This window comes from Haliotis cracherodii, unplaced genomic scaffold, assembly GCF_022045235.1.
Source record: "Haliotis cracherodii isolate W230 unplaced genomic scaffold, xgHalCrac1.p SCAF_8, whole genome shotgun sequence".
Lineage (NCBI taxonomy): Eukaryota > Metazoa > Mollusca > Gastropoda > Lepetellida > Haliotidae > Haliotis > Haliotis cracherodii.
Genome location: NW_027266341.1, coordinates 5,546,956 through 5,835,313, shown reverse-complemented (window position 1 = coordinate 5,835,313; position 288,358 = coordinate 5,546,956). Strand labels below are relative to the sequence as shown.

At 40.2% G+C, this 288,358-nt stretch overlaps 7 protein-coding genes and 1 pseudogene across 12 annotated transcripts; 6 read left to right on the top strand and 2 right to left on the bottom strand.

Moving 5' to 3' along the window:
• Positions 1 to 133,497: 133,497 nt before the first annotated feature.
• On the top strand, positions 133,498 to 135,526 carry LOC139450324 (keratin-associated protein 5-8-like). Its single transcript, XM_071232004.1, has 2 exons — positions 133,498 to 133,504; positions 134,853 to 135,526. Exons 1-2 carry the CDS (start codon positions 133,498 to 133,500, stop codon positions 135,524 to 135,526), a joined length of 681 nt encoding a protein of 226 aa, XP_071088105.1.
• A 9,452-nt stretch (positions 135,527 to 144,978) lies between these two features.
• LOC139449643 (mannan endo-1,4-beta-mannosidase-like) lies at positions 144,979 to 159,004 on the top strand. Its single transcript, XM_071231121.1, has 8 exons — positions 144,979 to 145,064; positions 145,514 to 145,571; positions 146,241 to 146,432; positions 149,136 to 149,395; positions 152,015 to 152,181; positions 156,244 to 156,397; positions 156,796 to 156,867; positions 158,685 to 159,004. The coding sequence occupies exons 2-8, from the start codon at positions 145,526 to 145,528 to the stop codon at positions 158,925 to 158,927; spliced, it is 1,134 nt and encodes a 377-aa protein (XP_071087222.1). The 5' UTR covers positions 144,979 to 145,064; positions 145,514 to 145,525; the 3' UTR covers positions 158,928 to 159,004.
• A 9,412-nt stretch (positions 159,005 to 168,416) lies between these two features.
• Positions 168,417 to 171,688, top strand: LOC139450052 (uncharacterized). Its single transcript, XM_071231685.1, has 4 exons — positions 168,417 to 168,626; positions 169,505 to 169,665; positions 170,287 to 170,507; positions 170,750 to 171,688. The coding sequence occupies exons 1-4, from the start codon at positions 168,533 to 168,535 to the stop codon at positions 170,895 to 170,897; spliced, it is 624 nt and encodes a 207-aa protein (XP_071087786.1). The 5' UTR covers positions 168,417 to 168,532; the 3' UTR covers positions 170,898 to 171,688.
• Positions 171,689 to 174,028: 2,340 nt separating this feature from the next.
• On the bottom strand, positions 174,029 to 199,262 carry LOC139449882 (GDP-Man:Man(3)GlcNAc(2)-PP-Dol alpha-1,2-mannosyltransferase-like). 3 transcript variants are annotated; one of them, XM_071231457.1, is made up of 5 exons: positions 199,090 to 199,262; positions 179,006 to 179,120; positions 178,123 to 178,365; positions 175,173 to 176,101; positions 174,029 to 174,386 (listed from the first exon to the last, which is right to left on the bottom strand). In XM_071231457.1, exons 2-5 carry the CDS (start codon positions 179,035 to 179,037, stop codon positions 174,091 to 174,093), a joined length of 1,500 nt encoding a protein of 499 aa, XP_071087558.1. In that variant the 5' UTR covers positions 179,038 to 179,120; positions 199,090 to 199,262; the 3' UTR covers positions 174,029 to 174,090. The 3 variants fall into 3 exon arrangements, with proteins under 3 accessions (XP_071087558.1, XP_071087559.1, XP_071087557.1); XM_071231458.1 differs by lacking the exon at positions 199,090 to 199,262 and adding an exon at positions 179,256 to 179,272; XM_071231456.1 differs by lacking the exon at positions 199,090 to 199,262 and having other exon boundaries at positions 179,006 to 179,248.
• On the top strand, positions 180,809 to 235,560 carry LOC139449881 (copper-transporting ATPase 1-like). Of its 4 annotated transcripts, XM_071231451.1 has the most exons (23): positions 180,809 to 180,910; positions 181,499 to 181,518; positions 192,004 to 192,126; positions 206,244 to 207,324; positions 207,727 to 207,915; positions 209,151 to 209,314; positions 210,085 to 210,246; positions 211,075 to 211,154; positions 211,970 to 212,201; positions 212,581 to 212,814; positions 213,845 to 213,985; positions 214,821 to 214,929; positions 218,162 to 218,286; positions 220,832 to 220,966; positions 221,274 to 221,465; positions 221,879 to 222,061; positions 222,394 to 222,604; positions 223,319 to 223,480; positions 226,249 to 226,391; positions 227,321 to 227,524; positions 228,796 to 228,913; positions 229,897 to 229,999; positions 230,383 to 235,560. In XM_071231451.1, exons 2-23 carry the CDS (start codon positions 181,507 to 181,509, stop codon positions 230,633 to 230,635), a joined length of 4,356 nt encoding a protein of 1,451 aa, XP_071087552.1. In that variant the 5' UTR covers positions 180,809 to 180,910; positions 181,499 to 181,506; the 3' UTR covers positions 230,636 to 235,560. The 4 variants fall into 4 exon arrangements, with proteins under 4 accessions (XP_071087552.1, XP_071087553.1, XP_071087554.1 ...); XM_071231452.1 differs by lacking the exon at positions 181,499 to 181,518; XM_071231453.1 differs by lacking the exons at positions 180,809 to 180,910; positions 181,499 to 181,518 and adding an exon at positions 190,747 to 190,818.
• Positions 218,556 to 220,571, bottom strand: LOC139450177 (trichohyalin-like; annotated as a pseudogene).
• A 21,663-nt stretch (positions 235,561 to 257,223) lies between the features above and the next one.
• On the top strand, positions 257,224 to 257,850 carry LOC139450779 (uncharacterized). Its single transcript, XM_071232611.1, has one exon. The coding sequence runs from the start codon at positions 257,224 to 257,226 to the stop codon at positions 257,848 to 257,850; it is 627 nt and encodes a 208-aa protein (XP_071088712.1).
• A 9,102-nt stretch (positions 257,851 to 266,952) lies between these two features.
• On the top strand, positions 266,953 to 287,777 carry LOC139449564 (von Willebrand factor A domain-containing protein 5A-like). Its single transcript, XM_071231015.1, is given in 17 exon segments — positions 266,953 to 267,169; positions 272,476 to 272,644; positions 272,646 to 272,670; positions 272,794 to 273,022; positions 273,841 to 274,004; positions 274,272 to 274,374; positions 274,934 to 275,050; positions 276,351 to 276,477; positions 277,129 to 277,273; positions 277,837 to 277,916; positions 279,842 to 279,956; positions 283,184 to 283,345; positions 283,735 to 283,909; positions 284,512 to 284,668; positions 285,459 to 285,841; positions 286,320 to 286,438; positions 286,669 to 287,777. Coding segments are annotated over 17 exon segments (2,520 nt in total). The 5' UTR covers positions 266,953 to 267,123; the 3' UTR covers positions 286,873 to 287,777.
• The last annotated feature ends 581 nt before the right edge of the window (positions 287,778 to 288,358 follow it).

The following is a 288,358-nucleotide window of genomic DNA, read 5'->3' as shown; positions in this document are numbered from 1 at the left end:
ATGGAAGAATGCTTCACTGTCAAATCAAGTCCAACCAATCCAACAAGGCTACCACAATATCGGCGACAAACAAGTATTGTGACATTGAAAATAGATCATGTCGAGTGAGTTTTGAACACGCCGCTTTAAACTCGTTCAACAGTATATCAATTATATCACGGTGTGTCAGCTTACTGTGGGAGGAAAGCAAGAAGTGATCACGATTTTGGGATGAGTCCCACCTTAGTGAGATCAACGAGAACGGGTATGGTGCTGACAAACTTGGAAACATAATCAAATTGAATCAGGATTCGGACCAACAGTTACAGGTTTGTGACACGACTGAGTTACGCACAAAAAAATGCAGCGCCTTGGGCGACAGTTCCACCTGTGAATTCTTTAATGTGTTCTTAACTATTTGATAAGAATACGTAAAGTTCAAATTATACTGTTATTGGACTGCAAGTGAAAGATCTTCAAAGTCTGTTTTATAGATGCAAACACATCCGCTCAATATATATCATTTAATGTATCTAAACACGTCCTAAAACAGCCATACGCACACTCCCGTCACTTTGGCGCACAAAACTGGTCAAAATACTTATAGGTTCGTATATTCTTATACAATATTGCATAATAAGTTAAACGTCGCAAGAAATAATATCTGACAGAGTGTTGCCGACATCCATACAAAAAATGAATTGACCATTTCTGAATTGATTGGGATTGATATGTGTGAAGAGAGTGAGGTACTGCAGAAATGTGGTGAAAAGATGGAAAAATCGCAAAAACAAAATCACGTCACAGCCTAGCGCCGAAACACCAACAGGACATGCATGTGCAACATCACTTGCTCGGCTGTAAAAATGTTGGGTTTCGATTTGTATGCCATCACAATCTGACAGCAAGTGACCAGCGAAAACATTCCACGACTGACGGAAACCCAACGCAGCAACGCCATCGTCCGACTGCAAACAGGAGAATCATCTTCAGCTGTAGCCATGTTTTTCCACGTAGCACCAAGCACCATTACAAGAAGGTGGAACCGTCATCAAACACACGGGACATTCCCAAGTCCGGGTGACCACGTATCACTACCAGAGCATGGAGCTGATTCATACGGCTTACGTCATTTACGTAAAAGAACCACCACAGAAACCTATACAACTACGGCAATACCAAGATTGTCAGCCCAGACGGTGAGGAACCATGCACGCGCTGGAGGTGTTTGCGCTAGACGACCAGTTAGAGGTGTCCTTTTGAAGGAGTATGGCCACAACTGGAGACAAGTTTAGTTTAGTGACGAGTCACATTTCATGCTTCGCCGACTGTAGCTGTTCATAAATACTTGGCAAGGGCGGATCCAGCATTTTTAAATGGGGTCCAAAATATCAAAATCCTCTCTCCTGCCTACAACTACATACTACATTTAGATTTCAAAAGGTGTGAGTTTGTGGTGGGGTGTGGGTGGGGGGTTCGGGCCCCCTGGAGAACAGATTGAAATAAAAGAAATATATATAATTTGGTGTTGAAATTGTGGGCAGTCAAATCGAACACAATTCATGGCGAGCAGTGTCGTCATGAGACTTGCGCCTATTGAAAAAGAATTCGCACGTTCAGCACAAAGTTTCGTGTTACGCTTTCCAGCTTTCGTGCACTAACAAGTCAATGTGTATTTTTGTCAAATGATTTAGATGCGACTGGGTTTAGGTCGTAACGCGGTTAGCTTATAAATGTGTGTGACAAGGATAACACAGAAATGTTTGAATGAGTGTTGAAGCATGACTTGAAGCATAATTGAAGTTTGTAGAGAGTACCGAAGAGTCAAACACGTGTGCGCAACGCTAATGATGGCGGGGTCCACTGAAGAAGTTTTGGGGGTGGTTGGAATACGCACGCAGATGGCCATGTCATCCCGGTTCGCCTCGATTATGTTTTTAGGGTTGAACAATACCCGCTCGTGGGTTTCACGAAACTGGTAAACGTCTAAGACCTGCAACGCTGGGGTCTTTCCTCCCACTTTAAGCTGACACACCGTGATATGCCTGGAATACTGTTCAGAGGGGCGTTAAACCCAACTCACTCACTCTCTCACTCTTAAACGATTACCCCCACATTGATTCGGTTCACCAAAATCCATTCGTAAAGCCACCTAATAGCCTAAGATGTGCACATAAGCTCATTTAATCACTTTAATGTTGGTTGCTGTGATACAAGACCTCGGCTGGTCACCTAACGTGCAACTAATGTGCCATTTAACTGTGCCGCTCAGTCATAGTAATCAGGGTCAGTCGTCAGAGCGAGATATTCATGCCAGTATGTACCAAAAGTTGGGAGTCCCAAATGTCATTAAATGCCGTCTTCTTATTGAGTGAGTGAGTGTGAGTGAGTTGGGTTTAACGCCGCTTTAAACAATATTCCAGTTATATCACGGCGTGTCAGCTTAATGTGGGAGTAAAGCTAGAAGTGATGTAGGTCTCAGACGTTTACAACTTCGGTGAAACCCACGAGCACGGGTATGGTGCTGACAAACCTAGAAACATGATTGGGCGAACCGGGTTTCGATCCCACAATCATAGGTTTCTGGCGTGCCCAAGGGACACAACTCTACACAGCGAATCGCTGCGCCTTTGACGACTGGGTTACCCGTGTCCCCTTTTACTGAGATATACATATATACATATATACTGTCACTACCCCCCAACCACCACCACCTTCACCCCCCCCCCTCACCACCACACCACCCCCCACCCCCTCACCCCCACCCCCCACCCCACCACACCCCACACACACCCCACACACCCCCTCCCCACCCCCCACCCCCCCCCCACACACACGGATGTTGTTCTGGTGTTGATTTAAGCGAGAACCGACTGGTGATGAGAAGGTGTTTATAGGTGGAGCCCCCTGTCTGTCACGGCATGGATCGTTCTGCCTGGACCGGATGATGGAGCATTGTTGACTCTGTCGTAAAACAACCTTCACTCACACACCAACTCAATCAATATAACCAATTTCAGACGTGGTACATGGTCAACAACAATTACGTGCAACTGAACAGTATCTGTATGTGGGCCCTACAATTCAATATTCCGAGGATACCTGGGACGTTTGTTACAGGCAATAGTAACTGCTCAAGAGACACTTCCTTCTATGAAGGGAGGGGACGAACACTTCTGTATTACTTTTCACAACATTATTCTTCAGGACATCCACAATGTACAAGGAATAATTATCGATATATAAACGTGTTGCCTAAATTATTTTTCCGCATTTTGTGGAACAAGCTCATTATTCAGTACCCGCTCCAATCCAACCTCCCACCCCAAGTCCCCAGCATTTAATGATTCATATGAGCACAACACTACTACACAGTGCCGATATCTCACCTTAGCCGACTCAGCCAACTCACATGCTCACAAGAAGGGAATATTCATGGAGCTATGTAAGAGTAGAATTACCTCTTTTATTTTGTTAAGTAGGTATGCGAGAATACTAATAGGGTGTATGTCTTCACCACTGCGTCTGTGTTTGAACCAACATTCGTTATCTCTCTGATGTGGCTAGAGGTTGAATTATCGGGATTATAAAGGGGGGTTGTTTGGGGTATATATTTCTGGTCAAAGTACATCAAACCCAACAGGACATTTAGAGGTATTCTGTTGTGTTGGCAGAATGTAGGATAAACTCCTGGAAATTGAATTTCATTATATACAAATCTAAGCATATTATAGTGCCAAGCTAATCTGGAACAGATAATGTTTGTCCGTATTTTAAATTGTAAAAATTGGGAAATATATTTCTCGCAACATTCTCTTTCTCTGTATGATCAGATAGTTTCCGTCACTCTAGAATACTATGTGACCATGTCCGCCACAATAGATGTCTGTCCTTTGCATCAATATTCAGCAAAAACGTTTTAATGTCCTGAAATGAGTAATATTGAGCATACAAGGAATACAGTATCATTTCCATCTTCCCATGTTAAATGCCACGTTGTTCAAATCTGAGAGTGAGTCGTATTAATTCTTTTTAAAAGCAGTAAAAATCTAGATATGTCTGGGTTTCGACTATCATTTAAAGTTACGTCTGAGCCAGGCTCGTTTATTTACCTGCCGACGTGATTTATTGTCTAATGAGTGGATATCTCGGCATGATAGGGACAACCAATAACGTCGATATCCGTTGGGAACATAAATATTCAAATATGAAACCTCAAGTAGTTTACGTTTACCAACAAGCATGGCGTCGCCCTTGTCCATCGGCTATCGAGTCAGAATTGATACGTCATACCACGTGTTTGTTATCATCATCTAAAGAATAGTTTGGACTTGAAAACAAGTTCGTTTTGTATCTATTACCTGATCAATCACTGACCTTGCTACGTAATATATTAATGCTCACATTCCAGGAATATCTTGACAGGGTCACTATATAAGTAATATGAAAGAGGGGTCCTTAACTTCTTTTGAGTAGTATATGAATAAACAGTACAAGTATGTATGTCGCTTACCATGGCTCACTGTGTGTATTCTAAATACATGTACATTCCAAATCGCAAGAGGCGACTTACGGGATTGGGTGGTCGGACTCGATGACTTGGTTGATGATGCGTGTCATCGTATCCCAATTGCGTGGATCGATGCTCATGATGTTAATCCCAGGATTGTCCGGTCACTCGATTACTTACAGACCGACGTCATATAGCTGGAATATCGTTGTGTGCAGCGTTAAACAACAAACAAACAAAACATCCCCAAACACCCTCGCGGTATAACAACTCTACAACTTTTCAAGTGACTTCTGTGGCATTATACAACATAACATACCAGTCCTATGTTTACGCCCTCGTTATATTGTCGCACGTATCAGATACAATGGACAAATAGGCGTATGTCTCAGTAGTTTTACATAATAAAGATTCATAGCGATATTTACCACAAGAACAATATATGATGTTGACGAATAATGTTTACCGTGGCAATCTCAGCCATTTGATCTTTCCAGCACATTATACTCAATCATTCCCCATTTACTGCAGATCCTTTGAACTGTGAGGGAGTAGCTTTTTACTACCGTGTTCAAACCAAATTCCCAGAGTGCAGTAAGCACAGTGAGACACGAGCCCCACACTGACTGTAATATCAGACCTGTGACGCAGAAACAAGTGCATCCTAATCAATAACACCTACGAGGTCACAAAACCCCCATCCATGTGTCCATAAACGGCCTGCTTTTTTCACAGGGAAATTGAAACCTCTCGACTTCATCCATGTGATCGATCTCAGGACTTTACGAGATACTAAGACCACTAGAGCGAAAACAGGGCGCGTAATTCTGCCCTTTAGTGCTTTTATTACTGGCAACCGGCTAATATGTCACATTGGAAGCTAGTCCGAAGCATTCGGGTTGCGAACCTGCGGTCTTGTGAGGTCTAAGATCTACACGGTTTAGACGTGCAGTCCTGGTCACGTACTTCTGTACAGCTGAAAGCACTTAGCTATATGGCTAATGTGGAAGTCGTTACAGCACCCTGCAAATCCTCTGCTGCTAGACGTTATCTAGTCAATTGGATTAAATCGGCGTTGAATCCGAATGCCAATTTTCGTGAGTTGATGGGGCTAATCTTTCCTTAATTTCATTGCTTGTCGCGTCTCAGCGTTACTTGATTTTACATATGATTGTTACAATAGTTAGTTTGAATGATTCAAAGTGTGTAATTAAAGTTAGCTATTCAGCTTAGTGCAACTCACAAAATAATAATATTATTTCACTTGAGATAGTTACCTTCGATAGATTATTAATGAAGGGTTAGAATCAACCCATGCTTGTCCTGTGTACGAGTCGACTTAATCTCCGGACAGAAAAACACATATTTTGTGTCTGTGTGCGTGCGTGCGTGCGTGCGCGTGTGCATGTGTGGGTGGAGGGGTGGTGGGACGGGGGTGTGGTGGGGTCGCGTGTGTTTGTTAAGTAAAAGTACCGGGACAGTGAATTCGGTGGATACGTACCGTGACCTCAATCTGCATCAAAACAATTTGAGGTCACACACGTTACCAAAGCGTGTAAGGCACTTATGGAGATAAAATCTACCGAAAGTATTACACTTGAAAGATTTAAGACATACAATACCGGCTAGTCAGAGCTAATTTCCTATGAGCTTACTGGCGTTGCAAATGTGTTTCCTGATAAGGTGCTTAAAACTGAAGTTCTGTTTACGACTAAAGCGTTTTATACATCAAAACTACCGAAAGCGTTCATGTACTGAATTGTAATAACATCTTTATGTTACTGAGTAACTTTGGTTAAAATTGAATATTGTATAAGAAACACCATGCTGCAAGCAAAATCGAGATCGAGAGAGAGAGAGAGAGAGAGAGAGAGAGAGAGAGAGAGAGTAAAGGAATTTGTGAAGACGCCCTTCAGACACCACCCCAAGGTAAACGCTGTGACCACCTGACCGCCGACCGCCTCTGACTCCGAACTTGGTTTTAATATGTAACTAATTTTTATCTGCTTTGTTTTATACCTAATCTGTGATATTTGCTTTACTGTTTTACTGTCCTTTGTCGACAGGTATTTCATTACCAACATGTTCTCATCGCGATATGGCTGCAATATTGCCGATGCGATGAAAACTGTTACCTCACTCACAGGAGTAACATCAGAGGCAATAAAAAAAAGGTCATTAGAAAAAAAGCAATGCACAGGAACATGTGCATAATACAGGAATACCCACATTTTGGTATGATTGGAATGAAAACTAAAAAAACCAAAGCTTCGATTCCTGCCTATCTCATCACCCGTCCCCTACGTATTTACACGCAGTGTGTGAGTTGGGCTTAACGTCGCTTTTAACAGTATTCCAGCCATATCGCGTGTCAGCTTAATGTGTGAGGAAAGCCCGAAGTGATGCAGGTCTCAGACGTTTACCACTTCGGTGAAACCCCGAGCACGGGTATGGTGCTGACAAACCTAGAAACATGATTGGGCGAACCGGGATTCGAACCCACAATCATAGGTTTCTGGCGTGCCCAAGGGACGCAACTCTGCACAGCGAATCGCTGCGCCTTAGACGACTGGGCCACCCGTGCCCCTTATTTACACGCAGATAAATTGGGAAGCAACCGTTAGCATCGCTCGTTGTGAAGCACAGTAGGTTGAATGGCTTAAATTCGCCAGAATATATGTTGGGCTACTGACGAAACACTCACCATCTCGAGTCATACGATCGTTTAAACAACATTTACCGTGTCATTCCCCCCTTACACAAACAGACAGGCCACCATGTCCGAACAATCTGGTCCTTCGGTCCCATAAATCACCACCTGGCCATCCGTATCGATTTGCCATTTGACCAATGAGAATCCATATCAATGCGAAGAAGATCCCCAAAATTCAAAAATATGTTTAACATTCCGAAGAGGTGATTAATTTCAATGATAATTGTCTCCAAACAAGAATATTGCCCAGTGCTGAACGAGAAGTATCTTAATCACATACATTAAGACATTAACAGAAGTTCATGAAACTTACTGCTGTTGGGATTTAACATTTGTCGTTCTAGTTCTGTAGGATCCAGACAGTTTTGTCATCATTTCAGACGAATATTATTAAAAGCTGTATTCACGTCCGTATATCATCACATGGTTTTGAGATTGATCAGCGTGACCATTCGCATCTTAACCTAATCAACACAAGATGTAGTCCAGTCAATATATACACCGTCACGTCATTAAGACGTCAAAGGCACATCGGCCACGTGTCTGTGTGTAGCAGAGCATCCACGCGGTCGCAGCGATGCCATGCAGTGACGTGTAAGTAGCATACGACCAGCATTGTTTACGTCAGCAAGAACTATTTGCAAGCCTGCCACACACTGGATGCGTCCACATTGTATTTGTACGCGTCTCTTCCTTACGTTGAATTGATGAATAACGAATGCATCACGGCCAAGACGCACAACAAAGAACACTCTGGTCTTCAAAAGGGACAGGGACAACAACTGTGCGGAAAAAACACCTGGTAACGACACAAAATGGAAATGAAATATTCATAGAAATCTCAAATTAGTATTCTCTGAAAACTCACAAGGAGTAAATTTATCCTGCCAAATTGGTAGCCGTCGTAGGAAGCAAGTACATACAAATGACACTTGCGAAAAACAGGTTGATAGCAACCTTCACTCACGAAATGTTGTAAATTTGCAATAATGACACAATGTGTTCAAAAGCACTCAATAGTTAATGTCTACATGTTAGCACAATGAAAGCGAATTACAAATAACATGTATTTAAATTATGCAAAAACGTGAACCATGTTGTACCTCATCAAAAGCAGGGACACGTGTGCACAAATTGCTTAAAAATATGCGAACAAACTACTTTACACGCAGAGGGCCTTAGTTCGAATTCCATAATGCATGATGCGCAGAAACCAAATAAAGCCCCTCCAAATCTTCCTCTCGCCCAACAACGCTAATGGTGGAGTTTCGCAATTATTATTTTTTCGTCTGTGTTAATTTTTAGACCTGAATGAACGAACTACATTGACCCGCGCTTCAAGAAAGAAACGATAGCTGTCGGATGTCATTGATCACGGCAAATGTTTCAGCAGGAAATTAAAAGATTAGGAGATTGGGGTTTATTATTTTAGTTACGAAACTTGACACTTCATAACACAGTGTACAGACTTTGGTCTGCCACTCTGTCCTGTGGGGAACCATCTCATTTAATCAGCTTTTATGTTTTCTGGAAAATGCGAAACTGGAAGAAGCGAGTAATCAGTATCATATCTCATCAACTTGTGTCTTATTATTTCCAGTGATTACCTAATTATATCATATGCATGTTTTCTATTTTACCTTTTTGAAGTGTCCCTAACGTCATTTGACGTGAGTGTTATATCTTTTCAGGATCTTCTCCGGAAAAGATGATTGCGAAGTGGTTGCATTATATAGTCTAGAATGTTTAAAGGTCCATTGAGTTGAGCGATTAATCAGTGTCATATCTAATCAACTTGTGTCTCACTATTTCCAGTGATGACCTAATTATATCATATGCATGTTTTCTATTTTACCTTTTTAAAGTGTCCCTAACGCCATTGACGTGAGTGTTATATCTTTTCAGGATCTTCTCCGGGAAAGATGATTGCGAAGTGGTTGCATTATATAGTCTAGAATGTTTAAAGGTCCATTGAGTTGAGCGATTAATCAGTATCATATCTAATCAACTTGTGATGAGGTGAGTGATTAGAATATATATTTTAGGGTTATTGTATATGCCTAAGGATGTAAACATATTGATGTGATATGTTACACTGTAATCATTTTATATATATATTTATGTTCAGGTGTGTCCCGGTAAAGCAAATGTCTGATGTTGTGACATCATAGGGCACAGTGCCATACACCTGGTGAGGACATTTATATTTTGTATGTATTTATAGTGATATGTACTGAAATTGTGTGTTATGTATTAATGCATTTATCATTATTCTCCAATTATTGATAAACTATGTTTGTCAATTTATTATATGATAAATCTCCTGTAATATTTAGAGTACAGTAAGATAAAACTAATCATGCTAATTACGATGGATCATAACAGTGTATATGATCATATATAAGATTCTAATATTTGTTAATAAGTTATAATGAAATGATTTATTTGTATGTGTAGGTTTTGAGCATATTTTAACTCTGTGTATTTATTTTCACAGGGCCTCTGTTTATTTATGTATTAAACAACTGGCATCCACAAATCAACCTGCGTTTAGTGATTCATTAACTGAGTTGAACTGAACTGCTTCTCTACTGAAACGAGTTACTTCCATGAAACTGTGATCCTGGTACTGTAACTTTGGTGTACATACAAGGGTTCTTCGCACTTAGATGGGATTCGTTTTAAAAAGTTCAGTGTATCTCATGGATCAATTTACCCGGTAAGCGGAGATCAGATTTAACTTTATGAACCTTCATAGAGTGAGGAACAAACTGTTTTAACGTCGGAGCTTGTGACAACGTGAAAGTCAAATTTATATTTTTGTATATCACAATTTATACGTCGAGGGATGTATTACACAGCTTCATTGGTACGTGTGACTTCGTGTTGACACCGACAGCCATATAACAACCAACTGTGACACATCATCAAAAAGAGAGGTGACATGAGCGTGTGTACGCTCACCTTCCTCTCCAGGAACGTCCCTTGTTACTTGGTTACAACAAATAGATTCAAATAATACCACCATTAGATGACGAAGGGGGCTTACCAACAACCTCAGTTAGTCAGTCACATTGACCGCGCGTCGTGATACATTTACATCAAATTCTGGACGTTAAAATGGCCGACACGATAAACGAGACAAGAGAGATTTCCGAAGTTGTTTATGAACCTGTGGCGATTACAAGTGTTAGCCATCAGTGATCAATTGGCCGATCACTGAAAGGTGATTGTGAAGATGTGTCAGATAGATACTGAGGTAAATTCATAGATGGCTGTAGACTGTCGCTGTAGTCTAGACGCGCATCGAGTCGATGCTACGATAGTTTGAGTGTGCATTTCTTCGTTTTGTTCACAAGGATGGTCGTCGCAGGGATATTCGTGAACGATCATTTAGTAACTCTCTGATTTTTCTCAATGTATGCTAAAATGGTTTTGAAAGGTCTAAATGATCAGAAACAAGACTTTGGTATGTATTCGTGCTTGGGAATTCCCAGGGGGTTCCCAAGTAACGTGGAAGTAGTCCGTCACTGGCTCCATCAAGAATACCAACTCGTGACAAATGTGTGAACGTCAAATTGTGTCGTTCCTAAACTTATGAACTCTCTGTCGGCCCCTCGTCCAATGGAAAATTCGTGTGTCGTGTAAACTTCACATTAAAGAAATATATGAAACTGAATTAATGAACGTGTTGTAACGTAAAATGATTCCACCACCACCCACGACCACACCGCCACACCACCACCATCACCACCACCTCCACCACCAGCCACCACCAAAACCACCCATCACCACCCCCACCAAAACCACCCCCACCAGCCACCACCACACCATCACCACACCATGACCACCAACAACACCACCACCCACCACCACTACCCCCACAACACCACCCCCACAACACCACCCCCAACATCACCCCCAACCACCACCCCCAACACCACCACTACCCACCTCCACCAACACCATTAACACCACCACCACCTCAATCCACCCAGATAATGTCAAAATTCAAAGTAAGTCTAAGCAACCACGAATTTATTGTTTTCAGTTATCTTGAGTATGTTTTTACTTGTGGTTAGCATTGCCTACAACCGCCAGCAGCTAGGGTGTGGATGTAACCCCATGGTCCCTTTTAAGGTGGTCTATATGGTTTCTGGTGGTGTATAGTCCGTATATAAATAGTATGCATGAAAAACACCTTGTGTCATCACTAATTTGTAGTGATTCCGTAACACATGATTATGACTTAGTCGGAATCGTACAACGGATACAACTTTTAAAAATTATTTGTTTGTGTGGCAGTATGTAAGGTAAGTGTATTTCTGATTATTATTTTGGCAGTAGAATGAGGCGTTCGTAAAATATTCGGCTTGTTATTTTGGCCAGGTGTTTTTCATTTTAGCGGTCCACGGCAGCTCGTGTAAGAGAGTGATCTCCCTTGGTGTTGACAGTCCAAGCATCGTCACAACGTTTGACACCTCCGTTACCCTGCTGGTATAGAGAGCTCCGCTGTGAGGAGCTGGATTGTTTACAGTTATTAGCTTCCGGACAACTACGTTGTTCGAGGTGCTTCGTCATTTTCTAGAATTGAGTGAGTGAGTATTGTTTTACGCCGCTTTTAGCAACATTCCAGGATTATTACGGCGGGGACACCGGAAATTTGGCTTCACACATTGTACCCATGTGGGGAAACGAACCCGGGCCTCCGGCGTGACGAGCGAACGCTTTAACCACTAGACTACCCCACCGCCTCCATTTCCTAGAAGGCTGGTTGTCCCAATATGAGTGCAAGACAAAGGCATTCCCTCTACGACCTGACTTGAACTTATCTGATTGGCGAATTACCTATCGGACGACACTGACTTTTCTTCCAGTTTCTGTGACTGATTTCTAGATTCATGAATGGAGCGCGTTCATTTCACGCTCACGGTCTCATTTCAGCCTACGACAAATACAGGACATTCGTGAGTGCACCAACTTTTGAATTAAGCCCGAATATTTATTGCTGTTCCCACATATTTTGACCCATTTATGCTTGTAATCCTGTGTTTTTTCAGTATAATTTGTTGATTGTTCTTTGAACTACTGATTTCACATTTTAGAAATATATATAATTATATGCTTTGAATAGAATATCATGGCGTGTCGGCTTAATGAAGGCGAACATGAATGAAGGGACGGTTATCCGAAAAGAGGAGTGTGGTTCATGGAAACCAGGGGTAAAATGAACGTGGGATCCGACCCGACCCGACTACTATGGACGACACCTCACCACCGTGAATCCGACCTGATTGCATGGATCCGACCTGACCACCGTGGATGAGACCTCACCACCGTGAATCCCACCTGGTCGCATGGAACTGATCTGACCGCCGTTGATCCGACCTGATCACCACGGATGAAACCTAACCACACCGTCAATGTGACTTCAGGTGTGTTGAGCCATAAATGAAGGTCGATTGTCAGCTAGCCTGTACAAACTTCAAACTTGACTGATACATGACACAACGTGTGAAAATAGCACAATGCAACAACGGACTGAATCTGTATGAAGTAATTAGTACACATGGCACTGACGAGCTCAATGGATTTACAGGAAATGCTGTGAACAATACTTCTCACGTATCCTCTCAATTTACACTACGAAATCATTAGTCCACTGTACGACTCCCAGGATAATTTATCAAAACATATGTTTATTATTTACTATCAGATAGTGATGAGTTCCAGAGTTCGCGAAACATCGTATGTGTAAAATGTGTCAAATGAGAATTAAAAATGAAGTTTAGGATATTTATGAGTGCGTATTTGTGAAATTTCTTCGCTACATTAAAATGATTTGAATGCCTTGAAAGACGGTAAGATGGACTGGTTTGCACTCGTAGCTTTCTCGCACTCCCCATCCCTCGTGCATTTGCCTCTATCAGACAAAATATCCACTTTGTACAAAATTACAGTCTAATGACTCTAAGGGCCCTTAGGACATTTGATACCATTGTTATGTTGGTACTTCGGTGCGTAGTGTTTTTCGAGCGGCTGATAACAAGCCTTTATTAGTCAATGTCCCACGACACAAAATGTAATAAACCAGTGTTTTTTAGCTGAAACAAATGACTCAGTGCACGTCAAACTCGGTTTTACATGAATTCTTGGTGGCCTAGTAAATCTTCATTGGATTACTTGGGATGCATATTGTAACCTTGTTTGCAACGTTTAACACATTGAATTGTGAGCAGAACATGATTCCTGTTGGAATCCGTGGGGGCAATTCAAATGTACATAGTGCCCAAAGCATACTGGGACCACATGAAAGGAACGCTGCTACTGACGGACGCGGATAAGTACTAAATTGAGCGAGAACGTCCTTCATCAATGCCAAGATAAAGCTAATAATCCTTGGCTATGCCATTTTGAGGATAGATATATATAAGTTGAGTTATGGCACAACAATGACTTGATTAGGAGACAATAGATCAAACACAGCTGTAAACATTCTGACAGAATGGGATAGAAAGATTCGGTCTGAGTGATAACCTAATATATAGGTCGAGTTGACTTCGATAATAATTACATAACAGTCGGGCAATCGAACAACCACCATTGCTGTGAAAATATACAGAACTACATCGGGTGTCCGTGCTGATCATGAGGAATCCTGCCTGGAAAGGGAGGATGGACACTCCGAAGTTGAATAGCATAGTTATATATATAATTAAGGACTTGGCCAGAACAAGAAGTGACCATCTTCCGATCTTCAATCGATAACTCTATTTCTGAAAATGCTCTGTACTTGTACACACACATGTGTTATACTTTGTTTGTTGTTTAACGCTACACTCAGCAATGTTCGAGGTATTTGAAGGCGGTCTGTAAATAATCGAGTCCCGACCAAACAATCCAGTAATTGACATCATGAGCATCGATATACGCAATTGGGATACGATGACGTGCAACATCAACCAACTCAGCGAGCCTGACAATCCGACAAGCCTCTTACGACAAGCATGGGTTGCTGAAGACCTATTCTACCCCGGGTCTTCACGGCTGTAACATACACATGTAAATGACACAGCATATAAATCATTTTGAAAACACACATAAATTAAAGGGATTTAGTTTAATATATAAAACACAAACGACAAACAGACGATTAATTGTGTTTCAACGAGGACTATCACATAATATTGGCCTAAACTAAGGAGAGAAATTCCCCCATAATGTAGAAAATGTATGTTTAATTGAGGAAAAAGGAAACTCTCGAGTCTTGCTGTGACAAGTTAACAGAAGCAGAATCTATATCAGAAGTATGTCTTGAATGATGAGTCAACGAATCTTACTTCACTGATGGCTATATCGAAAGAAAACCCCAATCAGTCCTTGTCTCGTGTCATCAGACACGATGACAGCAAGCTTGTCGTATCGGGACTCTCAATACATGGTACATAGTCCAAACCTGTGGTATTACGGCTCTCCATGATTTACGACATATTCTCAAACAAGGCGCGTTGTCACGGAGGGAATTGATGTAGGGGAAGTTAATAGTGCTTTATGAAGAATGAGACACCATTTTGAATCTTGTACGAAGGATTGGGAGCGAATCCTCATCATGTCGATTACTCCTTTGTGAACTGCTGGTCATGCCATGGACATTTACAAGGTCATACATACTATTACTTACTGACATTAAGACATGAAGACAATCCCCAGTTACTGACATGTAACCCATTTATTATTTACCCATGAAGATATCATCCGTTTAATAGCAATACACCTTTACTACAAATTGTTTGATGACCTGACGTGTCTACGGGACTGCTTTTGGCATCAGTGGCAATTCGAATCGGGACGTCGTTAGCACTGTGCAGGTGTACTCTGCAACGTTTATTGTACCTTACGATAGACACTGCTGGTTTTGTCACTACGCGTGTATCCCAAAACTGTTTCCTTGACATAAATTACTGGAATCAAGAGTTTTAGCAGTTGCGTGTGATCTCTAGCGCTGAACTCGTGTACAAATACATTTACGTTTGAAATAGAGTATACGGGCTCTCATTTTGTATTATAGTGCAAACATCACTAAAGTTCAGAGAATCCCTAATGGGCAAAATAGTATGTCGAAAGCATTCATCGCCGCTTCTACTTGAACGTGAACTTCGTGTTGTAAATGAGAGTAGCGCCCCTTGGACCAAGTTGACGTCATTAGAAATGACTTCCTTATGTCAACAGATCTAATCTTGTGTCGTGAACCTTTCGTATTGCTCATCGGTAATTACATCAATTTCATGATATATTAGTCATCTCTCGACTCAAGGCATCCACTCACCTACACTAAACCGAGTTTGAAGAAAGCTTTTTCCTTGCATACAACTATTTCTAACTTTGTGATGTTTGTGGATGTTAATCCGATCATATATATGATTTTAGAGCCAACATCATATCGTTTCTTATGATCATCGCGAAGTGCGTTGGGCTCTCTTTTTGCCAGGTTGCACCTTGAGAGAACAGTCCATGGTCGATTCACCAGCTGCGAATGTTGTATTCATGTGTCACCCTTGTCCCACCAACGTTTTTATTAAAGCGCTAAGCTTAAGTGAGAAATGAATACATGACTACACTCGTCGCCGTTAGAGGATATCCAACGGGGACTCGTTTAGTTACCTATATTTACCAAACTCGTGCTATATTCAATTGCTCGGGGAATACAACAATTATTACACACGTTTCGTTAATCCAGTATGACGCACATGTTCGTGTAATCATCAATGTTCATCGTAAGAGTCCATTAGCAAACGGACAGGGTGGTCAGGCTCTGTGACATGAAAATGTGTTGCATCATATCCTGCTGTTGTGGATGGCGTCTTGTGCTTTCACTCACTGGTTTGCCATGTGTAGGCTCGATTATTTACAGGACGCCATTATATAGCTGGAACATTGCCGACTGTGGCTTAAAGAAGTCACTCACTCAATGACTACCGCTGCTTCTTAATAACAGTTGGTTGGTCAAGGATATGCGGTCTCACTGCACAAATGAACTTGGTTTTATGTACAAAATACGTGTGAGGGTAACGAATCAATTTGTGAAAGACCTTTGAGATTCAAAGGAACAAGTAATACTGCCCCGGTGATCCTTGTAGTATTTTGTTTCGGAGGTAACAATTTTGTAAATTTTGTATAACAATCTTAAATAAATTTACTTCATTGCAAATCACCGTACGACCAACAATCGCAAACAGTGGGCTACGTTAAACATATTATGGTTGATCGATTAATGTTATTAACCCAGAAATCTGTACGTAAAAGGACTTGGTGTGAGATCAACAAACAACGAACAAAAGGTATAAAATTAACATTCAACAAATCAAATGTATGACAAAATTAAGTAGGTCTACAAATCAATACAAATGTCTGCACAGCAATTTCAATGGCAGTAAACAATAGAGTGGTAGTACAATATTCAATGCCAATATATAATTTGATGGCAATAGTCAGTCTCAAATACACAAATACAGTTGTGACAGGAAAAGGCACTGATAATAATATATATATATATATATATATATATATATATATATATATATATATATATATATAATAATATATATATTTGGGCGAGGCAAATCAAGGATGATGAGCGATCCTCACCTGAGAGCTGGTTCCGAAGCTGTGAAATGCGTGAGAGAAAGTTCCACACAGTGCTCTCACCAGTCCATCGGGACTAGAACATTAAAGAAGTTCCATAACATACTATCATCGCCCGCGGTATACCGAACCGGAAGTTTACACACCACACTAGCATCTAAATATAGTTACTTCCTGACGAATGATAACTGTCCAAACACAATGCAATAAGCGTCTCGACAGAAACAACGGAACACAGCCACAATCTTAGCCAAACAATAAAATACACTGTCATGTAACAATCTCATAAGTAGTTTTACAGTTGTGTTTTCTTTGTGACTTATTCAAAGCACATTTCCACGAAAAAAACTAAAGCTAAATGGTTAAATTCGACAAGAACATAGAAAAATGCCTTATTTCAAAAATATCCTTTTCAGATATGCTAGCAGTTGTGTCACATGCGACCCTGTGTAACACCACATAAGAGAAACGCTTTGGTGGTAACTGAAGCCTTGTAATCACATTTGAAATACTAGTCGGCCAGCTATTACTTTCTATTCATGAGCTTCCTGAACTGCTGTGGTTTAATCTGCATTCTCACCTTATGCAATCCCGTTAAAACATGCTCGTTGTTCACAGCCTAAGGGATGTTTAGTTTGTCAATATTATTCATCACCAGAATGTACAACCCTTCACTCGTGAACATACAAACATATCAATGCATTTTCACTAATAACTTTCAAATTGTATTTCACACATGATAAACGATTTCTACTGGAATAGATGATTTCTGAGAATTGATGATGCGCATATCAGGGCGTTTTCGCCTTTGGGGAGGGAACATTCACAGCAGGGAGAAACATCAAACAGTTAATTCCACTGGCAGATATGAATTATGACTTGTTCTCATTAAGAGCACTATCCAACTCTTATCATTCAAATCTTCTGTCTCTCATACTTGGTGTGTATGATAAATCCTCTGTTTATCTTTAACTTTTATTACAAACAGCGCAGTGTGAATTATTACCAACCCCGTTATCCATATATTTACCATGTATTTGGTATATTTACCCTACAATAACAGCATCAAAGGTTAGAATGATACGATCGCCTGCAGCTATGAGTTTTGTCGATTAGAACAATAGATTTCTCTTGGAGTTAAACTGTTTGAAGTGGTTATTGACGCGTAGCAGCTCCCAGCAGGCTTGTGTTTTACCCTTCCAGTGATCACTGAAGTGATGTTTATCGACCAATAGTTCCTTTAACGATTTAGTTTCAAGGACATATCAATCGTGTCCTTTTGCAAAGTTATCAAGATGCAGTTGCAGGCTTGACAATGCCATTTTGGCGTTAGTATTCGATGAACTTTAAGTCAAGGGGAGCGTTGCCGAGCGGACAGTGTTAGAATAATATTCCGAATTAATCAATTCCATTTAGGCAGAAAATTAGCAATTGAATGACATGAAAATATTTCTTTCCTTTATTAATCTGAAAAGTATCCTCAAACGAATACTGTTATTCACGTATAGGTTTAGTTTACTTAGAGTCGATGTTAAGGTCGACATTTCACTGAGCGGATTATATTACCCCGTTAGATCTAGTTAGATCTAGTTAGATCTAATAGTAGACCTGGTTCAGTTTATACATTTAAACACAACGTACTTGAAATCAGAAGATCGATTAATCTAATCTATTATTGGTTGGATTTAATTTACTGTTTTCGAATATAGTTAATTCATCTTTTATTGAGAGGAAAAAATATATAAAATACTTCAGTTCTAATTCCTATTCTCAGTTTCATGCAGTGAAACAATATAGTATGGAACGTGGATACAAACCAAAGTGAGTGAGTAGGTTGTGTTTAACGCCGCGTTTAACAGTATTCCAGTTATATCAAGGCATGTCAGCTTATTGTTGGAGAAAAGCCCGAAGTGATGCAAGTCTTAGACGTTTACCACTTCGGTGAAACCCACGAGCACGGGTATAGTGCTGACAAACCCAGAAACATAACCGGGGCGAACCGGGATTCGAACCCACAATCATAGGTTTCTGGCATGCCAAGGAACGCAACTCTGCACAGCTAATTAGACGACTGGGCCACCCGTGCCCCCACATATCAAAGACATTACAGCCATGGGATTTTTATCACCACTCTACTGTCTCTTATTCCCTAAGGAATTTGTTTCGGCAGATAACCCTGAGTGATTATTCACTGGCCGTTGACGGATTAAATATCTAATGGCAAAAGGACCAATGTGTTGAAATACTTTACAGTCTCTTTTTTCATCTAAACTGGAATACATTTGATGAAGATGAAGGTCCAATGAGTTGCAGCAACTCTTGTATTTGTAAAAAAAAAATCTATTTAACGGCAAAAAAAACCAAAAGAAAACCTTTTGCATTTAACATTCCCATATAGCTTGTCCTATATAACTTGGAATTACACTTCAGACATGCAAACAAACCTTGACGCATATGCCGCAAAAAATAGATTCAACAATGGAAATCTTTCACACCTGCTAATTAACATTATTAGTTAACACGAATGATGGTCACACCTGCTAATTAACATTATTATTCAACACGAATGATGGTCACACCTCCTAATTAACATTATTATTCAACACGTATGATGGAACAACATCAACACTAGGGAGCATCATGAGTGACGGCGAGTGACAAGTACCGTCACACTTCATCGCCAATCTCCACCATCACAAAACATGATGTGGACCCAGCTCGCTGGAATCAAAGAGTGAAACGAAACGTGGGATTCTCAAAGAAGGGAACCTGTACTGTAGCCGGAAGTCTGACTCATTGACTTTTGACTCTTTGTTGTTTTTCGTGTCTGGAATACGCAATTATTGATTTTTTTTATCAGTTGGATTATTGCTAATGGAATATCAACCATGGTATTTCCTTTCATCTCCATTTCGGCTGTTGTAGTTCTCACATATGTTAGTTACCTCTTTAGTCGACACGATTTTGCAGTTTAAATTCATTGTGTTCGGTAACACCAGCAGTCAGAAGGGTAATGCCATATCGAGATATTAAGGTATACTGAGAATATTTATCTAATTTCACTGGACCGTATTAATTTTTATACGTGTTTGAGTCAGCAGGTTGAGATTGCTGAGTTTACTTTACTGCTTGTATTGATCTGTGGAGGGAGAGACCAGGGATACATCAGGGACGTCAATGATAAATATAATGCTGCTGAAATCTTGCACAACATTTATGTAACAATATTTATTAAGTAGCATGTGGTAGTTTACATTACTGTTGTTATGACACACATGAGTGAATGGGAACGTGTGCTGGATTTTACGCTGATTTGAACAAATATATTTCAGTAATACCATGGCTGAAAGTGGGCGACTTGGCCAAGATATGGTGGTAAAAGGCACGTGTCGCGTAGGTGAAGCCAACAAGCTCGGAAAGGGTGATATCTATCGATCAGCAGGTCAGTGCGTCATAAATAGGGTTTGATGCTGAAAGCACAATGATGAATCTCAGACCAAACAACCTACGGAAGCTGGTGTATAATTTATTGTACTGGACCCCCACTGCACCCACTTACATCATCTACTTACATTGATTGTGTATCATATACTGAACCGCAAAAGAAACATCACCCAGTATAACATTGCAGGAAAAGTTGTCATTTAAACATCTGGGTAATTTTTGTCAAAGTTTCTAAAATTTAACATTACCTTGTCCGGAAAAATGAAATCTGATGATAAAAAGACAAAGCAGATGACAATAAAACCGATCGCCCTAACGCATCACGGCACCGGCCGTGGTAACCCGATGCCCGTTAGTTCTGTGCAAATTGAAATGCACATGCGTTCCCCTATTTCTTGCCCTGTAAAAATCCACCCAGATCAGATAACATTCATTCGTTATTGAATTGCTACCACATGATTGACAATAAAAACAACAAGCCCTTGGACGGTTGCAAGCTGGACAAACCGCCCGCCGGAGCCTAAGTATGCATTTCAAGTCCAAATAAGGACCATATACAGGCTCCAGCAACGGTACCAGACCACCAACACCACAGATGACCGACCTCGTAGTGGAAGACCAAGGGTCACCACCCGACGTCAGGATCGTCAGATTGTACGACAGCATCTTCAAGATGGCTTTGTTACTGCTGCGGAAACTGCTCGACAGACCATGGGGACACACCAGCCACACATTAGTACGGACACCGTGTGTCGACGATTGCCGAGCAGACACCTCCACTGTCACAGGCCACACCGAGGACCCATTCTGACACCACGTCATTGCCAGGACCGTCTTCAGTGGGCAACACAGCATCAGCATTGGCGCCACCAGCAGTGGAGAAGAATCCTCTTCTCTGTCGAGAGTCGTTACTGTATCTCAACAGCAGATGGCAGCTCGGTACATTGATCAAGTCTTGACACGACACGGCATACCTCATTTGGCACGTCGCAGCAACCACGAGTTTCAGCATGATAACGCCCGTACCAAAACTGCGAGAGCAACAAGAGACTTCATCCAGCAGAATGGCATCAGAACCATGCAGTGACCTGCCCTCAGTCCCGATTTAAATCCCACTGAGCATCTGTGGGGTGAAATTCAAAGACGGCTGTATGACGTCCGACCAAGGCCACCACGTCAGGCGTTCCTCAGATTGTGGGCTCAAGTGCCTATGGCCTTCATCAACCGCCTCATCCATTCAGTTGTATCGACGTTGCACGGCAGTCATCAATGCACATGGCGGACACACGGGATACTGACTTGTGTTGCCATTTTCGCAGAGACTGGTGTTGTGTTTAAGAACATTTGACACTTAAATTTCAACCTTGATGATCAGTTTTGCCAAGTTTCATCTTTTAATATGTCTCAAGGCATGTTTACAGTGTTTGGACAAATAAGGTTTCCCATTTTTCTATCCATGGTGACGTTTCTTTTGCGGTTTAGTATATGTTCAAATACATCTGAAGTGTATATGTCGCAACCGTAAATCCCATGGTGATTGTTTGCTCGTGTAATGCGTCAGTTGGATATTATATGCCAGATTTGGTGAGAAATCAGAGATTATGAGATTTTATGGTTCAGTATGATGTACAATAAACAATAAATAACTTGAAAGAAGACCTATTTGCATAAGCAGACTTGACAATTAGGATGTTTATAAGTCATGCCTCTTGACATTTGCAGATTATAAAAGTCAGTAAATCAAATGTTCTCCTGACTCTTCGTTTGAAATCTGATTGAGATTTTGCAAATTTTTTTAACCGTCCCACATTAAGGAACAATTTTTGCGCCCCACCATCTACCTGACTGTTTCATACAACAACAATCATCAACTCGCAAAGCTGGCTTTGATCCGAAAATCTTCCTTATGATATCCAATCCGAAAGGGTCAATAATAATAATGATGATAATACGTACTTAGGGATGCAAGTTAGAGACAAACTCCAGAACGCCCATATCAAAGACAAACTTCGTGCAGAATACAAATGTAGACTTACGAAATTTATCCTTTTTCAGATAAATCCAATGAAATCATATGCATATTTGGATTCTCTGTCCCTTTTGACACAGGATTTAGGAAAAACATGGCAAATATGCGGACCTCGATTACGAAATGTTACGCTTGCATCCCAAGTACCAAGTTGTCCGACTCCCCATTGTTCTCAGTGCCTCAGGTTTAGCACCTCCCAGTCTATTGACTGACATTGGGAGAGTACCCGGGTTTGCTTCCAGGCATAAAACTCTTCTGCCAATCTGGATAATGCAGAAGGCTGCAGCGTTGGTGAGCCTTCACATTCTCCGAAAAGTTCTCGGGGGTTCGACTGGGAGAAGTCCAATTCGCTGTCTGGGCTGCGAGTAGAGGGGTCAAAGGCCCTGAGCTGATGATGAGCCTAACCATCCTGACTGTGCCAGGATCACCCAAACCCTCTTTGCAGCATTTATGTATTTTAATCTGTCACTAACAATACTAATGATTTATTTACCGAGTTGCAGCTGGGCTGATCATAGACGCTTCACTCACAAGAAAAGCATTTATAGAAACGTAAATTGTGGTACTGACGATTCCAGTGTTACCCAGATAGAGAATAAAAAACTCATTCTCGTTAGATATCATTTTTACTCGGGAAGTTTCGTTGGTATCTGACCTCGTTTCGTTCGGTCAGATACCATCGTAAGTTCACGATCGCGAGTTTCCATAAAAATGGTATCTAACGAGAATGAGTACATGTATATTTTTATTTATTACCCATGTTACATATGTATTTAAATATAAACAAAGGAACTTTCGTTCGTGAACAGACCAAACTAAAACAGGTTGCAAATCTGGTTGCGCATGAATATTGATATATGTCCAAATATATAGGTGCTGTTGGCATTTGTATTCGTATGCATTCACAAAATGTTCCTGCTGTTCTGTGTGCAAACATGACAGCTGCAAGACTAAAGATCTTAATTTAAGAATTTCTTCAACTTATGTCATTGTTGTTAGTACGCCAGGCACCTGTAAGAAATCTTGAAAAGTCAAACAGCGCCGCGCTTTGATTTTCGGGCCAACAGTCGGTAACTAACACCACCGGGACCTCGGTTGTGCAATCAAAATGGTTCAGTTTCCTTAATCTTTCAGGTGAATTTAAATCATGTCTGTATCATTTTGGAAGAGTGCTCGCCAAAGGCGTTCAAGTTAACCATACGACCCTACATTTATACTGAAGAAGTGCAAAATCAACTCGAGTCTGCTGGCTTGTCAGTGACAATTTCAAAGGGCACGGTCACCATCAGGACAAGAAAAGACAACCGTGATTTACTCACAGCGTTTGACGCTAGTGATCAATAGAGATCAATTGTCTTGGGCCACAAAATCAGAAGTCAGACACACTTCCACTGCGTATGCGAATGACTTGAGTCGGAACTGTTCACTGAGTGATCTGATCGTGAAATCGTGTACGTTCATTCGTAAACAAACACCTTTGTAAACAGTGCCACAAAATTCGCTTCGAAGGGGACACTGGTGGCACAAACGGAGCATCCAACGTCAGTCTATATATGATCTGTCAAGAAAGCCTACACTGACTCCATTTCGCCACGCGGAACTGTTTACATTAAAGAAAGTCGCGAAAGTGGTCGGGTGCACCCGATCTATCTGTAGTCGTATATACATGGCAAATGGATACAGCACTGTCGTGTAATGTTTGTAGTAGATCTATTCATAACTAATGTAGAATACAAAGCTAATTTGATGTTTGTTTGGTTTAGTAAAGTGTTTGTAAATGTCTCACGTTTAATGACATACCTTTTGTTCTGTCTCGGAGTAGTACAAGGTTTTGTAAAATCGAATGTCGATTTTTTATGAATGAAAAAAGTAGTTCCAATGTGACAGAGGTCACTGTTATCCAATCAAAACAAATAATACGAGCTCAATCTTGAATGTCACACGTGTGACGTACGGATTTAGTATCTCACCACCTTCTCCACGTGGGTAATATAACACTATCTCCACCCATCTGCATTATGCAATGTCCACATATTCTTTTTATTGTCTATTCACATGGTGCTGGGAGATGGGGAGTTTGTTCAGTGTGCAGGTGCTGCACATTGAAAGGCGCGATTGTCAAGTTATGTCCTTAAATTTGAAGTTAACCAGTAGTTCACTGCATGGTGATCCTAGAGATCGTGGTGGGACATGGCAGTCGAGGAGCGTCGAGGTATGTCATGGTGCGGAATCAGTGTTTAGGCACTTGTAGGTGAGCAGTTGCAAAGCTATTTGGTTTGCAACAGGAAGCCAGACTGAGTGCATCTCTCTGAGGACTGGTGCGATGTGGTGTCGTTTTAGATATCGAGTAAAGATTCTGCCTGTTGCATTATGATCGATCTAGAGGCGGTGTAGATGCCACACAACAGGGAATTGGCATAATCCAGACGGCATATCCCGAGGGGTGTACAGGTATTCTTTACGTCTCAGATGTTCGGTAAGGTTTGCCGATTTTTATAGCCTAAGGATACTAGTTCTAACTTCACATACAGTATATACGTAATTACAAGCGACAAAGCCCTTTACATAGCCACAAGAAATCACTGATAAACAGAACCAATTTTACGATTCCGACTGTATCATGAGCATCAATTGTCTTTGACAAATATGTCAACATTTAAAAGCCCCGAGGCTTGTCAAGTGTTGACATGTTTCATATCAAAAGACACGCGACTGACATTCCATGTGTCATCCAAAATAATTCTTCCAAATATTTTAGTCTGTAAACAGTAATAACCAATGTCTCCAGTTTACTAGGTACAGCTAACCAGCTTCAGTTGCAAAGTGATATCATTTGATAAAAACGCATAGAACCCGATGATATCAAAATAGTCTGCAAAGCATTCTGATGCAATTTAATTGCAGCCATACCTCCTAGTAGAGTCCCATACTCATGTATTCTGCTGATACCAATGTCAGCTAATCAAGTCTCTCCTTTTCCACATAAACCTAGATTTATATATCATGATCTCTGTTGACATGGGCGACCCACAATTGAATATCATGCACACCATGCGAAGTTCCGAGCAGAACTGTGACATGATCACAGTGAATACATGAAGAGATCTCATTTTCATTGGGTATGTATTTTATGTGACGTTAATGGTTTTAAGTATAGGTAGATTTGATATGCCTGATGAATACAAGAAAGATGCATTGTCTATATTCAGAGGTTCAAGACAACTTGTAAAAAATGAAAGCAAATGCCATCTGAAGTTACTGAGAAAGAAATATGTGAAATGCTGGAGTTCCTCATTGATAACATCTACGTAAAATTGGGGAATAAGACATTTATGCATGTAGGCATCAATCGTGCACCCCTTCTTGCGGATCTGTTCCTTTATGCATACGAATCGGAATGTCTGCTCGGAAATCGCAAAGTCAAAACAAGGTGATCTGGCCAAGCAGTTTAACTTAAACTTCAGATATATCGATGATCTGATATCGTCCAATATCAATCGAATAGCCAATTCCCTGATTTTCCAACCTAAACTGGAAGTAAAGGAGACCAGTGAGAACGCCTCATCTGTTTCATATTTAGATGCATAAAGATTCAGAGTGGCAAAACTCTCTCCACAAGACTGTGACAAGAGGGTTGACTTCATCTTTCCAATAGTCAATTTTCCCTTCATGTCGAGCAATAAATATTCCGGCAGCTCCAACCTTTGCGATACAATCGAGCATGCTCTTTCTACTAAGATTTCAAAGGGCAGTCATTCGACTCTTGCTCGGAAGTTGTTTGATCATGGCCAACATTCAAGACCTCAGTAAAGCTTTCAAAACGTTTTATAGTAGACCTTGAGGAGGACATTTCCACATTTGATGCATCCGTGACAAATATGATGTGCGATGTAACTCCCTTGTTTGACCTTTTACAGGTGAATAATTGACTTGCCTTTGCATGTGTTTATGACGGGTGCCACCGGTTGGAAAGGATACGCTCATCCATTCGCGAACACCTGGTATCATCACTACTTGATAGTGATCCATAAACACATGCTCATTATATAGTCCGAATCGTACAATCGACTCTGCTTTGTGGGGAGATTTCTACTGGAAAAACCTGGGTTTTTTTCGCTTTATATACTCTATGTCTGGTTGAAAAAACAGTGCCATCGCACTTTATACTTTATAAGCATCGATCTTTCCAGGTACAGAAAATACTTACAAATCTATATTTACAGATGGCTCCAGGGAAGGTGATACACTTGCCAGCGCCACTGTCAATGAATCCACCATTATATCATCAATATCACTATATCAACAGCTCTAAAATATATACGTACTCAGTCTGAACACAAACAGTTTCTAATATTCACCGATTCCCTTTCGTGTCTTCAGGGAATAAACAATATGTCGTGGCACCATCCACTTGTAATTGAAATTAGAATTCAAAATGTTCATTGAATAATGACCAGTCTACTGGCCAATACGCTATCGTCTTTTGTTGCTTACCAAGCCATGTTGGAATCAACACAGAAGCTGTAGCTGCTGCTAAAGCAGCACTCAACAGATCTGTGACAACACCTCTTATTCCATACTGTGATAATAAACCTGTAACAAGATCGGTAATCTGTGTACTGTTTTCCTCGAATATAACGGTAAGTGTTTGATAATAATGTGGTTTTTAATGTTTAACTTTATTTCCAAAAGAGAAAAAAGAGAATGAACCATTGTTTATTCAGATATACCAACAAGAGTAATAATTTTTAGAAGTTTGTGTTAGTCACACTGATATCTTGCATTCTAATATCCAAAGAAGTTCGAGTTTGCCAGTACTTGCAGTGTTGATTAAAGTTCGAACAGTGGGAGATCACCGGACAGCGAGTTACCAGGTAACTAACAAATGCTGACTGTCGTATTTTTAAATGAACATAGGTTGTTTCTTAAATGATAAACAACCTCAATTGAAAAGGTCAACTTCGCTTTTGCTTGTGACATAAATTACTACAATTTTAATTATTCCGTGTCCTTGATATGATAATAGCATACAGACTCCCATTGATCAATGTACCGGGCTTCACTGCTGTCAGCAACATTGCTAGTTCAGTTTCCCATTGAACAGCGGACGTTGGATTGTTTATGGTGTTATTTGATAGGGATTGACGACGTTGTCGCTAGTAGTTATTTTCTACATTTAGCAATAAGTAACTACAACTCTAAAGTTTGGGTTAATACTAAGGATACTTATTGGGGTAATTAAACCAGGTCGTGAATAAATATTTAAAGAGCTGGTAGGTTAATTCATAACTCATATTCAACATTCATCTTTCAACATAGGAATGCTGAACTCCTATTTCGTTTGGTAATATCTATATTTACCTATAACTATAGCTTTGTTCACATCAGGTTTGGGAAATAATATTTGCATTAATATAATTCTTGAATCACCAGTTTCTTGGTAACAGAGGAAAGGTAAACGTATTGCTTCAGAATAATTACAGTTGATTGCAATTGCCTGCCAGTGATAAAACTATTTGGCAATACTGACGCCAGTCACACCACACTGTTAGTAAATGGCATTTATCTAGTATATTGGTTTATTTGAGAATGCGATGATTTGTGTTTCGGGTTGTTGTTTTTTTGCTGTAGCTATGGCTGTAGCTATGGAGGTAGCTATATATAACAACCCCTTTTTGTCTATATTAAACAGATATCACTGGTCATGCCATTATATAAAATTATATCTGTTTGTTGTATTCAGTGGCCAAGGCACAAGGAGAGAATATATATACAGTTGAAGATCATCCCGTGATTAGCTCGTCTGACTTTTCCCCAGTTCCGACGTACCGTTTAGGAAATAGGTAAAGATCACCTCAACCAAATTTTAACATTGTCATTAATTGGTTGCTGTTGTATTCATATTCTTAAATGGGCCATGGGGCATCTAATGCATGGATTTTGCTCGTCTCAATCATGCCCTCAATTCTGAATGTATTGCGTAAGGCCACAAAGAAATCAAATGTTTCACGTTAGTATGTAGGGCTTTGTACATGCCCTACAGTCAGATAGTCTTTAATTTGCAAATTCTTCGGGAAATCAAATATGTTTTAATTGTATTGAAACAGTTGTTTACATTTTGCACAATGTCTTGAAAACTGTTTTGAAAAATATATATATTATATAACCTAACTGTAATTATCAACGTTTTGATTTTTCTTGACCCAACATCAAACTATCCACAGGTGCCTTGCATTATATTGACCTCTTGTTTTATGGATATAGTTCAAATAGGAATTCATCTTGCAGCCTGTAATGCTTGCTTTGTGATATCTTAATTTAATACGTTATGTGCATACATTTAAGGCTGTCAGGGGGTATTGGGGATTGACCTCGTTGTTAACAAACGTTAATCCAACGTAGGCCCAACCTAAGTGATGTGGTTTGCCCAACGTCTTACTGCCAGTTGGAACCGCTCACCTTTGGATACAATGGCATGCATTCAGCTGTGTCACATTCAGTGAAAACAACAGTAATAATTAGTATTACTACCTGTTCTGGCATTTTATACCACAACAAATGTACTACGACTGATCCTCATCATTGAAAACAAGCTTTGTGCAGTTGGGTATGTATGTATGTTTAGATATTGATTTTAAGAGAATGGCTTCTACAACATGGTGTCATTTCCTCTGCTGCCGCTCTATAACTAATCTTTTGTTTGCAAATCTGCAAGCGAATGGACATTTATTGATTGATTGAACTTCATTTTCTTCTTTGATGGGGTTCGGTGATGTATAAACCTCCTAAAGTGACTTGTTTTGTCTGAGAGATATTGATTTGAATTAATGTATTTCCAATTGACTTTATTACGTTGTGCTTTCATATAAACATCATACAGGAACATATAGTTTTATGTTGTTTCAATGTTTAGCTTGTGAAGCGGTAAAATAGATTGGTTCTGTATCCCGAAATATTGCCTGTAAAATAGTTACATTGTATTGTGACGAAAACATACGGAGATATCAGAGTTGACATGAAAACAGTATAACACCATTTTGGACATAGACCGTAAGCGCATACCATGTTGTTGGTGTAATACACAGTCACTGTATGGCGCTGACAAACCGAGGATTTTTCAATGTCCAGTCATGGATTCAATTTGCTGTTGGTGGGCCCTACCACAAATACGGGACGCAAATCTGCAGATCCAATTGCAGTTCCGCATAAGACTGGACAACAGATATTGTATATGAATTCTCTCCGTTCCCTGGTTAATTCCATAAATACAACAGTTTGTCTTTCATTCATGACGCGGCCGCCTCCGTGGTATCGTGGTAGGGTGTCCACCCGGAGAGCGGAAGGTCCGAGGTTCGATCCCCGGGCGCGTTATACCAAAAGACTTTAAAAGATGGGACTTGTTGTTACCCTGTCTAGAGCTCGGCATTAAGGGGCTAAAAGAAGGACTGGTCGGCTCGTAGTCAGTATACTGTGACTGAGTGAGGTATTCATGTTAAACTGCGGCATGGTATCTCAGTGAGCTAGCACTATAAATCGGCATCAGTCCGGACTAGAACAAGCAGCCACACGCACACACACACACGTACATGCACATCGCTATGTAAGTGCAATAATCTTGGACGCGACGTTTAACCAAATTTCACCTCACCTCACCTCATTCATTGCGCAGTTTCGACGATGGCGCAAACTGTTAAAGAAACATGCAAGCATATCCTATGCTGTCGGTATCATTTATCCTGCTTGAAGGGAATGTCACCATGCAGTTGTGTAGAACTCAAAACCGTCCGTACCTGATCACTGAGTTTATGTTTATCAATGCAATGAAGGAGGACCATCAACCTAAGAATTCATTCTTTTTTCAGATGAACAATTGTCTTGGTTCTGCTTGTGTTTGTAACGGGTGCCACAGGTGATGCAGGATATGCGCATGTACACATGCTTATAACGTGGTCGGAATTGTACAACAGAGTCTAATTTTAGCAGAGATTACTCATGACTATGGTTTGGGTTTGTCTGTTCTGTGTTCGTGTGCGTGTAATGCAGTGGCACTGCCACCCTGATCTCTACGTCTGTTGTGCGGAGTCAACATGAAACGTACGATGATAGCTCGATGTCACAATGTCCTTGTAGTTCAAGTTATTTGTCTAAACGACAAATCTGCTCATCGCAGTTACGGAATATGCATCAGTAATGTTACCTAACCACATACGCTGTAACCACAGCAAATACTAGTTCTCAAAGGATCCACCCTCAACGGGGCGGTCGGGTAGCCAAGTGATTAAAGCGTTCGCTCGTCACGCCGAAGACGCGGGTTCGATTTCCGACATGGGTACGATGTGTGAAGCCCATTTTCTGGTGTCCCCCGCCGTGATATTTCTGGAATATTTCAAAAAGCGGCGTCAAACCATACTCACTCGCTCCACCCTCAACAATTCCTTAAACTGTCACAGTGCTCTAATCTTGTATCTTTTGGTCGGAGTAGATCATGGATTTTAGTATCACCTAAAAGTATTTAAAACGCAGAAATGAGACATGTTACATATTTTCCACACTTTTGGTCTCGTGCTACCAAAGGTGTCTTCTTTATTGAAAACTATGTTCACAAGCTAACATTACGTCAAGAATTCTATGTACAGAGGATATCCCATGTGTCTCGTGAAATACCATGTTTCACCCATCTCGTGACGAGGAAAGGGACATAATTTTACGAATGGCTACGCCACAAGGAATATCCTAATTATTGTATACTGTTTGTGCAGTTGTCCGGAAAATTAAATTATTTCATTACAATTGTAAAACCTTGAAGTGGTGAGGTGCAATGGGGTTTAACGTCGCGTTGGAGCTTATTGCACTTATATATGCACATTGTGTTTCAACTTAGTGACTAAGCCACTCCTGAAAGGTTAGGATGGCATATGTCATTTTGTGTTGGTCAGTTCAGGTGTATGTCTATATCAGCCTGTATTACTTGCATAGGGTTTCAGTTTATGACCACAAGGGGTGATTAATGGTGTTTCAACGAGGACCACCACATTATGTTGGTCTAGACGAAGGCAAGCAATTCCCCTGCTAGGTATAAATTGTGTATGTAATTGAGAAGATCAGCAACTCCCTTGCCTCGGCCCCGCTCTAGTAATATGTCGCCGGCTGATTTGCCTATGTTAACAATACGTCTTGGAAGATGTCTCGACCTACAGATAGAACTTATTTGAGGCGATATCAGAAGATAATCCCAACTTGCCCTTATGCCAACGTATCATCGAAATTACATCTCATGCATCAAAACTGTGGCCGTGCAACATGTCCTGGAACAAGGCGAGTTGTCATACAGGGAGTTAACTCTGCTGAAAGAAGAATGATACACCATTTTGAATCTTGTATGAAGGCTTGTGAGATCGAATCATCATAATGACCCATCATGCCTAAATGCCAATATTCCCTTTCCGATTCCGCGGCATTAAGTTCCAGTGAAATATGCTGTTGTCAACTTAACTTGATGCACCTGGTGGTCATCCTGTTGTGCTTTGTGGTTTCCTAATGACTTGGATCGTTGCTACTGATTTCAATCACTGGATTTTCTCATCCGGATCGATTTATGACAGTTCTATATGATACAACTGGGACGTTGCTGACTGCGGCGTTAAACAAATCACTCACTCACTCAACCACTGCTTCTAAATTATATAGCTTTGCCGTTTCGCTCTGACTATCTCTCTAACCCAACTTGATTTTATGTTTAAATTACGCACCTAACGAATCCATTATTTTAATTGCCTTATAAGAATATAGCAATTTACACCGTAATTAAAGGAACGAGCAATCTTATAGCGCCATGTCGGTAATTGCTATATGTTGTTACCCAATTATAAAAATTTACTTTTCTGTATTCGTGAAAGAACGTAACTGACATCACTGTAAGGGCAACAGTGATTCATGTTGAATAACAAGCCCACTATCATGTTTGATATGTAAATGTTAAAGATGATAGAACATTCAGAGTTTCCTAGTGGCATTCCAAAAACATCAATTTACCAAAGGATTTTGTTAAATGGTGAAAAAAAACTTTACTGAGGAAATCGCCTAACTTCAAAACACCATTCATTTTACATCAGACGGTATCAGTTGAGTTATACGGGACCCATTGTGTAACGACGTGGGATAAAGGCTTTGTTGATGTAAAGCTTTGCAATCGCGTTTGATATATTAAGCCAGATACCTTTTATTTTTCTATTCACGTACTTTCTAAATTGCTGTGGTTTAATCCCCCTCCTTACCTTTTCCCATACCATTAAGACATGCTCGTTGTCCTCAGCTTGAAATATGCTTAATATGTCAATGTACAATCCTTCACCAGTGAACAGACAAACATACAAATGCATTTGCATTAATAATTACTTTCAAATTGTACTTCACACATGATAAACGCCATCTACTGGAATAGAGGATTTTTGTGAATCGGTAAAGCACAAATTGATGGAATCTTTCACAGCAGCGAGAAACATCAAACAGTTTATTTCATTGGCATTGTTCGTTCTCATTAGCAATATCCAAATCTAAACATGCGCATCTAATTCTTGATATTGCTTAAAAATCCGTTGTTTATTTTTTACTTGTAATACAGACATTATGTTATGATTTACTGACAATGCCGTAATCTATATATTTGACCAGCAATCGAATGTTAAATCAATGAGTGAGTGAGTGAGAGTATGGTTTTACGCCTCTTTTAGCTATATTCCAGCAATATCACGGCGGGGCTTCACACATGTACCCATGTCGGGAATCGAACCCGGGTATTCGACGTGACGAGCGAACGCTTTAACCACTAGGCTACTCGACCGCCCCGTTAAAACAATGAGATCACCTGAAGCTATGACACTGTCGATAAGAACAATATATTTCTGTTGGAATCAAAGTGGCTCTCAGAAGGCTTTCGCCTTTTCCACCCGGTGATGCCAAACTGATGTTTATCGACCAGTAGATTCTTTATACCATTGTTTGAAGGACATTTGAATATCATCCTTTTCAAAGTTAACACGATACATTTGACGCCTTGGCTATTGCTGTTTGTATTTATTATATGTAGTACTCGATAAACTTAAAGTAAGGGGGATATTATCAAGCGGATGGATTAAAATTGCATCCCGAATGTTTTAACTCAATTTAGACAGAAACATCGGACAATATAATAACATTATATGAGCTGATATTACTTGCTCCTTAATTGATCCGAAACATGCATCTATTCTGAAGCTTATAATGTTATTTACCTCTTGCTTTAACACGCTTACAGACAATAGTGAGGCTGATTGTTCAGTGTGTGTATTGTATTGCGCCGGTGGATATGTGTGGTGTTAAAACAGACGCGGCTCGGTTTACACATGCTACTTGAACATTTAAAGGCCATTTATTTGCACTATTGTGTATTCTATATAGATCTAGACAAGTCAGTAAATAACCTTTATTTGGACTTTTCAAAGGACAATAAATAAAGCAACAAAACCCTTTCCATATTCAATGGAAAATATCTGTTAAAAGCGGTGTCGATTGTACCATTCCGACGATATCTTGAGCATGTGTTTATGAATCACTATCAAATAGCGATGATACTAGGTGTTCGCGAAAAGGTGGGCGTATCCTCACCCACCGGTGGCACGCGCCACAAACACATGCAAAGGCATGTCAATTGTTCGCCTGAAACAAACACAGGAACACGAGGTAAAAGTCAAAATAGGGAATGGCATCGGACATCATTTTTGTCACCGATGCATCAAATTTGGAAATGTTCTCCATATGTCTCCCATAAAACTTTTTGAAAGCCTTGCTGAGGCCTTGAATGTTGTAACCTTGATCAAATATCTTCTGAGCAGGAGTCGTTTGACGCTCTTAGAAAAACATAAAATGTACTTATTTTGTCATTATACCTGTTTCTGTTTTGTGCAGTAAATGCGTTAAATAATTTACATGTGGAGTTTGGAAAGGTACCAACAGAACATTAATTAATATGGTTGGAGCACAGTGAATAAGTGTTACACTGATCAGTCGAATCGCATCAGTTCAATGTCAACATGTGCTTATTGTCACATAGCAATAACCCATTGTTGTCAAACAGCTGTTTCCGACTTTCATAGTGAAGTGTACCCATTGTCGTCACACAGATATATTTTATCTATTATGGTTGATATACAGTGACTACCCATTGGCGTCATTGATTGTTTACCCAATATTGCTATGCAGTGTATATCATCTCCCAATTGTCATCTTACATCCTCCGATGGTTTCGAATTGGTCTTCAGCAACACATGGCAGTCGTAAGAGGTATCTTACCGGGATCGGTTGGTCAGGCTTGCTGACTTGGTTGATGCTTGTCATCGTATCCCAGTTGCGTAGGTCGATGCTCATGATGTCAGTCACTGGATTGTCTTGTCCAGACTCGATATTTTACAGACCGCCGACTTATAGCGGGAATATTGCTGAGTGCGGCGATAAACAACAAACAAACTATAAAACATGTGTATGTACATAAGCCCATAACGTTGCTGAATAATTGACTGTGCCTTTTCAAAAAATCAGATGGTCACTTCTTGTTCTGGCTGAACAAAGAAACATCAGGAGTGACTGAGTATGGAAGCGAAACGCCGATTTGAACAGTATTCCAGTGTCATCTTCCAGCTGTATGACGGCAGTCTGTAAATAATTCAGTCAGACCAATCCTTATGCCTCAACTTTGTAACTGACTCACTAACAGAATTATGTTGTTTATGTCATATTGGCTTCTTTAGATACCATCGTCAAGGACGACACATGTAATAATTATTTATACTGATCAGTACAGTGTCAGGAAAACGGGTTTTTCATTTAGTTCTGTTATCTGTTATCATCACTATTTGATAGAGATTCATAAACACGTACTTATGATAATGTCGGAATTGTTCAATCTTGTGATCATCGAAAGCGTTGTGTTGTTTTTGTTTGGATAGTTTCGTAAGCCGCTTGTTGCATTTTTGTAAAGTGGATTTGAAATAAGCTTATGACAACCGAATGTTCCGATCCGTTTCTCGCATTAGGGCCGACATATTATATCCAAATATATATCATAATTCTCCTTTGTTCTTCTACCCGGGATACCAATTATGCACACAGAGGACAATGGTCATGATCATGAGCAGTACTTTTATTGCATTAACTCACAATTTGCCTCTTGAGTTGGACTGTCGTGTTTTGTAAACAAGAGGTATCTTAGATGTACAATTCGGACGTGCAAACAAACTTTAAAGCATCTTCTGAAAACAAAACATTCAACAACAGAAAAATGATCACACCTGCAAATGAACATTCTAATCCAATAATGATAACGGTACAACAATAAAATCAGAGAGCATTATTTGAAATTGTCGGTGGGACATACTGCCATATTTCATCGCCAATCTTCACCATGATGTGCACGATGCGAGGTGGAATAATATTTTTGCACATGAGATGAGGTGAATGGAGTTTAAGGTCGCGTCCAAGATTATTGCACTTATATGTGGCTGCTTGAACTAGTCCGGACTGATGCCGATTTATAGTGCTGGCCCACTGATAAACAATGCCGCAGTTTAACACGAATAACCCACTCAGACACAGTATACTGACTCCGAGCCGACCAGTCCTAGTTTTAGCCCCTTAATGCCGAGCGCCAGACAGGGTAGGAACAGGTACCATATTTTGGTTTGACGCGCCCGGGGATCGAACCCCGGACCTTCCGCTCTTCGGGCGGACGCTCTATCACTAGACCTCCGAGGCGGTGCAATATGGAGAAAGAAGAGTATAGTATCTCATTTCACTTTAAATGTAACTATTGCAAGGCGCATTACTCCGGGTTTACTTTACTGAAAATATTACATCACGGCTTGTTACAACCTCTGAAGGACATGACCAGACATGTGTAATATGAAAGCCTGTGAGAAACAGTATGATATCAACAACCGTCACGACATTTACATATAAAGTAGGTTGTGCCCGTTCAGAGTAAGCATTTGATGAAATGTAAGTGTTCAAGTAAGTTGTGTTTTACGCTGGACATGGCTCAGTCATGTGATAAACCAAGGAGACACCAAGGATCGTAATCAGCGCAAATCCATAACTCGATATCTACGTTCTGTGGATCCGGATGCTCTGTCCACTACACCTCGGACGCGGTCGATATATTGCCCTACAATGAGTTGTGTATTCGAATACATCAGTAGTGTTTTTGCATCAACGTACTTTGGTTCGATGGTGATGGTTTATATCTTTATAGCCAAAAGGAACATATTTAGAACACTAACACATCCTTCCAAACAGAAACATACTCGTTGTATTAGAGACTACGTGTGAACCTGGCTTTAAGGTACTCATACAGGTCTCTTCATCAAGATTACTGATCAGTTGTGACAGAAGAGATACATGCAAAGCCATGAACCATGTGTTTTGTAAGTGTTGATAACTCAATCTATGGAAGTGTACCCAGCAGCTATATTATTGGACCTTATTTTGACGTCCTGCTATTGCAGGAATATTGCTAAAAGCGGCGTAAAACCCAACTCACTCACTATTATGACGTAACACCTCTGCCATAAAGTTACACATTAATCATTTCTCAAACAATGCCAATAATGTTGAAACAAAGAGGAATGCAAATTCCGTTTTAGATTGGCGTATAAATATAAAATAAAATATAACAACTCACTATGTCTCCGAACTGTTTTATCTATACCAGCCGCTATCTTACTTTCGTTGTACAGTTAAAGTTTTTAAAAGCTTTCTATTTAGGTTTTATATTGACAATATGTTTATGAATAGAAAGACACTACTGCCATTTTATCTTCATTTCCAGACAATGCTTCTTCACAGAGAGTAATTTTGAGATAATGTATTTTCTTCGTGATCCTTTATATTCAAATAATAACCTACCAGGAAGGAGACAACGGTTTATTGATGAAGTTATTATGATGAAGACGTTAGAAACATGATATGATAATTGGATATTCTACATTTGATGTCAGTTATTATTCGAGAAGATTTGTGAGGAGGATAATAAAGACTTAAAAAGGGTAAGGGAGATCTATTTGTAGATTTGACCATAAAGACAGTTTTCTTTGCATGCCTCTTGACATTAATAGCTTATTTGCAGAATATTGATTATTCCTCTATAAACCTGACTCTTCGTTTGAAATCCGAGTAAATGATTAAGATTTTGCAGATCATATTGAACCACGGGACAGCGTGGAACACAGTTTATTTCCTTTATACAAGTTAGCATGAAAGAGCATTAGCGGGAGTTCACGTCAGGATCCCGACAGTGGCACCATCTTCTGATATCCAACAATTCATATAAGGATTACGGGTCAGAATATATTCCCAGTACCGCATGAGCTGAAGAGACTCGGGGTTTATGGTGTGGCTGTTTGTCACTGTATCCCAACGTCGGTTTTACTAGTTACTTTGCAACTTATTGATTATATATTCAAGATGCACTAAAAAAAATATGTGATACTACTGATCCCTCAAAACATTATATTTTCAAAATCACAAAATATGTAATACTTCTGATCCCTCAAAAGAAACATTGAGGAACGACGTCACTTATCCCCCTTTTCATATCTACCAGTAGTCTTGTCTGGGCATTTACATTGAACACTGCTGATAACATATCACTGCAGCATGCCCTCTCTCTCTCTCTCTCTCTCTCTCTCTCTCTCTCTCTCTCTCTCTCTCTCTCTCTCTCTCTCTCTATTTTTACTATAATTAAAACAGAATCATGTTATGCTACAAGCCTTATCAAGCTTGATTTGTAACGTGTAACGTCATTTGTGTTGGAAGGGGTTTAACGAAATGACCTTACCAATCATGAATGCAGTATATGCCCCCTGCTGGCTTTCACATGGCAACGACGTTACATATATTGATGGACGGGAATCAGGGAACAGGTAAAAAGGGTATAGCGTGCATGTTTTGTATGTTTAAGTGGATGGGGAATGTTGCATGACGCAGCATTCAGCAGCCGCCTGTAAACAGATGAGCAACAACCGTTACCATTGGGGACACGAAGCCTGACCATCCGATCTAAAGATGTATTCGCCAAACTATTGAACACATCTAACATTACAGCCATTACATCATTGTGTTGATTGTTAGCATTTCAATGAATACAACAGCATAGTCTCCAGTATTACTGCGTTATTTGTTACTGTCAGCATGTATTCTTTGACTAATCCTCATTATTGTAAACTAGCTTTCCGCAGCCATGCCGTGCTTGTTCAGATTGTTTAATGGAATGGCTTCTAATGCTGTCATTTCCTGTGTCACCGCTATGAAACTAATCTATCGTTTTCAAATCTGAAATCGGATGCTCATTTATTGATTGGAAATTCATTTCCTTTCTTGGCCTGGTTGCGTGATATACCAACTGAAGAGGTATTGATTGAAATTATTATATACCAATTGACGTGATTACTTTGTGCTTTTATATAAGCATCACAGATAATTAATTATGCTATGGACATGTTTTCTTTTTTAAGAAGTAATATACTTATTGAATATGGATCCACATTCGTGGCATTCCGCGTGAAATAGTTACTTCGTACATTGACGAACATGTACGGAGCTCACGGGGTTGTATTAGAATAAGTGGCAATATAAGGCTGTATTTCAGTGATATCTCCTTGTGTCAGGCTAAAGTGGAAGGAAATCCTAATGATATAGGGACATATTCCACAAAGCGATCTTTGTGCTGAGAGGATCGTAACTCCCATATTTTAACTCAGGCTTACAACAATCAGCGGCGCTTGTTGGACAGGGCCCAGATCGCAAAACCCATGAACACTTATAAGGTGCTGATTGGCATGCCTAATCTGGTATTTAATTACGAATACTTCTGTCCGTGGATCCTGGTAGAAGTAAGGTACGCAACCCAAATCATTACAGTGCCTTAGACCACTGGGCCAACGATGTCCTTTGAGGTATAGTATAGGATTCCCAGTGAATATAAAACGCCATAAAACTACCGTGGATCCTGGTAGAAGTAAGGTACGCAACCCAAATAATTACAGTGCCTTAGACCACTGGGCCAACGATGTCCCAAAATAATACTTTGAGGTATAGTATAGGATTCCCAGTGAATATAAAACGCCTTCGTTAAGGGAAATAAACAGTTTCGTTTATCTGCCGACACAGATTCCATTGGGCGCAAATTCCAAAATAATGGTGAACACTGAATCACTGAAAAGGCGATGAAACCAGGTGTTTGCGATAAGGGTAAATATGTCCTGCTCCACTGAGGAAATGATCAGTGACTCTTGTTCCCTTGTTAGTTTGGAATAGTATGTAAGTTTACATCCATTCTTGGCTTTCTTTCGTGCGTCTTGGATGAAACTGTTGACAGTGTGAACATACCCTACCCAATCTCTGCCATAAGTATCCATCGTGCTTGAGTGAGTGAGTTAGTGGGTGAGCGAGTGAGTGAATGAGTATGGTTTTCGCCGCTTTTAGCAATATTCCAGCAATATCACGGCGGGGGACACCAGACACGGGCTTCACACATTGTACCCATATCGGTCTTCGGCGTGACGAGCAAACGCTTTAACCACTAGGCTACCTCCCCTCATCGTGCCCGAGGGTAAATGTCACATGTAGTTGTATTGTGTCCATTCCCTCCAGGAACAAATCAGCGATATGAAGTCACTGTCGATAAATTGTCTATCCTGCTTGAGTGAATATTGTCCGTAGATTGGCGTGAACTAGACAGTTAATGCATAGTGAGAATTGCTGATTATATTTGCGGGTAATACATACCACTGAAAACTGAAAGTGCGAATTGACAAAACATCCCTGTTTAATCATAACATGCATGTATGTATCGGTAATGATACTTCCTTCTTTTTTTATTTAGTTGATGAATGTATTACATTTTAGTGGTGGACCAAAGTGACAAATAGCTGAGTGAGGGAGGGGGGGGGGGGGGGGGGGGGGGGGGGGTGAGAACCAGCGGAGGTGGGACTCAATTGTTTTCTAGAATAGGGTAATCTGACATTGTTTTTTACATGAGCGTCCACTGTCTGGTAGTGCTCTGGCGTAGAAAATAAAAACTAAAAACGACAAGCATATTTCTATAATCATCAGAAGTCTCCACTAAAAGCAAAGGTTACTGTAACATCCGGTTTATATCAGAAGCATGTGTTTATGAATCGTGTTTCTAAATAGTGGTGTTAGTGGAAAGGTGAACGTATCTTGACCCACCGGTAAGCATCTCTTCAATAATTTACGTTGCTAATTTATTGTTACATTGTGGTTAATGCTGTCATATTTTATGTACTTTCCTTGTGCTTCTCAAAGAACGATTCGACGATGTAGCGGCCTTTAATGCACTTGTATCAAATGATCGGCTGAACCTCCATCGACCAAGATGTATTAATTTTGACAGAGGGCTGAAAGCTATTTACCAGCATTGATTCTTAAAATGCTTATAATGGTTTTGCTATGTCAAGCCTATATAATACAACATCAGATTTCACGACCACTCATCGTGTAAGTCACTCAATTATGTTATAAACTTAACCCTGTACACATGTTATGGTAAGACTCAAAACCTCTAAGCCTCAGACAGTCATGACGAAGCGATCATTGTGATAATGTTAGCTATCCTCGCTTGCAGATCTTCTTTCAAAAAGACATCCAGCGATTGATCCAAAAACGCATCCTTGTTTTCCCTGGGACCCGATTGTGTTTTTGTTATTCATCAGTTCCATTGAGTGCGGTGGTATTACAGAACAATAAGCAAACTGAAGCGCAAGATGACATAGGTTTTATTCTAAGGGAGAATCCATTTAACGAGGGATCAGGGTTTGATTTGTGATCCGTTATCGGTGTTTTAAGATGCCGACAAAGGCTTTCGCTTCGCTACTTGTGTGTAACTAGGCTTTTATATGTCTGTGATAAACAACGATGTTTTTTAAACATGTCACCAGACCCATTAATTAATCTGGTACTGCTATGGTAGTGAGTGCAATTGAGACATTGTTTCTCAATCAACATCCTATTTCAAAGAAGTTTGCAACATGTACAATAAGAATTAGCCCTTGAAAGAACTGACTTCAAACTATCAGGCTGATTAAAGTGATACCGGGAAGTGCACCTTATGTTCATGAAGCGACAAATACGGGCATCGTTTTTCAGGATTAGTAGCGAACAATCCAAACAGAGTAAACAATGACATGATTCAAGCCATGAATGAATACATGAAACTCAAATACCAAACTTTGTATTTTGGAACAATTCCGAAGTATTTCTTTCTCTTTGTGTTTAGACACATTAACAAATACTTAATACAAATTGATATGGGGACATCGATCTTTCTTATCTTGTGTTGTCAGTATGTGTTTGATAAACATAACGCAAATAGTATTCTTCATGTAGCAGTCTGCTATCTGCACCTTCAGACGTACAGGGGGCACTGGTGACCCAGTCGTCTAAGGCGCCGCAATTCGCTGTGCAGAGTTGCGTCCCTTGGGCACGCCAGAAACCTATGATTGTGGGTTCGAATCCCGGTTCGCCCCGATTATGTTTCTAGGTTTGTCAGCACCATACCCGTGCTCGTGGATTTCACCGGAATGGTAAACGTCTGAAACCTGCATCACTTCGGGCTTTCCTCCCACATTAAGCTGACAGACCGTGATATAACTGGAATACTGTTTAAAGCCGCGTTAAACCCAACTCACTCAGACGTAAAAATACACGTTAAGGAGTTCGACTGAGAATAATGAAATAAACAAGCCTTCATTTCACAAACAACTGAAATAGAATTTATTTTGAAGCTACTGTATTTTGTGATAATATAAATTGTACAGGAAGCACCAATATTCGTTCACAAATACATTCACAACTTTCGTATGCCGAACTTACGAATAGTAATTATACGTAATGCTTCATTTCCTCGAAATATGACCAAACTATGGAATACTGTAAGGGAGATTCTCACGATTTCGCATTCTAGAGATCTCGACCTTTGGAAACGAGGTAAATATGCCCAAAACACGAGAATGCGAGAACGTGAGATTTGGCCAAAATCTCGCGTTCTTGCGATCTGGCATTCTTATGTTTTGGGCATATTGTCCTCGTTTCCAAAGGTCGCGAGAATGTCCCTTACAGTATTCCATACCAAACACTAAACTTCGTTTATCTCTTGCTTTCACACTTGCCTGTATGTGATAGTAAGAGTCGGCTTTGGGTAACGTGAATAGTTCGATGTCTCCATGTCTATGACACAATATGAACACCTGGCGTATAATGCGCCTTAGAAGTTCGCACGGAAATACCAAAAACCATAATTGGCTCGCAAATTATTATGTGTTGACATTCATGCAAGGTAAAAAACACATCACTTCTCTCTACTGGACCACAGTGACCCCACATAAAGTCGAGTTTGACGTGCAGTTAGTCATTTATTTTAACTAAAAATACCACGTCGTTACCTTATGTGTCGTGGGACACTGTCCAATATAGGTTTGTTGCCAGTTCGTTGAAAAACACTAAACGCTGTGGTACCGGCATAGCGAGACTCAATATCCTGAAGCCTCGTAATCGTTAGATGCATTTTTCTACTTGCTGGAAACAAAGCGGGGGTGTGTGGGGTGGGGGGTGGGGGGGGGGGGGGAACAAGACTCTGAGGGTGATATATAGAGGTTATCACGCGAGTGTGTTTTGGGATGGTAAATATCCTGCATTAGGAATAAACATTGTATTTAGCGAGCCTTGGCGAGATTTATATCTCCAAAGTTGCCCAAACTTGTAAAAATGCCTTAGATGCGTCACAGTTAGACACAGATTTTCAGTATATTAGACTGTTCTTTTGATAATGATAGCAATTATCCCTGTAGTTTATCCAGATTCACGATGGTTAATTCTGACTCGATCGCCGAATGACGAGTGCGACGCCATGTTTGTTTATAAACAGTGAAAGTAGTCCCTACTTGACCTGTGATATTTGCATCTCTATCCGCATATGACCCCAACGGATATCGTTTTTATCCGTTGGCTTTATCCTGCCGAGAAACCTACCCATTCATTATATGATAAAGAACATTATTATGTATTCTAAGTCATTTTCAATAGCGGATGTACTGGCTGATAAAGACATTCAAATCGCCAATATCATACCCACGGTTTGTGATTCCTTATTAACACATGATACATATGCAGGCTTCTGATATGAGAGGTAATAAACTTTACCGTGCCATGAAATAAAAACAACATTGTGATAAAAACACGTGATTGCTTTTATTAGTCATATGGTTCGATATTGATGAGTTAATAGACTATACGGGTAAACGGGTAATCCAGTCGTCTAATGCACTGAGTTACTTACCTTGGCTAAGCCAGGAATCTATGATTATTGGTTTCACACCTAGTTCGCCCCGATTATGTTTCTAGGCTTGTCAGCACTCTATCCGTGCTCGTGGATTTCACGCAAGTGGTAAACGCCTGAGACATGTTTTTTTCTCACACATTAAGCTGACACATCGTGATATAACTGCAATACTGTTCAAAGCGGTCATAAACCCATCTCACTCACTCACTCAGTAATCAATCATACCGATAACTCGTGAAATGAGTTCTGTTGTATATAGAATTAGTGACGCGGTCATTGAGAGTGGGCGTTCAGGTATCGGTTGAAATTAAAATAATTGTGATTGATATCATTACTGACCCATATATAATTACTAATCAGAGCAGTTTTGACCACTTCCACGTATTCCACGTCATTCCATGTTAAGAGTGGATTTACTGCCTGACACATTTAACAAGAAATAGGAGGCAGAATTCATTCACTGACAGACATTCATAAAAATTATTTGTATAGCATCACATATTGCAAATATGCAAAGTTCCAACAGCATGAGCTAAAATACGAAACTACACTGTGACATGAAAGACAATTGGCGTGCTTATAATCCATTCAAGATTAAAGGGTATCCTTGACTTTATGTCATACTGACTTCTTGCCATCTATAGATCTGTTGAAAGGATATGGGACCTGAAGAAAGACAAATACGATTGATGCAGTCAAGGTTTATAATTGTATGTCTAATATGTCAACACATCTATCACAGTAATACTTCGCAAACTCGCAGACAGTGTACGTATTATATATATCTATGGTCCCGTGATAATAGACACAATGGTTTGTTGCAATAGCGACACTCGGCTTGTCTTGAGCTTCGCATAATTGAACACGGTAATCCCCTGGCATTTGCATTAACAAGACATCGTTTTAGAACAGCAAATCATAGATTACCCATTGAAACAGGAAGATGGTATAATATTGTGAGAGAGGAAAGAAAATGTACATTGTGTAAAAAGTTGATATGTGATGAAATGCACTTTTTATTAGAATGTCCAAAACTCTCAGAAATTAGAAACAAGTTTTTGCCTCAATACTACTGTATGTATCCTTCTGCCGTAAAAGTCTCTCATTTGATGTCCATTACTTATAAGCCAATTCTATTAAAACTGGCGAGTTGTAAAAGATCATGTATGGAAATGTTCCACTGACATGTTTTCTCCTATTGTATCTAGTTCCTGTATCCAATTACATCTCTGTATCACTGCCGTGATTTACGAAAATAAACATCATTCATTCGATTGGCGGGTGCTACCAACACAGCAGGACATGCTTACCCTTTTCGCGAACACCTTGTGTCATCACCGATTGTCAGCGATCCATTCATGTAACCTTCAACACTACTTTGCCTTCCATGCCCTATTGGAATCTGTTTCGGCGGATAATCGGGACAGGTTATTATCTGGCCTTGACGTTTATATTTCATGAAATATGATCAATTTGAGGATCTGTAAGGTTAACTTTAGAGTGTGCTGATGTAGTCACTGTTACAATATTGATTAGAGAGAGACATGTGGGGAAATGCCACTCAAACACAGCTTCCCAGACTAGCAGGGAAGGATGCCTATTAGCAGTGGTCTGTGCATATGTCAGACTATTTCGAAATGGACACAAATGCTGACATATGTTCCTGAACCGAAAATCGATGAATGTGTATTACATTTACTGCCCAAAATTGTTATTATGCACACTTATCGTGGATGTAAACCAGCAAATCAAATGCTCGTCAATACAATGGATTAATTATTTTTCTCTTACTTTCGCAATTGGCTTCTCGGTCACGTCAGTCAATTTCAACGTCTCTGTGGGTTTAATTAAAAAATATTTATTAATAAAACGCGCCTGACGTCATGCTACACAGGAATACTGAAACATGCATTATTGATTGTGAAAGCATCAAAGTAATCGTAATAGTATGACGTGTTCTGTTTTCAAAATATTTATATGTTCAATAATTAATGATTGACGTCTTTCATCTTTAACCCAGACTGCATTTGGTTGCCCAAGTTGACTCAATGAGAACTGACTATTCATTAAACATGTATGATGCCTGGTCACGTTTACTGTCGGACAATACTAGAATGAACGTAGGATTAGTTTTGCGGTGTTTTTTCTTTTTAAGGATTGACAGTGTGTTCGCACTTCCCATGTTTGTACATGTAGATCCCGTGTGGCTTTTGACACCCCCTCTCAGGTGGTAGGTAGTGATATTACTGTTGTAGGTCTGATGATAATGATTACAGCAACGAAGACGATAATGACAATATAAGTTATCAGTTAGTACATTGTGAAGACGAACACAGGATACAAATGACATATGCTCTGGCCCTTGGGGAACATTCAGAGGGAATTCCTTGTTGAGAGGCTGAAAGGTGAGCTGTATTTGTCCATTTACCAAAGCGTGTGGTCTTCCCCCCTCTAACTGAGGACCGCTTTTGTGGTGTCGGCGTTGGTTCGATCTCCGGCCAGGTCATGCCACAAGAAGTTAAATGACGCTGGGTAGTATGAGGGTGAACCAAGGACTGGTCGGCTCGATGTCAGTATGCTGTGTCTGAGTGGGGAATAAATGATAAAGTGCGGCATGATGATATCTCATTGTATAACCGGTATTGGTCCACACACACACACACACACACACACACACACACACACACTGAAAACACCTTCAATATCCCATTGTAAAACTAAAATCTATTAAGCTCATTTTAGGTTTTACCCGCCCCCGACATATAGATGGGATATATCACATTCCCTCATCATCCCTCTATGACGTAGATCGTTGGTCACAATATTAATCACTGGATTGTCTTGCTGCCCGTCATTAGCTGTAATATTTCTTCTGAGTTATTGTATATAATGTAACAGGACACAATAGTCTCAGTTTTTTTTGTTGGAAACGTCCATTAAGTGGAACGTCTTGAATAACATTTGCAACCAGACCAAATTAACAGGGAATATTAACAAGGAAGTGAAACTGAATATGAATTGAAGTTTTTAACAACTGAAAATAAGCAGGACAAGTACAAAGTTAATTAAACATATCATTAGAAAAAGAGGGACATGAACCTAAATAATCAGTAATATGAGATTATTTACGTGCTTCTCTCATTCTCCCTATTTCTAGAGATGATAAATAGTGATTAAAATAAGAATGCTTTCCCTCGAGACAGTGTGCCAGAACAAAGTCTATACCTTCTGTTATGAAGTGTCAGATTTCGTAACTAAAATGATAAACCCCAACCTCGCAATCCTTTAATTTCCTGTGGAAACGAATTCCTGCGATCAATGGCATCTGACAGATATCGTTTCGCTCTTGAGGCACGGTCCAATATAGTCTGTTCATTCAAGCCAAGGAAAGCACACAGATGAAGAACAAAATTACTAATTAAAGTTTGGTTAGCAGGTATGTAGGAGATGCTGTTGTTGGTTGCTGTTCATCTTCTGCGTGGAACCAAAACTTTTTGACAAATGCGTTCGGCATTAAGGGGAAAAAACAACGCCCGGTCCGGACTAATACCGATTTCATAATGCTAGCACACGGAGATATCATGCCGTGGTTTTTCATGCATACCACTCTCAGAAACAGTACCACACTCGACTCCGAGCCGACAAATCCTTGTTTTACCCCTTAGTGCCGAGCACCAGGCCTAATAACAACAAGTACCATTTTTTAGCGTATTTTGGTATGACAACCGGGGATTAAAACCCCTACCTTCCGCTCTGTGGGCGGATAATCTACAAGACCAGGGAGACGGTCAAAAGATGAAGGTGACAAATGATGATAAACTGAACCAAACTGGACATGCGTAAAGGTCACTAGCTAGATTGATCAAGTTAGTTGGACATAGACACATTGTATTTTATATCTGATTTAACTTGACGCTAAACATGCTTGAGAAACAATCAACTATACATTTAGATTTAACACTGTGAAATCACATTTTTTACAATGAATCTGCAAGCGATGATGTTATACGCTGTCCAAATGAAGTGAGTCGTGAAACGCTTTCACTGTTTTGATGGCTGGAAGTAGTCAAACCTAGTTTAATCCAAAGTCACAAATCCTTGCAGAACTATTTCTGGATCAGCTTCACATACAGCTGGATTATGAAGAGAAACACGTATGTTGTCTCAGGTGCGGTTTTGATCGAATGTCAGAAGCTTTGGAGTCTAACGAGTGGATATTTTCTCATTGCCAGAGATTGTGGGAGATGGAATGTTTTCCCTATTGGGAACTACCCACTGAACTAGCAATATGACACTCAGTCATTCGTCGGTCGGTCATCACCATATCGTTGCTTCTCTGATAAACCATTTCTGATGTTGCTGACGTCACATCTAAAACGTAAAATTGAACAATCAGTAAAACTTTATTCTGGTGTTTATGACACTCCATTCTCATCAACAATGGCGAATCGGTTTGGTCACAACCTCTTTAGGGTGTTTATACGCCTAAATGTCTCATAAACATATTCATTCCAGTTTCACATGAAATTAAATACCTCCACATTGAAAGCAATACATTAATAGGCGTTTTCAGTCATGATTCGTCCAGTGATGACACCGGGAAATAGATGGTAACATCCCGCCACGTATGAACACACTTGGCCCTACACAAATGTCTACCCGTCCTCAATTGTCTAGAAAACAAAACTCACGAAGAAATTTAAACTTTAAAAAATTAAGTTATATGCCTGCACTATACATAAAGTAAACGTTCAGGTAAATAAATGGAAACTTAACATCAGAGAATGTCAGCAGATATTTCTGGACCAATCTAAACTCGATGATAAATGATGAAGCATAGACCCAAATTAAGTCCCTCCCAACTTCCATCTCACCAAACAGCGGTCATGGTGGAGACTAGATATTACGTTCTTTGCTTGTCTGCTCACCAGGCATGAGTGAACGAACACTACTGAACCCTTCTTCACGAGCGAACAGATATCTGTCAGACGTCAGTGATAGCAGGAATTCGTTTCAACAGGAAATTAAAGGATTACGAGGTTGTGGTTTATCATTTTAGTTACGATACATGATACTTCATGGCAGAAGGTATAGACTTTGTTCTGAAACGCATCTTGCAGGGAATCATTTTCATGTATTTAGCTTTAATTATCTCTGGCAACACGAGAGAAGCACGTAATTAACACTCTTCTTTGCTTCGCACTAGTTATGAAATTTTATGGGGGTTTTTAGCGATGGTTTAAGTTTATAAACAGTTATCATTTTCCCACTTCGATTCAAATTCAATGTCACAATATGCAATTATTTGTTCCCCTGTTAATGAGGTGTGTTATTCATGTTTGTTTCTTTTCGTAAAGTTCCATGATGATTAACTTTCTTGCGAGGGCATAGTGTACATTACATTTATATGTTTGTATTTTACCATCACTTGGAGACACCTAGATCAGGCTTACTCGTTTCGCTAACATTGGTGCCATCACTGATGTTTAGTGATTCATTCATATAATGTTCGCTGTTTTGCTTTTTGCGATAAACGGAGTCAGCGAAGTCGATGTTTGTTTTCTGTGGCGTTGACGTTTTGCATGTACATAGTGCCCCCCTATGAAACATGAACGCAGGTTTTTGTCGCGACTAGGCAATGCCCTAAAGACATTTAGTACGAACTAGGATTCGCACCCATTATCATATGTTCCTTGAGTGCCCAAGGTATGAAACTCTGCACTGCGACCTGTGATCATGGGTTCGAATCCTGGTACGCCCTACATCAGTGCTGTCCAGATGAAACTTGGATTCATCTGCGAACAGTATGCTGTCCCAGTCCTGTCTTCTGAACCTCATTTGCGTTGGATGATTGGGAATGGATTATCATGCCGCTTCTTTGTGTTCCTGTCAAGAACGGCCAATGATTCTGATTCAGTGACACAAGAATGTCGTGAACGACTTGGAAAAACTATAATGCCTTATGAAAACAAATACGGTTAAACATACTAACAAAAAATGACGTTTCTATAATCATAAGAAATCTACTAAACTTGACTTTTTGTACTTTTCCGACTATAACACCATCTTGTGTTAATGAATCACTCTCAAATAGTGATGTGTCCAGCCACTGGGCTGATAGTCAAAACATGAGGCAGTTCTTGGATGATGATGATATTTATTCCTTTGTAGTAGATGGTGGGAGGGAAGCTGTAAAGAAGAGTCCTCCCTCCATAAAGAGTTCATGCAGAATTGTTATAATTTAATTTAAGCCAAAAAGGAAACAGGTTAATTTATAAGGATACATTGGGTAGCACATGATTGAAGCACATGGTTGAAGACCATGTGCTCAATTAATGTAACACAAAATGTGTGAGCTGGCAAATATTTAGATAAAACAAATTAAATAATAATGCAATTAAATATATTTTACTTGAATGAAAAGCTGTGATACCCTTTCTATGAATATATTTGTTTCCAAAGCAGGATGGAAAGAGATAAGAATATTGAAATGTTTCTCACCTGTAAAGAAGAGTCCTCCCTCCATAAAGAGTTCATGCAGAATGCATGAGGAGGGCAGGTGAGAAAGGAAGTTTAAAGAAGTGGGCCAATCAGAAGAAAGGTAGCATCTGACAGGTATTAAAGGAAGTCAAGATACTTCAGTCACATGAAGTGGTGGACATATCTAAAAATAGATAGGGGGAAGTCCAGGTGAAGCTGGAGAAATTACAGAGGCTGCAAAAGGGTATCAGGGTTGATGTTAGTTGGCTGACATTCAACTGCAGACAAGGACAACATATAATGAACACAGAATGAAGTGATGGTGATAATAGATGAACATGTATATATGTATATATGTATATATGTATAGAATGGGGGGTTATAAGTGGGTGGTACTTATGTAGCTACAACTCATTCAGAGTTAGCACCACCATCACAAGCATTCAGAGATAAGGTGTGCGTATCGTTAATGGTTATTCTTGTGTTCAGAAGGATGTACACTAATGGAACCGACATGGAATACATCAAAGTGTCTCTTTGGCCGTCGTATGTTTGTCACATGCCAATCCATCGAGCATTCTGCCTATCTAACAAAATATTTACTCAGTAGAAATCTAATAAATAAATGATAAAATGCACGTCAAAGTCGACTTTAAAGCTCCCGGTGGCCTGTAGAGCTGCACTAGGTTGTTGGTGTTGCACGCTGTAACTGAGTTTAAATCACTTAAAATGTTGAATTGTGAGAAGGAATTGATTCTTGATACCTTGTGTGTGGGCACCCTAGTCACCTACACTACATCGCAAAAGTATGTTACTTTATTTCGCAAATATTCTGCGGGGACGACGCAAGGGTTTAGCGTCGTTTCCAAGATCATTGTACTTATATAGCAACGTGCATGCACGTGTGTGCTAGTGTGTTAGTACACAGTATATTGACTCACAGCCGACCATTCTTTGTTTTAGCCCCTTAATGCCTAGCACCAGAAAGGGTAACAAGTACCATATTTTAACGTTCTTTGGTATGACGCGGCCGGGGATCGAACACCGGACCGTCCGCTCTCCGGGCAGACGCTCTACCTGGAAGGGGTCACTACTTGTTATGAATATTTATAAAATAATGCATACCCAAGAACCAGATAAATAGACACACACATAAAACCAAGATAAATAAACAAATATATAACATATATAGACAGGGTGAATCACCCTATTAAATATCATATGTATTTCCACACAGCTGATGACTGCTGCAGCAATAATGACCGATAGTGATTTAATATATATACGTTTATTTATTTATTTTGCAGATAAGTGATTTCCCACTACGGCAATAATGACCCTCATTTATTTCAAAATTATGGCAGACAACCGATGCTCAACTGCAGCATTTAATAACACGATATAGTTTCACATTATTTCAGACAGCTGATGCCCAAATGCGACAGCAGTATATTTTCCCTGAAGATTAGGATTTATATTTTTCCATGACCACTTCAGACCACGTCCCTGTAAGATAACAGATATATAATGTAATGTGTAAATAAATAAGGCCCAGTGAGCTGACACTTGCAGAATGATGGAGAGTTAACATCTTGTTTGTCGCTCTGAGTTTGCTTTTATGGAAGCTTACTTTCAAATAACCACTTGATTTGAGTGAGTGAGTATGGTTTTACGCCGCTTTTAGCAATATTCCAGCAATATCACGGCGGGGGACACCAGAAATGGGCTCCACACATTGTACCCATATCGGGAATCGAACCCGGGTCTTTGTCTGTGGCCAGTGCATATTTTCACAAACTGGTCCGTTAGCTAACATTAGGAATGTAACATCCAGTTGATCTTCCTAGTCTCTTACTTACTCTTATTCAAATAAGAGCACTGTATACGACATTCGTCAGTCTCGTCACGAAGTTTTTACAATTAATATTTTGAAAAAGACAGTTAAACGACATTTGTGCCTGGGAGGATTGTAATTGGTAGCTGTAGCAGACAGATTGACATCCATTGTCGACGAGAGTTACGTGCATCACTAAGTTATTTGAACGGCAGGGGCCTTGGACAATGATACTTTACTTTGCGGATTTCGGTGGCCAGTGACGGGCGTAATTCAAATTCCTTCCACATTGACACCGTATCAAAGTTGTTTGTGTGCCGATTACTGACAGGGTAGGGAAGTGGGGTGGTAGTTCACGTGAAACGGATGACACTGTCTAGATCTGCTTGGCGCCGCCTTTGACCTCCAAACATACATGTTACAGAATGAACTATTAAACGATTAAACACATTCAGGAGAAAAAGCAAGATTCGTTCTTGTTGTATATCAAGGCAAAACATTTCATGATACAGGTAGCTAAGTCATCAGTTATAACAAACATTGCTTGTTGGCACTCGTGAACAAACATACATTGAAAAGGGTATGTCAATGTTTATGTCATCTTCGATGTACTGATTACCCATTAATTACAAACTAATACAAGATAATTAGCTGTCTTACTGATCGTCTGTTTGATTGTAATAACCTGTACAGTACGTGATGTACAAGATCTACTGTTGTGTCACAATGGCAATTATCACTTACACACAAAAAGATCCATAGTTAATAGTTGGTTTTAATTTAAGTATATGATAATTTAAGCATATGTGTCTAATGCAATTGCGTATATAACAATCAGTTTTGTAGGAGTATATGCAATGTACTTCATATTGTTATCAACGTTAATTGTGTGACCACACTAATCAGGACGTCCCTCCATACATGTACATTGTAGAAGTTTTTTAACCAAGTAAATGTTCATGTACACACATCAGCTGGAATAAAACCAGTGTCAACGTGGTATTATTCAAACCACTACATTAGTATATGTCAGTACCTACATGTAGTCATGTAGATTAGTGAAAGACAAGAGACACAATGGAAGTTGATCATAAATCAATTATTCATGTCAAAAAGAATATTTAATGACAACATTATTATAGCAGGAATATTTTACGAACTGGTGTCTACATTTTTTTTATCAAATGAACCTGCAATCCAATCACAGCGCATCATCATATTATACATTGCCATGGCCCGCCACACATAGATGGCGTGATATTCCCGTGATATTCCCATCCTAAAACTCCTAATTAGTGCCATAAAACAATAAAATAGTTTCGCTGAAATCCGCAAACTATTCACAAATTATTCGCGAATTATTTGCAACTTATCCGCAGATTATTCACAATTGTACTTGCAGAACACGATAACAAACTTTTTCGTTTTAGCGCAGATGTACACATGACGCCCATATAGCCTACAGACGTACATACCAACCAATACGTTCCTATACCTCTCAGATACAAGATTAATTAAGCATATTTGGATATATCTCGAGGAAATGTAAATAAGCATGTTTATGCAAGGGTAATTTAGTTCACGTTATCATTTTCAAGAGTAAAAAGTTCTCAGAAACAAATATGTCAAAAGTTTTGAGTTACGTGTTTCCAAACAATCACAACGTAATAAATGCAAACACGACAACGGATACATGTATATTTGAAGTTACGTTTTTCATCCGTTCGCCTGTGATAAAACGTTTATAGGTCATATGGTTCCATTTTGTCCTATTCCTGGAATCCCTGGAAAGTCTTCTCACGGCAATTGGTCACTTGACCCTGTCAATCTGATGTCACTGTTAAACTGTAACTGTAGACATCAAGTAAAGGTAGTATTTATAAATGTTTACAAAAAAAAGTGGCAACTTTTCTTTTATTAGGAGGAGAGTATTTGTCAAACATGTAAAGAACTGACCTATAACTATCTGTTCATCTATCGATCAAAACGTCACAGACATTAATGCTTCGAGCCAGTAATTGGGGTGATGATTTAGCACTTCAGTCGGTAATAGGATTGTTGTTCATTAAAGTAGAACCAATAGGGTTCAATGGGGAACGTATTCAAACTACTGATACGTGAACAATCACACGCACGCACGCACTCTCGTGAACACACGCAAATATAATCATGTATGCGCAGATTACAGTGGCTCCACACATATGACCATTTACATATAGATAACTGCCGCCATCACTCACATCAAAACCTGATCAACACAGAAGGTTTATTGGGAGCTACTTGTACTATAGAAACCGACACAACAAGCCAATTGTACAACATCAGCATTTGAATAAAAGTTCCAGGAGGCCATTTCTATTTCTTTATACCGAGCCATGTATTGAGGAGGCCCCCGTGTTTTATCTGTAAACGTTGTATTGGTTCATCATGTCCATTACAGACAGCAACAGTTACCCAAATGAACGAACGAACGAACGAACAAACGATGAATGGATGAATGAATGAATGAATGAATGAATGAATGAATGAATGAATGAATGAATGAATGAATGAATGAAGTTGTTCTTCAGTCTGAATTTGAAACTCTTGATCATCGTACCTCTTGATTAATTATCAGCAACTTTTTTGATGGCATGTATCGCACGTGTGTATTGGGATTTGCTTAAGAAACTGTAAAGCGCCAGCTTTCACGAAACAATACCTCAGGGTGTAAGTATCAATCATTAAACAGTGCAACGTGGTTCACAAACTTTATCACAAACTGAATCTGTTTCATTTCACCATGTTGGCTTGTGTTATACAGTTATGAAGGGCTTATCTTTATACTCAAGATCAGCGCCATCTAACAGTCAGTCATATTACATTGGTAACACATGTAAACATTGAACTTCTTCCGTTCGAAAGAGAACAATGACAAGTCATATACAATTCATTTGTGAGCAGACAAAGTTAAAATGTTAGTCTTAAATAAAACCACACATTGTCAAAAAGGAATGAATAATCTTAACAGTGTAGGTTATAACCATTCCGGTTCTTTCACGTCATTCGACCATTCATATACTACGATAATAATAATAATAATAATAATAATAATAATAATAATAATTACGACGACGACGACGATGATGATGATGATGATAATAATAATAATAGCGAAGTGCCATATCAATTCGGCCTAGACTCAAGGAGAGGGCTTCACTTGGATGAAGTCGTCTGGCCTGAAAAGTGAAACAGAACACTGCCAAGGCTTTCTCTTTGCTGCTCAGGACCAGTCAATTCCAACTCGAAACCGTCAATGTGCGATTTTACAACAAAATGTGAATATGAAATGTAGATTATGTAATGAATTTAATGAGACTGTCCAACACATTGTGAGTGGATCCCCAGCATTGTCACAGATACAGTATCTTAAGCGACATGATGGGGTGACTCGATCATTTTATTACCGTCTGCGTCTCCGTCTGTGTCATGGAAAATGGTAAATACAAAATCCTTTGGAATTGGCCCGTATACAGCCTCAGACATATCCAGGCCAACAAACCTGATCTTGTCCTTTTTGATAAACCCAATGAAATCATTTATATCATTGAATTTTCTGTCCCTTTTGTGACTGACAAGATTGAGGAAAACCATGGCAAATATGCAGACCTCGCTTTCGAAATGTCACGCTTGAAATCCCAAGAACCAAGTTGTCCGACTACCCATTGTTCTCGGTGTCTCAGGTTTGGTACTTCCAAATCTGTTGACTGACAACGGGAGAGTACCCGGGTTTGCTACCAGGAATACAGCCCTTTTGATAATCTGGGTCATGCTGCAGTGTTGGGGAGTTTTCACTTCTGCGAACAGTTCTGAGTTGGTTTGACTAGGCAGCGCTTCCTGGGAGAAAACCCATTCGCTGTCTGGGCTGCGTGTAGAGGGGGCAAGGACCCTGAGCTGATGATGAGCCTAACCAGCCTAAATGTGCCAGGATCACCCACACCCTCTTTGCTGCATTTTTGTTGTTTACTCTGTAGATAATAATAATAAGAAGAAGAAGAAGAAGAAGAAGAAGAAGATGAAGGAAAAGAAGAACAACAACAACACCACCACCAACAACAACAACTAATGAATTCGTACTCCAATGAACTCACACAAAACAGAAGTAAATTCTTATAATTTTATATATCACTATTTTTTTACCTTCAAGGATGTAGGTATTGATATATGCATGATATTTAGTATATAGATAGATGACATTAGCATCTGCTGTAGTGTGTTTACAACAAATGTACTTGAATAATATCATCATTGGATGATCATTCGATTGTTTAGATGTATTCAGATGGCATGTCTCCGTTTTGTTCACTAGGATGGGTCGAGTCGAGGATATTCGTTAACGCTCATGCAGTCAAACTCTCTGACGTTTCTCAATATATGCTAAGATCAGAGGATGATCAGAAACAACGCTTCTGTATGCATTCGTGCTGGGGACTTTCTGGAGGTTCTCCCAGAACTGTGCAAGTAGTCCGTCAGTGTTTACGTCATTTCAAGAATATAGACTCGTGGAAAACGAATGAACGTCATATTGTGTCGTTCCTACATGTATGGATGTAAATTTCGCGGTCATATGACCGACCTCTCTCGGAAAAGCCGAAAATCGTGCAAACTTCACATTAAAAAAATTACTCTTATAATATGCGTCATGCCCGGGGGGTATTCATGCCATTGAATTTCAATTAAAGAAATGACAAAATCATAGGATACAAGCATCAGCAATGACGCAAAAGATTCGTCGACAACACCAGGCGTTCCTGAATGTCACAGTGACTGGTGTCCATAAATGTAAATAGAGAAAAACACCTAGGGGTTCATTAACTTTGCACTCTCTGATGAGTCAATAACCTAGGCTTGGCGAGACGGGGTGACATGGGCACTGTGGACCTTTCACTAAAAAGTCTCCTGGACTAAAAAGGAAATACGTGACTTCCAGATCTAGAGTATAGTTACACAGTTACTTGACCAACAGATTTTTGACTTCCAACAATAAAAAGTAACTTCACCTAAGCGAGATAATCCTGAGAAAGTTAGTTATTCGCGGATTACTTGGGGGAGGTGTGTGTGTGCGGGGGGTGGGGTGGGGTGGGGTGGGGTCGGGCGGTCATTTTATCTAAATATACTACACTGACTGATACATTCAACGCAGTAACACTAAAAGTAAGTCTGTATTAGATCAAAATTGCCCCACAGGATATCCGTTTTCCATCAAAGAATATTCTGATGGATGCTCAATTGCTTCAATGTGGAAAGAAACGTTCAGGTGAATATGCAACTGTATGTCATGTACACATCAGAACATATAAGCAGACTTTCGCCAAACAAGCCTTGGTTCCATGATGCAAGATGATGCACACCATCCAACAAGAGCATCCCACACAACCCCCCTATTCACACTTGCGTTGATGGTGGATATGTTCGTCATCTGTTCGCGTTTCTAATCCTGAATGAACGGACAAGCTTTTCAACAGGAAATTAAAGGATTACGAAGTGTGGGTTTGTGACTTTAGTTACAAAACTTGACACTTCTCCGACCTGACACTCTGTCTTGCGGGAAATTATTCTCATTTATTCAGCTTTAACCATCTCTGGAAAATATTAATCGAAGGGAAGCAAGTCAATAGCATCCTTCAATCCTCAAAATTCATCTTTGAGACCATTTTTTCATTCGCTTTTTGTGCATTCAGTTCTGATATATTTTTTGTGCTAATGTTTGGGTAGCTGCGTCCAAATTTCACGAAGTGTTTTTTTATGACATTATCACGTTTAAGTGCCATTTAATAGACGTTTACAATCTACTGCTATTGATTTCTAAGAAATATGTTACTTCTTGCTCAGGTACAGCATGTTTCTATAGGCTATGTACGAAGCATTTATGTGCAAAAATGTGTTACGTCATGCCAGTTTAATGAAGGAATAAGCCCAATCTGACCTTGACGTATACAAGCACTGGTATGGTGCATGTTAATGAAGAAAAATGTAAATCTGAGATCCGACCCGACGACGCATGGAACGCTGTTATGCACGACACTTTACACAGTGCCTTGTTGCGTCGACGACAGCAGGGCCACCCATGATCAAGGAATCTAAATGTTCAAATGTGGTCTTATTTGCACGAAACAAAAAAACAAAACAAAACCAAATCCTTCTAGAATTGCCCAACAGGATACGTGACTATGAATCATACATGTTTAATGAACGTTATTTAGATTGCATTAGACAGTCAGTTCTCAATGAGTGAACATTGGCACCAAATACAATCTTGGTTGAAGATGAAAGACCTCAGTCATTATTTATTTAACATATAAATGTTATTGTAAAGGCCGTCACAGAGCACGTCTTACAGTTTTCAATCTACCACATTCAAAAATTGTTTCAGAATACCTTTATATTTCTAAAAATAATACATTAATGGTACAGTAATGAATACAATGTGTCATTGACGAACATTGTCTATAACAAAATGGGTACATTGCTGGAGAAAGAATAGACATCGATCGATTTTAGGTGCAGGAACACTTGTCACTTGGGGCCATTACGACATTGACTGACATACACATTGAACCCTGCTAATCGACATCTTGCCCAGTTAGCCTACATGTCTGTCAAGAATCGATATGGAAACAGAAAGTTGTTATTTCAGTATATGCAAAGGTAACGTGTTCTTTAAAAAATCGATTGATAGGATCCAACCATAGTATAACTAAAAGTGACGAAATCCTTTCCTTTGTGAAAGTTCTAAGAAAGGCTTGCTGATAATCAGTGGTGACACTAGGTTTTGCTAAACAGAAAACAAGAAATATCTGCCCATTGTTCGATTCCGAAAAATATAAGCATGTGCTTATTAATCATTTAGCGATGATAGGGAGACGGGAACATAAGTCAAAACGAATTGCATCGCACATCATTTTTGTCACTGATACGTCAAACTTAGAAATGTCCTCCACATGTCTAATAAACTTGAAATGTTGTAACTTTGATTAAACAACTTTTGGACAAGAGTAGTATGACTTTCTCTGACATCTTCGTAGTAAGAACGGAATGCTCGACTGCACCTCAAAAGTTGTGAACCGCAAGCACAGAAGGCTAGAGCTGCTGGACTATAAAAGGGAAACTTGACTATTGGAAACTGGACGTCTCACTGTTGTCAAAGAGTCTTGGGGATTATTTGTTTTTTAACACAAAGGTCGTTTGTGACTATCTAATATATTCCGTTATCAGTGCGATGACGAAAGAGGCGGACTAGAAGATCATGTTATTGATACAGATTCGGTACAGGCGATGGAGATACACTCACTTAAATCGAGTCTCAATAAAGCGAGGTAACGACATTTAACTGTACATAACAGACGTGATGTCAAAGTTGAAAGAAAACTGTTTTTGTCATTACATGAGGTCCGGGAAGTCTTCTGGTTGAATATGCATGACTCAATCCTGGTGAAAATGCAGGGCACTTCTGAGGTCATCCTTAAGCAGACCCTTCAAGGCTACCCTACCCAAATTATAAACTTTGAAAAGATAACACCAGCACTCTACAGTTTACACTTACAGTATTGAATTCATGTTTTTGTGAAAACAACAAATTTAAAAAGTATATCGTTATAAGAGTCTGTTACATCAAGTCTAACCTCCTCCGTGGACTAGGGGATAGAGCGTCTGCTCAGAGAGCGAAAGGTCGGCGGTTAGATCCCCTGCCGTGTAATACCAAAAGACGTGAAAAGATTGGACTTGCTGTTTCCCTGCCTGGAGTTCGGTAAACTGAGGATGAAGGAAGGACTGGTCGGCCCGGAGTGTTAAACTGCGGCATGGTATCTCAGTGGGCGAGCACAACAAAACCGGCATCACTCCGGATTAGGACCACATGCGCGCACGCACGCACGCACGCACGCACGCACACACACAGATATATATATATATATATATATACACCAAATGGCCTAATTAAATGACCATAGTTACCTACACAAACCTACATGACCCAGCCATGCCGGTTATTTTACCAGGAGCATCCGTTGTTTCATCAAATGTCAGGTAAATTATGTTCTTCAGACATGAGTTTGATAAAACAATAGTTAATCTTCTTTGCCCTTCTTCTAACCCTGTGGATTATGGAACAGTAACTACATGACGCCCAAAAGGGTTTCATTTGTCGTCATCATCTATAAGGCTTTGACAATGATGCATGTATAATGTAAAACATTATCTCAATAAATGTAAAAAGAGTATGGAATCATTATTGCATATCGACTTACTATGTCTTCTGTGCAATGTGTCGATTCTGCATGACAAAAGATGTTTATGGATAGTTTCAGTGAATGGAATCGGCCTCCTATTTCCTGTTACATTAAAATGATTTAAATGTGTCACCCAGTAAATCCCCTCTTGGAAATGACATTGAATACATAGAAGTGGTCTCTTCCGCTCTCGTATTTTTCTCATTCCCTCGAGCATTCGCGTCTATCAGACAAAATATTCACTGAGTAGAAAATTACATTCTAACGACCGCAAAAGCCTCAGGACATTTGGAAATCTCCTTAAAATGGTACCTTAGGATTTTACGAAAAGCTGATAACAAACTTTTAATAGACACTTTCCCAAGTGTATTTCAATATAAAAGAACGGGAGATAGGATTAGCCATTCGTGACCAACTCGTGTTATGACGGGACAAGCCGGAAAGCGACTCGTACTTGGACAGTGTCATTCTCAGTAAACAAACATTGTTAATAAGAGACAATGTCATATGAAAGCGGAGTTACACAATCCGTACCTTTTCCATATTGGTCAAAAATCTCGATTGTCGAGTGTACGATTCCGACTGTATTATGAGCATGTATTTATGAATCACTATCAGATAGTGATAATATCAGATGATACAAGGAAAACATTGTAAGCTATATTATAATAATCATGACGGTTTACAAATCGATACATGATCATCAATCGTTAAGAAGAAATCGGATTCTGACTTTGTCATCTTGTGTTTCATGATTGATCAGTTTATTTATTTCCCAGTAATCCCGCTGCATTGAGATGAATAAAGTAAAACACGACATGGTCCTACTGAACACGAGGATATCCTTGTGGTCAAAATGTAACTAGATGATCCCAAATTGATATTATACGTTCTCCCAATGAAATCATTGTTTATATAATTTTACAAGGCTTACACAAGATGTTGAAGACTTAGACTAATATGCGTTCTGGCTTAAGTCTTTAACATAACTGAATTGGGTATCGTAAAGTTGGTAGTTTATTCTGTTTGGAAATCTGTCGCCTTTATGTGCATGATAATGACCAAATGTCAATGCTTGTACATATAATTCATCCTCCTGTCACTAACACTACTATAAACTGAGAAAGTTTTACCTTGCATTTAATACAAGTGTTTCAAAAACTTCTGAGAAATCCAATCCCACGGTCAAGACATTCATTGAGAAACACACTGAAAGCCAAATACAAATATGACATCATTATCAAAATATAGATGACAAAACCATTTTCAAAATTATAGCAAATCCATTGTACGATACTGATTATCTCATGAGAATGTGTTTATGAATCACTATCAAGTAGTGATGAATCCCGTTGATCGCGAAAGGGCAAGTCCATGTTTCACCTGAAAAAACACCGGAACATACACATATGCTACAAGTAAAAAAAGCGCATTGCATCAGACATAATTGTTGTCACTGATGCGTCAAATGTAGAAATATTACATTTTGAAAGGTTTACTAAGGCATTGAATGGTGTAATTCTGGTCAAACGACGTTTGAGTGTATGACGCTCTTTGAAACAGCCTGCTCAATTGTACATCAAAAGTTGCGAAATGTAGACATCAATTTCTACTGCATGAGCTGCATTAATATTCCTGACATAAAGGTACAGTAGACCTTTAAATGAAGTCATCCTTTTGTGTCATAAAGTCTTGTAGGTTGCATTTGTGACTCTTTAGATGTAAATGTGCGCGTGGACCTACATTTGTAACAGATGATGCGGTTTCACTCGTTTATTTCTAGGTTATTTCTGTGTGTAAATCAGTGGAAGGGAATTGACTGGATCTAGTTTATCTTGTCAGTAAAGTAAACTAAACGAATCTTCTTTATATTGTATTACACTTAAGACCCATTCTTGGCGTGCACCACTGGCTTAACATAGAAGTCATGGATCAGGTTATCTGTCGAAATTTGGTACTTTTTCATCCCAAACAGAATAGAACAACTCTATCAGCTTATCGGAATATATTACTGATACAACAACTGACAAGGCAATTGTGGCCAAGAAGGGCTATACGACAGTAAATGAATGTATTGATAGATGCATTGAAACCTTATTAACTCAAACTCCAGTACCGCAATATGTAGTTTAATATTTAGTTTCTATTATGGAAATTATCAGCAGTATGGCCTCACCTCAGGTTGTCTCTGACTTCGGAAAACTCAATGTATTTTCAATGTCCCTGGGGTACCGAGCTTTATTGTACCTTGCAAGTCACATGTAAAGATCAATGGGCTGTTCGGAAACACTTCCACGAAGAGTACACTGATGGTGATTTAAACACGTCTGGTGTTTATGTCCCTTCTTTATCATAGTGGTACGCGACAGTTCCTCAAAGGAACTAGCACCATACAACTACATTGTGACATTGTCCATCAAGCACGATGAATGATATTGACAGGATAGGATGGGATCACGTATTTCGCGATTAATTTAAGCCATCATTGTCATTTATTATGGCTCGCGAGTGAATGCTTACATGAATTGATGTTAACAATACTCGCTGATCATTTTCTCGCAAAGGCAAATCATATGCAATATCTCAAACTTTTATTTTGGGTACACGGGTGGTCTAGTGGTCAAAGGCATTGCAACTAGATGTGAGGAATTGCGTCCCTAACTGGTGCCAAGGAGAGTTCATTCAAATAACAGATTATGACGCTATCAAACCTCGTGGGTATTATAATCAAACTCTGTGGTCTAGTAGATAGAGCTTCTGCCCAGAAAGCGGTAGCGTCATAGCAAAAGACGTTGAGGATCACGTTACTTGTTTCCCTGTCTGGATTGGCACTACTTGGCAGGACAAGGACAGATCGATCGGTTCGCAATCATGATCAGTATACTGTTAATATGAACCAACGTAAAATGTCATTTGGAAATGCATTATTTTCAATCAATATCTCTGAGACAATAAAGGAAATACCTCAAGAGGTATATACATCATTCAGCCCCACCGAAGAGGAAGATGAATTTCCAATCAATACAGGTCCATCCGATTTCACATTTGAAAACGATGGATTAGTCCTCAAGCCGAAACACAGGAAATGACACCATTTCGGAGTTCAAATCAATCTTTAAACATGCACACCGCATTGCACAAAGCCATACAACTCCCTACCTCAGTCGAATGTGTACGGTCGTACCAAAATAAGGTTGGTCCTTACATGTACTAACTGGTTTTACAGACACAGCTTGAAATGTTAAGACTGTTGGGTTAAAAACATTCCTTTACCCAGTCAGACGAACGGCTTGTTTCCATTTAAAGCTTGGTACAGTAGCTGCCTAGTATCGCCACTATTTGACAGAGATTCATTAGCATATGGTTATGATGTGGTCGGAATCGTACAATGGACTCTACTTTAGGCACAAATGTCACACGCTCATGGAAAGAGATTGTCGCTTTTCCATTGCCATACGAAATCTCGCAGGGGGTGTATTCCACATTCAAAGCATGAAAGTTGAATGTTGAACGTCACTCGTATTGAGGCATATGTTAAGTAACCAGATTCTCGGGACAAAAATAACATTTATCTACGGATTCATACAGTTTACACCATGGTTTTTCGATTCATACTTCAATGAACCAAACAAAATACACAGTCAATCCTTGAATAAACATCGTTTTCGTATACACTGACGAAGGTGAATTTTTGCTTGCAAAGTACGGTAACTGCATAGTAAGGGAGCATCCATTTGATTTGTATTGGGTTGGTGCCGGGAAATTGATTTGAGGTTTTTTTTACCACTGCTAACAAACTATTCATTTTGGGCACATTTTTTATCAAAATATTCATGTAGCATATATCTAAATATAGAACAGATGAGTCGGCTTTCATTGGTCCTTTTATTTGTAGTTTAGGTAGATACATGGGAATTGGATATTTAATGGTTATTGAACAATATCAGATTATCGATACAACTTAATTACTTATTTAATCACTTAAACTGCTTGGCCAATTCACCCAGTATGGAATCCCAGCAAGAAATCCGATTTATGCGCATAAAGAAACACATCTGGAGCGCAAATGGTGCAATGGGCATGCCGGCTTCCTTTCTCAATGGTTTAACCCTAAATTTCATATGCAATGTAGATGTTATTTAAGAATTTGTTTAGTCATTAGTATAACATTATTATATAAGTTTGTTGGTGATTCTTCAGTGGTGTCAAAAAGTTTTCCGAACAGAATATGAATTCTTGAAACTGGAAACGTGAAAACAGTCCAGTACATGTAACTACATGATAGACTCCCCGTCGCGTTAACACCGTTCCTAGTACATGCACGTGTAAATACGATTCTCTGGTCATACCCTGTACGATCCAAATATTATATGTTGAGAACATATTCTGACCTGCATTCCTAACACTGAACTGTGTTATGTTAGGCTATTGTGCTACAAGGATCTGTCTGGGTCATGATGTTAAACATTCTGAACAATATTGCGTTTTATAGAAGCAAATTGTTTGAAGCAAATACTTAGTGTTCCTCACTCTCACAGATTCGAACGTGTAAGATTCTAAACACGCATTCGTGTTTCAAACGAGTGGCCAGGTTTATGGAGTACATTCGAATTGTTTTGATGCCATGCTTATTTCGAATTGCACAATATTATACTTTGTATGATCACTTTATGGTAGTGAGTCATAAACGCATGCTTGTGGCCAAAATGTAGACACATAAAACATTTTTAGTGTCAAATCTACAAGAACGTTTCCCTTCAATCTATTTATTGTTTGTTAACCTCTTTTCTCAAAATGGCTGGCATATAATATCGTATTAATGTTACATTTTCAAGTCGTCATCAAATAAAGTCACTATCAAGAACTATTCTAAAACTAAATACAAATACCATCAGGATTGAATGATGTATGATAACTTATGTACTTAACTGAAAACCGATTTGTAATTATTGTATAGAGGCTAACAACAACCCCCTTGTAAAGGCAAACCTTGCCTGTACTTGACACATCTTTGCTTCTGATAATTTATATCATCAATATTTGTGACCATCGACCATTCTTCCTACAGTATTCCGACGCGCCACAGTATGACTGAAGAATTTTCAAGCCAGCTTAAAGAAAATTTACTCGCTCACTCCTTAGATTAAACTGATATTTTATACGTACACAATTTGCTTCTCAAGATGTATGATTGAGATAACAGTTTTAGTATAAAGGTTTCTCACTAGCTTCAAAGATGTTTGTGACATAGGCATTGTAATCATGTTAGTGCTAGTCGCTCGTTAAGGTTATGCAAGAAGTGATTATGCAGTATTATGCTTATCACCAATAGAATCCTTCTTAATGCATGACTAGTCACGCCCTTCACAGATCGATTCAAGCAGTAATGTAGTGTCTTCACAGTAAACCGGAAGTAATGACCCGAGCATAAATTGCAATTACTACGATCCAGTGAAGTTAGATAAGCATTCTAAGTATACCCTTCTATATATTAATTACATCTGCAAATCTCAATGCACTTGAGGCTGCTACAGTTTCCAAACACAATGACTTTTAACTGAAAAATCTTGTCAACTAAAGTGGTAAATAATGTATGTGAGATCAAAAAAAGTCCAAATAAAGATGAAAGGAAACACTATGGTTGATATGTAATTCGTTGTCACCCAACTGATAAAACATCAATGAATGCTTATTCCAACCGTGTAAGACAACAAAGAATTCAAACTCCACGTTTCCAACTAAATCACATGTTTCAAACTTTGACGTTTCGAATAACTCTTTCATTCCAACAAACAGAGCGAACGTCATGTTCTGTGATGGTGTAGATTGGCAATGAAGTATGATAATGTTTGCCACGCACTATCGCATGTGATACTCGTTGATGTTACCTTTAGGATCATCGTGTATGGGATATAACTCTTATCAGATGTGATGATTTTCCTTTGTTGACTGTGTTGTTTTCGGGAGACGCATCAAGGTGTTTTTGCATTCACAATTGAATAAAGAAACCTATAATGTTTTCTCTTTTATTGAATAAACATGATAGCTGGATACAAAGGGCCAAGTTATGAGCTGTTGCAACACATTGGACTATACAGTGCCTCCCGTGATAGGTGTCCCCGCATCTGTATCAAAAGTACCACAGTTTAGATAAAATATGACGAAGACTGCAGTAAAGGCATCAGTAATCCAGTTATCAGCAATCTCAAGCTCAATTAAATCAATTTTACATTCGTGTCCAGCTTTCAAAACAACCTGGAAGTGAGACTCAAAATGTTTATGATTGTAGATGTTTGTCGACAATGGTTAGATGTTGTATAAAATAATGAATAGACAATCTTTGACGATATTGGTGCACGCTGTATGACAATAACGATAGATAATATATGACTACCACACAGTTTGGCGAATTGTTAAAGGCTATATGAAAACAATGGGATGATACAATGTGAAATTAAGTAGAGATTTGATTCAAAATAACTCATGTAATTCATTGAACTAGGTTTTTCATAATTATTTCACACATTGGACCTTTTCGCCCTTCCCTAAGTACTGTTCCTTAATTTTCGATTGGTTTGTGCACATATCAGATAAATAAATTCACTGCACAGATTTGAAATAATCAGAGTGCAACACGGCTTCAAACAAATGTAGTTTAATGACATCATAAGTTTGAAAATAGTATTAGAGTCAGCCAAATAGCGTAGATCGATGCTCATGGAATCAATCACTTGATTGTCTGGTCCAGACTCTTTCGGGAACATTGCCGAGTGAGGCGCTGAACAACATACAATCAATCAAAATAAACTTGTGTGTGTGTGTGTGTCTTTCACATAAACTAAAATACAGAGTAAAATGCAACACCATGGCGCGTATCATATCTAAACGGGCGTAATGCGAAGGTAGGTCAAAACGTTCTGAGCGTAACAAACGAAACCAACAAGTGTGAAAGTGCTTTTAATTGCATGTTTCAACACTTTGAATACATTTCTCATATCCATAGTGAAGCTTTTCAATCCCAGTCAGGAAGACGTTTTTTGAAGCCACGCTGAAAAACCCACACACGGCAGCTTTGACTATGTGTTCTCCCTTGCTGCCGATTTGTTTATCAGGCAATGAAACACAAAAATACATTGGACATTCTTTTAACTTTGGCAAGGACATTATTCAAATGTCCTTAAACAAAGTCCATAAGAGGAACCACTGGTCGATAAACACCACTTCAGTGATTACTGGAAGGGTAAAGTACAAGCCTGCCGAGAGCTATAACGCGTTAGAAACCACATCACAGTTTAACTCCAAGAGAAATCTTTTGTTCCAATCGACAGGGCTCAGATGCAGGTGATCCCCCTTCTGACCCCAGAGATTGTCACTGTTAGGTAAATATAACAAATGTGCCGTAATATATATCGATTAAATAGTTCGGAATAAATCCACTGTGCGCTGTTTGTAATAGAAGTTAACGATCAACAAAGGAAAATATCAAAACCAAGTATGAGCGACGAAAAATGATAAGATTGCAATTGGATTTTGCCCTTCGCAAGAACTAGCAAATGATTCAAATTTGCCAGTGAAATCAAATGTGGTATGTGTCTCCACGCTGTTTATCGCGTATGAAATATCATTTGGAAAATAGCAATGAAACTGAGGTTTGTCTGTTCACAAGTGGGGCGGTCGGGTAGCCTAGTGGTTAAAGCGTTCGCTCGTCACGCCGAAGACCCGGGTTCGAGTCCCGACATGGGTACAATGTGTGAAGCCCATTTCTGGTGTCCCCAGCCGTGATATTGCTGGAATATTGCTAAAAGCGGCGTAAAACCATACTCACTCACTCACTCACTCACTGTTCACAAGTGAAGGGTTAATGTTGTGCAACTGGTAACATTACTAATGTAGACTGATATTTTGAAAGTATGGGTTTTGACTAATTACAGATAATTACACGTTTCTGGCTATGTGAAATGAATTAAAAAGCAGCATGACAACGAGTTTATATTGAGATTGTAGCTCAACATTGTATCATCAGTGAGTAACATGTCTGTAATGCTCTTATGAACGTCTCTCAAACATAACATTGCGCTCGCAACTCAATATTTTCTTCGTTGTCCTATAGTAATTAACATGGGTGTAGCGTTTTTACAGATGTTATAAAAATGCACAAAATTTATATTTTATTGAATAACAAAATATTTCCGGGGCCATTTTACATTAACCTTTCCTTTGATGAAGGTATAAATTACTATTTTATCATGAAGTAATGCACCTATAACGAAATTTGTTCTCATGTATATGGAAAGGGTTTTGCATGTATTGAAAGAATATATGTTGTTCAACGAGGCAGTCAACAAATATTAAAGCTATATCTAGGCGGCATGTAAATAGTATGGATCAAGCAATCCTATGATTGCACTATTGGACCCTTGGTCTGCATAAAAAAGATAATGGAAGGATATTGTTAGAATGGAAATAAATGTATCCTAAAAACTAAAACATTCAGTCATTAACATGAATTCACTTAGTCTTCTTCTAACCTGATCAGTCCACAAAACCATGGCTTTCCTCACTGTCGTGTCGTTCTTAAAAGATTAGTAATCACTCACTCATTTTCAAACGAGGAGTCTGGTGTATAGAGGACATGTTATGGTGATACAAAGTAATACGCCTTTATAGTCAAATATACGAATAGGTCTCCGTTCAGACATACATGTATGATGTACAATAAAGAGTTTACGTATCATGCTATTATGAGTAATTTTACATTGCCTCCTTGTATTCTGATTAGTCAGTATTGTTTGAAGGCTGCAATGTAGCATTAGTGCTCAGATCTCTTCCCACACTGATCGACCAGTAGTTCCTTTTATGAACTTTGTTTGAAGGACATTTTAATAAGGTCCTTTTCAAAGTTGCAAGAATGTCCAATGTATTTGTGTGTTTTATTGCTTGATTAACACAACGTCAGCAAGGGGGAACACTATCAAATGGTTGATGTAAGTATACTTTACCTATGTACGAGGGCGGGTCAGAAGGTTCTAAGTCTGAATAACTTTCAACTATAGGCCATAACAAAGTAAACTACCCAATCTCGTACATTGTTTGAGTAGTTCACACACACACACACACACACACACACACACACACACACACACACACCTGCTTGCACGTCGCTATATAAGTGCAATGCTCTTGGACACAACGTTAAACGCCATTTCGCCACACCTCCAACAGCTTCAACGCACCACGAAGAAAATCCATCATGTTAAAAGTACCCTCTGTTGTACCAACTAACTTTGGACTTCAGATGACATACTCTCAGACACAGTTTCTTCTGTATGATCAGAATAGCTAAACTTCGTTTAGAGAACGTTTTCCAACCTTTCACTGTTATCAAGTAAATGATGCTACCGATCAAACAGTTCAGGGTTTTATACATTCGCTTTTGAAAGAAAACGATAATTGCATTCATGATATTTTCCCAAGAGAAACTTCTTGAAATCAATAGATCACCATGACTCGCGTGTTTAACGTAACATTATTAATGTTGCACTTGTATAATGGAATACCTTTTATGTCATATTACGTTGACCTTACAAGAAATATAACTGAAAGATTCAGTCACACTTACTCGGATCATTCTTTTAGAGCATACAAAATGCATGAGTGGAATTTTCTCTTCTACCAATATATATTTATAAACCTTCTGAAGAGACTAGTGTGAGTATTTTAAATTCTGGAAAGACTGTTTTAAACATCCACATTGCATCCTTGTTTGTGCTAGCTGATCATTAACATCAAACAAGACGTGATCAGGCAGCATTAGCTTTGTCGCAGACATTCTCCATGCTGAGTCTAGTCACGTCCTTCACAGATCGATACAAGCGCAGTCTCCACAGTCTCCACAGTGAGCCGGGAGTAATGAGCCGAATAAGTATTACACTTACTGCGACTTTAGATGAACAGTCTAAATATACACTTCGAATATCGATTACGTTTTCGGACGGTATTATGCTTCAGACTGCTACCGTTAAAGTCAAACACAATGACTTTAAACAGCAAACTCTTGTTGACTAAAGAGGTGATTAATGTATGTGAGATCAACAAAAGTCCAAAAGGAGATGAAAGGACATGCTATGGTTGATATCTCTTTCGCCGTCACCCAACTGATAACAAATCAATGAATGAGTATTCCAGACACGGAAGAACATGGAGAATCAAGAGCGGAAAATTCAAACTACCGACTTAGATTATAGGTTCCCGTCTCTAAAATTTACACGCTTCGTATCACTCTTTTATTCCAGCACTGAGAGTGCACATCATGATCAGGTCATGTGATGGTATGGCGATGAAGTATATCATATGATGGTATTTGTCAACCACCAGCACACTTGATGCTCTCTAGTGTTACTGTTGTGGGATTAATCAGAGTGCTAATGATAAAGTGTGATCATTGCCTGATATTGAATGTATACTCACCGACAAAAGAAACGCGAATAACGAACATGCTGGTATGTTGTGTGAATCTACGCTTATGAACGCATCACATGTGACGTCACAGATCCATGACTCAAGATGCACCATTTGCCTGGTGCAGGTTTAGCGTGTAAAACTTGGAAATCACGTGCAGCATATCGTGATAAGATGTAAGTGGTACACACTGGAAAAATCTCTTCTTAACGTATATACTTCTCTATATGTTAGTATGCCCATTTGAAATTTAGCTCACAACAAAGCCCTAACAATCTTGGCATATCTTGGCAGCCGATGTATGTCGATAATTGACATTTAATGTATGTCGTCAATTGACAGTTAATGTATGACGACAATTGACAGTCGATGTATGACGACAATTGACAGTTACTGTATGATGACTATTGACAGTCGATATATGACGACAATGGACAATTAAAGTATGATGACAATTGGCAGTCGATGCATGTCGACCGTTGACAGTAAATGCATGCCGACAATTGACAGTTAAGGTATGACGACAATGGACAGTTAATGCATGACGACAATTGACAGTCGATGTATGATAACTTTTGTAATTTCTTGGTCAAATCCATTTTTCATATGTATACTTTCTTTTTGTGTATACTTTCTTTTGCCCGTCAGTTTTTGCATGTGATGTTTGACGATAACTGATATACGCTGTGTGACAACATAGGAAAACGCGCTATGGCGACATTGTTTGTGACCATGGATATATACTGTATGACTACAATCGGTAGACGATATGTGGCAACAATATGAACAGAAATGTGTAAAAATGAATGTACACTAAAGCACAACAATGGGTAGATAATCTATGATATTTCGTTGACCAGTCTAAGGACTTCGTTGACTTATTTTCGTTATCATGATCCAAGTTGGTTTAAGCTAGATCACATATATCTTTGTTTCTAAACTACAGGCTTTAGATAACAGAAGTTTATCCATTTCATTGCATATGAATAATACAATCAGATTCACGGTGGTAGAAATTCAAATACATTTCATTTTCCATAAAAGATCATTTCTAATAGATATGGGTGCATAAATTATTCTACAAATCGATTTTGTAAACATACCTATCATCAGATGTTGGATCAGACGTATATCTTAGTGCGGTGCAATGCGAACACTGAAATTGTTCTCAAATTAAACGAAATACATTATAAATTTCAGAAATGAACAATATTTTGCAAAGAAACAATAACAAGTCATTTCGTTTCAAATATATTTATTTAGGCATTGTCATATTAACAGCTTGCTATTCAGAGTGTTATTCGACAGCCCGTTGTCCGTCATAAAGGAGCTGACAGATTCGGTATATTAAACTAACACCATCAGTGTGAAAGTGTTCCTCCAGCTGACTAAGCTTATTGAGTACTACATTAATCACAGCATTGGTCTAGACTAAACCATATCATGCAAGCTTTGTAAGGGAAGTCATTCAAATGCCCTTCAAACAAAGTTCCTAAAAGGATCTACTGGTCGATAAACAGCAATCACCGGAAGTGAAATGTAAAAGTGGGATGAAGCTACTACAGGTCGAAAACCACTTCAAACAGTTTAACTCCTACTGAAATCAATTGTTCTAATCAAGAAGACACAAAGCTGCAGGCGAACTCGTCCTTCTAGCATTTATATAATGCTGCTATTATAAGGTAAAGATATAAAAAAAAATATTTAACGCTGTGAATATATCGTTTACAGGAAGGTAATAATTCATGCTGTGTTGTTTGTATATAGCAGTAACACACAATCCGTCAATCACCCGATCCAATAAGGGCACTCTTATGCCAGGTATGAATGAATGAATGAATGAATGAATGAATGAATGAATTTTTTTTTTATCCTCCGCATCTTAAAATCTCTGATATTCTCAGAGCAAATGCATTGAGCTAGTATTTATATAGCTCAAAATGCCATTTTTTAGGTTATATATACAAGTAGTTATTATCATTGTGTCGCATATGCTAGTGCTAGTTTTGATATTTTGAGCATTGACTGAGGCAAAGTATGCACATATAATATGTTTCACAGGAGAGAAGCAGGAGTTTGTACACAGTCTTCCGAGGAGTAGTAGCCTGCAATTGTCTATGTATCCTGTCAGTGTCCACATTCAAGGATTTGCTATGGTTGAATCAGTTGATGAATTTTGGTCTAAACCTTGGATGACTCGTATCGTATCTTTACCAAGTTTGCCGCTTAGCAGCTCACACGCATAGAAGCTAGTAGAGAGAACCATTCGGTGCCATATTTTAACACATGCAATAGGCTGGAGATCATAACTATTAGATAGATAAGTGCACTCTGATGCCAGGCATGTGTTACTGGAGACTAATTCTACCAAGGTGCTTACGAAAGGGTTAGAGGCATCTAGTCAATATAAGTACATTTCTAGATAGGATTAATTAAAAAAATCGTCATTATAGCGATAAGAACTCCCGATTGCTTATTCATTGTTCCAAATTGTTGCTGGGTTTTTTAATTATACTTATTTCCCTTTGTGTCACTTTTATTTTAGACCGGTTCTCTTTTACCAGGCAATGTAGGAGACAGGGCTTACCCAGTCATCTTAGGCCACCAAATTCTATGTGCAGAGTTGCGTCCCTTAGGTGTGTCAGAAACCTGTAATATGGAGATCCAAGGTCGCTTTGCATCAGTTTCTAGATTTGTCAGCAACATATTCGTTCCCGTGAGTTTCAACAGGATTAATTAAAACGTCTAAGATCTGCATCATATCCGTCATTACTCCCACATCAACCTGACATGCAGTGAGATAACTGAAATACTGTTCGCAGCGGCGTTAAACTATACTCACTCATTCCGGGCAATGTTCACGGATAGACTTGACAATTTCTACATAAGACGTGTCTATACCAACACCATGTGATGGTCCTCGTCAAAACACCATTCATCATTCCTTCCAACATTGGTGCTATAGATTGAGTAATGCACCCCAATGCAAGTCATACAGAGCTGATACAAACGTTAACCACGTCAACACGTCAACTTGTCAACATTAATGCCGTACATATATGTCACACATGGCGTTGAGGGGTGATATCTCAGAACACAGAATAATATTTATCATATAATGGGGAGAATTTTCGGCAGAATAAAGTCAACGGATAAAAAGATATCCGTTGGGGTTATACAATGTATGCAGATAGTGATGCAAGCAACAAAGGTCAAGTAGGGACTACTTTCAGTGATAACAAACAAACATGGAGTCGCCCTTGTCATTGCGATCCAGTCAGAATAACCACAGGGACATAATTGCTATCATTATCAAAAGAATAGTCTAATATACTGAAAATCAGTGTCTAACTGTGACGTAGCTTTGGAGATATAAATTGCGAGATCTGTGCGGCTTGTTACCTTGTTTCGTATTGTCGCTGTGTGTACATCTGACTGCACTTCGTAACGTTATGACAGGACAGACAGACGCTAAACAAACGCGACGTCTCATAGACTAGGGTTAGAGTAGCTTCCCTTTGATAACGTGCAGTTACAAGTAGAAACAATTTGTGTAGGCAATTTGTAGTGCCTATATGTAGTTACGCCACTGTATAAGAAACAGGTTTCATTACGAACCAATAATGACTGTTGTCACTGTCTGACCGACACATCACTTACCTTCTTACGTAATATATTCAATGCACATATTCCAGGAAAGCTTGCAATGTGTAGGTGTTTTTTTAGAGATGGGAAGAGATTTATCGAGCACAGAATGGACGAATGACATAATATTATAAAAGAGGTTATCACGCTTGTGTGTCTGAGGATGGTAAATATCCTGTTTTAGGAATAAACACTATTTATTTAGCTCGCCACAGGCCAATGTTTATTCCTAATACAGGATATTTACCCTCCCCAAACACACTCGCGTGATAACCTCCACTATTTGCTTTCCATTTATGAGTAAAGGATGTTGTTTAATGCCGCAGCAAAGTGTGACTGAACCTACTTCGAAACTTCCCGTTGGCATCATGTCTTTATTTCAGATCCAAATCAGAAAACGGGTATGATCCGTGAAACAAAATCGTGGAACACACTCTCAAGATTTAAAACAAATTTGAGTCATGTCAGCTTTAAAGGCGGACTATACTCGAACAAACTGGCAGTCCTTGCAAGTTTAGCTTTGCTTGTCTGCTTATTTAATTTATTCTGATAATGGTCACCTTAATAACACAGACACAATGTCTCAAGTTCACACATGGCGCATACTGCAGCATCTACACCTTTAAATAAGCTCAAGACAATGCTCAACTATCGATGATTGAAAATTCCTTTGATATGAGTAAAAAACATAATATATACAATAAAACAATCATCTGACTTTGTGAAAGACAAGTATATACAGCGAAACCCCGTTACTCCGGACAGAACAGGTCGCAATCACTGCGATAGTCCGGACTAACGAATCATGTGTATAGTAATATTCCTCAACATGTATATGGTGTTCCCAACAAGAGTGTCAGGAAGACAGGAATTGTGCCGGCCTAGTCGATCAATAAATGACTTAAAATGTTGCAATTTGCAATTCAAATTGTTTATGACGCGAGCCACCTGGGGCAGGATACTCACGCCGTTTAGCGAACACCTGGTATAATCACTATTTGATATTCATTTTTGATGCAGTCGTACAATCGACTGCTATTTGATTTCTTGTGGCTGTGGTTATGGTTTTGTCGTTTTTAATTACAAATTACTCTTACTTCTTTTTCTGGAAAGACTACCTGTTTCAGTTCTGCAACGGCAAAAATTGCGGTAGAAAACATTTTTCTTTTCAGCCTGTGACTCCATCTAAATCCTTGTCATGAAACATGTGGGTAGCTGTGGCACAGTCATGCCCACCCCCTCACATCTGGAACTGCTAATCCCTTTGACATGATGTCAAAGCAGAATGGTATTATTTGTTTCTTATAATTATTAGCATTACCCAGTGGCAGGCCTCCTTCAGATCCGGCAGCTGAAACAGAAATATATACCAAACACATCTAAAAACACAAACATATTTGAGGTAGTTATTGTCTTTTTGTCTATTAGAGGTTACTAGGAACTGCATTATTGATGAAACTGTTACTCATAATGTGAATCATCTGTTCACGTCGAAACCAGATGTCTTTATTGATCTATTCGTGAAGCCCCCCACAAGACAAACCAAAGGTCAAACGCTATGTCAAGGTTAACTAACTTCATTCATTTGGCCATCAGCCTCCTCTGTACACGGTGTAAATACTACCGCTAACTGCAATCTCCCTTCACGTCAGTTTCCAACGTAAACGTCTGTGCAAGCCCTTGCTTCAATTACGTCTTTAGATTTGATTCGCTTTTTGCAGTCCGGCTAAATTTCATAACAGTTCGGAAGTTAAGCATGTTATTTTTCCGCGGAACTAAATTAAATCACAAATGCTTTCAAGAAAACTGGCTGTATAAAGTTGATTGAGATTGATGGTTTGATGCCAGTGAGTTAGCGTGCCTGAGTCTAACAGGTTGGTTTCAGCCATTATCAAGTGAGGCACGGTCTGAGGAATCTGGCGACAAATCCTTTTTACAATCAAGATTGTCGAGTGTGTCTGTAAAGATAAACTTATTCAGATTTCAGAAGAAAGAGGCTACTTAAAAATCGAATCAAACCATGACACTTCAGATCAGCATCATCAACTGCACAGTTCTGTTGAAATTAAAGTCGCCATGCTCCGTATTAATTTAATCAGCATCGGAAGAAGAGATACGGACAATAAGTTATTTTTTTACAAATGTTATGTTTTATATAAGCACCTTTATGGAAAGGTATTGAATGACCCCGTTTACCTGGACGATATCGGAATTACTACTGAAATTCACGATCGATAACCTGTGATGTCTGTCATATTCCTTCGTATATAAGTGTAGACGTTCACACGATAATCGTCCGGAATAGGGCGTGGTCAGACAAACGGGGTTACACAATCAGCTTTGATCATATATATATATATATATATATATATATATATATATATGAAACTCTAATTTAATGAGTTTAATGAACTTATAACAAGCATTACTTGTTCTAATGCATCATTGCAACACCGGAAGCGCTCGTTAAATCTGCAATATCATCATCATCGCCGTCATCAATAAGACAGAAACAGAATGAGACATAGATTCGGAGACACTGTGTGTACAGTGACAGATAATGACAAGACTGAATGACGTGTGGTTGTCTACGCTGAATAAGTTCGTGCCGAGGTTTCTTATAGTTTCTTACACGTAAAGTAGTATCTCAAATCACATATTTGTATCTCTTAAGTAACGTAATTAAGAGCATATATACGTAAGTTTACATAATTTGTTATGTCCTGAATCTATCACGAATCCACTTCAGACAATTTAGCCAATTCATGACATTCTCTAATAAACACAACTCGACTTGGCGCCAGGACGTTGGCTGTAAATTCGAATCCAATAAACGCATGCTCGAACTGGTAAAAGTCACCTAAAGAATGAATGTTTCTGGCGAATACAATGCACATTGTCAACCACCATGAAATAAATACGTTAGTCCGGTTGCATTCTGTTTGTATTGCAATGGACATGACAAATGAATACACAACTGCCCTCAATTAATAAGGGACTGATGATTGCGTTTCTAAATGTATCAACTAAGAGTTTTTACTGAACTTGAATAAGAATTAGAATGTCCAAACTGTCGAAGTTTGAATAATAAAGCATACCAAGCTGGCAATATCAACTAATGACATGAGAAAGAACGCCGAGCAATGATAATCGGATTGACAGTTCTCAAGAACATTACGTAGATTAATACTGTGTCAGCAGATTACTATATGGCTACATACCGACTACACAATTCTGACATCCTATACTACGATGCAGGGTTAGCTTAATGAAAAATCTGTGTAAATGAATCACACTTCAACAGTATCGTATGGCATGACTTGATGTACGTTAGGAACAACTATACTGCCTAACATGGCGACACAGCAGGGATGATGTTTGTTATCTATTTGTAGAATTACCCGTTCGAGGTACTGGCAAACATCGCGAGCCATTACCTTCAAAGATTCCATCAAATACCAATTGTTTTACTCGTTGGCTAAAACGCTACATAAATTTGCTTAAGGGGACAAAAACACGAAACGGTCGCCGTATTTCATACAATACAGGAACAGTCAAACTATCACGATAACAAACTTGCCATTAAGCTCTTTTCAAATCCATTCACGCGTTGTATGACGTCGATTTTCTCTTGCTATTCAGTGCTTATGTGGACATGCAAATGGCGTAGCCGGACGCAATGAGGCGCCAGTGAATGGTCACTCAGGACGTCTGAGATCGATTGTTTGCGGCCATCACTGCTGGGGTCCAGCTGGCGTTGTATCATTATTGTCTTTTTACATGCAATCGTGATAAAATTAACTTCATATGCATGATAAAATGGCTAGGTTTTGATCCCGATGGAGAGACGTAAGACATATTTCAGTTGGTTTACCGCTTGTTAACGACATAACTTGATTTTAGTAACATGACAAAGCAGCGCGTGTACACCCGGGAAACACTAATTGCAGGAACGTTGTTGATACGGAACGAAAGATTATCATTAAATAATATCCGCCTCATTTGATTGAATCATAATTCGTTTCAGGAAGCATTCGAAACAGACTTTTTTGGAACTGGCGTTTTTATTCTTCAGGGATATGAATAGGTGAATATCCTGGTGCCTTGTTTTGTAAACAAACGATTCGTGTTTGTTACACATCTAACCGAACTTACACGTCATAATGATAAATACCTCGTTTGAAGGCGAATGAAAACTCTGTGATGTGTAAACCGACGTGAGTGGAATCTCTGGTTATAGGGATGAACATTCAACATGAAGCCGATTATTATTGACTTTGTTTTCTGGAAGCGTGTACTTAAATGGTTTCAACTCCATCGGGAGTTTTCGCTCTGTTAGTTACAGACAGAGGCTGTACCCATCTGAACCAAATCATCTTCTGGTCAACGCCATTGGATCATCAGCTTTGAGCGTCTCATTTTACAAGTAATAAACAGAGATATAAGACAATTTGAACAGGAAAAAGTCGTTAGAAATGACCCAGCGTTAATTGTATCATGCGTTCGAAATGGAAATCATTCTGTACAACGAGTGAAAAAGTGCACTTTCCTCTGTTGGCGAATATTATTGTTAGATGTTTAAAAGGGATGAGGACTAGCCACAGGTCTAGATTGATAGAGAAATGCCCTAAACCTACCCTCTCGGATATAACAGGATTGACGAATGTTTTTGAGTTTCTATTTCATAAACAATTCGTCTGCACAATCCACATTTGGCACATGGAAGGGAATATGTACCACAATTACATGATGATATATGCTGCACACATATATTCACGTCACATTTTACTATGCTAAAAGGTGTCCTCAGATATCATGTATTTATTTAACTTGATCAAAATGATAAAGAAGATGAGAGCTTGACCTTAAATATCTGAACAATTGTCATGGTTTAAGAAAATGTATCCACAAAAAATGAAGCATGCATCGAGTTATTATTTGAATTAAACTAATCTTTGTGACAGCTCTGTTCATTTTTACTGCATTTTTAAAAGCAAACCAAATTCCATTGCTCTAAATGTTTTAGCGCACCTACATGACTCGTGTGTAGGATAACGTTATCCTGATATGTTACCATGCAAGTGAAGGGATGTAAAGTCATATTCAGTCTTTACTCTTTTCTTTAATTATATTAATATTCACAGGCTGACTGTCTGTATCTGTGCCATTGTCGATTTTGGCGTAAATCAACATTTATTGTCTCACCCACAGGACACTAGTGAAGTTAGGAAAGAAGACATATCCGTTATTAAGAATGATTAAAAGTTCTTATCCAATTGATATCTGTCTGAGGATATGAATGGTATTATATGAAAATCACTATGAAACAAGACTGTAACATTTCAAATCATATTTGAATCAATTAACGGCCCATTGTCCGTTTAGAATATATTTAACATACATAGTATGTGCACTGTTGCTTATTGATAATGTTGTGTCATACTTTCTATGTCAAACATGCACGTTAACGAAACTCGAAACCCATGTAGAGAGGGTTATTGAATCACGCGTATGATAATACTAAATTGTGTCTCATTTATAATGTGAATTCAAGTAAACTTAATGGAAGTAGATTTCCAGCTTGAAGACCATTGATGTGCATGTGACATTTGAAAACAGAGCGGTACCAGTTTTAAATGATGGTCAATACAATGTTCAAAATGTTGAATGACGGTAGAATGAATTAAGCAAAATCCAGTATCGAATTACAAAAGTGACTTGACACATTATATAATTGTGCAACCAACAATACATTCTTGAATAGTTTTTAAGTCTAATTTAGATCTTAAAAAACTGTATGGTGTTACTAAGCGACAATCGGAAAACGTTAGTATCGTAAATGTAGGATTTATATGTATTAACTGTGTGGGAAGTGACAAATTATTGTATCGGTGATTTCGACTGAGTGCTTCAACGTTTAGGTGATGCTATTATTTTTTACATACTGATATCTATTCCTGCTTTATAGCTTTCCCTCAAGGGCCCTCTTGCACAAAGCGATCTTAGCGCTAAGACTATCGTAAGCCTAGTATGTTAAAGTATGTGAATTACGATCCTCTTAGCGCTGAGATCGCTTTGTACAGTTTGGCCCTGGTTGTTCAATAATAGGAACGTGTTATAGAACGTGGACAAGGCAGCTTATGATGTAAAGTCCACTACGTGTGGCTGCCAGATGTCATCATACTGCTATCAACCTGCAGGTCATATAATCACAGGTAACATTTGGGTGTAAGAGATTTTGACAACAAGTAGGCATCCCTTAGTCTTGACTATAACATTTGTGAAAACGCTACGCACATGTAAATTGCTACAGGAAAACGATGATAATATTGAGCTGCAGTCGCAATGTTATGTTGGGAGAGTTTGATAAGAGCATTACAGATATAATACTCACTGATGATACATTGTTGAGCTACAATTTCAATGTTAATTTACGAATTTTGTCTTTCATATAAAATCGTTGTCATATTGCTTAGTTTGTAATTCATTTCACAGCCAGAACCGTGTAACTATCTGTAATTAGGTAAAACCCATACTTTCAAAATAATAGTCGACATTAGTAATGTTATCTTTTATGTTACCAGTTGCACTACCAGAGTCATAAATGAAGCCTTGCGTCACACTGGACATAGCGTTCATATTCTCTTCCAATACTGATGTCACTTTATCCTCATATTCACCTTATCCGATCCCATTAAAACATACTCGTTGTTCTAAGACTTGTGAATGTTTAGTTTGTCAATACTATCCATCGCCAGAATACACAAGGTCAGCCCTTCACTCGTGAACAGACAACATTATCACCTCAGTTTCACTAATATCTTTCAAATGATATTTCATACATGATAAACAGCAGGGAGACACATAGAAAAGTTTATTTCACTGGCATATTTGAATTATTTGCTAGTTATTGCGAAGGGCAAAATCCATTTGCAATCTTGTTATTTTTCGTCGCTCATACTTGGTTTTGCTATGAATCCCTTGTTGATCTTAACTTCTATTACAAACAGCGCAGTGTGAAATTATTTCGAAGTACTTAATCGATATATTACGGCACATTTGTTATATTTACCCTACAATAGCAGCCTCTGAGGTCAGAAGGTGTTGATCACCTGCACATGAGCCTTGAACAAACGAATTCTATTGGAGTTAAATTGTTTGAAGTGGTTATTGACGCGTAGTAGCTCTCAGCAGGCTTGTGCTTTACCCTTCCAATGCTCACTGAAGTGATGTTCATCGACCAGTAGTTCCTGGTACGCACACGCACACGCACACGCACACGCACACGCACACACACACACACACACACACAAACACACACACACACCTGCATGCACGTCGCTATGTAAGTGCAATACTCTTGGACACGACGTTAAACCTCATTTCACCACACCTCCAACATTGATCAGCCAGTCAGCTGCAGCAGCTTCAACGCACCACTAAGAAAATCCATTATGTTAAAAGTACCCTCTGTTGTACAAACTAACTTTGGAAACAGACTTCAGATGACATACTCTCAGACACAATTTCTTCTGTATGATCAGAATGGCTAAGCTTCATTGAGAACGTTTTCCAACCTTTCATTGTTCCATTAAAGATAATGATGCTACCGATCAAACTGTTCAGGGATTCTTACATTCGCTTTTACAAGAAATCGATAATTGCATTCATGATGTTTCCCAGGTTACGTGTCGATTCCCAAATTGAAACACGTTAACAAACAACAAACAAACGGTAAACAATCAACAATTGTATTACAAAATTAACTAATCAATAGAAAATGATGGCAGTGGTGATAGCTAAACGTTCGGTGAACATATTATTCACCTATCCGTAACAGTGGTCAAGCTTCCGAGATAGGCCTAGGTTGGGAATCCGAAGTGATAGGGGATCTTCACGCAACCGCTGGTCTCGATGTTATGTCAGATGAAATGTGAAATGAGACTGGCACGCCCCCGCTCAACTTATATAGTCTAACTATCTTCCATTTTTTTTTACTGCCAGACCAGCCCAGTATCATTCGAACATCACAGACTATTCAAAATTTTCTATGACACTCGACATGCATCCATGCTATTGCGGAAGTTTACAGATAATTCTAGCATCTAAATGTAATAACTTCCTCGCCACTGCTTACATTAAATAGTACAACTAAAGATTTTCTAGATACAGTGCAATGAACATCCACTGAATCTTAACAGAAAGAATGTAATACAGTTACAATCATTGTTTGACAATGAATTACACCGTCATATAACACCAAACAGAAAGTTCTTCCAAAAATCAAAAGATCACATGACATCATGTTGCATATGTACAATGGAATACTCGTTACGCCAAATTAAGTCACAAGAAATGTGACTGAAAGGTTTAGTCACAATTGCCCGAATCATTCTTTCAGGGCATACACAATGCAAAAGTGGAATAGTCTTTTCTATTAATATTTAGTTTCAAACCTGATAAATAGACTAGTTTGAGTATCTTAAATTTTGGTGTGACTGTTGTTTTTTTAATCCACATTTCATCCATGTTTGCTCTTGATCATTAACGTCAAGCACGACGTGATCAGGCAGCATTACATTTACGCAGACCTTCTCCATGCTGAGTCCAGCCACGTCCTTCACAGATCGATACAAGCAGTAACGTATCATCTCTACAGTAAACCGGGAGTATTACACTTACTACAGTCCTGTGAAATTAGATAAACATTCTAAATACCAAGGACTACGTCTTCACACCGTATTATGCTTCAGACCGTTACTGTTACCAAACACAATGACTTTAAACAGCGAAATCTTGTTGACTAAAGTGGTACATAATATGTGTGAGAGCAGAACAAGTTCAAAAGTAGTTGAAAGGACATGCTATGGTTGATATTTTATTCGCGGTAACCCACCTGATACCAAATCAATGAATGGGTATTCAAGATACGAAAGAACATGGAGAATCAAGAGCGAATGATTCAAACTTCCGACTTAGATTATAGGTTCCCGTCTCTAATAATCACACGTTTCGTATCACTCTTTTATTCCAGCATGCAGAGTGCACATCGGGTTCTGTGATGGTACCTTGTGTGATGGTAATTGTCAATCAGCAGCAAATATGATGCTCTCTAGTGTTACTGCTGGCTGCAGGCTACATATATATAAAGGCTACATATATATAACATCAGAAACTAATCACACTTGATCACTAGCACTCTGCTTAATCGCCCAGCAGTAACACTAGAGAGCATCATATGTGCTGGTGATTGACAATTACCATCACACAATTGTGATGTTATCTTTTTACAACAAAGCCACACAGTCACATTGTCCTCATATTTCGACTGCATGGCGATAACGGGTAGACGCTATATGGTTACACGAATTACATATGTATACTGACAAATGATAGACTACATAACTTTCCGATTGACAGACTTTGACTCTTGACAATGAACGACGATAATTGACGACACTTGAGAGACGACGAATCTCGAGAAATGAAGTACGATGAAATATAAGACACTCTACAGCGACATCGAAAAGGCAAGTGTGATGATAACACATATACATATTGTACGATGATAATCAACATATGTTATGTGAATATATGTGTTATTACATTGGTGAGTTGCTGCATAACACATGAGGTATATAAGTAGGTGATATTTGACAATAACTGATAGACGTTGACTGACAACACTGTGCAGACGCTATGATGTGTCTGTGACGATAGATGTTCATGTATACCGTGGAGCTAAATTGAAAGACGATGTATGACAACAATTGGTAAACTGAACCAGAACAATGCGTAGATACTCTGTGACAATGGGTAGGCATTGACATGGAGTTACGACAAGTTTAAAGATTTGATTAACTGTTTTACGGGTGTAATATCATGACCCAAGTTGGTTACATAGATACTAAGTTACATTAAAAGCTATATGCTTCCGACTATAGACCTATTTTCATATTCAAATGCGTTTAATTATCCGTAAAGAATCCTTTCAAACAAATGTAGCATCTTGGCTTATTTAATCATTTAAAAACAATAGAATTTACAGAAGGGTGAATATATCATTCTTACACATTGATTTGGTAAACAGATGTAGATCTGCTATAAGATCAGGTACATTTGTTGGTGGTGTACTGTGAGAACACTGGAAAGGTATTATACATTTCGGAAATGGACAAAGGTTTGCAAAGAAAACACACCAAGTAATTTCGCTTCTTGTAGGCATTATCATGCCAGTAACGCCTCTTTTACAGCCGCTGTTTGTCTAAAACGGCTTCAAATATTCAGTACATTACACTAACAACATCAGTCTGAAAATGTTCCTCCAGCTGACTAAGTTTACTGAGTACTTAAGCAATAAGAGCATTGGTCTAAACTAACCATATCATGCAAGCTTTGTAAAGGGAGTCATTTAAACAAAGTTGCTAAAAGGTACTATAGGTCGATAAATATCACCGGAAGGGAAAGGTAAAAGCCTGTTGAAAGCCACGACGCGCCGATAACTACTTCAAACTGTTTAGTTCCAACTTAAATGTATTGTTCTCATCAACAGGACACAAAGCTGCAGGCGATCTCATCTTTCTAACATTGTATGCTGTCATTGTAAAGTAAATATACCTTATGTAAATACGCTGTATATATATTGATTACAGAAAGGTAATAATTCACATTGAGCTGATGGTAATAGAGTAAACGATAAACAAAGAAGTGATAGGATTAATTAAAAGAATCGTTATTGTGGCGATCCGAACACCCAATTGCTTATTCAGTGTTCAAAATTAGTACTGGCTTTTTTTAATTATACTTATTTCCCCTTGAGTCACTTTCATTTGAGACCGGTTGTCTTTTGTCAGGCTTACCCAGTAAGCTCTGGCGACCGAATTCTATGTGCAGAGTTGCGCCCCTATGGTGTGCTAGAAACCAAGCTCCTTCCCAGCGCGTGACACATTCGTTACACTCTCGGTAACGTTGCTGCCAACAGCGTGGGTGCGGCCATTACAAAAATCGTGAAATTTGCCCTCTCACCCCAAATGTTGTCACGTTCATACTTTTGTTTATGTGTTTGGGAATGCCATCATAGTTCATTTTGGAAAGGTTTACGACTGACCATGTTTTCAGGATGAATTTACTTCGTTGTTTGTATAATCAGACTGGTTCGAGATTGCAGACTAACGGAAAATCAACCAACTTCTCCCTTACATTCTTACTATATCAATTACATGAAAGTTTCAATGAAATAGAATTCAAATTGACTAACAAAAAAAGGAATTTAGGAGGGGTAAGTGTTTCGCGATCGGCGTCACGACAGTCGTCACTTGTTGGTAAACATAACGGTCAATCGGCTGCGAGTTCAACTCCAAGCATGGTTGTGGTCATCAATCACTGTGGGGAGTTTTGACTGGTGGCAGTGATAGTACAGAGAGCTCCACGAACGGGCTATCGCTGTCAGGAGCTTGTGTCAGAAACCTGTGATGGAGAGTTCGAATCCGAGTTCGCATTGATTCTGTTTCTAATTTCGTCAGTAAGATATTCGTTCCTGTGGGTTTAAGTGATGCATACACCTTAGACCTGCATCACATCGGGCATACTCCCACGTCAACCTGACATGCTGTGGGATAAATGAAAAACTGTTCACAGCGGCGTTAAACCATACTCACTCACTCCGGGCAATGTTCACGGATAGACTTGATTGGACGACTGTGATGTATTTGATGACATTTCAATGAGACAGTGAAATGTAAGCTGAAATCGCAGAAAGAACTAGGTAGGGATGTTGCCTGTCTCCTTAATTAGTCATATCTACCATTTCTAAATAATATGTGACTTGCTTGCATCAGTCTAGACCAACATCATCATCCTCGTCAAAACAACATTCATCATTCCTCTATAGCTGTGGACACGGCTTTGTCGCTTTTATTTAAAAATTACCCTTACTTCTATTTCTCGACAAACATTTTATTCAGTTGTGTAACAAATTACGCGAGGTAAACATTATAATGTGAGCTTCATCGTCATAAAACGTGAGTGACTGCGACACACTCATGCTCACCCCGAAACATCTGGAACGTCATGGAACGTTGCTACACCACCGTTCAACTCTTCGAGAAACTGTCATTTTACTGCTAATCCAATTTACATGATGTCAAAGCAGAATTTCCCCGAGCTATTTGCTTCTTATTTTAGCATTACCCAAGGTCAGGTCTCCTTCGGATCCGACAGCTGAAACAAAAATATACCTACCAAATCAATATACACTTGGAGGTTTTTTTTCTATTAGAGGATACTACGGGAATTAAATAATTGATTCCTGATTAAAAACAATTATCTGTTCACATCAAACCAGATGTCTTTACGGATCTATTCCTGAAACATCCGACAAGAAAAAAGCAAATGTCAAACGCTATGTCAAGGTTAACTAACTTTATTCATTTGGCAATCAGCCTCTTCTATACACTATGTAAATACTACCGCTAACTTGAATCTTTCTTGACGTTAATTTCATACGTAAACGTCTGTTCAACCCCTTGCTTCAATTACGTCTTTAGATTTGATTAGTTTTTCGCAGTCAGGGTAAATTTTTCAACAGTTCGGAAGTTCAGAACTCAATTAAATATCAAATTCTATTTAAAACTGGCTGTATAAAGTAGATTAAGACGGGTTTGATGCTTGTGAGTTAGCGTGAGTCTAACAGCTTGATTTCAGCCATTATCAAGTTAGGCACAGTCTGAGGAGCCTGGCGCCAAATCTTTAACAATCAAGACATGATCACGAGTGTCCTTGCAAAGATAAGCTCATTTAGATTTCCGTAGAAACAGGCTAATAAAAAGAATAATCAATCCATGAAACTTAAGATTAGGATCATCAACAGTAAAGCATGTATTGTGTTATTTTAATCAGCTTCTGAAAAAGAAATGTTATGTCTGATATTAGCACCGTGAATTTAATAGTATATCCAGGGAAAGGTATTGAATGACGGCAATCGTCCCGAATAGGGCGTGGCCAGACTAGCGGAGTGATACTATCAGTTTTGGTCATATTTGTATTTGAAACTTTAAGTCAATGAGTGAAATGAATTAAAAACAGGCATTACTGTTCTTATGCTTTGATAATGTAGGAACAGAATGAGACGTAGATTCGGGGACACCGTGTGTTCAGGGACAGATAATGACTTTAAAGGTTTAAAGGCCTTCATCGATAACAGTCTGTTGGATGACAAGACTGCTTGTGTACGTTAAATATCATAATGGTTTCGTGTCAGAGTTTCTTAGTTTCTTTACACATAACGTTGTAATTAAAACCTTATATTTGTGTCCCTCAAGTTACGTAACTATTATCATAAATGTATGTATTGGACAGGTAGTCTTACAATGACTCCATGACTTTGTGTCAACCTGGCGCCAAGACGATAGTTGTGAATTCGAATCCGAATATTCATGCTGAAAGCTTAGGCCCTATATTAGGGAGCACAGGCCGGTCTGTCTAAGGTGCTGAGTTCCGTGTTCTGTGCGTGCTGGCATAGGCAGATCTGGGTTGAAATCTCAGTCCCCTGATTATGAACGTGTCAGCCCATAGCTCTGCTCGTGGGTTCCTAAATCTGGTGAACGTCCATGACCTATATCAACTTGGTATTTCTGTCAACTTCAGGCTGTCATGGTGTGGGTAACGGACAATTCGTTACTTTAACCCATAATGATTCAGCTGACGAATATATGTTTCTGGCTAATAAAATGAACATTGTCAACCACAATGGAATTCGTTAGAACAGATATATTACGATTGCATGCAATGGACATGACAAATGAACACACTAGAGCCCTCAGATTTTTAAGGGACAGGTGAACGCGTTTCTAAATATATCATCAACCATTTGATTTTAATGAAAAATAATTAGAATTTCACAACAGTCACATTTCCATTAATACTGAATACCCAGGTTGCGGTAGAAACAAATGAGAAAGAACGCCTAGCACTGATAATCGGGTCGACAAACACATGATATTTCACACCAGTTTTCAAGAACACTACGAGATTAGTACGTAGTTCCATCAAAACACTGCTGTGTCAGCAGATCACTACATACTATACAGATCGCCGAATATCACTACACAGTCCTATACTACGATGTTCTAATTGCTTAATGAGAATACTTTGTAAATTATACGTTGTTCAACAGTATTGTATGATATGACTTGATATATGTTAGGAAAAGCCTCAATTACTGCCTAACATGGCGACACAGCAGGACGAAGGGATGATGTTTGTTATCTACTTGAAGAATCACTCTTTCGAGTTATTGGCAAACATCGCGGGCAATTACCTTCAAAGCTTCCATCAAATACCAATTGTTTTACTTGTTGGCTAAAACGCTTAATAAACATTCTCAAAGGGGACAAAAACACGAAACCGTCGCCATATTTCATACACGACATGACTCGTCAAATTGTCAAGATAACAACGTTTCCATTAAGCTCTTTTCAAATCCATTCATGCATTGTAAAACGTTGATTTTGTCTTGCCATTCACTCCCTGTATGGACATCCAAATGGCGTAGCCGGACGCATAGAGGCGCCAGTGAATGGTCAGTCAGGACGTCTGAAATCCATTGTGTGTGGTCATCACTGCAGGGGTCAAGCTGGCTTTGTATCACTATTGTCTTTTTACATGCAATCATTGTAAATTTAACTTCACATGTGTGTTACAGATGTCTTGGTTTTGATCCCAATGGGGAAAGGTACGACACATTTCAGCTAGTTTACCGCTTGTTAACGCCATAACTTGATTTGAACATGACAGAGCCTCGCCTCTACACGTGGGAAACAGTAATTGTAGGATTGTTGATAAGGAAAAAAAGATTTTTATAAAAAATATCCACGTCATTTGATTGAATCATAATTCCTTTCGGGAAGCGTTCCAAACAGACGCATTGCAGGAACTGACTTTTTCTTTTTCTGCAGGGTTATGTACGGGTGAAGATCCTGATGCCTTGTTGGGTAAACAAACGAATCGTGATCTTGTTAGTTTGTTAGTGAAGATGTATAGTCACATCGGCAATATTTCATACATATCTATTTTAACTTACACATCATAATAAATACCTCCTTTGAATAAAAACTCTGTGATGTGTAAACCGACGTGAGTGGAATCTCTGGTTATAGGGATGTACATTCAACATGAAGCTGATTAATATTGACTTAGTTTTCTGGAAGCGTGTACCTAAATGGGTTCAACTCCATCGGGAGTTTTCGCTCTGCTAGTAACAGACAGAGGCAGGACCCATCTGAACCAACTCCTTTTCTGGTCAACGCCGATGGATTATCAGGCTTTGAGCGTCTCATTTTACTGGTAATAAACAGAGATATGGGAATAATTTGAACAGTAAAATGTTGTTAGAAGTGAGCCGGCGGTAATTATATTTGTCTGGTAGGAATAAGAGACTGTAAATTTGAAAATATTCTGTACAATGGGTACGTACACTATCTTCTGTAGGCGGATATTAATTGTTAGTGTTCACACAAGCTTAAAAGGGCAAAAGGACTAGCCAAGGATATATCTGCTGAAAGTCAGCACAGTACAATGTCCTGTAAGAAGGGTCTATATTCATTGACGTTGGGGTTCGCACTATTACCTCGGTGCTTTCGAAACAGTGATTCGAGATTAAAGTGTTGCTATTATTTTGCACTTACTGTGATCCATTCCTGATTTATCTAAGCAGGTGGAAGCCTGTTTACTGACGGTATACTGATGTGTTGAAATGTTACAGCAGCAGAGAGCCTCTGCAACCATACAAATGGCAAAAAAGTTTTTCATAATCATATGAAATGGTTGCTTAACGTCCATTGTACTATTTCGACTATATCCTGGGCATGTATTTATGAATCCCTTTCCGATCGTGATGATACCAGGTGTTAGCGAGTCTATCCTGTCCCACCAGTGGCCCCTGTCACAACGATATGCAAACGCAAGTCAATTGTTTACGTGAAAAACACAAGAACATATGACACAAGTCAAAATGGATCTCACACCTAGATAACATTCATCATATACCCTGGTCACATTTATCACACACAGATAACATTCATCATATACCCTGGTCACATTTATCACACATACAGATAACGTACACGAATATCACATTCATCTCATATTCAGGTTATATTCATCTCACGCACATATATCATTCATCACACACCCATGTTACATTCATCTTACATCCATTTCACATCCATCTCACACTCAGGTTATAACCATCTCACACACGTGTCACATTTATTACTAATTCATCTTACAGACATCTCACAATCATCAAACACCTATGGCACACTCATCACACACAGGTTGCATTCACCACACAAACAGTGTTCCCAATGCAAATAGACTGTCCATTTATCTCAGGGGACTGTCTCAGGGGAGTTAATTGATCGGCTAATTACACTGGCATCATCTGTAACGTTTCCCTTGTTGACTTCTAGTTTATAGGGTACAAAGGCAATAACAACATTGGTCTGACCTCAACTGTTTCATGTTATCCAAATGCCCTTCAAACACAGTAAAGGGTCTTGCTGATCGATCAGTGATCGCCGGATGGTAAAAGCACAAGCCTGCCAGTCCACAACTACTTCAGACAGTTTACGTTCAACAGAAATATATTGTTCTAATCGACAAGGTTCATACCCACAGTCGTCCTTCTTACCTTTGATGCTTTCATTTTAGGATAACTATACACCAAATCCGTTGTAAATATATGGATTATGTCATTTCTAATAGTTGGGTTGTTTCTGATAGCAGAAGATACCCAGGACTGTCCTTCATGGAAACATGAAGTAATTATTATCTACAAGTGAAAACAATTCTTCACTATTTCGCGTTTCTCACTTCTGTGAAAGATTCCTTTGCCAGAAGAGACATTATCATCCTGGTGTTTGAATCATCAAAACGGAGATGTCATCTCGTCAAGGAAACGTCGTTGAGCATTTCGGCGTCGTATGACAAGGTTGAGGATTAAGTCGTTGCCATGCAGGAGGTGCTTGGAAATATGATAAAAGTTAGCTGAGTAGTATGGCAAAGGCCACTGCCGGAAACCTACGATATTCACAATATGGCTCTCGCATCATGTTACAAAATGCCACAGATGACGCAACAACTACTGATGATATGATATTGTGGGAAAAGCCTCTTCCCTCCGTACATTTAATGTCAACAGTTGCTCATTAATTGTGTTTGTGAAAAAGGAACGAAGACAACTGATGTACTATATTCTTTTTTAACAGGACACTGTTAGACATACCATAACAATATATTACAATTCAAAATTCTAAAATGAATTTGGAAAATACTCGATTCTAACTGATTAATCAAAGTTTTAATTCACTATAACAATCTCTAATTTAAACAGATGATTTGAATCACCACAAAATTTGCTTTTTGCCAATCCCTCCACTTTATGGAAATAAATATGTTTATGTCACATCAACAAGGCTTCAAAATGTCTAAGTTGTGATTCCAATAGTCAAAGTATGTTCGGCAATATATTTTAGCACAAATCACAAAATAGAGTAGGGGAGTAATCTCGAATTATCATGACGAAACTGGGATTTGAACTCACAATCATAGCCTTCTTACACGTCAACTGGCCCACTCGTGCCCAATATACTGATTTTAAGAAATCACACACCCCAAAGACAACTCGCAAACATAACATTGCTATTATAACTCAGTTTTAACCACAGTTACCCTCTCAAAGACTTACACGACAGGAGCGATTTTATTAATGTCATGGAAATATACAAAATGTATTTTATTGAGTAATGCATATTGCATTATCATCCCTTTGGTGGTTTAAATTGTTCAGGTTCCTTTCAATTTACAGAACTGGATTCACAAACCAAGAATGCTGGAAGCCACCAAAATCCTGTCTACCAACAACTACAGCTGGCGACAAAGAAAACTACTACTAACCGTCACTCGATGACCTATCTGCCCAGTGCTTGGGACTTATTTGATTATTGTCTGTGCTACTTATCTATCTGGTTCCTTTTGCCTATTGCCATTTTCCATTGTTAATACCTACCAGTTCTAATTAGCCCCTGCCTCCCGTAACGGTGGTAAGTTTCCACCATTATCTTATTACTTTTGTTGTTCTCACACGTACATGTACGAAATTGATATTTAACTGAGTAACAAAATGCAACAGCGACGGAGAACGTATTCCTCGTGCATCACGCAAGGGCGACTCAAACAGAATTAAAACAGGCTGCAAAGAGTTCTGGATGCCGTTGTGAAAAATAACCTTAGCGTTACGCCTGTCGTAATTCCACGTTAAGATAAAGAAGTTACGATCACCTTAGCGCTATGATCGCTTTGTACAATATTTCCCACAAGACAACCTTTCGTCAAAGAGTAAAACTGGGGATGTGTTTTAAGTACTAGGGTCTCCACTATTTTTCAGGAATGGAGAGAATGAAGTCACAGATGTGTTTCAGTTTCGGCTACAAGACCACGTGACATTCCTCAACTCCGCCTTGGTTTGTGCCCGGCTCGCCATTTTGAGACAAGTAGATAAGTAGTAAGGGTCTTTGGTATATACTATTGGCCAAGTTGTTAGCGTAATTTTGTCATCACTGACAAAAGGAAGAACTCTTCAGCATGTACTCAATGAAGAAGCGAGGTTTGTTTAGTTTGCCAGTGTAAAACAGCACCTGTTTATTTCACTTACTTGTCAATTTACTTTTTGTATTATTGTGTAAATAAACTTTTACATTTAGTGTATTCCGAGAAGGGTGAAAGTGGTGTGTGCAACCCAAGAGGGGGCTTTAAGGGGTTTCTTATATTGATTTTTTGAAATTTTTAAATTTGGAATAAATGCCGAGGTGGGTAGAGGAGGGAACTAAGGGAGCCGGGTGAGGTGGGTGTTTGTATGTTTATTGGATTTTGGATTGGTAGATTAATTAATTTTTAGATGCGCTTAATTAGGTCTGTTTTGATTAGGAATACGCCTAGGGCCTTGAAGTTTTCTAGTTTATTTTGAGGGTTTAGTATTTCATCTAGAGTAGGAACCTTATTTAGATTGAGGGTGGTTTGTAGTGTGGTTCTGTGTGTTTGATAGTGGGTGCAGTGAATGAGTGCGTGTTCTGTGGTTTCGGGTTGTTTGCAGTGGGGGCAGTTGCCTGTGGTGTGTCTTTTAAGTTGTTTTAGGTGGTTATTTAGGTTAGTGTGTCCTGTTTGGAGTTTTGTAATTAATCTGTCAATTTTTTTAGAGGGGTGTAGGATTTTAGGTTTGGCTAGTGGTTTTCTGAGCACTTTTTTGATTTGGCTATTTGAGTTTTGATATTGATTATGCCATTTTTTGGTTATTTTTTGTTTGTTTACACTTTTAATTTCTGATTTTGAGATGGGTAGCTTTAGGCTTATTTCTGGTATTTTGAGAGATAATTTAGCTGCTTTATCGGCGCTTTCGTTGCCGTAAATTCCTACGTGGGCGGGGATCCACAAGAAGGTTATTTGTTTGCCTGCTTTTGTTAGGTCGTTGGAGCTTTTAAGTATTTTGTTTATTAATTTAGGTCGTTTTTTGGTATTTTTGTTTTGGAGGGCTTGTAGTCCACTAAGGGAGTCAGTGAGAATTAGGATTTTTTTGTTGTTTTTAGATTGTTGGTTATGCAGGGCTGAGGCCATGCCCATAAGTTCGGCCGTGAATATAGATTGGTTGTTAGGGAGTCGGTAAGATTGTGTGGATATAACTGGTTGTGTGGTATGGACTCCGAAGCCTGTGTGGTTGGAGATCGGGTCTGAAGATCCGTCAGTGTATATATGACACCAATTTGGCCAATTTTCGTGTATGTATGCAAGTGTGGTGGTTTTAGCTATGTTTGGGTCGGCTTGTTTATTTATTTGGTTAGCTAGCGTTGTGTCTATTTGGGGTATTTTGAGTTTAGGGGTGAAGATATTTGATTTTTTGCAGTTTTGTTTAAGATTTTGAGTTTGGTGTTCATTGAGGTAGTTAGTTATTCTTTGGGATATTGGGATGAGTAAGGGGTGTTTGCGAGCTAGAGCTTGGTTTCTTGGGCTAATGTTTTGGTTAATTAGGTTTTGGATGAGAGGGTTTGTTTGGGACGCGGCCCAGAAATTAAGGCTTAGATGTACCCTGCGTAGATTTAGTGGCATTTCTCCTGTAAGGGCCTGAAGTGAGGTGTAGGAGGTGCCATGTTGGGTGCGTGTAATTAGTTTGAGAGCCTGATATTGTATTGAGTCAAGTTTTTTAGAAAGAGAGTTGTTTAGGGTATTGTATATGGCACAGCCGTAGTCTAGTTTTGATCTAATTAGTGTTGTATATAGTGAGAGGAGGGTATCTTTGGAGGCTCCCCAGTTAGAGCCGGTGAGACATCTTAATGTGTTAAGGTCTTTGCTGCATCTAGTTTTTAGGTTTTGGACGTGAGCCTCCCAGGTGAGGTGTTGATCGAAAATAAGTCCTAAGAATTTTGTTTGTTTTTGGAATTTGATTGTTTGGTTGTTTAGCTGGAGGATTGGGTAGGCAGGTTTCATGTTTTTATGTTTGAATACTACTCCTGTTGTTTTATCTGAGTTAAGGGAGAAGCCCCATTTGTCTGCCCATTGTTGTATTTTATTTAGAGATTTTTGGATTAAGTTTTCTGCCATTTTAATGCTTTTAGTGCGGATCCATAGGGCTCCGTCATCCGCGAATTTTGAAGTGTTTAGTTTAGGGGATAAGCCCTCGAATAGATCATTTATCATTATATTGAAGAGGGTTGGGCTGAGGATGCTGCTCTGGGGAGTGCCATTTTCTAGGGGACACTGGTCCGATAGTGTATGGTCTATACCCACGGTAATTTTGCGATTGTTCAGGAAATCTTGGATGAAGTTTATTATTTGACCTTTTAGTCCTATTTTTTTTAGTTTTTGTATTAGCCCGTGGTGCCATACCATATCGAAAGCTTTAGAGAAGTCGAGGAATATGCCTATGGTGTATTGCTTGTTTAGCTGTCCTGTTTTTATATCCTGTTCTAGTCGGGCAAGGTTATCGAGAGTTGATCGGCCAGGAGTGAAGCCGCTTTGGTCAGGATTTATTATGTTGTTTTGGTCTAGGTAGTGCTGTAGCCTATTTTTAGTCATAAGTTCCATTATTTTGCAGAGATTTGAGGTTAAGGAGATGGGCCTATAGGAGTTTGCCTGATCTGCTGGTTTATTTGGTTTAGGTATTGGGATTACTAGAGCTTCCTTCCATGAGGATGGGACCTGTCCGTTTAGGTAGACTAGGTTGTATAGTTTAAGTAAAGTTTGGAGTAGTTTGGTAGGTAAGTGTTTGATTATTTGGTAAGAGGTGAGGTCTAGGCCAGGGGCTGTTCCTTTTTTTCTATTGTTAAGTACGTGATTTAGTTCTTCTATGGTGTAAGGTTGATTTATTTCTAGGTTGTCTTGTCTGTTTTCTTTGGAGAATTTGGTTTCTTTATTTAGTTTATCTTGGAATTTCTTACTGAAGTTACTGTTGCTGCTAACTTTAGAGAAGTGTTTGGCTAGGTTGTTGGCCTTTTGGGTGGGGTTAGTTGAGTTGTTTATATTGGGGCTTTTTTTGTGCCGTTTGATGCCTCGGATGGCGTGAATTTTGCGCCACACCTTCCTAGCGTCGGTGTGGTGATTTAGCTCCTCACAGAATTTTTTCCAGTTTTGACAAATAGGTCTCCCTTGAATCAATTTATTGTTCATGATCTTCCCATGATAACTGACTTGTAAAATATCCCGTTTCCTTCATGTTCATCATATGATGAGACTAAATAACATTACTTTGATTCATCCATGCTTCTGCATGTACTCATATTATCAAAGGAGATGCTAAATTGAACACTTTTTCAACCTCTAGTTGATCTACGAAAATAGGATCATGGTGGTATAGATTAACCAGATTGGTGAAATAGCCTTTTATTTATCATAAAGAAAACATGAACAGCTTACGTCAACCAAAACGGATATTGCATTCGGGAATGTTTTGGAGCAGAGACGTTTTCTTGCAATCTATATGTGTCCTTTATTCATGATGTTTGATATATGATTAATGTGCCGCCTTCGTAATGACAGGGGTTTGACGTCATATACAAGAATATGACTGCAGCATACAATCGCACTTACATGGATGAAGTATTAATTCTGTTACAAAATACATAATTCATGGCGTATCATTTTTCTCTGCTATCATTATATACTTTTAAACATCACGAAAATACTTGTATGAGTACTTTAGCACCAGTATTATAATGTACGTCTACACAAATAAAGTCTACATGGCGTTTCCGTTAGGGGAAAAGTGTTGGTTTCATAATTAGTTTTTGTTGTTCCACGGTAAACAAACGGTTTTGGTATACCGGGTATACACGATCTTGATGTACAACATGTATACACATATTTAAGATAGCCACGTGATAAATCATAAAGATCAATGACGAACGTTGTTTATTTCACGATAAATCATTGTTCTATCATGACGTCATTTTTGCAGATTCGAACTTGATGACGTCAATATTGGACGACGTTATTTTTCAGAGGAAACTGTTTGGTGTGTTGTTCCTCCATAGGTGTAGCTGGTCTACGCATCCAAAAGTTGGAGAGATATGATAATCGGTATTAGGTACAGATAATCGACGTGAGGATTTCTGAGAATAAAAGTAATCCACCTGTTCGTAAAATGGACTTGTCTGACATTTCCGAGGTCGGACTCTATTCAAGGTGTCATCATTATTAAACTTTGGGTAAATATTTTTAAAGCTTGTGCTGTTAACAACATGCAAAAGGAGGCTGCACATAATGTTGATATGTCATATAAGAAATATACGACGAGGGGAAGTTGTTTCTCTTTAATTACAGTCCGTAATCAGTGTGGGTAGGCGATGTGTCTTGATGCCTCTGATATGTACGTTAGATATCAGTTTGGACTGTGTTTGGCTTAGATACTCACCCATGTAGTTAATAGTAGTAGTTTCCACCCATTTAACTCAACAGAAATTTATTGTTCTAATCAACAAGCATCGTAGCTGCAGGTGATCTCATCCTTCTAACCATTGGTGGTAAATATATCAAACAAGACGTAAGTATACGATTTATGGCGTTCGTAATTATACAAACTGCACTGTGTGTGTGAAATAAAAATAAAGAATCAAAAATAAAAATCAAGCGTGAGCAAGAGAAGATGTGACAGATAGGAGCTGGATACAGACCTTAATGAGAACAACCATAAAGTAGCATCTGCCTGTGACATCAACTGTTTATGTGCTTTGAATGATTCCATCCTCACATGAGACAAACATCATGACATGTGAAGCATCAACTCGGTCGGCCCGTCGCTCGACATTTACCCTCTACTCCGCTTATTCAATGAAATCATTTAGTCGAGGACAAGTTGTTATCATGTGCATAATACAATTCGAAAGTTATCAGTGAATATTACGAGTGAGATGTTGTACTTTCTGGCGATCAGTAATACTGACACATTTAATAATCGTTAAGTTGAGAACAGTCTTAACGAAATGGGATACCACAATAATGAGAAATAAGCCACAGCAGTCATGAAGTACATTAAGGGAAAACAAAACCTGGCATAGTAGTATTTCAAATGTGATTTCATGGCTTCAGTTACCAACTTAGCCCTCCTATTACGATGCGGTCTGCCCTATATAACGCAATTTACAAAGATAAAACTGTTAAAAAAGTATCTTCGATCATAATATGTGTATATAAAGAAGCAAAGATGTATGAAAGCATTGCCATTTATTTCCCATTCCCCTAAGTATTTTGTTTTCCTAAACCAGAATTAATTGTATGATAAGAGCTTTTCTTAGTGATTTGTGGTTGTTGTGATTGATCGAGTAGATTTTGATACTATCCCACTTGTGCATTAGTGATTTAGCATATGATGTGGTCCATTGTGAGCTAAATGATGCCAGGGCCGTAAACGAGGGAATAATGGTACTGAATATCCCTTAACGGGGAGCAGATTCGACAGATGCATGTGCAAGTGTTTACAAAAGGATTGGAGTTTCTGTTTCGGCACTGTTAGTAGTTGATAACAGGTTTCTTGCAGGCGTGTAATCACTGATCATATTAGATAGTCAGGTTTTGATCCATGTATGCGCTGGTAGTTGAGCATAAGGATCGTGTTCTGAATTCCTGCTCCTATTGGTATCCAGTGTAGAGCGTTTAGACCCGGCGTCTTGTAACCAGTGTTAGGCTTTCAGATCTAGGTTGATCTGGTAAGGGAGATGATACAAGTTGCAGTCAGTTGGACTTTTTTTGCTACTTTAGAATAAGCAGAGGACTGAGGCAAAAGATGAGGAGACAAGTGTGGGAAGCGTCGGGTGTTATCTTGTGGCGGGTGTTTCCCATTGCGCGGTGATAAAAGTAGCAAGTCTTGAACCTGCTGTAACACTGACATACGGTTCGACATAAACACAAAGATTCTTCACAGATATTGCATTTGTGCATCTCCTACTATCTGTTGGCTGTGCTGATTGTTAATGAGTTGCTGAATACTTCCAGCTACCATAATCTCTGTCTTTTCATCATCACCTTGAGCATTTTGGGCAGTCATCCACTGTTTTTGGAAGTTGCTGAAATCTCTGAAGGTATGAATTGGTGTACTGACTGAGAATTCAACACGTAAGCATAGTGGCTGATGTCATATCAGAAACAGATTTTGTCCGAGAAGACGTGGGACAGTTCTTTTTGAAGTTTCCATTTTCACTGTAACGGATAGAGATCTTCCAGTCAGGTAGGAAATGAACCAGCCAAGTGCAATACCATCGATTCTCATTTGCTCCTTCAGTTCAGAGAGGAGTTTGTCATGTTCTGACGTATCAAAGGCTGCACTCAGTCCTAACATCACATGTGACGCAACCTTATCTGAACCAACTGCATATCTGAGATCATTTCATATCCTCAGCAGCCCTGGCTGACAGAAATTTGTCAAGAAGTTGATGTTTGGAGAAATGATCTATCAGTCGAATATTGACTGCTCTCTGTCCAGGATGTTTTAAAGAAAGCTTCAATTGGAAACAGACCTGCAGTGTTTAAGATGTTCGTGGTAAAGATTAGATTTCACCAAGTGCTGTGTTGTGACCGTATTCTTAAACTTATCTGAAAGACTAGACTGCCATTTTTTATCTGTTTAATGTCCGGGAGCAAAAAGACGACGGTGCTCAGTATCACCTCGGACGGGACGGATCCAGCTGAAAGATGGATCCTTGCAGGATTTGAAATCAATTTCTACCTGAGTAAAAGGTTCCACACCTTTACAAAGCTTGGACGATTTGTGAAACGGATCAATATCCATGTCCGATGCAACGGATACTATACATAAATCAGTTCAGAGAAACATTCAATCACTTTTATTCATGATGAAGAACAGTGGGACGCATTAGCTTAACCGAAAACGGAAATTGCACTCGTGTATCGTTTTCAACAGAAACGTGATCCAGCAATCTATATGTCGCCATAAATCATCGATTGAAGTAATTATTAATGTGGCATTTGCTTATGCCACACTATTACGTCATATCAAGTTACAAGAAATATTACTATAGGTTACAATCACGCCTACGCAGATTGTATTCGTGCATCAACAAAATACATAATCCATGGCATATCACTTTTCCCTCCCATCAATACTGTTCGCCTCAATGAAGGATGAGAGCACCTTAACTTCACGTCGATTTGTAGTATATCTCTTAAGACGAAGCATCTACTAAGCTTGTTTTCTCGGCAAGGAAGACTTATTTTATAATTGTTTTTGCATGTTCAGTTTCCTCGCTATAAACCAAATAATTGGTGACATGGGCATTAATGGGTTCTTGTCATGACTTGACAAGAGGTTTGGCCCAGTTATATTTGTAAATCACCATCAAAGATTTAAAACACTATGTGTTTGCGAAAGGTGATCGTATCCTCCCCCATCCGTTGTACCCGTCACACATGCAAAGGAAAGAAATGATGTGGGGTAGTTTCAACAAAATTGAAATTTCAGACATAACTGAAGTTTCTTCTAGTCTGATATTGCAAAATTTCAAGCAAAATGTTTAATCGTCGTTTCTGCCACAACGACTTACATAGCAGAAACAGTGTTTGCATATCATAAGATATATACAAACTTGATACTTTATCAAGTAGAAATAACAGCTTCAGGACATTTCCCATGAATCCTGCCTGATGATGACTTAAATTGCAATGTTCTTTAACAGTATGTAGCACTGGATTCATGGGCCCGCACCAAATTTGTACTTAAAATTAAGTTTTACATCAATGCGAAATAGTGGAAATTATATTATATTTGTTTTACATATATCTAATTTATGATTATTCACGGTCTGAATAGGTCCCCAGTATCTCAAGCATGGCAGACGAGTCACGTTCATTTTCCGGTTGTCAGGTTCGAGTGTGTATAATTGTAGTTCTGCACTCACTTATGTTGATCATGCTATCAACCACTGGTTTACCTTGGCCAGATCGATTACTGACATGCTGCCCCGACAGAGCCTACCCATGCTTTACCTCAAACAAATAATCATAAAATCATTCGTACAAATTGTTTCAAAAAGGTCGTCGTGGAGTTATCTCCCTGAATGTCACTTTATTTCGTTCCTGAACAAAAGGAGAAACGGGGTGTGACATTTTTTATTTTTTTATGCAGAGAGTGACATGTCGAGGGTATGATGATATAATGTATATCCATGAAGTATCTGGTTTTATTACCCACGTGGTGAAGATACAGGTGGTAAGATACTAAATCCGTACGTCACACGTGTGTCGTACAAGGTTGACCTTGTTTTATTCGTTTTGATTGGATAACCGTGACCTCTGTCACACCGGGACTACTTTTTTCATTCTTAAAAAATCGCGAGACGTCATTCATTTTGCGATTACAAGGCAGAACTGAAGAAATTCACGAGAACGAGAGATATTTACAAACACTTTATAAACCAAACAAGATAGTCACACGCATCAAATTCGGTTTGCATTCTATATAAGTTATGCATAGAGCTCCTACAGACGTATAATCGAGCTAGATCTATAAATCGATTTACAATGTACGACTGCCGATCGAGCGCGTCCCTTGAGCGTGACGCACCCGACCATTTTCGCAACTTTCAATTTGATTTAACGTAAAAGGATAAGCGTGGTGAAATGAAGTCTGTTTAAACTATCTGGACAGATATCTAGACTTACTTGGGATGATCCGGTTGTGACATCGGTGTCCCCTTTGAAGCGTATGTATGTGGCGCTGTTTCGGGAAGTGTTGTTCATGAATGAACGAACACGACAGCACGACCAGATCACTTAAAGTTCACAGTTCCGATACAAATCATTCGAAAACTCCGTGGAAGTGTGCCTGACTTCTGATTTTGTGGCCCCAAACATCCCAAATGTGAACAGTAACATTCTCTAGCGTAAAACGCTGTGAGTGGATCGCGGTTGTCTTTTCTTATTCCGGTGGCGACCTTGCCCTTCGATCGTTCGAAGCCGTCACTGACATGCAAGCAGATTTGAGTTTGTTGATTTTCACGTCTTCAGTAAAGGGTGGTACAGTTAACATGAATGTCTATGGCGAACAGTCTGATTTCCCTCTTCCAAAATGGTACGGACATGATATAAATTCAGCTGATAGATCAAGGAAACCGAACCATTTTGATTGCACAGACGGGACCCCGTCAGTGTGATGCGTGTGACTGTTGGTCCGATATTCAAAGCGCGGCGCTAATGTGACATTTCAAATTTTCTTATCGGTGTCCTGCGTACTAACAACATGGCGCTTGAATTACCATAAGTTGAAGACTTTCTTCCAAAAGGATCTTGAGCGTCGGTGCTGGTTTGTTTGCAAACAGATCAGCAGGCGCATGTTGTTAATGTGTATGCATAAAAATGTCAACAATGCCCATATTTGGTCATATATCAATATTCATGCGCAACCAGATTTTGCAACCGGTTTCAGTTTGGTCTGTCAACGAACGCAAGTTGTTATGAATTTACACTTAAATATATATTTAACGTGGGTAATAAATAAAATACCACACTCATTTTCGTTAGATACCATTTTTACGAAACTCGTGAACTTTCTATGGTATCTGACCTCGCTTTCGCTCGGTCAGATACCATAGAAAGTCCACTCGTTTCGTAAAAATGGTATCTAACGAGAATGAGTGTAGTATTCTCTATATATCTGCTGATATCGCGCTTAGTGAGACAGGTCCACAGTGATATAATTTGGATGTAGTTTCGCCCGGTGATGATATATTACCACACCACATCGTCGGATCTACAATTCTACATGACAGTAGAATTGCTTGCTTTGGTCTAGACCAACACCCTGTCCTGGTCCTAGTTCTGACGTTGGTAAATCCTCCGTGGTGTAGTGGATAGAGCAGTTGAACGGGGAACGAAAGGTTGATGGTTCGATGATGGCTGTGCCATACCAAGAGACATTGAAATATAAAATACTTCTTGTTAGCCTATCTGGCGTCAGCATTAAGGGTATTAAGTGTTGCCCGGCTCAGAGGCAGTACACTGTGTTTGGTCCATGTTAAACTGCGGTATGGTGGTCTGGCACGAAAGTCCGAACTGGTACAAACAGCCACACACACGTGCATGCATGTCGTTATATAAGCTATATAATCTTGAACGCCAAGTTATACCCCTCTTCACCTCACATATGACGTTGCATTGGTATTGTGTATGATCCATGCAAGTCATATGGAGCTGATATACATGTATATGTTGACCTGACACAAAACCAATAAAAATATAATATGTACACGTATGTCCTTCGTGGCTTTGAGGAGAGGTCTCAGCAAGCTACAAGCTACTGTTACGGAGCTGCAATGACCCATAGCAAATAACAGCAGCACGAAACGACGCTGAGCCAAACTGTTTTTTAAAGCATTGTTTCGTCTCTAGTCTCACTTCCACACCAAGATCAAAATGACTGTGTCACTATCATATCTTCATATGTAACAATGAGGCAGTTGGATAGCCTGGAAGCTACATCATTGGTTCGTGACACAAAGACCCCAACTTGATGCCACATATGGTCCAATATTTGACGCCCTTTTCAAACATGCTATAGTGTACGTCCCTGTTTGAAAAACACGTCAAATAAATCTCAAATGATCCATTATTAGAAACTACTCGCTGTCTCTTCCCACGCTAATTTGACAGTTAGCCAGGGGCTACAGTGAATCAAGAAGAACATCCATTATGTTAAAAGTACCCTCTTGTTGTACAAACTTACTTTGCAAGTACTATAGATGACATACTCTGAGACACACTTTCTTCTGTATGACCAGAATGGCTAAGCTTCACTGTGAACGTTTTCCAACCTTTCATTGTTCCACGAAAGATAATGATGCTACCGATCAAACAGTTCAGGGAACTACATTCGCTTTTAAAAGAAAATGATAATTGCATTCATGATGTTTCCAAACAAACTTCACCTGGCAATTAATAGATCACCATGATCGCGTTGTTTAACGCTACATTATTAATGTTGCATTTGTGTCAAGCAATACTTCTTTACGTCAACAATTACGACTGAAACGTTCAGTCACACATACTTCTCAAATGTATTTATTCTGTTGGAGCATACTTAATGCATGCATAGAATGGGAGTTTACACAAACATACATATTTTACATGGTACATGTACACCATTGGATTCGAACACAGTTACAACTGTAGTAGCATCAGTAGTAGAAGTAGTAGTAGTAGTAGTAGTAGTAGTACTAGTAATAATAAAAATTGTAATAGTAGTGGCAGAAGCATCAGCAGTAGTAGTTGTAGTAGTGGCCGATGTTGTAGTAGAAGTAGTAGCCGATGTAGTAGTAGTAGAAGTAGCCGATGTAGTAGTAGAAGTAGTAGACGATGAAGTAGTAGTAGAAGTAGTAGCTGATGTAGTAGTAGTAGAAGCAGTAGCCGATGTGGTAGTAGTCGCCGATGTAGTAGAAGTAGTAGTAGCAGTAGCCGATGTAGTAGTAGTAGTAGAAGCAGTAGCCGATGTAGTAGTAGTAGCCGATGTAGTAGTAGTGAGTCAGTGAGGAGGACGGAGGAGCAGTAATGCCCGGACCCTTTGTTTTCACCCGATTGTTAACGTTTCACTCGCCTCAAGGCATCCACATTGCATTCATAAGAAATCTTAATTACACAGTCAATTACGATTATTTCATGAACATCATCAATTAGTGATGAATAGATGAGCGTATCCTGCACCACCGGCACAAACACGTGAGTCTAGCCACGTCCTCCACAGATCGATACAAGCAGTAAACCGTGAGTAAGACGTCCAGCAATTATTACACTTACTATGGTCAAGTGAATATAATAAAGTCTGAATATACACTTCTACCATTGATTCACCGTATTCTGCTTCAGACTGGTACCGTTACCTAACACAGTCACTTGTAACAGCAAAATGTAAACTAAAGAGGTTATAGTATGGGAGAGCAGAAAATGTCCAAATGGTGAAAGTAATTGCTGTTGTTGATATCTCATCCGCGGATACTCAACTGATAACAAATCAATGAATGGGGATTCCAGACACGAAACAACATGGTGAGAAGGACTTCCGACTTAGATTACAGGTTCCCGTCTCCCGTAATCACACGCTACGTATCACGCTTTCATTCCAAAAGAATGCATAACATAGCCTGTGATGTACGGATTCGCGATGACATATATTGTATGATGGTATTTGTAACCCACCTGTACACATGATGTTTCTCATGTCCCTGAGTGAAACATAGCTCACAACAAAGCCACGCAGTCACATTGGACTCAGGTTTAGACTACATGGTGACAAACGGTATGCGCTTCATGGTTGCAATGGTTTCAGTGGTTACATATGGTGAGGTGAGGTGAAATGGGGATCAAAACCCGGACCTTCCGCTCTCCGGGCGGACGCTCTACCACTAGACCACGGAGGCGGTCCGGTTACATATGGACACTGGCGAGTGTTTTTGTACAGACGACGAATTTCCACTCAAAAAAGTACGATGTAATATAAGACACTCTACAGCGATCATGAACAGGCAAGTGTGATGATAATCGATACATATTGTGTAATGACAATCGATAGATGTTGTGTGGTTAAAATGCATGGGTGTTGCATGGGTGAGTTGCTGCACTGGGTAATATGTAAATAATGTTTGGCAATACTGACAGACGTTGTCTGACAACAGTGGGAATACGCTGTGGCATGTATGTTGCTATGGATATGTTGTGTGCAGCTAAAATCTGAAGTCGATGTATGACAACACTACTGAAGCAAAACAATGGGTAGATTTCTGCGACAATGGGTAGACATTGATATGGAGCTTCAAAATTAAAGATTTCATCAGCTTCATTTCATTTACGGGTTTAATATCATGACCCAAATGAACTAAATTACATTTTTGTCCAAGCCATATAGTTTAGACTACATACTATATTTATTTCCTTGCAAAGAATTAAAACAATGAGACTGACAATGGTCGAAATTAAAATTCATTTTATTATCCGTGAAAAATCTTTTCCAGGCAATGTAGCCTCTTGGTTTATTTTATCATATAAGAGTCCACAGAAGGGTGAATATGTCATTCTTACAAATTGATTTGGTAAACAGAGGTAGATGTACATTTGGTTTAAGATCAGGCGTATCAGGCTGTTGGTGGTGTGCCGTGAGAACACTGGAACGGTATGATTCATTTCGGTAATGAACAACGGTTTACAGAGAACATATGTAATATCGTTTCATGATGGCATTGTCATATCAATAGCGCGCCTTTCACAGTCCTATTCGATAACCTGTTGTCCATAGGCGGAACATCGCGATATGGATGCAATATTGCCGATGCGATGTAAAATTTTAACTGACTCACTCACCATAGGCCAGAGGGTGGCCCAGGGGGGATGAAGGCAGTATTTGATATATTTAACACACACACACACACACACACGCACGCACGCACGCACGCACGCACGCACGCACGCACACACACACACACACACACACACCACACCCCACACCCATTTACAAATTCTGGATCCGCCCTGGCTATCTGTCTAAAAGTTGATATATTCAGTATAATAAACTAAATAATAACATTATCAGTCTTGTTCCCAAGTATTTATTAAATACTAAAGCAATAAGAACATTGGTCTAAACTAAACCATATGATGCAATCTTTGTAAAGGAAGTCATTTAAACAAAATTTCTAAAGGACAGCTGCGACGCGCCGAAAACAACTTCAATCAGTTTAGTTTCAGCTGAAATATATTGTTCTCATCAACATGACACAAAGCTTCAGGCGATCTTATCCTTCTAACATTTAATGCAGTCATTTTCAGGCAAATATACCATATCTAAAACGTTGTAAATATACTGATTACAAATAGATAATAATTCACATTGAGCTGGCTGTAATAGAGGAAACGAAAAACAAAGAAGTGATAGCAATCGGTTTCTATAAGGTTATTAACAAACGATTTCGTTGCGCGAAACGAAATTTGTAGAGAAAAGCAATTTGACTGTAACATTGCCAGACACAAACAGCATAAGGTTAACCAATTAATATTAAGAAATGGTGATAGTTACTGGGTGACTAAGTCAGTAATATTAGCTAATAACAGTTTTAGAGAGTCGCGTCTGGACCAGGCAAACCCTTGACGCAATCAGTCTAGCCACAGAGACATTAGACCCGTGAAGGTCCGGGATAGAATAGGTCTTCAGCAACCCATGCTTGCCGTAAAAGGCGACTATGCTTGTCGTAAAAGGCGACTAAAGGGATCGGGTGGTCAGACTCGCTGACTTGGTTGATGCATGTCATCAATCCCAATTGCGTGGATCGATGCTCATGATATCAAACACTGGATTGTCTGGTCCAGACTCGATTATTTACAGACCGCCGTCATATAACTGGAATATTGCTGAGTGCGGCGTAAAACAACAAACAAACAAACAAACACAGAGACATTTTCACACGATTTAATCATTTGACTCTTATGACAGGCATGTGTTGCTCGAGACAAATTCTGCAGAGGTAAGCCAATAGGGGTTAGAAGCATCTCGTCATTATAAGTAAATTTCAAGATAGAATAAATCAACAGAATAGTCATTGTGGCGATTCGAGCTCCCAAGTGCTTGTTCCACGTTCGAAATTGTTATAATTTATTACTAGTTTATTTTTGATTATACCTATTTCCCTTTGTGTCACTTTCATTTGAGACCGGGCGTCTTTTACCAGGCAATGTAGGGGAGAGTTCGAATCCAAGTTTGCTTTGATGCAGTTTGTAGGTTAGTCAGTAACATATCCGTTCTCGTTGGTTTCACAATAGTGATACAGTAAACTACGGTTATAACGAACACGGTTATAACGATCTTACGGATATAACGAACTAACTTTTTAGTCCCGACTATATGCTGTATTTATGCTGTTTATGCTTATAACGAATTACGGTTATAACGAACTGCAATTAGTAGTCCCTTTGAGTTCGTTATAACCGTAATTTACTGTATATACGTCTAAGACCTGCTTCGCATCGGATATTACTCCCTCATCGTGACGTGTTCACAGCGGCGTTTAACCACATCCACTCAGGGCAATGTTCACGGATAGACATGATTTGACGACATTGATGTATTAGATGACATTTCAATGAGACAGGGGAGCACGGGTGGCCCAGTCGTCTAAGGCGCCGATATTCGCTGTGCAGGATTGCGTCCCTTGGGCACGCCAGAAACCTATGATTGTGGGTGCGAATCCCGGTTCGCCCCGATTATGTTTCTAGGTTTGTCAGCATCATACCCGTGCTTGTGGGTTTCACCGAAGTGGTAAACGTCTAAGACCCGCATCACTTCGGGCTTTCCTCCCACATTAAGCTGACACACCGCGATATAACTGGAATACTGTTAAAAGCGGCGTTAAACCCAACTCACTCACTCACTCACTCAATGAGACAGTGAAATCAGAACTTGTAATATCTACAATTTCTGCATAAGAAGTGTCTTGCTTGCATCAGTCTAGACCAACCTCAATGTGATGATCCTCGTCAAAACACCGTTTATCATTCCTTCCAACTTTGGTGCTATATATTATGCAGTGAAACCAGATGCAAGTTATACAGAGCTGATACAAATATTCACCGCAGAACTCGTCAACATAAATGTCGTGTGTCACACTTGGCGTTGATGGGTGAAATCTCAGACACAAACTGTCACAGAATAACAGCTATTTACTATTCATTAATCAGTGAATGTATCTTGTTAAATGCCGTGTGAATGAACCGTTTATAAAATACCCCTTGGCATCATGTCTACATTTCAGAACCAACTCACCAACTAAGAAAACGGCGGTCTTTGTTTGAGCAATTTGGCAGTCATAGCAAGTTTAGATTTCCTTCAAGTTGTCTGCTTATTTAATTCATTAGGATAATGCTTGTCTTAATAACACAGACATGATGTCTCAAGTTCAAACATGGCGCATTAAACCACATCTACTTTAGGAGAAGCATTAATATAGGCCTTTTTGGCCTGTTTGCTAATCCTTTTTCCATTTTGTAATGCTATGTAATGTAAAATCTGAACATTAATGGAAATAAAATACTGTTTAAATCACATCTACACTTTAAAATAAGTTCAAGGCCGTTGAGGACAGACATCACCTTTAAGAAACCAGGTTTTTCACAACTATCGATGATTGAAACTTCTTATGGTATGAAGTAAAACAAACAGTTTGTATTCTATTTCTACCCAGCAGATGTTTTCACAACATTTGTATGTTGAAATGAAATACGCAATTCAAAGAAACAATCGTCAGGCTTTCAGAAACTGCGACATAGTCCGGACTAATGAATCAAGTGTAGAGTAATACATAAAATGTATATGGTGTTCCCAACAAGAGTGTCAGGAAGGCAGAGAAATTAACATTTTACATTGTACCCACCTGGTCGATTTATATATGACTAAGCATGTTGCTTCGATGCCCAGAAGCCATGTAAATAATTATATGCAATGCAATTCCATATTTTGTTCCATTGTTCCCAGGGGCGGGCGGTCGGCTAACCTAGTGGTTAAAGCGTTCGCTCGTCACGCCGAAGATCCGGGTTCGATTCCCGACATGGGTACAATTATATGTGAAGCCCATTTCTGGTGTCCTCCCCCGTGATATTGCTGGAATATTGCTAAAAGCGGCGTAAAACCATACTCAGCTACTCACTCCACGTTTTTTTCAGGTGAACAGTTGATTTGCCTTTGCATGTCTTTGCATTACGTGTACTGACGGTGGGACAGGATACGCCCATGACACCGTCGGAATCGTACACTGCTTTTAGAAGAGATTTCTGGTGGCCTTGGAAAGGGTTTTGTCGGTTGTATATTTAAAAATTACTCTTACTTCTATTTCTAGTCAAAGACCTAAAATACTTTTCATTTTTGCAATACAATGCAATGTTTTTCCATTGGAGTATACTAGGAACTGATCCGTTCACATCAAGGCAGACAGCCTCCTTGGTCTAGTGGTAGCGCGTCCGCACGGTTCGGGGTTCGATCCCCGGCCGCGTCATTCCAAGAGACATTAAAAGATCATTGTATCTGTTGTTACCCTGCCTGGCGCTCGGCATTGAGGAGCTAAAACAAGGACTTGTCGACTCGGAGTCAGTATACTGTGTCTGGGTTGGGCATTCATGTTAAACTGCGGCGTGGTATCACAGTGGGATAGCACTATAAAATCGACACGATTCCGGAGTTCAAACAGCCACACATAAACACGTGCATGCACGTCGCCATGAGTGCAATAATCTTTTACGCGACGATAAACCCGATTTTACCTAACCTCAAACCAAGACCAGATGTCTTTATAGATATATTCGTGGAGCCCCCGACAGACAAACCAAAGGTCAAATGCCATGTCAAGGTCAACTACGAGGGCTGGTTAAAACGTTCTAAGCCTAACAAACAAAACCAACAATTGTGAAAGTGTTTTTTATTTTATTTTTCAACATAATCTCTCTGCTTTTCAATACACTTCTCATATCGATAGTGAAGCTTTTCAATTCCAGCCAGGAAGAATTTTTCTAACGCCACACCGAAAAGCCCATTCACCGCAGCTTTGAGGTCATCGTTTTCACCATAGCACTTTCCACGAAGGTGTTCCTTCAGTTAATAACATGTCAGGTCTTGCGAGTATGGAGGCTGAGGAAGCTCTTCGAACCCACAGCAGCTATTGCAAGTCGAGAGGTATGAGAAGAGGCATTGTCATGAAATAGTAGAACCCCAACAGTCAGCTGAATTTCTTTGGTGAAGTAGAAGTGGAATGGTACCATTCCTTGGATTGACGTTTTGATTTGGGATAATAGTGGTAGACCTATGTTTTGTCACCCTTTACTAATCTCTTTTTTAATTTGACGAAATCTCCCTCAATTAGCTCTAAATTTCCTCTGGAAATGTCAGTTCTTTAGTCCTTAAGATCAGAATTTAGAAACTTAGGCACCGAACGAGCAGATATCTTATTCATCTGTAAATGTTCATGAAAAATAGTTTTAATGGATTCATAATGTCTTCCTCATGTTCAGCAATGGTAAAACATCTGTCTGACGGTATACGTTTTTTTCTATCTCAATGATTGAATCTTCACTGAAGGAAACTGAGGGACGTCCAGACCTAGGGACATCATCAAGGCCTGTTCTCCCAGCCTTAAATACAGCTGCCCAACGTTTAACAGTGGAATAGGACTTATCCCCATACACTTGTAACAAGCGGTCATGAATTAACTGGGGAGTACTTTTCTCTAAAGTCAAAAACTTGATGACTGTTCGGTACTCGTTCTTTTCATGTCTGTGTCCATTTGGACCCGTATCACGCTCAACTACCACTAACTGCAATCTCCCTTCACGTCAGTTTCCAACGTAAACGTCTGTGCAAGCCCTTGCTTCAATAACATCTTTAGATTTTATTTGCTTTTTGCAGTCCGGTTAAATTTCATAACAGTTCGGAAGTGAAGCATGTCCTATTTAAGCAAAACTCAATTAAATCCCAAATGCTGTTAAGAAAACTGGCTGTATAAAGTAGATTGAGAACGGTTTGATGCCAGTGAGTTAGCGTGCATGAGTCTAACAGGTTGATTTCAGCCATTATCAAATTAGGGACCCTCTGAGGAGCCTGGCGCCAAATCTTTTACCATCAAGACAGGATTGATGAGTGTGCTTGTAAAGATAAGGTAATTCAAAATTCCGAACCAACCGGCTACTTAAAAATTGAATCAAACAATGACACTTGTGATTAGCATCATCAACATTAAAGTTGTTTTAATATAAAAGTCGACATGCATTGTATGAATTTAATCAGCATCTGAAAAGAGATGCGGACAATAAGTTATTATTTTACAAATATTATGTTTTATATTAGCACCTTGAACTTACTAAATATCCAGGGAAAGGTATTGAATAACCCCGTTTATCTGGACGATATCGTCTTAAGGAATTACTACTGAAATTCCGGATTGATAACCGGTTCACACAGTAATCGTCCCGAATAGGGCGTTCCAAGACAAAAGGTGTTACACTATCAGCTTTGATCATGTATGTATTTGAAACTTTAACTGAATATGTTGGTTGGTTTGGTTGGTTTGTTGTTTAACGCCGCACTCAGCAATATTCCAGCTATATGACGGCGGTCTGTAAATAATCGAGTCTGGACCAGACAATCCAGTGATTAATATCATGAGCATCGATCCACGCAATTGGGATCGATGACATACATCAACCAAGTCAGCGAGCCTGAACACCCGATCCCATTAGTCGCATTTAACGACAAGCATAGTCACCTTTTACGGCAAGCATGGGTTGCTGAAGACCTATTCTACCCCGTAATCTTCACGGGTCTAACTGAATATGTTCACTGAATTAAAATCAAGCATTACTCTTCTTATGCGTTGATTATACAGGAACAGAATGGGACGTAGATTCGGAGACACTATGTGTTCAGCGACAGCTAATGACTTGATAGGATTGTTAACACAGGTAGTTTAACCATCACCAATGACCATGTGTATTGCTATCTGTCCTGCATCTGTCATGGGACCACTTTACACAATTGCTATTCTCTGATAATTATAAAGGCGACAGAACCCTTTACATATTCATAAGAAATCTCGGCCAAAAGCAGTGTCGATTGTACGATTTCGACTAAATCATGAGCATGTGTTTATGAATTACTATCAAATAGTGATGACACCAGGTGTTGATAAACACAACATAAACACATTGTGTGAACCTGGCCGCCAGGACGATGTTTGTAAATTCGAATCCAATATGCGCGTGCTTATTATCAACAACTGTGCTGAAAGCTTAGGTCTGACATTCGGGATCACTAGTGGTCCTGTCGTCAAATGTGCGGCGATTCCGTGTGAGAGCTGGCATCAGCTGATCTGGGAATGTAATCTACTTCTGATTATGAACTTATGTTTTTCCGCCCCATGAATTGGAATTGGAATTTCGCAACTGTCGAACTTTGATCAACGATGAATACCAAAATGGCGATACCAACTAATGACATAAGAAAGAACGTTCAGAAATTATAATCGGGTTGAAAAACACATGATACTTCACACCAGTTCTCAAGAACATTACGTTGAATGATACTGTGTCAGCAGATTACTACATGGCTACATAAGGACTACACAATCAATTCTGACATCCTAAACTACGATGCATACTGAGCTTGATGAGAAACCTCTGTGAATGAACCACACGTCAACAGTATCGTATGACATGACGTGAAATATGTTAGGAATAGGCTTACTACTTAACATGGCGACACAGCAGGACGAGATGATGTTTGTTATCTATTTGTAGAATCTCTCGTTGGAGTTATTGGCAAACATCGCGGGCAATTACCTTCAAAGATTCCATCAAATACCAATTGTTTTACTTGTTGGCCAAACGTCACATAACTGTTCGGAATGGGGACAAAAACACGAAACCGTCGCCATTATTCATACAATACAGGAACAGTCAAATTGTCACGATAACAACGATTCCATTAAGCTCTTACCAAATCCATTCATGCGTTGTTTTGAGTCGATTTTCTCTTGCTATTCAGTGCTTATGTGGACATGCAAATGGCGTAGCCGGACGCATTGAGGCGCCAATGAATGGTCACTCAGGACGTCTGAGATCGATTGTCTGCGGCCATCACTGCGGGGGTCAAGCTTGCCTTGTATCATTATTGTCTTTTTACATGCAATCGTTGTAAATTTAACTTGACATGTGTGGTAAAAATGGTTTGGTTTTGATCCCGATGGGGAAAGGTACGACACATTTCAGTTAGTTTACCGCATGTTAACGACATAGCTTGATTTGAGGGACATGACAGAGCCGCCCGTGGACGGGAAACACTAATTGCAGGAACGTTGTTGATACGGAACGAAAGATTGTTATCAAATAATATCACCCTCATTTGCCTGAATCATAATTCGTTTCAGGAAGCGCTCCAAACATACTCGTTGCGGGAACTGAGGCTTTTTTATTTTGCAGATTTATGCAGGTGAGGAATCTGATGCCTTGTTTGGCAAACAAACGATTCGTGATTGTTTAATACCTAACCGAACTTACACGTCATAATGATAAATACCTCGTTTGAAGGCGAATGAAAACTCTGTAATGTGTAAACCGACGTGAGTGGAATCTCTGGTTATAGGGATGTACATTTCAACATGAAGCTGATTAATATTGACTTAGTTTTCTGGAAGCGTGTACCTAAATGGTTTCAACTCCATCGGGAGTTTTCGCTCTGCTAGTAACAGACAGGGGCTGTACCCATCTGAACCAAATCCTCTTCTGGTCAACGCCATTGGGTCATCAGCCTTGAGCATCTCATTTTACTGGTAATAAACAGAGATATGGCGATCATGTGGACAGGAAAATGTCGTTAGAGCTGCAACAGCGATAATTGTGTCTGTCTGGTAGGAAGAAGGGACTGCGTTTGAAATGGAAAAGAGGAGACTGGAAAATGGAAATCATTCTGTACATTGAGTATAAAATGCATTTTTCTTTAGGCGAATATTTAAAGTAAGTGTTCAAATGTACACATGCTTACAGAAGAAAAGGGAATAGAGACGGGTCTTGGTTGATAGAGAATACTCAAAACCTATTGTCTCAGATACAGACGGACTCAAGAAAGTTTTTGAGATCCTGTTATATAAATAATTAGTCTACGAAACAGCAATTTGATGTGAAGGTATACATGATGATGATTATATGCTACTCACATATTTCGAAGTTAAATTGTGCTTTGTGCAATAGGATTGATTCATAATACCATGTATTTATTACATTGATAATTAGAATGGACGATCAGATATAAGTGCTTGCAATTGGTATTTACCGTATTAAATATCTTAACAACCGTTGTTTTAGAAAATATATCCACAAAATGTGAAGCATGTGTCGAGTTATTATTTGAACTATACTTATCAATATGACAGATCTGTGACTATTTTTGCTCCATTTGTAATATCAAAACATATTCCCGTGCTCTAACGGTTGTAGCGCACCTGCATGACTCGTGTGGGTAACGTTGTCTTGATATGTTACCATGCATGTGAAGGGGTGTAAAGTCATTTAGACTTTACTGTTAATATTCACAGGCGGACTTGATATACCTGTAACATTGTCGATTGACATGTAAACAACACTCACTCACTCACCAACGGGAAACGAGTGAAGTTAGGAAAGAAGGCATAACCTATACTTAGAATGATTAAAACTTCTGTTCTTATTGATATCCGAGGATATGAATTATATTATAAGAAAATCACTACTAAATTAAAAATAAAATAACATTTCACATAATATTTGAATCGAATACCGGTCCGTCGTCCGCACAGAATATGTATAACATATATAGTATATGCACTGTTGGTAATTGATGGTGCTGTGTTGTCAGTCATTCTTCGAGTGTCAAACATGCGTGTTTACGAAACACGGACGATGTACAAAGAGTTTTCGAATCACGGTTACGACAATATTAAATTCTGTTTTATTTATAATGTCAGTTTTTAGTAAACTTAGATGTTCAGTTTTGAATGTGTGTCAATACAATGTGCAAATGTTGAACGACAGTGACTAAATTTAGTCAAACTCAATCACGAATTTTGAAAATGACTTGAAACATACAGATTCGTGCATAGTTTAGATAGATCTTAAATAACTGCATAGTATTATTAAGCGAATATCTGATAATTAAAAAGTATAGAACATGGTCGTGTGTGAAGGATCTATATCTGTTAATTGTGTGAGAAGTAAAAAAATATGCATTAGCGATTTCACCTGAATGCTTCAAGATTTAAATAATGCTATCATTTTGTTCTTATTGATATCTATTCCTGCTTTGTATTTTTATGTTCACATTCATCACCCACCCACATCACATTTATCTCACAACCAGGTAGCATTCATCACACACTCGGTTATATTCATCTCACACACATATTTCATTCATCACACTCTCATGTCACATTTATCTCACAACCAGGTAGCATTCATCACACACTCGGTTATATTCATCTCACACACATATTTCATTCATCACACTCTCATGTCACATTTATCTCACAACCAGGTAGCATTCATCACACACTCGGTTATATTCATCTCACACACATATTTCATTAATCACACTCTCATGTCACATTTATCTCACAACCAGGTAGCATTCATCACACACTCGGTTATATTCATCTCACACACATATTTCATTCATCACACTCTCATGTCACATTTATCTCACAACCAGGTAGCATTCATCAAACACTCGGTTATATTCATCTCACACACATATTTCATTCATCACACTCTCATGTCACATTTATCTCACAACCAAGTAGCATTCATCAAACACTCGGTTATATTCATCTCACACACATATGTCATTCATCACACTCTCATGTCACATTTATCAAACAACTGGGTGGCATACATCACACAACCAGTGTTCACAGTGCAAATAGATTGTACATTTTCTGCCTGAAGGGAGTTAATAGATTGGCAATTTATACTGACATCGTCTGTAACCTTTCCCTTGTTGACCTACAGGTTATAGAGTACTAAGGCAAGAACAACATTGGTCTGGACCTCAACTGTATCCTGTTATCTAAATGTCCTTTAAACACAGTAGATAAAGGGACTTTTTGGTCCATCAGTGATCGCCGGATGGTAAAAGCACAATCTTGCCAGTCCAAAACCATTTCGGAGAAGGAATATATTGTTCTGATAGACAAGGTTTATAACCACAGTCGATCACTTCTTTATGACCTTTGATACTTTCGTTTAGGTTAACTATACATCATATATGTTGTAAATATTTGGATCATTTCACTTCTAAATAATTCACTCTGTGTTGTTTGTAATCTCCGAAAAGATAAACAACGGATTGTCAGTACAATCAAGAATAAGCGACATTATATGTAAAAGTTAAGATGCACACAACTACTGTCTAATTTTGATAGCTGATCCTGAATTCAAATCTAGCTTTACAGCTAAAACATAGTGCACAAAACATTTTGAAGGCTTGTCGTTTCCGAAAACGTCATATATGGCATTGAATGGAACTTTTTTGGATTGATTTATGTTGGAGGGACACATCAGCAATTATCGACAAGAGTCAGCTCTAAGTGCAATAATCTTGGACGCGACGTTAAACCCCATTTCACCTCACCTCACCACCTCACCTCATAGATCGGGTATTAACAGAAATGTTTCTAATTGTGTCTACCAGTATTTCACTTTTGAAAAGCATTCCATCCTTTGCATGGAAGTTAGGATACTAGAGAAAATATAACACCTATCTAATAGCGTATAATGCATACGACCTTGTAGAATGTCCACATAAAATCTTCAGATTCGGCTGTTGCAATGTCATATGTAATGACATAATAATGACGTTGCAGTCTTTCTAATAAATAAAAGCGACAAAACCCTTTCCATATTCATAAGAATAATATACTAGCAATGAACAGATCACCATGCCTCGCGTTGTTTAACGTGCCATTATTAATGTTACACTTGCATACAGGAACACTTTTTACGTCATATCAAGTTACAAGAAATGTAACGGAAAGGTTCACTCTCACTTCAGTCTCATGGAGGACACATTATCAATGTATTTTCTCTTCTATCAATATTTATTTGCAAACCTGATGAAAGGACTAGTTTGAGTATCTTAAATTCTGGACAGACTGTTTTTAACATCAACATTGCATCCTTGTTTGCGCTAGTTGATCATTAACGTTAAGCAAGACGTTTTTGTCAGACATTCTTTATGCTGAGTCTAGTCACGTCCTTCACAGATCGATGCAAGCAGTGACGTACCATCTCCGCAGTCAGCCGGAAGTAATGAGCCGAACAAGTATTATCCTTACTGCAGTCCGGTGAAATTGGATAAACATTCTAAATATACACTTCTACCAACGATTACGTGTTCACACCGTTTTATGCTTCAGACTGTTACCGTTACCTAACACAATGACTTTAAACAGCGAAATCGTGTTGACTAAAGAGGAAAATAGTGTGTGCGAGAGCCGAAACAGTCATGATGCAGATGAAGGACATGCTGTGGTTGATATCCAATTCGCAGTTACCCAACTGATTACAAATCAATGAATGAGTATTCCAGACGCGAAAGAACATGGAGAATCAAGAGCAAACTTCCGACTTAGATTATAGGTTCCCGTCTCTGATAATCACACGTTTCTTATCGCTCTTTCATTACAGCATGCAGGGTGCACATCATATCCTATGATGGTATGGATTGGTGATGAAGTACATTGTATGATGGTAATTGTCAATCACCAGAACACATGATGGTCTCTAGTGTTACTATTGGTGGATCAATCAGAGTGCTAATGATCACGGGTGATTAGTTTGTGATGGTATAGGTATAATTTCCTTTCTTGGCGTATCAAGTTATCATTTTTTAGGGATGTGGAACTAAGTGAAATTTATCTCACAACAAAGCCACACAGTCACATTGTTCTCAGATTAAAGGGGCACTGATCTAAAGCAATTCCCCGGGACTGGTTGTTGCCTTTGCTTTTTTCGTGAGTACGCGGATGATATAGCAGAAACCTAGACTAGTTCGCGACCTGTGCTGCGCAATTCGTAAGCGCATTTGTTACTTTTGATAGTAGAAGGGTGTATGGTCACATTGATTAACAAAATAAAATACAGTTTTGGAAATGTAGGTATCTTTGTGGGTAGCATCGGTAATGGTGACGAAGTTTTGATAAGTCACTTGCTTGGTAATTGTGCGATTTTCGTTTACACTATTTTGACTTTGGACAGAAAGTAAATATTTCTCCTGAGTATTGCTTATTTTATCGTGTTTATATGTTTACAGTCAAAATGGGCAAAAGTTTCACTTAGGAAATTTATTAAACGCCTAAATATTCAGTTATTTTACAAATTGACTGAAAAATATGTCCATCTGTATTGTTATAAAACGAATTCCAAAGATGTTTATGTTTAATATCATCACCAAGAGACTGAAAATGTTACGATGAAAAGTACATTTCTATATTGTTTGGCTTCTAATCCAATCTACATAATAATCTATTGGGATGTTTTTAGCTAGGCCCTTTTGATCGTCTTAATCAATTTTAGTCAATCTGTTGAAGAAATGGACAGATTCTTCAGTCAAATTTTTTATAAATTGCCTGAGAGAATCACATTTTACAAATCGACTGTAATATATACACGCTTACAAAAAAAAGACTTTTGAAAAGAACGTCTATCGCGCATCGAAGAATTTCCCAACCAAGACGTAGTGGAACAAGAATGAATCTGTTCAATGCCGCAGCAAATGAAAGAAAACAAAAGGCAAATATCATAATTATAACCTAGAAGGGTGAATATATCATTCGTGCAAATTGATTTGGCAAACAGAGGTAGATCTGATTTTAGATCAGATATATTTGTTGCAGGTGTACAATGAGAACACTGGAACTGCATATATATTGTCATTAAGTAAAAACAAAAGGTATTACACCTTTCAGAACTGAACAACGAAAATAATACAAAGTAATTTCGTTTCATGTTGGCACTGTCAAACCAAAAACGCGCCTTTCACAGTTCTATTCAATAGCCCGCTGTCTGTCTAAATGAGGTTGACATATTCAGTTTATTATACTAACATCATCAGTCTAAAATGTTCCCCCAGCTGACTAAGTTTATTGAGTACTTAAGCAATAAGAGCATTGGTCTAAACTAACCATATCATGCAAGCTTTGTAAAGGAAGTCATTTAAACAAAGTTGCTAAAAGGCATTATTGGTCGATAAACATCACTTCAGCAATCACCGGAGGGGAAAAGTAAAAGCCTGTCGCGCGCCAAGTGAAATCTATTGTTTTAATCAACAAGACACAAATCTGCAGGCGATCTCATCCTTTTAACATTTAATGCTGTCATGGTAAGGTAAATACACCATATTAAGCAAATATATGTACGATATAAATATCTGGATTACAGAAAGGGAATAATTCACATTCACTTTTTTGTAATAGAGAAACAAAGAAGTGACAGCAATCGTTTCTTATAAAGGTTATTCACAAATGAATTCGTTACGCAAAGCCACCTTTGTACAGAAAAGTAATTTTACTGTAACACTGCCAGACACAAACAACATAAGGTTAACCAATTACTAGTATTATTAAGAAATAGTGGCAGTTACTGAGTGACTTAATGTTGCTTAACGACATAGTCAGTAATAATCTAGCCATGTTAGACAGTCAGTACATAATCGCGTCTGGACCAGGTAAACCATTGACTGAAACCGTGAGCAACGATCCACAACATCCGGGCAAAACACAACGCAATCAGTCTAGCCACAGAGCCATTATCGCCTGATCCAATAAGTGCACTCTTATGACAGGCTTGTGTTACTGGAGACTAATTCTGCTAATGTAATCCGATAGGGGTTAGAGGCAGCTAGAGACATTGTAAGTAAATATCTAGATGGGATTTATTAACAGAATCGAAATCCCAATAACTTATTCCATGTTCACAATTGTTACTAGTTTATATCTAATTATACTTATTCCCCCTGTGTCTCTTTCATGTATGGGGCAGGACTTACCAGTCAGCTCCAGCGACCAGCGTGTCTGTGCAGAGTTGTGCCCCTTAGGCGTATCAGAGACCTGTGATGAAGAGTTCGAAACCCTGTTTGCTTTGTTTCAGTTTCTAGGATTGTCAGTAGCATATTCGTTCTCGTGGGTTTTAGTGATATAAACATCTTAGACCAGCACCACATCGAGCATTACTCCCACACTCAGCTGACATACTCTGAGATAACTGAACTACTGTTCATAGCGGCATTAAACTATACTCACTCACTCACTCACTCCGGGCAATGTTCACGGATAGACTTGGCTTGACAAATCTGATGTATAAAAATTATGATGACGGGCGCCAAATCTTTTACAATCAAGACAGAATTGACAAGTGTGTTTGTAAAGATAAGCTAATTCAGAATTCCGTTGAAAAAGGCTCTAAAAACCATAAAACCATAAGACTTAAGATTGGCATCGTCAACAGCAAAGTTGTTTTAAAATTAAAGTCAGCATGCATTGCGTTATTTTAATCTGTTTCTGAAAATTAAATGCGGTTATTCAGTTAATATTTTGCAAATGTTCAATTAGCACCGTGAAGTTAATGAAATATCCATGGAAAGGTATTGAATGACGTTGTTAATCTGAACGATATCGTATTGAGAAATTACTACTGAATCTCTAGGTCGATAACCTGTGGTGAGGATGTCATGAGGATGTTCCAAGACAAACAGGGTTACCTCATCAGCTTTGATCACAAATGTATTTGAAACTTTTACCTCATGAGTTAAATGAATTTAAAAAAAAACATTACTGTTCTAATACGTTAATAACACAGGAACAGGAACGGGAGTGTTCAGTGACAGATAATGTCTTTATGGGCCTTAAACGATTATAGTCTGTGGGATGACAAGACTGAATGACGCGTGCCATAAAGGTTTCGTCTCAGAGAATTCTTAGTTTCTTAATACATAAAGTAGTAATTCGAGCGATATATTTGTGTCCCTCAATGGACGTAATAAGGACATGCGTATAGGTATTGGACAGGTAGTCTTACAATCACCAATGGCGATAGGCCGATTTTACACAATTTTGCTAATTCCCGCAATTCTCTGATAATAATGATAAATAAAAGTAACAACGGTTTAAGGATCTGTACCGAAACGTCGCTTTTTACAGTATTAAAGAAGTTGTTATTCATAAAATTGTGTCTACCTTGTCATACTTAGCTTCATGAAAAAAATGTGTAAATGAACCACACTTAAAGAGTATCGTATAGCATGACTTGATGTATGTTATATTAGGAACATCTATACTGCCTAACATGGCGACACAGCAGGGCGAAGTGATGATATTTTCTATTTGTAGAATCACTCGTTCGAGTTATTGGAAAACATCGCGGACAATTATCTTCAAAGCTTCTATCAAAAATCAACTGTTAGTCTTGTTGGCTAAACGTTAGATAACTATTCCTTCAAGACTAGTCGTTTAATGTTTAGCCAACAAGACTAACTAAAACACGAAACCGTAATTCAAACAATACAGGAATCGTCAAATTGTCACAATAACGATTCCATTAAGCTCTTTTCAAATCCAGTCATGCATTGTATAGAGTCGATTCTCTCTTGCTATTCAGTCCTTATATGGACATGCAAATGACTTAGCGGACGCATTGAGGTACCGTTGAATGGTCAGCCAGGACGTCTGAGATCGATCGATTGTCTGCGGCCATCACTGCGGGGGTCCAGCTGGCGTTATATCATTATTGTCTTCTTACATGCAATCGTGGTAAATTTAACTTGACATGTATAGTAAAAATGGCTAGATTTTCGATCTTGAAGGGGCAAAGTCCGACACATTTCAGTTAGTTTACCGCATGTTAACGCCATAACTTGATTTAAGGAACATAACAGAGCTGCTCGTGTACACCCGGGAAACACTCATTGTCGGAACGTTGTTGATACGGAACGAAAGATTGTTATCAAATTATATTCGCCTCATTTGCTTGAATCATAATTCGTTTCAAGAAGCGTTCCAAACATGCTCGTTGCAGGAACTGACGTTTTTATTCTTCAGGGTTATGCATAGGTGAAGACACTGATGCCTTGTTTGGCAAACAAACGAATCCTTATTTTTTCACATCTAACATAATTTACACGTCATAATGATAAATACCTCGTTTCAAGGCGAATGAAAACTCTGTGATGTGTAAACCGACGTGAGTGGAATCTCTGGTTATAGGGATGTACATTTCAACATGAAGCTGATTAATATTGACTTAGTTTTCTGGAAGCGTGTACCTAAATGGTTTCAACTCCATCGGGAGTTTTCGCTCTGTTAGTAACAGACAGAGGTTGTGCCTATTGGAACCAAATCCTCTTCTGGTCAACGCCATTTGATCATCAGCTTTGAGCGTCTCATTTTACTGGCTATAAACAGAGATATGGAGATAATTTGAACAAGGAAATGTCGTTGGAACTGAGCCGGTTATAATTGTATCTGTCTGGTAGGAAGAAGAGGCTGCGTTTAAAATGGAAATGTTTCTGTACAATTAGCAAAAAAGTGCACTTTTGTCTGTAGGCTAATGTTTAACGTTAGTGTTTACATACTTACAGAAGGAAATGGACTAGACACGGGACGAGGTTGATAGATAAATACTCACAACCTACTGTCGCAGATTTAAACTGATTCAAGAATGTTTTTGAGATATAAACGATTATATAAATAAACAATTCGTCTACGAGCGGGCGAGCGAGTAGGGTTTAACGCCGCTTTTAGCAATATTCCAGCAATATCACGGCGGGGGACACCAGAAATTGGCTTCAGACATTGAACCCATGTGGGGAATCGAACCCGGGCCTTCGGTGTGATGAGCTAACGCTTTAAACACTAGACTACCCGACCGGATCCAGATCCTTTAAGTATTCATATTTACTTTAAGTACATTGGTAAGACATCAACCGATTGAGTCCCCGCTCCTTGTTTTACAGAATAGCCTCGGGTTTTATGGTTGATGGGTGTTTTGTATCACACTATTTTCTCTTATTTTTTCAGAATGTTGTTTTGATTGGTCGGTTTAGTGGAAAACATAAAAGCAGTATGAAATAAGAGCAGTATGTTTATGCTTGTATGCCTCATGAGGATATGGATTAGAATGGGTCTTCACCAACCCATTCTTTTAAGAGGCGACTAACGGGATCGGGTGGTCAGTCTCACTGACTTGGATGATGCATGTCTTTGTATCCCAATTGCATAGATCGATGCTCGTGGTGTCAATCACTGGAATGTCTGGTCCAGACTTAATTATTTTAGACCAACGTCATAAAGCTGGAATATTGCTGAGTGTGGCATTAATAAACAGACATACAAATAAACAAAAAGTTTACAGTACCGGTAATATGTATTTATCTTTACGTCTGAGAAGGGTTTGATATTGTGTGAGAAGTTAACTACGTAATCTGACTTTCATCAGTTATTAAGTTTATCAGTTTGTTTAATTTTGTATGATTTTTGTAATTGTAAATATTATTTTTCTAATCCAAATAAACATAAATGTGGAAGGGCACATGTGCCAAAATTACATGATGATATATGCTATTCACATTTCCAGGTCACATTCGCTTCATGCAATAAGGTGGTCTCATACATGTACTTATTATTAAATTGATCTAAATGACATGAAACACCAGATAAAGTTTGGTGTTTACCGGATTAAATATCTAAATAACTGTTATTGTATAAGAATAAATTCATCGACAATAAGTGAAGTATGTTATAATTTGAACTATAATTATCTTTGTGGCAGCAAATGTCTGTGTTTTACTGTTGGTCAATGTAATTGCAAAATGTTTCAGGGGACTGAATATAGCAAAATCCAATATCAAAGTATGAAACATTAGGTAATTGTGCAACGCATTTATTGTTCCATAATGTTCAAGCGTCATTTGTATCTTAAAATAGCTGTATGATATCATTACGTGACTTCCTGGTTAAATGTGATGGATGTATATGTAAACAATATTTGATCGGCGAGTGAGAGAAACAAGATTACAGTGATGATAATATTGTGTCCCTTGTGAGACCTATTCCTGATCTATAAAAGCAGATAGAGGCTTGTTTACCGACGACTGACTGATGTTTGAGTTACGACATACTGAAAGCACTGCAAACATGCAATTGGGGACACTTTTATTGTTTATACGATGCACATATGATCAGATGTAATGCAGAAACAAATTGTTAGTTTCGATTACACACGGGTAACAGATCAACAGTAACACACTAAAACATTTACATCTGTTACATGGGTACCGGTGTTATTACATTTGCTTCCTGTATGAGGAGGCTGTGCCAATACCTCTCTATCAGAGGTGAAAGAGATGAAACAAATCAACCCTCAAATTGCCTTAATCACTCATTGATTACATGTATCCTGTTTAACTCTATCTCATTTACATGTAGCTATGGGGTGGTAACCAATTTGAACCCTTACATGTGTCAAAAACAGTACCCTGAAAAACTGAACTATTGCTCTCTGACGTAACACTGTCAATCATTCATACACTTACAAGTGCCACCGTGGGGGCCCGGGGATTGATAAGAATGTGTCCTCAGCAGCCCATTGCTTGTCGTAAAAGGCGACCGAATTGGGCAAGCCGTTTGCCGTGGGTTGCGCCCCTGTGTCGACGGAGGACGGGATTCTGGTGGTTGAAGGCCCTGGTTCCAGGAAAAGCGTTCCTTTGCCAAATACACCACTTCGACACTGGTCATGCCAAGCCCTAAGCACCATACTTCCATTGCTCTATCAATATTTGGATTGTTTTTTTATGTTATGGACGTATCCGTTTATGAATAAACATACAATGTGAAATATGGAGTTTCATTTTCAAAACATGTTAAAATTCGCCTAGATGCTGGTGCCAGAAGGTGATGGCTCATGGGCCAACCTGGTGGATCATACTACCGGTGTATATCATCCCTATATCCCTAGTATTTGTCTGTTGGATATCCACATGCATGAAGATACTGCCCGTGTTAGCACTCGGTGGCGGGTGGGGAGTAAGGATGCTGAACCTTTACTCTCACCAACATGGCTTTCCAAACCCCCCTTAAAAAACCCAAACGTACACTAGAACATGATCCTGAGACGATGTCTCACAGTTCAAATCGATAAAGTACTGGCCAGGGTTCTTGGTAGTTGACACACCCAACAAGACCCCCCTTCGACTGAAACCTTTTGCACTTCCTAAGGGCATTTGTGGAAAAGCGGGTGACGTTAAAAATATTGAAAGATTGAGAACAGGATCAATTCTCATTGAATGTGCTAAAAGACAACAAGCAACAAACTTGTTCTCAATCAATGAACTTGATGGAGTCTCAGTAAATGTATCTCCTCACAGAACCCTCAACACTAGCAGAGGCATCATCAGACATGGTGATCGTCTCTTTGAAGATATGTCAGAGCTGAATATAGTTTCTGAAATGAAAGGGCATGGGGTTAAACATATTTGTAAAAATATTTGATAGACTTCAAGGTACCGAAACAATCCCAACAAATACTTACCTACCTGTTTTCCTTTTCTTCACCAACAAGACCCAAATCAGTAAAATCAGTCTATTGTAAAATTGATGTAGATTTGCATATCACAAACCCATTGAGGTCCTCTAAATGTCAGCAATTTGGCCGTGGGATAAATTCATGCAAATACCAGATCACCTGTGCACATTGTAGTGAAACATCTCATGCCATAGAGGACTTTAACAGTGATTTCAAAAAGTGCAAAAACTATAAACAAATCAAAACAATAACATGTAACAGAAACATCACATACACTGAAGCAAGGAAACTTGTACCAAATACTGACCAAAATGAAACCTATGCATCAGTTACCAAAACACCAATAGTTCCAAAATCAAAAGCATCTATTCAGTGCTAAACTGATTTGACATGGATAACTTCTATCAATCCTGAGCCTCTTCTACCCTCTGAGTCATCTACGCAGACTGTCGATCCCACACCAGCTGCGCAGACTTCTGAACCTTTACCTCCTGTGAAACCTTCTACATCAACCTCAAAATCAAGTTCTCAGCAAGTCTCAGTACCATTAGCACAATCTGGAAGAGATCAAAATGTCAACACGAAATGTACAACAGACTCTACAAAAACACAATTGTAGACCACCAATCAGAAAACATCCATCGTAAAACAATAAGTTAGTCGCCTACAAGAAATGGGCGATTTCCAATCAATCCCCAAAAGAGATGAATTATTCCAAAACATTGCATCAGTGGAATTGTAGAGGATTTAGAACAAATTGTATTGATTTACAATTATTGGTCCAGGACTTAAAACCATCAGCATTCTGTCTGCAAGATACATATTTAAAGCAAACAGATATAAAATTAACTTACGTCAGTACAGCTCTTATCCTTGTGTTTCTCCTTCAGGTGATAGGGCAACTGGAGGCTCTTCTATCTTGGTGAGATAGGGAGTGATCTACAGCACTGTCTCACTAAACGTCAAGCTGCAAGCTGTAAATGTACGCCTTACATTACACGTGTCTTTTACACTGTGTGTTAGTATGTACCTTCTTTTAATCTGCAACAGTCTGATCTACAGGCATTGTATGATCATTTACCTAAATCACGTATCGTCATGGGCGATTGAAATGGTCACAACCCGCTCTGGGGTGGTAGACACCCAAACGATAAGGTTAAGGTCCTTGAGGATTTTATCTCAAATAATGATTTATGCATATCTTATTATACTTAACACACTTATTTACACCCTGCAACTGGTACTTACTCTTCGCTTGATTTACCACTTACAGATTCATGTTTGTTAAATGAACTTGAACGGTCAGTTTATGATGACCTGTGTGGAAGTGATCACTTTCCAACTATACTTTCGCCAGTTCATCCAGCTGATGTTCCGCCTTCATCACGATTTAATTTTACAGAGGCCAACTGGTCTTGTTTGAACACTAAGAATGCAAAAGCACATTACAAACTGAATTATCCGTCAATGCTACTGACCCTATTCATTTATTTCTGATGAATTGCTGATGAATGTATTCCTAAATCCTCTACAAATCCACATTATACGGAAGCCATAGTACACTGATGACTGTAAACAAGCTAGAAAGGCTAGGAAGAGTCTATAATTTGAAAGAATTTAAGATATCAAATGCTTTCTATCGTCGCATAGTCAAGCAAACTAAACGCAAATCTTGGCAAACCTATGTATCTAAAATTAACTCAAAAACTCCTATGTCTAAAGTTTGGAATATGGTACAAAAAAATAAAGATCTAGTGTTCACTATCTTAAGGAAGGTGATACATTACTAACAGACACATCTGATATAGCAAATGAACTCGGAGAATCTTTAGCCCACCATTCTCATCAAATTATACATCCCAATTTCAGAAATTTAAAGAACAACAACAAATGAGGAAACTTAATTTTAATTCTGACAAGGGTGAGGACTATAATGAACTTTTCTCTCTACATCGTAGACAAATATTTTTCTCATATCCTACCAACAGCGTAATACAAAAGTATCGCGACAATTATATTATCTAATTTTATGCGAATAAAATAGTAAATTTCAAATCGGAAACCAAATTATAAATATTTATTTTAGTCACTTTGTCTTGCATTAATTATTATTAATTTGTGATTGACGCATCGGTTTTTTTGCAAAGTCCTTAAATGTTAAAAGCATTTTGACTCATGTCTTTTCATGAAACGATTGTCTGTTTTTTCCCCAATAACACATTCTGCTAGAAAGAGATTAGCTTTATAGCTAATTATTAGCTTTAAAACGACAAAATGTAAAATAGCAGCTAACCTGCATTGTGAAAATGGTTAATATGGTATCTCTTTTTCTTCAGAATTCATTTTCAGGAGAGAAGTTGTTTAAAAGGTTTCATTGCTCGCAATCTTTACATAATAATAGTAAAACTACTGTTTACTGCTCTGCCCCAAGTTCTTGGTTACAAATATGTACATTTTTAAAAACTAGTTCAGCTTCTAGTATAGCAGAGAGAAGCACTGAGGTTTGTTTAAAGAGCATCTGTTTATGCAGTAGAGAAGAATGATATCTGATATATAGTAATGGAAAAAAGTAACTGTGTTTCATATAAAGTAGTGTTAGTGATATGTTAATATTTGGTCATTCGACTGATTAATGATTTATCATAACAAATGCCTTGACATATCCATACCTGGTAACAGTAGGCAAAGAGACTTGCCCTACGAGAGAGGTGTTGTAATTTATATAACAACGCAAATAACAATGTCAATTTCGGGAGTGAAGATTTTTCATATATCCTACCAATTTGTATTTGTACCAGTGAGTGAGTGAGTTGAGTGAGTGATTGAGTGAGTTGGGTTTAACGCCGCTTTTAACAGTATTCCAGTTAAATCACGGCGTGTCAGCTTAATGTGGGAGGAAAGGTTTCAGGTAGGCGATGAAAGTCCCTTGCCAACGTACTCAGCTACAAAGCAAACCGAAAGACGTGCACTGCAGCCATATATGTATATAAAGCTAAGATTCCATTTATGTGGTTAAGGCTGCTGGTGATCCTATACATCCGGTGGCGTAGACGTTTACACACCTATTCCGGGGCTTGGTTACCTATTAAAGTGTATGTAGGATCCGGCAAGATTCTGTGGTGACATGTGTGTCAGTCGTCTGTCACATATGTCTCTGAACATTTCCTTATGTAGCACAGTCACCAGGTCTTTGACATTTACCGCTTTGGTGCGAGCACGGGCAAGATGCTGATAAACCTTGAAATATGTTCAAGGCGGGTCTGGAATTCAAGCCATAGGATTTCGTGTGTATTCAAAGTCACATTATCCCCCTCTGGTTTGGCAGACAGGATTATGTACATGCGACAATACAGTTAGCTCGTGGGGTTCTCCAAGCAGCCTAAGGTCTCTCTCCCACATGAAGTTGGCTTGAAATACCGTTGCATCTCATTTACACACTTCTGTACAACTTCAATGGAAACTATCCACAATGTTGCATCTCAGAATGACCTAACTGTGATGGTTTGGACTAACACTTTTCTTTATACAGGAAATAGCGTTTGCAACACTGATGTAGAATGCATTATGATATACATCGGCTCAACAAAATACAGCCTGTAATCTATTCATAGAAAATTTACGAAACATGCTCTATCTGTAAAGAGAAAATAAAACATATCTTCTACTGATACGAAAAGACAAATTGAATTTGTCAAAGGTCTATCGATAGAAAAACGGATTAAAACTCAGCTTCACTAAAGAAAACGTTACTTTTGGAATTCATGTTCTAAATCCGTGTCTAACATGACAAAATGAATGATTAAATTAACAATAATATATAATCTAGGCCTTTACGATAAGATAGTAAATATCACCATATTAGTTAAGACCTTAACAAAACATACCACATCAAAATATGGATGTCCTTCTCCTCTTTCAGAAATTGTCACTGAGAAGAAGAATGATAAGCTTTCATCAAGAAATATATGCACACACTCGCAATTGTTTATTATCAGAATTTAACATATCATGACAACAACCTTTAAAATTATTCTTGTGAAGCCAGACTTATGCCCGTTGTATACCTTAAGGTATCCCAAATGTCCAAAGTGTGTAAGTTTGTCTTAAATCTTTGACTTATTTAGACGTCCATTTGGTGTTATCATTATTTTAATTAGCAAATCCCAAAAACGTTTAGCTGCTTCTAGCCCTAACATTGCGTTGACCTAGATGATTTTTCGAGAGGTCAAGATTACAATAATTAACTTCGAAAATAATCGACAATGAAGGTCACTGTCCCGTGTCATGTCATCATATAGAAACTGCTACAAATTTTGGAATTATGATCATTGTACGTGAGATTCGGGTTGGGTTTTTTTTAAATATTATACGCAGTCAACATCGAGGTCTTTTGAAACTACGAATCACGAATACATGTTTTTATTTTACATGACATACTGAAAATGTTAAATGATCCAAATAAAAATTATTGGATCAAGACAGTACAATTGCTCCCACAGACATACTCACTACTGCAGACGGGTTTAGATTACAGTCCTCGGTGGTCCTTCCGGATATTATGAAATCGACCTGTTCAAATGAAGGCAGGTTCTATTTCAAAAACGAGTCATGTACCAACATCATTAAACAATGTTCAGTAACGTTGGAGGACATTTTTATATCGGACTCATCCCCATGCAGTAATTTTTCCTTTGACACCAAACATACAAAACTGATCCTATTTTGATGATTGATTCTGAATTCAAATCTTACTATACAGCTAATAACTGCACATAACCTATCCTTTGAAAATGAACGCCATACGCGACATTGAATGTGCCCTTTTGGCTTGATTTATGTTGGAGTAACACAACAGAAATTATCGACACAAGTCAGCCAGCACAGATCGGGCATCAACAGGAATGTTTCCAATTGATTCTACCAAAATTTCAATTCTGAAATTCACTCCAACCTTTGCATGGAACTTTGGATATTAAAGAAACTGCACGTACCATCCATCAAATAGCCTTACATGTAGTCGAGACCCGATAAGATTCGCTGACTTGGTTGATGCATGCCATCGTTGATACATGATTGCGTTGATCGATGCTCAGGATGTCAATTACCGGATTGTCTGGTCCAGACTCGATTAATTACATACCGCCGTCATATGGCTGGAATATTGCTGAGTGCGGCGTTAAACAAACAAACAAACATGCAGTCGACCTTATAGAATGTCCAGGGCAAGTCATTGACTGTTATTTAGAACAATGCCATATGGATGAAATGACAAAATAAGAGAGGAAGACATCGACGCAACCATGATCACAAGAAGGGGCGGAAACCAAATGATTTTGAAAGCAAAGCTGCTCATTTATGTCCTTTGTGATTCTCATTTTTCATCAATGAATTTACGTACGTACGATATTGTCAGACAGGGGAAACACGGCGTTCAGCTGTACCCAGATATTTTAGAGTTATTCATGCTATTGCTTGTTGATGATGTTATCATGCTTATACCTGTATCAGATACTGTGATGAGGCTTCAAAACCAGCTAAATACCCAACACCTGGTATCATCACAATATGATAGTGATCCACATTCTCGTGATACAGTCGTCATCTTACAATCGTGTCGAGTGATTTCTTGTGGCCATGGAAAGGGGTTTGTTGCGTTTATTCATCGAACAAAATAAATGTACATATTTAAAGTATATCATTCTATAGTCTGGAAAATATACGCTTTTTCATATTTCATTTTTATTTGTTGTTGCTGGTTTTTCTGGCATGTGGTATTGCTACAGGTAAGTCTTTGTTCAGGAAAAATGATAGAAATCTCATGATGAAATATGTTTATTGCTTGTTCATTGCCGTGCTCTTTGATTTCACTACATTTGGTTTGTTAGCACCCTATCCGTGCTCGTTGATTTCACTACATTTGGTTTGTTAGCACCGTACCCGTGCTCGTTGATGTTACTATACTGGTTTGTCAACACCCTACCTGTGCTCGTTGATTTCACTACATTTGGTTTGTCAGCACCCTACCTGTGCTCGTTGATTTCACTACATTTGGTTTGTCAGCACCCTACCTGTGCTCGTTGATTTCACTACATTTGGTTTGTTAGCACCCTATCCGTGCTCGTTGATTTCACTACATTTGGTTTGTTAGCACCCTATCCGTGCTCGTTGATTTCACTACATTTGGTTTGTCAGCACCCTACCTGTGCTCGTTGATTTCACTACATTTGGTTTGTCAGCACCCTACCTGTGCTCGTTGATTTCACTACATTGGGTTTGTCAGCACCCTACCCGTGCTCGTTGATTTCACTACATTTGGTTTGTTAGCACCCTACCTGTGCTCGTTGATTTCACTACATTTGGTTTGTCAGCACCCTACCTGTGCTCGTTGATTTCACTACATTTGGTTTGTCAGCACCCTTCTGCCCCCACCACAATATGATGCAGTTGGCCGTTAAACAAAGCTGGGGGCAAAGGTTGGTCCAGTCGCTGGAGGGGGTGGAATTCACTGTGCAAAATCCTATGGTCGTGGGTTCGAATCCCTGATTAGCCATGGTTTTGATTCTAGGTTTGCCAGTACCATACCAGTGCCTGGTGGTTTTCACCAAAGTGGTAAACGTCTGAGACCTGCACCACTTGGGGCTTTCCAACCACTAGCATTTGGTTAACACGCCGTGATATAGCTGAAATACGTTAAACCCGATTCACCCCAAATCTGGGATACCTCAGGGACTCAACTCAACTGAATTCATCTCAACTGCACAGCGAGTTACTGCACCATATATACCTTTCTCTTTGTTTGGTTGTTTGTTTGTTTGTTTGTTTGTTTAACACCACGCCCAGCTCTGTTCCATCTGTGGACAGAAGCTAACGACGTACTCCATGATTCACAGAACGGATTCAGACAAAAGAGATCAACTATCGATCACGTCCAAACGCTAACAGCAATTAAAGAAATATCTCAGTTTACTGTTAAATGTTTTACATACTCGGTGTTGCTCAAATAAGATAGAGATCAATAAGGAAAAGTCTAAAATTGTCCATTTTTAGAAACCAGTCTGTCATACAGACGTAGCATGTTTTTAATGTCGGAAATATGATTTTAGACATTGCTGCTAAGTATAATTATCTTGGTCTACTGTTCACAGACCACTTAGGTGTTACTGGAATGGCACGTGCAGCAGCGAAGTCTGCTAATAGGGCTTTGGGCCAAAATTGTACGATTGTACGATAGTATGGTGTGGTCTGTTCTTGACTACGGGGCGGCTATCTGGGGTAATTATGACGTGTCAGCAATAAATGCTGTACACCAAACAGCCATTAGATTTTATTTGGGACTCGGCAAATACGCCCCTTACGTCGCGATAAATGGGGACATGGGATGGATACCGCCTGTTGTCAGACAGTGGAAAAGTGTAGCAAGACAATGATGTCGCCTTAAGAATATGTCTGGTAGGTTACACAAACACGTGTTTAACTGGGCTGATAGATACGCTGTAAATGGTTGTATAAATTGGAATGGTAGGGTAAGAAAGAAGTTTAGTGATATGGATTTAGGACATCTGTTAAACGCAACAGGTGTTATGGATACATTTTCTGTTTGTACACAGGTGGAACAATGGTGTATGAATGAATATGTTACCGGTTGGAGTGATATGTTAAGAAGGGAAGAGGGGCGAAATGGGCTTAATAAATTAAGAATGTACCGATGTTACAAGCAAACATGTGGGACAGAGTACTATGTTTCAAATAAGATGGCCAGAAACTATAGATCGGCACCAGCCAAGTTTAGATGTGGCGTGGCTCACATTCGAGTGGAAACCGGTCGGTACGAAGGTGTACCTGTCCACAATAGAAAATGTTTTCACTGTAATGACAGCGTAGAAGACGATATCAGGGCAACTCTTTTTAATGAGTGAGTGAGTGAGCATGGTTTTACGCCGCTTTTAGCAATATTCCAGCAATATCACGGCGGGGGACACCAGAAATGGGCTTCACACATTGTACCCATGTTGGGAATCGAACCCGGGTCTTCGGCGTGACGAGCGAACGCTCTAACCACTAGGCTACCCGACCGCCCCTCTTTTTAATGAAGGTATTGCTAAGTCTTATAATGTTTTAGATATTCCTGGTATCGACAAACTTTGTTTACGTTTCAGTGACTCCAGTGTGTGTTTTATACTTGCCAAAGTCTGCTTTTTAATCGTAGAAAGCATCTTTTATATGGATAACGTTTTACTATATCATCTTTTTATCATTTCTGTAAAAGATTTATGATAATTTGTCTCTCATAATTCTTTTGAATGGTTCTGTACATTCTATCTATGTCAAGTTGTACAAAGCTGTGTTATGTATGTACAGAAGTGAGACGTTAATAAACTATTGTCTGCCTGTCTGTCTGTCTGTCTGTCCAGCAAAATGACAGCGGTCTGTAAACAATCAACTCCGGAAAAGATAATCCAGTCAGACATCATGAGCTTTGACCTACGCAAATGGTATACAATGACATGTATCCACCAAGTCACCCGATCCCGTTAGTCGCCTCTTACAAGCATTATGTTGACTCATAAATAGATAAACTGCTGAAACGTCAACTTCATTTACCGACATTAATAGTTAAAAAGTGTTTTTTTTCATCGAAGGGTCTAGCTGGACTTCCGGTTCTCGGTGGCGTGGAGGAGCTGAATGAGCCTGAGGGGTGCTCATGCTTGACGTGGCCAACAGCGACCCCTGCTTCGACACCACTCTGGGCCCGGGTGGGCGGGGAAACTGTACAAGTAGGATGCTTTTCTCAGGTGAGTATACCTGCTTCAACTGCTAACTTACTGCTACTGTTACTGCTTATACTGTTACTGCTTATACTACTCCTGCTCCTGCTCCTGCTCCTGCTCCTGCTCCTGCTCCTGCTCCTACTACTCCTACTTCTGCTACTGCTCCTACTTCTGCTCCTACTCCTGCTCCTGCTCCTGCTCCTGCTCCTACTACTCCTACTTCTGCACCTGCTCCTGCTCCTGCTCCTTCTACTCCTGCTCCTGCTCCTGCTCCTGCTCCTACTCCCGCTCCTGCTCCTACTACTCCTGCTCCTGCTCCTGCTCCTACTACTCCTACTTCTGCACCTGCTCCTGCTCCTGCTCCTTCTACTCCTGCTCCTGCTCCTACTCCCGCTCCTGCTCCCGCTCCTGCTCCTGCTCCTACTCCCGCTCCTGCTCCTACTACTCCTGCTCCCGCTCCTACTCCTACTCCTGCTCCTACTACTCCTGCTCCCGCTCCTACTCCTACTCCTGCTCCTACTACTCCTGCTCCTACTCCTGCTCCTATTCCTGCTCCTACTCCTGCTCCTGCTCCCGCTCCTGCTCCTGCTCCTACTCCTCCTACTCCTACACTTACTCCTCCTCCTCCTACTACTACTACTACTACTACTACTACTACTACTACCACTACTACTACTACTACCACTACCATTACTTCTGGTAATACTATTACTGCTGCTGCATATACTGCTACTATTAGTAGTACAGCTATTACGGCTACGACTACTGCTTTTACTACAACTGCTGCTACTACTACCTCTCCTACTATTTATACTATTTACTGCTACTCATACAACTTATGTACTATTACCGTTTAAACCACTGTTGTTGCTACTACTGCTACTAGAACTAGGGACCCGTGAAGATCCGGGTAGAATAGGTCTTCAGCAACCCATGCTTGCCGTAAGAGACGACTATGCTTGTCGTAAGGGCGACGAACGGGATCGGGTGGTCAGGCTCGGTGACTTTGTTGATGCATGTCATCGATCCCAATTGCATGGATCGATGCCCAGGATGTCAATCACTGGATTGTCTGGTCCAGACTCGATCATTTACAGACCGCCGTCATATAGCTGGAATATTGCTTAGTGTTTAAACAACAAACAAACAACTAGTATTAGGACGCACTCAGCGGTTCTCGTGCAACAATCATGTATCTCCGTCATTATAAACTACTCCTGTGAGGATTCTAGAATACATTTAGTCCTGGCAATCAATGACGTTCGTAAGAGGCGACGAGGATCGTTGCTCTTAACATCAATCACTGGTTTGTCTAGTCCAGAATCAATTACATGCTTGCCTCCGTCATATAGACGGACTATTTCTGAATGCATGGGAAACAAGAAATGGCGACAAGAAACATGTTTTTATTGTGTTTGAGTGGAATTCAGTTGCATCGACGAATGTGCGAATGACGTCCAGCTTTGGTTTTTAAAAAAAAATTCGATGCCATAACAATCTTGAAATTTCAAGATACTAAGGTGAAATTTCAACATATAATCTTGAAATTTCAAGATACATTAGTTGCAATTCCAAGATGCTAACTTGAAATTTCAAGATAATAAGTTGTAATTTCAAGATACAGAAGTTTCAAGATATTAATTATGTATCTTGAAATTTCATCTTATGTATCTTGAAATTTCAAAATAGCATCTTGAAATTTAAAAAAATATATATATAACGAAAATGGCCCTGAAAGGCTTCCGTATTTTATAGCATCAAATAAGATTTTCATAACAACAATGTTTTATTGACCGTGTGCATGTGAACCTTAGTCGTGTTGTTTGAATATCACATTTCAAAGGAGAATTTAAAGAATGCATTTCATGGTATAGAAATTACATTAGAACGCTATTACCCTCACACGTTTTACAGGGTTGAAATATAACACACCTTTATAAATATTGGAGTCTTTAGTAAATATTTCATTGACTGGTCTGGAAAGGTACAGGGCCTTGGCGTCTGATTTATTGTGTGGTAATTACTACAGAACCGACTTCAAAGCGATACAGCGTCTGTTTCTATGTGAAGGTTGTTCTGCTGTATCGAACGCTACTTTCATAATTACAGCGGGGGCGGCCAGGTGCGAAGACGTTAAATCGCTTGAATAGCTATACCCATTAATGTCGTAGAACAATGTGTGAAGAATTGGCTCACTTGTTACTGTCAGTGTGGTTTGTATACCAAGCTAATGCTGCAAGATAGTCCAGTGCTGAAAGTGTCCCCCGCGTCACGCATAGGACCCGGTTTTATTGCCACTTGGAGGGTTGTATCATTGTTTAGTATTCGTTTTGCTAATCTCTCTATTCGTATTAACTCTTTCGGCTTGTTTAGTGTACCCGTTGAGCATCGGGTTAGAATAGGTCCCCAGCATTGTAGTACTTGTCGAACAGCCTCTCCGTGGATCGTGTGGTCAGGATCACTGACTTGGTTCATTGAATGTCATCGTACCCTGGATAGGGATGTTGCTCATTATATCAACTATTGGTTTGTCTGGTCCTGATTCGATATTTGCAGGCCACACAAACATATCGCAAAGAAACATTTGCAATGTTGGGTATTAATAGTTGCTTGCTATGATAACAAAGATTTGACAGTCTGCAGTTGAAGGGGGCAGCAGGTATCACTGGCTAACAGTCTGCTCATGGTCGGGTAGCCTAGTGGTTCAAGTGTTCGCTCGTCACGCCGAAGACCCGGGTTCGATTCCCGACATGGGAACAATATAGGGCTGGGACGGGTAACTCGGTTACTCCTATTAAGTACCCATCCGACCCGGGTACCCACAGGACTACCCGTGATGAGTCACGTGATATATTGTCTAATGACTAAAATTATCTGGAGCTCTATGGTTACACTACAAGTCATTAATGTTCGCTTTTCTTTCTGACTATGCACCCATTCCTCCATATGGTTGAACATATAACTTAAGTCAACTTCAGTGTACGCATGACCAGATTGTTTAATACCTGTATCTAAATACGTTTTTCCATGGCTATGCTAAGAAAGTTCCCATTCGGACATTTTGAGACATTTCCTGAGACCAAGAGTGTGTACCCCTATTACCCAGGGTAGGGTAATAGGGAGCCGGGCAGTAAATTTGAACTCGTCCAAGTCCATGTGTGAAGCCCATTTCTGTTGTCCCCCGCCGTGATATTGCTGGAATATTGCTAAAAGCGGCGTAAAACCATACTCACTCACTCACTCATGGTATGTTTTATTATTCTCTTATGACAAAAACAAAACTCACACCATACAATCGCAGGCACATAACGTCAGCGATCTAAAATGAAAGTTCGACAACGGGTAGTCGAGTTCACCTATTCTGTGTACCCCTGTGACAAGTGTAATCTTGTACGGTTATTGTCAGGGCGCTTCAGACGCCCGGGACGCTTCTCGGAGTTTCGTCCCTTGGTTGTGATCGCATACCAAAACCAATTCTGTCTCATATTAAAGCCCAATATTTTTCTGGATCTATCAGCACCACATCGCCTTATGGGTAAACGTGTGTCCACGATCCGCGGCGCGTTCTGCTTAAAAACTCTTATTTTTATATTTTATCATATATTTTTACTAAAATTCTCATCAAACGGACGATAAACACTAAAGTGCTCATAGATGCAAAAACATTTTCTCAACTTAATATCACCAGAAATGTCAAAATTTATATTGTTAAAAGATACAAAATGTAAAAATAAATTACTGTTATATGGTGTACCACAGGTTTGGATCAGCTTCCACTATTGGAATATTTTCGTATAATAATCGCGAAAGATCAAGTAGGTCATCGTAAGGCATTACCTCACTGCAACGTTACTGTTGGCATGGTTACGGTTGCAATGTTTTCGCTGTCAAAAAAGGTTCTGTCTCTTTAAATCGTGTTTTATATCACATCAAACGAACAGACGACGTAATAGGCAGAAGTAAGAGTCATTAAAACAATCAATAGTTATCTCGGTCCTCAACTGGCAGGCTGCAGCTATCATATCTACCGATTTCTATTTACCTTCTATTAACTAGGTCCGTCAGTTGGCAGGCTGCAGCCATCATATCTACGGATTTCTATTTACCTTCTATTAACTAGGTCCGTCAGTTGGCAGGCTGCATCCATCATATCTACCGATTTCTATTTACCTTCTATTAACTAGGTCCGTCAGTTGGCAGGCTGCAGCAATCAAATCTGCTGGCCCCCACACCCTAGTGACAATGGGCAGTTGGAACGCTACGCCTACCGTGAACATCAAGCGGTACTGACGCCTGTCTCATCGAAGCTGGGAGCAAAAAAAAGGATATTAAATGATTTACTTATACCTATACAGTATTCTTATAAATAACTGAAGTGTTTTATGCTTTATAGAAACAGTCATAGTTAAATCGCAACAATTTGACAAAAATACATGCCGTGGGGATACCTTCATTTGCGTTTTCCTGATGACCTGCATCCTCTGGTCCATGCATCCTCGATTATCCTGGGTGATATATCTAAATCTGTTATGACATGAACCACAGTGGTCTGTTTTATTTGGGAAGCAATCGCGGACATTGTAAATTGATTTTCCCACAAACAACCCAAACATAACCTCCCCATAATAATGAAAATGGAAAAGGCAACCACGGTGTTAAATAAATGTAAAACGTCAGCACCAGAGAACAATCAGTGTCTATTATCTGACAATCAGTGATGACACCAGGTGTTTGGGACAAGAATGTTACATTTGAATACGGAATATTTGTTTTTTATTTCGGGAACTACGCTCAAGTAACTGGTGGTCCTAGAAAGTTTGATTCAGGTCATCAGGTCATTGTTAGTCATCTGACTTACATTTAATTATGTCTAATTAATCTAACAATTAATTACTGCGCATGGTAATGTCACCACATGGTACAAGTCATAGTGTTCTGTCAGGAAGCATCCTCGATTGCCAAGTGCACGTCCATCAGATCCATACTTATGGCGGGCAGGGAAGATTCGATGAAGTTCCCCCATTCCAGGTATGCTTTTTCTGTTGAGAGGTATGTGTCGCCTAGTCGTCTAAGGCGCCGCTATTTGCTGTATAGAGTTAGCCGAACCAACAACCTATGACCATGAGATCGTTTAAAGGTTTTGCACCAACATACCCCTCCTCTTGGATTTCACCAAAGTAGTAAACATCTGCACATCACAGCTGAGGCGAAAATCTCTTCAAACGTTCCGTCTACATAAATTCTGATATACCATGGTATGACTGAAATACTGTTCAAAGCGGCATTAAACCTTATTCACTCATACTCTCTGCCTATATTGGGGTGATCTTACGAGCAGGAACACACTGTTTTATCAAATGAATCACGGATATTTCGTCTTAATTGAGTCAACTAGTGTTCGAGTTGTATATGGACTCGCATAAACCAAACGACGTAAACAAGGTCCCAGACACTTTTAGTAAACATGACGACATTATGTTGATTCCAAAAATGAGATGATTAACCCAGAAAGTGGTACGTGCAGAACTACATTGTGTAATCAGTAAATAACCACACAAGATCAATGAACAATCAACAAGTTGTACTGAAAATCAGAGGAATTGGATTGTTTACAAGGCGTCAAGTATGTGACAGCTGCAATAAAAAAGGCCCTAATACAAAAGCCAGTGCACTCACGATGCTCCAGAATTTGTCACAGTTGAATGTCTTGAACGCGGTGCATGCTCCGTTCGGGAATCCAGAACATGGTGTTGGAAAAAGGCAGAACAGTAGGTGTTTTCCTATCGGTATCCCGCCCGCGGTAGAAAGTAGAGCCAAAGCTCGATATTGTACTGTTGCCTCTGTCAAATTTGATACACACACAATGTATCGAGTTGAAGGAGTTTGAACTGAAGATACATCACTGTAGTGTGAATCCTAGGTACGACATGAACATGATGTCCGTGAAGTTGAAGGGGGGCCATGAGCCAAGGTCTGTTGCCTGTTATCAGTATTGATCTAGACTGGATAGCGTTGTGCCTTGTGGGAACTGAGACATTGTCCCTCACTTACGTCTCCGATACAATATATCTATCCACGCACACAGAGTTATCTGTCGGTGTAAATGAGTATCTGTTTATGAATTACTATCACATTGTGATGAAATCGGGTGTTCGCGAAAAGGTGAGCGTATCCTGCCCCACGTCACAAACGCATCCAAAGACAAGTCACCTTTTCACCTGAACAAAAACACGGGAACACTCAGCTTCCTCTTCTCCACCATGGCAGGTAGTACAGCCAGAGGTTGAGCTAACATTATCTAAACTAAAGAAATATCACAAATAATCAACAAATTTATCAACCACAATATAATGAATTGCAAAGCAAATATGACACTTACAAATCTATATTTATAGATGGATTCAAGGATGGTGACACTGTTGCCAGCGCCACTGCCATTAGATCCCGGACAATCTCATCCAGATAACTTGATAACTCTTCTTTTTTCACATAGGAAGCTAATGCTATTTTAACAGCACTTTTCAACAGCCAAACTAAATATAAACAGTACATAATTTGTTCAGATTCTTCTTTCTTTCTTCTATCATTAAATTACATGAAATTAAACCAACTATCGGTTACACTTACTTGGGTTGTCAGTCCAGATTTCTAAGAGGTCATTATGCGATGGTGTCGTTTTGGCCTCAGCAGACATACACATGAATATTTATTAAAAGGTGAGGATCCTCCATTTTGTATCCCTTGTGATGAAAGAATCACGATCAAGCATGTCCTGCTTGACTGAATTGATTTTGCCATCACAAGGGACAAATATTTCAAATCATCTATTCAAATCAAACTATCAGTGATCTTTTTAATGGTATAATTTCTCATTTAATTATTGTTTTTTAAAGGAAATTGAATTGTTTGAAAAATTGTGATTAAAATGTTTTAAAAGTGTCTTTATGTCATTTTAAAAAGTGGTAGATTAAGTTTGCAAACTGAGATTGTTAGTGGTTGTATTCTTGAAGGGGGTTGAAGTACTGTAAAAATGATTGTCCCCCTGAAACAGTACTTAAGTTCCACATTATTCAAAGTACATTTGGGTCTACTCAATTTTTAATCGTAGTATATTTGTTAGTTTGAATTGACAGTTCCATCTGACTTTAATAACCAGCGGTTGAAGGCATGATGTAAATCTTGCTAGGGGAGCCGTGAAGGAAGCAGAAGTATTGTAAGTCCCCACGGTCTCCAGTATGGCGGCCTAACTTTGGTTGCTGGCGATCTCTAGCTCGTAATCATCACGTTTTGTTATTTAAAGTAACGTCGTTTTATCGTTCCATACTAGTTTTAAATATATCTGTGATACTCTAGTCATTTTACTATCCTTTGCTGACAGGTATTTTAGAAAGTTTATAAATAGTTCGTGTGTATGTTTAAATAGTTGTAGTCACGATATGGCTGAAAGACTGTAAATTGTAACTCACTCACTGTAAAAAACAGTAATGTGTTGTAGTGTATCTTGTCCAACATCTCCTCTTGTAAAACAGTGATGTGATGTAGTGTATCGTGTCCAATATCTCTTCTTGTAAAACAGTGATGTGTTGTGGTGTATCTTGTCCAATATCTCTTCTTGTAAAACAGTGATGTGTTGTGGTGTATCTTGTCCAATATCTCTTCTTGTAAAACAGTGATGTGTTGTGGTGTATCTTGTCCAATATCTCTTCTTGTAAAACAGTGATGTGTTGTGGTGTATCTTGTCCAATATCTCTTCTTGTAAAACAGTGATGTGATGTAGTGTATCTTGTCCAATATCTCTTCTTGTAAAACAGTGATGTGATGTAGTGTATCGTGTCCAATATCTCTTCTTGTAAAACAGTGATGTGATGTAGTGTATCGTGTCCAATATCTCTTCTTGTAAAACAGTGATGTGATGTAGTGTATCGTGTCCAATATCTCTTCTTTGTAACAAGTGATGTTGACCCTTCTTGTGTCTCCCTTCCTCCCTGCGGTTTTCTCTAGACATTCAGTCTATATTACCGACAACAAATAAGAGAACTGATGAAGTGATAGTGAAGGTGTAATGACCATTAATGTAAACTTAATTCTGGCCGTGTAGACAAATATCTAGTGTGTCCACCATGTTGGGCGATACATGCACGACTCCTTGATGACATCACCTTGTGCATTGTTGACCTTGGTATTGCACGCAATTCCGCCTGAAGAGCTCCCCAATGCTGGGCAACGTTGGCGGATGCTTGGTCCCTGGTGTACGATCTCCGACCGAGAACATTTCACAGATAAGGTGCTCTATGTATGGTGCTTTATTGGCGACATATCAGGGGACATAGCGGGCCAGTCCAATGTCCGTATGACTTACCTCGTCACATAAGTTATTGTGAGCTCCCCTTAGATGCACACACTTTGGCTTTTGTGTGCACGTGCATCACGATGTGAAATTTCATTGTGATTAGAAGTTACGTTCAGATGCAACGCCACGGCATTGAATTGTGCTCCATATTGTCCGTGACAGAGTCACAGGTCAATACTATCAGGACAACATCATTAGGCATCATTAGGCAAAATGATAATGCACGTGCTCAACACGACAGGATTGTGACCCTATTCCTCCAAAAGAAAACATCAATATCATGCTATGGCCAGCACTCCGTCCTGACCGCTCTTCCATTAAACACGTCTGTGACGTTACTGGCAGATATGTACGTCAACGTCATCATCCACACACCACGCTCACTAAACTCAGTGCTGCTTTCATTGGTACGTGGAACAACATGAGTCAAGCTGACATTGGTCGACTCATCAGACTCATCAGGTTGCCTCGAAGAATCTGATGAGATCGAGAAAGGTCAAACACGAGTAAAATGAGATAAATCTTAAAGTTTAGGTACAATTACAGTAAAGGCAAATATGTTCCTGCCATATCTGTCTCCTGGTGTCAATTCAGCATTTCCAGGTTGCAGACGAGCAAAATCCTTTGCTAACAACATGGGCTGAGGCGATGCTAGTATATAAAGCCAACACTGTCTCCTTTCATGCGGTTATGGCAGAATGGTGTAAAGGTGGTGTGCTTGGGGCTAGCAACTTTGAAATGTCTCTTAAGCCTTCATACAGGAAATAGTTATAGCAAGAACGGTGTAGAATCTTGGGTGTATACTTTTGCCTAACAGAATACAACCAATATAATATTCATGTACGAAAAATGGAAAGAAGATCTCAAGGAGTATACCATAATGAGGTCTCTTGTTTAGCTTCCATCTTAACATCTGACACAGAATTAATACCACCATCATCATACCAACTGCCTCATGTACTAACCAACAACCAAGTGGCTGGACTTTCCATTACCACGCCCGGCTACAAATTAAATGCATCTTAATAATAGGACCAAATAATCTTTGTTTTTAAAATGGAAATGAATACAGGAATTGGCTTTTGTCAAGAAATAAATGCCGAAGCCGCGATGTGTTCCGAATCCCATTCAACGCAAATTCAGCCATTTAGCTATCCACACGCGCTCTCTCTCTCTCACACACACACACACACACACACACACACACACACACACACACACATTATTATTATTCGGGTTACGATAGCAAACATTATCTATATTGCCATACTGGAGTGTTAGTTATATGTCTTAAGCTAGCCGAAATATCCAATGCCGTCAGTGTTTAGAAATAAAAAAATACATTTCCATTGTCCTTTTCATAATTTTGTCTTGTATCTGGACTCATTCATTCCTTTACACAACGTATGTTGCAAACACAAGCATTTGGTCTTATCACTATTTTGATAAGCAAAATCCGACAATGTCTCGCTGTCCTTGACAAGACCTTGACTTAGAAACTATTTCAAGACATCTAGATTAAAATATGTTACATCGGATTTAATCGACAATGAAGGTCACTGATGGATGTCATGTAATGACATCCAAACTGCTCTCAGTTTCTGAATGACATTTAATGTATGTGAGATTCGAGTTAGTATTGTTTCATAATTCAACACCAGCGACTAAGCTGGATCAGAGGTCTATTAGGGACTCTTAGTTTGCTCTTTGCGTGTCTATATATTCATATATTCATGTCAGCACTGTTTTAAAAATACACGCTGATAACACGAGGTTAAGGTCAGTAGATACTGAGGTACATTTTACGCAGCATGTAGCCGCTCCTACAAACGAGATAAATTCCTTCTCGTTTGTTGGACAAACCTTACCATTTAGAGTCGGGTGTGTTTAGGTAAGGAAGCTCCTTTTGTCCCCGTGTTTAAGGTTCTTTGTTGATCGTTGGTGTCGCCCATGACTTTGCTGATTGCGTGTCGTCGCATCCTTACGGTGTTTGGTTGCGGTAGCTTTGTGCTTGAAGCATTTGCTCTCACGCCGAAGGCCCGGGTTCGATTCCCGACATGAGTCCTATTAGTGCAGCCCATTTCGTGTGTCCCCTGTTGTGATATTGATGGACTGAAGCGACAAAAAAAACTTACTCACTCACTCCTGACTGTGTGAGGCGTTGCTCTTGCGATCAACCACCGATGGGTAGGACTCCATTGTATAGCTGCAGTATTACCGAGAATGGCTTAAAACAACATTCAATCACTCGCTTAAATATTGCCCAAGGCAGCAGAGCGACTCACTCACGCTATATGATTCCCACAATCCGCTGATTTCCTGAATTGTCTTTCCCAACAGGAGACTTCAATCATGGCCGTTTCCTTGCTGGTTCTCCTGGCGTGTGGTATTGCTGCAGGTATGACGTCGTTCATGAAAAATGTTATGATCCAATATATTCATAGGTGGTATGTCGGAAACAACAAGAGAGAGGGCAATAACCCCCCTATGCCAATGAAAATATGGACGAAACACTTCTAAATGGTTTGTAGACAGATGTTTACATCGAATCCCAGATTCGCTCTGTTTATGGCCATCACCATACCGTGTGCTCGTTAGGTTCACTATAGTGTAAAGACCTGCATCAGCTGAGACTTCCCCCAACCTTTAGCTGACATGCCTCATTATTCTCATTGTTCCCATACCCGTGCTCGTTGAGTTCACTATAGTGTAAAGACCTGCATCAGCTGAGACTTCCCCCAACCTTTAGCTGACATTCCTCATTATTCTCATTATTCCCATACCCGTGCTCGTTGAGTTCACTATAGTGTAAAGACCTGCATCAGCTGAGACTTCCCCCAACCTTTAGCTGACATTCCTCATTATTCTCATTATTCCCATACCCGTGCTCGTTGAGTTCACTATAGTGTAAAGACCTACATCAGCTGAGACTTCCCCCAACCTTTAGCTGACATGCCTCATTATTCTCCTTGTTGACGAAGGGGCCGCAGTGGCTGGAGACATGTTCTGTGTCTAGCCACCTTATCCTCCAGTTCCTAACGTGACATGTCGTGTGTGTTGTTTTCAGTCCAGTGCGACAGGCTGTCCGTGCAAGGCAACCATTTTGTTAAAGGCGGACAGAAAGTGTTCCTGTCTGGCGCCAATCTGGCCTGGGTACAATATGCCTATGACTTCGGCAACAACCTGTATAAGGGACGTGTGCAGGGCATACTAGAGGGGTACATCCGGGATCTCAGCAAGGCCGGAGGGAACTCGATGAGTGAGTTGACGTTAAAACACTAAACCTCGTCATCGCGGACTCGAAACATTGTTTACAAAGACATATAAGTGTTTAATGATTTAAGAAGTGTGGATTCATACGAAAGTGTTTAATAATTTAAGGAGTGTGGATGCGTACGAAAGTGTTTGATGATTTAAGAAGTGTTGATGCATACGAAAGTGTTTGATGATTTAAGGAGTGTGTATGTGCACGAAAGTGTTTAATGATTTAAGGCGCGTGGATTCATACGAAAGTGTTTAATGATTTAAGGAGCGTGGATGCGTACGAAAGTGTTTAATGATTTAAGGAGTGTGGATGCGTACGAAAATGTTAAATGATTTAAGAAGTGTGGATGCGTACGAAAGTGTTTGATGATTTAAGCAGTGTGGATGCGTACGAAAATGTTTGATGATTTAAGGAGTGTGGATGCATACGAAAGTGTTTAATGATTTACGGAGCGTGGATGCGTACGAAAGTGTTTAATGACTTAAGAAGTGTGGATTCATACGAAAGTGTTTTACAATGATTTAAGGAGTGTGTATGCATAAGAAAGTGTTTAATGATTTAAGGAATGTGTATGTGTACGAAAGTGTTTGATGATTTAAGGCGCGTGGATTCATACGAAAGTGTTTAATGATTTAAGGAGCGTGGATGCGTACGAAAGTGTTTAATGATTTAAGTAGTGTGGATGCGTACGAAAATGTTAAATGATTTAAGAAGTGTGGATGCGTACGAAAATGTTTGATGATTTAAGGAGTGTGGATGCGTACGAAAGTGTTTAATGATTTATGGAGTGTGTATGCATACGAAAGTGTTTTACAATGATTTAAGGAGTGTGAATGCATACGAAAGTGTTTGATGATTTAAGAAGTGTGAATGCATACGAAAGTGTTTGATGATTTAAGGAGTGTGAATGCATACGAAAGTGTTTAATGATTTAAGGAGTGTGAATGCATACGAAAGTGTTTAATGATTTAAGGAGTGTGAATGCATACGAAAGTGTTTAATGATTTACGGAGCGTGGATGCGTACGAAAGTGTTTAATGACTTAAGAAGTGTGGATTCATACGAAAGTGTTTTACAATGATTTAAGGAGTGTGTATGCATAAGAAAGTGTTTAATGATTTAAGGAATGTGTATGTGTACGAAAGTGTTTAATGATTTAAGGCGCGTGGATTCATACGAAAGTGTTTAATGATTTAAGGAGCGTGGATGCGTACGAAAGTGTTTAATGATTTAAGGAGTGTGGATGCGTACGAAAATGTTAAATGATTTAAGAAGTGTGGATGCGTACGAAAATGTTTGATGATTTAAGGAGTGTGAATGCATACGAAAGTGTATGATGACTTAAGGAGTGTGGATGCGTACGAAAGTGTTTAATGATTTAAGGAGTGTGTATGTGTACGAAAGTGTTTCTTCATCATGGTTTAAGAAGTGTGGATTTAAGGAGTGTGGATTCATACGAAAGTGTCTAATGATTTAAGGAGCGTGGATGCATACGAAAGTAATTATATAATGACATACATGTAGCTTGAATATTGCTGGCTGCTGCATTAAACAGCATTTACTCAAGAACTAATATATGCATTTATGTTTTTGTTGTTGCACATCATCACCATCAGGTTTGCCTTCTTCGGCCGGCATACCAAATTCTAAAATGCAGTGCTGCCAAATAATATCTCAGTTTGTGATCGTCGTGACGGATAATCAAAGCAATAATTGATGATTTAAGGAGTATGGCTACGTAAAACCCTGCTTATCATTTAAGGAGTGTGGCTACGTAAAACCCTGCTTATGATTTAAGGAGTGTGCCTACGTAAAAAGCTTCTTATGATTTAAGGAGTATGGCTACGTAAAACCCTGCTTATGATTTAAGGAGTATGGCTACGTAAAACCCTGCATATTATTTAAGGAGTGTGGCTACGTAAAAACCTACTTATGATTTAAGGAGTGTGGCTACGTAAAACCCTGCTTATGATTTAAGGAGTATGGCTACGTAAAATCCTGCTTATGATTTAAGGAGTATGGCTACGTAGAAACCTGCTTATCATTTAAGGAGTATGGCTACGATAAACCCTGCTTATGATTTAAGGAGCGCGGCTACGTAAAACCCTGCTTATTATTTAAGGAGTATGGCTACGTAAAACCCTGCTTATTATTTAAGGAGTATGGCTACGTAAAACCCTGCTTATGATTTAAGGAGTATGGCTACGTAAAACCCTGCTTATGATTTAAGGAGTATGGTTACGTAAAACCCTGCTTATGATTTAAGGAGCGTGGCTACGTAAAAACCTTCTTATGATTTAAGGAGTGTGGCTACGTAAAACCCTGCATATTATTTAAGGAGTGTGGCTACGTAAAAACCTGCTTATGATTTAAGGAGTGTGGCTACGTAAAACCCTGCTTATGATTTAAGGAGTATGGCTACGTAGAAACCTGCTTATGATTTAAGGAGTATGGCTGCGTAAAAACCTGCTTATGATTTAAGGAGTATGGCTGCGTAAAAACCTTCTTATGATTTAAGGAGTATGGCTACGTAACACCCTGCTTATTATTTAAGGAGTATGGCTACGTAAAACCCTGCTTATTATTTAAGGAGTATGGCTACGTAAAACCCTGCTTATGAGTTAAGGAGTGTGGCTACGTAAAAACCGCTTATTATTTAAGGAGTTTGGCTACGTAAAACCCTGCTTATTATTTAAGGAGTGTGGATTCATATGGAAGGAGCGAACACACCAGAGTTCGACAGCAGTGGTCACGTGATAGGCATGGATAAAGGTGGCACGATGTTGGCGGACCTCAAGTCGATGCTGAACTACGCCGCCTCCCACAACGTCCTCATCTTCCTCTGCCTATGGAACGGCGCCGTTAATCAGGGTTCACACGCTCATCTGGACGGCCTCATCCGCGATACAAACAAACTGCAGTCGTATATCAACAAGGCTCTGATCCCTATGGTCAAGGTGGGACACGTGTAATCGTCAGAATTCCGTGATATCAAACACTTGTACATGTAGGTCGCACTGGTAGCTCGGTGGTCAAGGCGCCGCCAGAAAACTATGATTGTGTGTTCGAATCCTGGTTCGCCCCAATTATGTTTCTAGGTTTGTCAGCACCATACCCGTGCTCGTGGGTTTCACCGAAGTGGTAAACGTCTTAGACCTGCATCACTTCGGGCTTTCCTCCCACATTAAGCTGACACGCCGTGATATAACTGGAATACTGTTAAAAGCGGCGTTAAACCCAACTCACTCACTCACTCACTCAAGGCGCCGCATTCCGCTCTGCAGAGTTGCGTCCCTTAGGTGGGGGCGAGATCGTAGGTTTGAATACCCGATTAAGTATGAATATGATCCTTGGTCTAAATTGGTCAATTTAACAAACACCCCGTGTTTCAGTAAAATGACAAACTCTCCCGACAACAGTTTCAGTCAGCACAAAGAATAGATAAATGTTTTGGTTGTTTTATGTTTATTTAGTTACTTCAAAAATGGCTTGCTTGTTTTCTGATATAACATTAAACATATCAGGGGTATCCTTTTTAACCCTTTGGGTCATTTTGCGATTAGGAATATGCAAATTACACTCCCAATGTTTAAAAACACTTGTCTATCGGCTGAGCATTTACCATCGGGGATCTCCACAAATTACTGGGATAATTGTTATTCATTATCAAATGAAAGTTCAAGATACCAAAAAAACAGTGTCTAACAGGGTCGTAGATGAGGCCTTTTCCATGTGGAGGCAATTTTGGCGATATCAATTGCAAAGCGTTTAGGGAGGACGACAGTGAGATCTTATTTCTAAATGTGTGCAGTTTGGTTTCTTTTCCCTTATTTAAAATATTTTTGGCTTTGCGAGGCGTCTGAAATTTTTGAAACCGTTACTGAGGAAGGAGCTCGTGCACATCCTTTACCAAAATGGCGGAAGATGTCCGGAAAACAGCTTTTAATTTTTTTCGATGTGTAGGTCATCTGACATAATTTCGCTACGTTAGACAATGTAGTGACCAGCCAGACTCTACAACAAACGTGACGTTTCGCAGACAAGAGTAGCTTCCCTTTGATAAAGGGCAGTTACTAAAGAGGGTGGACTGATAGATCGCCGCGACAGCCGATCACTGACAAAGTTATTTTTTGTGCTTTTACTTTCACTTGGAATCTTTTGACGTAATACATGTATATTGATCGCACATTCAAGTTAAGCTTGCAGTGTTTAGAAACCATGACAATAGAATTTAAGATATAGAGAGGTTATCACGCGAGTTTGTTTGGGGATGGTAAATATCCTGCATTAGGAATAAACATTGTATTTAGCGAGCCTTGGCGAGCTAAATACATAGTGTTTATTCCTAATACAGGATATTTACCATTCCTAAACACACAAGCGTGATAACCTCTTTATCATATAATGTCATTCTTCAATTCTGTGCTTGAAAATCGCTTCCCCTCACTCACAAACATTACCTAAACATTGCGAGTTTTCCTGGAATGCGCGCATTAATATTTATTACGTCACAGGGTAGGTGATGTGTCAGTCGGACAGTGACAGTAGCCAATATAGTTCAAACTGAAATCTGTTTCTTATACAGTGGCGAAGCAACATATACGCAAAACAACAATTGTTTTTACTTGCCTTTCGCGACAATCCATCGGTCTGTCCGCTAGAGTAACTGCCCTTTGTCAAAGGGAAGCTACTCTAACCCTAGTCTATGAGACATCACGGCCAGTGATTGTTCACAGTCGGCCTGATCTGTCATAACGTTAAGAAGTATACACAGCGCCAAAACGAAACAAGGTAACAATTCATACATATTTCGCCTAAACCCAACTATTTTTATTTGTGGAAAAGGTTTCAAGCCGCAGAGGTCTACAAGCACAGATATGGCTACTGATACCGCTTGCCTAGGCCTAGTGCCCTCGCAAAATTGTTTCGAAATTTATATCTCCAAAGTTGCCCAAACTTATAAAATGCCTTAGTTACGTCGCAGTTCGACACTGACTTTCAGTATATAAGACTGTTTTTTTAAATAATTGTATCAATTATCCCTGTAGTTTATCCAGATTCACGATGGTTAATTCTGACTCGATCGCCGAATGACAAGTGCGACGCCATGTTTGTTTATAAACACTGAAAGTAGTCCCTACTTGACCTTTGATATTTGCATCTCTATCCGCATATGACCCCAACGGATATCGTTTTTATCCGTTGGCTTTATCCTGCCGAGAAACCTACCCATTATATGATAAGATAATTTATATGATAAACGCTTGTGTGTTTTGGGGTGGTACATGTGCTGTATTAGTCAGGGGTTGCAAACTCAATTGTATTCCTGATAAATGGTATTTAACTATACCTATATAACACAATCTATATATTGTGGGTAATGTTTGTTGGGGCCCAATCGGAGAAACCAAGTTGAGAAAACTCTGGGCAAGCTGCTTCACACCCACTGACAAGCCAATCAGGGTCTAATCGTGATTCAGGGACTCAACTCTGCCCTCGCGTTCCTTGTCCATAGTGACGAATAAGTACACTTCATTTACCCGTTTCCTAGTTCAGAGGTGATTTCTTTAATTAAGGGTCTAGCTGGACTTCCGGGTCTCGGTGGCTGGGAGGTGATCAATGAGCCGGAGGGGGTGCTCCTGCCTGACGTGGCCAACAGCGACCCCTGCTTCGACACCACCCACCTCAAGAACTCGGGGGCCGGGTGGGCGGGGAAACTGTACAAGTATGATGATTTCCTCAGGTGAGTATACCTGCTCCAACGGCTACCATACTACTACTGCTACAGCTTATACTTTGTGTGTTTGTTGTTTAACGCCGCACTCAGCAATATTCCAGCTATATGGTGGCGGTCTGTATACAAGCAAATCCACACCAGATCATCCAGTGATTGACATTGTGAGAATTGATCCACGCCACTGGGATGCGATGACATGCATCAGCCAAGTCAACATCCTGATCACCCGAACCTGTTTGTCGCCTCTTACAACATGCGTATACGTTAACAGCAATACTACTACTGCAACTAGTACTACTTCTACTACAACTACTCTTTCTACCACTACTACGTATTTGACTGCTAGTGCTACTGCTACTCAGCGGTTCTCGTGCAACAATCATGTATCTCCGTCATTACCCACCTACCTCTATGAGGATTCTAAGGTACATTTGGTCCTGGCAATCAATGACGTTTTAAAAGGCGACTAGGGTCGCATGACCAGGCTCGTTGCCCTGCTTGATTCCGTGTCATCGTTCCCGACGGCGTTAGGATATATCTCACAACACCAATCACTGATTTGTCTGATCCAGAATCGGTTATATACATACCTCCATCATATAGCTGGACTGTAGCTAAATGCGGCGTGAAGCAAGAAACAAACAAACCCAGCCAGCCACAGTGATGCAGTTTTCTTATGGTTATTGTTTGTCTGGAGGGGTTTTACCAGCTGCTTCGGCGCATGCTCTAATGACTTCCGGTTTTGTTTTATATAGCATCAAATTGATTTCCAGGAAAACAATATCTCTTAATGACCATGTACATGTGCACCTTCGTCCCCACTTTTCATATCACATTTCAAAGGAAAATTTAAAGAATATATTACATGGTATGGAAACTACATTAGAACGCTATTAACTTCAAAAGTTTTACAGGGTTGAAATACAACACACCTTTAAAAATATTAGAGTCTTTAATAATATTTCATTCTCAGGTTTAGAAAAGTAGGGGGCCTTGGCGTCTGATTGTTAGTGTGGTAATTAGTACAGAACCCACTTCAAAGCGATACAGCGTCTTTTTGCGTGTAATGGTTGTTCTGCTGTATCGAACGCTACTTTCATAATTACAGCGGGGGCGGCCAGGTGCGAAAGCCGATAAATCGCTTGAATAGCTGTACCCATTGATGTCAAGGAAATATGTGTGAAGAATTGGCTCTTTGTTACTGTCAGTGTAATTTTACTACCAAAAGATTTAGCTGCGACAGTATGCCGACATAGTCCACTGGGAAAAGTGTTCGTCTGTCACACATAGGATCGGGTTTGAATGCCGCTTGGATTGTTGTTTCATTGTTTTTCAACTTAAGCAAAAAAAAAAAATTCAAAAAATTCCCCAGTGCTTATTTCATAATTCCTTTTTTTGACAACTTTAATCATTCTACTTTGATAAGGGGAAAAACAAGTCTCACCAGCCAGTGCCAACCCACCTCCACTGTTCGCGGTTCCAGTGGATAATGTATGGTTATTTTATGGGCGCTTCAAACGCTTAAGACTCTTATACGGTTTTGGTTTGGTCTCTTAGTGCGAGAGTACACTAAGATTGGCTTTCAAATTCTACATGCACGCATTTATGGGTTTTTTTTATCTCTCAGCCCAATGCCTGTTGTGTCGTCACGGGGATAAACGTATATCTACGATCTGCGGTGCTGTGGGCATACCTCTAACATGTACTGAAACATGTGACACCTGTAACATAATATCTTTCTGAAATTCACATCAATTCTGCGCCCAATCGATGCCACAAAAACACTTCCTGTAATTAATATCACTTGAAATGACAAAATAGATCAAGTTTAAAAACATTGCTAAAAGACACAAAAAGTCATAAAAGGTGATAATATATAACAATAAATTACTGTTATTTGACGTACATATACCACAGATTGGAATCAGCTTCCGCTGGTGGAGTATTTTCGTTTCTAATAAAGTAGATCAGTGTAACGTTATTGTTGGCATGGTTACGTTTACAATGTTTTTGCTGTTGATGATGGCTTTGACTCGACTTCGCAATGTGGTGGATTCAATCACGACTGCACACCTAAACATACAGAACAATTTAAATGTGCTGGGGCTCCGTGCAGATAGCAGATTACAACATGATTCCTTTTGAGGTGGTCAAAGTTTGGTTTGCATTCGATCTCGGGCACAAAGTTTAAATTGTCGTTGTTTTATATTTTACTTAATGTTTGCTAAGGATCGACACTTTAAAAGGTAATACGTCAAACTGTGTTTCCTATGTTGAAATAGCGAAAAGCAATATTGCGTAAATACGTGTTTAACGTGTGAGCAATAATTAGTATCTGACTAAAGTACCCGTGAAGATCCGGGGTAGAACAGGTCTTCAGTAACCGATGCTTGCCGTTAAAGGCGATTATGCTTGTCGTAAGAGGCGATTAACGGGATCGGGGTGGTCAGGCTCGCTGACTTGGTTTGATGCATGTCATCGTGTCACCTTTGCTCGGATCGATGCTCATGATATCAATCATTGGATTGTCTGGTCCAGACTCGATTATTTACAGACCGGCGTCATATTGCTGTAATATTGCTAATGCGGCGTTATACAACCAACAAACAAACAAACAAATCTGACCACAATGAGAAAACCACGAAAACAAATTCATTGTCCACAACAACAACTCTCAGGAGTGCGTATGTGATCCACGTGATGCGGTCACAGCCTTGTCCCGTCGTCTCGTGCTCCCAATAGGTGTATGGATGGTTGCTTAGGGAAGATTGTCCACTCTTCAGTAAGAACATTGTTCCTGAAGGGTTTCCGGAAGGACAGGGCGTCGTGAGAGGACGATCTGCGGCTCGTACCACAAATGTTCGACGAGGTTGAGGTGTGGTGACCGGTCTGACCGGTATCCTGCTTCAAGTAGGCATCAACGACCCTGGAGACGAGCCTCATGGAGACGATTATGCTCTGTCTGAGTAGAAATGTTAAAGGCACTGGCGTTCCGCAGTTCATTTCTGAGTGTGGTGGCAGTCAGAAAGTGATGACGTCTTGCTGCACTCAGGAGAAACCTGTCTTCCCGCTGTGTGGTTGAACGCTGTCGCCCAGCTGCATGTCGTTGGGTAGCTGATCCTAACGTTTAAAAATCGATTCAAAAATCGTTTAATGCCCTGCTGATCAAACTTTGGCTCACGCCAAAGACGTTTGCAACATGACGTTGTATTGACCCCGTTTCAAGCATGCCTGTGCATCTGCCTAATTATTTGGTCATCAAACGACGTCTTTGACGTTGAGGGGACATAAATTCATTCAGTTTTTGCAATCCTTAGCAGCAAATACTGTTGTGCTCTCTGATAATGATGTGCAACGATTCTGTCACGAAACATCCAAACACAGGTTTTCAAGCACGTCGTGTACATCGTGCCCATGATTGCATTTCCGTTCATCATGAAATTGAGGTCATATAGAGGTTACCCAATCATTGTTTACCAGGATATTTCAATCTTTAATTGTTGGATGATTTGTTTATACCATCAAACCTGGGTACTTAGGAAATCTTGAATATTATAGTTTAATAGTATTAATATTCTCCATGCGGTTTTAAATAGAAATCGGTTAAAATGTAACTGGTTATTTGGTTATATGTCAATATAAGGGTAAAAAATGTCCTGTAGCCGCCGTATGGCATGCATACAACCGAGGTGACTACTGGTAATCTACTGATTCTGTATTTACCATCTATTTAGCAAAGTCCATCGACGGGCGGCCTACATCCATCAAATCCACTGATTCTGTATTTACCCTCTATTTATTTGGGTTCATCAACTGCCAGTCTGCAGCCATCAAATTCGCTGATTCTGTATTTAACCACTATTTCCTAAAGTCAATCAACGAGCAGCCTACAGCCATCAAATCCACTGATTCTGTATTTACCCTCTATTTATTTGGGTTCATCAACTGCCAGTCTGCAGCCATCAAATTCGCTGATTCTGTATTTAACTACTATTTCCCAAAGTCAATCAACGGGCAGCCTACAGCCATCAAATCCACTGATTCTGTATTTACCCTCTGTCTATTTAGGTTCATCAACTGGCAAGCTGCAGCCATCAAATCTGCTGACGCTCACACCCTAGTGACAATGGGCAGTTGGAACGCAAAGTCTAACGTCAACATCAAAGGTTACTACAACCACTACTCTGACGCCTGCCTCATCAAAGCGGGAGGTAAAAAACAGGTACATGATTTATCTATATTCAAATTTCTGAGATTCTTCACTGCTAAACTATCAAAGGCGTCCTCGTGCTATAACGGTAATAGTTCAGGGCAAAACTATAATCTATTGTACAAAACATTGTGGAAGAGTAAAATGGCAACAAAGTAACATAATCATATACGGAGAGGGCGAGGTGAGGTGAAATGGAATGAGGTTTGGTTTGTGTGTGTGTGTGTGTGTGTGTGTGTGTGTGTGGGTGTGGATGTGGGTGTGGGTGTGGGTGAGCGTGCGTTGCGTATGTGCGAGCGTATGTTCATATTGGCGTGCGTACGTGCGAAAATCGATCTGTCTACATCCCTGTTGCGTGGTATTTGAAGCAGTCAAATGTCAATGCATGTAAAGTTTTATTTCTATTTCAGGGAGTGCTGGACTTCTTTCAGATCCACAGTTATGACTGGCAGGGGAAATTCGATGAAGTTTCCCCATTCACGGTAAACCTATTTTGAGGGAGCACAGGTGCCGCAATTCGCTATAAAGAGTTGCGTCCCTTAGATATGCCAGAACCCTATGATCCCGCATTCGAATTTATATATTTAGGCAATCGGTAGTTCGAGGCAAGGGAAGATCACGTTTAACAGCACAGATGAAGAATCTGGGGGTCAAAAACGCTGCGTTGTCTCATAATGAAACACACTGATGTATCGAGTTGAAGAAGTGGATGATATTTCACTTGTTTGTGAATCATAGGAACAACACGATGTCAGTGAGGTGAACAGGGGCTATGCCCAAGTCACAACTGCTCTGGGCCCACTTGCACAACGCGATCTTAGCGCTAAGATGACCGTAACTTTAACATAGGCTTACGATAGTCTTAGCGCTATCGCTTTGTGCAAGTGGGCCCTGGACTGTTTAGCTTGTGTGAAACAGACAGTGTGTGAACGAATTAGGTAGATACCCCTCTTCTTCACGCAGAGATGCGATGTAAAAAATCTGATTTAAATGATTTTTTCGCGATGACAAATAAGTAACATCATTGTGTACGACTTGAACGAATAAGACTCGATGATTAACAGACCACCGTCATGCAGCTGCAATATTGCTGAGTGCAGGCGCTAAACAACAAAGAAACAGAATAGATAACACATTTTTTTAATGGACACTGGTGGGCCTTATTTTAGTCCCAGGAGTCAACTCCCATCCTGTAACTCGGGGGGAGGTCGGACACGGGTGGCCCAGTCGTCTAAGGCGCCGCGATTCGCTGTGCAGAGTTGCGTCCCTTGGGCATCCCAGAAACCTATGATTGTGGGTTCGAATCCCGGTTCGCCCCGTTTATGTTTCTAGGTTTGTCAGCACCATACCCGTGCTCGTGGGTTTCACTGAAGTGGGAAACGTCTGAGACCTGCATCACTTCGGGCTTTCCTCCCACATTAAGCTGACACGCCGTGATATAACTGGAATAATGTTAAAAACGACATTAAACCCAACTCACTCACACACTCACCGTAACTCGACCGTGTCTGCCTCATACTATTACAAGTATACAGTTCTGTACATGACAATAAAGTGAAGTAGCAGAAAGTACGATACTGCTGGTTACCGTTAGATTGTAAAATGCTGCATTCTTAATGGACAGAGATATGTATAATACTGTATACACAATTTTATCTGTATGACCATGAATTCGTTGACTTAAACTTTGATAGGGCAGTTACGCTTATTTAATCTGTAAGGACGCTAAGACTGCACATTCATGACAGGTGGCATGTCGCATGGGGCGGCAATCAGCAATCCTTAATCACAAATGACGGACAGGTCAACCTGTTACCCTTAATCCTCTGTTAGTACTTTTGTAGTGTGCCAACTATGCGAGACAATAATGTTTTCCTAAGATGGCTTTTATTTTATATTTCTCTATACTTATAAATTATGTCAATCAGTATGGACATGTGGTAACTGTACACACGTAAAAGGAGCTGTATGCCATCATGGCGTGTCAGCTTGGTCTTGGTGGAAAGCCCAAAGTGGCGCAGTCTCAGTCATCTGCCATGGTGTTGCTGATAAAGGAAGACGTGTGATAAAACCCACGATCACAGCTTTCGGCACGTCTAAGGAATCGGGGCCAAAACCATAACAGAATTGAGGCATAATACGCTGGGTACTCGATTATGGTATGGGGGTTTGTCTCAAAACCTCTGGAATTATTTTCTTTCATGCGACAACGTACTTTTCACCTGCTCCCTGACTGAATGTCACTAACTCAGTTTTAGTCAATGGTATTCCACTCTTAATATCATCTTGCTTCGTCTAGATGGCCGCGTCAGCTTACCACATGGACAAGCCGATAGTGATCGGCGAGTTCCGGGAGAGCCAGGGCGCCGGTATGACGATCCAAGAGATGTTCAATCACGCCTACAACACCGGCTACAGCGGTGCTTGGACATGGGCCATCACCGACGACTGGACCCCCAAGGACACATGGGCACACCAGCAAGTTGGGATTACAACAGTGGCGAATAGACATGACCACGGCCTCGTTAAGTTCACCCTGTGATCCACAGACAACTCAGCTGCATAGAGACATTGTCATTCTGAACCTGTTCGTGTAAATATAATAAATTGTCATATTGACATTTTGCTTATTTATTTAGGAGTGAGTGAGTGGGCTGGGTATCACGAGGCTATGGGCAGTATGTCTGTTCCAGTGGGTGAGTTTAGTTTTATGCCGCACTGAAAATGTTGGACAGTATTTTTGTTATTTCTCGGCGTGCCAGGTTGATGTGGGAGGAAAGAACGTTGCAGGTCTTTTGGTGAAACGCACGATCACGAGCGTGGGTGAACAAAAGTAATCACAGCAAATCGGGATTCGAACCCAAGGTCATAGGGTCCTATCTAAACGGCTGATAATTCGTCACCACTCGCCACTTTCCGTAACCTGCCGGAAGACTCGTACCCATATCGGGCAATCTTATGTGCGCAAGCACAACAAACCAATCTACGAGGGCTGGTTAAAAAGTTCTAAGCCTAAGAACTAAGAGATTGTCCGGGTCTGGTAGCTGGACATTTCTTCATGGGTAGGAGATTGTCAGGGTTAGGTAGACGGACATTTCTTGATTTCTTCATGGGTAAGAGATTGTCCGGGTTAGGTATATAGCCGGACATTTCTTCATGGGTAAGAGATTGTCCGGGTTAGGTAGCCGGACATTAATTTTCTTCATGGATAAGAGATTGTCCGGGTTAGGTAGCCGGGCATTTCTTCATGGGTAAGAGATTGTCCGGGTTAGGTAGCCGGACATTTCTTCATGGGTAAGAGATTGTCCGGGTTAGGTAGCCTGACATTTCTTCATGAGTAAGAGATTGTCCGGGTTAGGTATATAGCCGGATATTTCTTCATGGGTAAGAGATTGTCCGGGTTAGGTATATAGCCGGACATCTCTTCATGGGTAAGAGATTGTCCGGGTTAGGAAGCCGGACATCTCTTCATGGCTAAGAGATTGTCCGGGTTAGGTATATAGCCGGACATTTCTTCATGAGTAAGAGATTGTCCGGGTTAGGTATATAGCCGGATATTTCTTCATGGGTAAGAGATTGTCCGGGTTAGGTATATAGCCAGACATCTATCCATGGGTAAGAGATTGTCCGGGTTAGGTATATTTCAGATATTTCTGTAGATATTCCAGCAATATAGAGGCTTGGGAACATTGAATGTGGGTAATCGAACCAGAATGTTCAGGGTGACACGCGAACGTTTTAGCCACCAGGCTATACCCAGTCGCCCTACAAGAATGTGTCCGGTTTGCATCAAGTAAACGCTCATCTTTATGTTCATAAAAAATTGCCAATGCATCTGTGCCGTCTTGGTGGTGGCGCATATTCAAATCAAAGAGTAACGATAAACATAATTTATCAACAACGTTTCGCATCCTTTCGTAATCCCTGGGGGCGGTCGGGTAGCCTAGTGGTTAAAGTGTTCGCTCGTCACGCCGAAGAACCGGGTTCGATTTCCGACATGGGTACAATGTGTGAAGCCCATTTCTGGTGTCCCCCGCCGTGATATTGCTGGAATATTGCTAAAAGCGGCGTAAAACCATACTCACTCACTCACTCTGTTTTTCAAATCAGATCTATTACACAGATCCGATACATCTCGGAGTGAAAAAAGGGGTGGTCGGGTAGGCTGGTGGTTCAGGCGTTCGTTCGTCACGCCAGTCCCGGGTTCGATTCCAACATAGGTACAATGTGTGAAGCCCATTTTTTTCTGGTGTACCCCGCGCCGTGATATTGCTGGAATATTGCTAAAAGCGGTGTAAAACCATAATCACTCACCATCTGCGTGGAGACTAGTGACCTCTATCACGTTTTCTTATAAGGCAATCACCGACATCTCCATCTGACAACCACTTGATAAGATACACGCTGAAAGACCAAATAGCTACTGTCAGTGTATGTAACCATAGATGCATATTTCAAGGTTTGGGATAGCCTATTGTTTTTTTAATAATAGGTTCCTCTTGAAACGCTCATGAAAAAAATTAAAGACGTTTACTATTATTGCGAAAACGGAGCTACAATGGTCATACTACATTGAGATTGACAAGGCTTGGTCCAGGAATCATGCTACACTATCTTGTCCCTATCTTTGTAAAGAGCAATGTGTTGTGGTGCATCTGCACTCATATCTCCTCCTTGTAAAACAGTGATGTGTTGTATCTGCACTCATATCTCCTCCTTGTAAAACAGTGATATGTTGTGGTGTATCTTCACTCGTATCTCCTCCTTGTAAAACAGTGATGTGTTGTGGTGTATCTGCACTCATATCTCCTCCTTGTAAAACAGTGTCGTTGTGTATCTGCACTCATATCTCCTCCTTGTAAAACAGTGATGTGTTGTGGTGCATCTGCACTCATATCTCCTCCTTGTAAAACAGTGACGTGTTGTGGTGCATCTGCACTCATATCTCCTCCTTGTAAAACAGTGATGGGTTGTGGTGTATCTGCACTCATATCTCCTCCTTGTAACACAGTGACGTGTTGTGGTGCATCTGCACTCATATCTCCTCCTTGTAAAACAGTGATGGGTTGTGGTGTATCTGCACTCATATCTCCTCCTTGTAACACAGTGACGTGTTGTGGTGTATCTGCACTCATATCTCCTCCTTGTAACACAGTGACGTGTTGTGGTGCATCTGCACTCATATCTCCTCCTTGTAAAACAGTGATGGGTTGTGGTGTATCTGCACTCATATCTCCTCCTTGTAACACAGTGACGTGTTGTGGTGTATCTGCACTCATATCTCCTCCTTGTAAAACAGTGATATGTTGTGGTGTATCTTCACTCGTATCTCCTCCTTGTAAAACAGTGATGTGTTGTGGTGTATCTGCACTCATATCTCCTCCTTGTAAAACAGTGTCGTTGTGTATCTGCACTCATATCTCCTCCTTGTAAAACAGTGATGTGTTGTGGTGCATCTGCACTCATATCTCCTCCTTGTAAAACAGTGACGTGTTGTGGTGCATCTGCACTCATATCTCCTCCTTGTAAAACAGTGATGGGTTGTGGTGTATCTGCACTCATATCTCCTCCTTGTAACACAGTGACGTGTTGTGGTGCATCTGCACTCATATCTCCTCCTTGTAAAACAGTGATGGGTTGTGGTGTATCTGCACTCATATCTCCTCCTTGTAACACAGTGACGTGTTGTGGTGTATCTGCACTCATATCTCCTCCTTGTAACACAGTGACGTGTTGTGGTGCATCTGCACTCATATCTCCTCCTTGTAAAACAGTGATGGGTTGTGGTGTATCTGCACTCATATCTCCTCCTTGTAACACAGTGACGTGTTGTGGTGTATCTGCACTCATATCTCCTCCTTGTAAAACAGTGATATGTTGTGGTGTATCTTCACTCGTATCTCCTCCTTGTAAAACAGTGATGTGTTGTGGTGTATCTGCACTCATATCTCCTCCTTGTAAAACAGTGTCGTTGTGTATCTGCACTCATATCTCCTCCTTGTAAAACAGTGATGTGTTGTGGTGCATCTGCACTCATATCTCCTCCTTGTAAAACAGTGACGTGTTGTGGTGCATCTGCACTCATATCTCCTCCTTGTAAAACAGTGATGGGTTGTGGTGTATCTGCACTCATATCTCCTCCTTGTAACACAGTGACGTGTTGTGGTGCATCTGCACTCATATCTCCTCCTTGTAAAACAGTGATGGGTTGTGGTGTATCTGCACTCATATCTCCTCCTTGTAACACAGTGACGTGTTGTGGTGTATCTGCACTCATATCTCCTCCTTGTAACACAGTGACGTGTTGTGGTGCATCTGCACTCATATCTCCTCCTTGTAAAACATCCATGTGTTGTATCTGCACTCATATCTCCTCCTTGTAAAACAGTGATGTGTTGTGGTGTATCTGCACTCATATCTCCTCCTTGTAACACAGTGACGTGTTGTGGTGCATCTGCACTCATATCTCCTCCTCGGAAAACAGTGATGTGTTGTGGTGTATCTGCACTCGTATCTCCACCTTGTAAAACATCCATGTGTTGTGGTGTATATCTCTAGTGTCTAGGTAAAACACACCTTCTTTTGTAGGCAATGTTCCATTCATCGCATGATGTCGATGTCTCCCTACCTGCTATCTTATACCAGTTCGTTAGTCATCACATTACACAATATACTTATCTTGAACAAACAAGCAAACTGGCTCCTTGATTCGCTACTGTCAGTTTCTGACAAACTATTATGAACCATTATGAACTCGTCCCAACTCGCATTTGTGTATATTTAGGAGATAAATATTTCGTTTTGTAAGATTTGCGTGATGTTATGCTGAATGGAAGTACGGAAATTTCATTTGAACACGACGCCGTAAGGCGGAGTGTTCAAATGAAAAATTTCCGTACATCCATTCAGCATAACATCACGCAAATCTTACAAAACGAAATATTTATCGACATTGTAACATGAACGTTAATTAAATCGATATTTAGGAGGAACTAATTTACTGAGCGCATGACACAACAAAACTGTCGTTAGTAATACGTCTCCTCGTGCTCACCTTCGAAAAGATGCATGATATGGGGTGCCGCGAAACCGATCAATGGTTTCGAGGTAATCCAATAATGAGGGTCCATTTTACGAAAGGGGTGGTCATATGTTCAAGCTCATTTCTCAGAAAATAAACAAACAACAGGAAATATCACAAATTCAATTCTTTATCACAGTTCCTCATCTTACTTGTAATTTGTAGTTATGCGTAACTATGAAATACAAATAATCAAAATTAGAAAAGACGTACATACTGTTTGGCCCCTGTACAAGATAGTGTCAACTCGCCTGAAACTGAGGTGGTGACAAGAGACGTCAAACGTGCGAAATTTCAGACATGCAGCTTAGCTGGGATTGAAAAAGTTGTTTACTGTTACAGTGGAATAACATATGTGAGAGAGGCCGTGGAAATTAGCAGAAGAATTAACCTGGAAATTACTCACGGGAGCAGTGGACAGTGGCAGGATATTTGTATCTATGACAGGTACCAAATTACGTTCGTTAGCGAGCTGCTCCTGTCTCTGAAAAATGTTCGAATAATGTCGTTTTTGAGACGAGCACGAGTCAATGGAATACGACTTCAACGATTCATCGGATTTGTGGCCGGTAATTCTGCAAATCTCGCGATTCAATACCTGCGTTTGACAGTAAAGTGACGGCAGTTTGCAGTGTGAAATTCCCGGTCTTGGATAATGTTTATGCTGCGCTCAAATGGCGGCCCCCTGATGTGCCTGTGTATGGCAGCACGCAACCCAACAAAACTCGATTTTGAGTAAAGTTCTCCCTCAGCATTTCTGACTTCGGCATAAAAGAACCTCAGTCTCTCATTCAGTTGAAAAGCAGGAAGCTCTTCGAACGTGGGTTCAAAACCTCGGAAACCAAGCCATTCTGGAAGTGAAAAGATTGCCGTGTTCAGGGTACAAATGTGACGGTAAGTGGGAGTATTTCGTTATTATTACGGTGTCGTGTTTAAATGAAATTTCCGTATATCCATTTAGTATAACATATCTCAAATCTTACAAAACGAAATATTTAATTTATGTTAAGATTTTGGTCAATCTCGTTATATTATTGCCAATTTTTGCGATGACACATTGGTCACGCTTTAAATTGCTATTATGGCAATGGTGTAAGGGAGGTAACTCTCGCTGATGTTGATCGAATCTGCGTAGGAATTTTTTTTTATTTGTTTATGTATTCTTTTATGTTTCAATGGCTTACGTCGAAATATTTTAACTCCCAGTAGATTTGGAGAGGTTCCTATCCACGATGTCCTGTACTGCTTTTGTATCAAGGGACGCGAAGCGGTGACTGGACGCTTGAACTTTGGGCTCTACGGAAACGCTGGCTGTATTTCCTAGTTCGGGGGCCATCTCAGAACGGTTTTCAGCTTCAACAGCTTTTTGTGGGTTATAATAAGAACAAAATTAGGTGGATGTATGAAAGTCATTATAGAGTTGCAATAAATGTTTTTTACTCTGTTAAAAATTGATTTTGTTTTGTTTTTTCCTTTGGCCAAGCCCAAGAAAATTACATTATTTATGATTATGATTTTGTAATTAATGGAAAAAGGTAAATTTCATTTACCTTCAAATTCTTGTATTATCTCAGAAAATGTCTCGTCGCCACATTCACTCAATATTTCATCGAAATCTCCGATGTGGAAGTCAGGGTAAATTTCCATCTGTTCCTCCATGTTGATGATTTCAAAAATAGTTCCATTAATTAATGTATACATACACGGTGATGAGACCCCAAAAATTCAGCGATGTTATGCTCATTCGACAACACTTTTTAACCAATCAGATCAGGGAACATACCTACATTTATGTTACAATTGATTTTGAATAACGTTCGCTGTATATAACCACGGACTTATAATATAATATACGAGGGTCGATTGATAAGTTGTGAGCCTACCTCAAGGAGTGTGGTACGGATGAATTCCTTTGTGGTGGATCAAGTACAATGACATACACAGAAGGATTGTTGCATTGGACACATTATTTAGTTTAGTATAAGCTATTGACTGCAAGGGGGGTTATGAGATGACTTAAAATGAGGAAACAGGAAACGCGAGCTGTTATCAAATACATTCACAAGAAAGGCTTAACACTCAATGCCATATATGAGGATATGTTATCCACACTAGGGGAAGATGCTCCGTCATATGCAACAGTGAAAAGATGGGTGGCAGAGTTTAAACGTGGGCGATCGAGCACTGATGATGAACCCCGTCCTGGTCCACCTGTTGTGTCTTCAACACCTGAAATGGTACAGCGAATCCTGGACATAGTCATGGACGACTGACGAGTGACACAGCGACAGATAGCCAACTTAGTGGACATCCCTCAGGAGCGAGTGCATTTCATTCTGACAGATATTCTAGGAATGCACAAGGTTTCTGCTCGACGGGTCCCCAAACTGTTGACAGCTGATCAGAAACGTCAAAGAGCGAATCTCTCAAGGGAGGACCTCAAGCTTTTTAAAGGTGATCCAGATAGCCTTCTCAAACGATTTGTTACAATGGATGAAACATGGGTCCATCACTTTGAACCTGAATCAAAACAACAGTCTAAACAGTGGAAACATGTCACATCTCCTACTCCAAAGAAAGCCAAGTCTGTGCCTTCAGCTGGGAAAGTCATGGCATCCGTGTTTTGGGATTCTGAAGGTGTGATCATTGTGGACTGGCTTCCTAAAGGCTGTACTGTTACAGGGGCTTACTATGTTGAACTTCTGAGACGGTTAAGAGAGAAAATCAAAGTTACGCGACGTGGAAAGTTGGCGAAAGGTGTGCTTTATCATCACGACAATGCTCCAGCACACACATCACTGATAATACTAGCCAAAATCGGAGGATTTGGCTCCGTCGGACTATGATCTGTTCTCTCAGTTAAAAAGGCATTTAGCTGGAACTCATTTCCAGTCAGATGATGACGTCATTACAGCGGTCAACAACTTTTGGAGTTGACAAAAGTGGCATAATGGCATTGAAACATCGCTGGCAGAAGTGTGTTGACCTTACAGGGGACTATGTCGAAAAATAAAAAGCTTTGGTATCAAACTGACTTTGTTTTCTTTGTTAGGCTTAGAACTTATCAATCGCCCCTCGTAGGTCCGTGACAAAACTAACATCGGGGACATACACGCACTTGCGTCGTCAGGCTTTCACAGGACGCAAAATGTTGCGTCCAATGCGCTCACACATTGTTTGTTTGTTTGTTTGAGAAGAAACGCGATTTATATTGCGAGACCTATGGGTGGCAAACACATATGGCCGTTCGCATCAATAACCCGTTTGTCAGTCGAAATCTAATATATAAAACTATTTTACAATAGCCTTAAGCTTAACATGTGCAATACTGTAACACCGGTGCCTCGGTAACATGGTGGAAGTCAAGTGAACGGTGCCACGTGTCGCCAGCCTGGGACTCCTGTGTTCAAGCCTTGGACCCTCTAATTATATCCCAGAGTAAACTCGGAAATAGTTCGACGCAAGTAGACGCTACATCGGGATTTGTATTTCATTTCTACAGCCAACATTTCTTTGAGGCAACAAATTAAAAACTAAAAATGTCATGTCCCATGTTCTTGTTCCGTGTTTTCCAGCGTATTTCTATTAAACGAAATGAGTATATAAAAGTATGAAGCATCTTAGATAATTCATTGCAAATAAATGTACTTCACCTCCCAAGGAGCTATGGAATAAGAAATTGATATACGGTAACCCGGCCATTACCTGTTTGTAATTGTTCTAGCTGAATGTGGGGGGCGGTCGGGTAGCCTAGTGGTTAAAGCGTTCGCTCGTCACGCCGAAGACCCGGGTTCGATTCCCGACATGGGTACAATGTGTGAAGCCCATTTCTGGTGTCCCCCGCCGTGATATTGCTGGAATATTGCTAAAAGCGGCGTAAAACCATACTCACTCACTCACTCTAGCTGAATTTTGTCAACATTATGTTATTCAAAATAAGTTTGTGAATTGGATTTAATGCCGCTCTGAGCGAGTTTTGGTTTGGTTTGTTGTTTTACGCCGCACTCAGCAATATTCCAGCTATATGACGGCGGTCTGTAAATAATCGAGTCTGGACCAGACAATCCAGTGATTGACATCATAAGCATCGATCCACGCAATTGGGATCGATGACATGCTTCAACCAAGTCAGCGTGCCTGACTTCCCGATCCCGTTAGTTGCCTCTTACGACAAACATAGTCACCTTTTACGGCAAGAATGGGTCGCTGAGTGAGTTGGGTTTAACGCCACTTTGAACAGTAATCCAGTTGAGAGTCAGCTTAATGTGGGAGGAAAGACCGAAGTGATGTAGGTCTCAGACGTTAACCACTTTGGTGAAACCCATGATCAAGGGTATGGTGCTGATAAAACTAGAAACATAATCGGGGTGAACTGAGATTCGAACCCACGTTCATAGCTTTCTGGTGTGTCTGCACAGAGAATTGCGTCGCCTTAGACGACTGTGCCAAACTATGTTCCAATTGTGAATCAAGACCTTAAAGTGAAGGAAATGTCTTTATGAATATGTATTTAAAGATGCATTTGATTTCAGAACATATTTAGTTTTATTGAAATCTATATTGAACTCCGATGGTATATGTGGTTGTGTTTATGTCATCTTATACTTAATAATCACTTAATGGGTCCTTGGGTGCATGTCAAAATGTTTATGCGCCATGCAAGATTCAGGACAAACAAGTCATGACCCTTGAATATTGTGTCAGACGGAGTAACGATCGTGTCGAGAGGTGGCAGCAAAATACGTCAAAACCATTACATCATGTACGTATTTTCTGTTGTAACAATAGACCAAATCTGACAACCTATGTTGGTCAAGCGTTACTTTTGTTCCTATCCTTAAAGCGCACGTCAATGAATGCTCTCGAGAATTATAAAGCGAGCGTCAATGCAAATACGACATTTCCGGGTTTAAGATGAACAAGAAGGGGGTGAGAGCATCCCCCTGTTTCAGACCATTATATCTGACCTGGACGGGAAACACATTGAGTGACTCTTCCGTTGGCCCAGTATATCTTCTTACCCTATAGAACAGTCATTCATTTACTGCAGAGGTTACTGGTAAATCATGAATATGAAGCTGTGCGTGGCTGCAATCGTGGTTTGTTTTGGCCTGTCGGAGGCCTTTCTCTGGGAAAGAAGAACTGCTACAGCATCAGGAGGTGGGTTTGTTTTAACATAATAATACTTCAAAATAATTTACTCCGTGCTGAAGTAATTGATTATGCCTTTTCGTCACTTCTAAATGGTTTGTTTGGATTGTCTGAAATATATATTATTAAATATATTGTGCCGAATATTTAAAAAACATGACTAAGTACATAAGAAAATAATAGTGGTAATATTTACTAACTGTCCTGGACAAGGATTTTGAACACAAAAGGAAAAAAGAAACAAAATGGGCCGACCATTCGAAATTCTATTTTCTGTTCACAAAAAAAATTAAAACTATCGTTTTCAATTACATTGTTCGGATCTATGAGATCGATGATGATTTTTTATATAGGTTCAATATTGGTAGGCACGGCAAACTGATGGGCCACTGGGTTAGACAAAATGAGACATTAAAGTTGCTACTAAGATTAGATAACTAAATGTGAACGTGGTCATTTAAAGACAATTGTTCTTAAGATAGCTTTTTCTGTATAGAAATAAATACCTGTTTATCTATTGTTTCTGTCAGCTCTTTCCATTATAACGTTTAGGGTAAGCGACAGAGAGCTAGAGGTGCACTCCTTTATGCCCTGTTGTTTTAAGGTGTGTCACATGTGGAAGGACGTCTAAACATTTGAAACTTCATACATTCAAATCGTTGTTCAACGAGATCTGTTCTACTATACGTTGTAATATATAATATGACAGACTCCCATCAGGACATCTCATGCTTACCGTAAGAACGTACCGAATAAATTGGGACCTGGTAGACGGACCGTTGCTCATGGCTCACGGATTGGTTTGTCGATTCCATACACGTCATCGTCTCATACGGGGAATATTTCAGACTGCAGCTTAATAATACATCCAATCATTTTCTTCACAGAAACTGACCCCCAGTGCTTTGCGCACGGCTCTGCGGGACGATGCGAGTTCTACTCCTGTTTTGAAAACAGGCTGTCATGCGGAAGCCGGGGGTACATGTCCAAATATGGAGGTTACTACTGTGCCCGGTTCGCCGAGCTGTACAATACCTTTGACCAACAGGTGAGTGGAAACATTGCCAAATGAATATCGTGCATTGCCTAAGTTGGTAAATATGAACAACAAAGTACATAGTTACATTGCACCCGTCAATTACCCGGTTAGAATGGGTCTTCAGCAACCCTTATCGTAAGAGGCGATTAACGGGATCGGATGGTCAGGCTCGCTGACATGGTTTATGCAAGTCATCGTCTCCAATTGCGTATATCGATGCCTATAATATTAATCACTGGATTGTCTGGTCCAGACTCGATTATTTATTGACCGCCGTCATAGAGCTGGAATATTGCTGAGTGCGGCGTTAAACAACAAACAAAAATAGTTACGTTGTTTTAACGTAAAGCACCTCTTAGTATCCGGGGGACCTGAAGCGTCGCCATTCACTGTGCACAGTTGCCACCCCTAGTCGTTCCAGAGTTCGCCACATTCGTGACCAACTCGTGTCATTCCAGGACAAGCTGAAAGACGATTTGTAATTAAAACAAGGACTGATACGCACGAGTCCGTTAATCGTGGATTCCAATAAGTATTTCGTCGAAATAAAAATATATTGTCCCAGAAAATGCTTGAAAAAATACCCCCGAATATTAATGGTCGGTCACTAAACTCATCTTCTGTGCGCAGGCTAAGGACTGGATCAACGCCACCTCGCGGTGTATGACAGAACGACTTTTGGCCTACTACAACCAGGAGACGGTTCAGTGTCATGATCTTTCACACTTCGCCTGGAACAATTGGAGCGCGTGTTACCTGGAAAACGGATTCTGCGAAGTATTCTGGGCTAACCGACAGGCATTCTGGGATATCTACCAATTCCGTGACCTCTTCTCCATGGGGGCAGGAAAGTAAGTCTTTCATTTAGATCTACTTCCGCTGTCTTGAGATTGAAAAAAATCTGATGATCTATATCCAGAGAGGCGTCCAAATGTAGTATCAGAGACCATTATATGGTCTCTGGTGGTATGTAGCAGGAAGTGAAATTGACTGAGAGAGAATTATGATATTTTGGACCCATCCGTTTTAAAAATGCTGGATACGACCTAGAATAATATTTCAATATAACCATTTATGTCCATTGTACTTGCAGGATCTGGCGAGAGATGATGCAGATAACGGGTCAGTGCGCAGCTCAGCGAGGGTCAGCGGAATTCACCCAGCGGGGCGGCTTCCAGGGCATGATCGACAACATCAGGAACCTCGGAGACAGAATCAGGAACACTGTCAGCAAGAAGTAAACCGATAAGGACAAACGTCAATCTCTTCATAACGACCGATAGCGGACAGAAGGACCCAGCCCAACACCCAACGCTGGTCTCGTCACCGGAGTGCGCATGACGGAAGTGGGTAGTGGAGAAAGGCCCTTGCTGGAAATTGCGGTGGACCGAACTTGGACCCTTCTTCTTGCTCAGTTTCTACTAATACCGATTTTTATTTCGCGTTCGGGATTGTCTTGACACTCTGTATAAAGACATTGTTCGGTGTTGATACTGTTATGTGAGCGCATCTTCCACTGTATTTGTCCACACATCCACCTCTCCCACAAAATATCAGGGAAAATCGAATGTGCATTAAGCCTATTACACAGGAACTCGTTATTGGACTGTAAATATACGTATATACCGCCAATATTCTCTACTTATACATTGTGGGAATATATTTTTATCAACAGACCAATAATGAGTTCCTCTGGGCTATTATCGTGATGCCCACATTAAAATACAAACATTTTTGTTATATTATTGGTATATCCTTGTATTATCCCGGTATGGAATACAAATAATACATCACTAAATCAATGTCGAATACAGTATCATTAGGATTAGGATAAAAGCAACGGAAACGAATAAACGTTTTCAGGCACCTGTGTCGTCACTATGTGCCGCCTTACAGTCTGTTACATGAAGTCATGTTACATCACCAAGCATGACACGGATGCCTTGAACCCGCCTGTAACATCTGCTGCTGTAAGATTTGTGCACTGTACATGTGAGCTACAAAACGTTTGATAATAAATAATGTCTTACAATGTTTTTTTTTGTCTGATTTTACAATGAATGTCAGGGTTTTTTTTGTCAGCAGATGTAAGTGACATGATTTGTTTGTTGTTTAACGCCGCACTCAGCAATACTCCAGCTATATGACATCAGTCTGTAAATAATCGAGTCTGGACCAGACAGTCCCGTGATTGACATCATGAGCATCGATCCACACAATTGGGATCGATGACATGCCTCTTAGTTACTACATGTACCTGAAGTTTGCAGTGTTAGTTGTTTTTTGTTTTACACCCTACAATACAATAGTCTAGCTTTATTAGGGTGGACTGTAAATAATTGAGTCTGGACCAGACATCACATCATAAGCATCAGGTGTAGTGAAGTGTCTGCCCGTAGAGCGGAAGGTCGGTGGTTTGATCCTCGGTTTCTTAATACCAAAAAGTGCTAAAAAATGATAATTGTTACCCCTGCCTGGTGCTCAACATTAAGGGGCTAAAACAAGGACTGGTCTGCTGAGTCTGTATACTGTGTCTGAGTTGGGTATTCATGTTAATCTGCAGCATCGTACCTCAGTGGGCTAGCACTATAAAACCAGCATTAGTCAGTGACTAGAAGAGGTGAGGCGAGATGAAATGGTGTTCAAGATTTTGCACTTACGAATGTGTGTGTGTGAGAGAGAGAGAGAGAGAAACTAGTCAGACCAATCCCGATTTTATTGTGCTAACCCACTGAGATACCATACCAGTTTAACATGAATACCCTACTCAGATACAGCATGGTAACTCAGCTGACGAGTCCTTGTTTAGCCCCTTCATGCCAAGTGCCAGGCAGGGTAATAACACCATCTTTTTTGGTCTTTTGGTATGTCACGACTAGTAGAAGCAGACACACACACACACACAAGTAGCTATATATGTGCAATATTCTTGAAGTGACCTTGACTACGCACTTAGCAATATTCCAGCTATATGAGGGCTGTCTGTAAATATCAAATCTGGATCAGACAATCCAGTGATTGACATCATGAGCTCATTGAACTGGAATAGTTCTATGTGAGGCGTTAAACAACAAACAAAAAATCATGAGCATCGATCTACACAATTGAGATATGATGACATGCATCAACCAAGTCAGTGAGCCTAACCACCCAATCCACCTCATCATTTAAGGACTTTTCTAGGCCTGAACTGCCAAATACGAGGCCATTTCAAGCCTGTGCTAACCTTGCTCCTGCCAAGACCCAGCTTCACAACAGATGGCAAAAAATCCAATACACAATCTGATATTGTCTCTAAACAATTCTCTACCTACAGCATTCCAAACCCTGTACAAGTAGACTGGACATTTCTGCTGTCCGAGGACAGATATCTGATTTTCAATTTCCTCACTTTCAAACAAATATAGTATCAGTGGTTGAATCTAAATTTAATGCTGTACTCTGCTAATTTTCAGCCATAGTACAGTGGACTATAAATACTTGAGTCTAGACCAGGCTATCCAGTGATTGATGTTATAAACAATGTTCCACACTGATGAGTTAATATGACACACAATCATTCAAGTCACACAGTCGGAACTTCTGATCCAATTTTGCAACCAACACAGGTTGTGGGGACCAGTTCTACATCAGAATCGGTTCTCACTGAAGGAGATGCAGTCCAGGCAGACAGGAAAGTGTACCTCAGTGAGATCTGGGGGTTTCCCCCTAAACATCCATGTTTTCAGATTTGCTAATAATCTTTGAATACACAATGTCATTTAGAAAGTGGTCAAACACAACAACTGTTATATTTGTAATAATATTGCTAATCTACACTTGCAAGAACACAAAGTACATGATCTAGAACACCAGTTGTCGGACTTTCATTTTTGTGGAAGCCTTGGCAACTGAGTGGGTTAGATTGGTGACGTTGTGTGCTGGCGATCAGGTGCCTCACTCTGAGAGTGTGGGTGAATATCCCGGATGGGACTCATAACAGTACTAGAATTTGAACTTGATACGAAAGTCTTATCCCAAATATCCCAACATTTGTTGCAGTCTTTGGTTATTTCCCTGACTTATGCTTGTCCCAAGTACCAGAGTGGCATGTGTTCATCCCTGACAAAGAGTTTACAAACAACAGTGAATGTTGGTATACAGTGGTAAACAATTAGATGCAACAGCTTTATTCAAGTGTATGTCAACAAAGCCACAAATAACAGATTCTGATGCTCAACAACACTCATAATGTTCACATCTTCATCAGACTAAACAAAGTTCATACTGTCCTCAGACTAAACAATGTTCACATTGTCATCCAATCAAACATTCATGCTTCACGTGTTAATGAACACGGATGTCTTAACCAAATAAAAACAAAAAAATAAAATGCCTCATCCCTCACATTTTTATAATATTTAGATGAAAATCCATAATTAATTTATTGTAGCCTTATTTTCCACCATTGTCTTCAATGGATTTCAACACCGGATCCACCACAGCAAGGAAAGACTCCTCGAACTGTTCATCAGAGAAGCGGGACACTGACTGTCTAGCCACGCTCCGTAGCCTCAGCCTGTCATCATCAGACATCCTGAACACTGTCGTCATGGCACCAACGTAGGACTCCTCATCATCAGCCAGGAACCCTGTCCGCTCCTCGTTGAATGGAACGACGATGTCCAGCTTCGGCCCACCCGAGTCGTGGGCAATAATGACCGTCCCAGCTGCCATAAGCTCCACGACACCTGTGGTAAGAACACACAGACTGATTATTCTTAATGAAGGAACTTAAGTCACATCTTTCTCCATCAACAAAATATAAAGAATTCACAGATCGGGAACCATAGTGTATATTTTTAGAACGTTTTCATCTTGACAATTATGTCAATTAACAACATTCAGTTATGACAAATCCAAATATTCCTTTGACATGTTTAAGGGATAAATTAAAGAAAAAAAAGTAACACAAAAAAACAAACTTATTCGACCACTGACCCAACAGTTTTGAACAACAAATCATTAAACAAAGCATTTTCATTTTGTCATCTTTGCAGTTTGTAGACAGGCAATATTAGAATGTGTTATTTCTTTCAACCTGTTCCACAGTCACTGACTGATGTCAAATCAATTCTTCATGTATGTTATGAGTCCTTTCCCGACTATTTCTTAATATGCCGGTTCAATGACCAGTGTGTGAGTGACTTCATTTCTGAAGCAGCTGTAGGCAATATTCCACCTAATCTCCAAGGTTACCAAGAAGCAGGACAGGCATGGGATACTGGGGACTTACTTCCATGTAGAATTCCCACAGGGTATTGTCTTACGATCACTAATGACCACAGATGTCATTTCACAGCAATCTAAAGTTCTGGTCAAAATTATGGGAGTTTGATTGTATAAAACACCTAATTTCATAATTTCTACAAGAACATTAAGTTCCTGTGGTTTTATATACCTAAACTAGTAAATTCCTAATTTAGACCCAAGAATTGGGGGTGCTCATCATACTCAAGTGCAATATAACACCTCACCTATACCGAAATGTTCATTCCACATGCTGTGAAGACCAAGCACCGCTGATGCCATGCAGCTCTTCAGCTCCTCGAAGCTGATATTGAGTTTAAAGTCCACAGAGTTCTCCACCCCCAGCTCTCTACACAGTCCCCTCAGTGCCTCCACTCGCTCTGCATCCCCCTCATTCCGACACCCACCCACCAGCACCAGCTTATACATCCCCCGTTCACTACCCACCGTCTCCAGAAACTTAGCAAATGATTTCACCTGCAAGGAATGATTTTTCTCCGGCCTGAACTGTGCTACTGACACCATAGTCCTTTCTTTAGAAACTAAACTCTTTCCTAATGGTATTTTTACAAACTCGGAGACATCACATGAAGGATAGACTATATGTGTTCGATTTCCTGCAGACCACAGCGCCTGAATGTGGTTGAAGGTCCATGTCGAGTTGACCATCACCACGTCGTTCCTCTTCCCAGCAACGCCATACAGATATGCAAATATTTTATAATATATCAGCTTAAAGCTGCTGAGAAATGAACTTCTGGCGATGAAACTTGCATTGTTGAATGACTGAGTCCGGTCTGTCACCTTCTGTAACATATCCGTGGAGATCGTTGGATAATGTACATAACAAGCCACCTTGGAACCACCGAAGTATTTAAACAGTGGCACGGTAAATGCATAGCCCATGCTGTCGATGTACAAGTCAGGTACAAAGTTCATTAACGCCTCCCACCCTAAGTACAAAGAGCCGAGGCTTTGTCCGAGGAGTGTGAAATAAGGATATTTACAAGCTTCCACCCACTGTCGTCTTCTAAGGTACACAAACTCTATAGGTTTGGGTAACACAATGTTAAATCTTTGCCTGGCTCGACCCAGTATTTCTTCTGGTTTGGCATCAATGTCACCAGTGTACACCACACAGCTAACATTAGAGTGTCTGGAAACAAGAAACATATAATGCATCAGTCAATGCTACAAGGCTTTATTAATCATGTTAATGGACCCAACAAGGAACATCTACACATTTGTACGGCTCCAGCTATTTAACCTGTAAGTACAAAACGGCAGAGGAAAACAAATCAATGGTTGACATGGGGAAACAATGTCACACACTGTCTGCTCCATGACAGACAGCAGAACCTATCTTACCAGGAGTGAGTGAGTGAGTATGGTTTTACGCCGCTTTTAGCAATATTCCAGCAATATCACAGCAGGGGACACCAGAAATGGGCTTCACACATTGTACCCATGTCGGTATTCGAACTCGGGTCTTCGGCGTGACGAGTGAACGCTTTAACCACTAGGCTACCTGACCCTATCTTACCAGGAAACCACATCCAATATTACAAGCACTAAAAACATTTGTTTGTTTGTTGTGTAATGCCACACTCAGTAATATTCTAGGTATACGATGATGGCCTTTAAACAACCAAGTCTAGACCAGACAATCCAGTAAATGAAATTGTGAGCAACGACCCACACCATCCATCTTCCTGAGGCAAGGGAGTTAACTGACTATAAGAGTCCAGTTTCCACCCTTGCTGAACTACGCTGGAATTTCCAGGCTCGATCATAGCGCCACCAGTGGCTAATACGAGTTATGTCCCTTCTATGTTCCTCCTAACCAATCAGATTCCATCTCTCATATCACAAATGGGCGGCGCCCAGTCAAAAAGATGTGCTCGATAATCTAGATCTATATTGTAATACAATGGGTCTTAACCCTCGAAGTGCATCAAATCGAGTGAGCACCTTCATTAAAAGCATGAAAGAATTTACAAAATATCTGTCGACGCCAAGCTGGCGGTACACATGCTTCGCAAATCCTGCAGTCGACCGAAATCTGCATGTTGAAATTCCTGTTGTTAACGAACTGGATGTCTAGTTCGTTACATGACTTTGATTGGACTATGCACAGACTCATTAGCCCAGTCAAAATGTAACTCCATAATTACAGCCTAGTTCGGCAAGGGTGGAAACTGGACTTTATAGTCAGTTAACTCCCTTGCCTCGGGAAGATGGCGCCACATGGGTATGATGACATGTTCCAGCCAGGTCAAGAGCCTGACCACCCAAAAACTTTGGTTGCCTTTTACGACCAGCACAAACTGGGGACCTAATCTAACCAGGCATCCTCATGGGGGCTGAGACATTCACTTGTGGCAGACAATGAGTCAGATCGAACAATCATGACAATCTTTTAACTCAATATATCACAATGCTCCAGATGCTTTTTTGTGACACTGACAGGGATAGAAATTAACTAAGAGAGTAGACTAGCCCGAATAGTGATAATATAAAGCAATACGCCCCAAACTGTTTGAAATTCTACCAGCGCTATGGATACCTAAAACATTAACAACACTGGTCAAGGCTAGCTTGAAAGACAAACTTCAATCCCTGCTGATTGAGTATCACTCACATGCGATTACACTCATCACAGAAAATGTAAAAGCTACTTTTGTCTGTGTTCTTTAAATGAGAAATGCACCAAACAGAGCTGGGAAACATGTCACAGATCATAAACATCTGGTTATTAATGATCACAAAGAACTAGTTCGGGGTTGGACTGGGATGTTTTTGGTGCATGTTGCATCTACCCAATACACAACACTCAAGCTCCTAGTCACGGAGCTCTCTGTACTATTGCTGCCACCAGTCAAAGCTCCTCCCTGTGATAGGTGGCTACAACCATGCTTGGAGTTGAACTCAAAACTGACTGACCATTATGTTCACAAAACAAGTGATGACTGTCCATGACATTGATTACTCTTACTCCAGAATTGTTCATCAGTTTTAATTTCTATTTCATTTCAACTATCATGTAATCGGTGGGGAGCTTCGACTGGATGGCAGCTATAGCATAGTGTGTTCCATGAACGGGCTATTGCTGTGAGAAGCTTGTGTTACTGAGAGGGAAGAAGCTTGCACAACACTGGCTAAAGGGAGAAAACTTACTTCTTCTGCAATGCCCTGATGGCCACCCAGAGCACTCGTTCCCCACCACCCCCAGCATTGCAGTATGGGTGGAAGAATCCCACTGTCACCAGTTGTCTCCCTTTGCTGTCCTGTCTCAAGTGTGGCAACAAGGACTTGGCCCTCCATCTGACCCACAATCTAAGAAAGATCAGGACCGCAGTGAAGGAGATGACGAAAAACACCCCCGAGACGACAAGCAAACTGGCACACTGGGATACCAGGCTGGAAAATAAAATCAACAGAAAATTTGCAGATTGCTGGATCAACTGGATTGTCCAGTGTTTAAGATATTTTAAAAACACAACCCTGAACATCTCTTTTAAACTTTCTATATCACAAAAGCTTGTGTCGTGTCGATCAATCCTTCCTAGTTTTGATTAAAATCATAAAAGGAATAGAAAGAAAGTAATTGATCATAAATTGTTTGTTTTTAATCTGTTTTCGGTCACTATAACTCATTACCCTAAGTACTTGCAATGCCTCAATTTCAAAGGAACAATTTTCACTACCTTCAGCAATATGAGCGAAAACTATGAACATTGGGGAAATGTCCGACCAGACGCCCATCTCCATCTTAGGCACAACCCGCTATATAAACAACATCTAAACGATATGTGGCACATAGAATGATTCGTCTTATTAGGTTGGCAAGTTATTCATCTGAATGTTTCGCGTGAAAACAAAAGGTTGGACATCGACACTTGTTGATCAGAAACAGGACAGAGAGCAACTTAATGTGTGACTAATGTATGTTGAATTGTCTTTTCCACTTAATAACAGTGAACTTCCACGATACAGTATGTTAGGACATATATACAACGGAACATCGACACTATAACTCATATTAACATGAATATTGTACCTGACATATTTCTGCATCAAAAGAGAGAGCATTGTTGTGATTTCGTCACTTCATGTTTGCCACGATCTACTTCCGGTTCCTCCAGCTGGGGGGACATGGGGACACCCTCTCAACTCTGAACATATGGATCTATTATGACAAAATATATCATATACATTCATTTCTGAACTAATAATGTAGCCGTGAAGGCAAATATAAACTTAACACATCCTCTCATTTATTAAGAAAAGGGGGAATGGGCAGTTTATACTTTCCCCTTTTCCATTCGGTTCTCAACAGGAAGCGGTTGTGAGACTTAATAAAAGTTCGGACTGCATTACGAAAACGGATTTTATAGGTTTTGTTTAAAGTGAGTTAAAATGTGTTACGTCGGCAATATTTAAACCATATTTTGACAAGCACAAGTTATACATTAAAAATATCTAAAAACCTGTCGACGATGGACAGTTCAATAACTAGAATATCACAACTCTGAATATAAAACTAGCATGCTCTGCTTCTCGAAAGAGGCGACTAACGGGATCGGGTAGTCGAGGTCGCTGACTTGGTTGATGCATGTCATCGGTCCCAATGGCGTGGATCGATGCTCATGATATTAATCACTGGATTGCCTGGCCAAGACTCTATTATTTACAGACCGCCGTCATATAGCTGGAACATTGCTGAGTGCGGCGTAAAACAACAAACCAACCAACCAACCAACAAAATATTATTTAAAAGTTACAGCTATTTCTTCACAGGACAATATAAACAGGCTGTTTAAAACATTGTTGAGTGCGGAAAACAAAACACGCATGTCATGAATTTTATCACTTGTTTAGTCAAATCTTTTAACACGAAAACACATACTATATGGTTGTTACTACATTATGAATTATTTCAGAATCACGAAACTCAAGGACCATAAGATCGCAGAATGTGTCACCGATGTCGAAAGAGCCGTACCGACGGCGTGAGCGGGTGTTCATGCTGTCAACCACTAGTAGGCCTGGTCCAACTTGATTACTAAGGGATTTTTTGTTAGAGTGAGTGAGTAGGGTTTTACGCCGCTTTTAGCAATATTCCAGCAATATCACGGCGGGGGACGCCAGAAATGGGCCACATTGTACCCATGTCGGGAATCGAACCCGGGTCTTCGGCGTGACGAGCGAACGCTTTAACCACTAGGCTACCCGACCGCCCCTTTTTTGTTAGAGCCAGAATATAATTTGTCAGCTTTAAGATTTAATTTTCCGAAAGCTGGATGTAAACATTTTTTCACCTACTGGGCATTATAGATCTCTATGTTTTGTCACACCTAGCATGTACAGTGAACGAAACTTTTCTTTTGACAACTTTAGGAAGTGAAGTCAAGGACAGAATATATCAAATGGTCGGCGCATGTGACAAAATTTCTTTCTTTGCCTTTCCCCAAAGTTTGCAAAGGTAAATTTTAAAGAGAGTCTTAATTTAAGAAATGTTTACACAATTCATTCATTGTTTGTTTTGTGAGATATGTTTGATCAAGTTGTACTGCTGGCACTGGTGACAGTGACCGCGAACACAGGCCAACAACATGGTATTATTTCGTCGAATTCCTTTCAAGTAGAAATGAACTCACATGAGGTCAATGCAAACTTGTGGAACAAATACCACTATAAATACACAACTATGATTAACACATTTATAATTAAATATGTTTATAAAACATCGTCAACGATAATTCCTGATTCCCGACAACCGCTCATTACAATTAGACCGACATTCCATATCCAGAAACTAGCCAATCCAACTTTTCCAAACTCCATCATTTGTAAACATCGGTCTCAGTCTGATTCCGGATTGAAAAGATGTCAATTTTAAGGTTCAGGGCGAACAGAAGTCTTTATACTTAAGTACCTGGATCTACATCCACAACACTAAACGGTAAGTACTAAAACCTGTCTTTCCTATTAAGTAAATACTTTGAGTACTAGTGACTGAAAGAAAAGCTTGATATAGATCTTGCCAAGAAAGTTAAAATTAGTTCAGACGCAGATTCACTGACCATGGCGATACACTGACACTTTACTGATATATAGGCCTACATGTAATGACATTGCAATATTTTAGGACATGTGTAAAATTCTTAAAGTTGTCATTGGGTGGTGTTACATTTAACAGAAAATGATACAAACATTTTTATGTGACGATACCTTTTGATATTTAATCATTTGTTTATATGATAATGTTTCTTAACCGTTAAATCTTTGTCTAATTAATGTTTATACTCTTATCCATGGTTAGATTCAAGTAACATTTTACTGGTAGCCTACCACGTTCTTATTGAAGAGACATGCTGTACTATATAGACTCTTGGATGCAATACACCAATCATATGTGTATTAATTAACTAGCCAGGGGGAGGTTAATAAATTCAGGGAGCCATTACTTGTGTCACAGGCTATAAGGCCAGACGTCCACTTACCTTACATGTACATGGGTTGTGATATATATGTTATTGTATATTTCAAGCTGTCACAATGAAGTATTTGGTAAGTGTATTCTTGGTAATATGATGGGTGTATGTTGATTGTGATTGGTTCTGTTTTAACTGTTTTCATTAAGTGAATTCATGAATGCATTTCTGATTTTGTTTTTGTCTGCTGGTTTGCGTTTTTTATTGTGCCTTCATACAAACTTTATACTTTTGTGTTGGGGGGAGTATAATTGGTTAATAAATCCAATGGTCAAATGAATTGCTTCTAACACATGGATGGGAGCTACTTAATAGTGTTCTCAAATATCAGAATTATGTCTGTTTGTTCAGGTACCATATTAACCATTATAACAAAAATATGACAAAATAGGCGTTTATTAAAACCATAAACAAGTAAAATTTGTTATTGGAGATCAAACTGTATAGAATTACAAACATGGTTTAAAAGCTATGAAAGTTACAAAGGTTTTTCATTATAGTTACTACTAATACTAGGCAGTTATATATCCCTTCTACACTCGGGGATAGAAATTAACCAAGAAAGTCTACTTGCCCAAATAGCCCTTACGATACCTTTAACATTAACTAAGCTGGTTCAGGCTAACGGGCTAGTACTGATTTCTATCCCTGCTACACTGCTGTGTTTTCTGTGAAACAGCTGCGATATACAAAAGAAAATATGGATTGTCATGTTTATTTTTGAGCTTATTGTGGGGCGCTTATAAGGATTACTCACAGAATGGTCCAGAAGTTGTTCATTGGTCAGGGGGCATTTATTATTGGAGCAGGGTGCTTCAAGCTAATATGGTAATTCAGTATTTGTTAACAGATTTGTCTTCCCAATAGGATTTGCAAAAGAATATTGATATTATCTATATATCATTTTCTTTCTGCAAGATATTATCAACAGTTACCATGGTTACAGAGTGATGTTACCAATGTCAGCACAACAGAACCTTACCGCTTGGCTATATCATATATGCTTATATTATATACATTTTGTATTCAGAACTATTTTAAAAAAAGTCAACCTCACAGCTGATGGAGAATCTGATCAGTAATTGTTATGGTCGGGTTGGATAATTGTGAAAAATTAAAGAAAGCTTTTAATAGATTTCACAGCAACATAAATGTCAGTTTAATATACTGAAAAGTGAATTAACAGCTTTTTTGAGTGTTTGAAATTGGCACTAGTTCTACAGAACCAAACGTCCCAGTAGTTATTTATAAGGACTACGGTAGTAGAAATTTTCCATTATTAAGGGTTTTGCTATATGTTATCATTATAGGGACTAATGGACTAAACATGCTAAAACAGTTATTTTCTATCAATGTATTTTTGTGTAAATATGTCATGAATACTGACAACATGAAGAAGTGTTGATGCTCACTGACAAAACCAAGCATGACAAACATGACAAGTGGGGCTATTCGTTATCAATCACTGTGAAACTTATTCTTGGTTGTTCCTTCGTATCCTTGAATAAATGCATGTATGTACATTGTACGTGATATGCCTGTTGCTTGATAATCTCTGCTCTTGGACGCATTGGGTGAATGTACATGATAGAAAGGATTTTTTATAACCATATATTGTCAGAAGTCGTGATTAGATCAACTATATTAAACTAAAATTGTTTAATTCAAGTAGAACCTTTGGTAATTGTTTATTCATGACAAGCATGATTAGACCAGAACAGTTCGCTTTTGTCTAATTGTATGGTTATGAGATTCCAATCACTCTAAAAACAATGAAAAGTTGCTGAAAGTTTAAATCTGAAAAGCGCTGATGAATGCAAACTTAGAAGATTATCACATTGGAGGCGACTAACAGAATTGGGTGGTCAGGCTCGGTGCCTTGGTTGATGCATGTCATTGTGTCCCAATTGCGTGGATCGATGCTCATGATGTCATTCACTGGATTGTCTTGTCAAGACTCGATTATTAAAAGACCGCCCTCATATAGCGGGATTATATTGCTGAGTGCAGCCTTAAACATCAAACAACCAATAGGTGGCGCAAAGTTAAATGGCAAGACAAGCTTAACAAACACTGCGTGCAAGGTAGCATCTTTATGATATTTAGATACCTTTTACATGGACAAACAAAATAATCTGATCTGTTTTTGTTATTTCCTGCTACAAACCACAATTTTTCACACAAAACTATCTCAAAGCAGGAAAATATAATCTGGTCTAAAGATACCTTAGGACTTGGTCCTGTTCCCTGACAGTTTTCAGTTCTTCTCAGACTGACTGTTAAGCAATAGGGACAATAATCTTGACATGCCTCGCATTCGTCACCCTGTAAACATGAGTTAGAAATATCAGATTTTAAGCTGATTGCAAAACATGCTAAATAGGCTATGGCAGTGTTTGTTGTTTAACGGCGCACACAACAATATTCCAGCCATATGACGGTGGTCTGTAAATAATCGAGTCTGGACCAGACAGTCCAGTGATTCATATCATGAGCATTGATCCACGCTATTGGGATTTGATGACATGCATCAACCGGGTCAGTGAGCCTGAACACCTGATCCTGTTAGTCACTTTTTACAACAAGCACTGTCGCTTTTTACGGCAAGCATGGATTGTTGAAAACCTATTCTACCCCGGATCTTCACAGATCTGTAGTGGAACTAAACCTGGTGGAAGAATATTAGCATTAAATAAAATGTTCGAAAATTAAGTAAGAAAGTAAACAGGTCCTTGTCTGAACCCTAATGTTAAAAGTTAAGATTTTAAGGGTCTGTAGATTCAAATACTTAGGACTTACCTGATTCTGAGTCAAGGACACAGTGAGTGAGATAGTTGGGTTTTATGCGTCTTTAAGCCATATTCCAGCAATATCTTGTCAGATGATACCAGAAAATGGCTTAAATATGCCAGTGCCTTGTGGGAATTGAAACAGGGGAACCAGGAACTGTTTTTGTTTGGAACACTGCCTGTTTCATCCTTTGCATGTTGTAGTCTTTCTGTCTAGTTTGCTTGTGTGTTTGCTTGCTTTAGTTAATCAGTGGAGTAGATTATGAACATGGTGAATGTATTTCTATATGCATGTAAATGTCCTTGATTCACATTTATATATATATATATATCGGTTATTGGTATCTGTTAATATGTCCCCGTCCCATTAGATTGTTATGTGAGTTGTGGTAATGTGTGTGTATTATGTAGACAGACAATGGAATGCAGCATGTGCTCTTTGTTATGGTCAGATGCCATATATTGCTGATAATGCATACTGGTATATTGAATTGCATGTAATGATGCATGAATAGAATACCCACGATCAATATTGCAAACATATTTTTAGAATTTCAACTCCTCCATCAGATGGTAGATATTTATCATATTTGTGTACATGAAGTACTGAACAGTATGCAAAGGGACATTTACAAAGATACAACTATTTAAGAATCCTTAAAATATTGATGTCAGTCTACATAACATCGCTTATTAAATTTTGTGTATTATTTGAATAGCAAGTTTTGAATAGTCAGTGCCCTGACAAAACAAAACGTGCAAAAGTTGAAGAATTGTTTGTATTCTGTAATTTATTTAGACTTATATCTGAGACCAATATTCAACCCTAAGTTTGCAGCAGATGTCTATGACATTTCCTATTGATTGGAAATAAAAATTTCCAGTTAGTGGTGACAGAAATATCTTGTCATATGTTGCTGATCACAAGGCCAATGACGAAAAAACGGCTTAAATCCTAAGGTTAACATTATCAGAAGTGAAAACTTTCTCTCTGGTTAAGTGGTTGTGGATAGTTGTTAGTGAAGGGGGACTTCTGTTGAAAATGAAAAGATTTTATGGTGGGATGACAGCTGAAATACAGGATGTATGGCACTGATGTAATAGAGGCAGTATTCTATGAATTATTTAACAATGGCAACTATTGTTTAATATATTTAAAGCTGCATAATAAGATATTAGTTTCAGATGTATTTTTTTATGATTATTGCATTAAATAATTTCAGTTATGATATAATATATTATAGTTGTATATATATCTTAACTGAATCACTGGTAGATCAGGAAGAAAATGTGTGTTAGCGGATTGCTATTTACAGGTTATTTAAGGAGACAATTGTAAATGATCTTGTCTGGGGATGCTTTTTCCCAGATTCCACATCTTCACTGACCAAGTTAGTTATCTCCTGTTCGTTCAACTGTAGCAATCGATGTAGATTTTGATAATGACAACTAGACTGTAATTTTAGAATGCATTTAGAAATGTGGCAACATGTCTTGATTTGTTTCTTTTATTTGTGTAATGTATAGGCAGACAAAAGGCATTGTGTGGAAAACATGCATGCAAAATATCTGTTCAGACTCAATTATTTACTTGCTGTCATCATATAGCTTCACTTTATTGATGAGTGCTGCATTAAACAGCAAACAAACACAAAGTAGTACTAATGATCATCATCAGCATACTACGAATCTCATGTATCCACCCCCCCCCATTGCACCACCTCCTTGTGTAGAGGATGAACTAGTACGCACTTACACCTGATTGTGACCTGCTCCTTAATCACAGTGACCTCCAGTTTAGATGTCAGGTAAACGTGTTTTAAACTAAGTAATCAGGTTATGTTGGAAAGTGAACAGACTCATTTCATGATTATTATTTTTTGGTAAGACACACTTTATTTACCAACCATAACCAATCTTACCAAAGATCATCGGGAAAGTTTTAATGACATTAATATCATGTAGAGTAAGAACCAATCTTGGAATACAGTCTAACCCTGTTGTCTTGAACTTGGATATGCCAAACTCACAGCCAGGACCTGGGGAAATCTTTCTATACTTACCACAACTTGAACCCAGATGTGTCAACTCACAGCCTGGACCTGGGGAAATCTTACTATACTTACCACAACTTGAACCCAGATGTGTCGAACTCACAGCCAGAACCTAGGGAAATCTTACTATACTTACCACTACTTGAACCTGGATACGTTAAACTCATCCAGGACCTGGGGAAATCTTACTATACTTACCACTACTTGAACCCGGATACGTTAAACTCATCCAGGACCTGGGGAAATCTTACTATACTTACCACTATTTGAACCCGGATATGTTAAACTCATCCAGGACCTGGGGAAATCTTGCTATGTTTGCCACTGCTTGAACCCAGATGTGTTGAAATGAGATGTCAAATGTTGCAAACTCCTTGTAAAGTCCCATGAAATAAAAATAAGTTAAAACGTAGAACCCTGAACTGTTGACATGGTTGATAAAGGTTTGTATGTTTGCACATTTGTTTTCTGTTGTCTGATGGCTGGGTCAGACTGTAATAAGGTCAAGTCAGATGTGTCGAACTCCGAGACAACAGTTTTCGACTATATGTATTTTAATGACTAGGTACATATGTTATGACAAGGTATCAGATAAATGTTTTGTATTATGACAGTTGCTACGTGGCTCTGAAAGTTGATATTTTAATGTGTATACATTGTGTACAGCAGACCTAAATATTTGTGAAACATCACTTTTAGATCATACACAGCGAAACCCTTCTAATTGGGGTGTACCACCAAGATAATTGTCAGGTTGAGGGTACATCTGGGTTACAGAATCATGAGTCCATAGTCATGTCAATTTGGATCTTATCAATACTGTGCAGGCCCTGACTGAACTATGCAGGCCCTGACTGATCTGTGCAGGACCCGACTGTACTCTGAAGGCCCTGACAGAACTGTGCAGGCCCTGACAGAACTGTGCAGGCCCTGACTGTACTCTGAAGGCCCTGACTGAACTGTGCAGGCCCTGACTGTACTCTGAAGGCCCTGACTGAACTGTGCAGGCCCTGACTGTACTCTGAAGGCCCTGACTGAACTGTGCAGACCCTGACTGAACTACGCAGACCCTGACCGTACTCTGAAGGCCCTGACTGAACTGTTGGGCCCTGTCTGAACTCTGCAGGTCCTGTCTGAACTCTGCAGGCCCTTGCTTCATGTCACAGTCCAATATGAACAGTAAAAATACTTTCAATAAAATATGTCAAAAATAAAATTCATTAGTATCTACAACCTCAGGTCACAGCACAACACTGTGTCAAAGTTCCACACTGGGTAATGCTCAACACTGTCAAAGTATCACAATGGGGCATAGTTCAACACTGTCAAAGTATCACAATGGGGCATAGTTCAACACTGTCAAAGTATCACAATGGGGCATAGTTCAACACTGTCAAAGTATCACATTGGATCATAGTTCAACACTGTCAAAGTATCACAATGGGGCATAGTTCAACACTGTCAACAAAGTATCACATTGGATCACAGTCCAACACTGTCACAGTTTCACATTGGATCACAGTCCAACACTGTCAAAGTTTCACATTGGATCACAGTTCAACACTGTCAAAGTATCACATTGGATCACAGTCCAACACTGTCAAAGTTTCACATTGGATCACAGTCCAACACTGTCAAAGTTTCACATTGGATCACAGTTCAACACTGTCAAAGTATCACATTGGGTCACAGTTCAAAGTGTGGGTCCAAATTTAACACTAGCTCTTAAACACTGGGTCATAAGACAACTTTTGATTATAGTACAACTTGGGTCAAAGTTCAACATTGGGTCAAGCCACCAAATTGGGGCATAATGTTCAACAATGGATCATCATACAACATTCTCCCTGGTTGTACTGGTTAAATATAGTAGCAGAAAATCATTCTCCTTCATTAACAAGGCTATACAGTAGTGAAGAATGGGATCATAAGTATAATCTATTTAAATCAATTCTCCCATTCAGATTGCTGGAGGAAACTCACTAGTAAAATGTATTTGAGCCATCAATCATATGTCAGCTGTACAGGATGTTGTTGTATTGACATCCTGGTAGTGATGGAAAACAGCTTGAAAGTATCTTCCTGGTGGGAGTGCTTGTGTGCGTGCATGCCGACACATCTCATGGATGTCTGTATTGATATTTTGCCACATCTGATCTGGGCATGCTTGCTTCTAATATAGAATATAGAAATTAGTAGAGACAATTTCTTTTCATGTAAGTATTTCGCCACTGTTGGGACAAGGCGTTGAGACATGTTGTTTCAATTTTGAGGGATAGACGATGATAGTGATGGTTTGTGGGAATTACTAACATGATCATTGATATCATTTGGGGAGCATAAGGTATTAACATGATTAACAATAGGTTACACTTTAAAAGGCTTCTTGCACCATTGTTATGGGCAGACAGTACGAATTCCACATACTGTATTTGATGTAATAAGCACGCTGCTCTAATGTCAGATACGGTGTACACAATGCTGTAAGTAAAGTCTGTGTGTTTGAACATATGCTCTACTTACCAAACAAAACACACAACATTAAAATGGTCATTAATGCTTCAAGAAAGATCTGTGATGGTTTATGTGTTATTAGTACTGTATTACTACATGTAAAATCCTGACAAATTTTTTTGGGGGGCACAGGTGGCCTAGACACCTTAGGCACCACAATCATTGTGCAGAGTTGCATCCCTTGGGCACTCCAGAAACCTTTGATTGTGGGTTTGAATCCTGCTTTACCCTGTTATCACTGATTTGTGTTTCTAGGTTTTTCAGAACCATACCCATGTTCTTGGGTTTCACCAAAGTGGTAAGCGTCTGAGACCGGCATGACTTTGGCATCAAGCTGACATGCCATGATGTAACTGGAATATTATTCAAAGCCGCATTAAACCTAACTCACTTTCTCAATGACAAATCGTTAAGTTATTACAAGAAAAAAAGTGTTATCATACAAGTTTGCCATTGTTTATTATACCATGGTACAGTCAGGATTTGCTATCTCTCATGGCCTACCCATATTGTCCATGAAAAAATATATTAAGAAGTGAAAGCCAAACAGTAACATGGATATCTATTAGGGCTGTGACAAGTCCAAAATTTCTACCCGGGTACCCCCATCCCTATTATCCGACCCTATCCGGGTACCCGCTGTACATGCTGTAGGTCTCATGAGATATTTACAAACTGTCTGATTGGGAAAAGTTTGACCTTAGACCTTACAAAATGTGTTTAAATACACCTATAAACTAATCTGGTTATGCATTCACTGAGGTTGACTGAAAATGTGATCTTTATTCAAACATATAAAAGTCAGAAGTAAAGGGTGCATAGTCAGAAGGAAATGCGAACATTAGTGACTTGTAGTGTAACCATAGAGTTTTAGATAATTTGTGTCATAAAAACAATATATCACGTAACAAACCATGGGTCCAGGAAATCCTGTGGGAATCGCGTCCTACTCTGTGCCCTACCCATCCCAGCCCATGTATCTATTAATCGTGATTGAGTGAGTACAGTTTTACGAGGCTTTTAGCAATATTCCAGCAATATCACAGCGGGGGAACCAGAAATGGGGTTCCCACATGATACCCATGTGGGGAATCGAACCTGGATCTTTGGCTTGATGAGAAAACCCTTTAACCACTATGCTACCCCATCGCCCCTTTATCAAAGTAGTGTATAAAATACTTATATTAATCAATACTTTTAGTTTCTTCCAGCCATTGGTATGTATTAACCCAGTAATGTATATTTTTTTCCATATGTGAATGTTTTAAAGGAGCGTGGTAACAGCTGGATGGGTTTTTTAGATATCAGTTGTCGTAGGCTGTTGTAGTTACCATATTTCCTCTTATAACCCGGGGTAGAATAGGTCTTCAGCAACCCATGCTTGTCGTAAAAGGCTACTACGCATGTCGTAAGAGGTGACTATCAGGATCGGTTGGTCAGGTTCGCTGACTTGTTGATGCATGTCATCTATCCCAATTGAGTGGATCGATGCTCATGATGTCAATCACTGGATTGTCTGGTCCAGACTTGAATATTTACACAGATCGCCATCATATAGCTACCTATCTACACTTAGGCCTACAGGATACATGGGACTTTAAACATTTTTTGTGTGTACAGCCATGTATTCATGTGAATCAACAGAATACTCCTTTGCGGGAGACATCACTGTCAGTGGGTAACCCTCTCCTAACTAAAAACTGGTGTAGCAGATAGGGTAGAGTTTCACTCACGGCAGGCTGTGTGTGAGGCACAACATGTCACAGTGACCTGCATGTTAATGGACTTTCCTACATCAACTCAAACAGGATCTGACAAGGCTATTTTTCACAACAATACAATCCCGAATTATGTGACATGTTTGTGTGTTTATTTCAAAGACAGGGGACGTAACATGCCTTGGAAGGTAGGACATATTTAGTCGGTTCTGTAGATGTGATTGGTAGATAGAATCATTTCAAGGATCCCCTGTGGACAGGGACACACTAGGTCTCCAGTCCCCGTACTATTAATAAGAAGGTAGGACATGTTTAGTAGGTTCTGTAGATGTGATTGGTAGATGGAATCATTTCATGGATCCCCTGTGAGTAGGGACAGACTAGGTCTCCAGTCCCTGTACTAGTCATCTATCCACCTGTACATCAGAATCTTTAACATATGTATAGCGTGTGCTGCGATGTTATTATAGTATATTTTACAATATTTGCTAATACTCTGTTATAACATGAGTGAGTGAGTGAGTGAGTTGTGTTTAACGCCGCTTTTAACAGTATTCCAGATATCATGGCGTGTCAGCTTAATGTGGGAGGAAAGCCCGAAGTGATGCAGGTCTTAGACATTTACCACTTCGGTGAAACCCACGAGCACGGGTATGGTGCTGACAAACCTAGAAACATAATGGGGGTGAAAAGGGGTTCGAACCCACAATCATAGTTTTCTGGCATGCCCAAGGGACGCAACTTGGCACAGGGAATTGCGCTGCCTTAGACGACTGGGTCACCCGTGCCCCCGTTATAACATGAACCAATATATGTAATCTGTCTTTGCTTAAATAATTTTGGAAGGAAAATATTGTCCTCCTGGCCAACAGGCTGTTTTGTTTTTTCTACAGGTCATTGTGACAGTACCTTTGTAGCTGTGCAATGCTGTATAAAGGTTATAGTCTGCACTATTTATACACACAGAATATTTGATAATCAATGTTCAGACAGCATTTAATGACCGTTTGAGTTGATATTTTAAGCTATTGACTGCCTGAACAGGTGAGCTACAGTGCCGTAGTACCATGTTTGGGTCATCCATTGTATATTGTCTCTATGCTGTTAATGATAAATAGTCAGGACAGATTTGACCATCCCAAAAGCCACAATCAGCAAGACAAATAAGAATAACTTAAATCTATGTTTATTTGTCCAAACTGCTCCTTTGATTGGTAGACCGATACAACTAATAAACATGACTAAATTATATGAAATTAATGGAACTATTTTTTTATATATTTGATCAATACATTAAGGTTGTCTCTGGCCCCAAACCTTTCATTAAGATCACTAAAGCTTTCTGAGAAGTAAATACATGTTTCATTTTACTGTAAAAATAGTAAACAGTTTGCACTTCAAACAGTATAAGAATTTAAATGCAAACATCTTTGTGTGGCCTAACACTGCTTGTGTTGCTTGCTGTATGCTGTATTTTATGTTACAGAAAGTGGCCAGTGAGGAAATGGATCGAACCACGGTGGTAACGATAGAAGGCATGACATGCCAGTCATGTGTCAGAAACATTGAAAACAACATTGCCAAGGAGAAGGGGGTGTTGGACATCAAGGTAAGATAGTTTGTTGTATAATGATGTACTTGGCAATATTCCAGCAAAAGGACAATGGCCCGTAGATAACTCGGTCGGAAACAGACAATCCAGTGACTGATATTATGAGCAACGATCTTCATTGGCGCACGATGACATATGCAATGAACCAAGTCACCGAACTTGACTTCACAAGTTGTCTTGTTCGACCCACAATTCAGGTTGCATGGGAAAAAAGGGATTTTAGGAGTTTTATTTGTGCATTCTTCTTCAAACTGATGAATAATGGACAAACGAACGGCAACGCATTTGTTACATTTGTTTGTTTGTTGTTAAATGCTGCACTCAGCAATATTCCAGCTATTTGGCGGCGGTCTGTAAATAAGCGACTCTGGACCAGAGGTTCCAGTGATTGACATCATGAGCATCCAACCAAGTGCAGGGCAGTCGGGTAGCCTAGTGGTTGAAGCGTTTGCTCGACATGCCAAGCACCCGGGTTCGATTCCAGACATGGGTACAATGTGTGAAGCCCATTTCTGGTGTCCCTTGCTGTGATATAGCTGGAATATTGCTAAAAGCAGCATAAAACCATACTCACTCACTCACTTACTCACTCACTCAAACCAAGTGAGCATGTCTGACCACCTAATCCTGTTAGTCACCTCTTACAACAAGCATAGTTCATTTGGAGAGATCATCTCACCACCAATACCCCTAATGGCTGCGATATACTCCAGAATCATAATTCTATTCATAATATGTTAATACCTGTCTGTGTTCACAGCAGGAATGTCAGTGGGTCCTTGTCATAACCCAAATATTGAAAATATACATATAGAGGGGTCCCTGGATTCAAATACAAGTACCACAGGACCTGTTGTTAGGAAGAGAATTACAGAGTTGCCAGTTATCATGCACTGCCAGCCTTCCCCTTACACCGACTGCAGTCCATGTTGTCAGACTGTAACAGTTGGAGATGGAATGTCAACATGAAATTATATAATTTAATCAAGGCATGCTATTATCCGCAAGAACAACTCTGAAACATTTACAAGCCTGAATTGTGATCTATTCCTGCGCCATATCGTCAGTGATATAAGACCATGACAACATGTTCTTTATGACTGTTTGAACCTATTTTATTTATACATATTATTTGAAATGAAACAGGGAGACAAGTGGTCCACTTACAAGTGACCTCAAATAATCATGGCAATGATCTGATGATAAAAGCCGCCAAAGGGAAAATGTGAAACTTTTCTTGACCATGAATGGATTATGAATCAATATTCACCTAATGGAACTAACCCTGGAACATCATCACAAACAATCAAGAAGTTGTTATCCATAAAACGTTGTCCCAACTGAATGAAAAGCAAGACTTTACCAAAGGGAGGTAACTCTTCTGGACATACCTGTATCTGTGTGTGACACCTGTATCTGTGTGACACCTGTATCTGTGTCACACCTGTATCTGTGTCACACCTGTATCTGTGTCACACCTGTATCTGTGTGTGACACCTGTATCTGTGTGTGACACCTGTATCTGTGTGACACCTGTCATGTGTTGTGATGTCATGTGTATATGTGTAGTGTAACTTATCATCCCAAACTGCAGGGCTTCCATGGGAGATATCCTTGGATGAGTTCAAGTGATATATCTCCTTGGAGGTATCGCTACAATGAAATTGCATCAAAATGCTTGCAGACCATAGTGATTTCATCAGTTACAAAAGAAAAATTGAAACATAATTTTGTATTTTTTTCAACCACTACCCAAAGCGTATCAGTAGCGGGAGAATAGCTCGAAGTCGTCAAGCGTATCGAGGCGACGAGCTCTGTCTCGGAATATCCTCGGTCTTGTCATCAAATCATTGTCATCTTCATCATGAAAAATGTCCAGAGCAAAGTATACCGCCATCTTGGATGAGGATAACATAAACTTACGACAGGTATAGGGCTATCTTAGATTTAAGACAAACGTAAGATATCTTAGGGCTACGATAGTTTCGAAAATAGGCTATACGATAGCCTAAGATTTCCTTACGATAACTTTACGATAATTTTAGGGCTAAGATCATTTCGAAAATCTAGGCCCAGGTCCCTACAGTCATGATGTCAGGATGTGGCATACTGCTAACCAAGCACATGGTTTTGCATAGTATGGGGCCATTTTCCTATATATGATTTGGCCTCTTCCACATGCTGGGGTTTTGATTGGATGGGGGCTTGTGTTTGCATTATTGCGTTGAACGATGTTACTGATTTCGCACCATTGTCAGAAAGAAATGCTGTTTCAAGTCACTGTGAATTTGCCCCTGTCCATGTGCTTCCCCAAGTGTGTCATGTGGCATTAGCTCACAATGATTCAGCCATATATACGTCTAACTTACAAGTATATGCTAGACAGAACTACGATCTGTGAAGACTTACAGGTATGCAAGCCTGAAATGTCTACATTGGGTAATTACACACAGTGTTGGAATAATGTTGTATTTCAGAACTTTACATGTGTATTCAGTGTTGAAGTTCAGCATGAAAGTCAAGGGGTCCTTGTCATGGCCCTTGTTAAAAGTAAAGATTTAGGAGGTCTCCAGATTCAAGTACTACAAGAACAAACTGCAGTCACCCACAGGACACCAATCTGATTGTAACAGTGATTTTGTATGTAACTCAACATGTAGGTTATTATGATTTATATTGTGTACATTTTATGCAGATCTACAGCTTATCTGGAGCTTGGTATATCATGTTTGTGTATATACATCGTCCGAGAGATAACAAGACCTTTGTAAACCAGCCTGGGCTATCCCACAGGCTGTGTACCATATTTGCCATAATAAACATCCTGGCTCTTAGACAATAATTATTGACAAAGAGGGGGGACTTATTAAAACCATAAACAACGAAGCTAAATTTTTCAGAGATCAAGCAGTTTTCGGTAATAGTTACTGGCCAAGATACTACCCTTTTATACATGTTACATGCATTTGTTTGTAATAAATCTGTAATATACAATCTCTATACTGTCATGTAAAATTTTGATCTTAGTAGTGGCAGATTGGAGGTAGGTAGAGGTTGGTCAGGGGGTACTTAATATGGTGGATATGGTACATATATCTGTGCTGCCCCAGTTGGTGTCAGATGACAAGTAGTGTTATAGAGGAGACATGGGACCAGACAGTTAGCATTACTTCGTTCACAGATTTGATTTGTGGTATCTTAGTAATTGGGGAAATAAATAAGAAAAAATGTTTCAATTCATTTCTCGGTTTATCAAAATGTTATCAGAACATGTTGTCATAAAACCTGTTTCGTCCACCTTCAGTTTATTGTAGTGTTTGGGCTTTTTGTGGGTTCAACACAACCATTCACATTCAGCAGGGTTGAGAAAATAGATCCATTCAGATTTGATTGTTTTCCACTTTTCACAGTCAGTGTATCTGTAAACTTGATAAGTTAGGGGGAGTTTTTATCTAGACATGTTGAAGTTTGACTCCCTGACCCACACCACTGAGAATATTGAGAGGACTAAAAATATCTAGACCTACATTAGCATTTCCATTTGTGATACAAAATAACGTGTTGTCTAAAGGTGTTGAGTGTGTTTCATTTAGATAGATTCTATGACTGTCTAGGATTGACCGTCGCGCCATTAGTGTCTCTTACGAATTTTGTCCCTTCTCTGTCCCTCCTATTGACCAATCAGATTCCACCACTCATATAGTTTGCATTTGCTTCAAATAAAATGGCATCACCCAATGGAGATGATCTGATTGATAATCAAGATCAGTATTGTAATATGAAGGGTTTAACTTTGCATAGTGCATCAAATCACGGGAGCACCTTGATTAAAAACATGAAAAGATTTGGAAAATATCTGTTGAAGCTCAGTTGATGGTACACATGCTTTGTAGATCCTGCAGTCAACCAAAATCTTCACGTCAGTTAATTTTGTTACACCATTTTGATCATGTTGATTGGACTATGCATAGACTTGTTAGTCCAGCCAAAATGTAAAGCCATAATTCCAGCCTACTTCGGCAAGGGTGGGAACTAGACGTTTACATTCAGTTAACTCCCTTGCCTCAGGAAGATGAACCTATGGTAGCGAGTACACTATATATTATTATGAAAATTGAGTATTGGCTTCTGAAGTCTTTACTATATGGGGTTCATAATACTGGTGTTTGTCTCCCAAGCACTGTTTGTAGTCACACAAACATTTTGAATTGTTCAGAGCAATTTATATTATGACATGTTTATCATGTTTATGACTTGACCTGAAAGGATGATATCTCTTTCACTGAGATTTCTTGCATAAACTTTCCATGTTATACTAAACCAGGATATCATTAACAGATTGCAAAATGCATTTGTCACGTCAGCAGTGACGCAGATGGCTTGGTTATGTGAGAAATGTACATGTCATGTTGAGACTGAGAAGTGTCTGAAGTAGAATATTTCATCTCGTCAAACGTCATGTCTGCGTAACATCATGTTGTGACAGGACAGTGTAGATGCTGTAGATAGGACTGTTGACTGTGTCAGGTGTGAAGATATAGATCTACTTTGTCAGCCCACTCTACAATATCAAAACTTCATAAAGTTGATGAGATTTATGACATACCCTCAGTGGATCTTTGTTAAATACAAAGTGATCGTTCAAGCATGTGTGTCATACCTATTTTATGAAACAAGTGCCAGAATTCTTGTATTTTGGAGTGAAAGCGAGGGAAATACATGAATTCTTACACAGGTTTTGTAAAATCGGTATGACCGACAACCTTGCACATTTACATTGTATTTATGTAAATAATCGCCAGTGAAGCTAATTGTTAATGGGTCAGGATGTACCAATCCAGAGGACAATCTGTACGTCACGATGCAATGCACCAGAGTGATGATGGAATATGGCTCATTGCTCCACAAGTGTCCATTGTTAATCATGAACCTACGGGGGCACGGGTGGCCCAGTCGTCTAAGGTGCCGATATTCGCTGTGCAGAGTTGCGTCCCTTGGGCATGCCAGAAACCTATGATTGTGGGTTCGAATCACGGTTCGCCCCGATTATGTTTCTAGGTTTGTCAGCACCATCATGGCCATACCCGTGCTTGTGGGTTTCACCGAAAACATCTAAAACCTGCATCACTTCGGGCTTTCCTCCCACATTAAGCTGACACGCCGTGATATGACTGGAATACTGTTAAAAGCGGCGTTAAACCCAACTCACTTACTCACTCACTCACTCATGAACCTACAAAAGAGATCGGGATCATTACACACTGCCCCAGTACATTTTATATCATTATCTGACATTTTCAGTCCTATGTTGGGACCATTTACTTTCTTTTGCTGTCATGATAATACATTGTTCTATCATGATGTCATTTCTAGAGGGAGAATACCGCAGGGAGAATACACCACTCGGGGCACAGTATAACCTGATGTAATTACACCAGAAGCAACTTTACTAGGATCAGGCTTCGGACTTTAAATTTTGGGTAAATGGATACTGTCAATCTAAATTGTGCAGTTAATAATAACTGTGAAGTAATCCATTATTTTCATGCTTGATATTGAGCACTTGCCAAACATATGGCAGACAATCCATTCAGGGCTCCCGGTAATAATTCAGCCTTTGAGTATTTCCTCATATGTTATCATTCATCTGGGTATCCTTTACATATTTACTCCCTTGGGTCGAGGCTATAAATCTATAATAACCAATTTTAGATATAATTCTGCATACACTGTTGTTTCAGGTGGCTCTTTGTCCATTATTCATTGAAATAGAGTCCATGTATATGTGATGCCTGCATTCCATCAGTAAATCAGACTGGTGAGGATATACAGACACACAAGCTAGAAATGCTACATTGGGTAATTACACCCATTTCTGGTGTTCTCCAACATGATGTTGCTGGAATATTGTGAAAACCTGTGTAAACCCATCCTCACTCACTCACTCACTCACTCACTTACACCGAATGTAGTTGTACTGTTGATATTCATGATTTTTTTTATCTGTGTTAGTGTTACATCTTTGATAGGCATTTAGAAGTTGGAGTACTAAGTAAAGATAAGAATTTATGGACGAGTGAGTGAGTGAGTGAGTGAGTGAGTGAGTGAGTATGGTTTTACGCCGCATTTAGCAATATTCCAGCACGGCGGGGGACACCAGAAATGGGCTTCACATATTGTACCCATGTCAGGAATCGAACCCGGGTTTTTGGCGACAAGCGAACACTTTAACCACTAGGCTACCCGACCGCCCCACTTATGGATGAACAACCTCTTTCTTACAATTAAGAGCGACGCAACACCTTGTCATAGAACGGATACGCCACCATCGCAAGACCTAGTCCTTCACCCTGGATGCCATCACTAAACATCAAATCTACCTCCAATCAGTCCTTACAGACCAAACCTTCACCAGCCTCAGAAAGATCCAGACCACAATCAAATGTAACCTGGACTCCACCACAAAAAAGACTCTCATAGCCAAGATCAGTAATCTCAAGAAACAAACCTACAGCCATCAACCCACTAGATCATCACTTGCTTGATAACGGTGTTAGAATCTCTTAATTGTAATAAAGAGGTTGTTCATCCATAAATTCTTATCCTTACTGTGTTAGTGTTGGTATATCTTTGAAAATCAAGCAGTGTTCCGAATTAAGCATGAAAGTCAAGGGGTCCCTGTCATAACCCTAAATGTTACATATGAAAGATTTAGGGGCCCTCAAATCAACTGCTGGAGGAGAAATCCTCAAGGACCCCTGGGAGTCCCCTTAATTTAAAACACTGGTATTTGTATGCAAGAAACGCAAAATTAATTGGTTAATTGTTTTAGGTTCAGGATATTTTACACAAGTACACAGCTTATCTGGAACTCTGGACTCAGCGGTGGAGATCAGAAATGTACATACTACATTTCATGCCCACCTGTAAACTATCATCTTAAGTATGTACTGTTCTTACCTGGCCATTACCAGTGGTCTGCTTGTTCAGCTAGCATGTGACTCTCATTGCATCAGCTGTGACAGGGAGGTCTTTCACGGGATCACTAAACATGTTATAGACCCGTGTGCTTGTTTGTGCAGAGATGATATGGACAAACAGTGTCGCCAGTAGCTTCGCTTTGCTGACTTGTCAGTTATGTTCCAGAATATCCAGTTAACCTTTGAGCTGCTATTGGAGGTGGGCTGTGCTCACTGTTTGAGCAGAGAAGCTAACTCATGAGGCTCTTTACCTATTTGTCCAATAGATACAACATGGGATATATCAGAAATAGAAAATACAATCAATTGTTTCTTTAGATTATGTTTGACACTTAATATTCATAAATGATTTTAGATGAACTTTTTAAAGTTTGACGTCAAACTACTTTGAGAAATTAATAATAACATAAAACCTGACATTGACAAATCAAGAGGCAGAATAAATCCCTTATACTCCACTTCAAAGCCTCTGGCTAGTGGTATAAGACCTAACGCTGGACACATAAAAACCCATGTACCCCTCGTGATCCTGCTACATGATATATTATTAGCTGTGCTTTGGTGGTATTTAACAAAAAATGTTTAATATTGTTGCTTGAAGATCGGGGGTAGAATAGGTCATGCTCATGATGTCACTTACTGGATTGTCTGGTCCAGACTAGATTATTTACAGACCGCCGTCATATAGCTGAAATATGGCTGAGTGTGGTGTTAAACAACAAAATAAAAAAAAAACTCACTCAGAGCGGCATTAAATTGACAAATCCTCGATTTCAAATTTGAAACCTGAACAGAAAAACATTCTGGAATGGCTAATCGATGACTTAGATTGTAAGGATTCAGTGGACAGTCACCATGGTCACTGAACATGCAAACTGTGTTAATATTTCAATGTATTTACTAAAATCTACTAAAACATAAGGCATAAGTAAAGATTGGGACAGAAGACTGAAACATTAGTCACTGGTCATGGTAAATCATTGTCGCATGTCGAGCCCCACCCTGTAGAGCCACATTGAGTAATATGCCCATCAGCATGTAGACAACCTACAGCTCTACCTGCTGTGAACAACAAGGAAATGTACATGTAAACTTGAAATCAACATCTCTGCTTCACTGGATCAGTGAATACTCACTGTCACTAAATCATGTGGAATACAATTTCTGTATTTCATGTTGGCTAAATATCATTTGGGTGAGTGGCCTCTTATCTCCGTCAGTAGTGTCAATACTTTCACATCACATGGTTGTGATGACCATATATTTGCTTGAAACAGTTTTGTACTGGCATTCTTTTATCAGAGATGGTGTGTGTTCCAAGGGAGAGCTATTTGACGTCAGATTGTTTGGTAATGAATACTATCAGTACAGTCTCTCATACAGATGGTGCCATAATTTCTGTTGCTTTGTATTGAACACTCTGATTGATAACATCACACCGGCATTTGGATGTGATCATTTTGTATGTGTACATTTTATTAAGTGTTGAAAGCACCTGCCACAAAGTGTGGATGTGTGAATTTTTGTCGTACACTTGGAACGCTTTGAAGTCTTGATGGAAGCCAGGCATATCAATCTGTCACTTTGTGGATTTGACATTAAGTTAAGTAAATTTTTTGGAGGTTGATCAGTACATATTTGATTGTCTTTCTTGTCTTTTTGTCAGTTCTCAACATCAAAGTAAGTGAATGGCTTTTTTTATGTTGGACTTGTTTCCTGTCATAACTAACCATATGGAGATGGATGTTACTTTTTCAGTCCTCTGTGAAGATATTTGGGTTGGTTGCGATGTTGTTAAAGTGTCATAATATTAACGATAATCATCTGCTTCCATACAACTTTCACATCAGGGGTATAGTGGGGGTGTACAGTTCCACCAGTTTGTTGATGTGGGTGTCGGGTCTAGGCCAGTGGTTTGGTTGTCAACACCTGCTTGTAGGTCACAGATATGCTTGTAGTGAACTGAACTGTGCTAAGTGATATCTATTACTCCTGCTCCACTCCCTTGGCTATACTTTACAAAGATTGCTGCCTATTTCTTCTGACAGATTGTTGTTGGTAGTTGTTGGTTATGATTGTTGTTGTGGTTCAGATTGTTTCAGTTCAGATTGTTGTTGATGGTTCAGATTGTTGGTTTTGATTGTTGTTGGTTCAGATTGTTGTTGGTTCGGATTGTTGTTGGTTCGGATTGTTGATGGTTCGGATTGTTGATGGTTCAGATTGTTGTTGGTTCGGATTGTTGATGGTTCAGATTGTTGTGGTTCAGATTGTTGTGGTTCAGATTGTTGTTGATGGTTTAAATTGTTGATGGTTCAGATTGTTTATGGTTCAGATTGTTGGTTTTGATTGTTAATGGTTCAGATCGTTGTTGGTTCGGATTGCTGATGGTTCAGATTGTTGATGGTTCAGATTGTTGATGGTTCAGATTGTTGTTGATGGTTCAGATTGTTGTTGGTTCAGATTGTTGTTGATGTTTCAGAGCATTGTAGATCTTGGATCTGATTATTGTTGAACTTCAGTTGTTTTTCAGACTGTTGTTGAGCTTGTTGTTTGTTCAGATTGTTGTTGAATCTTGTTGTTGGTACAGATTTTTATTTGAGGAGGATAATATGGGCAAATGTTTTCTAACAGTTTTATGTCTGGATATGTTTCAAGTATGTTACATGGCCTTGTTTTCACCGTAGACAGATTGACTTAGCTGGGGAGTAGTTTACAAGTTCATATTATAGGACAGCAGAGCTGAGTTTTATGGAGTTATTTGAATATTGTAAAGCAGCTAGAGCTCTTCCACAGTTGAGGTAAACCAGCGAAATGTTAATGTAACTAGTGTCTGCCTTGAATATCATAAATATAACCGTGGAAGGTCCTGTCTAGTTATTCAGTCTATTATAACTTTCCTTTGTGGCCCGTGTTGCTCCTGTCAGGATTGTTGGAGTCACTGATCAGGGACATCCACAGATAGGGTTGGATCAGACTTTCGTTTCCTTTCTGAGATCATCAGTTTCCTTGAGGTGGGAGTGTGAAGTGGTTTTCATCTTTGCGTAAGTGTGCTCTGAGACAGGAAGTTTATCTCTGTCATGCTTTTTATCAGGGAATAACATCCATCTAGCAGACGATCAATAGCCGTATCCGTTATGAGGTGAAACACACAATGGAGGATTGACGGATTAGTACCATTTGGAAATACTTGTACATACAAGAGGAATATATATTACTGCAGCGATGCCTATCGTGAAGAAGTCCAGACAACAAGGATATCTGAGGATTCCGGTGAGATATATTTTCATATCTTGTTTTTAAACAATCTGTGTAGGGACTCTAGGACAGATTACTTCCCAAGTACTCCATGCTTGTCTCACAAGGAGATTCTACATGTAAAGAGGTTCTCAATTCCCATGTTTGTCGTTAGCCAAACTGAAATGAGGATGGGTGTGAAGTATCTACCTGCCATATGATGTAGGTTGTTGCTTATGCTATCCACCACTGGTTTAGACCCGTGAAGAACCAGGATAGAATAGGTCTTCAGCAACCCATACTTGCCGCAAGTAACAGGTGACTTTGCTTGTCGTAAGAGGAGACGAACGGGATCGGGTGGTCAGGTTCGCTGACTTTGTTGATGCATGTCATCGTTTTCCAATTATGAGGACCGATGCTCATGATGTCACTCACTTTGTCTGGTCCAGACCTGATTATTTACAGACCGCTGTCATATAGCTGGAATATTGCTGAGTGCTGCGTTAAACAACAAACCAACCACCACTGATTTGGATAATTCTTTACTTGCCAACATGATATAGCGGGAATATTGCAGACTGTGGCATTAAACAATAATCACACACAACAGTTTAAATTCATGATTAAGAAATATTAGTTTCCTGATATTTTAATGGAAACAGATAAAAAAACCCATTGAAATTGAACTGTGAATCAATGACTTGAATAGTTAAGGTGCCAAGTACCAGTACAGTAGTCATGTGCCATTCTGTGTCTGGCTGACTATCACTGGACTGATGAAAGCATGTCAAATGTGATCAAGGTTTAGTATAAACAAAAGTATTTATTATATCTTCATAACGATGAAAACCACTAGTGACCTTGTTCAGCAGTCCTGGAAATATCATTTAGATCAAATCTTAAAGTGCTTGCTCCCACTACACAAAGATCTGAAGACATCCCATTGTAAGTGATGTCAGAACTACTTTCCTAGATATTTGACCTACCGTATATGACAGCGGATAAGCCGACCCAGTAGATAAGCCGAGGTGTTAACTTGACCATTGAAATACGAAAGAAAATGATATGACCCGCAGATAAGCTGAACCAGGAAATGAAAGGCAAAAAACACTGCGAAGTCGGACTGCAGATATTCAAAAATATCAGATGAAAAACGTTGTTATTATATTGAAAAAGTCATTATTATTTCTAATAAAAATTTAACAAACCAGTCATCCACTTTCATAATGTGGGAAGCTGTTTTTCTTGTCCTTTTTTTGATCTCATAATGATCGTTACATGTTGCCATCAACAACAAAGAACCATTTTGTGAATCGGTGTATCTAGAATTATGAACCCGTGAGAAAATATATCAGCTAGAGCGAAGACTCGCAGTCTGATTTCAGTATCGTAAGCATGGCGTTTTCGTTTCAAACTCATGATGAGAATAAAAATATACCACTGAAATGACTAACAGAAGTCACATTACGTAGATGCTAATTGTAATTTGGAATTTGGAAGTTGGCATCTATGATCTAGTGTAAGACACAGCCAGGAATTGAATCACTAACCATCCACTGACACTCTATCCGCTACACCAGTGAAACACTGTTTCTAAGACCAAATATTGTTTCTGTGAGTGCTTCAAGACATACAGTTTCTTTTGTCTGAAAGTAGCCAGACAATTGTTTGGGGGGCCTGTAAAAAGTTTTTGTTGTTGTGGTCAGCTCTGAGCCAAGTTATTTTTGTCCAGCATTTCCTTGAAGAAATTATTTTATACAAAGATATCCAGTATCATAAGTTTTCTACATACTTTCCTATAAGTAATATGCTGTAGGAATGTTATTGCACAAGCAGGTTGTGAATATAAGTTCACATTTATGTTCAATATCATCCATGGCATCATGTTGCAGGTAGCCTCACCGACCATGCATAGGATGGTAATCAATACCTTGACTGCATAACTGTACAGGATGTTGTCATGTTCGTCACGTTTGTCAGGTTCATATTACACCTTCAACTGACCTTCAGACATGTGTTGTTGAAACTTTTATAATGAACGGGTGATGGTCTAAAGAAGATAAAAAAACGTTTGATAGTTATTGTATATGTTAAAAGTCTCGTGGCTCACATGTACAAGCGATTTTGGTGCTACAGCTATTGCAAGTCTGTTTCAAGGAGTAGGTCCTGAGTTACAACATTCTTAGAACTTAGATGGCACATTATATGTGGACCCTGTAATTGTTCTCTCCTCGCAGTGTGGGGCACAGAGGTCCAGTCCATTGTCACCCTCGCCCCTTTCTGTAACCTGCAAGAAGACCCCTATAAATGAATGTTATTCGCAAAAATATGATAAACTGATTAGAATGCGCGTATGAAAGGTCAAAGAATCACTCAGGAGTAATTTTTTATTTTACATATGTCTTGCATTTAAAAATATACAAGATACAGTTTAATGTGTTCAATCACACTGTTTAATATTGTAAGTCCTGATATGTTTTGAATAGCATCTGGAATGTATATAATATATGGGGGAAATATATGTGAATCATGACGTAATGACGTCTAAGACCTGTAAACTTTCACAACCTGCAATTTCAGATCATCATTCAATTCATCATAAGTAAATGTGGATATTCTGGCCTAAGGATCATGTTGGGCCTGAGGTCACTGCCTGGAATTATCTAATTCTGTCCACATATAGATGTTTATATCACTCTTTCTATAGGTAAATTTCTGCCTGCCAAGCAACAAAGAAATATTCAGATAAAATGACTGAGTTGGCTGCCCTGGGGACTAAATATTTAAGATATGATGTCATATTGTTTGTTCCAGTTAAGATATGATAGTCATATTACACAGTATTTCACATTCAATACAGGGATTTGTCCAGGTTGGCTCAGAGGCAGATAATTGACAGCAAGTCTGCAGCAGCTGTTAGTGATGAATCCCACTCTGGAGTTATCTATATTGACATGAACTGCAAAATTAATATCACACAAAAAAAACTCTGAATTTGGAAAAATATTAATTGAAAAAAAATTGTATTTCAAACAAAAATTTACTTTTTTTCTGAATAAGCCTGCGAAGGGCTTCTTGCTTGGATTCCTAGACAAGTAACATTGTAAAACATGCATGCAAAAACAGACAGTGAAGTAGTTGTTGAGACCGCAACATGACCCGATACTTGTGTGGCTGTTTTCGACTTGTGTGTCGGTGACAGATAACATATGACCTACATAGCGGGGATGAGGGGGATTGTCTTCAACTGTCAGTCAGGGTTGATTGATATGCACACCAGCAGTAGGGGATGGGACAGGGATGAGATTGTGCCATTTGGAAATAATAAACTACATATAAAATCTTTCCTTAAAAAAAATTGAGGTGGGAGGTGTTTAATAGGCCATAATGTTTGATGTGATTACTTGTTTGTCATGTCACATTTGACCCTGCCCACACTTCGTTACCATCTGATGGAGGTCACAAGACAGATCTGAGTGGACTTGCCGGCCTGTATGGCAGTAATGATGTCATAGTGTTTGATGACATCATTATGTCCCTGATGTTGCCTTGTGTTATATTTGAATGGTGACTATAAATTTAATGCTCACAGATGAGTTTTGAAACTATATAGATAATGTGGAAAGGTTGTTGTCAACAGCCAGGTTAGGAGAATTGAATGATTACTAGCCGGCCTTAGATATCTCTGACCACACCATAATGGTCAAGCCACTATTTTGAACATTTAAGATCTCCTTTTAAAATTACATTTTACAATCACATTTATTTCATTATTTTATTGCCAATCTGGAACATTTACCAGAATAAGTATTTTTGCTTATTTGATGAAGCTTACCATGTCAGCCAGCAACAAAATGTTGTTAGAATTTTCTTTGATGTCTTTTAAACCTTATTTTGCAGGTAATCCTTGAAGATAAGGAAGCTACCATAAAGTATAGGCCATCCGAGACAAGCCCCCCATACTTAGCAGAGAGGATAGACAACATGGGCTTTGAGGCCAAGGTCAAGGACATTCAAGGGTCAGCATATTCAAAGGGAGACAACTCTTCTGAAGCTGTCATTGATATCGTGGGGATGACATGCATGTCCTGTGTTCGTACAATCGAAAACAACATCAGCAAACTTGATGGCATCTACCATATTTCTGTCTCACTGGAGAAAAATTGCGCAGAAGTCGAATTTGATGCCCAGAAGCTGAATGCCTCCAAGATCAGTAGTGAGATTGATGAAATGGGCTTTGAGGCTAAAGTGCGACACAGCAGCTCTCGAAACCTGGCAACAAGGATTCATGTGGAGGGAATGACATGTCAGTCTTGCGTCCGCCATATTGAATCCCACATCGGCAAGAAGTCAGGAGTCATTGAAATCCGAGTGTCACTGGCAGACAAAGAGGCCTTCATCATATACGACCCAAAGGGTTCAAACCCTGATAAGCTTCGCGATGAAATTGATGAAATGGGATTTGAAGCCTCCCTTCCCCCTTCAGCCAGTGTGGATGAGTTCGAGGCCATTGCATCAAGGAAGACGTCTGGAGAAGCCGAATGTGTCATCGATATTGACGGCATGACATGTGGCTCATGTGTGAAAAACATTGAATCTAACATTTCCAACAAGAGGGGCATCAAAGGTATAAAGGTGTCGCTGGAGAACAAGAACGGGCTGGTACAATATGATCCTTCGGTAACAGATCCAGGAAAGATCGCAGCTATGATTGATGACATGGGATTCGGTGCTTCAGTGGCTGAAAGTCGTGGATCTTCAGACGAAGGACTGGCAACTGTACTGATCAACATCCGAGGTATGACGTGCAATTCATGTGTGAAGACCATCGAAGGAAAGATGGCCGAGCATCCTGGGATTAAGAATGTCAAGGTTTCTTTGGCCAATCAGGAAGGGGTGTTTGTTTACTATTTGAACAAAGTGACACCAGGCATGCTGTGTGCTGCTGTGGAAGATATGGGCTTTGAAGCAACAGCAGCAGGTTAGTCTTACATGATGCTCACAAGACTGATATGGTATGTGTATTGATTGTAAAGTTGCTATTTGATACATGAAAACTCAATACTTGCCATGTTAGGAGCCTTTTTCCATCATCATCATGATCAAAGAAAATGAAAAAAAAAACAATAACCAAAATATTTCAAGTAGATTTGATTTACAAAAAAAGGTGAAATAGTGTCACCAGGTATGTCAATGAAAAACGTGTTGGGATTTTTAGAAATTGAAAAATAGGCATTGTCTTCTATGAATTCAGAATGCAGAGAACAGCTCTTTTGTTTGGATATGTAGCACTACAATTTAACTCTGATCTATCTAAATCCAGAATTATGTTTTTCTGTAAATTAAAAAATATTCCAACTTACACAAGGTCACTGTCTTTCAGAGGGGCTACTGAATCCATCTCATGTTGGCTCATCGATACGGAGCTCGGCCAGTCAGGCTAGTATTGCACAGTCCAGCGTCCGCTTCCATGGAGAAGAGGAGGACCTGGAGAAGTGTTTCCTGGTTGTCCGAGGGATGACATGTGCCTCATGCGTCTCCACCATCGAGAAAAACGTCATCAAAGTAGAAGGTACAGCCTACACACTCCACAAATAGTCAATGGTATCAGGGGACAGTACACCAATCTCCAATTGTGGCCTCTTTATATTAAATTATTTGATGATTTTTCTTTCTAAACCATTTACAAGGTGGTTGAAATAAATTGAAATTTTCAACTATCATACGAATTGACCAAATGGATTGTGTGGTCAGGCTCGGTGACTGCATGTCATTGTACCAGTGTGAGATGTTGCTCATAATGTCAATCACTGGATTGTCTGGTCCAGATTTGATTATTTACTGGTCACTGTTATATATATGGCTGAAGTATTGCATAGTGTGGATTTAAGCAACAAAGTGATGTTAAGCCCAACTCCTCACTCTTAACAAGCTGACCCAGTGGTATAAGTTGACACTGTTAACTGTGAATAGTTGTGACCTTTTGCAATGCCAGGATCCACCATTTTGCCCTAATTATGAACTTTGATATATTTTAATTTTCCCAACCGCTCAATCTTTGATTACTGTATTCGACGTAATAAGCGCCCAGGGCACTCTCAAAATTAGAAATAGGGGGCTCTTATTGAAAAGATAAATTGAGTTGAAAGATAAATTTCGTGGTTTATGTACGACAGATATATTTTTCCAGAATTAAATGCCCATAATGAAGGGTGCATAAAACACACGAGTGCATATTATACGTGAATAAATAAGTCTTGTGTACATTGATCACTTAGAAGGGGTGCTGATTGGGATTGTTCAATAGCCAATATCTTAGCAAATATCGCCGTGGGCGCTTATTATGTCGATACGGTAATTATTAAAAAAAAATACATAACTACAAAATGCATTCCAAATAGTCATAAGAATTAATCTTAAAAAAAGTAATTATTCAAAAGCATTACATGTTATCTCTGGCAATGAAAAACCTCTTATAAAGAGAAGTATTTTCAGAAGTGAATACTTTTACATATACATTACTAAACATCCCTCTCTTTATGCAGAAATATATTTTATGCTTTACCATCAATTTGGAAATTATTCAATGCTGATTGGTCAATCAGATGTATCAAATGACAATAACCACGTTTGAATAAAACAGCTAATTTGGTGGCTGCATCACAATGGAAGTTAATGTTTATAGAAAAGTACTTCTTTCTCATCTTGAAATAGCTGCATGTACAATTAAAAGGTTACAAAATGCAGAGATGCGATTACTACAGTACTGTTGATGCTATACTGTCTCACTGTCTGACTTGAATGCAGGTGTGAAGAGTGTCCTGGTGGCACTAATGGCCCAGAAAGCGGAGGTGAAGTACGACCCAGAGTATATCCTCCCGTCTCAGATCGCCAACGCAATCAACGACTTGGGATTCTCAGCCACTGTGGTGGAACAGGAGGGGGATGGGCAGGGCGTGGTGGAACTCACTGTAAGTCCATCAAGGGAGAAGCTCCACCTTTTAATGTTTGAATATGTTTTACACTGTTTTAAAGATAGCTTTGATTTTTCTATGGCAATCTGTAGTATGACATCTTCCCGAGGCAAGAGAGTTAACTGACTTTAAAAGTCCAGTTTCCACCCTGGCTGAACTTGGCTGGAATTCCTGGGCTCGATGGTAGCGCTGCCAGTGGCTATTACGAGTTATGTCCCTTCTAAGCCTCTCCTATGGATCAATCAGATTCCGCCTCTCGTATCACTCGCATTTGCATTAAACAAAACAGCGGCGCCCAGTCAAGACGATCTGATCAATAATCAAGGTCTATAATGTGATAAAACGGATCTTACATCGTGAAATGCATCAAATCACGTGAGCACCTTGATTAAAAACATGAAAAGATTCAGAAAATATCTGTTGACGAGTTTGCGGTGCACATGATTTGCAAATCCTGCAATCGACCGAAATCTGCACGACAGTTTACGAACCGCATTTCGATTTCGTTGCGTGATTTTGATTGGACTATGCATAGACTCGTTAGTCCAGCCAAAATGTAACTCCATAATACCAGCCTAGTTCGGCAAGGGTGGAAACTGGACTTTTATAGTCAGTTTACTCTCTTGCTTCGGGAAGATGGTATTATGATGAAGTCATGAAACTTTTTGTGGATAGCATGTTCTTAATGATTACTTAAAAAAGAAATCCATCTCATGTTGTGAGGATGAAAATCTAATGATGATTGTATTATATCCGTTTGTTTCCAGATAACTGGAATGACATGTTCATCATGTGTTCACCTGATTGAGTCCAGCATGAGGAAGAAGCCAGGTATAATTTCTGCTGCTGTTGCACTCTCCACATCCACTGGCAAGTTCGTGTACGACACTGAGGTGACTGGACCACGCACTGTCATCGAGGCTGTCAAGGTTGGTAGTCCGATGCAAATATATTTCCCGTCGAACTAACAAAGGTTTTGTTTGTTTCATGTTTAATGCTGCCCTCTTCAGTATTCCAGCCATATGACAGTGGCCTTAAAAGAATAGAATCTGGACCGGTGATAATTAATATGAGCATCGATGTACACCATTGGGTACAATGACCAGAAATCTACCAAGACACCAAGCTTGATCACCTGATCCATTCAGTCATCAACAATGAAAGTCATAGGCTGATGGGGACCAGTGTTCTTTCCCAGAATGCCAACGGGGAAGGAAACTATGAATGACTAAAACCACATTCCTGTTTAAATCAGTCTTAAAGTTCACAGTTTGTGGTGGTTCCAGGGCGGAATAGGTCCTCAGAATAGGTCCCCAGAATAGGTCCCCAGAATAGGTCCCCAGAATAGGTCCCCAGTACAGGTCCCCAGAATAGGTCCTCAGTACAGGTCCCCAGAATAGGTCCCCAGAATAGGTCCTCAGTACAGGTCCCCAGAATAGGTCCCCAGAATAGGTCCCCAGAATAGGTCCCCAGTACCTCCAGCTTGTCATAATTGTAAAAGCCAAATAAAATGAGGATGAGTGGTCAGGCTTTGTGACTTGTCTAAGTCTGTGTACCCTGGTGTGGGGAATCTGTCATGCTATCAAACATGTGTTCCTAGGCCCAGATTGATTATTTGCAGGCAGATAAAGCTGGAATATTGTTGAATGCATCACAAACAAATATATCTCTGCTATATATGACTATAGTAATGGCACTATTGTCTGTGGAACTGATTGATATTATTCTATGTAGCTACTGTCATTATGTCTTTCCAGAGCCTGGGGTTTGATGCTTTTCTTATGACCGATGATGACAAGAAGGCAGCCAGATATGACCATCGACACGACATACGACGGTCAGTCTTGTTCTGAATATCTCTTCCCTCATACAAGCTTTAAACAAGCTGAAGCAAACAAGTCTTTTGTTGTCAATCTCTGTCTTCACTCTTCTACCTAGAGTTCAACCTAGTACCTCTGCACAGGCTCGCAAAATGTGATGACCATGGTTGTTAGGATTCACTCGCGTATTCAGTGAATCGAACCGTATCCATTCATGAATTGAATTTGTTATTCGTGGTCACTAGAATCAAATATTTATGAATATACAGTCATGTGAATCTACATACCCTGACCCTTAAAATATCCATAAGAACATATTATATGCATAGATTTCTTCAAAGACAACACTCTTTTATATTTAATTTGACAGTATTTTAGTCACTGGTCATTGTCGCATTTGAGCAGATTCTAGTACCTGGATAAGTGCAGTATATAAATGTGTAATAAATAATTAACAAACCATGTCAAATAACAAATTTTGTTGTTGTTTCGCTGAATATCATAAATAATACATCAACTGCTGACTTGTAATTGTATATTTGTGTTCGTTGCCCTATATTCATGATACGAATCGTATTCACCTAACAGTGTATTCATTGCAGCCCTAGAACTGATGACATGTCTTACAAAGTCCATTCAAGAAATAACATGTTTATCGTCCATTTCACTTGTTAGAAGTCTACACACTTAGGTAAACATGTGCCATGAAATGGTCAACTTTCATTGAGCAAAAATCAGCAAACATGAAACTCTTTTTCAAATTGTATATTTATCCCACTGAAAAACAGACTTGGCTTTGCTTTACAATACCTGTTTACTCTCCTCCCACCAGATGGCGCAACTCTTTTTTGCTGTCGCTGGTTTTCGGCATCCCAGCGATGACTGTGATGATGTACTTCATGTTCGCCTCCAAGCCCCAGCCTCATTCCCCCATGGGAGGCAACGACTCAAACAGTTCCACCACACCCATGCCAAAACATTCCGGTGGCCATTACCAGCTTATGATTCTGCCTGGTTTGTCAGTTGAGAACTTGCTTCTCTTCATCCTCGCCACACCAGTTCAGGTAAGTCAAAGCGTTCGGCTATAGTTTATCATTGTGATCAACATTCCACGTGAACTTATGGCAAAGTGGATTGTACATTGTGTGCCTGTCCAATATCGGTGTATTATGGGTTGACTACCTTTTGATGACTTCGCAGAACCAGCTGCGAGGATGAACCTGAAACTTTATAAGGACATCTAAAACTATATGAGGAGAAATTCATGGGTGTAATCTGTCTATTTTGTGACTACAGCTTCACAAGTACTGCTTAAAGTAGCCAAACTCCATTTCCAAATTGCACCAGAACGGGGGGATATGTCATTTCCTGATGACTCATCTTCATTTTGAACTGATAAGGAAATGCTTTTAAATGATTTTAATAGATATCTTACGTTTTCAGTTTATTGGGGGTCGGTACTTCTACATACAAGCATACAAAGCACTGAAGCATCGAGCAACAAACATGGATGTCCTGGTTGTCCTTGCAACCACAATATCCTATACATACTCCGTGATAGTCGTCATAGTTGCCATGGCACTGGAAGAGACACTAAGTCCAGTGACGTTCTTCGAGACGACCCCTATGTTGATGGTGTTCATAGCTCTTGGCAGATGGCTGGAACACGTAGCTAAGGTAATTTGTGATCCGAAGATAGAATGTAAGACAAGCAGTTGTTGTAATAACCCTCATCTGAAACATTGAATATCAAGGGGTGACGACATTGATTACTGGTACCTTCAGAGAAGACAGTGAGACCACGTGGTTCACCTTGGATCACACACTGAATAATCTCAAAATGAGTGCTAATAGTATTATGCTCTCTTTTATCATGACAGGTTATTTTTAAGTCCTTGCACAAGGTGTTTATAAACAAACAGCCACGATGCCTCTTGTAGGGAGAACTCATCTGATATCAGTGTGGAAACAAATTCTGAACTTCTAGTCGCAGTTTGGTGTAGAATGTGAATCTTTAATACCAAGTGCATTTGTAACTAAGCAGTTAAATAAATATATTGCAAATTTTTTCTTCTCATTGATGTCCAGCGTCCTATAGCACGACAGTTGTACGTAAGTCTATGTTAAAGTATGGGATTTACAATAGCCATATTGCTACGATGGCTTTGTGGAAAGGACACTAGGGGTTTGACTAGACTTGCTCAGAGGGTGATATTTGGCCCCAAGTCTGTGGCAAAATTCATTGAAAATTCCAAAATTAGAATTAAAATTTTTCTAAATCATTTTAATATATATGATTTTTTTGTTTTTAAGACCATTTAATAGGAAGAAGTTTTAATGCTTAGTTTCATATTATTGCATTGAATGTAATCTTGAAGTAGAGTTTTAAAATACCTCTGAAGTTAAGAAAATAAGAACTTAATAACAAAAATAATTTTTGAACAAAATGACAGTTATTTTCCCAATTTGCTCTGCCAACGGCACTTAATTTAGAATCCTGGACATATCTCAGGATGTGTATGACATCATGTAGGAATAGAATAGTGGGTAACTTGATTGCTTAAGAATTATTAAGATCGATAACTGCCTTGAAAAAGGAGATAATTGCCTTGAAAACAACTATTAAGTGTCTTTATTGTGGTGACTCTAGCTTTGTATGAGCCATGGTCTGTACGCATGGTAAAAGCACCGTGACTATCTCCCACAGGGCAAGACAAGCGAGGCTCTGGCTAAGCTGTTGTCTCTCCAGGCGTCTGAGGCTGTGCTTGTGGAACTGGACAAGGAGGGCAATGTCATCCGTGAAGAGACAATACAGGTGGACCTCGTACACAGGGGAGATTATCTCAAGGTGAGCACCTGCATCATGAAGGCTAGCCTGGATGTGTTGGCTGCCGGAGCTTCATCATGGTGCAAAGGAAAACACATGGGAATCTTTTCAATCTGATTGGTTAAAAGAGGTTTCATCTTTGGGATTGAATCCCAGAAATCTTTCTGACTATTCACTGCGAATGAATGTTCCATTTACTAAAAATATTTACTGTAATCTGCAACCAAGTCACTTTGTATTGGGGAACATAACTTTACTATGGCTATATGATTATTACTGTCTTCAAAATTAAGCATAAAAAACACGGTGTCCTTGTCATTACCTTCATGTTAAACATTTAAGATTTAGATGTCCCTAGATTCAAATACTATGGGAGCAAACTCCAGGGACCCCAGGAGTCCTCTTAGTTTTGGACAATTCATCATAATGAACTTGTATAATTTCAAATAATTGATTTACAGATGTCATTATCACTTCATCAATTGTTGACTGATACAAACCATCAGGTCATCTTTTTAGGGTAGCTGCCATGACAGTATACTTCAGTATGGACAGTATTCAGTATGTTGACATGGTATTTCCGGTGTTACTTGCTCACGGTAATGTCTTTATCATGGTGTGTATGATGCGCACCCCCTTCTACACAGCTGTGGTTTTTTTTGGAAAAAAAGTGTGCACTATACTCAAGAAAATACGGTATCTATATAGCATACTCTGTATGCTCCACTTGTACTGAGAATCTAGAAGCCCCCACCCTGATTGGTTGATTATGCTGTCAGTTCCAAGTAAACTGTCCAGGCACTGAATTATGTTTATTTCCAAACTGCGGCGCCCTGAGATTGTGACTTTGTTGTAGGTGGTTCCCGGGGAGAAGATTCCAGTTGATGCCCGAGTGATAGAGGGCACCTCCACATGTGACGAATCTCTCATCACTGGGGAGAGCATGCCAGTTCCAAAATCTGAAGGTGAGGGATTTCTGTTCCAGAGGTAAAACATGGAGTTTCTGTTTGTTTTCATTTTCTCATATCCTGCAGTCATTTCACTTCAACAGAGCATGTTGGTAGTTTTATCACACAAACATTGGACCAAGTGCAGATTCCAAGGCAGAATGGGTCCTGTGCTCCATGCTGAACTGGTGCCTTTTGCTATTTAGGAATTTTTTACGTTTCCATGTCAACAAGTTGGACTTACTATTGGGTAGAGTTCGTTTCAGGAGCATAACTCAAAACCCATTCAAAACTTTCTAACAAAACTTTGCATGTCTATCAGACTCATGCTGAACTGGTGCCTTTTGCTATTTAGGAATTTTACAAATTTATATTTTTTTACGTTTCCATGGCAACAAGTTGGACTTAGGTTCTTTTAGGGTGGTGTTCGTTTCCGGAGCGTAACTCTAAAACTGTTAAATACTTTCTTACAAAACTTTGCATGTCTACCAGGCACATACTGAACTGGTGCCTTTTGCTATTTAGGAATTTTTTTTTATATTATTTTTTAAGTTTCCATGGCAACAAGTTGGATTTAAGTTTTGATATAGGATGGGTTCACTTATGAAGTATAACAAATAAACTGTTAAATATTTCCTTACCAAACATTGCATGTCTACATATAAAGCACATACTGAACTGGTGCCATATGCGATATTAAGGAGTTTTAGAAATGTTTATTTTAGAATTTCCATTGCAGTTATTTTGACATTGGCTATGACAAATGTTGGGTCAGTTACCTGGTTTGGGACCATAACGTGTTAAAATGGGCGGGGGATATAGATGACTTCCTTGATTATACGCTTGATTAGTTATTGTTTCTTGTAATTTGTCATTTGTTTGCATGACAAAAACCCACAGAAACACACTTATTTTCCTTTTCATTTCATATGGATGCGACCATGGTGGATCTTTTGTGGGTAAACAATGTATGCTTCTTCAAGAACATTCAACTCTTGACTCATTACATACAGAATTGCACATTTACTTATGGTTACTTTACTGACAGCTGCCGGGGGGATATGTCATCTTTCTGATGACTTAGCCTAACTCTTGTTTTATCGAGTATAAATTTTAAGATATTGTAGAACTATGGGCCAGGTGCATGGTGGAATGTTTAAACAATTAACATAATGGCCAAGGGCCATGTGTAACAATGTGATAACAATGGTACATTTGTTTTATGTTAAACTATGACTGTTGTGACATTGTCAGAGCACCAGATCTTGAAAACCGTACCATATTTCTTCACCAAACTTGGCACATAGATAGGTCTAGTGGTGAACTGGTGTCTTTTGATAGTTGAGGATTTAAAAAAAAATTTTTCGAGTTTCCATGGCAATGACTTTTATTTAGACTGAAAATGGCGGTAGTCCTCGATTCTGGAGCAGATCTTGAAAACCGTACCATATTTTCTTTTTTGCTGTTCTGAGTAGTTCGTCAAGTTATGTGCTGAGAGAGTATGCAGTGTAATCAAGGCATGCAGTTTAACAATAGATGTTAGCTTGGCCAATCAGCAAATGAAGCTTCTGGCCAGGGGGCAATTTGTAGGTTACACAGGTCAGATACACTGTATTATAGATGACTGGTGAAACTAACAACTAATTGTATGTCATAAGTTTATGTAAAAACCTGAATTGAAATTAAAACAAATATTTTCAAAGACTACATCGTCCTCATTAGAGATACACAGAATGTGTCGGATGGCTCACCTGAGAGTGACAATGCTGACAGACTGAGGAAAGGTAGAAAAACTGAGAAAGGTAGAAATTTTCAGCGAACCTTGTTTTATGACTACACATGGTTGCAGCATTACTCAGGAAGAAATGACACCATGTCAGCTTTGTATAAATCATGGGAAATCTTATTCAATGACAAAGCTACTTTCTAATTTTATAACAAGTACCTTGAAGAGACATGCTAATCACAGTGATCACAAACAAACTGTTGAGGCTAATTATTTATGACATCGGATATTGTTGCTGCAATACGTAATATCTGAGAAAGATGCCATGCAGAATTTTTGTGTGTCACTAATGTTACTTGTGGACAGATATCCTGCATCAATAACCTGCATACCATGGGGTTTTAAGTTTTATTTGACCTCTCAGAAAGTGGCCCCCAAATTTTGAAAATGACCTTCTGTATTTATGCTGAAGAGGTTGCTGTCCCCTCTTGTTCAGTCTTGTGAGTGGTTTCCTGGTATGGATGGTACACTGTCCAGTGAGTGGTATCCTGGTATGGATGGTACACTGTCCAGTGAGTGGTATCCTGGTATGGATGGTACACTGTCCAGTGAGTGGTATCCTGGTATGGATGGTACACTGTCCAGTGAGTGGTATCCTGGTAGTGATGTAACACTGTCCAGTGAGTGGTATCCTGGTATGGATGGTACACTGTCCAGTGAGTGGTATCCTGGTATGGATGGTACACTGTCCAGTGAGTGGTATCCTGGTATGGATGGTACACTGTCCAGTGAGTGGTATCCTGGTATGGATGGTACACTGTCCAGTCAGTGGTATCCTGGTATGGGTGGTACACTGTCCAGTGAGTGGTATCCTGGTATGGATGGTACACTGTCCAGTGAGTGGTATCCTGGTAGTGATGTAACACTGTCCAGTGAGTGGTTTCCTGGTATGGATGGTACACTGTCCAGTGAGTGGTATCCTGGTATGGATGGTACACTGTCCAGTGAGTGGTTTCCTGGTATGGATGGTACACTGTCCAGTGAGTGGTATCCTGGTAGTGATGTAACACTGTCCAGTCAGTGGTTTCCTGGTATGGATGGTACACTGTCCAGTCAGTGGTATCCTGGTATGGGTGGTACACTGTCCAGTAGGTGGTATCCTGGTATGGATGGTACACTGTCCAGTGAGTGGTTTCCTGGTATGGATGGTACACTGTCCATTGAGTGGTATCCTGGTATGGATGGTACACTGTCCAGTTAGAGTGGTATCCTTGTATGGATGGTACACTGTCCAGTGAGTGGTTTCCTGGTATGGATGGTACACTGTCCATTGAGTGGTTTCCTGGTATGGATGGTACACTGTCCAGTTAGAGTGGTATCCTTGTATGGATGGTACACTGTCCAGTGAGTGGTTTCCTGGTATGGATGGTACACTGTCCAGTGAGTGGTATCCTGGTATGGATGGTACACTGTCCAGTGAGTGGTTTCCTGGTATGGATGGTACACTGTCCACTTGTTTTACAGGGAACTCTGTGATTGGGGGCTCCATCAACCAGAACGGGATGTTGATCATTGAGGCCACCCATGTCGGGGCAGACACCACCCTCTCCCAGATTGTCAAGCTAGTGGAGGAAGCACAGACTTCCAAGGTGTGATCTCTCTCCTTCCTGTAGTCCATCGCCTTGAAGACTTCTCTCCCTTATTGTAGTCTTACTCTCCTTCCTGTAGCCCCTCTCTCCTTCCTGTAGCCCGTCTCTCCTTCCTGTACCTTCTCTCTCCTTCCTGTGGCCCGTCTCTCCTTCCTGTACCTTCTCTCTCCTTCCTGTAGCCTTTCCTCTTCCTGTAGGCTCTCTCCCCTTCCTGTAGCCTCTCTCCCCTTCCTGTACCTTCTCTCTCCTTCCTGTAGCCTTTCCTCTTCCTATAGGCTCTCTCTCCTTCCTGTAGCCTCTCTCCTTCCTGTACCTTCTCTCTCCTTCCTGTAGCCTCTCTCCCCTTCCTGTACCTTCTCTCTCCTTCCTGTAGCCTTTCCTCTTCCTATAGGCTCTCTCTCCTTCCTGTAGCCTCTCTCCCCTTCCTGTAGTATCTCTCCCCTTCCTGTACCTTCTCTCTCCTTCCTGTAGCCTTTCCTCTTCCTATAGGCTCTCTCTCCTTCCTGTAGCCTCTCTCCCCTTCCTGTAGTATCTCTCCCCTTCCTGTACCTTCTCTCTCCTTCCTGTAGCCTCTCTCCCCTTCCTGTAGGCTCTCTCCCCTTCCTGTAGCCTCTCTCCTTCCTGTAGCCTCTCCCCTTCCTGTACCTTCTCTCTCCTTCCTGTAGCCTCTCTCCCCTTCCTGTACCTTCTCTCTCCTTCCTGTAGCCTTTCCTCTTCCTATAGGCTCTCTCTCCTTCCTGTAGCCTCTCTCCCCTTCCTGTAGTATCTCTCCCCTTCCTGTACCTTCTCTCTCCTTCCTGTAGCCTTTCCTCTTCCTATAGGCTCTCTCTCCTTCCTGTAGCCTCTCTCCCCTTCCTGTAGTATCTCTCCCCTTCCTGTACCTTCTCTCTCCTTCCTGTAGCCTCTCTCCCCTTCCTGTAGCCTCTCTCTCCTTCCTGTAGCCTCTCTCCCCTTCCTGTAGGCTCTCTCCCCTTCCTGTACCTTCTCTCTCCTTCCTGTAGCCTCTCTCTCCTTCCTGTAGCCTCTCTCCCCTTCCTGTAGCCTCTCTCCCCTTCCTGTAGTATCTCTCCCCTTCCTGTACCTTCTCTCTCCTTCCTGTAGCCTCTCTCCCCTTCCTGTACCTTCTCTCTCCTTCCTGTAGCCTCTCTCCCCTTCCTGTAGGCTCTCTCCCCTTCCTGTACCTTCTCTCTCCTTCCTGTAGCCTCTCTCTCCTTCCTGTAGCCTCTCTCCCCTTCCTGTAGCCTCTCTCCCCTTCCTGTAGGCTCTCTCCCCTTCCTGTACCTTCTCTCTCCTTCCTGTAGCCTCTTTCCCCTTCCTGTACCTTCTCTCTCCTTCCTGTAGCCTTTCCTCTTCCTATAGGCTCTCTCTCCTTCCTGTAGCCTCTCTCCCCTTCCTGTACCTTCTCTCTCCTTCCTGTAGCCTTTCCTCTTCCTGTAGGCTCTCTCCCCTTCCTGTAGCCTCTTTCCCCTTCCTGTACCTTCTCTCTCCTTCCTGTAGCCTTTCCTCTTCCTGTAGGCTCTCTCTCCTTCCTGTAGCCCGTCTCTCCTTCCTGTACCTTCTCTCTCCTTCCTGTAGCCTTTCCTCTTCCTGTAGGCTCTCTCCCCTTCCTGTAGCCTCTCTCCCCTTCCTGTACCTTCTCTCCCCTTCCTGTACCTTCTCTCCCCTTCCTGTAGCCTCTCTCCCCTTCCTGTACCTTCTCTCCCCTTCCTGTACCTTCTCTCCCCTTCCTGTAGGCTCTCTCCCCTTCCTGTAGCCTCTCTCCCCTTCCTGTACCTTCTCTCCCCTTCCTGTACCTTCTCTCCCCTTCCTGTAGGCTCTCTCCCCTTCCTGTACCTTCTCTCCCCTTCCTGTAGCCTCTCTCCCCTTCCTGTAGCCTCTCTCCCCTTCCTGTAGGCTCTCTCCCCTTCCTGTACCTTCTCTCTCCTTCCTGTAGCCTCTTTCCCCTTCCTGTACCTTCTCTCTCCTTCCTGTAGCCTTTCCTCTTCCTATAGGCTCTCTCCCCTTCCTGTAGCCTCTCTCCCCTTCCTGTAGCCTCTCTCCCCTTCCTGTACCTTCTCTCCCCTTCCTGTACCTTCTCTCCCCTTCCTGTACCTTCTCTCACCTTCCCATAGCCTCTCCCCTTCCTGTACCTTCTCTCCCCTTCCTGTACCTTCTCTCCCCTTCCTGTACCTTCTCTCACCTTCCCATAGCCTCTCCCCTTCCTGTACCTTCCCTCCCCTTCCTGTACCTTCTCTCCCCTTCCTGTACCTTCTCTCCCCTTCCTGTACCTTCTCTCACCTTCCCATAGCCTCTCCCCTTCCTGTAGCCTCTCTCCCCTTCTTGTAGCCTCTCTCCCCTTCCTGTACCTTCTCCCTCCTTCCCGTATCCTCTCCCCTTCCTGTAGTATCTCTCCTTCTATTAGCCTCTCTCTTTCCTGTAACAGTACAATCTCTCGGCTTCCTGTAGCACTATAATTTCTCTCTTCTCGTTTCCTTTCTTTTTATGCTGAATTTGTAAACCAATATTTTCAAAGTGTGGTCTAATGTGACTATATTACTGCCATCAGGCCCCAATACAGAACCTAGCAGACAAGATAGCTGGCTACTTCGTCCCCATCGTGTGTACCCTGTCTACCATCACACTCATCTGCTGGGTTATCATTGGATATGTGGACATCACAAACATAGATCCAGAGTTTATGGTGAGTTCCCTGTACAAGTTGGAAGCAGCCATTGCCTGAAGTTTGTACAGTGATATGTTTTCAGGCCAGGCAGGTAGTTCAACATTGGTATTTGGCCAGTGTTCCGTGACAGTGAAAAGAAATGAAGAAACAAACTTCTTTTTTATGTAGAGATTGTATTCAATAATTGCTCCATTCAGAACACCAGGACAAGGACAAGGACAAGGTATAAAACTGGCCCTTCTTGAATATTAAATGATCAATGGTAAACTAAGTGATGCTGTAGGAAGCATGTCTGTCTGCTCATACGCCATGATAATTGTTCCAGGAGAATGGTCCTGTTCTGAGGAGCGAGGTGATATTCCAGAAAGCTTTCCAGTATGCTATCACAGTACTCAGTATAGCATGCCCCTGTGCCCTGGGTCTTGCCACGCCCACGGCGGTGATGGTGGGGACAGGCGTCGGCGCCACTAACGGTATCCTCATCAAGGGAGGCGAGCCCCTGGAAACAACACACAAGGTACAGTGAAGGTCACATGTCACGAAGGCAACACCCTGTGACACTGTTTTTTATATGAATGAAACTGATTGACAGTGGCTGCCTAGCTGGGAGACAATTGTTTTATTTTTTTCATTTTTGTTCTTTTTCATGCTTTGAGAATGAAACTAAGTTATTTTGATGAATTGAATCATTTTTGTCCTGATGAAATACTATATTTTTTTATCAGAGATGTTTGGATTTCTTACCACATAACATTTCCATATATACAGGGATTTACCTGGGATTCCAAACTAAATTCAGGCAAACTGGAAAACAGTCATTATTTAGATCAAAATTGGAAGACTTGATATTCATATTCTCTTACTTTCAGAGGTATTTTGATATTACTTTTCGGCAAATTTAGCTGATACTTTTGATTTTCCTATCTTCAGGTTAAGTGTATCGTGTTTGACAAGACTGGCACGATCACAAAGGGCGTGCCGGAGGTGGCACGAGTTTCCCTGTTCGTGAAGGAGAATGTATGCTCCTTTGTCAAGCTACTGGCTATTGCCGGCACTGCTGAGAACAGCAGCGAGCACCCCATAGCTGCAGCCATAGTCAAGTATGCCAAAAAGGTAAGACCAGTGTCAGGAGCATGAAGCCAAAGGTCCTTGTCATAACCCAAATGTTGAAAATGGAATGTTTAGGGGTGCCTGAGATTGTAATACCATAAGAATAATCCTTAAGGACCTTAGGACTCCCTTTATTATGAACACAGTCTCTCTTATAGACTTTAGGTCCTTAAATATGAATAGTTGGTTAGGTAACATTCATCTCTCAAGTTCAGTTTCTTTTACACTATTTCATTTTTCCATTTACCTATAAATATGGCATTTTCAGGTTCTTTACAAAATGTACAGTTGTACCAGTGATCTGGTTTAGTATAAGTGTTCTCTTTGTGTGACAGACTCTGGCCAGTGAGGCGCTTGGAAAGGTTACAGACTTCCAGGCGGTGCCAGGATGTGGCCTCAAGTGTAAAGTGTCGCAGATAGAGACCCTCCTCAACAATGTTGACTTGGCCGGTGTAAACAACCGCAAGAACCAGTTTGGGAGCATCCGCATCAAGATAGATAATGTCCAGGGGGATAGCAGTGATGACTTGCCGCTCCAGATTGAGGGTAGGAAGTTAAATAAGCAGTGACTTGATGCAAAATGATAACATTGACATGAAACAGAATGAATGCAAGAAAATTATTGAAATTTATGTTTGTCTTATATCAAGGTAGAAGTATGAATGAGTGATTTGGGTTGAACACCGCTTTTAACAGTATTCCAGTTATATCACATCGTTTCGGCTTAATGTGGGAGGAAAGCCCGAAGTGATGCAGGTCTCGGACGTTTATCACCTTGGTGAAACCCACAAGTACGGGTATGGTACATAATCGGGGCATACTGGGATTCGAACCGACAAAAATAGGCTGCTTGTGTGCCCAGGGGACACAACTCAACACAGTGAGTCGTGGCCCTCAGACGACTGGGCCACCCATGCTCCCTATCAAGGTAGGAAGGGCAGTGACCCATGTAGCTCAGGCAAGACAACCTTTTAGTTACAGGGCCTGAGTTCACTGAACTACTTGTGTTACTAACTTTCCACTTCAGTAACACAACTTTTGTTGACATGGTGTATAAATAAAATATATTCTGATCTTTTGATTTGAAACCCCTAATTGACCAATCAGTTACCATGATTTGAAATTCCTGATTCAATCATCAGATATTGTGATTTGAAACTCTAATTGACTCAAGAGATATTGTGATTTGGTGACTCTGAATAACAAGATGTAAGTGCATTGTTTCCTGACAGTAAATCATTTGTTGGGTATTGTGTACAGATGTGATGCTGATGGGCGCTGCTTCCTCCAATCCCTATGAAGTCCTGATCGGGAACCGTGAGTGGATGCACCGGAACGGCCTGCTAGTGAGTGAAGCTATGGATAGTGTGATGACGGAACACGAGAACCAGGGCCACACAGCAGTACTCTGTGCTATCGATGGTAGGTCACTCCTATCAAGCAAACATAGTTCAGAATCAGATTACTTTCAGCCATCCAAGATTTAACTGACAAGGTTAAGATGGTCTTTATTTAAGGAGTCATTTTCATTATTATGTTCAAGTTGATATGCTGTCAAATCAAATTTGGTTTCCTTTGATAGAGGTATGCACCATGTACTCCCACCCTGGAAATTGGTATGGATGATGCTCTAACAGAGATGCAAAAACATGGCCACTTTTGAGTTCGAATAAGCAGCATGAAAGTTCAAAGATGATTTCTAGTTCTGAATAGGCAGTACGTATCAATGAATCTTCAAAATAGTAAGGAATTATATCATCTGACAATCAAAGGTGGTCTCCCCTATATGTGAATCTGCTGCAGGTCTGGTAACTATGTATGAATCTGTTGCCAGGTGTGGGAATGGTATGTGTGAATCTGTTGCCAGGTGTGGTACTGTATGTGTGAATCTGTTGCCAGGTGTGGTACAGTATGTGTGAATCTGTTGCCAGGTGTGGGAATGGTATGTGTGAATCTGTTGCCAGGTGTGGTACTGTATGTGTGAATCTGTTGCCAGGTGTGGTGACTGTATGTGTGAATCTGTTGCCAGGTGTGGTACAGTATGTGTGAATCTGTTGCCAGGTGTGGGAATGGTATGTGTGAATCTGTTGCCAGGTGTGGTGACTGTATGTGTGAATCTGTTGCCAGGTGTGGGAATGGTATGTGTGAATCTGTTGCCAGGTGTGGTGACTGTATGTGTGAATCTGTTGCCAGGTGTGGTACTGTATGTGTGAATCTGTTGCCAGGTGTGGTAACTGTATGTATGAATCTGTTGCAGGTGTGGAACTGTATGTATGAATCTGTTGCAGGTGTGGTAACTGTATGTATGAATCCGTTGCAGGTGTGGATACTGTATGTATCAATCTGTTGCCAGGTGTGGTAACTGTATGTATGAATCTGTTGCAGGTGTGGTAACTGTATGTATGAATCTGTTGCCAGGTGTGGGAATGGTATGTGTGAATCTGTTGCAGGTGTGGATATTGTATGTATCAATCTGTTGCCAGGTGTGGTAACTCTATGTATGAATCTGTTGCAGGTGTGGATACTGTATGTATGAATCTGTTGCAGGTGTGGTAACGGTATGTATGAATCTGTTGCAGGTGTGGATACTGTATGTATCAATCTGTTGCCAGGTGTGGTGACTGTTTGATGAATCTGTTGCAGGTGTGGTACTGTATGTGTGAATCTGTTGCCAGGTGTGGTAACTGTATGTGGGAATCCGTTGCCAGGTGTGGTAACTGTATGTATGAATCTGTTGCAGGTGTGGATACTGTATGTATCAATCTGTTGCCAGGTGTGGTAACTGTTTGATGAATCTGTTGCAGGTGTGTTAACTGTATGTATCAATCTGTTGCAGGTGTGGATACTTTATGTATCAATCTGTTGCCAGGTGTGGTAACTGTTTGATGAATCTGTTGCAGGTGTGGTACTGTATGTGTGAATCTGTTGCCAGGTTTGGTAACTGTATGTATGAATCTGTTGCAGGTGTGGTAACTGTATGTATGAATCTGTTGCAGGTGTGGATACTGTATGTATCAATCTGTTGCCAGGTGTGGTAACTCTTTGATGAATCTGTTGCAGGTGTGGTACTGTATGTGTGAATCTGTTGCCAGGTATGGTAACTGTATGTGGGAATCCGTTGCCAGGTGTGGTAACTGTATGTATGAATCTGTTGCCAGGTGTGGATACTGTATGTATCAATCTGTTGCCAGGTGTGGTAACTGTTTGATGAATCTGTTGCAGGTGTGTTAACTGTATGTATCAATCTGTTGCAGGTGTGGATACTTTATGTATCAATCTGTTGCCAGGTGTGGTAACTGTTTGATGAATCTGTTGCAGGTGTGGTACTGTATGTGTGAATCTGTTGCCAGGTTTGGTAACTGTATGTATGAATCTGTTGCAGGTGTGGTAACTGTATGTATGAATCTGTTGCAGGTGTGGATACTGTATGTATCAATCTGTTGCCAGGTGTGGTAACTCTTTGATGAATCTGTTGCAGGTGTGGTACTGTATGTGTGAATCTGTTGCCAGGTATGGTAACTGTATGTGGGAATCCGTTGCCAGGTGTGGTAACTGTATGTATGAATCTGTTGCCAGGTGTGGATACTGTATGTATCAATCTGTTGCCAGGTGTGGTAACTGTTTGATGAATCTGTTGCAGGTGTGTTAACTGTATGTATCAATCTGTTGCAGGTGTGGATACTTTATGTATCAATCTGTTGCCAGGTGTGGTAACTGTTTGATGAATCTGTTGCAGGTGTGGTACTGTATGTGTGAATCTGTTGCCAGGTTTGGTAACTGTATGTATGAATCTGTTGCAGGTGTGGTAACTGTATGTATGAATCTGTTGCAGGTGTGGATACTGTATGTATCAATCTGTTGCCAGGTGTGGTAACTCTTTGATGAATCTGTTGCAGGTGTGGTACTGTATGTGTGAATCTGTTGCCAGGTATGGTAACTGTATGTGGGAATCCGTTGCCAGGTGTGGTAACTGTATGTATGAATCTGTTGCCAGGTGTGGATACTGTATGTATCAATCTGTTGCCAGGTGTGGTAACTGTTTGATGAATCTGTTGCAGGTGTCTAAACTGTCTATGTAAATCTGTTGCCAGGTGTGGATACTGTATGTGTGAATCTGTTGCACGGTGTGGTAACTGTATGTGGGAATCCGTTGCCAGGTGTGGTGACTGTATACATGAATCTGTTGCCAGGTGTGGTAACAGCGATGCTGGCAGTTGCTGATACAGTAAAGTCAGAAGCTCACCTGGCTGTGCATTGTCTGAAGGAGTTAGGCCTGCAGGTGATCCTTCTGACAGGAGACAACCAGAAGACAGCAAAGGCCATTGCCAAACAGGTAACTGTCTGTAGCAATTGGTGGTTTAGAATAGCTTTTGACTAATTTCACTGTTTAGGCGGGACACTGGAAATAGTTTTTCCCAAGATGCATTAGCCCAAATTAATTATCACATTTCATAAAAAGAAATGTAAGCAGCAGGCATTGTATTTCTTATTCTCAGTATTGTTAAGGTTTGGGATTTATCACAAATACATTGAGTTTTCCGTTGATGAGAGGAGCAGGGTTTGATATCAGATTATAGTGCCTGGCCATCAATTTTCATCATAAATGTTACACCTGATTAATTAATGTATATATTTACCAGGGTCTACTGCACAACTTTTAAATCTCTTTAAATCTGTTACTACTTTCAAACCAGCAGTTTATACTTTAGTATTTATCCAGCATATTTTCATGTCTTCATACCTTCTGATATAAATATATACACTACAACCATTTCCCATCGAAGCAGTGTTGTTTCATCTCCTGCATTGCTAACCTACCACAGAAATATTCTCCCTCAAAAGCTTATGCTGAACAACCAATCAAAATTAATTCTTAATGAGAGCTCAGCATAAATTTACATTAAATATAGCAGCCTTTATATCTTAACTAAAGGAGTTTACTACAAATCAAAAAACTATAAATGAACTTCACGCTGGATATGATGTTTCCTTGGTAAGTTCTTTTCTTTGCTATTACAGTTCTTGCCTTGCCGAAGTTACTTCCCCTTAATTACAGCGCTCCTATGACCAGTACTGTGTAATTTGATGACCAATTTCATTCTTGTCATGTCATTCAAACAGGACTCAAAACAAAGCCTCAGTGGCAAATAGGGCCAAGGTATTGACGATAATGGAATGGAGATATGATACACTCGAAAGCTGAAGATGCAATTTATTGAACCACAGACATTGTTGTTAACGGACCGATATTCGCTTTGACAGGTTGGAATAAGACGTGTGTTTGCAGAGGTTTTGCCATCGCACAAGGTGAAGAAGGTGAAGATGTTGCAGAAGGCAGGAATGAAAGTTGCGATGGTTGGTGATGGTGTCAATGACTCCCCAGCACTGGCACAAGCCAATGTTGGCATTGCCATCGGCACCGGCACCGACGTGGCAGTAGAGGCTGCAGACATTGTACTCATCAAGGTCAGGGTCATGTCTTTACTTTCTTGTAGTGCAAAATTGTATTGATAATAATTCTTGCAAATCCTCTACTTCTATTACATCATTGCCATAAATCCTTATTTTGGCTGCAACTATATAACTAAATCTTCAGATTTTCAACAGAAGTCCTCTTCACTGTCAACTACACACAACTAGTTGTTCCCACAATAGCACCAAACAGTTCTCTGTGTGCAAAGGTTGGAAAAAAACCACTTCTTTCCTAAGTGCGCTTAAGTCAACACCTGTGGTTTTAGCTTACTATAGCACTTGGTTATGTAGCCACACTGTTTTAACTAGTATCCTAGCAGTACTTAGTATTTGCATCAAATAAAACATTATTATTACTGGGGTGGTTATGTGATTATTTTAGGGGATTTGGTAAGTTTTCATCTGTAATGGCTTTGTCTGTCCCGACCCTTACGTGTCAAAAGTGTTGACACTTCATGGTGACTGGGGACCTGCACACAGCTCACCCACACACAAAATGGGTAATCATGTTGATAAGTTTGGCAGAGGCCTTTTCTGAAAGGGTCATCAGTGGGAAGAGGGAAGGGAGGAGTTAAGTTAATAGTCATAGAGAAATAATGTCAGCATTTTCTCAGCGCATCCATTTTTTGTAACTGATCATGTAGGAGTGTCGGAAATACAAATTCTTGCTTCCATCTATTAATTCATGCACTGTGCAGAAAAATGATAAAAATGGATTTTCTCACAGGAATGTGGAGTTCTGAGTAAGATAAGATAAGAAAATTTCATGTTTTGTTTGCTATTAAACATCCATAATTATTTTGATACAAAAGATGTTTAAAATTCAAAAGAATGAAAAAAATGCGTTGGCTATTTTATTCAGAGTTTCAGATTCGGGTGATGTTTCTATCTACTCTGGTTTTCTGATTTAATTATGAAAAGTATTATCATTCAATATGAATAATGTATTGTTGACATATTTAAAAAATCTCTTTTACTCTTTACTATTTAAGTGTTTTGTGTGTTACAGTTCATGTATTGTAGACATATGTAAAAAATCTCTTTTACTCTTTACTATTTAAGTGTTTTGTGTGTTACAGTTCATGTATTGTAGACATATTTAAAAAATCTCTTTTACTCTTTACTATTTAAGTGTTTTGTGTGTTCATGTTGGCTTGGTTTGAATAGCTGAACATTGTGTAAGGCAGTGTGAACTTTCCATCACGACTAATTCATTGATTTAATGTATATTTTATGATTTTGCTTGACGCTCTTTATGTACACAGAACGATCTGCTGGACGTCTACGCTGCTATCAAACTGTCCAAGATGACTGTCCGACGTATTCGACTCAATTTTTTGTCAGCCTCCATCTACAACATTATCGGCATTCCGATTGCAGCAGGTAGGTCTGCTTTTTTTGTTTCTCTGACATAATGAATCTGCAGTACCTCAGTTTGGTTGACTGACGAGCCTGACAGGGCAGAATAGGTCCCCAGAACCTCATGCTTGTGCCTAAGGTACAGGAAAGGGCAGAATAGGTCCTCAGTACCTGATACCTGATACCTGTTCAAAAGGAGCATAACAGAGCAGAATAGGTCTTCAGTAACTCATGCTTGAGCATATAGGGCAGAATAGGTCCCCAGAACCTCATGCTTGTCCCTAAGGTACAGGAAAGGGCAGAATAGGTCCTCAGTACCTGATACCTGATACCTGTTCAAAAGGAGCATAACAGAGCAGAATAGGTCCTCAGGAACTCATGCTTGTCCCCAATGAGCATATAGGGCAGAATAGGTCCCCAGAACCTCATGCTTGTCCCTAAGGTACAGGAAAGGGCAGAATAGGTCCTCAGTACCTGATACCTGATACCTGTTCAAAAGGAGCATAACAGAGCAGAATAGGTCCTCAGGAACTCATGCTTGTCCCCAATGAGCATATAGGGCAGAATAGGTCCCCAGAACCTCATGCTCGTGCCAAAGGTGCATGACAGGGCAGAATAGGACCTCAGTACCTGATACCTGATACCTGTCCAAAAGGAGCGTGACAGAGCAGAATAGGTCCCCAGTACCAGATACCTGTCCCAAATGAGCATGGCAGGGCAGAATAGGTCCCCAGTACCTGATACCTGTCCCCAAGGAGCATGACAGAGCAGAATAGGTCCCCAGTACCAGATACCTGTCCCCAAGGAGCATGACAGAGCAGAATAGGTCCCCAGTACCAGATACCTGTCCCCAATGATCATGACAGGGCAGAATAGGTCCCCAGTACCAGATACCTGTTCCCAATTCTTGTTTACCTGTTTGAAGACCGCTGTTTCCCTGACTACTTGGAGAATCTTGACTGATTCACAATTTCACTTCTCTGTATAATCTGTGTGTTCTATTTCAGGCATGTTTGTACCACTGGGCCTGTCACTCAAACCCTGGATGGCATCGGCTGCCATGGCAATGTCCTCAGTATCAGTGGTCAGTGCCTCCCTGCTGCTCAAACTGTGAGTATTTTGGCAATATCAAGGACCTCTAAACTAATCTGTTTAGTTGGAAACTATATCCTTTTTCTCACAAGTGATAGATGACATTACATTTGGCATTTCATGGTTTTTATGGGTTTTTATGATCCACAGACCTTAAAAATTGGGAACATGGATTAAAACATCCTTATTTATGGTCTCTTTATTAATGCAGAGCCCTGATCAGTACTTCAAAGCTTGGTATATCAATGTTCCTCCATCACCCGTGAATACATGCAACCGCTATACGTTGTCTATTTTAAGTAGGTTTATAAAATGAGTGTGTTAATGATTGATAGTGCCCTGGACTTCAAACTAGATTGGCCCATGTAATCCTCTGACTAACTATATCATGTATGTTTCAGATTCCACAAACCAACAAAAGAAAAGTTGTTGACCCAAGACTACTACAAGCGTTACGCTGAAGACCAGGAATATGACAACATCTCACTACACCGCGGCCTGGACGAGGAGAGTCCCAGTCTCCGGAATAGTAAGACGGGAAGCCTCCTATCAAGGCTGAGCAACTGGAAGGCCATCACACCTGGGCCAGACAAGCGAAGCCTGCTTGATCAAGACAGTCCTGAGGATGAGATTGAGATGGAAGGGATTGTGTAGGTGAAGCGGGTCCCAGACACACAAGATCATATCTTAAATACATACTTGTAGTAGCTTAACATTGTTTGTATTATGCTTTACTGGGGGGTACGGGTGGCCCAGTAGTCTAAGGCGCAGCGATTCGCTGAGTTGCGTCCCTTGGGCACGCAAGAAACCTATGATTGTGGGTTCGAATTCCGGTTCGCCCCCATTATGTTTCTAGGTTTGTCAGCACCATACCCGTGCTCGTGGGTTTCACCGAAGTGGTAAACGTCTGAGACCTGCATCACTTCGGGCTTTCATCCCACATTAAGCTGACACGCCGCGATATAACTGGGATACTGTTAAAAGCGGGGTTAAACCCAACTCACTCACTCACTCACTCACTCATTATGCTTTACTGTTAGGATCAGAAGAAGAATTGTTTGTTTGGTCAGATTAAGTTTTATCTTAATTTTGCTTGTCCACTAAAACTTTCCTATAGACTTGCCATTCTACCTGATGCTCAAAGTGGTAGTCCACAAGGAAATGTCACTTGTCTTTCCTGAATTTTTCTTGTCTCGGAGTATCTGACCGGTGTTAATTCAAACTCTGTTGGTTGAGCAAGGAAAAAGCAAGTTGTGACTTACGAATGTCTTGTGAGGTGTTTATTCTGAAATATATTTTAAGAGGGCTTTGAATGTCATCCCCCAAAAGAGGAAGTGTCTACAATATTTTATTGAGCTTGTTGTGCTCACCAGCAAATGTATCTGTGATCATGTTGTTATTTGTCAGTTTGTGATTTCCTTTGAAAGTGCCATGGTGTTGAATTGGACTGACTCCATAGGATTGCAGAGGGATTCCTTAAACAGGAGACTTTAAAAATATAATTCATACAAATTCAGCTCTGCCTAGAAATTCTTGTTTTCTTAACAAACATTATGGTATAATGTCTTGAAGTTTCTTTCCCAATTTGAGATGTACATTAGATTGAACAAATGTTGAGAAGTACGTTTCATTTGGACCCCAATGTGATGTCAAGCTATCCTGATATCTGGAGAACATAATAGTGTATATTATCATTATTTTTATAAGCTGTTAATAAACTGATATGATCACTGTTACTTTTGCCTTGAGTATTGCAACCATCTTATGATCCGAGTCTGAGGGTTTTGTAAGTTGGCCACAAATCCACTGTCGATATGCAGAAGCCATTTTGGACACCTGATCCCCATTTAGGCCCACCTTCATGACAACATTCTGAGCAAGACACAAATCCTACCAGAAACAGTTCAGAGGAAGTAAAAAAGAAAACAAACAATTATTTACAAATGACTGCATTATGTATTTAGTACTTATACACATATAATAAGTATATTTTAGTATTGTTATTGACTATAAAGGTTACAAATGAACATATATCTCCACAGCATAAAATACAATACAGATGCTATATAATTTGTGATAGTTTATGGAAGTCAAACTTAAACTAGATTTCTTGACCATGTTTTATCTTGTTCATATTGGGTAACAAAGAAATCCAGTATGCTACTCTGTGGTTGTAAAATATTCTACATATTTGATGAATTTTGCAGACTGGTCAGTTGCAAGTTTGCATAATGATAAGCACAAGGAAGTCGTTGTTTCACAACTTATGTTTCAATTATCCTAATCGACTTCTGGATGTTCCCATTATTCCATTATGGATCTAAATGTGACTGACTGCTTTGAGATGTTGCCTTACAAATAGTATTTGATATTACCATAGAAGTAGTTTTGTACTGGTATGATACATGTCAGTATCCTTATCCAGGGTATGTTAAAAGAGGAACGTTATGATAACCAGAGAATAGACCTTAGTAGACATATATTTTAGTTGTATATTTTATTTGTGTATAACCTGTTAAATGGAGTTGCTTTCCTCACAACAAATCGTACATCATAGTATAAGTTAATTGCTTATCCTGTATGCCTTGTTTGCTACTGGTCTACAAGTGGTTGTCTACTACCCTGTACAGTATATATCTTATTTTTGCTAACTTGCAACCAGTTTTGACTTGTTTTTACCGTTCAAAGAAATATCAAACAAAAAATCAAAATCTGTTTTTTAACTGTCTTGATATAAGTTGACTTTACAACTGATCAGATTCAATACTTTTAATATTTTAATCCAATACTTCATTTACATGTAATGTTTTGTGGATTTTAGCTTAAACCTTAAGTTAGATTTTAACGAAATTTGAACCAAAAGAATAAAATGACCAGGGCCCACTTGCACAAAGCGATCTTAGCGCTAAGATGATCGTAACTCCCATTCTTTAACATAGGCTTACAATAGTCTTATCGCTAAAATTGCTTTGTGCAAGTGGGCCCTGAACCTGTATACAATGCCAGGGTAAATAGTGATAGGTATGTCTGACCAAACATGGTCAGGACGTTTTCATAGGCAATGTGAAAATGTGTTTATGTTTAAAGTTATGACACCTATCAGATGTACTTAAAGCAAGTCCTGTTGACATTACTAGGAAAAGTTTGGGTATATTTGTTTGTAGTATGTTCAACTGATTTGTTTTATTAGTTGTATCATCAGAAGGAATATATTTTGTGTGTCCTTGACCGTGACATTCACACATGACTTTATTTGTGGGAAGTATGTGCCTTTTGAAGAAGGATGTTTGGGGATTTCAGACATTTTGTTACACCAATTCCTGTTAATGATTTCATAATTAGTTTGAGCATAATTGATGTATAGCTTAGCATAAAACTGATCATATATCAATGCTTTACACCACTCAGTGCTATGTCAACTGTATGTTTTTTCAAAATATATTTTACATTATAGATTACTATGCCATGTGTTAAACTTTCTTTTATTTTCAGTGTGATTTTCTTTACTCAGTAAGATGTTTCACTTTTTTGAGGATAAAAATCAAGATAATTTTTCTAGTAATGTGTCATTGAAAATCTGACAAAGCCCATCTGTTGGTGGTCTGTTTTGAGTTTTTAAATAATTATGACAGATGTGTCATGTTTACTGTGTTCCTTTGTGCTGGATGCATTAATAAAGGAAAAAATGTGTTATGATTCCAACATTCTAATTGTCTCCAGAAGCACTTTCTAAACACATCACCAGTCACTTAGAAATACTTTTTCCAAAAAGTCATTTGATTGTTGATTGTACCTGTTTACACATAATATCTCATAAATGCTGCATGTATTGATGACTACGAATTTGACACTTTCAAGATGTCCTTCACAACGGCCTGTATTTGCTTGCCAAATATATGTTACAGAAAGATTAGCACTCATTGAGATATTGTGACAACACTGAACATGTTTACAAGGTTATCCCATGTTTTCAAGGCCTGTGGAGACTTGTATTCCATTTCTGCCAGTCTTAGTCTTGTAATATTTGTGATTGAGTGAACACTCTTGACCAATCTGGCATTGGTTTCGACTCAAACTGGCGCCAATTCTTTAAAATGGCCTCATTTGGGACCAGTACCCTCTGTACTGGCCTCATTTGGGACCAGTACTCTCTATACTGGCGTCATTTGGCACCACAGCTTTGTCTGAGGTGGCATCCTAAATGTTCTCGTTTGATAAGAGAACGAGATACAAAGAAATTCAGCTTACCTGTCACAAGTAAATGAATTATTTCGGGCCCATGACTCATAGGAATAGTAGGAAATAAAGTAGAGTCAAAATTGACATTATCAGTTGGTGACATCATGAAAAAGAGATGGTGTCTACATATTGCTATTGACAATGAAGCAATGTGGTGCCATGTTGTTTAATTTGATTATTTGGCGCTGTGAATTGCCTTATATCAAAATGTGCAAATATATCAAAGTTATTACACTGTTTAAAACCTAATGCTACTGTATGAGATCAAGTCCAACAGATATTAGGACATTGCAGCCGGAAGCTAAATCCATCTCCAGTTTTTAGAGAGTTCACTCTAGCGCAAGAAGCTCATGTCAGTGCATGTTCCCGAAGTCCTTCATTGTTTTTTATACATATTTGTAGATTCCTGTATTCCATATCCGTATACATGTCTGTACTGTTGAGTTTTGGTCCAAGCAAATTTTGATTCAGATCATTCAAGACCCAAATGTGATATCTGTATGAAATGTATCAATTTAACAGCCAATAAGGTTCCAACCATGCAATATTCTGGGTATTTTGCTTGAGACGAGACAGAATATTTTATCAGTCTGCATTTTATCAAGACATACAATATGTTTAGGTAAAACTCGACTATGATGACTTTTCACAACATCCAAGTCCAGTGAATGTGTGCATATACATGTTTATGACATCTGGAAACAGGAGTCACTTTGTACATGAAGTCAGAAATTCTCACAGGTTTTATGGGAGTTCCAGCTCCCACTGATAATGTCACTCAGCATATAGTCATTCAAATACCGATATTTGATTCTGATGTTTGGCAGTGATGTTTGACATATACGTTTGACACTGATATGTCATTTTACTATTTCGACCAGTATATATGTCAACAAAATACAATGAAAAGGAAGTGAATTTATGGATATCAACTTCTTTATTAATATGAGGAACACCCCATTTCGGAGTACATACTCTTTCACCAGGTGAATTAATCAGGACTGATATTTCCTGAATATTGATATTGACCAAAGCAGTTAAGGAAAATGCTTTCTTTGCGGTTTTATGTAAAATTATACTCAGTAACACAACTAATTTTGATATTCCTTTTGTCACTATTTACTGAATTTAACCATTTCTTGTCAAATGTGTATGTTTGTAATGTCCTTTATGATTTAGCTGTGTTGTCGTCAGTAATGTATGTTGCTACAGTGTTGTCATGATAACCAGATTTGATATATTTTTTATATCACATGACCTTGATTAGAATATTTTACAGACATGCTCTGCTTACTATGTACCATTGTAAAAATGATGAATTGATAAATAATTACACTGCATTTGTTCTTTATTGATATTATTGATTAAGCTATCATTGTGTTGCTGATGTCTGCATTATTTGTCATATGTTCAGTGGTGAGCTATTACCTGTTAGTGACGTCTCCATAGTCAACAGCACACACAAAGTCGCAGTCAATGGCACAGGTCCTAGATATGTTTTACTTTAGTGAAACACAAGCATGGTATGATGCCTACAGCCAAGGATCATAATCAGGGTGAAGAAGTGAAATGAAACCATGGTCAGTGGATCATGTCGTAGCTAAGGGACTCAACTCTGCACAACCAATTGTGATTCCTTTCCTTTGGCAGCCTCTCTAAAGACAAAACTCTCTCAGCCTCCCCAAGAAGACTGTCCACCTCCTCCTGTCCTAGCTGCCCCACCAGCCAGTCTCTGGCCTTGTTGACCACTATCTCCCACACTGGCAGTTCATCTGCACATTTCAAGGTCAACCAACAAATCGCCAGACCATTCGCCCATACCTTTTCATCCTGGAATATAGGCCATGAATATATAAAATATTAGTGCCCATTCACTCAAGGTCAATGTAAAATATGAACTTAATCACATGGCTCGTGTGACTGTTGGTGTAAGGTTATGCCTGCCCAGAACCGAACAGAATGCTATGTTATGACTGCTTTCGCATTCACTACGGATGAATAACAAATAATAATGTAATAATAAATAATTCCCTGAACACAGATCCACGTATGTTGAAAGGCGGCATTACCACTGAAAATGCCTTGTCTCGTGTATCCTTGGTTGTATCCACAACGTCAGCAAGCTCTCTTGTCAACGACCAGCTACCGTGGTACTCCTGCAACGCCACCATCCTGCTCGCTTTTGCTACAACAAACTATTTTGTACATGCTTAAATGACTACAAAAGCCAAATTGGCTAGAAAGGCACTCGCGTTGCTAGTCAAACACACACACTGGAAACATTTGGTACATCTGATGATATTCACATCTCATCATGTGTGATACATGTTTGACTAACATTTACTGATGGGCATTTAATGTATATTTTGATATTCAGCTTGTTAAACCTCAACAATAATACTGAAACTGATCCTCCAAGGAAGGCATAAGCAGGAGTTGTTTGTGGGATCAGATTGTAATTTGTAACACATAAGAAAATCATGATTTCTTTCCAAACAATCGCAAACAATTTTCTAAAATGTCACCATGGGCCGTAGCTTGTGTCGATCACTACACATCCCATGTTTGATAATCGTGAAGTTATTTCTTTCACTCTATTGGTAGGATCAGTGGGCTATCCACGTGGTAGAAACGTTGGCTCATCATGCCGAAGATGGTTCGAATCTCATAATGTCCGATGATCATTCCTGATGTCCACCCTGATATATCTACAACAATGCTAAGGAACTGTCCGCGTCAACTCACTCTCTCTGACCACAAATGTACCTGTACAAGAAGGTCTGTCCGACCCTTCTTCATGGTCGCTGTCGCCGAGTGTCACATCGTCTACTCAACATATACTTCTATTCTCCACATCTTCTTCCGTACTCTTTGTTCTGGGTGATGGGAACATCCAGGGAAAGCAGGAACATCGTTGAAGACACCTATGGGGTTTGGTTCTTGGCCTTTCGGAGCTACTTAAATATGTGGATTGGTGACCATAAACCGCCAGGTCGTCTCTGTTGCTGACACAAACCGGATCCTTGTGTCGGGAGAATTTCCTGAGTTCCTGGGATAATGTACGCCTTTTCCTGACAATGAAATGCACAGTGAATGCAACATTGTATTTTACAGGTGGATGCTCAACGATCTTGAACCATATTCCAGGTTTTTGTTTCGGAGCCATGATTCTTTTATCGGGAGCTCTTAATAAGTCGGTAAATGGGAATTATTATTTTAATTCAATACACTGATTACACAGCCTGATGTTGGAGGAAAGACATCGACGTATCCCAACTTGTCAAAGTGCATATCTGACTTCAGTTACAAGAACTTGTTCGTAGTGAGTTAGGTTTAGCACCTATTACGGCCTGTCAATTTGATGTGGGAGCAAAGCAAGAAGTGATGCAGGTGTTTGACGTTTACCACTTTTCTGTAACCTACGAGCATAGGTATGGTGCTGAAAAGCCAGGATTATTGGGATTCTAACTCACGATCATAGGTGTCTAGCACGCCCAAGAGACGCAACTGTGCACAGCGAATTGCGACGCTTTAGGCAACTGGACACATGCATCCCTTTATGACTATGGACATCTATTCGAGTTTCTCAGATTGATTCATTAGTAATTCTCAGTTAATTGAGACAATCGAGTTTGCATTTTGAAAAATAAACGTTGTTCCTACGCCAAAATATAATTAAGAAGAAAGCCTAGAGAGCGATATCCAAAGAATAAGCAAACAAAAAGACAATATGAGAGTAATGGCCATTTTTAACCTAATTTTAACTTGTAATTTCTGTTTCGAGATACAGTAACATTTCTCATTCTCATGTTCAGCTTGTCGTTTTTACATAGTTTGGAAAGTTGATATTTCTATACCATGATTACCTATATTTGTCAAACCAAATGTCTGAACAAGAAACTGCCGTTATTGAAATGATTTTTCGGCTTCCCAGGGAGGTTTTGATCGCTGAACCTTCGACGTATCCTTTATTAACAGTCCAACTTTATAAGAAAAGAGTGAGTGATCATCAGTGTGTGAGTATGGCTTTATGCCGTTTGTAGCAATACTACAGCAATATCACCGCAGGGGACACCAGAAATGGGTTTCACACATTCTACCCATGTGGGGCGGTCGGGTAGCCTAGTGGTTAAAGCGTTCGCTCGTCACGCCGAAGACCCGGGTTCGATTCCCGACATGGGTACAATGTGTGAAGCCCATTTCTGGTGTTCCCCGCCGTGATATTGCTGGAATATTGCTAAAAGCGGCGTAAAACCAAACTCACTCACACACATTCTACCCATGTGGGGAATCGAAACTGGGAATTCGGCGTGACGAGCGAACGCTTTCACCACTAGGCAAAAGCAGCGCCCCATATCGGGTCAGAATGATGAATCGTTAACGCTATCATCGGTACCGACCGGGCTCATCTTTTGCTGGAGACACTCTTTTTTCGGCCAGTACTTCAAGACATACAAAATTTTCTCAACAACTCACGTTGGACATCCAGTATGTCCCGCGAACGATTTTAATTTTGTCTTGTAAAACATTGCGAAAAATGTTTTCCCCTAGTATTAACTGGGACAACTGTTGTTCCATGTACAAGTGCTTATCTTTTACGTGTTTTACGTGAAGACCATTAATTCTCTGATCACAGTACTATACATTGGTGAAACGGTACATACCGCCATTTTGGTTTTGGTTTTCGGTTGAATATTTGCCATTTTGGTAATAGTCTTTCTGTCTTGACTTTTGAATTAATTTCTCATTCTTCTCGGTATCCATGGCAACAAGCGGTACGTCTATCCCGACTGGCTCATATATTCTCACATTCGTCTTTGTATCAATGGCAACGAACGACGTGTATTTTGAAATGATGTTACCAGCCATACTCGCAACGATTATCTTCCTTTTCTTGTTGGTACCATAGTCAGACACATCCTCAATATTTCAATTGAATTGTATATTCATTTCCAATATAAGGGCTTTTTTCGTCTTATTGTTAGAGGTAATTAAAAGAATAATTCGCTTATTGGAAAATATAAACGCCATAATATCTAAAGCAAGAAGTCACCAGCAAGCAATAATGGTTTGGGAGCTCCTGAAAATACCATACGACTTTTCCGTCTTATTATTAGAGGTAATTAAAAGAATAATTCGCTTATTGGAGACTATAAACGCCATAGTATCTAAAGCAAGTAGTCACCAGCAGCAAAGATGGTTTTGGGGCTCCTGAAAGTACCATACGGCATTAAACTACTTTTCGAAATAATTGTGCTGTTATAAACCAAATCTCTTTCAAAGGTTCGTCCCAAATTTACACTGATAGAAGAAGAGCTCGCTACATGCATATTGAATTGGCATGTATCAAAGTGTTTGAAGCCTACATCCCCATCCCAAGACGGATTTGTCCTTGTACCGGCAGAGTGTACCATTCAAGTATCGTGAACGGGTCACATCTAGAATTTGACTCCATAATCACCGGATCCTTACAACTCTTTATTGTAAATTGCTGCTGCTTAAACCTCCGAGCCCACGATAAATCCACTACCTCTCTCTTGATCTTCCAGATCGTCGACAATGGTTTTCATGGCCCGCCTGTGAACCAAGTACCCGGACGTCATCACAGCATCGCCCATGACGTCAATCGTCATTGCGTGGGTGAACGTATTCCCGCCAACTCTACCTGGCTTTCCCAACGGTTGAAGTGTCAGGCCGTATCTGTAAACAAAGCTGTTGTATCTCATACTTTAAAAACATTGGGTAGCTTACATTGAAACTGAGAATCGGATATAAGACAGAGAGTCTGTAACAACTGCTTTGATAACCATCATTTTACAGATAACAGAGAAAATCAATACGTTAAGAAAAGATATTTTCCAGGTCTAATCTTTTCATTCTTAAGAATTTAAAGAACTTCCATCTGCACCTGCACACTCTACAATATATTATTGTAAGACGTTACGCTTAAAATTATGACCACCCACCAAACGTTATTTAAAATAATCCGTAAAATAAGTGATTATTAAAATGCCCATTGACAACACAAAGGTATGCATTGACATCCAACCCGTTAAGATCCGGGTTAGATAAGGTCTTCAGCAACCTATGCTTGTCGTACAAGGCGACTAACGGGATTGTCTTGTCAGACTCGATGTCTTGGTTGATGCATGTCATCGTATCCGAATTGCGTAGATCGATGCTCATGATGTTAATCACTGGATTGTCTGGTCCAGACTCGATTATTTACAGACCGCCGTCATATAGCTGGAATATTGCTGAGTGCGGCGTTAAACAACAAACAAACAAAGAAAAGCCATCCAAAGGTTACCCGATGTATTACCTAGCATATTTATAGCCCTACCTCGCCCGTTAAGAAGCCATAGAAGGTGAACCTCTGGCCCTGGACTATGTCGGGCATGTCTTGGGGTAGTCTATGAGTCACTGCCAGGCCAGCCTGAAGGTGGAAGTCGATCACCAGGTCCGTCACAGCGGGCTGCATTGCATGTCTGAGTAGCTTCATCACCTGTGGACACAGTAAACACAGGTAGCCAGATTGGCGTCGACATTTATAGCTGATATCACAGAAGCACATCACACAATGGTCGGATCAAAGTTCTTGGACTGAAGACGGATCCCATGGGATTTGAAAAGTTAAAAAATTGTTTTAACTAATCCAAAAACTGATATTGATATTGTTCTGCAGACAGATTAACATTAAATGCCTTTTATTTTATATCCCTAAGGAGAGATTACAGCAGATAAACTAAAGGAAAGTTCGAGTTGCCATCCATGTGTTGTTGTTTTTTATCTTAGTGCGAACTAAATTTACCCTGTGTTTGCTGTGCACAGACAATTCAGAGCTCCAGATAACTATTTGAGCAAATGAGTTTTGAGGTTTCTGTTTTAATTGGGCTGTTACATTTTTCATTGGGTAACAAATATTTTTTTCACTCATATATTCATTACACTATTGGGTTTTCCCAAAACTAAATAATGTTTTAAATCATTTAAAAACGGTTCTTAATATTGGCCTGACTAGAAAAGTAAATTAGCTCCTAATTTTGTTTGGGAAATTAGCTCCGTTGTACACTTGCTGAAAAAGCTTCGTTGGGTATTTACGCATGCTGTTTTATAATTTGAGTTTTTCATTTAATGCATGCGTCTCTGTACACAAGTTAATTGAAAGTAATTGGGTTTTGAATATTTTTAAGGGTATTTTACGCAAAGAAGCTGCTTAACTGTAGCTCTGAAGACATGCATTTATATTTACTTATTTGTTATATAAAACAGGCTTTGCCATTTGACTTTGTTGTTAGAGGTGTGAAATGACGCGAAGAACCATAAAACTAAATTTGGTCTTCGTGCTAAAACACTCGTAAATCACTAAGTCTAACTCAACAGAGACTAACAATAGCCACGTGCACAGTGCTAAAATCAGGGCTGTAACTATACATGTGATCGATTACGATTGTAATGAAAACTCGACATTTGCCAAATATGAGATATAACCACAAAAGAGATTGTAATGGTACGGTGTGAAAGCTATAAGATGCATTGGTGGTCTATGGTACAAGGATACGGTGTGAGAAAAGCTGTAGGATGACTCCATTGGAGGTTTATAATACACGGATAAGGAGTGAGGGAAGCTATAGAATAACTCCATTGGAGGTTTATAATACAAGGATACGATGTGAGGGAAGCTATAGGATGACTCCATTGGAGGCTTATAATACAAGGATACGGTGTGAGAAAAGCTATAGAATAACTCCATTGGAGGTTTATAATACAAGGATACGGAGTGAGGGAAGCTATAGGATGACTCCATTGGAGGTTTATAATACAAGGATACGGTGTGAGAAAAGCTATAGAATAACTCCATTGGAGGTTTATAATACAAGGATACGGAGTGAGGGAAGCTATAGAATAACTCCATTGGAGGTTATATAATACAAGGATACGGTGTGAGGGAAGCTATAGGATGACTCCATTGGAGGTTTATAATACAAGGATACGGTGTGAGAAAAGCTATAGAATAACTCCATTGGAGGTTTATAATACAAGGATACGGAGTGAGGGAAGCTATAGAATAACTCCATTGGAGGTTTATAATACAAGGATACAGTGTGAGGGAAGCTATAGGATGACTCCATTGGAGGCTTATAATACAAGGATACGGTGTGAGGGAAGCTATAGAATAACTCCATTGGAGGTTTATAATACAAGGATACGGAGTGAGGGAAGCTATAGAATAACTCCATTGGAGGTTTATAATACAAGGATACAGTGTGAGGGAAGCTATAGGATGACTCCATTGGAGGCTTATAATACAAGGATACGGTGTGAGAAAAGCTATAGAATAACTCCATTGGAGGTTTATAATACAAGGATACGGAGTGAGGGAAGCTATAGGATGACTCCATTGGAGGTTTATAATACAAGGATACGGTGTGAGAAAAGCTATAGGATGACTCCATTGGTGGTCTATGGTACAAGGATACGGTGTGAGGGAAGCTATAGGATGACTCCATTGGAGGTTTATAATACAAGGATACGGTGTGAGAAAAGCTATAGGATGACTCCATTGGTGGTCTATGGTACAAGGATACGGTGTGAGAAAAGCTGTAGGATGACTCCATTGGAGGTATATAATACAAGGATAGGGTGTGAGACAAGCTATAGGATGACTCCATTGGTGGTCTATGGTACGGTGTGAGAAAAGCTGTAGGATGACTCCATTGGAGGTTTATGATACAAGGTTATGGTGTGTGTGAAACTATAGAATAAGTCTATTGTAGGTTTCAAGACGTCGCTGGTTACCTGGCGTGTATACCCCTGCTTGGGCTTCCTGCTGTACACTAGACTGAGGGACTTCACGAGCTCCGTACCAACCATGTTAGCCGCCAGACTCGCTTGAAACTCCATCGCCCTCTGTAGAGTTGACGGCCCATATCGTACACTCCTGGTGCACCAAGTACAGTGAGTCATTCAATGTACAATCTCTAACAGTCACGTAAAATTAATATCAATGTTTGCTTTGTGTTCCAGCACTAAGTTCCAGCGATATGACGACGGTCTGGACTAATGTGTCTCATATACTGAGCGACATGCAATCATCAAGTCCCCAAGTCTGACCCCCCGATCCATTTAGTCGCTTCTACTGGTCGGTTCGGAGTCAGTATAGTGTGTTTGAGTCGGGTATCCATGCTAAACTGCGGCATGGTATGTCAGTAAGCGAACACTATAAAACCGGCTTAAGCCAGGACAAGTACAAACGGAAACAGACACACACCCACACATAACTATTTGTTTGTGTTATTGAAACGAGTTATGACGACATTCATCTAGAGACATGTACAGCGCTTTGAAAATAAAACAAAATTTTGGTGGCACTTTCTGTTTGACTCCAATACGTATACAAAAGGGCATCAAGTAATCTATGGTGGACACAGTTAGAAGATTATATTGCACCTGTAAACGGCATATAGCTCATACCAAAAACAGTATTTTAACTTTCCACTCATCCATACGTTTAGATAAGAGTTCTATTGCCTCTGAGTGATCGAGGTTCAACATTTCCCACAGTGACGGGCGCCAACGTGTCTACCGGCGTTTGGGAGAAGGTTATGCACGCAGCTGTATTGTGGAGAGGAATCGTTTTGGAGGTGGCTCTGTGATGATTTGGGGTGGTTGTTCAGGGCAATCTCACCGGTGTTGGCTACAGAGATCAGATTCTGAGGCCTGTGGTCATTCCTTTCCTGCAACGTCATGGCCCGGGACTGACATTTTAACATGACAACGCTCGTCCTCACACGGCTAGGGTCGCAATGGATTTCCTTCACCATAACAATGTCATGTTACTGCCATGGCCTGCAATTTCTCCAGATCTTTCCCCAATAGAGCATGTGTGGGATGAAATGGAGCGCCGTCTGCGTCGTCTTCCACATCCTCCAGATAACGTCCGTGACTTGGCACAGGATTTAAGGAGGATATGGCAGGCCATTCCCCAGGCCTTCCATGCTCATTTGGTGGACTCCATGCGTCGCCGATGCACTGCTGTGATTCACGCTTGTGACAATAATGATACTTGTACTTGATCTGTACCTGCACTTTTTCTTGAATTTCTGCCTTAATCTGCCTCCCGTCGATGTCGGCCTCAAACTTGTACACGGCCCCGTTGTCGTCCACAAAGTACACAAAGACCACATCCAGAGCTGAAGATCTGGTATTGCGGTACGTGAGAGAGGCTTCAACGTTCGCCAGGAATCCGTGGATCGTCACCGACACGTCCACACTCTCCAGGGGAACTGGAATATTGTCGTGGGCACGAACGGAAGAATGGTATCAACTCAGCCACATGACGACAAACTGCACACAGTCGAGGGTAGGTCTGGCACACCAGTAGCTGTGTGATGATCCATGTCATCGGGGTACGATGACATGCAATCAGCTCCGTCACCTGCCTGTTCACTCGACATTTTAAGTCATCTCTTTCAACAAACGGGGCAGTGGTGTAGCCTCGTGATTAGTTTGGAGTGGAGTTTGCTCGCCGCACCGAAGACCCGGGTTCGATTTCCCACATGGTTACAATGTGTAAGGCTTATTTCTGGTTTTCCTCTTCGTGATATGGCCGTAATATTGTTGCACAGGGGTAAAACCATAGTCACAGGCCCACTATTACGACGAGTGGAGGTGAAATGGGGTTTAACGTCGCGTCCAAGAGTATTGAACTTACAAAGCGACATGCATGCGTGTGGGTGTTTGTGGTTGCTTGTACCAATCCGGACTAATGTCGAGTTTATAGTGCTGGCCCACTGAGATACCATGCCGTAGTTTAACATGAATACCCCACTCAGCACCAGTTTACTGATTCCGAGCCGATCAGTCCTTGTTTTAGCCCCTTACTGCCGAGCGCAAACAACAAATACCATATTTTAAAATTTTGGTATGACGCGGCCTGGGATCGAACCCCGAACCTTCAGCTCTAAGGGCGGACGCTCTACCACTAGACCACGGAGTCGGGCACGAACAATGGGAGACTATATTGCAACTACATGTATATGATGATAACGTGAACATAAGGCTCGAACAGTTACCGCAAGCACGATCAATGATCCACGCATCGGCGTTCGGTGACGCGCAATTAGCCGGTCTAACCACCCAATCGTTTTAGTTTGGGGATCTATCCGACCTCGGACAATGCTGACAGTACAACATATTCAAACACGATTGATACATGTACGGTGGATTGTATGATATGACGTATACAACTTCCGGGTAGCTCTTGTAACATGTTTGTTGTTTAACGTCTTTTCAGTCAAGCTATACTGCAACCTGTAAATAATCGAGTACAGACCAGACAACCTGTGACTGATGTCATGAGCATTGTCCCACGTCGTCATAGCACGACGATACGGTCAACCAAGTTACCGAGTCCGACCTCACGACCCGTTAGTCGGCAATCGCTCACTTACGTCAAGCATAGATAACTGGTTAGTTGTCCTAACCCGGCAACCCCACTATATAACATACGCTATGACGTCATTGTAGTGTTAGGCAATGACGTGAAACAATGGTATTGACATACATCCTGCATACTTACCCACAACCCGCTCCTTCCCAGCCACAAGGCCCGCCAATACCATGGTTTCCCCTGATGTTCATTGAGAAAGGTAGGGATATATTCTCACAGGAAGTCTATGCTAGGCTCGTCAGAAGTGACTCCTAAGTGAATATAACCTTTATCAGCATTCATATAGAAGCAGTATTGTGAAGAAAAACGCTAACAATGTTGAATACCAGTGCAATCGCCGCTAGTTCGTGAAAGCAGGCCCATTCAAAATACATATATACAGCAGGGAAATGAACGGATAACCTCACAGCTCCGCGTTATAAATGAACGTTCAGTTATCCGTGACGACGATGAGACGCACACCACTTTGTTGAACGACGAAAAGCTTGGATACTCCCAACACCTTCAGTGAGTGAGTCGGTTTAACGAATATTCCTTCGGTGGACATTGATCTTGTTCTCTCTCCTTTCAATGTGAAGCAGAAAATGTGGGACAATATTGAACACACAATTGATTATCCCTATTTTCTGTTGAGATGTATATACCCGGTAAAGGAAGGGTCACTGACATTTACATTAAAACGTGTATCCTACGAGGACATACATCAAATTACACTTTTATTTACAATATTTGTTTATCCTATTTTGAGCTGTTAATTTGAAACTTATTAGTTTTGTTTGTTTGTTGTTTAATGACATCGGGTAACCTTTGGATGGCTATTCTTTGTTTCGTTTTTGTTTAACGCCGCACTCAGCAATATTCCAGCTATATGACTTCGGTCTGCAAATAATCGAGTCTACACCAGACAATCCAGTGATTGACATCATGAGCATCGATCTACTCAATTGGATACGATGACATGCATCAACCAAGTAATTCGTAATACTGAACGGATCATTGTTACAACCAGTAAATAAGTACGTGGGTATTGTGCAGTATACACTCTGTGATGTGACTATTCTGTTGAAGGAGTGGCAGCTGGTTCCATCTGCAGGTCAGGTGATATTCAGCAACGTTGTTCACGTCGACGAGGTGGATGGGTGGCCGTTCTCGGCAGGCTAGACTCCCCCAGCACAGGCTTTTTGTGGATTATTATACATTATAAGTCAGTGTCTTCACGAATGTTCAGGCTTGTCCCTGTTGAATGTCTTGAAACAGGACTCTCTCTGTCCTTGAAACTCGAATAGTGTTGGAAGCGGGAATTCGGTGTTTTCAGATAGGTATCCGATCTAAACGGGGTTAGTGAATATTAAAGATGCAAGTCAGGTCGTTATAAGCTTCGAATCGTCAGGTACAGCCAACCTTTTTAGAAATAGTCCATACCGAAACTTCTCGAACGATCAAGTCAGCCTTGTTCGCCAAGAAAAACCAGGGGCGGTAACTCGCTGACAATCTCTTCCACTATAATCTGATCTGGCTATGAAAGCGCTTCAGTATTGTATTGCCACTGCAATCACTACAAATAAACGTACAACAATATCTGCTGCTACATAACAACGTACCCCAATACATATCGAATTAAAGAGGTTTCACTGCTTGAAGTTTTTATTTAATACATCGCCCAAAATATTATAAGTAATGATCGTTCACTGTTCGAAAATGTCCCAGAACATTTCGAATTAAAGACGTTTAAAATGCAAGAATCTGTTTTGTTATGGATTGTTTTTACAACCTTGATTCCATAACATGCCTCCCCTTCGTAGAGAAGGAACAGTCATTTTGGGTTTGACAAATTAATTTCTGATTTAACCCAACACCCTGACGATAATGTGTTTTTTGTCTTTCCGAAACTTCCGTGTAATGTCAAACCTGCTTTCAAGGTTTCCCTCCTTATTGCAAACTAATATAGTAACTATTAATTATATTTACTCAATAACAGCTCCCGTTTGTGTGTTGTAGGAAAATAGAGAGGAACGGCTGATTACATATTTCGCAAACCTCATTCAATATCCATTTGACGCTGGATAGGGATCAAGGAGGGCGAGTCGACGTGTTGCTAGGGGTGGCAGGTCATAAAATGAACGCTTATCGCGCGGCAATCTCGCCCGGTCAGTGATCGTGATATCATAATAATCATATAATATAAAAATAAAAAATACCCTTAAAGGTAAATTGTCGTTTTACATTCCTTTTGTCTGTTTGGAACGAGATTCAGTAATGATTGTTACCCATCCAACCCACGGGTCATTCTAATTTAAGCAGCGACAACAGGCATTTTAACTTTCCAATAATGCTTGTTGAAAACCCGATCGAGCGGAGATAGGCGTATTTGTTCCCGAGACAAGGGGTGTGCAGACAAAGCACGGGCCGTGTTCCGATATATATCAGGTCTCCCAGAGGCAGATTGTCAACCTGAGACACACAGGCCGACGTTTTGTCTGCCAGTGAAAGCGCCTGTCTTGGTAGCAATCCTACTATATGGGATGGCTTGATGGCTCCAAATAACCAGGAGTGTTTTGCGGCGTCTTCAGTATTCCTCCCACACTCTCTGTAAGGACATCTATGTTGAGGAGAGGCTGTGTCACGTGTGTTATGTAAGTATTACAGACAAATTACTGTTAATACCCGGTATTTTGTTTGTTATTATTCAACTAAGGATATTTCTAAGGAATAACTGAATGGTGAATAATATTTAAATGAATGGTTCGTTGAAGGAATATAGTATTTTAAAAAGTATATACATATTGTTATTCTTAAGTGATATTTGACGTTATAACTATATTTTTACATACTTTCGGGTATTAATATCATAAGAATATTTTTATATTTGATTTTTTTCATAAAACGGATCAAATGTGACAATTCATTATCATATATTGAATATTCTAAAAACATTTTTATGAATAACGCATGACTAGAATGTAAAAGCACATATTTATCATGTCCTCGATACAACAGTCAATACAGAATAGTTTAAGTAATGTTTTTTTTATGCCATTTCAAATTGAATTCAACGATTGATATCAACTTCGATGAGATCAAACAATACACCTATCAATCGATATCGATATCAGAAGTTTAAATCAAATACTGCCACTCCGTGAGAAGGAGTGAGAGAATCGAACTATTGACTTTAGCTATTTGTCACTAGGGCATGTACGTGAATGGGAAGGAGGCGGGGGAGTGGGGGGTGGGGTGGAGGGGTCGGGTAACGGACACACAGTATCAAGTAGGTTGTTTGTATGTGGTCTCACGCGTTCTGTTGTCGGCAGGAAAGTCAAACTATAAGAATGTGCAGGGGAGCGTTTGATCAGCATTAGGTCGGAGGTGTGTGTGTGTCACGGGGCAAGGTGGAGCATATATAGGGTGAAAGTGTTTTACCATTATTAGTCGTATGAAAGGTTCCTGGCTGTGCTATTTAATACACGTACAATATAACACAGTGTCGGTTTGTCCATTTCGCTCTACGGCTTGACTGAGGAGTAAATAATGTATGCGTCTTATGTCGGCGTTATAATAGTTCTTGATGGACCAATCTCTAAGAAGTAAAAGACTTTAGTAATCGGGATATGTATTCAGAAAACACATAAAACTGTAGACCAGTGTTAAGGTTCTCATGATTTGAATGAAACTGAACGGTTGGTTGTACAGTGTTAAGTCTATACAAGGTTGCGTTGTGTCAGCTACATATGAATTTAGAAAAACCACGCAGGTCTAATAGGGTTTGTTTGTTTGTTTGTTGTCTAACGACCCACCTAGCAATTTCCAGCAAAATGAAGGCAATCTGCAAAACGACGAGACTGGAGCGTCTTTAGCTTCAATTAAAACAAATTTAGCTGCATCTTGTTTGATTTTGAATTCCTTTGATACTTTATAAACATACAAAAACACTGCTTTGCTTGCAACCTTTACTTATATAAAAAATTGCTTTGCTAACGATTCCGTATATTGCCTAGCAACAATGCGTCATCAACGCCAAAATCCATTTTTTGTAATTGGTAAATATTAATGCAGCCAAACACATGTATATCTGAATGCCATTATATTCCAAGCAGCCTACAGCACATACGACTATAGACCGTCATGTATTTACACCTTGTATATAACATGCCTGCAATGGTGTCATGTGTTGACGTCAGACAGATAGACAATTGATTGTAGCTCAAGGGTCCCATTGTTCCTGGGACATGCGCTCCTTGTGTGTGGTGAATAGTTTGTTTCACGGATGTGTTAACATTTATACTTTGGGTAATAGAAAACACTCATTACCCATTCTATGAATAATTATTATATAGAAATCGCCTCTCCAAAATCCAAAAGTCGGGAAGGGTGCCCCTTATAATTAGAGTCCCTCAGGCATATCAGAAACGCATGGTTGTGGGTTCAAATCCCGGATTCGCCATGGCTAAGGTATGTCAGGTTTGTTTGCGACATACGCGTGTTACATATCTAAGACCTGCATCACTACGGGATTTCCTTCCACGACAAACTGATATACTGAAAGACTGATAAAAATGGCGTCTAACCAAATTCACTCGCTCACTCGTCGTACGCGTACCCCAAAAAAGTGTTGATTGTTGATTTGTTGATTGTACAAGTAGCTAATGGTTTGTGTGGTCCTTCACACACACACACACACACACACACACACACACACACACACACACACACACACACACACACACACACACACACACACACACATACACACACAAAGCCCCTGGGATGCATAGATGTAAGACATCCCGTGCTTGTCCTGAGCATGGCTTGAGGGTCGGGCAGTTACAGTGTGGGAGGTGTTTCATTTACGTGTGTCATCGTGACCCGATAGCGTTGTTCGCCGTTCATGCGATGACCCACTAGTGGCTTTTTACTTTTGGGCCCAGCTTATAAATTGTCAGCAGGGCTCCGACAACCATCAAACATTGTTTGGCCATTTTCACACAAGGCGATCGGAGTCTTTTACACTCGCAGTTGATCTATTCCCGTTTTGTGCAAGTGACCACAGGGATCGGTTTTATTATCCCTTTGTGGATACGGACCACTTATCAGTGCTTTCTATAAGGCGCCGTGATGTGGTATAAGGGTTTAGATAGGGTGTACAGCACTGTCACAGCTGAGGTTAATCTGTGGATGTAAATGTTCAGACCACTTCGCCAACATGTCTGTCAAAATGGTTCATATCAATGTCAAGCCACAATAATGTCGGTAATATGCAAATCGATCACAAAGGATTACTGTTAGGTCAGATTGTTTAATATCTCTTTTAATTCGCACTACAGCGTGTCAGCTTCCTTTGGGATGAAATCTTGAAATGACATTGATTATATATTCCAAAATCAATTAAACAAATTATCGACACTACTGTTCATTACGAACGTCGTCATTTCCCCACCCATTTTCTAGAGCAGATAATTCTTTTAAATTGTTTATATCCTCATCAAGTAGCAATGATGGTATGATGCTTGTAAATCGATAAGTTAAGATGGGCCAGGACGTGACAACACAACATAGCTTCGAGAAAACCGTCACATGTTTTAGATGCTGAACAAGACTGGTAGGCCATAAAGCATTTCAAAACACAGCTTCGAGAACACGTCCCTTTGCTTTAGATGCAGGGGGAAGACTCACGTAGGTCAGAACGCCTTAAAAAACAACTTCGAGAACACCATCCTCACTTTGAATGAAGAGCTAGACTGTGATAGGTCAGGGCATTGCGACAAAACATAGCTTCGAGAATACCACCCCTTACTTTCAATGAAGAGCTAGACTGTGATAGGTCAGGGCATTGCGACAAAACATAGCTTCGAGAACACCACCCCTTACTTTCAATGAAGAACTAGACTGTGATAGGTCAGGGCATTGCGACAAAACATAGCTTCGAGAACACCACCCCTTACTTTCAATGTTATAACAAGTATACATGTATAGTGCTCTATAAACAGCCGTGACAAGATCTAGTGGTTCGCCCCTCGACTACCTGACAACAGACAAATGTCATTAAAACGACACAGCGGTGGTCAAGGTACAACAGATATGCATCCGTACTCCTGTTGAATCCAGAGTACATATCGCTCAACCCTCAGATATGCACTGTATAATTATCTAACAAACAACTACGACAGTGACACGGTTAGACAGCAACATATCACTAGCGAAGTACCTCGACATTACAGTGCTCTTAAAGGGGGACTCGGCTCGGGTCAATTGGCAGTACCTGCAAGTTTGATTCAGGTCATTAAAGACCCACTTCGTGTGACTGCCAACGTAAACTTTAATGATGTATATACCAACCTAGCAGTTACCTATTAGCCTTAGTACGCATATGCAATATCTTTTACACCAGGCTTAAATTACATCTGGATGTTAGCAGGATGTGAGTGGTGAGTAGTCTTTCTGTGAAATGGTAACTGTTGGGTCTGAAATCATTTCGCCTTGAACAACTTATCATGTCCATGGAGTGGTTTGATCAGAAGTTCAAGGCTACAACATTTAAGCATCAGTAAAGCTTTAAAAATGTTTTATGGTAGATGTGCAGAGGACATTTCCAAATTTGAAGCAACCGTGACCAACATTACGTCCGATGTAATTCCCTATTTTGACCACATGTTCCCGTGTTGTTTTAGGTCAACATATGGCTTGCTTTTGCATGTATTTGTTACGTGTGCAGGAAACGCTCACCTTTTGTTGAACACCTGATATCATCACTATTTGATAGTGATTGATAAACACATGATCATGAGATAGTCGGTATGGTACATTCGACTCTGTTGTCAGCAGAGATTTATCACCGTGGAAAGGGTTTTGTTTATGGACTGTAGTCCTACACTTACACTCTGTTGTTAATGAAGTAAAACGACCGATTGGTTCAAGATTAACAAGGTTTAACATCAACGTATCGATAATAGAAATGCAGAACAATAAAATGCCACTAAACACACGATTAGTCCAGCACATAGATTGTTGGTACAATCGTATAACTTGGAGTAGCACTGATGGCATCTCTTTTGCACAACCTGTAAGGCAGATATCAGCCAAGTTTAGCGAAACCTCGGTAACTCGAACTCCTATTGATATTCGAGTCCATTTAGAGTTCGATACAGGCGTGCTGATATAAGACAATCATATCGATTGTGTCAGGGCTAAAAAGTCACATCGTCTTAAACGATATATCAGTCTAAAATTCGTCCCGATCGTGTTTCTAAGTTTATCAGCACCATATCCCTACACATGGAGTTCACCAAGTGGTAACCCTTTGAGACCTCCTCACTTTCAACTTTCCTCCAACACACAAGCTAGCAGGCCGTAATAAACTAAAATACTATTAAAAACAGGGTTAAACCAAACTCACTCTCAATTGCATGGGAACTATATGTACCACGGTCAAATACTCATATCCAGCCTGAGTATACACCTTGCAATCCCCGCAATGTGTTTACAGGCGACATTGATCTGTGTAAACAGGGTAACCATCAACTGCCTGACTGATTTACATGCTTAAACTTGAGATAGCAGGCGCACACAATTGGTTTTTAATAAGTACGACTTGTTAGAGCTGACAATCAACCCGAACCAAGCTCATCTTAAGAATAATTACCCTTTACCAATATAACTTCCGTGTTCAGTCCGGGGCAGCGGTTGTACAGTAGCATATAACAACGGACGCTTATTACAATGTCTTCAACACAGGGCGAGTAATTGCATGAACAGTAATTACAAGAACACAGTGAAAGGTATTCACGTCTTCCACTGCTACCGCGAGTGGGCCGGCGTATTGTACACGGCAGGGTAATATTTCAAAATGTCACCAACCACAATGGTCTCATTTCGACTGTACAAGTGAATGACCATATATCTTCTCAGTTCAAACACGGTGATCGAGCTAATGCTTTCTCCGCGTCTTATCAACAAGTAAAACCTTAAATATAGTGACAGTCTGTGATTAAGTGTTCTGCCACCAAGCGCATATATAGTATACTCGGCTGCCAGTTGAGTGATTTCTCCAAGAATACCCTGTGTCTAACAGATCGCATGGACGAATACCAGAGTCGCTGGACACTTTACAGAGATAGTTAGATTCCTATGCTTCCAGGTGTTAAGTCCCTGATTTAGTAATCAAACTATGTTGAGTCGGCGAAGGATTACACGCTCATTTGTTTTATATATTTACATATATAGGGACGTCGTTGCTGCCTTTGCGTCCCTTCGGCTGCCTGGAAGCTAAGACCGATTCTTGGTTTCTCAATAAAATACCAGTGTTCGCGTTTTTCACATAGAGATCAACGTCTACGAGTTGTAAAAATTCGGGCATTCGTCCCACGCTAGGCTGACATGCCACAATATAACTACAATACTGTTAAAAGCGGTGTTCAATCTCTCGGAAATAGGTCCCACTCTATATCAATATAAGTTACAATCGTTATCTGTGCATACAAAAAGGGTATCATATATCTATTATTATGCTAATCAATATTTCACTTATTTATAAATTCAAGCAATGGTAAGGTATTTGATCGCGTTTATTTTCGTCCCTATGTCGTCTCGCCTTAACCTGATCAGCCCTTGCGAGATATTGATTTAGCAATCAAACTGAGGTTTGGCGATATGCGCCAGGGAAACATCAGGAGGATAGGGGCAATGAGGGATTAACGTGATAAAAGTAGCTATGGTGTCAAAAACGCTTTTGACATTTAATGGCCCGTTTCCTCAAAATACCTGGACACTGTACACCCGGAACACGCCAGGGAATATCACTGAGAAACATAATCAACAGCGGGTTGGTGTTAAACACTGCTTTGTTTGAACACGTAGCAGCTCGACTTGGAATTGGAAGGTAATACTCTCTTCTCTCCATTTAACGTAGACGGGTAAGTAGCTGGAGCATGGCACAGTGCCTTCGCCTCTGGGGTATGGTCAGTTGGGCTTTGTGTTAAAATTTGAAGTCTACAAGTTGTATAAGTCCATTGTTGTTAACGGGTCCGTTTACTGTGCTGTTTTATTTCTGGTTAAATTGACAATACAAACATCGTGTGAGTCAGGTGTTCACTAGGTATACATTTCCACGTAAGGGTTAAGTGTATACAGTTCGATCGCTGGGTCATAAATGTATTAAATATCCGAGTATTGCAGGAATTAGTGTTTGATATACTGCAGGAGGCACTAGAAATCGACAGTTGATCACGTGAAGTATATTCATATCTCGATCACGATATCGAAAGGAACAAAAGGCATTTCAGGCAAGGCGTGATTATAAAGTTGTTTGAGTTTAAAACTGTTTGTGTACGAGACAGAGAACTGGTGACATAATTGTCGCCATCCTTAATTTTCGAAGGTTCCTGAGGTTCCTTATTGCTGATCTCATTTGTTCGATGACTGAATGAAGATAATTTTCCTGACGTTTTTTTATATATTTTTTTATTATATTATATCCGCTGAAATACTCCCGGGTCTAACTTAACCTCACCTCTCTTTCTCCGGGTCGCATACATAACCTCACCTCTCCTCCCTCGGGCCTCACTTAACTTCACCTCTTCCCTCTGGTCTCATACATAACCTCACCTCTCTTCCCTCGTGTCTCACCTAACCTCACCTCTCCTACCTCGGGTCTCACTTTACCTCACCTCTTCCCTCTGGTCTCATATATAACCTCACCTCTCTTCCCTCGTGTCTCACCTAACCTCACCTCTCCTCCCGCGGGTCTCACTTAGCCTCACCTCTCTTCCCTCGGGTCACATACATAATATAACCTCACATCTCCTCCCTCGGGTCTCACTTAACCTCACATCGCTTCCCTCGGGTCACATACATAATATAACCTCACCTCTTCTCCCTTGGGTCTCACTTAACCTCACCTCTCTTCTCCCGGGCCACATACATAACATAACCTCATCTCTCTTCTCTCGGGTCACATACATAAAATAACCTCACCTCTCCTCCCTCGGGTCTCACTTAACCTCACCTCTCTTCCCTCGGGTCACATACTTAACATAACCTTATCTCTCTTCTCTCGGGTCACATACATAATATAACCTCACCTCTCCTCCCTCGGGTCTGACTTAACCTCACCTCTCCTCCCTCGGGTCTCACCTCTCTTCCCTTGGGTCACATACATAATATAACCACACCTATCCTCCCTCGGGCCTCACTTAACCTCACATCTCTTCCCTCGGGTCACATACATAATATAACCTCACCTCTCTTCCCTCGGGTCACATACATAATATAACCACACCTATCCTCCCTCGGGCCTCACTTAACCTCACATCTCTTCCCTCGGGTCACATACATAATATAACCTCACCTCTCTTCCCTCGGGTCACATACATAATATAACCTCACCTCTCCTCCCTCGGGCCTCACTTAACCTCACCTCTCTTCCCTCGGGTTTCACTTACATCACCACTCCCTCGTTTGGATTAACAATCCCAAGCATGATATCGTCTTACATCCTGCAGAAAGTGTTTCTTCCTTTTCGGGGCGGTAACCTTCTGTGTATAACGTTATGTTCAGGAGTATGAATCACCGTAAAAGTTGTGCAGAAATAATGCCTTGTCTAATTCGTCAGAATACCCGGTAAACATTCTCCGACAAACGTCAATATTCGTTCGATAGATCGATTTGATTTTGGACTATGCTGAACGACTTACTGTCCGACTCTAGTCTATATCGTGGCGAATTGTGTCAAGTGTTTTATGTACATGACAAAACGGCGATTGGGCCACGTCGGAAAATGGTATTTTACGCCGCTTGAAGCAATATTCACCCAATATAATGACAAGGGCACACTATACAATGGCTTCACACACGTACCTACATGGGGAATCGAACCCGGACCTTCAGTTTTGCGAGTGAACACTTTAACCACTATCCTAATTCTAAGGCTAAAGGCTAAAGATATGTAAAACTACAGTATGAACTAAAATTATTTGTTTGTTTCTTTTTTACATAGGTTATTCGTGGATATAACGCATAGTATAAATGACAGGTCACATGTTTTTTTCTCTGTGATGTAAGGTTGTTGTATGTATGGAATGTAAGAGTGAGTAAGTTTCTGCTTTCGTCGCTTTCTGCAATATTCAAATCATTGCATGTCCTTCGGACATAGCCTCCGTGTTGGGAATCGAATCCGTATCTTCAGCGTAACGTGTCAACCATTAAGCTACCCCACCACCCTATGTCATGACTCGAAGGTTTTTACTTCTATTAATATCACATAAGTCATAGATTAGAATAGATCCAGAGCAACCTATGCTTCTCGTACGAGGCGAATTAATGGATCTGAGGGTCCGTCTTCACGACTTGGTTCATGGCTTGTGACCCAACGGCGTGGATCGGTGGTCGTAATATCAAAAACTTGATAACCTAGTCATGACACGATTATTTAGAGGATGCCGTCATGTAGCTGGAATGCTGTTACGTGCGACGTTCAGACGGTTAATGTGATGTTTCAACATTTTGACACTGTTTATAACTGAATTCAAACTTTACTTTTGACAACAGGTAAGACGCCATAATGAAGAAACGGGTTCTCACGAGATTTGACGAGAAGCAGATGGAGCTTGACCGCATCAAGGATGACTTCCGTCGTTACCTCGGCCGGTTGAACAGTCTGAGACTCCATTACAGGGATTGGTTTGACAGACAATTCCAGTCTTTTCTCGATGCTATTAAAATTGTGCAGCTAACATTCCCTTGCCTCGTGCCTCGAGAGATTGTGTACATGTCTCAGTTTGAACAGACGCTCGAGTTTGTTAAAAGGCTCCCCCAAAATGGCAAAACGTTTTGCCGCAACTTCGACAAAATGACGCAGTTTCATGGATTCTGGAATAGATTCTGTGAACTGAAGAAGGAAGGAGACGTTCTTAACGCCTCAATGTGTGCATTCTGTGATAGTATCACACGTTTACGTGAACCACAGCTAAGACTGGACATTGATAAAATGCAATCTCGCCTCGACCAAGCCAGCAAACAAGATTTTAATTTCACTAAACTACACAACGAGAGAGACAATTTGTTTGTGTATCGGATAGCTGGCCATGACGACAAACTCCAGCCTCTAGTCGGCTACCTACCTTATCTACTGAAGATCGCTACTGGCATCTGTTACTGGTCGACTAAACTTTACATAGAGAAGGAGTAGGTATTGCTCACTTGAAAGAGGGACAAATCTCAGTCTGTTGCCTGTTTCTAGTTTACTTCTCGGCATTGCAGTTAATGCTAGTCGTGAAAAGGAAGCATCGTCTGTGTGTTTGGGATGTACAAATAAATAACACAGTGTCCTCGAAGAACTTTAATCAAAAGTGCTGACTGTTAGTTATCCAGGGCTTAGTCCTCAATAAGTGGGAACCGTATTAGTCTTGTTATTATTTATTTGTTCATTTATTTATTTTAACAATTACTTTTAACGTTATAAGTAAGCGATGATTTGACAAGCAGGCCAGTCGTGACATGTTGTGTCCGCCACCCCTGGTACTGGAATCGGATTATAGCTAAAACTGCACTGTGTCTAAATGGCACCGATAGCGAAAAACAGACTGGCGAAAACGACGCCTGGTTTGGTTAATGTGTTACCGTTTTGACGCGGTGCGGTGTCCGCTTGATCCCCTGACACCAGTGGAACTCTTTGATTTATGCTCAATTTGTTTGCCACATGGTATTTGGACGTCCTTTCCAGTTATGTTAATGGTAACAAATGCGGGCCTTTGATTATTTGTTTACTGATGTACCGTACGTTTTGGGGCAAGTTCTACAATTTTCTGTTTAACGCTCTATTGAACACTTATACATCGTCTCAACAAAGACCGAGGTTCGACTCCCGTCTTGTGTAAAGACCATTTCGGTTGTCCTACCTTCTTTGATGTTGCTGTAAAGTCTTGTAAAGGCCCGCCTACGTGGTGAAGTTGAACTGCCCGATCTCCCGCCGCGTCATAACAAAAGGCTTTAAGTATTGCACTTGTTGGGACCATTCCTGGCGCTCGTCATTAAGTGACACAACAAGAAATGGTCGGCTCGGAATCAGTTTAATGTGTCTGAGTAGTGTATGTGTTGCACCCAATCTGTGCAACTGTCCATTGCTTGCATTGGGCAGGCCGTTTGCCAATGCGTGTAATGGGCAATACAGCTTGCCCAATGCACGCAATGTGCAAACAATTATCTGCTCATTGCATGCAATGAGCAATAGTTATGAATAAAAATAACTCTCCAAATATTTCACAATATGGATGACCAGCTTGCTCATTTCACGCAATTGAAGGTAATTATTATGCCCAAAGCACGCAATTGAAATTAGTATTGTTTTATATGTTTTGTTTTTAGTAATGTAAACTATTATTAAGTCTGTAAACTGTAATAAATAACAACCAAACAACTATGTGCGCGCAATGTGCAGTTGCACAGATTGGGTGTAACACATACATGATAATCTGCGGCATGGTATCTCAGTGGGCAAGCATTACAAACGTGGCATTAGTCCGGGTTGACAAATCCACATTATGAGCATAATCGAACGGATCCTGGTGCGGCCATGGGTCGCAACTCTGTATTCGAGAATGTTTACAGAAATATATTGAAGAAAGATAAGTGACATTTCAAGTGTATCGAGAGAAGTAACGTAACGACACGTTTTAAGTCATAATTTTATAACACAGATGTTGTTATTAAAAGTGACACGGCATTTGTCTTTGTTAGTTTACTCATTTACGCATGGCGTCCACCCCTACCCACTTCATATGTATAATATGTCCGATTTAATCTTTAACACTATCGGTAGAGGTAAGACATATCCGTATCAATGCGGATGTAATTTGACATATATTTTCCCTTCGTGTCACAGACTAACTGGCAAAGATAAAAGAAATGAATGACAATGTACTTTGAATATCTTTAGACAGCTTGGTAGGAAACCAGTTAGTAGATGAAGGCGCCTTCATTAGTTGGATTAGAAAAGTTACATTTTCGCTATTTTAAATTTTTTTAAATTTTACTCCCAATTTCGATATTTCTTTCCGTAAAGATCAGACAAAGTTTTTATGAAGGTGACCTAATCAGTAAATGAGCTTGTTGGAGTCCGCATTCTTGGAACGACCGAAGCATTCGGAAAAGTATATCTTACTTCTGTATCTTGGACACGGAAAAGTATATCGTACATCTGTATCTCGGAAACGATCATGTACGACCAACTCGGAATAGAGAGCAATACAATCGTGCTGTGTTGTGGATATGACTTCCCTTGTAGTTTCATAGCAGTCTATCAATCAGCGACATGCGAATTTATTTTATATGTGATTGCCAGTGGAGCCGAATCGTTTCAGAAAGCTGATATTTGCTCAAAACCCACACATCCTAAATGTTGATTCGTTAAGGATGTATCTGACGTGACTCCCCATGGTGGTTGTCAGATCATGATGCAGAGAGGTATACCGAATCAGGGTTATGATCTGAGACTGAAAAGAGAAATGCAAGAACTCCTGTGAAATTCACAATACCAGCAATGGATGTCAGCAAATGTTGGAACATGTATATCAATGCACAATTGTATGGAATATTTTATAGGTCAATTAATAACATGTTATAATGTGGTAAAGATTTGTTTACAAATTTATTAATTTATTATTATTTTTTCAATAAACAAATTTTATTTCTTAAACAATGTATATTTTCTTTTCTTTCTGTCCTAACATTGCGGAACAAATACAAGGGAGTGACTATAAAACATATGCTCTAAGGGGCAAAAGAAAGTATACACGTACATCATGTTGAAATGCCAATAAAATAATAACACAGTCTCCACTGTATTCCGCGGCCAAAACATCAAAATACTGCAGTATTGTTTTTGTAAGTTCTGCACACAATTCGGCAAACCTTGAAGCTAAGTTGTCATGAATTTCTTAGTATTGCACCTGCTGACAGGTTACGGACATTTTCTGATAAACTTATCCTCGGCTAGAATAGCATATTGAAGTTTACTACCCACGTGGTGAAGATACAGGTGGTAAGATACTAAATCCGCACGTCACATGTGTGTCGAACAAGGTTGACCTCGTTTTATTCGTTTTGATTGGATAACCGCGACCTCTCTGACACCGGAACTACTTTTTTCATTCATAAAAAAACAAATTCAACAACTACAAGGCAGAACTGAAGTAGTCTCATGAAAGCGAGAGACATTTACACGCACTTTATCAAACCAAACAAGACAATCGCACACATCAAATTCGTTTTGCAGTCTATATTAGTTATGCATAGAGCTACTACCGACATTATATAATCGAGCTATATCTATTTGCAGTGTACGACTAGCGACAGATCGACGGTCCCTTTTGAGCGTGACGCACCCGACCACTTCAGTCTGATTTAAGGTAAAAGGTTAAGCCTGGTGAATTGAAGTCAGTTTTAACTATCTGGACAGGTATCTAGACTTCCGTTGGATGCTCCGGTTGTGCCATCACTGTCCCAGTCAAAGCGTATTTTGTGTTATTGCTTCCGAAAGCGTTTGTTTATGAAGGAACACACACAACTGCACGATCAGATCACTCAAAGTGAACAGTTCCGACACAAATCATTCGAAAACTCTGAAAAGGTGTGCTTAACGTCGGTTTTTGTGGGTCAAAACATCCCAAATGTGACATTTCCTTTTGATCTCTGGCGAAAAACGCTTTGAGCAGATCATGGTTGTCTTTGCTTATTCCGATGATGACCTCGCCCTTCGTTCTAAGCTGTCGCTAACATGCAAGCAGACTTGAGTTTGTTGATTTCCACCTATTTACTATAGCATCGTACAGTTAACATAAAAGTCTTTGGCGATGCCCCCCTTCCAAAATGGCACGGACAGGATATACATTTAGCAGATAGATCAAGGAAACCGAACCATTTTGTTTGCACAGCCAGGACCCCGTCGGTGCGAGTGACCGAGTGTTGGTCCGAGATTCAAAGCGCGGCGCTAATTGACTTTTAAAGTTTTCTTACAGTTGACCTGCGTAGTAACAACAATGCGCTTGAATTAACATAAGTTGAAGAAATTCTAAAAAAAACAAATCTTGAGCGTTGGTGCTGTTATGTCTTCGCACACAACAGCAGGAACATGTTGTCAAGGCGTATGCATATACATGTCAAATGTCAAATGCCTATATTTGGTTGCCAATACGTGTGTTATAAATGAAATACCACACTCATTGTCGTTAGATACCATTTTTACGAAACTCGTGAACTGTCTATGGTATCTAACGAGAATGAATGTAGTATTTTCTATGAATCTTGTGATCAATAGTGTAAATATACATACATGAACTTTCGGTAAGCAATAATACAAAAGTCAAATTCTGTATATTTATTTCAAATACCAAGTTCTCCAAACGTAAAATTGTATACGTTTTCAACACAAATAGCATTAACACAAACAGCTCAAATACTCATTTGGAATGATTTAAAATAAAAAATATCAAACGCCTGATGGATAATCTGCCTTCCTCAAGTAGGGCTTGCTGAAGTTCCTGCATATTAACTGGGGTTAAAGGACTTTTGCGGACTTTGTTGCCAAGAACCCCCCAAAGATGCTCTCTATCTTCGATAAGTCAGGAGAACATGCAGGCCAAGGCAAAACAGATGCATTCTACTTCTCAAGAAATCCTGGGTCAGTCTGATAGTATGGGGTCTTGCATTGGTATGCTCGAACAAGCCCCCTTGTGGCTGTGCCCGCAGGAACGGAAGCATCACTGGTCGCAAAACCTGGTTCTTGTACCAGTCCGCATTCAAATTGCCCCCGCCACCCTTGTCAACAATGACGTCACGGTTGATCGTGGTCGTTCCTTGCGGCGCCTGTTGGCAGAATTGCCAGTTTGGCTGACCCGGTCGAACAACTTTCTGGTTAGCCGAGTACAGCCAATTTAAAAGTTCTTGGTATCCTGGCTTGTTCAAGTCCCTCGTGCGCTGTTCTGCAGGTAACTGTGGCATTCCTTTGGCATGTTCCTGTTCGCTCTGATGCGAGGGAAGCGTATGCACTGTTTTTAATACCCTATGTGCATGATCATCCCGTTCTATTGCTGAAAATCATGATACTTGGAATACATAGATAAAAGTCAGCATTTCAATCACGCCCTGCTTATCATTGCCATATAAGCTCGTCTTTATAACCAGACCACCTTATCTTGTCATCTTGGTGGTGGTTTGGCTGCAGTAATTGACTCGTTTTGATAAACATGATTGCTTTTACGTGATGCTCTTCATCTTCCCGAAGCAAGGGAGTTAATTTACTATGAAAGTTCAGTTTCCACCCTTGCCGATCTAGCCTGGAAAATTTCGGAGTTATATTTTGGCTGGACTAATGAGTCCACGTATTGTCCAATCAAAATCGCGTAACAAAGTGAGTGAGTTGTGTTTAACGCCGCTTTTAACAGTAATCCAGTTATATCACGGCGTGTCAGCTTAATGTAGGAGGAAAGCCCGAAGTGATGCAGGCCTTAGACGTGAAACCCATGAGCACGGGTATGGTGCTGACAAATCTAGAAACATAATCGGGGCGAACCGGGATTCGAACCCACAATCATAGGTTTCTGGCGTGCCCAAGGGACGCAACTCTGCACAGCAAAATGCGATGCCTTAGACGACTGGGCCACCAACTTAGCGTCAACAGATATTTTCCAAATCTTTTCATGTTTTATCAAGGTGCTCCCATGATTTGATGCATTTCGCGAAGTAAGACAATGACAAGACAATTACTATGTAGAATGTAGATAGAAAATTCAAATTGACAATAAAAGAAGAAGAAAATAATTGAGCTGGGGTTTGAGTATTCGGCGTCAAGGCTGTCATCACTTGTTTGTAAACATAACGGTCAGTCGGTTGCGAGTTCAACTCCAAACATGGTTGTAGCCAACTATCACAGTTGGGAGCTTTGACTGGTGGCAGCGATGATATAGAGAGCTCCTCGAACGGGCTATCGCTATGAAGACCTTGGGGAAGATGGCCTCTTTGGTGCTGTCAATGTCTCTCTGTCACTGCCCGTTTCTCCGTCCACTGGCTGTGTCTTATTCTACTGGCTGTGTCTCTTTCAAGTTGCTTTGTCTCTCTCTCACTGGTTCTGTCTCTTTGGCAATGGTTGTGTCTCTCTCTGTCACTGGCTGTGTCTCTCTGTTACTGGCTTTGCCTCCCTGTCACTGGCTTTGTCTCTCTGTCATTGGCTGTGTCTCTCTGTCACTGGCTGTGTCTCTCTGTCACTGGCTGTGTCTCTCTGTCATTGGCTTTGTCTCTCTGTCATTGGCTGTGTCTCTCTGTCACTGGCTGTGTCTCTCTGTCAATGGCTGTGTCTCTCTGTTACTGGCTGTGTCTCCTTAACTTGCTGTGGCCCTCTCTGTCACTGGCTGTGCCCCTCTGTCACTTGCTGTGTCTCTATGTCACTGGCTGTGTCTCTCTGTCACTGGCTGTGTCTCTCTGTCAATGGCTCTGTCTCTCTGTCACTGGCTCTGTCTCCTTCAACTGGCTGTGCCCCTCTGTCACTTGCTGTGTCACCCTGTCAATGGCTGTGTCTCTCTGTTACTGGCTGTGTCTCCTTAACTTGCTGTGGCCCTCTCTGTCACTGGCTGTGCCCCTCTGTCACTTGCTGTGTCTCTCTGTCACTGGCTGTGTCTCTCTGTCACTGGCTGTGTCTCTCTGTCAATGGCTCTGTCTCTCTGTCACTGGCTCTGTCTCCTTCAACTGGCTGTGCCCCTCTGTCACTTGCTGTGTCACCCTGTCAATGGCTGTCTCTCTCTGTCACTGGCTGTGTCTCCTCCAACTGGCTGTGACCCTCTCTGTCACTGGCTGTGCCCCTCTGTCACTTGTTGTGTCACCCTGTCAATGGCTGTGTCTCTCTATCACTGGCTGTGTCTCTCTGTCACTGGCTGTGTCACCCTGTCAATGGCTGTCTCTCTCTGTCATTGGCTTTGTCTCAGTCACTGTCTGTGTCTCTCTGTCACTGATTGTGTCTCTCTGTCACTGGCTGTGTCTCTCTGTCAATGGCCGTGTCACCCTGTCACTGGCTGTGTCTCTCTGTCACTGGTTAAGTCTCTCTGTCAATGGCTGTGTCTCTTTGTCACTGGTTTTGTCTCTCTGTCACTGGTTTTGTCTCTCTGTCAATGGCTGTGTCTCTCTGTCACTTACTGTGTCTCTCTGTCACTGGCTGTGTCTCTTTGTCACTGGTTTTGTCTCTCTGTCACTGGTTTTGTCTCTTTGTTAATCTCTCTGTCACTGGCTGTGTCTCTCTGTCACTGGCTGTGTCTCCTCCAACTGGCTGTGACCCTCTCTGTCACTGGCTGTGCCCCTCTGTCACTTGTTGTGTCTCTCTATCACTGTCTGTGTCTCTCTGTCACTGGTTGTGTCTTTCTGTCACTGATTGTGTCTCTCTGTCACTGGCTGTGTCTCCTCCAACTGGCTGTGACCCTCTCTGTCACTGGCTGTGCCCCTCTGTCACTTGTTGTGTCACCCTGTCAATGGCTGTGTCTCTCTCTCACTGGCTGTGTCTCTCTGTCACTGGCTGTGCCCCTCTGTCACTTGCTGTGTCACCCTGTCAATGGCTGTCTCTCTCTGTCACTAGCTTTGTCTCAGTCACTGTCTGTGTCTCTCTGTCACTGATTGTGTCTCTCTGTCACTGGCTGTGTCTCTCTGTCAATGGCCGTGTCACCCTGTCACTGGCTGTGTCTCTCTGTCACTGGTTAAGTCTCTCTGTCAATGGCTGTGCCTCTCTGTCACTGATTGTGTCTCTCTGTCACTGGCTGTGCCCCTCTGTCACTGGCTGTGCCCCTCTGTCACTTGTTGTGTCACCCTGTCACTGGCTGTGTCTCTCTGCCACTGGCTGTGTCTCTCTATCACTGGTTGTGTCTATCTGTCACTGGCTGTGTCTCTCTGTCACTGGCTGTGTCTCTCTGTCAATGGCCGTGTCACCCTGTCACTGGCTGTGTCTCTCTGTCACTGGTTAAGTCTCTCTGTCACTGGCTGTGTCTCTCTGTCAATGGCTGTGTCTCTCTGTCACTGGCTGTGTCTCTTTGTCACTGGTTTTGTCTCTCTGTCACTGGTTTTGTCTCTTTGTTAATCTCTCTGTCACTGGCTGTGTCTCTCTGTCACTGGCTGTGTCTCCTCCAACTGGCTGTGACCCTCTCTGTCACTGGCTGTGCCCCTCTGTCACTTGTTGTGTCTCTCTATCACTGTCTGTGTCTCTCTGTCACTGGTTGTGTCTCTCTGTCACTGATTGTGTCTCTCTGTCACTGGCTGTGTCTCCTCCAACTGGCTGTGTCTCTCTGTCACTGGCTGTGTCTCTCTGTCACTGGCTGTGTCTCTCTGTCACTGGCTGTGTCTCTTTGTCACTTGTTGTGTCACCCTGTCACTGGCTGTGTCTATCTGTCACTGGCTGTGTCTCTCTGTCACTTGTTGTGTCACCCTGTCACTGGCTGTGTCTATCTGTCACTGGCTGTGTCTCTTTGTCACTGGTTGTGTCTCTCTGTCACTGATTGTGTCTCTCTGTCACTGGCTTTGTCTCACTGTCACTGGCTGTGTCTATCTGTCACTGGCTGTGTCTCTTTGTCACTTTCGGTGTCTCCTTCACTCGCGTGAAACTATTACTGACAGTATCGTGAGGGGTGTGTTTTGAATTGCAGTTAACGTCAGTTCTATGAATCCGCAGTCCTTCTTGATTACAGATAGTAACACGCAATACAACATACAGACACTAGTAGGTGTATATCTCTGTTGTTGTCCTGTGGATTTGAGTGAGTGAGTTAGGTTTAACGCCGCTTTTAACATTATTCCAGTTATATCACGGCGTGTCAGCTTTATGTGGGAGGAAAACCCGAAGTGATGCAGGTCTCAGACGTTTACCACTTCGGTGAAACCCACGAGCACGGGTATGGTGCTGACAAACCTAGAAACATAATGGGGGTGAACCGGGATTCGAACCCACAATCATAGGTTTCTGGCGTGTCCAAGGGACTCAACTCTGCACAGCGAATGGCAGCGCGCGCCTTAGACGACTGGGCCACCCGTGTCCAAACCCCACCCCCCACCCCCCACCCCCTGTGGATTTGAAAAGGCAACCAGGATGTGTGAACAGTAATGTTGCAATAGTATGTCAGTCACAGCGACCCTGATCATTGTCCGAACGTCGTGACACTTCGCCTTTCCTTTTCGCTTGCATTTCAATTCGCGGGTAAAAATAGATGACCTGAGCGGTTTTGTTTAGACCTACTATACACGTAAACAGGACGTTATGGGAAGGAAGGAGCAATACACTTAAACAGGAGGTTATAGGAAGGATAAGAGCTCATCACGAGCACAACTGTCAATGACAGCTGTGTTTGTCACAGCTAGACACTGTTAGTGACAGAGAGACACTGTTGGTGACAGAGAGACACTGTTGGAGACAGAGAGACACTGTTGGTGACAGAGAGAAATGCCAATATTCTCTGGACTCGTGGTGGACGGACAGAGGGTCAGGGGTGAGTGAAGTAGATTCACTGTATTTCTTGAGGGGCGGTGGTGTAGCTCATCACTCCGAATGTCCAGTTTCGAATCCCACATGGGTACATTGTGTGAAGTCAAGGCAAGGGCACTTGTCATTCCCAAATACTACAGTATTTCAACAGCAGCTCAGATCGGTAGTCGGGGAGGCCGGAGGTAGGAGGGGGTTGGTAGGGGTAGGGTACCACTTAACAAATATACACGATTATGTCCATGTAAGGCGAAGGGGTGGGGCGCTTGACAACACACGATTATGTCAATGTGAGATGAGATAAGGGCGCTTGTGGCCTATCTATTTGAGAGTATCTAAGTCCTCACGTTTTAAATGTTTAGATACCCAGTGGTATATGTTTATAATGTTTATTTTTGGGTTGTGGTGTGTTATTTGGATCCCATTTGCTTTTCAGTTGGGGGTGTTCAGTTTTATTCCTTTATGGTTTGTGTCCTCCCTGACATATATGATCTGGCCACAATCTGCTCTACCTGGGCGAGATTGGACTCTGTCGACTCTTACTGAGTTATCATTTTGTAGGGTGAATTTTTATTTAGAAGAAAAGTGGGTTTCCTGAAAGCATATGATATGAGGACTTGAGTTGTGTCTAAATTTAGTTTTTAGTTCATGGCCGTGGGAAGCCAAGCCCTTTGAATTCCACTGTAAAATGTGTAGTCATTGTATCAATTGGTGGGGCTGAGGGTTTGTGATTAAGGGTTGTTTTTTATTTCAACATTGCGGTGGGTTGGGTGGCCCTAGGAGGATATGATGGGTGCCTTGCGAGCTGGTTTGCTTAAAGGTGTAGATGTTATGGCGTTGTCTGTGATGGAGAACTCTGTGATCAGAAATCTCCTGGGTACTGGAGGAAAAGTTCCAAGAGTTGTGCAACCAGATAAACACATCAGACCATGAAAATAGACCCCGAAAAATTTAACAGATTGTATGATTAATATAGAAAAGAAACTATCTCCTTTAAAATATCAAACATAGGTAAATCCACCGACCGTGGAAATACAAAAATGATATGAAAAATGCAAAAGCACATTCAACAAAGCCAAACGAAATCACTCACATTTACAGATAGCTCACCAACTAAATCACGAAGTTTAAAACCTAGTCAAAACAGCAACAATCAGACACTGGAAGATGTAAACCACCACACAGATGCCAAAACATCCTAGAGTAAAATAAATGCAATCCGGGGCATCATACGATGCAAAAAAACACCAAACATTAATAATTCAACAAATCCCAAACAGAAAGCAAACAATCTAGCGCAACCACGTCTCAGCAGTTACCAGCAATAGTAACTTCAGCGAGGAATTCCAAAACAATAAAAAAACAAAACTAAATTATCCAAATTACTCCAAGAGGACAACCTCGACATAAACCACCCGTACACAGTGGAGGAACTGCTCCATGTATTAACAAACCGAAAAAACGGTAAAGAACCCGAGCTTGACCTCACCTCATACCAAATGATTAAGCATCTCCCGCCAAAACCTTATTCAAACTCTACAATCTCATATACCAATCCGTGGAAAGAGGCATTGGTCATTCCAATACCAAAGCCAAATAAACCTGCCCACGAGGCCACATCATATAGACCAATCTCCTGAACCTCTAATCAATGCGAACTTTATGGAGGAAATGGTTAAAAACGAGCTCTAGCATTACTTAGACCGAAACAAAATAATAAACCAGGACCGAAGGGGCTTCACTCCAGGACGCTCTACCCTAGATAAACCTCGCCCGCCTAGAGCAAGATATCAAAGCGGGCCAACTGGCCCGCCAATACACAAAAGGCATATTCCTAGACTTCTCCAAAGCATTTGATATGTTTTGGCACAACGGGCTCATTAAAAAACTAACAAAAATTTGACTAAATTGACAATTATCAACTATATACAGGATTTTCTAACAAACGGCAAAGTAACTGTGGGTATAGACCAAAAGCTATTGGACCAGTATCCCCTAGAAAATGGCACACCCAAAGGCAGCCTCCTAAGCCCAACACTCTCCAACATAAACGACCTGTTCGAGGAAGAATCGCATAAAATTAGGACATCAAAAGTTGCGGATGATAGAGCCGTCTGGGTCCGCACCAGAAGCATAACATGGCCCACAAGATACTGCAACAGGCACTAAACAAAGTTCAAAATCGGGGAAATAAATTGGGCTTCTCAGTAAATGCCGACAAAACAACAGGAATAGTATTCAAACATAAACAAATGCGCGCAAACATTCCTAAACTACATCTAAAAAAGAGTCCCACCCGATTCCAAAAACAAACCAAATTCCTTGGACAAATGGGATGCTCACGTTAAAACTTGGTAACTAGATACACAAGGGATTTAAACACACTCCGCTGCCTGGTAGGGTCCAATTAGAGGGTTCCAAGGAGACCCTACTATCCCACTATACATCTCTCATTAGATCAAAATTGGACTACGGATGCGCAATATACAATACTTTAAACAAAACACTTAACGATAAGCCAAAAACAATCCAATATCAAGCCTTGAAAATAATCACACGCACACAGCATGGTACACCACTTACGGCACCACAGGCCCTAACAGCCGAAATCCCGCGTGATTTTCGCCGTCAACAATTAACAATACAATTCTGGACCTCTACCCAGTCAAACACCCGAATCCAACAAAACCTAAGAAATAACATACGTCTGAGAAATCAAGCGTTCGCTCGCAAAAACCCACTGTTAACCCCAATATCACAACGCATACTAGATTACTTAAACCCATACAACCTAAACGACTGAAAACAAAACACAAAACCAAACGACATCTTCACACTATGACCTCCCCCCCCCCCCCCCCCAACCCCCCCCCCCCCCCCCCCCCCCCCCCCCCCAAATATAGACAAAACACTCTCCTCCAAAATAAAATAAATAAAGCAACTAGTCCAAACACCGCCAACACCAACACACTAGCATATATTCATGAATAATGGCCAAAATAAGAAAATAAGCAGCCCTAACGTCCCCCAGGTTGCCTCACCTGGCATTATGAAATACTCATAATGTCGGAAAGCACATGTTAAGTCTCCAATTTTCCTCCTTTTAACAAACACGTGAGATTATTAAATTTTCCACGCGATCAAGATAAGTTGACTATCTGCCTATAATACTCAATAAAGTCATCATTAAGTAAACTATTCGTGACACATTTACCTGTTTTTATCTGGAATTTATTTACTGATCCCTATTTAATGGTCGAATGCAGGCATCGTATACATATAAACGCTGGTACAGTGAAAATACAGCCACGCATCGCTAATTGTTACTACGTCGTAGTAGTGGGAAGTAGTTGGGGTCTTGAGGATATGCGCGAGTTCCTGTTTAAGGAAGCATTATGACGTCCAAGCACCGACGGGAAAACATCCAGCAAACAACACGGGAATTGAAATCAAGTGAGGTATTTCACAGCAAACAGAGCTTAAGTATATGTTTTACGTCGCACTACTCATCTCTATGACATTGGTCTGTAAATAATTGCGTCTGGTGCAGATGGCCCAGCGATTGATATCGTGGGCATCTATCCACGCAGTCGGGATACAATGACATGCATCAACCAAGTCGTGTTTGCTTGTATACCCTCGCGGTATGCGATGTCGATGGACCAGCCTAGTAGTTAACTCGCCACGCTGGAGGCCTGCACACAATGTGTCATGTTCATTTCCGGTGTCACCAGACGGGATAATTCAGGAATACACTTACAAGCAGTGCAAACCTATAATCTGTCAGGGATCCACATCGTGGGGATCGTTGACACGGTCTGCAGGTTTTGTGGGGTGTTTACACTCGGGAGCCATTTTAACCGTCTGTTCCCCAAATAGGTCACGTGATCAGACATTTTATAATGTCAATGCACAAGAAATAAAGTTACTTGTGTGCACAGCTTTATTTGTAGGGTAATATATGGCCTGGACCTGACCTGTTTTGGGAAGTTCTTTTTTCGTAATGCAGTGGGTTTTATAACAAGGGAGATTTGTTTAGGTTACCCGCCGCCTACTGTATCAGATTGTATTATCAATAGTGTAATATCTTCCCTTCACTAACCCGCTAGTTGCGCTGACCCACTAGGATGTATTAGAGATCATAGTTGAAGTGTTCTAATGTTTTATAAGTGGTTTTATCAATTCATGGTAGGCAGATGGTATGAGATATCCTTCATCTATGTTGATTGAACTGCTGCTGCTAGTTTTCGTTCGGTGACGTCATTGAGATTGCTTGATAGGATTTGTACAGTGTCCCACCAGTTATTAAGATTAGGGCACTGTGATGATGTGGTCTGAGATGGCTGATTTGTGGTCTGACTTTGTGGTAGATGTTTAATGGTCTTTTATTCTGACGTTTATATGGAATGACATTTCACCTACATAGGCGTTGCCGCAATCACAGCTGATTTCATAGACACCTATTACAGGTTCGTGTTGTTTCCAAGTGTTCCTGCCATTGGCTATTACTAGGGTGTTAAGAGGTGTAGAGCTGGGAAAGTATGTTTCAGTGCCGGATGTCTGCTTCAGGCGGCAGCTGATTTGTTAGGTTGTTCCTATGTTGGGGAATTAGATTCGCATTGGTGCTTGCTCAGGTTTTGGGCAGGTTAAGATGCGAGATGGAGGGTGTGGAGTAGCTTTGGTGGGTGGTGGTTGAAGTGGGTGAATACATGGCGGAGGTGTTGAATTTTTGTTGTAGAGCTGGTGGAGAAGAGGTTGATGGCTCGTCTGGAAAGGGTGGAGATTATGCCGGTTTGGATTTTCCGGTGATGGTTGGCGTTGAAATGAATGAATGTATATATTGGTCAGGGTTGGTTGGTTTTCTGTAGCCAGTGGTTCGGATCTTGTTGGGTGGGATTCTGGTGACGGAGACGTCGAGAACGGGAAGTTGGTCATTCTTCTCAGTTTCAATGGTATACTGGACACACTAAAAAATGTTTAAAGCATCGCATCAGCATTACACATTCTGACAAATACCTTAACACCCAATAACTGACTTTATATACTTAACCACTATTATAAACGATGTGATAAACTTAGAATAGAAACCGGGGCGGTCGGGTAGCCTAGTGGTTAAAGCGTTCGCTCGTCACGCCGAAGACCCGGGTTCGAATCCCGACATGGGTACAATGTGTGAAGCCCATTTCTGGTGTCCCCCGCCGTGATATTGCTGGAATATTGCTAAAAGCGGCGTAAAACCATACTCACTCACTAGAATAGAAACCAACGTTGTGTGTCTTTGCACCTGTGATATTTCAACCTACTGTGTTCCAGTCCCCCTAAAGAGTGTTGACATATCAGTGAGTATCCACGGTTTTCTGGCGAATGTCAACGCAAGCCTCAGCTACCACAATGACCAGCCCAACACCCTCGAGGTTGTGTACGTCTTCTCGGTGGACGACAACAGTGCCGTCTACAAGCTTGAGGCAGACATCGACGGTCGTGGCTGAAGTTCAAGAAAAAGAACAAGTAAGAGAACACAAAAGATGCACATATTAATACGTTAACACTCTATCATTACTCAGTCATCTTGTATCAATGTGACCATTAAGTGTTATGAAACCCATCATCAATGATTGTTCTATTCTGTAGGCTCGGGAAACCTACAAAAAAGCTGTAGCTGCTGGGCGGTCTGCTGTATTGATGGAGGAACATGACGCTTCAGGAGACATCTTCAGATGCAAGCTTGGTAATCTCCCCCCAGACTCGGACGCCAAACTCCAGTTTTCCTTCGTCACGGAGCTGGCCCAGGAGACTGATGGGTCTCTCAAGTTTGTTCTGCCGACGGTTCTCAGTCCCAGATACAATCCCAGCAAGGAAGGTAAGGCACACATCATAGTAGTGTAAATATATTCTGATCAGTTGCAGCAATTATGCCATATATTGGTAATATAACTGGACATTGCTGTTTTTATAACAGGAAGTTTCATGAATGTGCCTGGAATTTTATAATTTTAAAGATTAAAGTTTGGTTGGGTATGAATGTCACTGGTCTTGGAATTTTTGTTGCGACATGATATGATATTGTCAAATATGTTGTTGTAACATGATGAGGTATTGTCAGATAAGTGGTTGTAACATGATATTTCTTCTCACTTGGATTCCCAAATATCAGCGTCTGCAAACACGTTTTTTGAACCATTTACCAGCGTCACTTCATTTCAAAACTTCATACACATGTATGTTTGATTATTTGTCGAACAGACAACATTTTGAATATTATAACAATGTTAATGTCTCCTACCAAACACTCCCTGCCTACCGTGTTTCAAACCACACACCCCTTAAAAGGCCGCCGTCATTTCGCTTGAATATTGCTGATTTCACAACAGATAAACAAAACAAACACATGTTAAATCAGCTTGGTTGCTTTATTTGCTTTCTCTACTAATTATAAGAACACCCGATCAAAACCAGAAATTAATCTTTCTACCGTATTTTAGAAAGAGCTCTGTACTTGCTTTTACTTTTCATCTAAAATAATCAGTTATTTAAAAGACATTGCCAATCATTTTCGTTTAGAGTACAAACACTTCTGAATTTTTCACAAAGAAGTTATTTTTATGCCTGTGTCAGACGTTCCCCGTGTCAGGCACTGATAATGGTTGATAGTTTTATGACATCACCATGGCGTTTCAGATGGTGGCACGGATGAAGACACGTCATTTGGTAATATGAATCCCTGCCTGTATACACTGGACTTCAACGGCACGGTCACGTCAATGCAGGATATTGCCAGGGTGTGGTCCGACTCAGACAAACTCCTCACATCACTAACAAAAGGAGCGGTGAACATAATGAAGGTGCTTGAAACATTTTTGAAATGTTGATAATATGTTTCGGCGATGACGTCTATTACTTTTAATCTAGACTAATTATTATTTCCTCTATGGGGAAATTTCAGCATTCTTTCTATACCTTGCTTAATGCTTGGACATCGGGATTAAATAGAATTAAACGCAATCGGGACCCATCCTGAGTACCCTCTCCATTTACGACAAGAATACATTATGATTTTATCTGTGTGCATTAAAATGACAAAATAATTAGACCTTGCAATCGTGTTTCAGATTGGACTCGCTGATACGTTTCGGTTAAACCACAATTTGTCCTTCTATGTGTTGTATGAAGAGGCAAACAAACCAAAACCTACCCTAGAAAAAGGAAACAAAGGTATTGGATTCTTTCAGATGTATTAGCCAGTTATTTAGCAATATCCCAAGTCGAGTGCACCATGGATGGATTGCACACATTGTGCCCATATGAGAATCGAGCTCGAGTCTTAAGCCTGACGGGCCAACGCTTATGTTTGCTGTTGCCGCTTCATGCCTCATGCAGCAATGTTCCAGCTATATGACCCTGATCTGTACATAGTTGAGTCTCGACAGGTCAGTCCAGTGACCGATATTGTGATCATCGATCCACACAATTGGGATGCAATGAAATGCAATCAACCATGTCTCTAAGCATGTCCTCCCGATTCGCTCAGGTGCCTTTTGCGACAAGCAAAGGTTGCTGGGGACCTAGATTCTTACCCAAAACCTCCAAGGGTTGCCAACGGCTTAACCACTACTGATCTTAAATCATAGGGAAATAGTCCATGTGGGTCATTTGAGTCTTTGCCATATGTAAGTGATGTGCCATCATGGGCTTTGGTAAGATTTTTTGCAACAAAAAGTAGGGGATCTAAATATGGGATTCGATAATTATATGGATTCATGTTGATTATCAGAGAAGCCAGGAACACTGATGGACTTGGACCTCCTGATGCTGTCATTCTATCCAGATCTCACCGTCACAGCTAAACATACAGTCAAGGCAGAGTTCATCTTCATCATTGACAGATCAGGTCAGATTTCAATGTCATCATTGACACGACAAGGTTTAAATGCTAAAACCACTCATCAGTTGTGTTATCTTTTGCCTTGACTCAAACCCTCACGACATGGACATTACTCTTTTGTACCGGATTCCTTAGCTCCATAATATTCCGGATAAATATCACGTGGATTCTAAAAAACTCAAAGGATTTGAAATTTTGCAATCTGTGAAAAGAATTCCAAGTATTTCAAAACATTTGATTTTTCAAATTTGCTCACTCCACTCCAACACGACAAACATAAGGGGAAAATCATTCTTTGATCCATGGGACATTTTCAATTCAACATGGTGACCATCTAAATTTACTAGAAAAGAATATGTGAAATCCCGGACCTCTTCACTGATAACATCTATGTAATATTTGAAGGTGAGAAAGCGAGAATCTGGCATCCGCGTGGGCACCACTTGGGCTCCCATGATTGTGCTCCCATGATAGTGCTCCCATGATTGTGCTCCCATGATTGTGCTCCGACTGATCTGTCTCAGTATGAATTTCTGCTCGGATTGGCATAATCAAAACAAGGGAATATGATCAAAAAAGTTTAACTTAAGCTTCAGGTATATCGATGATCTAATATAGTTCAATTTTGATCAAATAGCGAATTCCCTTCCACTGATTTACCCACCCGAACTTGAAAATAAATGATAGTAGTAGCTGTCTGTATCTTCAGAGTGACAACAGTTCTGTATATATGTATGACACGAGAGATGACTTCAACTTTCCAATAGTCAACATTCCCTCTTAAGACTCTTACTCACACGTTGCTTGGTCAGGGTTAAATCATTCAAGGCCTCATTCAAAACGTTTTATGTGGAGTACATTTTCAAATCTGACGCATCCGCGACAAGAATCATGTCCGATGCAATTCCCTATTTTGACTTATGTTCCCGTGTTTTCGTAGCTGAACAGTTTTGACTTAACCTTACATGCGTTTGTCATCCATGTCACCGGCGAGGCTGGATACGCTCACCTTTTCGCAAACACTCATTACTGTCATTACTATATTATAGTGATTCATAAACACATGTTTATGATAATGTACATAGCTTTCTCATAATTATGGAAAATATTGTCGCATTTATTCATATATGGCTAAATAGGTGGGAATGCTTGATGCATGTCAAGATGATTCAAGACAATGAAATAATTACAACCCTTCTTTATTGCTGTTTCTGGAAGCATCTTTAACGACAAATTATACACAATTATTAAAAATGACGGAGTAGTGTATCCTCCAAATATTGACTTATTAAGCTTATTATACCAGGCAGTATGATGGGTACGCCAATCAAGAGCGCCCAAGAGTCGATGCTGTACTTTCTGAAGAGTCTTCCCGTAGACTGCTACTTCAACGTCATCAGCTTTGGTTCCAGCTACGGGGCCCTCTTTCCAAAGTAGGTTCGATGTACGCCTTCGATGACCCAGCAGCACTGCAACCTAATCACATCGCCCTTTAACTGATCGAACCTGGACCAGACACACCAATAGATAATATGTGATGTGGGTTTGCATCCCTGATTCTCCCTCATTATGGTTCCATGTTTAATGGCATCACCCGTGCTCGTGGGTGTCACCAAAGTCATACACGTCTGAGGCCTACGTCACATCAGGCTTTCCACCTTCATCCTGAGATTCCGTGATGTAACTGAAACACTGTTCAAGGCGGCGTTATCCTCATCCATCTACGCATCCGGGCCTTCGGGGTATAATCCCCATTTCAGATGGCTCCTTCAACAAGCGTGATGAACTGGAAACATAATCTGTCCCTGATTGCCCACGGGATATACGATCCAAAAAGAAATTCACCAAATAACCGTGTTATCAGAATGATTGCAGATTTTGTAGTTTTGTTTGTGTAAAAACAGGTCTTTTTTTATTAGAATGCACTAAATACACATGAGATATAACATCATTGTCATTCTCATTTGCATGTAAACATATATGAACTATAATGTTCATCCAACAGTTCAAAATATTTTTCGTTAGCCAACATGTCTATGACAGACAAATCTAAAGAAAATAATACATATTATTATTCACACAAGGGGCAGCGAGCGTTACAGTAAGGAATCTCTGACGAAGGCAATGGTTCTACAGGCGAGTCTGGAAGCAAACATGGGAGGCACTGAAATTCTGAGACCTCTGGAGTTTGTTTTCAGAAAAAATGCACCTCATGGATACTGTAGACAGGTGAGATATTACAAGGTACTCCTGGAGTGAGTGAGTGAGTTGGGTTTAACGCCGCTTTTAACAGTATTCCAGTTATATCGCGGCATGTCAGTTTAATGTGGGAGGAAAGCCCGAAGTGATGCAGGTCTCAGACGTTTTTCCACTTCGGTGAAACCCACGAGCACGGGTATGGTGCTGACAAACCTAGAAACATAATCGGGGCGAACCGGGATTGGAACCCACAACCATAGGTTTCTGGGATGCCCCAGGGACGCAACTCCGCACAGCGAATCGCAGCGCCTTCGACGACTGGGCCAACCGTGCCCCCAGGTTGTCTTAGAGTAGTCTTGTGTCATACTGTATCAACACATATGAAAATACTTCCTTAGTCGTTTATTTATGCATGCCTATGACAACTGTTGATAGCAATATCTTCCTTATTGCCATTATGGAGTCATTGACGTTAATCTTGTGTTCATGCATATTTATTCATGCATGCAAATGTCACACCACTGAAATATATATGTAAAATGGCATTTGCCTCTTGACCGAAAATACAAATAAATTATTTCTGTCTCTTTCAGATTTTCCTGTTGACTGATGGGGACGTCTCTAACGTGGATGAAGTCATTTCACTTGTGAAACGAAACTCTTTTGATAGCAGGTAGACACTACATACGTCGTATCTCTACATATAATAATTACTATTAAGGTACTTACGCATGCTGCTACACAACATTGAGATTAGGAATATGTGAGAAACAGAGTGTTTACGGCCGTTTTGAAAGATTTTCAGTTATAATTATATGGCGACTTTCAATGAAATTCAAAATGATGCAGGTCGTATATGTTCAGCACTTTTGTGAAACCCACGAGCGTGGTTATGTAATTGGAACACATAAGTCCATCATTTGGGGGATATGGTTATAGAAGCCCCGCCCTACGGACTCTTGTACTTGCAGGGCTAAGGACCGTCAAAACATTAGAAAATAAACTAATGTCCAAAAGAAACGATACCACACATTTTTCTAAATATTTTATTATGAAGAGTTAATTTTCGTCTGAAAAGGTACTTTTGCGTATCCTACGTTCCAAACCAAATGTATTCGGTCGATAAAACCGGGAACATTTGATCAATTGAGAAAAAAGCCTGCAATTGGCCCAAATGACGTTCCGTCCCGTAACACGAAATGCACGTGCATATCTTCTGTATAAAACTGCTGACCCGACACGTTGGGATCACAGCAACAAAAAGCACACAAAAGAAAGGCCACGTTTGACAGCGATTGAGAGAGAGAGAGCCGTAGAAATGCTCCAACAGGGAGCTACGCACCGCGACGTCGCCAGAAGGTTAGGATGCGCGCGCATAACCGTCACCAGGTTAATGCAGCGGTTACGTCAAACAGGTCGGACAGCAGACAGCCCGAGAACCGGGAGACTACGGGTGACCACGCCTATTGAAGACCGCCACATCCGGGTACTTCACCTTCGGAACCGCTTCGTAACGGCGACGTTAACGGCACGGACGGCACTGGGACACGTGATAAGTCGACAAACCATGTACAGGGGACTGCGGGCACATGGTATCCGAGCACGTCGCCCCTACCGCGGAGCGTTCCTGACACCTCAACACCGACTCAACAGACGGATATGGGACAGGCGACTTCGACGGTGGCAACGGTGGAACTGGGCACGTGTCATGTTTTCTGACGAAAGCAGATTTTGCATCTTCAGGAACGACGGCCGGCAGCGTGTGTACCGAAGAGTAGGTGAACGTTTGGCAACGAACTGCATCCATCAAGTCAGGCCATATGGAGGCGGAGGTTTAATGGTTTGGGGTGGAATCTGCGGTGACGTTAAAACGAGACTCGTCGTTATTCGAGGAAACCTGAATGCGCAGCGTTATCGTGATGACATCTTACAACCAGTTGTGGTGCCATTCATCCAACAACAGCCTAATGGTATCATTTTCCAGCACGATAATGCAAGGCCTCACACGGCGAGGCTGACCCAGAACTTCCTAGCAAACGCCAGCATTCACGTTTGACCATGGCCGGCATGTTCACCGGACATGAACCCAATCGAACACATGTGGAACATTCTCGGCCGCAGAATCGGCGAGTCAGGAATCGCCCTGTGCCCCCAGTTAACCTCCAGGAATTGGAACAATGCCTCCTCCAGGAATGGCAACGCCCCCCCCCCCCCCCCCCCCCCCCCAAACGTCATCAGACGTCTGACGTCATCAGCCCGTAGACGTGTACTAGCGTGTATTGACGCTCACGGTGGACATACCCGGTACTAACGTGACTTTGAGACGTGTGTTGTGACATTTTCCACACTTGACTCATCAACTGTGTTCAAATGAAATTTTCATTTTGGACCCCCCGCGTCTTTACATGTCTGTCCTCATCCTGTAAAGGATTGATTACAATGAATTGTTGTACACATACTGTAAAAACATTACTCACAAGTCATATACCAATTTGAAATGTCTGTATCGTTGTTTTTTTTGGTAATGTCCTTTCAAACACGTGGTATCGTTTCTTTTGGACATTAGTTTACATCGCATATTCCCTTCTTTGTTGTCAGAGTTTTCACAGTGGGTATCGGTGATGGAGTGTCCACGTCGCTGGTGCGGAACGTCGCCAAAGCCGGTGGCGGCGAGGTGGAGTTTGTCACGGGAACAGACAAGCTGCAAGAAAAGGCATGTTCAAGCTGACTATGACAAAATTAACTGTAATCCTCTTTGGACAGAATCATTTCATACATTTAAACATTACATTGGTCCCGTATCAAATATAAACTAATGTCTAAGAAGAGTTTGAAAGACTATGAAAGACAACAAAAGCATTCAGAAAGTAATATGTGTATATATTTCTAGAGTTGTGTTTTAACATAATGATTAAAACTGCTCGTGATTAGAAATACGATTTAACGAAATAATGAGACACACAGACACATGGGGATCGAAAATGACACGTTTCACAATATCACCATCACATCACTTGTTGAACATGACATTTCAATCTTTGAAAGCACATATAAAACTAACTTAATAATATACACAAAGAATAGGTTTAAGCACACCCTAATATATTTCATTATTGTTTGGATGGGCGGTCAGGTAGCCTAGTGGTTGAAGCGTTCGCTCGTCACGCCGAAGACCCGGGTTCGATTCCCGACATGGGTACAATGAAGCCCATTTCTGGTGTCCCCCGCCGTGATATTGCTGGAATATTGCTAAAAGCGGCGTAAAACCATACTCACTCACTCACTCACTCATAATTGTTTGGTCCTTATATTTGTAACAGTCGTGAAAGATGTAATTACGGGAAGAATTATGTTTTCTTGAGATGATGTAATCAGTCATGCGTGACGAAAGCTCACGTGTCGTGCATGGTATGCCCGTGCATAATGCTAAAATTGCTTTCTTAAGCTCGGTTTTAAACAGTTATTCCACGACATTGTGTGACCATGGCACGAAGGCGATTATCAAACGCCACAAGATGGCAAATAATCGGCATGCATAACGAAGGAATGTCTTGTAATGCCATTTGTCGGAATTTGGGGTAGCATCACACTGTCGTAAGCCGTTTAGTCGAGAAACATGCTCAGACCGGTAATGTACAGGACCGTCCCAGATTCGGCAGACCTCCTCTGACGACACATCGCGAAGACAGGGATCCTCTTCGTCTCATACGCCGAGAACCCTTTTTAGCAAGTACTCGTCTGAAACAGCTGTGGTTGCCCAATCGTCGTTTCAGCACCAGAACCAACTGAAAGCAGCAGTACTGAGGGTTAGACGAGTCATTAAGCGTTGAGAGATCGTTTAGCATGGTGTATTGCGCGGCACAACTGGAATCTGAGAACTTGGAGACGGATCCATTGGTCAGACGAAAGTCGCTTTCTGCTCCACGTCACTGATGAACGAGAGTTTGGAGGCACCGGAACACGGCCTACACCCAAAGGAACATTAAACCGACTGTTGCATACGACGGGGGCTCGGTAATGGTGTGTGGTGTATCTCATGATTGCATGTTGGATTTGGTCACCATAAGGGGTTACTTAACAGGGGCTCAGTACATCCGGGACGTTTTGAGGCCAATCGTCGTTCCTCATTTTGACAACCACCCTCTTGCTACTCGACCTCAGTACATGGATAAAATGCCAGGCCTCATCGTTCGCATGCTGTTGTGGATAACATACCGACTCTACCATAGTCAGCAATAAGCCCAGATTTGAACCCCCTTGAACATGTTTGGGATATTCTTGGGCGACGCATACAGGCACGAGATCCTCCTGTACAAGATTTACGCCAATTGGAAGCAGCATTGCATCAGGAGTGGTTGTTGTTGACCCATCAACAGATCCAACGTGGTCCTGTGGTCAGTCATCCCACACCATGTTTTTTGCCAATTGTCATTATTCAGATATAGGGGTGAGCTTAACTTTTGTCTTTGTGTATATAATGAATGATAATGAGCCCCTTTTTGGCATCACCACAGATACTTTCCAAGACCATGCCCCTTCCGCCTCCAAATGGTTGAACTTGTTTGGCGCTAAACGTTCACCTACTCGTTTGTGTACTCTCTGCCGATCATCATTTCTGTACCAGAAATATCTACTCTCATCGGAGAACATGACGCGTCCCCAATCTCGCACTTGCCATCGTCGAACACGCCTGGCCCATGTCACTCTATTACGTTACGTAGGTGTTGACGTGTTCACATAACTGCGGTATTGTCGGCGTGCTCTTATAACATGATCTGTTGGTCTCCTATACAGTGTCTGTCGACTGATCCTATGTCCCAGTGCCGTCGCTGCCGTTGCCGTCGCTATAATGAAGCAGTTTCGGAGAAGAATTGGCGTGGTCCCAAGGGTCTCCCGCGTCTACGCCTGTCTGATGTCCGTCCTGTCTGTTGTAACCGTTACATCAATCTGACAAAGATGACATGATTGCATCAAAATGTTCTTGCAGCAATGGCGGCGTGCGTGGATTTCCCTCTGTATAGCTGTTAAACCTGGCATATTGTCTTGGTGCTTTTGGTTGATGTGTTCATAACGGGCCGTGTCACCAGTTTTATACAGTACTTTTGAACGTGAATTTCGATTTTTACAGCGTCAATTCAACGTCCACAGGAAACCTGTGTGGCAATTTTCGCGACGTTATCAACAGCACAATCACGTCATAGTCCGTCCAAGACGTTTCCGCCCTCTCGTAACACCCACTCACCAAGGTATGGATTCAAAACCGGATTACGGGATGACATTTTGCTAAGGGCCATTTTCCTGCTTTTGCAACAACGGCAATGGGGTGACAAACACGATAACGCCAGTTGTGCAGCAGTATCTGACACAACACAATGTTAATGTGTTACCCTGGACTGCAAGATCCCCAGATCTGTTACCAAAAGAACATGTCTGGAAAAGCATAAAACGACGTCTTACGAACCCTCCAACAACATTGCAGGAAATCATTGTCCTGGTGACAGTAAGGCCTGCATCAGTGTACAAGGTGGACACTCTCGCTTCTGTGTGAACCTGCCTCTGACTCCCTCGTGTGACATGACACATTAGCATATGGCAGGACCATTCTTCCTGTGGACTGGTGCTCGTTGCCATAGATCCTGACGCTGTCCTTTTCATGTGATATGATTCCATCTATGTAAATGTTTTTGACAGATTCCTTTTGTTTTTTGTATGTCACAATTAACTTTGCCTAATATGTTTAATGTTTCTTTATCCTGGTAAATCAGTAAATTATCTGTAACCTAGATAATTCTTAAAGTTTTACCTTTTCTACACCAATGAATAAGTCTGCTTATTTTCAAGCACTATACTTTCATGCTTAAGTACTTCACATATAAAGACGAATAAAGACGAGATCGCAGTTACCTATTTCTATTGACTTTCTATTTTGATATCTTTTAGGTGATGAAGCTCTTAAAGTACGCTCTTCAACCCGCTGTGACCGACCTTGACCTTGTTATTGACCTTCCAGCAGGACTTGAAGTTGCCTTCAGAATTCCTGACAAGATATCAACTATTTTCAGTGGGCAGAGGCGCACTATGTATACGTTTCTCAAGGGTCAGGTAAATGAATGGTCAATGTTTATTGTCCTGCTCGTTGTACATAAATGAGTGAATTGTGTTTGACACTGCTTTAGGTAGTATTCAGCGAAACACAAACTACAAATCTTAATCGAACCAACTTTCATCGGATTCTCGAACGGCTTAGTACAGCGATTTGTAGCGCCTTACACTAATGGGCCACACTTGGACCGATCTCGCACAAAACAAGAGACATACTTTTATCACTACTTTAACACAGAGCCTGGACAAATCTTCATTGAAACAATTTCTCTTTCTTTGTGGGATGACTTTGACGACATGGTCACACTCGCCCCGTTTGTAAAAGGTGAGTTTACGAGTGAAATAGGAAACGTACTCTTTTCGAACAGCTAATCATATTTTGTTTCCAGGCTGAATCTGGTCCAACTATTGGTCAGGCAAAGCTGTCTGGGAAAATGGGAGGACAGTCTTTCACGCACACGGTGATGTTTGACGTTAATAGAGACGCGGTGATAACGTCTGGAAAATTTCTTTACCGAATGGCGACTAAGTGCTTCATCAAGGAACTGGAGATGTCCGAGAAAGGTACTGAATTGTAACTTAGATGTTTACAGTAGATTGTGTTTGCCTATAATGTATTCAAACACTTTCATATGAGTGAGTATGGTTTTACGCCAATGCCGCGGCAACATATGCGTGAAATATATGTACACTCTATTATCAAAAATCCTCTGGTCCAAATAGCCACCACAAGTTCGTCCAAAGACCCAACATGAGAAAAGTAGGTATCCAATCAAATTATACGATATTTGTCACAGGAACTCGGTAAAAGGGGAAGTATCGCTGTCACAACGATTCGACTCGTGTTGTTATATACGGTATAAAATACATCGGGTAACTCCAGGTAGCATGAGGACTTACCTCCCCGTCTTAATGAGTAAATACAATGTTCCAGCTGAAAGTTTGGTAGTTAAATCTTTTATTTGAACGAGACCGCAATTTACATAGTACAACTTTCGTTTAGAAAAGTAATTTTGACTGGTTGTCGAGTCCTCCAATGACAGAAATTCCATGCTATATATTTTAGCAACGAACAATCGGCGGTACAAAACTGCAGGGTATGCATGTCATTATGAAATGAGATATAATCATACTCTGGATATTCGAGGGTAATGAATTGATTACAGCTACCAACGCTACTAAGAAAAGGGAGATAATCGTGGCAAGTACAGCAGGAAACATCATTTCGAAGTACACAGCATTTGTTGGAGTGGACAAAGAAAAGAACGAAAAGATAGGACCATCTCTGATCAGCCACCACATACCCGTTGCGCATGGATCAAGGTCAGTAATGATAGTCAGTATTCATTGCTGCACGTGTCGTGCAAGACAGTTTATTTGTGATGTTATTATTCATTTCTGTAGGTGTCGTGCATGATAGTCTGTTTGTGATGTCGTCAGCATCATTGTTGTGATGTGTGATGCTTGATTGCCACACATAAAATGCTTTCACAAATTATCGTGATACAAGCTTTGTTGATATCTTCCCAACCCAGGTTGTGAAATGTTACTATCATTCATTGTCGTACATGTACTGCTGTTGTTATCTATTGCTGTACATGTGATGTCGTCATTTATAGATCCATTTTACCCGTTGCTTGTCCTAAAAGGCAACTAATAATGATCGGTTCAATGTGTGAACTGAGGCTGTGTTCATAAGGATTCCAATTGGATTCGAACAATTATCGTAATCGTACACTTTCCCAGATTAGCAACATCCAGGGCGATATTCAGTCACTTACTTTTCTCAAGGAATGCTCACATTGACACATCACTGAACGACGTCTCTCGCCACTGGTACATGAGGAAGCCTCCGGGGGACCTCGAGTGATACTTCAGTCAATTTGCTTGAGATATATAAGGGCGGTCGTGTCCCATCTTTTGGACAACAAATAGCAAACTGTTTCATTTCAAGAAGCTATGTGGAGGGAGGGAGGGGGTATGGCTTTACGCCACTCCAGCAATAGCACGGCGGGGACACCAGAAATGAGCTTCACATGTACCCATGTCGGGACAAGCTATGTGGACACATTATTCCGACGTTATATTTTACTGCTGACATTTCCATCAACAGCTCGCTGTTTCAATGCTTAGCTGCCAATCGTTCTGTCCCTGATGATGATTACGACGACGATGATGATGATTCTTATGACCATTTGGATGACTTCGAGGAAATAGCATGTTTAGAATCAAATGAGAAGTTTCGAAATCATCCACAAGCACCACCAACTCGTAGTGGTGCACCACCACCACCACCACCACCACCACGTGCACTACCACCACCATGTTCCTTACGTCCACCACCACTACTACCACCACCACCACCACCACCACCACCCCCAGAACAACAATCATCATGTCGTTCTGGCAGTGGTGACATTTTGGGCTTAATAGGTCTCCACCTACCACCACCACCAGCGCCGCCATTATCATCATCACAGGGCTTCAGTTCATCAAGTAAGTGTTCACCAGCTCTGACTCAACTTGAATCAACCTGGTCCACATGAACAATTATTCGGCATTACCTGCGAACACATTAAATGGTATTGTATCAGCTAAATTTTTCGCGTCCCTCTGTATCACATTGTTAACACAACTATAGTTTCCATCAGCTCATAAAAAGGACAGCACCAACTACAACATCTACTGCACTTAAAACATATGGATATACTTCAACCGGGGCTCTAATCAATAATGCAGCTTTTATCAAAATGGTAATGTCTACTACGTAAGTCACTTCGGACTTTCCTTCCAAATTAATCTGTTACGATGTTAACAATTTCTATTCAGCGCGGCTTTAATCCAAACTCACTCATCACTGTAGAACATCTTTCGAAATGATCAAGCGTGAATTACATATGCTTAATCCTCTAGCACTGTATTGCCACTGTATTGTCAGGTATATCTCATATCATGGATGTGTCTCCGTCTGCAGTTACAGGGAGTAGTCTGGTGAAGCTGCAGGAGTTTGATGGATCCTGGTCACTCACAGAGGATCTGGCTGCTGTACTCCATATCACCATGGAAACCATACAGAAAGATTCCAGACAGAAGGTTAGTGGCAACTCTTAAAGAGTATGTATGTAGTTTTTCGTCAAAGGAGTATTTGAAATAGTTTGGAAAGGGATTTGTTCAATGCAATGTCATTGGAATGTCACCAGTTAGGAGTACAGTGTTTAGAAGAGAAAGTAGGTAGATTAAACAAAGAATAATACGATTTTGAATCAGGCGTTTTAGGTAAATTTATTTATTCCTAAATATAGCCTATTAACGGTACATTCCAGAAGGACAACGTCTGGATCACCGCCCTTGCGATTTGTTGGTTTACCTTGAAATGTCCAGATGAACGGTCAGTGTGGGAGATGGTGGTCGACAAGGCCAGAGACTGGCTGGTCGGGCAGCTAGGAGGACAGGAGGAGGTGGACAAGCTTCTCATGGAGGTTCAGCAAGCTGTCTTTCCAGAATCTATCAAGGCCACCATTAAATAACATCTTTTAAAAGAGCAACACAATGTTGCATGTGAAGGACAAAAATACCGGAACATGGTTCAGATTAAGTTTGATTTCATCTCATGGAATAGATACTGTTGTCAGAGAAATCTTATCTATCATGTTTTAACTACTGCTCAGATAATGTAAAAGTTCGTTTTCCAGCTATAGACACTTTAAAATGATAAATAACTGTGGCATGAACTTGATCGACAAGTTTCATTGGGGCAGTGAGTTACTTATTTTCATTGTTCAGGAGAAAAGCAATTCCAAGGACGTTTGATTCAAGTTGTCCAAACACCATATTTTTTTGACAATGTCCCAGCTTCAAGCGGCAATAATTTACACTTATACATCTTTATACAGGATGGGGCAACATTGCATGGAGAACCAAATCTGTGATGACCTTCTTGTTTATAGTTTCAAATGAGTGTGCCTTGGGTGAAAGAGTAAAACACCACTGTACAAAATATACACAATATACAAAAAGCATGATTACATAAGTTTTGTTTTATTGGGCATGATATGTACAATGTATATATCGCACGGACTGCCTTATACTGAATACAGGTTGGTTAGGTGTTGCGTCTTTATTGCTGATGCGTGAGTGAACGAGTGACAGAGTGAGTCGTGTTTAAAGCTGCATTCAGCTACATCACAGCCTACATCATCAACCTATTATCATTTCAAATGCAAGATATAGTCACTTCTACCTCGAATGGGCCATTTCCCTCCAGTTAAGCCATGATAAACGTTTGTTAGAGAAAAAGTAGAAACTACAACATTACTCCATCCAATCTAGTGTTACAACCAAACGTTGGTTTCACAAATCACCAGCGTAGCACAAAAAGCAAGTGCTCACACTTCGCAATTGTTAGTAGAATATTATACAATAAAGATTTAAAACACTGTACTGTAGTATTTTCTTCCATCCGTCGTGTCATATTATTCGTGTAATATCTAATTGATTAATTTAGAGGTTGATCCAACTACCAGTGTGAATATTATCGTAGTTGAAATGGTTCGAAATTGTTGAGTTCACTTGTTGCATTAGATTTTGAGAATATATGGGTGTGATTACAATGATCAAACTGTTCTACACTTACGAATAATTTATTTGCAGAACGTGTTTTAGATTTTATACATGGGCCTGCTTGTGTTATGATAAGCGTCATACATGTAAGTGTTTAAGTACGCTGAACCGTGAACACGATAGCAGACATGTGGAGGACCATTCCAATAATTGGCGCATCAGTGACAAAGATTATGTCCAAAGCAGTTCCCTATTTAAACTTAGTACTATATGTTCCCGTGTTTTTTTCAGGCGAACAATTGACTTGCATTACAGTGCATGTGTATAAGAAGGTTGTCACCGGTGAAGCAGTATACGCTCACCATCCGGGAACACTTGGTATCATCATTATTTGATAGTGATTCCTAAACACATGCTCATGATATAGTTGGAATTGTATAATCGACTCTGATT

Excerpts from the sequence above, each read along its gene's own strand:
- LOC139449643 (XM_071231121.1), top strand. The coding sequence starts at position 145,526 with ATGGCCGTTTCCTTGCTGGTTCTCCTGGCGTGTGGTATTGCTGCAG. Across the intron at positions 149,396-152,014 it reads CTCTGATCCCTATGGTCAAG|GGTCTAGCTGGACTTCCGGG; the intron begins GTGGGACACGTG and ends TCTTTAATTAAG. Across the intron at positions 156,868-158,684 it reads ATGAAGTTTCCCCATTCACG|ATGGCCGCGTCAGCTTACCA; the intron begins GTAAACCTATTT and ends TGCTTCGTCTAG.
- LOC139450052 (XM_071231685.1), top strand. The coding sequence starts at position 168,533 with ATGAATATGAAGCTGTGCGTGGCTGCAATCGTGGTTTGTTTTGGCCTG. Across the intron at positions 168,627-169,504 it reads AACTGCTACAGCATCAGGAG|AAACTGACCCCCAGTGCTTT; the intron begins GTGGGTTTGTTT and ends TTTTCTTCACAG. Across the intron at positions 169,666-170,286 it reads ACAATACCTTTGACCAACAG|GCTAAGGACTGGATCAACGC; the intron begins GTGAGTGGAAAC and ends TTCTGTGCGCAG.
- LOC139449882 (XM_071231457.1), bottom strand. The coding sequence starts at position 179,037 with ATGCTCTCTCTTTTGATGCAGAAATATGTCAG. Across the intron at positions 178,366-179,005 it reads TTGATGCAGAAATATGTCAG|CCTGGTATCCCAGTGTGCCA; the intron begins GTACAATATTCA and ends TTTATTTTCCAG. Across the intron at positions 174,387-175,172 it reads GAATGAACATTTCGGTATAG|GTGTCGTGGAGCTTATGGCA; the intron begins GTGAGGTGTTAT and ends TTCTTACCACAG.
- LOC139449881 (XM_071231451.1), top strand. Across the intron at positions 207,916-209,150 it reads AAACGTCATCAAAGTAGAAG|GTGTGAAGAGTGTCCTGGTG; the intron begins GTACAGCCTACA and ends ACTTGAATGCAG. Across the intron at positions 222,062-222,393 it reads TAGTCAAGTATGCCAAAAAG|ACTCTGGCCAGTGAGGCGCT; the intron begins GTAAGACCAGTG and ends TTTGTGTGACAG.
- LOC139450779 (XM_071232611.1), top strand. The coding sequence starts at position 257,224 with ATGAAGAAACGGGTTCTCACGAGATTTGACGAGAAGCAGATGGAGCTT.